This window comes from Opisthocomus hoazin, chromosome 3 (assembly GCF_030867145.1).
Source record: "Opisthocomus hoazin isolate bOpiHoa1 chromosome 3, bOpiHoa1.hap1, whole genome shotgun sequence".
In the NCBI taxonomy this organism is placed as follows: domain Eukaryota; kingdom Metazoa; phylum Chordata; class Aves; order Opisthocomiformes; family Opisthocomidae; genus Opisthocomus; species Opisthocomus hoazin.
Genome location: NC_134416.1, coordinates 54,643,734 through 54,931,186, shown reverse-complemented (window position 1 = coordinate 54,931,186; position 287,453 = coordinate 54,643,734). Strand labels below are relative to the sequence as shown.

General features: G+C 44.1%; 6 protein-coding genes across 16 annotated transcripts; 3 read left to right on the top strand and 3 right to left on the bottom strand.

Moving 5' to 3' along the window:
• Positions 1-16,548: 16,548 nt before the first annotated feature.
• On the top strand, positions 16,549-92,430 carry CABLES1 (Cdk5 and Abl enzyme substrate 1). 2 transcript variants are annotated; one of them, XM_075416328.1, is made up of 10 exons: positions 16,549-16,621; positions 53,348-53,419; positions 55,700-55,792; positions 62,759-62,836; positions 72,379-72,478; positions 75,512-75,668; positions 76,470-76,573; positions 86,428-86,534; positions 87,475-87,682; positions 89,277-92,430. In XM_075416328.1, exons 3-10 carry the CDS (start codon positions 55,764-55,766, stop codon positions 89,415-89,417), a joined length of 924 nt encoding a protein of 307 aa, XP_075272443.1. In that variant the 5' UTR covers positions 16,549-16,621; positions 53,348-53,419; positions 55,700-55,763; the 3' UTR covers positions 89,418-92,430. The 2 variants fall into 2 exon arrangements, with proteins under 2 accessions (XP_075272443.1, XP_075272442.1); XM_075416327.1 differs by lacking the exon at positions 16,549-16,621 and adding an exon at positions 17,431-18,001.
• A 13,454-nt stretch (positions 92,431-105,884) lies between these two features.
• Positions 105,885-162,401, bottom strand: SLC35D4 (solute carrier family 35 member D4). Of its 6 annotated transcripts, none has more exons than XM_075416324.1 (16): positions 162,265-162,300; positions 160,475-160,521; positions 159,198-159,479; positions 157,971-158,048; positions 153,624-153,705; positions 150,315-150,392; positions 148,880-148,905; positions 147,414-147,465; positions 146,424-146,472; positions 144,378-144,423; positions 143,359-143,394; positions 136,201-136,235; positions 134,862-134,931; positions 131,988-132,081; positions 110,013-110,077; positions 105,885-106,578 (listed from the first exon to the last, which is right to left on the bottom strand). In XM_075416324.1, the coding sequence occupies exons 3-16, from the start codon at positions 159,227-159,229 to the stop codon at positions 106,518-106,520; spliced, it is 804 nt and encodes a 267-aa protein (XP_075272439.1). In that variant the 5' UTR covers positions 159,230-159,479; positions 160,475-160,521; positions 162,265-162,300; the 3' UTR covers positions 105,885-106,517. The 6 variants fall into 6 exon arrangements, 5 of the variants coding, with proteins under 5 accessions (XP_075272439.1, XP_075272441.1, XP_075272437.1 ...); XM_075416326.1 differs by having other exon boundaries at positions 159,198-159,465; positions 162,265-162,287; XR_012763449.1 differs by lacking the exon at positions 159,198-159,479 and adding an exon at positions 116,730-116,867 and having other exon boundaries at positions 106,557-106,578; positions 162,265-162,401.
• A 2,867-nt stretch (positions 162,402-165,268) lies between these two features.
• RIOK3 (RIO kinase 3) lies at positions 165,269-176,352 on the top strand. Its single transcript, XM_075416321.1, has 13 exons — positions 165,269-165,437; positions 166,085-166,206; positions 167,059-167,204; positions 167,333-167,437; positions 167,978-168,087; positions 168,809-168,952; positions 169,821-169,948; positions 171,069-171,257; positions 171,698-171,857; positions 172,835-172,915; positions 173,004-173,093; positions 173,457-173,564; positions 175,004-176,352. Exons 1-13 carry the CDS (start codon positions 165,372-165,374, stop codon positions 175,103-175,105), a joined length of 1,551 nt encoding a protein of 516 aa, XP_075272436.1. The 5' UTR covers positions 165,269-165,371; the 3' UTR covers positions 175,106-176,352.
• A 2,432-nt stretch (positions 176,353-178,784) lies between these two features.
• On the top strand, positions 178,785-195,176 carry RMC1 (regulator of MON1-CCZ1). Its single transcript, XM_075416319.1, has 20 exons — positions 178,785-179,111; positions 181,641-181,717; positions 183,160-183,244; positions 183,647-183,703; positions 184,635-184,721; positions 185,918-186,058; positions 187,679-187,782; positions 188,238-188,327; positions 188,439-188,544; positions 189,892-190,003; positions 191,058-191,102; positions 191,510-191,563; positions 191,864-191,992; positions 192,309-192,415; positions 193,119-193,238; positions 193,398-193,475; positions 193,634-193,738; positions 193,819-193,887; positions 194,029-194,254; positions 194,999-195,176. Exons 1-20 carry the CDS (start codon positions 178,941-178,943, stop codon positions 195,076-195,078), a joined length of 2,043 nt encoding a protein of 680 aa, XP_075272434.1. The 5' UTR covers positions 178,785-178,940; the 3' UTR covers positions 195,079-195,176.
• A 207-nt stretch (positions 195,177-195,383) lies between these two features.
• NPC1 (NPC intracellular cholesterol transporter 1) lies at positions 195,384-224,362 on the bottom strand. Its single transcript, XM_075416318.1, has 25 exons — positions 224,123-224,362; positions 217,112-217,234; positions 215,731-215,837; positions 214,952-215,127; positions 213,876-214,043; positions 212,987-213,236; positions 210,875-210,951; positions 209,857-210,227; positions 209,253-209,479; positions 208,590-208,690; positions 207,523-207,625; positions 206,370-206,559; positions 205,771-205,953; positions 204,905-205,019; positions 203,953-204,080; positions 203,723-203,863; positions 203,104-203,193; positions 202,802-202,992; positions 201,897-202,012; positions 201,198-201,327; positions 200,592-200,792; positions 198,545-198,776; positions 197,298-197,411; positions 196,352-196,514; positions 195,384-195,721 (listed from the first exon to the last, which is right to left on the bottom strand). Exons 1-25 carry the CDS (start codon positions 224,201-224,203, stop codon positions 195,639-195,641), a joined length of 3,861 nt encoding a protein of 1,286 aa, XP_075272433.1. The 5' UTR covers positions 224,204-224,362; the 3' UTR covers positions 195,384-195,638.
• Positions 224,363-230,048: 5,686 nt separating this feature from the next.
• Positions 230,049-264,550, bottom strand: ANKRD29 (ankyrin repeat domain 29). Of its 5 annotated transcripts, XR_012763448.1 has the most exons (11): positions 264,507-264,550; positions 258,582-258,692; positions 256,913-257,011; positions 254,079-254,177; positions 247,082-247,180; positions 243,971-244,069; positions 238,125-238,223; positions 237,583-237,678; positions 236,410-236,508; positions 233,929-234,817; positions 230,049-230,919 (listed from the first exon to the last, which is right to left on the bottom strand). XR_012763448.1 is itself a non-coding variant. In XM_075416314.1 (10 exons), the coding sequence occupies exons 1-10, from the start codon at positions 264,525-264,527 to the stop codon at positions 234,734-234,736; spliced, it is 906 nt and encodes a 301-aa protein (XP_075272429.1). In that variant the 5' UTR covers positions 264,528-264,550; the 3' UTR covers positions 230,049-234,733. The 5 variants fall into 5 exon arrangements, 4 of the variants coding, with proteins under 4 accessions (XP_075272429.1, XP_075272430.1, XP_075272431.1 ...); XM_075416314.1 differs by having other exon boundaries at positions 230,049-234,817; XM_075416315.1 differs by having other exon boundaries at positions 230,049-234,817; positions 254,079-254,144.
• Between the last annotated feature and the right edge of the window lie 22,903 nt (positions 264,551-287,453).

Genomic DNA, 287,453 nt, shown 5'->3' with positions numbered 1-287,453 from the left:
AGAGGTGATTTAAAAAAAAAAAAAGTAAAAAAAGGAAGCAATAAACATGTGAGTTCCAGAGGGCTGCTTTGGAGGTGTCCCTGGGAAGAAGCTTGGGTTTACCTGGTGATGTTGGCAAGGCGGGCAGCCAGCTTCACTGGGCCTCCTCTTTCGCTCTGTATTGCCATCTCCCACTTGCTTCTGCCCAAGCTGTGCTCCTGCAGGAGCTTCAGCAGGCAGAAACTCACTCCGTCAGAGTCCTGCCTGCGGGATGGGGACAGGCTTCCGTCCCCGTCTGCATCACACCGCGCTGACATCCACCACCCACGTGCACGCGTGGCCATTGCTACCGCGCAGCAGGAACCCCAGAGAGCTGTCCCAGCAGCAGCGTGGAGCATACCTCAACATGACAGTCCCTCGGCACAGACCGTTTCTCAGCCCCCACTGATGTTTTCTGCTCCCAGACAGATACAAGTTAGGATTTAATTCCACCCAACAAAGGAAAAGATAAAAACTTGGAGGAACATGCAAATTCAGAAGCCATAACACCGGAATGGCAGATAATGCACCAGCTCCATGGAGAACGGCACAGAAGCATTCCCAGCCCAGAACAGTATTGCCAGGTGTCGATACCACGGGGTGACTTTCCTTGCAAGTCTTGTGTCCCATTCTGCTGCACTTTGCACAGCTTGGCCTGGTCCCCGCCTTTTTCCAAGGTGTCCATCTCCCTGGCTTGTGCCTGTATCCCCAATCTCCTCTCTAAAGCCAGAGCATTTCCACCTTGCACAAGCTCTGTTCTCTGGGACTGGGGGAAGGGAAAAGACCCATGGTCCCTCATGTCTCCCCGTGCTCAGACATGCTGTTCCCCCTCCTCAGGTGAGTACCTTGAGACAGCAGAGCCATGATGAACATGGGGAGTCAGTGAGTCACAGGAGACAGGGGAGGGAAGGGAGGAAGGATCTCTACAGAGGCAGAAGGGCACATGTAGCTTCCAAGGAGACCAGTGCACGGGACTCCTGGTACCCCTTCTATGCTGCAGCCTCCTCCATCCAGTAAGCATTTGATCAGTGGGGAAATCGGAGTTAGCAAAGCAGGCATCCCTGCCCTAAACCACCGGTTTCTTGTCCCAAGGTTGAACAGCACTGAAAACTGGACAGCATGTGCCAATGAGCATCCCCCGTTGTCACAATAAGGGGACTTAAAGGGGACTTAAAGCAGGGAGGAGACACAGAGGAACAGCTTCTTTTGGTAGTGGTGCAAAAAGTGCACTGCTTTGGTAGTGGTGAGTGGGGTCAGAGAAGTGCATGAGAAGGATGTCTTAACCCTCAAGTCTAAAGGAGGCTGAGCTGGGATTACAAATTCAACTCTCTAAGAGAAGGAAAACTGTTCCCACATCTCACCTGTTACATGCTATGTAGCAGAGAAACTCTAAAGTGACTGAAACAGCAGGGTGAAGTCAGATGTGTATGGTGTCATCTATGCTGGAGCTGCAAAGCCCGCTGATTGCCCGTGTCTCAAGGAAAGGAGCAAGGATCTCTCCAGCCTCCACCTAATGTTCAGCCTGCTACTCAGCAGCTAGACATTTCTGGAGCAGGGATTTCCAAAGCACATACCAGGGAAATGATCGAAGTGACTGGTCAACACAGTGACCCAAATGCAAAGTGGTCCGGCACGATCCTTTCCACGTCAGCGCATCGAGCATTTGTGCCTGCTGCATCGACTGTCCTCCTGACTGACGGCCAGATCCTGGCGAAGCTCCCCTTTCCCCGTACTGAAATTTTATAACTGAAAGGCAGCTTCAAGGCTCGGTCCATATGTCTTAAAAGATAGCCATGGGAAGAGCAGCACATCTGCTGCAGACAGGAGCAGAGGTCCACTAAACCACAGCTATGACTTAAAAGAATCACAGAATCACAGAATGGTCGGGGTTGGAAGGGACCTCTGTGGGTCATCTGGTCCACCCCCCCTGCCAAAGCAGGGTCACCTACAGCAGGCTGCACAGGACCTTGTCCAGGTGGGTCTTGAATATCTCCAGAGGAGGAGACTCCACAACCTCCCTGGGCAGCCTGTTCCAGTGCTCCACCACCCTCAAAGTAAAGAAGTTCTTCCTCATGTTCAGATGGAACTTCCTATGCTTCAGTTTGTGCCCATTGCCCCTTGTCCTGTCACTGGGCACCACTGAAAAGAGTCTGGCCCCATCCTGTTGACACCCATCCTCAAGATATCTGTAGGCATTTATAAGGTCCCCTCTCAGCCTTTCTCTTCTAAAGTGTGTAGAAAAAGACAGGGGGAAAGCACAGCGAGCCTTTCTTCCCACAGCCCAGCATCCCAGCTTCCAGCCGTTCGGAGGTTTCCTGCACCAGGGGTTATGCCTGGACCATAGTCTGGACATATAGCTTACTCACACCCTCCATGGAGGAGGGAAACTTGTTCCCGTGTGAAATAAGCAGATATCCAGGTGGAAGCAGTGATGAGTAAAACCTCTCTGTGGGACAGCGCTGCCTCACAAGCCCCGACACCGAGGGGCGGGAGCGTCCTGCCACCCTGCCAAAGGGTCCCAGCTCGGAGCTGGCTAGAGCTCCGAGCCAGTAACGATATCCCTGTGCTGGGCATTAAAGGAAATATTTCCACATTTTCCTTTCAGACTGTGTTGAGATTGCCTCTCTGCTGTGGGGCTGCCTTCGCAATACTTGCTCATGGCAGGCAAAATCCAAATCTTGGGTGACGCCAAGTCCCTCCTAGGTCTTGCTCTATGTCCCATCTCCCTTGAGCAGATCGGCTTGCATGGGAACGAGCTCTATGCCCAGCAGCAACTTGAAGCCAAGAAGAGGGAGCAAGCCAGAGAAGGTGATGGTATCCACGTTGACTTGTGACCCACCTGGAGGTCCCAGTTTGGTCTCAGGAGGCGTGATGGGGCTCAGCAGCAGAGAAGAGAGGTGCCTTTCTCCCTGCAGACTGCACTGCCAGCACTACACTTGGGGCACTGCTGCTTTCTGCTGGCTGCGCCAATGTGAAAAACCCTCAGGGAAAGTGATCTGCTATTATGCCGAGGAGGAGGAGGAGGAGAAGGAGGAGGAGGAGGAAGAGGAGGAGGAGGATGCAATCCCCAGGGAAGCTGTGCTGGCAGCTGAACTCTGCACGCTAGCTTTCACTGGTTAGGCAAGGCAGAGGAGGAAGAGCGCTCCTACAGCTCTTCATCCCCTCGGTTCAGCATGCGCATGGCTTCAGACACAGGCGTGGATCTATGCAGATGAAGATTTGGTTTTAATCACATCTTTAAGAGAAGGCAACAAAAAGATGTGAGTGCATTGGTTTGAAGTACGAAAACACCTAACCGAGCAAACGCCAACCAAATACGAAAGCTGCTATAAGCAACGCCTGTGTAACAGAGGTTTCGGTTCATCATCACAGTACTTTTTAAAGCAGGGGGTTATCTGCATGTAAATCATAAGAGTATTTTTTAAAAAGGTAGTAATCCTCGAATAGCTTGATTTGTTCTAGTAATGCATTCTGGAAGTCCTTTCTATTTATTTATTGACAACCAAATAGACAACCAAAATGAAAATATTATGTCTACTTTCATGTGGCAGGCTTAGAAAACAAAAAGCAGCCACAGAAAAGCATTTGTGATGGAAAGTTACTGTCCTCTCACTGAGACTGCTCAGCCTGTGAGAAGAGAAGGGGAAGGCAGGGAGATATGTATGTATTTATTTACTGACATATATATAGAGAGAGGGGGTTTGTGTGTGCATTTTCATATATGTATTTTTATACAGAAGTAAGAATCATAATCTCAGGAGAAACCGATATGAATGTTTTTAGTTAACATGAGAAGAAATAATGCTGTTCCTTAGGCTAGAGGGGAGCCATGGGTGCTCCACAAACGCGTGTGTCCTTGCTGGGAGATGGAGGGCCGGACATTCGTAGTTTTGGTGAGGGCACGAATGACACCAGGCCCCGGCTCCCAGCACACGGCCCCAGGATGCAGAGGGTGGCTGGGTACGGAGAGGTGTGCGTGGGGGCCCGGGCGCTCCCCCAGCTTTCCTGCGGGAAGCCTCAGGGAGGCTGTGAGCTCCATAGGAGCCTTATATCCTGCGCTCTGCATTTGTGAAAAGCAATTACAAGGTCAATTACAGTATTTTTCTTCTTTCCCTGTAACAAAGACCATCCCTAAGAGAGAGCGTCTCATCCAAACTCCTTCGTGCTGCTGCATCCTCCATTTCCCCAGCTTTGGCTGAGCTGTCCCTGAACAAACAGCCAGACCCGACCCCCTTCCCTCTCCATCTGCCCCAAGGGCTCAGCACCTCCATAAGAAAAGCTGTCATTGCCTTGCATCCCAAAAAATCACCATCTAAAAATACCAGCTGGTGCTTCTATAAAGCAAAAGGGAGGCCCACGGAGTAAACCCCACTGGAGACCCGGTGGATGCTCGGTGCCCACACGTGTGCACGCACACCATGCCACCCGCCCAGGCAGACGAGCAGCGGGCAGCGAGGCAAACCTCATGCGCAGCCATGCCGGACGACTTGCGGAGAACAAAACCCTCCACCCTCCAACCAAAAAACCCTTGAACAAACCGGCCTGGGCCATTTCAGCCAGCGACAAAGCTAACAAGCAAATCAAACAGAGAAATCTCCCAGCAGACCTCAACTGGCTGAACAAACAAACGGAGAAACTCAGGTTCCAAAGGGCAGGGGAGCTGGGTTATGAAACAAGATTTTTGCTACAAAAGGAAGCTTACAGCTATCTCTGGTGATTAGACATGGAAGAGGAAGGTCACTCTGGGTGTCAGGCCACACTTCACGCGCACGGAGATTATTCAATCAATATTTGTCCTGGAATCGCATGCAGTGGAAAAATTTGCAAGTGAATGGTCAGCAGAATTTAACGCTCATATTCATTCATGCTGTGCTCTTGGACACACATGTGTTTTCAAACCTAGCACAACCTAAGCTTCAGAATCCAGCAGGTTTTTAACCAAAATACAGGAAAATCTTGGAATTAAAAACTGTATTTGTATATGCTTTTCACGTACATCTGCAGCAGGATGGGGACCTCGCACCTACGATTTTCAAAAGGGATCCATGGTTGGAGGGAGATAATTCCAATCTTCAACTTCTGGACCTATCAGGAAAAATAATTTAGCTAAGGCTGCAGAAAGATAACCCTGTCCACAGCAACCTCCCCAAAGCAGAAGGGAGGGATTTATTCCTGCCATCACTGCATTCCCCAGCCACGCTGCTGCGCTGGCATTAGAGGTTTTATTTAGGGTCACAGCAGTAACAGCGGGAAGATATAATCCTCCGATCAACAGACAGCTGCTACCCCCTGCCTTCGTGAAAACGATGATCTCAGGTTGAGGATATTGTTGCCTTGAATCATCATATTTTTTTTATCCCCCCTCCATGAGTTCGCCACAACAGATTGTTTGCTTATATTCAGATCATAAGGTCATGACTCAATTCTACTACCCTGCCCAGCAAGATTTAAAGGAAATTTGACCATAGAGGTCCTAACCATGGACTTTAGAATTTGGCTGTAAATAATGATGATTAAAACACAAACAAAACAAAATAAAAACAGACAAACCCCAACCCTCTTGCCCAGTGACTTAATGACAAAACACACGCAAGGCACAGCGCAACATCCAGTTCCCTTCAGGCTGTGATTTAGCTGGTGGGTGGCATTCAGACAACTGCCACAGGGGCAGGACACCTCTAAGTCCTTAAAACAGTGGTTCTGTGTGACTAAAGTGAGGTATTAGTGCTTGCTAAGACTGCGTAGGGGGTAGTTTCAGCTGCACAGGGGAAGGCCTGGGAGAGCAGAGCCCCATTCAACAGCAGAGAGATTTACTCAAAGAAGGCACATACAGAGGCAGGGTGGCTGCTACAAGGCAGAAGCCTTCAGGGAGAAGTTTATTTTAATAGCCTAGCTGGAAATTCACTGGAAAAACAGCTTCATCAGCCCCGGTCAGGAAGACTGAGGGCAGAGATTATGTTCCTCTGGCAGTCTGTCCCGCCTAAGCCCCCACCCTCCAGCATAAGACCAAGCATTGCCATGTCCGGCACCTGATGTCCTTTATTCCTCGTGCGGCTAATGCAAAAGAAAAACGCCTCTAAGTCTGTCACACTGTGTTAAAGATCGCTTTGAAGGACGCCAGACAGCCTGCTGAAATCAGCCACTGTGCACGCAGAGCTGCGCTGCTTGCAGAGGAGATGCTGCAGGTGCACGGAGGGATGTGCCGGGAGCACTGCCCAGGGCGGGACCACGTCCAGGGGAAAGGCTCTTTGTCCACACGGAAAACCATCAAACCCCACACCAAGGGGACCTGGCGTAGCACCATCCCGGTGCATTCACCAGAAAACTCAATCCTGCTTTTGCAAACCATTTCTCTTCCACCTTGCACACCTCCTCCCCTCTAAATTAAACATTCACCCTCGGGGCAACACTGACCCATGGTGCTGCTGCTGCTGCGTGGGGAGAGGAAACTCCCTACTCAAAGCAGGGTACCCTGGCACGAAACAGTGAACGGTGAACAGCGCTGGCAGGTTTCACACGGGGAGCTGCTCTTTCTAGGTTTCACCCACACAAGGCTATCGCATTTACATTTCGTAACACTTGCAAGGGAATATTCAAACAGGAGAGGGAAAAGAAAGGTCCTCCCTGAACGTGACCAGCCCCTTTCTGGAGCTCAGTCTGTTTGGCACCCAGTGTGACAGCGTCCTGCCTCACCCTATGCTGTCCTCTGGCTCTGAATTGGGGCAAAACCGCACAGACTGGGGCACAATTAAAATGATGTTTCATGGGAGCCGCTCCTAATGCTCTGTAGTGTATTTTTTCCTTAAATAGCCACACATTTGGCCTAAAACGACTTGGCTTGATGCCGTTTACAGATACCCACTTCAGAAACAACAACTGCATACTGAGTTTGAGCATCTGAAGTTCTAGGACATGTGACCCTACCTGCATTTGTCACCCTCTTACCTTTATGGGTTGTCATCCTCTTGCCTTTATGGGCCATCATCCTCCTACTTCTCTCTGCAGTCCAGGTATGCTCCGTCGAGAGCAATAAAAGCAACATGTTCCTCACCTACCTTGTTCTGGTTGGCAAGCAAATACTAAAGACTCAAGACCCTGCTTTGGCAGGGGGGTTGGACTAGACGACCCACAGAGGTCCCTTCCAACCCCTAACATTCTGTGATTCTGTGAAGACCAGCAGATGGTTATCCAAACAAATTCACATCTTATCAAACCTACAAAGGATTAACACACCGATGTTCTCACTGTGTGGTTCTCCTGTGAGCTGTAAGACAGAAACTGAAAAAGGTTATTTCCAAGGGCACAGTGTGCTTCATGATATATTATCAGATATTACATCCAGTCCACTGAAATGCTATTCAGGCATCACAGTTAGTTGGTTTAAAATTCCTGTACCTTCTCATGAACAAAAACAGGGAGAGGTGGCAACGTGATCTTAGAGGTCTTTTCCAACCTCTTCTATGATTCTGTGATTCTACGTCGTTGCTGTTTAGAGCACTAAGAAACTTAAACCAGGAAATTTCTTGAGATTAGAAAGAGGAATTTCAACACTAATTGAAGTTCTGCAATTTTTAAGCCTTTCTCTACAGCCTTTTCCTCTTCACTTCTTTTTCTCACAAACGTGCTTTCTACTCCCCAAAATAAACAATCACTCAAGTGAAACTGTACAGGGAGGTGGGTCTTTGTGTCCCCTTGTGAGCTGCTGGGTGGCCTGTAACACCCGCACTGCATAAACCAGTGCAGGCAGCAGATCTCTCCTGAAATGCACTTCAAGTTTCTCAACACCAAGTGTCAATCCTACCATATCACCACCAAACCCTTTTCTTGGAGGTTTTTACCAGTGCCTTAAATCTAAAGGTGTCTTAGGCACCTTCAGGATTTCTTCTTAGGGCCGTCTCATCGTCGTCTGCCCTAAGGATGACAGGGGAAATGGCACACACAAATGGTCCCTGTGCCGTTAGCACGTGGATGTCCCACCCTGGCCACCCTCCGCACCTCAAGTATGGTGCAAGGGGAGTTGTACTGATGTTAGGGCACCAGTCAGGGAAGCCAGGACTGTGCCAGCTGAGACAAGACATACATGAACCAGCACTGAGAACAGAGCTAGGGAAGACATTTGAAAACTGGTTACAGGAGGCGTAAGACCAGGAACGGGAAGCTGCAACTCTGACATGCTTGTTTCATTTCTTCCCACTAGAAAACTGGTATTTCTAGACCCATAGTACCGGATGGGGCATGATGGGACCACACTTGAGGTTTCATTCACAACTTTACCCTTGATGTACAGCACATCTGACTCCATTTAACTGCGTATTTCCCCCAGTTTACAATCTTGCCCTGAAATTCAAGTCCCAGCCTTCCCATAACTGCCAGTCTGTTCATTCGTTACCTGCTGGCAAAGAACCTGCAGGTTAAGTTCTGTCTCCTTCATATCACTTACAGGCACAATGGCAGCTTTGGTGGCAATTTTAACAGCTCGGAGTTAAAAACAAAGCACAGATACATTTGATCAGCTTCAGTTCAGGGAATGAACACTCAGAATATCGATTCAAAGAAGTATGGGGCTAGCTGCAGCAATCGTTCTGGTCTGACGGACTGGTTGGAGTGATGCTTTTCTTCCTCAGAATCCCTTCTTTTCAAGTCATATTTGACAGAGCTTTGAAGTTCCAGAGTTTTATTCTGTAAGCATTGCCCCTGCTGCAAGTCAAAATTAAGGCAACATAAAACTCTTACAATACACAACACAGGACCTTGTTTTTCAGAGAAGGTACGGATTTCAGGCAAACATTAACATCAAGCCAGATTCTAATACGCTCCCTCACAAAGAACAGTACTTTAATCCAGCAGTAGTCCCATTAAAGCCTATGGATTACTCCTGCAGCACGGCGCTTTTCAAAAGGGATATCATCATTAGGGTGCAGCTCTGGGAAGTAACACTATGGTTGCAAGGAGAGAGCAAACAAGCTTTTACTGCTGAGGTTCTATTAGTTAGTCCCAATGATGGTTTGAATGTGGCTGATTGCCTCTTGCATTATCGGCAGAGCAGAAAAGAACTCTTTCAATTAGTTTTGAAAATGAGTGAATTCAATCAGAATATTGCAGAATACTTGATATGTACATCATATTTAGTTTTGTGCTAAACCCCAAGTTTTTAGCCAGGATTCACCTACTCTTGCTATAGAATCCTCTTGCTTTGAGGCAGCCTGTTCCCATAGGAACACAGTCACACTGGCATCATGGAGATGGCTAAAACATTTCCAAAAACAGCCAGCAGAATAATTCTGCTATGCATTCCTTTTCCTGCTCTAGTTTGCGTATATGTATTATGTCCTATTATATCTAGCTGCAAGTACATCCCCACGGGGCAAAGTGAAAAAAAAAATATATACACATACACATACACATAGGCACACACAGCTACATTCATATATATATAGACAAAATGTCCTTTTGGTGTCTATCTGAAGATTTCTTTTTTTTCCTGAGGGACTAGTACAAAAGCCAGCCACCTCCAAAGACCCTGTAGTAAATTATAATTAACCTTTGGACAGTTTAGTTGTAGCAAATTGGAACTAAACTTAAACCTTCATTCTGGAAGAAGGAAACACCGCTGTGTCAAGGTTCCCAACAGAAAGACCTGCAGAGGCACCAAACACGTACCAGTTCCATGCTAGGAGAGCTACTCCCTCCTGCTACGTTGCCATTTCTTTCAGTTTGCTTTCTGGGCCCTAACTAATTTTTATTTTGTAATAAATTTTAGAATAGATCTGATGGACTTTTTCCATCACTTATTTCTTCACAGCTTAGTGGATTTATCCTTTCCTTGGGGCTCAAGGAGCCTTGAATTTTAGCCTTTGGATGTGAATGCCATCTCTCTTCCCTTACTTTCTTCTGCTTGAATGCTTCAAACAGCCTCCTTGATCTCAACATGAAGATTATTACACCAAGGTGCTATTCAGTTTGAGCAGAGACAGCAGAAGACTTTGGATCTGTTTTGCCAGGGGATTGCCTTTCCGTTCATGCCATTTCCATTTGCTGCTTACAAAACTTTCCTGCCAAAACATTCAGAGCAGAAATATGTCCTGTTTAGACCAATTTTTAGCAGCTTTAATTTCTATTGGATTATGCGAGACATGCATGTGGCAAGTTGCAGTTATTGGCACACACCAAATTCACTGCTGCGGGTGAATTTTCTGTTCCTCGGGCAGAGGGCCAGACTCCCTCCCCTCCCAACACGACGGTAAGCAGGAGGATTTGGGAAGCGCAGGCCCCCGTGCCAGTGGCCCAAGGTGACAGGACACAAGGGTACAGGCACAGGTTTTATTTCTTCTCTCTGGCTGCCTGCTTTCCACACCGGCCCGTGATGAGCACTACCCGCTGAGCATCTCCTGAAGTTAAAAGGGCTCGAAAATCTTCCCTGAAATTTCCGAGCGAACCGAGCGTGGCTCTCACGGGATATCACATTGCACGCAGACCGAGAAACGCCACTGAGCTGAATGCAAAACCCCAGCTCCCTCCGCCAAAAAGTTTTCCGTTTGCCTCCTTAGTTCCTCTTGGAGTCACACTCCCTGAATTTAATATTTCAAGAGGAGAAAAAAAGAAAAAAACCTTTGAACTTTTTTTTCTTTTCCTTGGATATTAAGCATTTCCAGTCAAGCTGAACTCGTAGGAGAGCCTCTGAAGTGAAACACTCCACCATCACGTCCCTCTGGGAACTTCAGACGCTGTTTATTTAACGTTTTTCCTCATTGAAGACTGTGTCTGAGAAGGTGTCAACAGCGCGTTCACTCTCGCCCAGCTCCTCGGTCTGACTGTCCTGTGAACTGTGGGACTTTCCTACCCTCGGCAGCCAGCAAACCGAAGGACTTGCTCACATGAATGTTTCAGAAGCCTACAGCCTGTTTTAAAATTATCCCAAGGCGATTAAAAATTAACAGACGCCGTGATGAAGACAGATGTTCTTCCAGGCTTCCCTCTGAAATCTTCATTACCAGTGATTCTGTACTTGATTCCAAATTGTCTCCAAATGGTAAAGAACGGGATAAATCACATCTGTCACTTAATGAAAACCTTAAAAGAGCTCTTTTTAGTGACCCGTCATTCTCTACTGCAGTGACAAGTTGCTTTTTACTTACGCCGCCGCTTAAGGAGATTGCCAGGCAGGCAGGATATTGGCCCGTTCCTTGTTTCAATAAAGCCTACTCCATACTGAACCTCATGCCTATGTTGACTTATTATGATACTGAAAAAAAAAAAAGCTGATTTCGCAGAAGAAAACTGCAGCAAGACAAGGTCAAGCAGAGACAGGGGTTGTTTTCTGTGCAAGTCCCCACAGCTTTTGTTTTCACGGGAGCGAGGAGCCATGTGGCCCCATTCCCATTTAATCACTCCAGTAGGAGCCAGCAACAGCCACATTCCAGTTGCAGTTCTGACACGGCCACCATCCTTGTTTTGTCTAGTTATCCCGCAAGATCGCTTAGGCATGGGAGAGCATTTTAGCAGCACCCAGTAAAACAGAGCTCCCGTTTTAGTGCGGGTCTTTAAGGCATCTGATAGTATGTGGAGCAAACAAATGACAGCAACAAAAAAAACCCCCTCAAAGCCAGCTTAAGTTGAACGAGGAACTTTAAAAATTCAAGCATGCAAAAAAAAAAAGCGAGGAGGAATTCAGGATGGATGCACAAGCCCTCAGCCTGTATGCGCCAGACCTGAGGATGGTACCTTCTCCTCCTGCAGCCCTGTCCCTCTCCACACCCAAACAGGCTGCTGCCTCCTCCGCTCCGCACCCCTGGTCCGGCAGCTGCCTCCGCCGTGCCCCAGAGCAGCCGGGAGCATCCCTCCCAGCGCTCCTGGGGTCTGGGCACTGCGTGTGGCCAGCCTGTTCAGCAAGCGCGGAAGGCTGAGGCGTGCTCCCGGAAGGCACATCCTCACCAGCAGTTTCAGCTGCTAGGCAGGAGTAGGTGCCTCGGTAGCGTATGCGAGCTATGATTCAAAGGCCTAAAACTGGACAGAGGTGGGTGGATTTTGACAGAAAGGGCACCCCCTCCTCCTTCCCCAGCCCCGCCTCGGAGACAGAAGCCCACCTCCTGAATTCCTGTCTCGGTGTGGGGATGCCGGGGTACTTCAAAGGAAAGGCCACGCGAATTTTGAACGTGGGTGAAGCAATGCGTTTTTCTTGGTCTTGCCCTTGGAGCTGGAATAGCCATTTTGACCAAAGTTTTCCAAGAAATGTTTGGCCCGAATTGGATCTAGCAATGGAAAATGTTAAATATTCTTAATGAATGGCTGTTGCCACCAGCCTCACCTAAAGGTACTGTAAGTTGGAGTAATGATACAGATTCCAGTTTTGATTTGACTAGACTGCCCTAATTTCTCCAAGAGACAAACAACTATCAAATTGGCCCTACCGCCCATATGTGCACTACTAGCTCACTGAAGAGCTCAGGAACTTTTAAACACACACACACCCCAACACCACACACACCGCACCTCTGACATCCAAAATAACTGGCAGGTTGGGTGCCCCGACCATCCACACCTCGGCTGATCTGCAGGGACACCGTCTCATCTCTGCTGAGGGCATATCTTCTGCACGTCCCGCCCCGCAGCCACAACACGCTACTCCAACCATGATGCCAGGCGGTCACAAATCTCTCCCACTTTCCCACTGCCACACGTGAATATGGTTTTACTTTAAGGTGGTAGTTTTGGCACCTACCCTAGTCGGCACCAAGAACCTAGGTTCTTCACAGAGAGTTAAGTGTGAACCTACACTTACCCAAGGAACGCTGCTCTTCAAACAAGGTGACGCTCATGCTATTGTCAAGATTTTACGTTTCAATTAGCAAAGACAGCCCTCAACAAGTAAAACATTCAGGCTCCTGAAAAATCACCAGTGGGAAGGACAAGTACTCAGCATTTCTGAGAATCGGGCTAAATTTACAGCAGACTGAAGGCTAGGGCCTGGCACCAAAACAGGCCTTGCTATCCAGATGCAGTATCAGTCTTTTGTAAAGAATTTGTACTGTGTTTATCCAACTTCCATTCTTAACTATGGCTCTCAGTGAAATGTGTTCAAACTCCCCCCACGTTTTTTCTGCCAGATGCTCCTTCTAAGCAGAAGGATTATTAAATTCATATTCCAAGTCTTTCTCCAATATTACAACTGCTTTCCTCTTTTGAAGTGCAATTCTCTTCCAAAAAGGGACTCTGGGAAGGAAAGAAAAAAGCGTTTCTAAAGATCGCACCTTTCTTGTTTCTCCAAAGTGCTCACAGGCTATGAGAAATCCGCCTGACTCTTGGGATCCGAGAGTGATATCCATGACCACAGGTAATAATGACCTCTGTTCTCAACTACAGGAGTGCAGCAGCATTATCTCCAGGCTACATCTTTGCTGAGCTTTGCATAACGGTGTAATCAATAATCTGATTGATCCCGACAGTCAGAAAACAAGCCTGTCAAAATTACGAGAGACCATTGCATTTACTTTTTCTTCCACTAGCTGCCTCGGTTCTGCAGCTCTAACAAGTATCAGTGACAGTAGGAAACTTGTTTTTGTCACCAAAGCACGCAAACATTGTGCTGAGGCCACTCAAGAACTGGCCTGGTGACTCACGCTGGTGACTTAGGACCGGTTATTCCTGCAGGGGTAACTCTGGGTATAATAAAAATCTTGCCTCTAATTCAAATTCGAGGTGAAGCTTTCAATTCACCCGCAAAGCTATTTTTCAGCTGGGCTTGGCAAGGCGCTCAGGAGCCCAGCTCTAGCTCAAGGCCCATGGCCCTTCAGGCTGGCTCTTCACGTCCTCCTGGCTGCATGTTTGAATCGCAGCAGGACTGCCCTCACGCTGGGTACGAGAAAACCAAGACAACACGAGGCTTGTGTTAATTTCCCTCCGAAGGCAGGTGCACAGAAGCACCATTTCTACAACAGTTTCTCAGACCAATAAATTGCTGAGCTTTCCTTTTTGTCCAAACTCCTGCCACCCTCCTCCAGCTCTTTAAACCCCCTCACCTGCGGTGACTGCCCCCCCAAATTCCACGTTGTCTCCCAACACCCACAGCTGACGAGTCTCCCTCCCAGCTCTTGGTCCACTGGGTGAAAAAGCCATCGTGCTCTACCACTCCTGTCACCGCTTGTCATCCAACCGCTTACATAAGCCTGTGACCTCTGAAATAAAAACACTTGCTTTGCACTTGGATAGAGCTGGTTGGTTGGAAGGGAGCTCGGAGAGCGAAATGATTGAAAAAACAGTCACAGAAGCAAGCTTCCAGAGTATGTCTTCTTGGTTTTCCTTTCAACTTTGCTATTTCCGCTGGTTCACTGGTTCCCCATCAAAGAGAAAAGTTTCAACTGGCAAAGTCAATTTAACGTTTCCACATACCCTCCAGCAGACAGGACTACTATAGCGCATGTAATCATCTACAGTTTTACTAAGCACAGATCAAAAGGACTTAAGTAACCGAAAAAATCATTCACCTTAGGTTGTGCACAAAATTTCCTACCAAATTTATAAATAGGTCTGGAGAACCCGGTATTTCTAACACGCCAATTATCTTTGTACTGTGGTACCCCACTCGTTATCAAAAACAGCTTCACTTCAGACTGAAGAAGTCATGCTTTTCTTCTTGTATGCGGCTTTCTCAAACGGGTTTATTCTCACGTGCAGTGGAAGGGATGTTTTAACCCACTTTCAGCGTGATTTTTGGAACAGGCAGCCCGTGCACACACATGGCTGTGCATGTTAGCCCACCGGCACCAGTTTGGGTCTGCTGATGCAGTCAGGCTGGTGAGCACAGACGTGCGCTTCGCAAACGCTGCGCTGCGTGACAAGGTGACCTCAACTGAATGATCCAGGCTACCAAAGACCTACAGTTTATCCCGACCCCTCTAATATTGATGCAAGGAGGTTCAACAAGCTCAACCATTCACACAAGCATTCCCCATCTCAGAGACAGTATTGCAAAAACCAGGTGCCAGAAAGCATCTGGACACATGTGTGGACGAGCAGGGGGTAACACTTTCCTCTGGTACAGCTCTAGAGGAGCTCTGGAGCAGAGGTCGTGGCTCCGTTTAAAATAACGCTTACAACAGAGAGAGATTTATCCCATCACAAGAGCAATTTTGTGAAAGGAGTGCACACTTCAGCAATCGCAAAAACTGTCCCAAGTTAGACCAACCTCTGGAACCCCACCTGACGTTTTGGTGGTGGTTCTTTTTCCCAGACCTGTCTCTCGTGAGAGACTGGATTTGGAAAATACGCTCCATGACTCAGTTGCTATAGCAAGCTTTTGAGCTCTGGAGAAAAATACACACTGTGGCTGCTTCCCCTCAGAAACGCAAGAGGAAAAAAAATCCCAGTGTATACCTTACTCGGCTGTAATGCGGGAGGGCCGAGTTTCATGACCTGTCTACCATCTAGTAGCAGTCCTTGAACCAGAGGTCAGCAGGCAGTGACCGTGCTGACTACCACACTACAGAGCTGCGACATTTCTCTGTGGCCCAGGAGCCCTCCTCCCGTGAGTCCTGAGTTCTTTTAAAAGCGATACTGTCTCAGAAGGAGCGCAGAGCTCCTCCACGGGAGCCGAGCCCATCACTGCCCCAACACCAGACATGTCACCGGTTCCCACTGCAGGGACGAAGCCTATGGTCAGGAACGGGCACTGCCTGACCCATCGAAGGAAGGTGGCAGTCCTGCAACCGCAGAAGTTTGAAGGATATTTTGCAACCGCAGGGGTAGAGAGCATCCTCCCAGCAGGTGGGACATGCCAGATGGGTTCTGCTCCAGGGAGGCGAGTGTAGCACTCAGGCTGACCCGCTTCTCGTCCAAATGGTCCATCCCTGACGTGCCACAGGGACAGGCACACCAGTGCCCTCTGGTAGGAAAGACAGCATCAGCGCAAACCTCATGAGAGCAGTCTGAAATGAGAAAGCCCTTCTCAAATTAGCACTTACCTCCGTAAGAAGGCGGGATCTGGGAAACAACCTCCTTCTCCATCATTTCCCCTTCCCTTGCCCAGCAGTTCCTGCTCAGGATGCAGCGTTTTCACCGTGTGAGGAGCCCACCCCAGCGACTTGGCCCCTGAAAGTTCAGGTTTTGTGGCACTCAGTGTCAGTAAAGGCCAAGCTTTCACAAATCAATCCAAGTCACAGAGCTCAACTCTAAAGTCACCGAATGCTCAGCGGGTCAGTTCTGAGAGGAACGCAAACCTGGGTCCGCACCTTTCTCCAGCAATAGGATTAGGTCCCCCTCCCTGACCAAACAATCCTGGGGTTTTTTTAATCAAATTAGCAAACTTTTGGTCAAATCGTAGGGGGCACTACAATATTTATCACAGTCTGGGGTGACGGTAAACCATCCACCAACTGGGATACACGTCCTTGCAACGCTTTGCGAAGAAGGCGCACGTCGCGATCTTGCAGCCGCCGTTACGTTCTGCTGTTTGCGCGCGCTATCTGTCACCCAGCCCTCGCACCGGCTCCCGACGAAATTATCATCGCGGGGCAGGAACGACCGTGGCACGGAGGAGCTGATCAAATCGACGGAGAAACGCAGGAGCTCCGCGCTGAGGCGGGACCGGCCGCTCGCCCTCCCCAGCGAGGTGGGCGGCAGATGCGAGGTTTGGGGGAACCCGCACAACAGCACCTCGTCACCGCGGGAAACACGGGGAACACTCAGATTCGGGACTTGGGCGACCTGCGAGAGGGAGAACTAAATACCCGCGCTTCCTCTGGTGCGGGGAGAGGGCAGGCTCGGGGAGGGGGCTGAAGGGAGGCGGGGCGGGGGTTGGGGGGTTTCGGGAACCGGTGAGACGTTCCCACGGGCGCGGGAACGCCGGCCCCCACCCGGGAAGACCGGCGGGGCAGCAGCGGGGCCGCCGGGCACGGAGCCGCTCCAGCACCCGCGGGCGGGCCGGGCCGTGCCGAGCGGCAGCCCCCGGCCCGGTGCCGCCGGTGCCAGCCTCCGAGGGCCATGTGCCGCGCACTCCGGGCACAGACTCCACCTTCCGCGGCTCCCGCCCGCCCCCACGCATCCAGGAAGGGAAAAGAGGAGGAGGAGGAGGAGGAGGAGGAGGAGGAGGAGGAGGGAAAGGGGGTGAAAGGGAAAAAAAAAAAAGAGAGCGAGGTTGAAAGGAGGGAGCTCGCCGAGACCCACCCTTCTCCCTCCTCCTCCTCCTCCCGCGGGCTCTGGCCGGGCTTTTGTTTTCCTCCCGCTGGCCGCTCCCACACGTGACGGCCGCGGTATCGCACGGGGCGCCCGGTTGCACCCATAAATACGGAGCGGGCGGGCGGCGGGGGCCCGGGGCAGCCGGGCGGAGGGCACCCCCGCGCCGCCACCCCCGCGCAGCCCGCCGCGCCGCCGGCGCCCATGCCCCGCCGCCCGCCCGCCTGAGGAGGGGGAAGAGACAGCGAGGGGCAGCGCCCGGCCGGCGGGGAGCGGAGGGAGGGGAGAGGAGGGGGAGCCGGCCGACAATGGCGGCGGCCGCCACCGCCGCCAGCCCCGGCAGCCCCGCCGCCGCCGGGCCCCTGCCGCCGCCGGAGCCCTGCCCCAGGAAGGGGCCGCCGCAGCCGCCGCCGGCCCGCAGCGACCCCCGCCGCAGGCAGGCCGCGCTCTCCTTCCTCACCAGCATCTCCCTCGACGGGCGGCCCCCGCCGCCGGGCAGCGACGGCCCCGCCGCCAGGCCCCGCCAGGCCCCGCCGCCGCCGCCGCGGCTGGGCAGCCCCCCGCCGGCGGCGCCCGCCGAGACCCCCCGGGCGCAGGAGGAGGAGGAGGAGGAGGAGGACGCCTTCGCCGCGGTGCAGGTGCCGGCCGCCGCCTTCCTGGGTGCCGCGGCGGCGGGCAGCCGCGGCCGCCTCAACTCCTTCACGGCGGGGGTGCTGCCGGCGCCCTTCGGCCGCGCCAGCCCGCAGGGCCCCGCCGGGGGCGGCGGAGAGCTGGGGCAGCCCGGCCCCGCCGCCGCCTTCGAGCTGCAGCGGTCCCGGTAAGGCGCGCCGCGGGGCGATGCGGGGGGGGGTGGGGGTGGCGGGGCGTTCCGCTCCCGCCGAGCGCTGCGGCCCGGCCCGGTCTCGGCGGCCGAGCGCAGCCCCGGGGCGGCTGTCACCCGGCTGTCAGGGCTGGCGGCGGAGGCAGCCCGGCGGCAGGCTGGGAGCCGGCCCCGAGCCCCTCGGCAGCCCGGGAACGGGAAGGAAATCTTCCCCGTCCGTGCCCGCGGGCTGCGGTGTGCGCGCACGGTGCCGGCAGCGCCTCGCTGCCCCCCCCCCCCCAAGTTAGCTCTTTATTTATTCACAAGCCCTTCGTGTTCCTCTGGGTTGTTCCTTGCCGTCGGGTGCTCCTTTTGCCTCTTAATAGGCTCATCTCGAAGGAACAACCTCACCTGCTCGAAAAGCTGAGACTTTGGGCTCAGAAGGCGCAGCCATGTGAAAATGTGCAAATGCATACAGATTAATTTCTCCACGGATACAGAATCATCTTTAGCCGCTTCTTCAGATTGTTCAGCCTGGAGAAGGCTGCGAGGAGACCTAATATATGCCTATAAATATCTCAAGGGTAGGTGTCAGGAGGATGGGGCCAAACTCTTTTCAGTGGTGCCCAGTGACAGGACAAGGGGCAATGGGCACAAACTGAGGCACAGGAAGTTCCGTCTGAACATGAGGAAGAACTTCTTCCCTCTGAGGGTGATGGAGCCCTGGAACAGGCTGCCCAGGGAGGTTGTGGAGTCTCCTTCTCTGGAGATATTCAAGACCTGCCTGGACAAGGTCCTGTGCAGCCTGCTGTAGGTGCCCCTGCTTCAGCAGGGGGATTGAACTAAATGACCCACAGAGGTCCCTTCCAACCCCTACCATTCTGTGTGATTCTGTGATTCTTCGGCAACACGCTCGGCTGTCAAAGGCTGGAGGGGGTGAACAGCCAGGGGAGAAGCCGGAGGAAACCACTGTGCTCCCCAAGCCCGCATAGGTCACCGCTCCCACACTCCCCATTTGCCACGCTCCCTGCGTGTTTCTCCCTTGGACAAATAGATAGACTTTGAGTCACGTGTTATTGCAAGGGTTTGTAAGGGTAATTGAGCGTAGATCGCCGTAGAAAACTCCCTTTCAAAACCAACCAGCTGGGAGAAACTGGAAGTGTTCCAGAAGGTTGTTGTAGCTGTGTGCCCCACCATTGGTCAGGGTTTTTTTTCTTCCATATGGATCTTACTGGTGGCTTTTTCTGAGCCCCTTTTCAGGTGCTGTGCTAGGGAGCCCTACCTTTCCAAGTAAAAATGCCTGCTGGTGGGTTACCGTCCATCTTCTCTCAGTTGTGTGTCTCTCAAAGCATTTCATGCAATGACAACCCTCGAATTGTGCCATGAATCACCAGCGCAGCAACGTGACACACACACACATGCTTGTGCGTTTTAGTCTGTGACATGGTTCTGCACACTGCTGCCCATGGCCTTGTGAGTGAGAAGTGACCCTCAGACCACGATTTGGGAATTGCTTTTTTGCTCTTGAACTTTTTATATGTTGGTGATAATGCACTTGGCCATACCCTCTTAGTGTTCAAGAGGCTGAATTCTCCTTGGCCTTCCAGTTAGTGAGTTAACTTTTCTTGCACGATTCCTATCTCATCTTCCTGGATTCCCAAGGATCCTCCTCGGTTTTCCTTGCTTGCGCGCTTTGATCCTGGGCTCAGTTCTGGGAAGGATGCTCAGATCTCGCGTGTATCACTTCTTCCCTCCATCCGTCATTATTTTTCCTTGCCCCTGTTTGCCCCTCTGAATTTTTCCTTCCACAACCGATGCTTTTTTTTTGTTGCATGAGAACAGTGTAGAGGTTGAGAAGGAAAGGTAATTACTGTTCTTGTTTACAGCCTCGAAATCCAGCATCGTGCAAGCTCGGCTGTGCTGGTAGCCTGCAACAGGCTGAATGGTTAGCCCAAGTCTGTGGCAAGGGACGTCACCTAAGGAAACCTTGTCACGGTGCTCCTCCAGTCCTACAGTGGCCCTGCTTTGTGCTGTATGTTTTCTTGTGGTGTAAGATGTAAGGAAAGTGCTGGTTTTATCGTGCTCTTTTGTTTTCTGGAGAGCTAGATTCAGCTGTGGCGGAGACCTTGCATTACTCCACCAGCAAGTGTGAGGACCCTCTCTATTGTCACACTTGCTTACGGCTGGCGCTGGTGCAGGAGAGCTCTGGGTTTTGCCCCCGGCTTTGCTGACTGCCGTGACGCTGCATGTGTGCAGCCTGGGGCAGACTGTAGGCTGCCTTCAGTAGATTTGTTTCTGTTCTGGAAAAGGTACATGCTTTTAAACATGAGGAACGGACAGCTGCAGACCGCGGAAGTTGCATGGAGCGTTTGCTCCTCATCGTCTCAATGAAGAGACACGGTGCGGGCTCCGACAGCTGGGTTCGCTCTTGGCTGCACAGAAGATGAACCGCAGGCATGCACAGGGCTGGCGCAAGCCCAAGGATGGAGCGTTCGAGCAAACCTTCTGCCGCTCTCTTCATGGAGAGGAAGGAGCCAAATGTCCAGCACACGGCCTGCCCTGCTCGGCTCTGCGGGGTGGGGGTCACGGCAGCGGCCCAGAGACAGGCGTCAGCTCACCTGAAGGAGGATGCGGAGAAGCAGACAGGAAAATCAGAGATTTTTTTTTTTGCTCTCCTCCCACCCTTCCGCTCTCCTTGCAGCTGGCTTGCAGTTGAGTTTGATGCATCGTTTGACAGCCTAGTCCTCTGTGCTGAGACATGTGAGTTACGTTGTAACGTGAAACCATTTTCTATTACAGTGTCAGGCAGGACAGGCTGCCTTCTGTTGTTGTTTTTATTTAGTTTTCAGAAACCATTGTGAACATATAATCGTAGTTTCCTGGCTTTTTTGTTTGTGTTAGCAGTTTTTGTAATTGTGTACTAGTTTATATTTAACAAGGTTATCATTAATGTGGTTTGAATTTGTTCTCTATGTGTATTCACAAGAAACAAACGATACAAAAAAAGAACTTGGAGCTTCTAGCTGTTCGGAGGCTAGCATGTAATTATCTGTAAATGGAAAAAAACCCGCTTGTTCAGAAGTCAGCTTGTTGATGCCGAAGGCTCCTGTCTGGTGCAGAAGGAGTTTGTTTCAGTTTTGTGGTGAATGGGTGGCTGAGGACACAAGGCCGCTGGAGACTAGGGCCGGGTTCTGCTGGGTTTTCCTTCGTGTCAAATTAGAATTCATGTTAACAGCCTCATCTTAAATTAGCTTTCTGGAACAAGATTTCGGCAACACTGGTTTAAAATAATTTGAGATCCTGGAGGTCAGGTGATGGTCCCAGGTACTTGGTTTTACGTATATCTAGAATTCTTGTCGCCGTAGTTTTCTTTGGGGAAAAATGTTGCTGTTTCTATACGTGAAGTTTCCTTTTCTGCATCAGGCCTTTGCCAGTGGGCCAGGTGGTTAGAAATAAGTGCATGCTTTTTTGTGTTGTGTTTTGGTTGCTTTTGTTTTGTTGTGTTTTGTTGTGGTTTTTTTTTTTGCTAAGGAAGCAAATCGCTGATTGGCTTTGGAGTTTAAACATCGCTTACAGTTGCATTTGTCTGTGTCGCTGTGTCAGGCTTGAAGGCAGATGGGCAGAAGAATTCCTTCTGGGAGCAGCTGGTGCTGGGAAGGAAGCAGAGAGGAGTATCTGCTGAGTAATCAGTGGGGGGGAAGTCCGCTCAAAAGGACATTGAAGTTACCATGCTCCAAATAGATTTATCTTCATAATTTATTGACCAACAAGACAAACCTCATTTCCTGAGTAGTTCTAAAATTAATTTATGATTAGGAAAGCTTGTGAAGATTCAATTTGTTTCTACCTATTAGAAAACACAGAGCTGCATATGGCCTCAGTGTTCATCTTCTGGAGAGATGCAGCAAAGGGGGATGCTGAAATGGTTGGCTTGCCTGGCTTTTGTAGGGCTGGCGAAGTGCGGTGGGTTGTTGGTGCTGGAGGGAGCCTCCATGATGTGGTTGACGAGACGAATCCCACCGTTTGGTTTAGTGGCGGAGGGTTGAGAATCCAGAGCCCAGTCCTCCGTGGCCTTGGACAGGCAGGCAGTTCAGGCACAGCCCACTGCAGAAGAAGTCTCCAAACTGAACATGCCAGAGATAAAAGAAGAATCTCTCAGAAACAAGTGTCTTGCCGGCAGAGTCCTGAAAGAGGAGCCAAACAAAGAGCTGGGGGCACTGTCCACCATGTGGGGTCATCCAGGCGTCGGGAGTTGGCTTGCGAGCCGCTGGAAGCACGTTGAGCCTTTTGTGCGGGATGGTGGTTCTGCTGTTCACTGAAGCCAAAGCCCTTCAGGCAGCCCAAGTTCCAGAACGGTGTATACAAGAATGGCGTGAAAGCAGCAGTTTAATGGTCTGAGAAGTGAATGGGAAGTGCACATGCTGGACCAAGTCTTGTCATAGCTGTGTGGCCTTGTACACCACTGATGGCTTCTGTCCCTAAAGAAAGGGATGCCTGCTGCCTTCAGCTGTCACTTCAGGAGGCTGAGTGGCCTTCCTGTGCCACCGTGAAGAGGGGTTGTTCAATAACACGGTTAAGACCGGGGTGGTAAGGGCTGTTTCACTGGTTGCCCCAGCGTCCTGCTGCGTCTCTTGGGGCAGGTCCCTCACAGCCCGTTCTCAGTGCTACAGGCCCCGCGTAAGTCGGTTGCCCCCCAGGAAAGGGCTTGCAGTCCCCATGCACGCAGAGTGCAAGCTCCTCCAGGAGTCTTGAGAGGACTCCGTGTCCCTTAGCATAAGCCAGGTCCTCATGACCATGTCAAGCTGTGCAGTAGCGGTCGCTGCCTGCCGGTGGGCTTTCTGAGCTGTGCACGTGTCCAGCACAGCCAGCCCCGCGCACGTGCTGACCGGCACCCATCACCCTTGGCCTCTGCTGGCCTTTTGTCTCGTTCAGGGCACCACTTTGAGCCGTGCTCTGTTGCTTCCTTGAAACCTGTGGAAATGTGGTCATCTTCCAGATGTTAGTTGAAGTTGACCAATGGTTCAGAGATCACTGCAGTACGACGATGCACAGGCAGATGGACAGCACAGGTGCATCGATCTTGTTCCCCTAATACAGAGAGTTTAAAAAACAAAATGCCTTGGATTTTTTTTCTAGTATATTTTAAGCTTTTATTATACTACTTAGCAAGCATCTCTGGCAGATAAAAACGGCAATACTCATCAGACAATGAAAAATTCCTTCCTTCTGGAAGGAAAAAATACCCCAACCAAACTCTGTGGTAATTCTTTGGCTTCCTAGTTTCAAATAAGTAAATACCAGGTGGGCTGCCCAGAGGCTCTGTAGAGTGGCGACTGTGATAGGAGGTAAAGACAAGAAGCAGAACCAAGTCTTGATTTTTATTTTTATTTTCTTTCTCCCTTTGTTTTCAGCCATTCATAATCTCTCAGGCAAGTTCTCCACTATGCGAACATGCAGGCTTATCTTCGTAATTTAACCTGAAAATACAGAAGTTTGGCTTTACGTGTTGGGACTTCTGTACATTGAAACTTCTGTGGGCACCAGCTTGTCCCATGATGAGTAAGGGAAATCAGATTCTGTTTGCAAGTAGGACAAGCTGGTCTTTACAGAAATCTATGTGTAAATAGCCGCATAATTCACCCCAGGACATACACTAATACCTTCGAGGATTGATTCAGTCCTTTCTGACAAACTCTCTCTTCTGCACCCAGAATTGCTATTGATGGCTTTGGGGCTGCCACCAGATACCAGGCTTAGCAACGCAGCAGGTGCAGCGAGACACAGAGCCGGCCCTCTTCGTAATCCAACTGAAAAACCCCTTGCCAGTTTGTTGTAAAGAAGTATTCCTAGAAAATGGAAATGACATAATTTGGCATATGGAGAGTATCTGTCTGCTGGCCTGCAGATTGCAAATAGCGCATTGAGAAATTTAAGGAATGGTATTTGATTTCATAAGTAGGGCTTAGCAGGAGTTTTTATTTGCTGCAACGGTGGGGTGAAGAGCTCAGCAAATCAGTTAGGACGAGAAAATTTCACCGGTGGTTGGAGAAAACGCGATGTGCCAGTGGGAGTCTCAGGGTTTGCTTTTGCGGCTGCACTATGCAGATTTAGAGGAGTACGTATTTATGAAACAGCAAGGTTCCTTTACAGGGGCTGCTGTGTTACGTTCATAGCAACTGCTTTCCCGTCATGAATACTAAACGTATTTTCTGTTCTCACGATGTATTTCAGAATCAACGCTGCTTTTAGCTATGTTTTGAGTTATTACCTAAGGAAGTTTTTCTATTGTAGAAAATTTAGAAGTGAATGAAAGGTGAAGCAAAGGCTTCTTTCCTTTCTGGAAGAAGTGTTTTTTTGTTTTTTTTTTTTTTACAAAAAGCACCTTTCACCTTATATATGATTATAAAGGACAAGCACATGTTCTTAGCAAGCAGTTGTCTTCTCCTCCATGTTGTTATAGATTAGGTTAGCAATTTTGTGAAGTTGAGGTTTGGGGGGAAAAAAGATTCACTCGCCACAACTGAAATGTGTTTTCCACTGCTTGACTTGGATGGCGGAGGAAGGTGTGTCCTTTCTGACCCAGGATCCCGTAAAGCCTGAACTATGCATTTACATATGTATAGAATTACTCAGTTAAATAAAACGCCAGTGTATAAAATTATGCTAGTAAGTAAATCTTTATAATGTTGGGGATTTTACTGTATAGTATTGGCAAGATTGAAAAATAGAAAGCTAGACAACTTTATTTATCATAATTTTTTAGACAATGGATTGTATTTTGATGCTCCTATGGATAATCATATTACCAAGGTAAATATGATTAGGTTTTCAAATCTGCATGCTGTCAAGGCAAATCAGACAGGGGCACATCGGTTCATGGTAAAGGCATTCAGAAGAAGCATAAATTTTCCTACAAAGGGGAAAAAAACCTCCTGATTTTGTATAGCAGGAAAGATCTGTAAGGTGATGTTACGCTGCCTTCTTTCTGCACCACATTATGCAGCTGGAGCCGAGCTGCGTGGAACGAACAGGGATGGAGCTCTTCAGCTTGCTTTTCCCTTTCTCTGGCTTTGAGGAGAGTGTTGAGCACCAAGAAGTCAGTAGTGCCACTGGGTTTGCAGCCTGCCTGCAGGTAACTGTTTTTTTCAGCCATCCACCTGCCATCTGCTGTGCGTGGCCTCACCCATGACCGTACAGGACATATCTGCACACTTTTTTTTGTGTAGACACAAGGGACAGCAAAGTGCTGCTGGGATGTGGTGGTGGTGCCAGTGCAGCCTCAACAGATACCAACCGCTAGATGCTGTTGCTGTCCTTGGAGTTGAGCTTGTGCCTTCTGCAGCGTGGGAAAGCTGGTGGCAGGTCTGTCTCTGTCCTCTCTCCTCTGTGGGGCATCATTTGCTTTCCCATTTCAGGATGGAGAGAGAGCCACTGCAGGTACAGGGTCAGCAGCTCCCATTAAGGAAAGTGGATGGGGAAACATGGGAGACTCCAGCATTGCCAGCATCGTTGTTTCTGATGGGTCCTCTATGGGTAGAAGTGCAGGGAGGGGTCCCAGCCCTCCAACGAGGTTGAATCACACCAAGGTTAATACCCCAGAAGGGAAGAGGAGGAGGTGAGAGACCCACAGCTGAGCTGTCTCCGTGTCTGAGAGGAGGCGTACGTGCTGGCACGGCGGCATGGATTTTAATGTCGTCACGATGAAAGGGTCAGATATTATTACCATTGCTTTCTACAGAGGTAGCTCACAGCACTGGAGCAGCCTGTTCACCCCCGCGGCTGCTAGCAAAGATGGGGATTGTAACTCAGGCATGGTGGTGTGCCCCTTGAAGGGTGCAAGCAGCACAGCTTCGCCAGCCAGCTTCGGGGGGAGATCTGCTGAATTTTAGTCTCATGGGTGCATGGTGCTGGGCAGGGGGAAAGCAGAGCCTGACTGCCCCAAGGACTTAAGATGCCATTGGCACTCAGGGAGGACCGTTGTGTCACCTGGAGCGATGTCTGCTTTCATCCAGTACTCCATCCAGCCCATGTAGGGATGGGGAAAGGGGAACCAGGAGATGAATGTCATATAAGGCCTTCAGGCCTGCTTGGATCATGTACGTACATTTGTGTGTACACAAATATGGTCCATACCTACAGTGCAAGAAGCTCTTGTTATTCCTTGTTCCCAGTGGCGTGTGCTAGGAGCCTGCACTTCCCACCCCACTGCGCTCAGCCTGTCTGAGGGATGTAACATAAAGCTGAAGCTAGATGTCAGACATGAAACGTGTCTTTTAAAACATCTTGGTCTTTTTTTTTTTACTCACCAACTTTATTCCATCTGTTTTATTTGTCATACCCCTCTACAGACAAAACTTCTATTTTCCTGTTGCCTCTGCGTTTGCACCTACAGATCCAACAGAAAAAGAGATTTGATTTCCTCCTTTTTCAGTCGAGGCTGCAGTCAGCTACACCCAGGCAAATGCAGGGTGACAGAAGGATTGCCCACGTGTCCGTGAGGCGTGGTGGACTTGCACAGCAGGCCCTGAAATCCTGGATAGGTGAGAGAGTGCTACATGAAAACGAAGACTCCGTCTTGATACCTGGGACGTGGGCAGAGTTGAGCAGGCTTGGTAGTTACAAGCAAACTTTGTAGTTCTCCAAATTTACTGAAGTGAATGATATCATTTCTGGCTGTAAAATGCGGAGGTGTTTTTTGGGTAGTAGGAAGAGAGAGAAAAAAAGCTTTCAGATGCTACAGTGGAAAGTACGGTTGAATGGCTTGGGGAGGTGAGTCGCGCAGGTGCTGCATCGGGTTATGTAAAGAGGTGTGGAAGGCTATTAATAGTCTTGGAAGCATGGTCTTCAAAACACAAAGGTGTAATTACAGTTTCTACAATGGAGGTCACATAACCTCCCGTCTTCAACTGTTGTGTATCTTAGGAACCTCCTGAGTTTTATGAGGCTGTTTTCTTAGTTAGAGCAAAACTGAGTTTGATTATTAATTGGTGGTGTTTACTGTTTTGTAGAATGCCGCCTTCTAGCATAACCTAATCCAGAAGAAGTGGCAGTGAGGAGGTGGTTGCTTAAAAAGGCAGAATTATTTAAAGCAGAACACAAAGTGCCACTGTCAAGTATCTCCATCATGACCTTTGAGATTTGTTTGTAGAATCTGTATTTTTCTGTGTGCATGACTCACCTCGAGATAAAATGCTTTTCTGTTTTAGAAGCCACTCCAGGTAGTGCAGAACTCACGAGCAGCCTTGCAGATAAAAAAATGTCTGCACACATTTGTTTTGAGGAACAGCCTTCATTGTCCAAGGTTTTGTGCTTCTGTTTGTTTTAAAGAGATTATTACAAATATTGGTTTCTTATTTATTCGTTAGTTTCCTTATTGATGTAAGGCTATTCAAGTCAAAGATAGTGCTAGGGTGTAACATGGAGCAGAGTTTGAGCAAATAGATCTGGAAGTGAAAAACATGAGTTGTATCAATTTCACAGCACCTTGAAATAGGCAGTATTTTCTGTTGCTGTCCTGGTGCTCACACCCGTGTGAAGGCTGAGCGCATGGTGTGAATGGAAGCATGTGTCTTCTCTCGGTGAGTCTGTGAGCTCGCAGGCTTTCTTCTCCTGGAGGGGTGTAGCCTCGCAGCAGGAGCTTTTTTTGTGGTGTGGTACTGACACTGTGCTCAGCGCTGCACAAAATGCCGTTGCTCCTCCGTGTCCTTAGGAGCTAAGCCCCGAGCCCACAAACTGTGTTGTGCAGCAGAGCACGGCACAAGGGTGTGGATTGTAGCTGGAATTCACTTTGGGCAGGGTGGGGTGGGAGCGAAGAGGCTGGCGTGAAAACGCCGTTGTACGCCGCTGTGTGCTTGCAGAGGTCGGGGCATCTGAAAATGAATGGGCTCTGGATTAATTGCAGGGTTGCTCGGGTACGAATGAGAACAGGATTAGGCCTGTCTTTTTTAGGTGCGGAGGTAATGTTTCTGACCTGTCGAGCGATTGCACATCTCCAGTATCTTACTGGGTAAATGAATGTTGATATCAACAGTTGAGGGTGGCACGGTCTTTTGTGTAACTGGCAGTTGTCTGGCAGTTGTCTTGCAGTTCTCTGTTTTGTGCCATCCCCAGGAATATTTCAACACGGTCTTGTTTGGTGGTTTTTTTTGTGTCTGTCATTTACATATGTTAGAAGCAGCGCGGCTTTTGAGAGGCTCTTGACCCTCACATCCACTTTCCCAAGGTGTGGGCTTGTGGTAATAAAGACTTGACTTCACTTCTCCGGCGTTTGTTCTGAATTGGATGCCTGTCCTGTGTTATTCCGGCTAGAGAGAGCAGAGCAGTCAAGCAATTCAAGCTGGGATTTTTGCAGTAGCCTCTGAACCATGACTTGTGAGGAAATGTCTGAGCTTCTTTGAAAACCTCGCTTTGAAAAGACAGCATGTGCTTTTCCTTTACAGGTTTTCACAAATTCTGCTTACCGCACTGTCCAGAGCTGCTCCCATTTGTATGCTTGTCCTCCCTGGCGTAGCTGGGGGGAGCAGTTGGCGTTGCTGGGGACTGCAAGTGTGGTTCTGCTTTTGTTGAAGTTAACAGCACACCTCTGGTTTAATCAGTGGGTCAGAGAGCTTGCTTTGTGCTGACACATTAATAGAAATGTACAAAAATGCTCTTTATAAAACTTGACTTGTGACTTTGGAGGCCACAGCACTACTGGTCTTTTGCATCTTAGCCCATGGAGGGACGTGGGCCGCAAGCAGAAAATTGAGGTGTAGGTTATGCTATTCTAACGCAACGTGGTTGTAATTCTGATTGCTCTTCAAGCTGTTGTTTCCACAAGCTCAGAAATAGAGCAAAATTGGAATAAGAAGACATCTCAGATGCTTGGTCAGCTCCTAACACTATGTGCCCATGCCATGCTGTGGGGTGATGGTCAGTCCCAGCAGGCTGTACACTGTCTTGCTTTGTGCAAGCTGCTTAAACATCCAGTGCGCTGAAACAAAGCTAAACAAGAACCACTGGCACTGTAAATTATTTAAACCTGGAGCCTTTGCAGGAGAGTTGGGCCTTCTCCATCCAGAAGGGCTGTGTCTGTGAACAAGCGGCATGGCCCAGCAGGAGCAGGGGGTAGAGCCAGGCACTTGGAGCTGAGGACCAGATGTCCACGCTGCAGACCTTCAGACCAGCTCCAGCCTGGACCTGTGGACTAGGCATCTGGCAGTGGTTGGAGGATGGGTGCTGTGCTGCTGCAGCATGTCCCCTGGCTTCCCACCATCCGAGGGGAAGCCTTTGTGCCTCAGGGCTGCTCCACGCTGCAGAGAAGAGCACGTGGTAAGCGGGCATGGTCAGGACACTCGCTTCAAAGGTGTGCTCCTGAGCCAGTCAGGCACGGTGGAGATAAGCCTGTAGAGTCTGAGTTCCCTGTTCAAGGACAAAGAGATTCATATTGAGCTGACTTTAATTTCTCACGCCCTTCCTTCCACTTGGGTTAATACACTTTTGGTTGACCCTGTGAATTCAGATGCTTTTCCCCTAGTCATTTCCACTGGGAATTACTGACTTCCGTCTTTCCACTGAGGGGTTTTGAAACGATTTTGTAGGGAAACTTTGTTTGTTTGTTTGTTTGTTGAATCAGAGCACTGGGCATTTGTTTTCTTTTTATTGGTCAGTTGTGGGCTTTCTAAATCTTCATTTCATAATGTGGTAAATTCTGTGAAAATGGATTCTTTAAATTTTATTACAGTTATTCACGTTAACAGACATCTTTCCCATCTGTTTATTGGAAAAGGTGAAACAGGAAAACCAAAATTTCAAAATTCTGCATCACATGTTGATGGCAGTTTGTGAACTTGATCAACGCAGAGGTCTAATGTCATACCCAGCATGGTTTCACCCTTGCCCTGTGCTGTTTTTAGAAATGAACGTGCAGCGGCTGAGGAAGTAGTGGTTTCTGTTCATGAGGTCTGGGGAGGAGGGTTCACTTGCTTAATTAAAGAAAAATATCCACCACCCAGTTTTATACAAAGTGTAGCTAATTTCACTTTCAGTGACAGCAATAAGGCAAATTGTGTGTCTGACTTCTGTGGGAGTAGTGACCAAATGAGCTTTGGTGTTGGGTCCCACATGAGGTTTGCAAGGAGGAACCATGCTGGGGTTTGGCGGAGAGGGCGAGGGTTGTGCTTCTCCTCCAGCCCTGCCGTTGGCATCTCCTCACGTGCACGTTTGTGCTTCTCCCCTTTCCCAGCGCGATGCAGGCAGTGTTTGGCAAGTCCACCTGTGCATCTATCTGCCCCTGCCCATCCAAGCACAAAGCCATTCCTCCCCTCTGCGTTAGACACGCTCATTGTTGTTCAGGTCTGAGAAGGCAAAGGATGATGGAAGCAAAACAATACAATTTTGTATAATTTGAGATTTTTCTCTGCTGCTGTGGGTGCCATGGCCTTTGTACAGCAGCCCTTAGCTCAAACTTCTTGGCCTGCAGCAAGGAGGGAAGATGCTGCGGGTGCTTGGGCAGCAAGAGAGACAGCAGCAGAATCCCTGTTTTGGTTCCTTTGCTGGACAGATTCTTTGTAAGGTGCTGCTGTTTCTAAAGGAAAAATAAAGGCGTGTAAGTCTCCTGTTGTCCAAATAGCGGTGAGCAGATGCTGCCCAAGAGAGGAAATCTTCCCGGTTCTCCTTGTAGTTCTGTCACAGGTAACTGAACGCTGCTCTGTTAGCGCTTGCGTATCCCATTTTACTTGTTGAACTTGTACGGATGGTTTCCGTCTGTCGGGATGGAGCATCCCGATTTCCATTGCCAGGAGGGCCACCCAGCACCTGTGGGACAGTCCGAGCAGTGGCTGCAAAGCCCTGGTCCGTTCCCGTCCCCACTGCCTCCATACACCACCTCACTCTGGGAGGCTTCGCCGCCGGCACACAGGTTCCTTGAGTCATGTCCACATTCTGTTTGTCCTTATTAGTACAAGCAGGGGTGTTTATTCTGTATTGATAGCTGCATTTATTCTTTATGACGTGCAGGGATAAGTTTTTCCAGTTGCTAAAACATAGTTTTTTTCCGGTCTAGAACTACAGTGGTTTTATTCCCAAATTTGCTTTTCAAATTTTTTATTTTTTTCTTTCCTTAAAAGCCTTCAAAGTATGGTATGCTTGTTGTGGTTAGGTGCAAAATTAGTTCAGATATAAAAAACAAGGGAAGGAATTGGGAAGGGGAAGTACTCAGTCCTAGGGCCTCTTTCCCTGTATCCTTCTGGCTAATATAAACGCAGAGAAATTTCTGTATGCAAGCAAGTTCAAAAGGATGCTAAAGAGTTGGTCTTCATGTGTTGTAGTACTGTCATCAGGATGCTGTTTTCTGTACTACTTACCCAGATACTACTTGATACATAATTTGAAAGCTTTAAGTTACCAAAAATATGCTACAGAAGTGTATGCTTCCTGAGCTCCTACTTAAAGCCAAACGAAAGGGATGTGTATTTACAGATAATAACATGTGTTGTCTTGGGGAGGAATATTGTTTCTTTGATTGCCTGACTGATATCCTTCTTGGAAGAGTAAGTATTTTTGGTAGCAGCTTGGTGGTCTGTACTCTGTTTACTTAACATCTGTCATTAGATGATGTAACTGGTACCGGCACAGGTAAAGCTTGAGCTTGCGTTCAGCTCCGGGGTAGGATATTGTAAATGGGAAACTGTTGTGTATACATAATCCCGTTGTGCAATATTGTTGTTCAAAATCCTTTTTTCTTTCCCCTCACAACAAAGCTCGTAGGTCTGCAGTGAAGTTCCGTGACACATTTTTGAATGGGCCTTTTGCCCTGCTTTTGGTTCTTTAATGCAAGAAGCTTTACCAGGAAACAAGAATCTCTTTCTTCTCTGTCTGTGTTTATTCAGCTTGGGGTTGTGATGCTGAATATGCAGACAGGCACACAAGTCAGATGATCTAAGGTGTGTGATGCTATAAGGTTAGATGTTTCACATGAAAATAATTTAAAATCTGTATGGGAGTTGTTATGTCTGTGTTTAATGTCTATGCCATCTAAATATGTCATAATTATTTTTTAAAACACGGATTTTTTTGTATGTTTTCACACCCCCCAAGGCTGTTCTAAAGTAAATCTTCTCTTCCAGTATGTTTAGTCACATCTTTTGAAAGAGGTGATTAGTTTGAAAGAAGTATTTCTGAATTAGCTTTTGTCATTGAAGAAGGGCTATATAAAAGTGGAGCCGGATCCTGCAGACACTTGCAGATACATTCAGTTTTACTCTCCCAGGTAACTTGCTGCCTTCAACTTATAAAGTCATTGCTTAACATAGCCAAAATGAGCAATTTCATAGTTTCATTTGAGCACGAGCCCCCTCAGCCAATGTGTCCGTAGAAGTGCATCAATAGTCCTGCAGTTAGTCCCTTTGTTTAGAACATGGAAGTGCATGAGGCTTTGCAGGATCAGGTCGAATTATTGGTATTAGTGACTTTTTTCCGGTTATTAGTCTGGTATATTTTAAAATCTTGGTGAGAATGAGCTTTCAGTGGTCACCTTTGAGACGTTTCTGTAAATGAATGCATGTATTTAGTTCTTGTAATACTAAAAGCTGAATATAACTTACAGCAACCTAGGAGAATACTGGGCACTGAGATTTTTTCAAGGCATTTCACACTTTTTCTCCTTTATATGCTTAGTCTTTAAAGGAGATGTGATGAGCTGCGGTCAGAATTTTTTCCAGCTAGTTTTCTGTTTGAAGTTTTCTGTTGTCTGTCTGATGTTGCTTATAGAGCGAAGACTTTTCTGCCTGGAGATGCCTCTAGGTGATTCGGGCCAATTAAAGGGATTACTGCAGGAAAAAGGGAAAGCAGAGGCTGGCCAAAGCAAATGTGCTCACGAGTCCAACATCTTATTTCACAACCCAAAGTATCACCTTAAACTGAATTAGCTACTGATTTAGGCTAACATGCAGGTCTGACTGATCTCTTATAACCCCATTTTTAGGTTTTTCAGCTTCCAGAAATACGTAGCTTTTTAGATTAAATGGAGTAGGAGAGCCAGATCCACTGCATCTGTTTGCAAGGACTCAAACTTTTTTTCTTTTCTTCCTGCATATGCAAGTGCCTTCGGCAGAACTCGGTAATTATGTTTGAAAGGTAGCATATGCACGCACATCACACTCCAGGCTTGGGGAAATGGAGGAGCAAACAACAGATAGTGAGCTGCAGCTTAGCAGTTTTGAAGATTTTTAGTAGATGTTTTCAAGATTTTTAGTATGTTTTTTTTCATGATGGTCGGAAGCAATAGCAACAGTTCTAAATCATATGAGCCAATAAAGGATCCCATGTCTCCTCTCCACCTTTGTTGCAGAGGAACCTATTCCAGTATCGCCAACTTCAAAGTCTTGCGATATATGATAGAGGCCTTTTAAAGTTCCTGGACTACTGGGATGAGGTGGAGATGCTCAGCCTAATCTTGTTAAATTCTGTCTTTTTGACAAAGTTCCTAACTTTCAAGATCAAAAAAAGCTTTAAAAAGATGTAGCCTTAAAGACCTACATACTGGAAGGCAAAAATAAGACTGTTTAAGGATTCACATAAATTCATAAATTTTTGATATGTTTTAGCTTTGTATTTGTTGCTTAAACGGATAATACAGAGTCACAGGTCTCTCATGCCTTCTGCTTTTGGAGAATCAGCAATGACTACTGGAGGCACCCTATGCACGTGTAGAGTCCCTGCATATATATTTTTCATGGAGATAAGGCTCTCTGAAAAATGCTGAATACCACTGTGGAAGTGGTGACAACTGTCCCCATCGTGACGTTGCTCTTAGTGTCTGCCTTGGGACCGCTGGTGATGGGAAGATGCAGCTTCTGAGGCAGATGCGGGCGCAGCACAGCTGGGCTGGGGCAGCTGGGGCACATCGGTACCGAAGCGTCCCTCGGGAGCAGGACTCTGTGGTGGGTTGCCTCCATGCTGGCATCTCTCGTAATGGGAGCCAGGGTAAGGCAGAGGTGAAGCTGGAAAACGAGCCAGTACGCCCTGATGAACAGCAGCGCGGTTCCTGAGTTTACAGGAGGAGGTGTAGAGAAATGCAAGGGGAACCATGCGTCCTTCTGAAATACGTTCTCGCATCCTCGCCCCTCCAGCTGTGTTTGTGGGAGGGGTCTGAATGTGGGGACCCTCTTTGGGCAGAAACTTGTGATACTGAACTCAGTTGGGAGGGACTTCAGATTTTGGTTTTTTATTACTACTTTTTTTTATTCTGCAAGGCATTTACCTCCCATTTAAAAAATGATTTTTGCTTGTGGATGTGACCTGGTGGCACCGTTGCCTGTCTCAGTGAAACTAACCAGCTGCTCTGGGGTGTGCTAAATCCCTGACAGGTTGTTAACCCATCACGAGACAGGTTATCACCTCCTGCTGGACCTAGATGTTCAAATCCAGCTCAGACCTGTTTCAAAATTACCTGTTTTGCATGAGTGTGGGTTGTGTAATGGTGTTTTACGGTCACATCGGGGGCGATGCCTGTGAGTAGCTCATCGCCGGCTCTCGCTGAAACTAGTCCCAGTGGCATCCGCTCACTTGGGTTACGTTATGGTGGCTGTGGGGCTGGCTGCTGCCCGCAATCCTGTCTTTGGGGTGTGAAGCCAGCTATGAAGAGTCTGATTAAAATACCTGAGTTTGGGTGACTTAACGTTTTTTGACAGTAACAGAATTACTGGCAATAGTAAAAGTGCCTTGAAAACCCAGAAGTGGCACTGAAAACTGTGACAGCGTGTAATGATGGGATGGGACACAGAGCTGCCCTTTGTATTTGTGACCCTTATTTTTAAGAGTTTTTCTCCAGTTGTTGTAGTCTGTGAATTGAAATAAGGTCGTCTCTGCTCTGGAATATTCATGAAATTAGGCAATGCCGTGGCCAGCTCCCCAGTCCTGTGGAACTGTACAGGGTTATTGGCTGTAGTAGCTCAGGAGGTTGGTATTACTGAGTTTCCTTGCAGTTTGTGTTTTTTTTAATATATGTGTGGTCTGTCAGTGCAGTCAAAACATGAAATGAGCTTAAAGGGCATTTAGCTATGCTGTGGAGTAGTTCACTGGGCTTCAAATGGGAATTGAAAATAGGAAACGCTGGGAGCGAAGGTCATCTCTGCACCGGCCCCTGCAGCCCAGTGAAAGCGGCTGCTGCAGGGCTCCAGCCCCCCAGCAAACCTGGCAGGACCGGGCGGGATGCTTGCGACAGTAAAGGAGAGCAGGGCTTTTTTGTCCGTGTTTTTCCAGGGAAGAGGAAAAGAAAGTAGCTCCTATCTTTACTCTGTGTGTAAAGGGGAGAGCAAGGCTTTTGGAAGATTTAGAAGGTTGGGAAGGGGCAGCAGCCATTTCCTTCTTCCTCCCGTGTTCCTCTTCACTTCCTCGTCCGTCCCCCGTGGCTGGGAAGATCTCGGGCTGCCTCGGAGATTTGGGCTCAGGGCTTATGTTGCAGTGAGCTGTGGGCTGGCAGGCTGGCTGGGGGATATGACTTCACGCAGTTTTTCTGACGTTCGCGTGAAGTGCAGAGCTGGAAGCAGCGTTGCTGAGGCCTGCCCTGAAGAGACAGTCTCTTGGGGGGTCAGCCTTTCTGTGGCCTTGAGGAAACGGCAGTTTCATTGATGTAAAGAAGTGTTTCTTGTCTGTTCTCATTTAAGAATAATTTGGCGTTCCCTGTTTCAGAGAGTTCGTGCTTTGAGTTGCTCAGAAATTGCCATCCTTTAGCATGGAGACTGGTGGTTTTGGGATGTGTGAAGCGATGCGCACACTGTTTGCTTGCAATTGAAGCCAAACAGGTTATTCAAACCACTGTCAGGTTGGTCCCCTCACTCTGTTTTCAGATGCTTGCGGTGAGTAACTGGAAGAACTAAATTCAGAGTGACTCCTTATGAGAGTGTTCGGACAGCTCAGGAAATGCACAGTAATACAGGATAAAGATGTTGTTTTGGTGGTGCCTTGGTACAGCATCACCCTGTGGCCAGGTGGGCAGGAGGAGAGAAACCTCGTCACCTCTCAGCGTCTGCAGCACTTTGCAAAATACTGTGAAATTTGTTTTTTTTTTCCTTTTCCATCCTCTGCTGGCTTGCCTGACAGCAGTGGCAGAACACCTCCTGCTCCTCCTGTGGGTACAGCCTGAAAGTAGCTGCTGGAAGAGCTTCTAGAGAGGAAAATTCAGAAGTAATAGAGGATAGAGAACAGCATGGCTGCGCTTCATATGTTGTCTGTAATGCCTTTTTTAATAGAAGAGTTTTCTTCTCCACTGTGCTTGTGTTAGTGCGGCACAAGTCTACAAGCAAAAAAAAATGAATAAGTGAATATTAATGAAATCTGTCATTAATTATCGCCAGAGCAGACTCTGGGAGAACTGGGTTGCATTTTCAGTGGATTTAAATATAACTTTGCTTATGCAATTCTGTTAAACATTGTTGCAGTATGTCACTAAGAAAGCTTATTATATTTGCTGTATAAAGATTACGCCTTTGGAGGGGGGATTAAAGTTTTAGCGGTGGTTACCGTCTTTCTTATGGTCACAACAGTGAACTGTTAAATGTGGAGAAGAGGGGGGAAGCTGTGGGTGAGCCAGATTTTCTGTCTGCCTGGAAGCACAACCTTTAATGCTGTTAAGCCAAACCAGAGGATACTGAGCTTTATTCAGGAAGCACATTTTTTTGGAAAGATGACATACTCAAAGAGTGGGAAATATTTTTTTCTGTATATATAATGTAAAAGACTCGTACTCAGATGAAAATATATGTGTGTGGGTGCGTATATAATAATAAGAAATAAATTCAAAGTGAAACATTGGCTTCAGGCAAACCAAAATGGTCTGGTCCCCACAAAATCTGAGATTTTTTGATTTTGCTGAGAATTCTGTTTTCATTTTAGCCACAATCTTTTTTTTTTTTTGTAATTGAGTCGAAAGCCAGCACCCAAGGACTAGCAGGAGCCCCTGCCCTGCAGTGTTGTAGTCCATGTTACTGATTGCTGGAGTTGTGTGGCATTTTCAGCCTGAAGATTTTGCCCTTAGAGCTGTGTTGTCCATTTTTTTTACCATTAGGAAACCAAACGTGTCCCTTTGGCATGCTTGTTTCTGCTAGCGAAAGTGTGAGCCGGGTATAAGGGAAAGCAGGTCTGCCTTTGCTTGCAGTGTTGGTGCACTGGGGTATGTCCGAGGGAATTGATGCTCAGATGCTGTTCTGCAGTTGTATTTTATTCACACTGCCCAGTGTGTGCTTCGACAAGTCATTTGCTGACCTCAGTTAAAGCAGTGTTTGCAGATGGATAGCTCTAACTGGACACAAGGCACCTGGAGTATCAGTGATTAAAAATAAGAAACATTATGACTAGGTATTGTACAACTGGCTTGAAACCACCGTGTAAGGGTGGTACATTTCCCTTCAGATTAGGTCATGAAGCAGCTTTACTGCAGCTTGGAAAATTAGGATCAAAAATAGTCCTCTGATTAAAACTTGAGGTTTTGAAAGCTCTTCAGAGAAGAAAGATGTGCAAATGCAGATGTATGGGAGAAATTAAGCAGTCTGGATATGCATGGTTCTTGAATTTAAAGAGAATATTTGATTGAACCACTGCGCTAGCTCATTTCTCACAGCCACCCTGTCTCAACAAAATTAAATAAAACATCGGAATGATCTGCAAATGAGTTGCCTAAAATACAATCCATGATGGGTCAATGTATTAACACAGTTAATTTAGTAGTTTCTGTGGACATGCAGTTGTTCTGCATGTACCAGTGTCAGCCTGTAATAGCAGTTGTCTTGGTTTAGATTTATGAATTTCTCTCACATTTAAAAAAAATATTTCATACACTTTATCACACATTTATCAGCAGTAAAGTAATTTCTCTGTGAAACAACATTCGCTTTCCAATACCATCGGGAATTGGTCTACTCCTCTTCCTCCTCTGCCCTTCGCTGCAGCAGCGTGATTCCATCAACCACGGGGCATCCTGCGAGTCCCCTGTGTCCTGCCAGGCAGTTCTTCAACGCTAGAAAAAATCCAGGATGTTTGAGCTGATAAAGAAAAATTATTAGGTTCTCATTTTGCTGCCCCTGTGTGTTACTTTCTTTCCTTTGCGTCAAGCAGGAAAGCATCAGCTGTGCTGGAGTTGTGCTATCGGGTACCTAAGGGCTGAATCTGAGCAATACTGGCCACAGGCCTACTTGGCATCTGTATCTGTCAAGCTGGAGGGATTCTGGCTGTTCTAGGTGCCCGCTGACTGTCTGGGCTGAAGGTAGTACCTGTAGCTGCGGTGGAGAAGGGCCTGGGGACAGACGGCAGCTACGGGAGCGGCTGCCAGGGCTGTGGGAACAGCAAGTCTATTGCTGTGACCTGAGGGTTTTTTTTGGCTGATCCCGTTGAGGACAGCAGGTCTTCTCCTCCCTCACAAAACCCAGTAAGAGCTGGTCACTAATTGCATTTTCTGCTTGTGTCCTTGTTAGCGGGATCGATTCCCTTACGTGGCCGGCTGCAGGAGCCCTTCTGCTGGCATGATGCAGGCGGTGGGTAGATGGCTGAAGCAACACGGTGCCTTTTGGTCACAGCACAAGTTTATTAGCATAAATGAGGCTGGTTTAAACGAATTATGAAGCCATAGTTTGCAGGAGGTCTATGCAGGCATGGCTAACCTTTACTTAATTTAATCTTACTTTGGTGTCAGGGTGTTCTGTAGGTCTCTGAAGGTTAAGTTGTCCACAGGGACAGTTTCTCTGCACATCAAGCCTCCAGCTGTGGGCTATTCTGCATGTAAGGTACTAGAGTTTGATAAGTCTTCACAGTGCTCACTTTTTAAAACCTCGTATCCGTCTTGCACAAAATTTAGTATAGTGTGGGTTGGCATCTGTTTGACTGGTGCCTGTTTACTCCTGGCCTGAGCCTGGTTTTGTATGTTAAAAGTGACACTGCATTGAAGTAGGTGTTGCCTCTTGTCTATGACAAGGGCACGATTTATGGTACTGACAAAGTGTCATGGTCACAGTGAATCCAGTTGCCACCTGCTCCCTCTGTGGCAGCTCCGTTAGCCTGGACGCCTACAAGGCATTTGCTCAGTCTTGGAGAGGAGCGAGAAGCAGAGAATTACGGGAACACATAAAATCAACTGATGAGACAAACAAGCAGTGTCAGATACAGTGTACCCTAAGTTCAAATATGACATACCCCAAGCTTGGAGGTTAGCACAAGCCTCGTGCCTATTCACAAAATTGCCGTGGGCTCAGCTGGAACGCAACAGAAATGCTCCTGGCAATGAGCATGGTCCCGGCTAGCTAGGGCTGTCAAATTCCCTTGCCTGTTTATCAGTGTTCCCAAGCTGAAAGGCTGATCGAAAGTGCTTCCTGATCAGCATGATAAATGGAATTTTGCATGATAATTATGTTTACAGCAGAACAGATGTACTAATAACACATGCCCTAAAGACTTCAAATGAGCTATAAAAGAACCAAATCTCTGCTGAAAATGCTGGCAGCAGTAGTATTAATTGTGTAAGTTACAGCTGATAATTGTCTTGTTTCATTTGAACGAGGCAGTCAGCTATTAATGGCTTGCGTTCTGTAGTACCGAAACAGCAAACTGCGCAAAATTTGTCAGTCTGGATAATATAGTTATATATTAGCAATGCATCCTGATGGACATACTCTAGTGGCTAGGGACAGAAAGAAGCGTCACAGTGAATTTCTAATGCTGTTTCATCTTTTATATCAAAATACTTGCTTATGTGCCTTCAGGAAAAGAACTTATTTTTCTTATCTACAAATTGTTTGATATAAGACAATGCCTGAAGGAAAAAAAAACAAGCCCTCTTTGTGGTTATGGAAGGTTCAAGTGGAGAATGACTAATTAGCTGACTTGTTCCACTTATCTCTTCCACACTAATATGAATGAGAATCTTACCCTTGTTTTTATGTGCATGAATGATCACACTGTTCTGCAAATCTGTTACAGAGTGTGCATAAGTGTGCAAGTGCATAGAGATATACATACATATAATATAGACGTGACCTGAAAACCTCTTAGAATAAGTTATCAAACCTAATTTTCAAAGTGGCAGTAAATTGAAGTCCAAATCGGTGATCATACTAGGTATTGTGCCAGGTTTACAGTTAAATAAAGATCTTGTAGGTAACTAACCAGATGTAAAACCCTGCTGGTCCGAATTGAATTACTTTTTGTGACATCCTAATTCATTTGCATTCCCAAAGCGTGTTTCATTTCATCTGCGGTAAGTTGAGCTGCAGATAGTATCCCAGAGGAGCGCGCTCCTAGCAGTCCTAACCCACATCTTTGCTCTGGCTGATTAATCTGTAAATCCTTCAAAATTTCTCTCCCATGCTATTACATCAAAGCATCCCCGAGTAAAGCATGTGAGCAGAATCCTGAAATGTGTTCCCTTAGCATGAGAAGGACTCTTTGTGTTTCATTAGGCAATACTTTGGGGTTTTTTATGGGGAAGCAGGTGGTTGACTTTCTAAAAAGTGCAAGATGTGTTCGTTGGTTAGCAAAAGAGAGCTGATGGCCTGGAAAAACTGCCTGGAGATGCTCTGTAAAAATTGTCCTTGGTTCTTTGTAACCTGTCATCAACTTAATTCATTGCTAACGAGCTGCAAGTTCATTGCAATTCATTGCAGAGCTTTAAAACTGCCACTGAGTCAGATGACAGAGTGCTTTGTTTTATGTTATCAAGAAAAATCCTCTGGTGGCGGACTAGGCAGTAGCGCAACTCTGAAAAAAGTCTTGGGCCCCTTGTCTGTAAAAGGTGCTGGTGGAAGTGCAGCGAATTTGAGAAGAGAAAGGAAGGGGGAGACCAGGAAAACAGGAAATTTTTGTTAACTTATATCCACGTAGGTTTTATCCTTATGCCTGCTCACCCTAGGGAAATGGTAATGTGATTGATTTATTCCAGGCAGATAGGCAAAGCTTTAAATATCAAATATATCCATTTCCTCACTGCCTTAGTGTTTTTACTTCCTAAAACTGTCTAGAAAGTGTATATATATATAAACAGATGGAATGCCAACGAGAGAAAATACCAAAACCAAAAGGGTCTTGGCCAGAGAAGAGCTAGATAATTTTTTGCATCTACGGTCATGGCATTTGCCGTTCCAAGGTCTGTTATTCTGCCTAAGGTTGTACTTAGCATAGCTACAGTTGTAACCACAATACTGCTCCTGTCAGACACTGGAAATCACTCAGACTGAGTCAGGGTATGGCACCTCGGCTTTGAGAGGACCGACCACTGCGTCGGCTTGGGTTCACATGCCGGGTCTGGTGCTGTGATTTGCTCCTCTGCTTCCCGGGCATTTGGAGATGGGCACCTCAGGCAGCCAGCTTTGACTGCTGGGAAGGTTTGGAAATGGTGAGTGGTATCTTACACCCTTTTAAATGCTTTGTTAGTAAAGCTTATCGTAATCCATTTTGACAAGGGGGAGGTCCATCACCAAATGCGGGATTGTGGAAGCCATCCCTGCCTCTGCGGAGCCTCAGAAGCGGAGGAGCGCCATTTGCTAAAAAACTACCCCTCCTGGGACTTTACTTTTAGACTTTTTGCCCCCACCTCCTGTGTGTATAGGCCCCCATCTGAAGTAATGTACAGGGTACCTAAACTCAGCATAGACAGCTAAATGTTTGTGTTAACAATTTTTTTGTGATGGGAAGAGCTGGATAACTCAGATGCTCCAGACTTCCCATAAGGTTAGGGTGTGAACCTGTTCTCAGTTAATCATCTCTACCAGAAGATGGATTGCAACTATATTATTAGTGATTGCTTTGTCTATTTGTTTTCTTATATGCACTGTAGATTAGATCAGGTCAAGGACTCAACAGACGTTTGAAGTGGGTCACAGAGGCATTAGGGGCAGGTCAGCCAACTTCTTCCCTTCTTCATTGCATAATACGATTGCAATGTATCTTTTTGGCGTGCTGGGGAGACACTGGACATGTCAGGAATCATCGGTGGAGTTATTTGGTACAGCAATCAGTGTGCTTCAAGAGGGTTGCCTGCTCTTGCATCTGCCTGAGCTGCTGTCTCTGGTTCTTCTGGCATGGCATGTCTGTATGTGCAGATAGTGGACACAGTGCTGACATGGGTGAACCAAGGCGGGGAAGCTCGCCAAGTATGTAAACGTGAAATCTGGGTCTTGTGCTGCCTTCTAATAATGCTGGTCTTAAAGCAACCCTCTAAATTGTGCTTTGTTGGCCAGATTTGTCACTATGAGATGCTTTTTGTTGCTCTGATGATATAAAATATGAGTAGACCCAGTCTAGCAGAGTACTCTGGCAGCTTTCCTTGCTTTTGGTGCGTTGACGAATCTGCATTTAGAATAGAATAAAATAGTTCAGTAGGAAGGGAGCTGCAACAATCATCTAGTCCAACTGCCTGACCACTTCAGGGCTGACCAGAAGTTAAAGTGTGTTGTTAAGGGCATTGTCCAAATTTCTTGGGAGGTTTTTTCCCCTTCCCCAAACTGATTGAAAACTGCTATCTCAGTACTGGGTATTTGCTGGCCAGCCAACTAGTTGGCACCCAGGAAAATTCAGTCCAGTAATAATTAAGTAATTTATGAAATAGGAGACTGCTCAGATTACCAGAATGAGCATTATTTCTGTACATCTGATAACCCAGCTCTTTGGTGGTATGTTGGGAATATAAGAATATGAAAGGCCATAAATTTGAGACCCTTTCAGGTCTTCACATCCAGCTGTTTCTGGGGTGGCAGAGCCGCGCGAGTTCCCCGAGTGAGTGGGGATGGTGCCTTTGGAAGAGGCATTTGCAGCAGAGAGGAGGGGAGATGCTTGCTGAGCTGCCGGCCTCTGCCGATGGCAGTGTGTGCTTTTGGGTAAGGGCTGACCCTGGGAAAGGCAGCCCCCCAGCCTGCAGATGTAGGCTGTTTTTGCCAAGTCAATGAAAAGTTCATTAGGGTGACTGCTGGGTACTCTCTGTTGTGAGAACAGGCAGGGAGGCTTCTTGGCAAGCTTTTTCTAAATAATGGACAGTACTGTACCACCGTACCTTCATAGTGAGCAAACGATGCAGCTACACAACCAAATGTTACCAGGATTACGAGGATCCCCATAATACTTGCTTACTGGGAGTAGGGAGAAGTGAGGGTTCCTCGCGGAGATCTGATCTTTTAAATGTCGCCCTCTAAACTGTGATGATTTCTGTATGTGTACCTGTGATAAGCTGTACCATCGTGTTCAGGTCGTATCTGGTCTTTCATCCTGCAGATTGTACGAACTAAGTGTTCTGAATGGAGTAAACTGATTCCTGAAAACATTTAAATTTTTAATGGAGATCTGTACTAGGAGAGAGCAACCTCAGGCTGGGAAAGTGTCAATTACAGTATGGCCTGCTGAGCAAAGGACCTCAACAGAGAGAGGAGAAAATGATCTAATCCTCTGCTACCACCTATCAACCCAGTGCCCGATAACAGGAAGATGCTGTGGCAGGGACGCAGGGAAAGAGGAGGTAGTTTGCTTTTCCCAGAGCAATTGTGCTGGTTGGCGCTAGGATCTGTCCCTAGCGAGAAGAACAGGGAAGAATGGAGCTCTCTCTTGTGAGCCCCAGGTCCGCAGGCTCGCAGCCATGTTGAAGCAGTTCTGCTGGGCAGTAGGGATCTTCCTTTACCATAATAATGGATCTTGTTCTACTGTTTCTGAAATGTGTCTTCATTATTGCAAATATGTTTCTAAGTAAAGCATAAGCAAATGCAGTATTTTAAGTAAATAAGTCTTTTTGTACTCAAATATCTTTGGCATTAAAACTGACTGTGCATGAACAAACAGGCAAGAAGGCATTACTCCCTGTGGATGTCATAATATTTAAAGTTATGGCACTGGACTGTCTTGCATTATCACAACTATCACAGATAGCCAAAAGTATACCCAGTACTGGATATCTAAGCTATCCAATATTTGACTTCTCTGAACCATATGAATTAGCTTGGGCTTTAGTGATGCATGGCCAGAGAAAGGAGGGCGTTGACTCCTGGGTATGTAACAGGATGGTGGGAAAAGCGTGATCCCAAGGGATTTTGTAGCAAATGTGCCCAGAACTAAATCCAAAGTATGCACCAGTAAGCACTCTGATTGCCACCACCTGTGCCAGCATTCATATCTCATGCATGAAATGCCTCATGCTAGCTTTTGCTTGTTCAGTTTGGTCTTTATGTCCTGCTCACATAGAGGACTTGCTTTTTTCCATGGGAAGAACTTTATCCAGGCAATTGACGGTGTCTAGGATACGTTTTTTTAGCAATGAGATTTGCTAAGTGCCTGTTCACATCTAAGTCTAATGGTAGGGTGTGGGATTACAGAATGTGTTTTCCCAGATAGCACATGGGCATCTGGCGGCAAGACGGAAGTTGGGCTGTAGGTAACCTAAGAAATACCACAAGTTAAATGAAGGAAAACAAACAGGAAAAGGCAGCAGTTTTAATTGCATAGTTATGTATGCAGGTTAGAGCTTAAGCCTTTTTTTCAGATGACTTAGAAGTGAAAATACGTGTTTCCATGTGTTATGGTATCTACTGTGTATAACCTTGACTTGCGAGTGAGTTTCGTAGTTGATTGCAGAATGTTGGCTGTTCTGAAATAAAAAGGTACGGGATTTGATACTTTAAAAACTGGTCTTGTAGCGTGGTCTAATCATGTAGTGTCGTGGGTTTAATTGTTGATTCTTTGTTTCTTTTCTTAGGAATAGGTATCCTTAGGATGTGACTTTTAAGGAGCAACATTACTTGTGGACAGACCTAAATATTCATTGTTTTTCAGTGCACCGAGTTTGTCAGGCAGAAAAGATATATGAAGACTCTATTAGATTAATGTTGATCAGACAAAGGCTATTTCGGTGTGGGTTTTACTGTAGAAAAAGGGCATAAAGGTGGCGAATTTGTATGTTCTTTACAGTGCTATTGTATCTGTTTTGGCAAGGATCCTTGTTTTCGTAAGGACAGATGATTAATCTTCTTGTTTGCTCATTTACTAGTTTTGGGTGTCTTTAATTAAGCTGGTGCCCACTGATGTCTTACCACGATAATATGCATTAGGTTATGAGGTAATGACTGTTCTGAAAAATATATGTTTGGACGTACTCAAAGTAAATCACTGCGCACAAGCCTTCTGAAAGCTATCACGTTGCTGCAGAGTCAGTAAAATGAAGACAGTGAATCTGTAAATCATTGGTTATAGATAATAGAGGACGTAGATCTTGGGCGCTTCAGGATCTGTGAGAGCTCTGCTGTCTTTAAATGAATCTTACTGAACTGCAGCTGTACGTCCTCATTATGGCTTGGGTAGAGACGACAGTAGGAGGATTGGGTGCAGGGACAGCTGCCTGCAGAGGGAAGATGGTAGGTTTCAAACAAGATCCGTCTTCGGTGAATTGAGAATCCAGCTGGGGAAGGTGAAAACGAAAGGGCCCACAGAATCAACAGCATGTGGTGATTGCTCTTCCATTCTCCCTAGACTCAAACCTGTTTTTTTCTTTCACAAGAGATTTCATATCAATGCCTGATTTTGAAGTCATTTCCTCCCAGAACCATGTCTTCTAGCAAGACCAGTAGTTAATATATCAAGTTGAATTGTGCAAGATGCTAAAAAAAACCCAAAACCCCGTTCTACCATACCTTCTGTTTTTCTGCGCACATGTATACGCATTCACACTGTGCAAATGCTTTGTCGGTGAACAGCTTGCTTCCCAGCCATTCTAGTGTAAGTCCCCTGTGTGTTCGCAGTGCTGGTACTCCTGATCTTACATTTGATATAACCAGACCCAGATGATCCCTTTGGGACACTGGAACAGAGCTGTGCTAGAATATTGTGAGCTGTTCGGAGGATCATGTGTGTAAAGCTGCATAATAATTTGTGAACAGAGCGTTACGTTGCATTGCCACACAGTGAAAGGTCAGCAGGATACCTCAGTATTGTCACATGGATTTCCTTCGTTCTTCTTTCTTTTAGTAGTCTGTATTTGACATGAGTATGATTTTTACCACCCCACCCCCCCCAAAAAAAAAGTCCTGCCTTTGGGATGGCAGTGTAGGTATTTTTCCCGAGATGTTGCATGCAGACAGGTCACCTGAGTGCTGTGTATTTTGAAGCTTCTGCCTTGGGTACTGTGGGAAGGTGAGGCTTGAAGAAGGAGCTGGATGGCAATGTAAGGTGGGATAATCAGTGCAGGGGGGACATCTGGTTTGGGATGGGTCTGGCATGGAGGAATGTTCATACCATGGCTCTCCCCTCATCCGCTTGTTTTCTGCCCATCTTCCTGCTTACCCACGAAAGGTTGATGGAGACCGAGGAGGCGTTTGGCATGGCATTGTTCTCCCAAGTATCGCTAGCCTAAGGTTTGAAGGTCTCTATCCTTGGAATACGTATCCCGAGAGAAGCGGGTTGTTGGGCGTCCTGCTAGCTGAGGATTTCTCCATCGGAGGCTTTCCTTCACAGCCCACTGCAGAAGGTTGTGGTCTTAAACTGTGTTTGCATCCTCCCTGCGTGTAGGTGACAGCTAAATGGAAGTCTCTTGGTGTATATTCTCTGCGTGTTTGGGCTGGGCTGCTGAATTAACAAAACAATCCATTTTCAGCGTGCACCAGATGCTTTTAACTCCCGTTATGGGCAGCCTTGCCAATACACTGCGCAGCTTGGGAGTCCTAAATAGAGTTTCATGTTCTTTGCAGAGAACGGGTCCGCTGCGTAATTATGATAAGACACAATTAAATACTGCTTTATATCGGTTTGAGTAGCTCCTGGATACTCGGTTTCCCTTAATCATTTTTAATAGTCTCGGGGTTTGTTTTTCCTGTGTTTCTCTTCCTGTGATATTGGCAAAAGATAGGAAGAAAATGAGCTGGGCCATAGGAATCCCATTGACAACTTCAGAGGGAGGGCGAGAGGTGACTCATTAGCAGGCCTTTCATCTGGGTTCGTGCTGGGTCGTGGAGCCCGGGGTCGGGAAGTGAACGGGGGCTCGTACACAGCTGATGTCTTGCGTAAGATTGCAGAAGAGTGTGTTCATTGACAGCAGCTTAGCCTGGGAGTTTGGGCAGAGGCGTGCAGCTGGCAGCTTGAGGAGAACTCGGAGAGAAGTGGCTTTTGGATTTCTCCAGGGTGACGAACGGGCTGAGAGTACTGGGAACAGGGCATGGCTGGCGTCTCTGCTGCCTGCCTGCTGCCCTGGCCCAGGAGAGAGCCGGCAGCTGCCTTGCTGGTCATACCCAAACCCGAACTCCAAAGGAGTTATGGAGGAGAATGCTAAATGTACCTTACTCGGAACTCAGAGTTGCTTGGAAGAGACGTTTGTGGCCAGCATGTGTTGAAGGAACTAAAATACTGAACAGCCAGGGTTTGTTGTGGACTATACACCAGAACCATGTTTTTATACACATATATGTATATATTTACTTCTTCTAATCTTTTTTTTTTCCCCATTCTAGCACCCAGAAAGTCTGATCTTAGATCTCATTGAATACTCTCCTTGTTTTCCTTTTCCTGTTAAAGCCATTTCAGTGCTGGAGGGAACAATATGAAGCACAAAGAAAAAAGAACCCTAGGAGAGGTGGGATCAAGGTGATGCTCTGCCTGGTTTGACCTATGGGAGCTGCATGTCCAGAGCATGTTTTGGTAACTCCCCAGGGAGCATTTGCAAAGGATTACGTTGGCTTTTTGGGTAAGAGCTCCTCTTTGAGTCCGGAGCTGGCACCTTTCAGATGGGTGGATGGATGGCAGGGGGGGAAACCCTCCGCTTCCACCTCTAGGCAGGCCCTGAGGTATTCTTACAGGTATCCTGATCTCATTCCCCACCACTGCAAGTTTTACGGTGACTTCCGACCACTCCCCTTGTTTACATATCTAGGGTAGCCTTCCTGCACATAGGATACATCTTTTGTGATGAAGGCATAGTGAAAGTAAGGAATTCGATGTTTTCCAAGTGCCAAGCAGTCTTGTGCGCTTCTGATGCTCCCAGGCCGCGATAGTAGAAACACGGTTGTGACCAGGAGGTAACAGCCCTGATGTTTCTGCCCTGTGGCTCTTGTTCGTGCGCCTTCCTTTTCCCTGGCCACCCGAAGAGAGGAGATGACCCAGTGGGCATGTGAACCACCAACAGTCTTCAGCTGCTGAAAGGTCTTTGCCCTCCCAAGTTCTCCCATCAGTGCTAACACAGTTGGTAGACGCTGAGATGATCAGCACTCATGGGTCCCCCCTGCATCTCTGAAGGGATTCGGTTGTCCCAGATGAAGTGGAGAATCTTGTCCCGAGGGATGCTTTTGTGCTGGGAGCAAGCAGCACCCACGCTACTGGACGCAGCTGTTGTGGGTTTGGAATCTTAACAGAAGCAGGGGATCTACACCCACAACTTTCACAAAAATTAGGCGTATTTAACATGCAGCTTTTTCTTCCTGGTTTTGTAGCTGTGCTAGAAAGTCATTATACATGGATTTATTTCTCCTTATCTCTTGGATTATCATCGGCTTCCTTCCTCCCTTCCTGGATGAATTTATCCAGTGTTCTGACTGCAGCTCCATTTTTTTATCACCTCCTGTCTATGGGGCTCAAGATTTTGTATGTTTAACATAATTCAGCTGAGTATTTTGCAGCAATTGACAGTGAAGTTAATTTTCCACTGATTGATGAGTTGGTGACAGTGAATCTTTTTGCAGTCTACTCACTTTGGCTAGTTGCTCTTTTGGTTACAGACCTGCTTTATTTTACTTGTCCTTGTATTTTTTTTTTTTTTTTTTTGTCCTTGTATTCTATTTCATTTTTGCAGCTGAGCCACATGTTAATCTGACTTTGCAGAGGAGAAACAGAGGCAACATTTTAGGTTTTAAGTAACTTCCACAGAGATTCAGACAGCTGGTCAAAGGTAAATCCAGTATGCAAACAGGGTCATGAGTATCTTGGAAAATAGCCACTTAAGATACCAGGACATCAAATCTCTTCAGTCTCTGTCTTTGGACTGGGCTTGGAATTTGACTGTAGGGTATTGGTTATTTCTGGGCTCATGTAACAATTGCACAGGGAACAGGGAGGAAACAAATTATTTTAGATCCATTTTTAAGGGAAAGTGATTTTAAAATGAAAAAATCTGTAAGTTCCACGAGACTGTGACCAACAACGGCTGATCATTAGAATTAGGAGGCCATCATCTTTCCAGAGCTAAACTGCTTTCTTCTGTGTGCATGGGGGTGCAGGGAGGGGGGGGTGACTTTACCATACCTAGGATGTGGTAGTTAAACTAGGAGGGATTTTTTTAAGGCTTTCCGTGAGCTAGGAGATACTAACATTTTTACTGAAACATCTTTAATTTTGTTATGAAGGGCAATTGTATTTTAGTGTGTGTTGGCTGGCTGACATTTGCTCTGCACAGGTTTTAAAGCATTTTATATTGAAAATGCATCTGCCTAAAGACTTATCTCAAAGCCTAAATCCTATATGAGTAACATAGTGCGGTTTTGTTTTGGTCTGTGTATAGATACTCATCCTTAACAATGGAAGGATTTTTACCTAATTATTATTGAAATAGGATATTTTTTAATTAAAAAATAGATCTCAATACAGCTTAACATTGGAATGATGGTGATGTGTGATATAAAACAGTTCGAGTTATTTCAGTGCAAGTGTCTACATATACCAGCTGCTGTAGCACATTAATCAATTTTTGAAAAATAAGCCTTTTAGAAGTTGTATGGACAAGCCCAGACTGCTTGCCTGAAGAAAGATGATAAATTAATTGAAATATTAAACACCAGTTGAGGTGATTAATTTTTAATGAAGACAATGAAAAACTGGTTTTGCTTGTATTCCCTGGAACACCATTTCAAAAGCCTTGCTTTTCCAAAATTGTTGTTTTTCCTGTGTGTGTGGCACAGGATGTGACTTGGTTCACAGCAGGTAGGTTCATTAGCTAGCGTTTCTGGTATAATACCCAGCTGTGGAGAGCTTATAAAATATTGGTATTTAGGTCATCTTAATTAGGCCTTGAAATAAAGATTTAAGATAAAGTGGAATAATTGCACATACTTCATTGCAGATGAGCTTCTTCAGTGAAAAGAGGGTGCGATTCCTGGGCGGTATGAACTGGTGTCAGCAGAGCTGCTGCAAATCCGCCTCACCAGTGCTCCTGTGGTTGTGCAGGGAGCTGAACCCATGAAAGATTTTGGGGAGAGGTGAAAGATGGGGCAGTTTTCAGCGGGGCTGGGTGCTGGGCTGGGTATCCTCGCTTTCACAGAATCACAGAATGTTCGGTGTTGGAAGGAACCTCTGTGGGTCATCTAGTCCAATCCCCCTGCCGAAGCAGGGTCACCTACAGCAGGCTGCACAGGACCTTGTCCAGGCGGGTCTTGAATATCTCCAGAGAAGGAGACTCCACAACCTCCCTGGGCAGCCTGTTCCAGTGCTCCGTCACCCTCAGAGGGAAGAAGTTCTTCCTCATGTTCAGCTGGAACTTCCTCGGCTTCAGTTTGTGCCTGTTGCCCCTGGTCCTGTCTCTGGGCACCACTGAAAAGAGTCTGGCCCCATCCTCTTGACACCCACCCTTGAGATATTTATAGGCATTTATTAGGTCCCCTCTCAGCCTTTTCCAGGCTAAGCAAGCCCAGCAGCCCATTGCTACCAATGCCAGTGCAGGGATTGCGCTGGGGGAGCTGCCATTTATGTCATTGTAGGCTTCTGTGTAACCGATGCTTCTTCATTGCTGATGATTTTGGGGGGGTTGTCTGCTTTCTTCCTTCCTGGATGTATTTATCCAGAGTCGTGCTTATGTTCACGCTAGTTTACAGGGAGCTCAGGTGTCAGTGCTCCTCTGCCAAGCTTGGGTGAGCAAAGCTCTTCCCCCCACTTTGTGCAGACTCACTTGCCGTGTTAGGTCCTCAAAATACTGCAAAATCACTACCGGTGAAAAATGGTGTGAGCTCTTTTGCGCCAAGAGGGGTGGCAGCGATTCCCACCCAGCCTGCGTCGCATTCGAGGTTAGCAAGCGAAAACCAGGAGGCAGCATCCCTGGTGCTGGGTGTAAGAAGTTGCGACCAGCGAGGGAAGCAGGCAACTGCATGACCAGCGTTTAAAGCTGCCCCGAAGCTGATGAAATGCAGTTGTGTGTATTTCTGCCAACCATTGCATCTGCCTTAATAACAGATGCAAATACAGGATCTTCAAACCCATCTCCGCTGAGCCATTGGCAACAAAGTTGAGGATGGTGCATGACTTTGGGTGAGGAGGGGCTTGGAGGAGGGTTGCAGTGGCGGCTGGATTATGCTGGTGTTGTACAAGCACCTTACGGCATCTAACAGGCATCCCGGGGAAATATGGTGTGACTAGTTTGATAATTTTAATATGAAGGAGGTGGCAAGGTTGTACTGTTGTTGATCTCTCTCTTTGGCTAACAACCCGCAAAGTATGCTTTTGGTGTTGTAACATCAGAGGATGGGAGGGTACCGTTGCTGAAGTGTGTTATTAAGCTAATGACATATACAGAGGGATGAAAAAGCAACAGCTGTCGTCTGCTACATCAGTGGTGCTGGTAGCTGAAACTTCCAACTTCTGTTTATGGACCGATGTAACTGAAAATGGAGGGGGAGCTTCTCCTGAACTGAGTTTCTTCATAGAAGAGCATCTCTGTGTCCTCTGACCGTGGATGGACCTGAGGGAGCACCCATGGGCACAGGAGACAGATGTTTGGTCTCTTCTTCCTTGTTGACACCAGCAGGTTCAGCGCACCCTGAAATGCAGACTGGTTTTTTTCTTAGCATTTTGGAGGTGTATCCTGTCTTGCACCAGATCTTCTAAAATTCTGGTTTAGACAAAGCCTGAGGGGATTTAGGTTTGCTTATTTTCCTAAGAGGATTATACTTCACACTTAGTTGCTCTATAAATTGTTTGAGGGTGTTTTTATGATTTTTCTAAGTACAGAAAAAGCCACATACACATTCAAACTTTCCTGAAATGTGTTGTCTGGGGTTTAGTGATAGAAATCTGGTGTTTGAATTAGTAGTAAACTGAATCACTGAACCTCAGGGTTATTTTGAATAGAAAAACATTTCGGTAATCAGATTTGCAGCGCGGCTGCAGGAACAGTTGTAGCAGCACAACTGGAGGGGCTAGCAAATTGCAAGAAGGATTAGAAACTGCTTACACTGGCATCAGAGCAAGCAATTTATTGTGAAAATACAGTCCAGGAATAAATTAATGAGCACCCTTCCAAGCATGGGGATGCTCATAACGCGTTGAGATTCTGGAAACGCTTTACTTGCAGATCAGGGGAGTAGGGCAGCTCAGTGGGAAGGATATTAAGGTAATTGGGGAAAACGTAGTGGTAGTCTATGAGGACTTTTATCATTTAAGTTCATACTCATAAGGTACTGTACACCTCAACAGCAGCCCCTGGAGCGGTGGGTGCTGACACTCCTCGTGCCAGCCAGGTGCCTTCGCTCTGCTGGCTGTCACAGCTGCTTAACAACGGGATCTTTTTGATGATTGCCAGCTTAATTTTTCGTTATGTGCCCGTGGGTGGGCTGTACCTTGTGCATATATTTTTTGTGCTTAAGGTGCGTTTTGGAGGGCTGGGCACAGCTCTGTGTTTTGTGTTGCCATTGGGGTGCTTGGAGGTCGTGCAGCAGCAATTGCTGCTAAAACCGAGCCTGTACCGAGGCTTCTTCCCTGCCCGCTGGAACAGTCGGAATACTTGAAATGCTAGGATTTCCTGGCTTAATTTCACTGAAGGTGGAGGAGAGATCTCATGCAGCCATAGAAAACTAGTTTAAAACAGGACTAAACTCGTCTGTAGTGCTCAGAGGGATGGTCAGAGATCCCTTTTAAACTGCTGGTCTGTGCCCAGTGCTGCCGGCTCTGTTGTCTTACACCTCTCTTTGGTCCCTCCTCAGTGTGATGGGATGGACATCACTGAGAAACAAATGGCATTTATTTGGTAAGAAGGGCAAGGGGAAGAGAGAAGTGTCCCCAGTGGCAGTGCGAATGACAGGCAGTCTTTGTAGGTCTACGTCTGCATTATTTTATCAAAAAGCTGCACTTGTAGCATAGCAAGCCGTACCACAGCAAATGTGGGACTCGTGTTAGGTGGGTGGTAAACCCCTGAAGGAAGGAAAACCTGAAAACACAAACTGAAGAGGAGCATTTGGGAAGTTTCAGCTTCTGTTTTGTTACAGAAGCTTGTATGGAGTAAGTTTGCTTCTGTTTGGGATCAAATTGATTCAGGAAGGTAAGCAGAACAGAACAAAATTGGTTAATATCCAAAGGTACGGCACGGCTAGTGAAGGGCGGTTTGTGAGCATCGCTAAATAACAACTCTGAGGACTTTCTCATGCCCTCTAATCCACAGTGATCTTTTGTGTTCTGTTTTCTCTGCAGACGTCGGCTGATCTCCCAGCGATCTTCTCTGGAGACTCTGGAGGACATCGAGGAAAATGCCCCACTGCGGAGGTCATTTCATTTACTCTCTGTCTGATTACTTGTCTGTAAGGCACGTGCATGGACAGACTTACTGTCCCTGCGCATGTTGGGAAGTAGCTGGGTGTTCACATTAAGATGTTCTTCATAGTGGGTAAAGTGAAACCTCAGGCACCTTGCAGGGTGGTAGGTGACATGAATTACACATTCCCTGGCTTTAGGTTATTAAATAAAAAGTCAGCATTTAAATAAGATGCCAGGAAATTTAAAGTCAATTTTGGTTAATAGAGAAGTTTAGCTGTCACTAACAGGAATGACTAGCCTCTAAGGTAGTACTTTTCAAAAGTAAGTACAGCTGGTTTCATGAAGTAAGCTTTTGAAGGCTAGTATTTTTGGTATTCTTTATTCTTATTTTGTACAAATTTTTATTGTTTGTTCTGTCAGCGCACACAATCTTATTTCAGTAACCAGCGTTACTGTCTTTCTGTGTTGGCTGGTAGGTTTGTGGCTGCTCCCTCAGTGATGAATCTTCCCCCATCCTTGTTATATCAGCAGCTTCAGTGCAGTTTTATTTCTGCATCCAGGAGGCCACAGGCTCTCTGGGGACTGTAGTAATTAGTCACTAGGCAATCCTCTGGGGTGATGGAAAATGGAGCTTAACAGTTCAGAAACAGGCTGATCAGTAATCTGACCGGTGTGTGGTATGCTCCCACGTCAGCTGTTCAGCAGGGCAGCAGCTTAATTTTGAACGTCTCTTTACCTTGGGACCTGTAATTCAGCTGGTCTGTGTTCGTGTTTAGCCTATAGCCTTGTTTATCCGCATACAGATTGGCTGTCACTCCCCACCTCGAAGCAAAGGCTTAATAGCAGAGGCTGTACCAACTGGCCTATTACCAAGGCTTGATTATTTTTACCAAGCTTACTGTTGAATGCTTACCAGCATGTTATGAAGCGTTGTCATAAATGATTCAAACGTATAATTGGCAAAAGATATAAACAAAGTATGGTTTGCAAGGCAGCATGTTTACTGGCTAATTCGCAGAATTAGTGGTAGAACCTCTCTCTTGGTAGTATTTTCCTGTGAAGAAGCTAACAAGACCAATTGTAACCAGAGGGTGAGGGCATCTCAAGGATTTTGCCAATGGGAGGAAGGCGGTAATGGCAGAGCAATGGTGTCCCCATATGCAGCATGGTGACATTTAGGTACAGCGCCGGGGACTGTCAGTCCCTGGCGGCTTGGGACCGGTGATCTGTGGTTTCAGTCCATCAAAAGGACCTCTTGAGGTTGAGAAGCTGCTGGACTCTGCCTGTGCATAGGAGAGGATGGGAAAAATAGATTAGAGAGGCTCAACACAGAGGGACTGTGCCGGTCCCGTGCACCGGCAGAGGATACTTTTCCCTTAGCTCCCACGGAGGATGCAGCGACTGCAGTCCAGCAGCCCTGGCCACACAGTGAGCACAGGCATTATCTCCAGTGGCCGTGTGCCGTGCTGTGCCTTGCAACAAAACAGCACTGGGGTGAAACAGAGAAAGCTTTCACATGCATTGTGGTTTCAGCTGATTAAAAAGAGCAAGGCTGAAATGAGGTGGGGATATTGCTGTTTGTTTCATCTCTCCTCCCTCTGGCAATTTCTTTCTCTAGCCGCAATTTAAAAAGTGCGTTCAGATGTAAAATAGATTTAAGGATTAATGGTTTGAAGAAAGATTATTTTTTTTTGTGAGGTAATTTATTCTATTTTCAGTTGTTTTGTATGTTGTCAGGAATGTGAAAAGTAAAATTTAGAGTTAAAAACAAATAGGAATTATCCTTGCAAATGAGAGATTTTAAATCTTTCTAAAATTAAAACAAGAAAGAACTTGCCTCAGTAGCTCCTTTATCAGTATTTGGGGAGGAAACAAGTGTGGGTGTTGATGTGAGGGGGAAAACAGCGTATTTACCAGGTTTTGGTTTAGTCTGAATTTTTTGTTTTTTCCCTCTGAAAGCTTGGGCTAAGTTGTCATGGCAGATCACAGGAAGTTTTATTTTGCTGAGATTTTTTTTATTATTTGTTTTTTTTGTGTGAAGGGAGGGGTGGTGGTGCCTTTTCTTATTATTATTTTAAATCTTTTTTTTTTGTTGTTATTTGAGCTGTCACATTTCCAGACTTATTGTCTGTATTGTTCTTGCTGATTCCTTAACACAGGGTAACTTGAATCATTTGTCTTGTCTTTCCTTCCTGCCTTTGTGTAGACTTCTTGGCCATACATCAGGGAACTGAGTACTTCTATGTTTTTCTTCCCCCCTCCCTGCCCCCCAATTGATTTATTTTTCAGATGTCGAACACTCTCAGGATCACCCAGACCAAAGAACTTCAAGAAGGTTCATTTTATCAAGAACATGCGGCAACACGATACCAGAAACGGCAGGTACTGTGCATCCAAAGGCTGCTTCTGCAAAGGCAACCCATGGGCCACAGGGGAAAGGGCAATGTCAGCATCCCTGTGCAAGAGTGCAGTGTGTCATTGCCATTTATCACACACCTAGTAACAGCCTTTAAAATAGTCTGTGAAGGTGCAGGCTGCAATGCACACTCCTTGCTCGGATGAAGTAGGAGTCAATGGAAGTGCTAGCCCGTGGATTTTTAAGACCTGTGCCTCCATAATGGAAATAACTGGCGTAAAATGAAAGTCAGTTGTAGTAAACTAGGCATAATCTGGTTGCTTTTCTGCAAGGGTAGTGCCAGGTGCTAAGTGTGAGAGGAGTGCGTGGCTGAACCTGCCTGGGACGTGTTTAGCAATGGCTGAATGACATTTCAACATCTATTAGTGGGTGTAAGGGTAGCTGTGAAGCTAGCTGGGTTGTCAGGGCTGCTTGTGGCAGGAGGCTTACCAGGCAAGTGGAGTGAGAAAACAGCTTCAGGGAAGGGCATTAAGATTACCCTGAGTCGTACAAGACAAATTATAAACGTGACAGATCCCGCTCGCACCGTTGCGTCCTCCCAGGTGCAAAGTGCTGGTTGGTAAAGGCACAGCTGGGGGTGGTTGTGGCAAGGTGGGGAGCGGGATCCTCGCTGTCAGGGCAGGGGCAGGCAGAGGGGCTCCCCGGGGGATGTGCGAGGGGTGCAGCTGCGGCCGCGGCACATCCCGAGCTGGGACGTGCCCTGCCCGGATTGCAGCAGTGGGCACTGGTGGGACCTGAACAGCAGCCGTTGGCAGGGACCTCCCTCACTGCAAAGGCACGGTGCCTGTCGTGCTGTTCCCATCAGCAAGATAGGTTCTTTATTGCAGTGTCATCCAGCTCAGAAACTAAACTAGCTCCTCCCTGCTTATAAAGAAGACACCTGCCCTCTCTGTTATTTTTTTTCCCCAAGACAATTTCCCCACGTGCCTCATGATTTTATTCTTGTCCTTACAAACTTGAATAGGTTTTAAATAGACTGCCTGAACAGGTTGCACGTAGACTAAACCATCCCACTGAGAGCTGACCGTTGCACACACCTGTTCTCATACAGCTGCCGTGGGTGAGAATCATGTATGTTCCTGTGGACAGATTTGTGCATGTAGCCTGTGGTTTCCAGCAAGCATGGAACCAGGTCAACAGAAATTCTGGCATTACATTGAACCACAGGTTTTATGAATTGAATTCTGGTGGGTGTTAGTTGGCTGGAGCAAAATTTTCCTCGCATTTATTCTCACAGGTACAATTAAATGAAGTGAAAGTGGTAATCAACATAAATACTGCAGAAGGGGGCTCTGAGAGACAACGGCTTTTTAGAAGCAGCTTTTGGAGCAGACAGACGCATGCAGAACTGTTGACTTAACTATTGTCTGAGTAGCGGCTGATTATTGTCTTTACAAAAAAATACATATGGAATAAAATGCTGAAAAGCAGCCCTCTAATTTTAGTCTGTCTTGTACATAAGTATATGTACACTCTGGGAAGTTGTAGCCAAAAATACTTATTCATAAAGTATTATGGAAATTCCACAGAGAACGAGTAATTTCTGAGATGCATATATAATACATCCATAAACTTCCTAGAAATATTTCTTGCAAAGAAATGAATAAATATTTGATTCGTGAACACTTTTCTGCATTTGTTGCAGAAAAGTATTTGTAGGATAGGTGACAGCCTTTTATCTTGGTGTATGTATCAGTCATTATGTCTGATAGTATAACTGAATATTTTTCTTGCTAAGAAAACAATGAGCTTCTGTTATTCGATTGGCTTCTTATCTTTATCAGCAGACACAGTTTTCCAGAATATTTCCATAATCACAATAAAGATCCCTTTATTTAGAACATAGATACAAAAAGAATAAGATACACAGTTTTGAAAATGATTTTTGTCCTATGGACAAAAAGTCACAGCGATATTAGCTAAAAATAAAATGCAAACTCAACACTTCGTGTCACCCCTAAGGCCAGCTAAGTCTAGCAGTAAGTAATCTGAGCATATAGCCTGTTTTTCCAAGGGATCTGGATGCTGTTGCACTGAAGTTAATAAGCATTCTGGATGAAGAGGACCTCTGGAAATTCAGGTGGATCTGCTTTATGTATTTTGTAAAATCAGCCTGAAGACCTTTAAAGCTGGTGTCCTCCCTGGTTCCCTATGACACAGAGGAGCACAGGTACCGCAATGGCTAGAAAACCCTCCTGGGACCCTTCCTGTGCCCGGGCCCTCATCCCAGGCGGCTCGTGCATGGTCGTGCAGGACGCAGGCACTGAGCCAGTCTGGAGTCAGGCTCTCTGAGCTCACTCCGAAACCCCTGACCCTCCTGTGGCAGCATGTCAGCCTTTCACTTCACTTGAGGGACCCAGCTTTGAAAACATCTACACAGAATATATTTTTGAGTGGTGAATTTGACAGCTGGGCTTTAAAATAGCTGGCGCTTTTGGTAACAGCAAAGACGACTGCAGTGTGGGTGATAGCTCAGGGCTCCTTTCTCCCGTAACTGCCCTTATTTGTGGCTCTCAGCCTGTAAAGTGACATGTCCTTGTCCTGTGGCACTGAGAGCTCTTCCCCTCTCAGCCCCCGGGACGGCACGCGCTGAGCAATGATGCTCTGGGGCCAGCCTTCTGCAGTCCAGCGGCAAGGCAGGACTGGTTGTGGATAAAGTAGGAGTCCAGCTATTTAGCACAGATTAAAACCACCTATACACAGACCGCAGCTTATCAGCTAGTCCTTGGAAAGCTTCCTGTTGATTGTTCTGTGCACTGGTTAAACTGGTTTCTTTGGATTTGTAGGATGTGGCTTATTAAAGGAGCTGGAAAATTAAGTTTCCTAGACTGTATTATCAAAGCAGTCTTGTAAAATAGCACAAACGAAGACAAGTCAACCCTAACATACAAATTGGCACAGGTAGCCACCAGCGTGTGGTTTCACCCGCTTTACTCAGCAGGTTTATTGGTGGTATCTTCTGTAAACTGTGAAGCAGAAGATTTCCTATCTAACAGAAACAGGCCACCGAAACTGCAACCTGAGCCAGCTGAACAAACAATTCATGGTGGGAATGGGACAAGAACATTTCTAAAGCCACCCTATAAAGCAGATAAAAAAGCAGTAAAGCAATGCTCCTCTCCCACCTCCATGCCATTGCTTTCTCAGTAGTTGTTTTTTTTTCATTAATATACAGATCTAAGCCAAGGCCAAACAGACCCATAGGGTACGAAAGGTCTTTTTTGCTGCCATTTTAATTGTGGAAATGCACATACGTGCACTGTAAGAGGCTGACTATTCGCAGCGTCCTCTCAGTACATAATTACTCAGCCACCTTCCCACATCCCCGGCCTGAACTTGGGATACTCCAGAATGGTAGCTGCTACCCAGACAGCATCCATGCTTTGTGTGTTCACCTTTCCGTGCAGGGCAGCAAGACCCTAGTAGTCAAACATCGTCAGTCAGGTATGAGAAAAGAGGCTATAGTGTTCTGCATGTATATGATACATAAGTTGTATATCCCATTGCCTGATCACAGCCTTTTGGTGCAACACAATCAAACCTAGACAGATGCTAAAGAAAACAGACATTATTCTGCTTCAAGTCAAGTGGATTACTGATTCTGTTGAGAGCCTTGTGCTCAGTAAGTTTTTGTAGTTTCATAGCATTCACTTCATTAAAGAAAATGGAAGATTAGCTTTTACAGTCTCAGACAGTTGCACGTTATCAGAGTTCTCTTGCAAAATAATGGCTGCTCTGAACCATGGTAATTAGTACAACTTCTTGATGAAATCTGAGAATTTGAGAGTGAAAACCTTTTCAGGAGGTAATTTTAAACATGTCTAGGTGGCACAAGGGCAATCAGGGCATGTAAACCCACGCTGACTCAAGCTGCTTTGGATGAGATAGCTCATTCAGAGCTGCGCAGGATCGTAGACGCCCTGTGTTGAAGAATTGAAATAGAGGAAAATGCTTTTCTCCCATAAATAATAATTTTATTTTATTGAACAGCAATGGGCTTCCACCATGCTTTCTTCTCCAAAGCATACTTTGTGGCAAGTTTCTGGACATTCTGCTCCAGCAAACCGTTGCAGGCCCTCAGAATTTTTTTGTTTTCCGTGCATATCATCAGACGTCTAAATAAAATCCTGTTTTATCCCTCCATGATGAGTTTCTGACCGCTGCCTTCACCGCTTCTCTTCCAGTCCAGCTCCTGAGGTTGCTTCACACCAGCCCCCTCCAGCAGCTCTGTAGATGAGGTTTTGTGGTGTCCTGGCAGTGAAGGCCATGGAGGCCTCTTTGTGTAAAGAGGGTCACCCATGTTGTGGAAAGAGAGGCAATACGTGGGTCCCAATGGAAAGAAATCTGAAAAAATGAGAGACTGGGCTGGTGCTTTTTATTTCCTTTCTGGTACCCACGGCAAGTTTTCTGTGGTAACTTCCCACTGTTGTCTCTGCTTGTGGGCACGGAAGCACCAGTTTGTTTTTCTTTAAGTATTAAGAGTTAGGGTTTTTTTGGGGAGGTGTAGGGCCTTGGTGGAAGAGCTGTATTTCCACAAGCAACCAGAGGGAGGAGGGGGGATATGCTTAGTGGGTACTGTGGTTTTCCAAATTCAAAGATGGTTTCTGATGTCAGCCTCGAAATTTGTGCCAAGTTTCATACGTCAGCAAACAAGGCTTCCAGTGAACAAGCAAGCTGTTGTGTGTAGCAACCAGGCAGCAATAAGCAGTGGCAAGCACAAAATTAATCATATGCCAGGTTTTTTTGCTTGTGGATTGCCTTTCTCAAATATGAAAAGTGATTCCCCCCTGCGCTATAACTTACTGCTGCATCATGAGACCACCTTATAGGTGAGATATTTACCATAGGTAAGGGTTGTTACAGTATTCAGACAAATAATGAAATCATACTTTATCTGCTGCAGGAGAACTTCCTAGTGCTGTACGCATGTTTATTATTAGAAACCCTCCTTTATTAAAGGGTAAATACCACTTTGCTTTTAAACATGCTTTTAAGGAAGCAAATAGGGTTGCTGTAACAGAAAGATCCAGGAGAAGGAAAATTGATCATTCTGCATTTTTCCAGGCATTGCATGCAGCAGCTCTCTTGGGGATCTAAACCTTTTACAAGAATGATGAACTAAGCTGGTCCCCTAAAGAAATGGTGTTTTAATAGCAGCATAACTGGTATGAGATTTATAGGTGCATATGGTGGTTTTCAGACAATAAAGAACAAAATGGCTTGCTAGGGTTTGTTGTCCAGCTGTGACCAGTGTAGGAGAAAGGATGAAAAATTCAAGTGAAATCCCCACATACAGATCTGTGGCACATGACATGAGAAAAATTAGTGTTGGCGAGCAGAGCAAGGAAGTGCAATAGCCCTGAAAACCAACCTGGCGGGAGGTGCTAGCATTTGGACCTCAAGTGTAGATTTTTAGAAAGGTAAAAACATCAGTAGATTCTAAAGCTATTCAGGTTAGAAGATGGCACAAATTGCCATTACCGTGTCTTAAAGGAATTTGAGGGTATGCAACTCGTTGGCCAGCTTCAAAGGGAATAAGGGTCTTTTTAGTGTACATTGTAAATTTGTTGGTGTCCTGAAGGTAATAAGGAAAGTGAGTATATTTATAAACAGTCAGTCATTTATCACCATTTTATATCTTGTACCTTGATCAAACTTCTCTTGGCTTCTTGCCAATCTGCATTTCCCGAACCTAGAATAATGTAGCTATTGACAGTCCACACAGTTTTATGGAAAGTGGGCCTTGACCTCAAGGTGGTTTTGATGTTGCTTAATGATATGTCAGACCTTGATGGCTAAAGGTAATAGCATGGCTGTAAAACAGATAGGTTGCTCTAAAGTATTTGATTGAATGCCACCCAGTAACTTTGCAGGTGATGCTGAGATTTGGAGACTGATTAAAAATACAAGGCGTTTGCTGTAAGTGGCCTGGATTCTGAGATACTATCTACCTGCACAGAGCTTGTATGCTTGCATGTAGCCAAGTCCTGAGCTACCTGCCTGTAAGGAATGAAGGCAAGCCATGGAGGGGTTCAGCCCTGACAGCTAGTGACTGAGACAGAGGAGGCACGGGAAGAGAGGGGCAAGGGGCTGTGGGATCAGTCATGCCCAAGTGTCAATGCAGCAGCATAGCCAAGGGGGCTGATGTGATTAGTGAGCACAGAGGCTGACAGGTCATCAGGGCTAGGAACTGATCTTGAAGGTGAGACTGAAAGGAGAGATGTTTATACCTGCTATCTGTGCAACTGCTGAGGCCAGTGGTAACTGCCCAGTGACCAAGAAGGGTAATGGGGAAAAACTGGAGAAGACTCGAAGGGGAACCTGGAAAACAGTGAAAGGAGCTGAAAACTTATAATATCAGGCTGTGACTTCATCCATGAATCAGGCTGTTTCAGGAACAGGAAGCTGAAAATCAAGGGAGTCCTTTGGTTTGGCAGAGAAAGGTCATGACTGGCAGCTGGAAGTTGTCTGTAAACACAGACTCCAGGTCAGCCCCAGAGTCGTGGTGTGCCTGGCAGGTGGGTGCTGGTGTGGGTCACCTGGGTGGCTGCCGGCTTGGTCTCTGCTGTCAGCCGTAGTAGGGAGCTGTCAGAATGGCTCCTTGCCTCTCTGGGTGGTGGACTCCTTTCACTGGAAAAACGTCTGTCCTTGATTCCAAGCAATATGTTCAAGATGGTCTTCCTAGAAAGCCTGTAGAGAGGATGGGGCTTCCCTACTCATTCGCTGTGTAATGTATGGCACGGGCTTCAGCACTTCTGTAAAGACTCAGTAGCACGATACCCTACCAGTGAAATAAAAAAGAGGAGGAGGAGATCACCTGTGATGGAAGTTTTATTACGTATTCCTCAACAGTAACATCTGTTGCTTTGCTTATTGTGGTGGGATTTTTAAATTTTAGTCTTTGATTTCTTTTATTTTCTTTTATATTTTAGAATAGTCCTTATCAGCAGCAGAAGATCCTTCTGTAGCATATTTTCAGTGCTGCCATATCGAGACTGTACCCAAGTCGGGTATGTATATTTATACATGTACTGCATGTGTTGTGGTGTCATTGATTATTGAGCTGGAGAAGAGTACCCACCTGAAATCAATGTTCTTGAAAAACGTACTGTTTTTATTGTTTCTTCTGACTTCACTCATCTCTGACAAAGCGAGTACTCTAGACATGCAACTTTTATTTTATAAGCAGTCTTAGCTTTCTCATTCTCCCACGCAAACATGGTGCTACTGTATCTAGATTTCCAGAACTATAGATGATTTATTTGGATTTAAACAGAATACTTTTTTATTGTACATTTAGCCATTGGTCAGATTGTTCAGTCAGTGAAATCAGATTATTTTGGCCGTAATACCATACAGGTTCTTAGCTGGTGTAAGCAATGTCTGTGGAGCTGCCCTGCATCCCTTGATGTTGAGACACTAGACCTCTGATACAGAGAAGTTTATTCGAATTGAAGCAGCTGTTCAAAGACTGAGAAAGCTTTTTCTCTCCTACTGGAACCGCAGAAGCAAAAGAAAGTGGATTTGGCTGGGAGATGTCATCTGGCAGGCTCTGTGGCACGGCTTGCCGGGTGCCTTCAGAGTGGCAGCGCAGGGCCGGGAAGGGCAGAGCCGGTCGACCGCAAGTCCATGTCCCCCTGGCCGGAGGAGTAAGACGCGGCCGCTCGCTGGAGAGCTGAGAGTTGCCTGTAGCTGGGGTCGGCCCAGCGCCTGCAGGGCACAAAATCTGGGGGAAATACCCAGTTGGTACTCTGAGGCGGGTTTGAAAGACCCACAGATCATCTAGAGCCAAATTTATCCAGAGCATAAAAGATGAGTTTATCCACCTATTGAATTCTGGAGAATGATTTGCCACGAACTGCTTGTGCATTGGTAATTCGAAACAAAGGGAGATTATTTTTAATGCTCAAAGGGAAGGAGGCACCTTTGTAGCAGAATTGACTTGCTCTCCTGTGTCTTACAGTAAATTTTTTTGCTTAATTAAACTGGGATGACACATCAGGCAAATTCTTGACAGACTGGCAGCTTTGTTCCGTTTTCGTGGGTACACTGTCATTCTTTTATGGTCATTGCCGTGTGGAAATTACCTCTTCATTGAAAAAGGAATATATTTTGAAATGCTGATGACTAGTCACACCTTCTAAATCACAGCAGTAGCAAGCCGAGCTGCAAACCAAAATATTATTTCACCATGTAATGTCTTGTACCATGCTTGCACAGCAAGAAGGGCATGGGATGAGAAGGTAGCAAGTGCCAGTACAAAACAATCCAGCCCTGTTCCCTTTGCTAAAAAGCAAAGATGAAAAAAAAAAAGCCCTCTGTCTTTAGTGCATCAGAGGAAAAGAGAAACAATCCAGTGGCACCTCCTTCCAGGAACAGCTGGTGCAAAGAACAGATGAGGCAGTGTAGCGTGAACTGTGGCTACTCTGTTCGGGCTGTACGGTGTTTGCTTGCTTCTTTGCACATTTTGGATGTGTGATCAGAGGGGGAGAAGACACTGGTACCCTTTTGAAGTACTGTAGCGACAGCATCCTTTAGCTTTGCTTTCTCTGAACTTCTGGATTGCTAATGTCTGTCCCCAGGCAAGATATCCTAACTGGTTTGTGTTCTGCAAAGATAACTGAATAGTTTAAGAAAGGAAAAAAATTGTTGCGGGGAACCTTGGGCACGTCTGCAGTTAACACAGACCGGAGTAAGTCCTGGCAGGAGTGGGAGAATGGGATGGACGTGTGTGGAGGGGGGACTGCTCCACGTGAGAGGAGCTGACAACGGAGTTGCTGCTGCTTCTCCACCCCTGATCCGACTCGCGGGCGCTGTGGCCAGTGAGGAAATCTCCAGGCGCAGCTGTGTTTTGGGGAGGCTGCCAGCCCCCGCTATATTGTGTGCAGCGTAGAAGAGCTCTACTGTATCAATGCTGGCAGCTAAGCTGCACTAGCAGATCCATTTTACAAACCTGTCTGAAAGGCAGGTCCTGCAGACACAGCTAAACTCTGCATGCTTGGCCAGGGTGGATGGGGCAGCGTCACCCCTTACCAGCGCGCTGCAAGCAAAGTACTCGAGGCTGTGGGCCTTGCTTGCCACCTTCAAGCTACAGTAGCAAGCACCCTCCCTAAGGCCCCAGACGGTGTTTTTGAATGGTTGTACAAACACAAACAGAGGTGTCGGGTGTATGGAGAGGAGAGCCATGAAGTACATGAGAGGATGAAATTTGAGCTGTCCCCTGGGATGTCTTTCCCAAATCCCCCTCCCCGGCAGCTGGGCAGCTGCCGGCTCACCAGAGTGCGGCTGGCGGTGGGCTTCTGAAGGGAAATGTACTCTAGGCTGCTGGTGGTGAATGGTAGCTTTTGCTGCCTGTGGTTTCAGAAGGCCCACCTGGTGGTACTTGCTGGGGCTGAGAAGGTAGGACACCATCTGCCAGGGGAATTACTTTCTCTAGTTTTCTCCGTTATGCTGAAGAGAAGCGAAAAGTACAAAGCAAAGAGTGACATTGTGGGGAGAATAAAGTCATGAACGGAAGTAATCACTAGAGTTTTCTGTCTTCAGATTTTTTTCTGTATCTTGTATCTGACAGAAACCTAACGCTTTAACTTATAGTGCTTTTGTGCAAGGGGAAAGGGGGGAACTAAAACTAAATTGACAGAGGTTTTGAGATGCGTTGTCTCCTGCTGGAGTCACTGAGGGGCAGGTACTTATGTGGATCTGGGCCATAAATTGTCCTCTCCGGGTCTGGCTATGTTAAGATTGCCGGCATCTTTGCTGGTGGCATGAAGACAGGCACAGCTTTACCTGTTCCCATGGCCAAGAGTAGGGTAATGGGCAGGACCAGAGCTTGCTTTTCTTCCTCCATCTAGGCCAGCAGAGCAGCCGTGAGAGCAGGCACAGCCAGGTGAAAGCAATGTAAGGAAGGCTATACTGCAGGTTGGGAGCTGGAAGAGGCGCTGAGCATCTTGCCTGCTGGCTTCCCTTGTCCCCCAGCATCCTGCAGTGTTACAGCCCAAAGTCATCAGACCCTATGCGGGATTAGTGGTGGCTAAGAGTGGTGATGAGAGCGCTGCCCTGTACTGAGAGCACTGTAACAGTGCTATTGTCTTTGCTATTAAATTAACACACACACACATAAACGCTCATTGTCATTGCAGGCTGATCTGCAGAGGCAGGTGGCACCTGCAGGATCCAGCAACACTGATGATGTTACCTGAATGCTTGGCTTTGATTATGTTTTTGAGAAATACAAAGTCATTGTGTAAGGCACAGGTTAGAGGCAAGGCAGTTCAAGGGCTAGTGGTGGTACTGCAGGATCCGTTGTGCAGTTGCTACTCTTTTTTTCCCTGTTTTGGAAATCTTCGTGGCTAAAGGGTATTGAAGATCTGGATTTTTGTGCTGAACAAAATCTTGCTCACCTGGGAAACTTACATGCTGTTACCACACAGAGATTTTGCGGTAACTTTTATAAAGAGAAGACATGTATGAGGAGATGCAGCAGTGACTACTGAACCTTTTTTACTATTGTGGAGAGATACTTGCGCTTTATAAAAATAATTTCTTCTTTCCCTTCTCACCATTCACTGATGTTATACTATGGATCATATTGACACCGCAGTATTCTTTAATAATACTTACAAATTTGAAGCATTGTATGTAATGTTAGGCTAATACTATTCTTCGAGTTCCTCTTTTTAATGTAAGTGTAATACTCCAAAAGATGGAAGAGGTACTTTGTGAACGATACTGAAACTGAATTTCTGTCTCAGCATCCACTTTGTATCTTCCTAGCAGGAGATCAGAATTAATCCCTGTCTAGTTCTGCAGATGGGCAGAAAATGGGAGGTAATGCCAGTTATCAGAGGTGCGCCTTGTGCAACCCCTGAGCTGCTGTGGTAAACGCTGCCTTTGTCAAAGGCTGTCACAGCAAGTGGAGTTGAGCCATGGTGCTGTTCCTCTTCCAGGACAGGAGGAGATGCCCGGGTCACTAGCAGATAGCTGTCCCACCACACATGTATGCTGACCCACTCTAGGCCCTCAGAGGGGGTTCGTGTCATGGCAGACCAAAGAGCGGAGCTGCTTGCAGATGGATTAAACAAGAGTTGAAGGAATTATTTATTTGGAGGTGGACTTCAGACGGTGTGAGGTGAATTGGATTTCAGCCCTTTGAGCCAGGGATCAGACACAGCAGATATTAGCCGTTTAGCCATTGGGCAGGTCGTGCTCCGGGTGCTGGGATCATTGCTCCTGTCCCCGAAGAGGGATTGTTATGGCCAGGCACTCCCTTGCAGCCAGCACAGGGAATGTGCCTGCACGTCTTCTCTGCCCACCGCACTGCCCAGTGTGGTCTGCGCGAGGACACTCTGCAAAGCCTCCTACTGACCCCCGCCGGGATGGAGAAGGACCAGCTTCAGCTCTGCCTCCAGGTAGCTACCCTAGAAATGGCAAAATTCCTGGGCAGGCAACGAAGGGAATTGGTTTTCCATTGCTTGCCTGCCCTTGGAGCTTCTCTAGGCACAACTTCTCCTTCAGCTTCCAAGGAGATCGTACAACTCTGGCAGTCCTTGTGGATGTTGTTGGAGTCGCTTTCTGTGGCCTACAGGACATGGTGGCCTGCAGGAGGGCTCTTAATATGCTTGCAGCCAACGGAGAGCAATCCAGTTCTCATTAGTATTTTAAGGTGCCTAAGCACTTTCAGAAGAGGTGATGGCCATGTACGTCATGTATGTATAACATCACTGTTAGAGGTGTTACAAAGGAGGAATAAGGTGCCATATTGTCTGTCCCCCCAGGAAAAGAAGATAAGGAAGTTAGTTTGGTTTATAGTTCTGTTGTGTTGTGGGTTGTTTTTTTCTTTGGCATGCATCCTTATGGTTTGTGATTTAAAAACATGTTTTTGAAAAGGGACTTCGTAGGCTTGTTTTTGTTAATGGCAAAAACATTCACAGATTGAAATCGTACCTATTCTGATGATATTTTATTTTGTGGAGTTGTAAGAACCCTTTAAGAGTTTCCAAGTTCCTGTGAAGTCCTGCCCAGAGCATTGACCTGGAGACGCAGGGGAGGAGGAGAGCTGGTGATGTTGTGCGGATGCGGCACTGCAACACAGCCAGTCAGGCATTCGCCTGCTGTTGGGGCCAGAGGTGATGAGCTACAGGGCAGAAAAATCCAGAGCATCAGGCAGTGCACGTCCGTATAAAACCAGCCAATTCACCTCTTCTTTTATTCTGCATGGCAGTGAATTCATTAAGTGGTTAGAGATTTACCTGCAATAGGCATAGCTGCTGAATATTGCTGTCTTGACAAGAATATAGGTATTTATCTGACTAAACTTGCCTCCAGTTAAGGGAAATAATACAATATGAGTAATTGAATGGATTGAAGCCCAGGAAACAGACCGTTCTTCTGAATTAAAGCAGCAAGTCGTTAGACAAAAAGAATTGACGTTCTTCTCAGAAATGCTCCAAACCAGCTTCATCCAGTTTCTAAAGATACATCACTGATGAATTTAACTTTGAATTAACTAAGTGCTGGCCAGAACGCTAATGAGTTCAATGATGCTGTGAGCAAGAGGCTTTCAATGCCATCGCCCCAAGTAACATGTAGCCACAGCAGTCAGTGGGTCCATAGGCCAGAAATTCCCAACAGCCTTCGTTATCTAAACTCTGAAATCTTTGTTCATCTTCAGTGTTTAAACTGGGTAAGAAAGTTGTATGCAAATTTAGGCGTAAAGAAGTATTTAGGTGAGGTTGGCTCACACGCCGCACCCGTGGCGTCAGTTATTTGGCAGGTCTGGTAACAAGCATTGCAGTGAGTGTGGAAAACAGGGGAATATTTGTAGGAGGAATGGAAGCATGCAAATTGCCATAATGATAGTAGAACTAAGCACACAGCAAAGCGGGATACTCTGTTATGTCCTTCAGATTTGTTACCCACTTCCTTGCTACTCTTCCCCAAGAGATTTGGTATGCCGGGCAATTTTGATAAAGTCATTAACCTTGAGTGCTTTTCCTGAATATTTATCATTGTGTAGGCTTGGGGAAGGATAACTGTCTGGTTTTAGCCTATAATTGGGAAAGTGAAGTAACACTGCTCTTCTTTACAATTGCCCCCTTTCCTTGCTTCTCCCAAATCAAACAAAATGTAAAACCAAATGCAGAAAGATGCATAAATCTGGGGTTTTTTTCCACACCAGGACATTTGAAAACTAATCATCTCATGTATAAATTTTATAGAGCCACCATTGCTCATTTTTGTGAGGTGCCCTGTTCCCTTAGATTGAAATTCAGCTATGAACCCCCAAAGCTAATAGGTTTACATTTTGAACCTTTACTCTGTTTTGGGCAAAACATCAGGACAATAGCTGATGTGCTGACACCTGAATATGTTTGGAGAGAGAAAAAGGATAGTGGCCCATTAGAGCCAGCTTTCCAGGAGTTTCTCCACCTACTCTCCCTGTAAATTGCCACTGGAGTTCTTGTTCTAGCGACACTAATGGCAATTAGGATCTGAAAGCTCTCGATCAATTAAAGCAGGCAGTCTCAGGCAGCAGGAGATCTGCTGCTGGACTGGCTGGCAGTGCGTCTTTTCCAAAGCTGTCGTTGTGCTTGTCCCTATAAACAGAAACAATAAGTAGAAATTATTTATGGCAAAGGATAAGAACAGTATCTTATATCGATGTCTCATGAACCACCTTTGCTTTTAGGATAAATCTTGAGAGTCAGGAATCACTAAGCATAAAATACAGACACAAAAGGCTTACATCTTTAAATAACAGTTATCAGATTCCTTTTTGCAATAAGCAGGAGGCTTTTTCATGTATTTAGATATCTATTTAATATTTAATGAACTCCTGAATTATTCACAGGTTAAAGTGTTCAACTGTTGCTGTCATTTAAAGAGCAAGTGCCCAGCAGGAGTCTTGCATGGGACTTTATAGATCACATCAAAGCATAATGTTTGATTTGTTAAAGAAATGCTATACTTCCAAAGGTAACAGCATCCAATTTATGTTTTGTTAATCCTGGCCTGACTAACAAAAGACACGGTGAGATTTCCTGTTTTGATTCTTACCTACCTCCTCAGTACAACTTTTCATCATCCCACATCATATTTGGGATGCCAAGTCAGCCAGTATGTTCCAGGAAAATTGGTGAACTCTATTAGATGCAGAAACTTTTGGGTTTTGTCTGCAGTCCTGCATAACTAAAACAATATGCTTAGTTTTGAGTGTGGTTTATAACACTGCCTGGAAATGGTGTGCACCAACAGAATGTTTAGAGCTTGACATTGATGTAAATCAGGGTAACTCCCCAAACCTTGTCAGAAATTGGGATCTAATTTTCTGCTTCCTAAGGAAATGTCATCCCTGATCGTGTCATTTCCTCAGGCTTTCCCTGCTCAAATAAAGTGAAGGTAGTAAAATTAAGTTCCCATTATGTATTTTTTTTTTTTTTGGTGCCTGCTTGAGTGCCTTGAAAACTTTCTTATAAAGCAGTGTGGGAAAATAAACCTGAGGAAAATCAAATATGCAGAAGGGGAAGAAGGAAGTTTTCTTCACTTGCAATCCTCTTTGGCAAGGACCATCTTTCCTACTCTGCATGTTGTAAGCACCTTTTACTACTGGATATTGGTTTGTGCAGTTCCTCAGTCCCATCAGTAATCTAAATAGCTTGAACACAGCGAAAGTTTGATTTTTCTTTTTTTTTTTTTTTTTTTTTTTGTAATAAGGTGCCTGTCCTCCATATGCTGCTGCCCCGCAGGGCCTGTTGGCCGTGGTGCCATGCCAGGGCATGGTGTCCTGAGGAGTTTGGTGGCGGTGGTTGGCAGCACTGGTGCAGTGGTTGTGCCCAGCCAACCATCCTGACTGCACCCCAGGCACAACTCGCCCGTTTGCGGAAAGCGAAGCGGAGGCATGCCCCAGGTCTTCCCTGTTTGCTCTTGAGATTTTGGGAGTTTGGGGAGGAAGCAGCTGTGCTGGGGATCCCCCAGCAGCAAGGTGGCAGCCCCTGGGCTTGCTGAGGCATTTGTAAACTTATTTGTCTGTAATAGGAGAGAGGGAGAAAATGAAGGGTTGTCCTGCAAAAGCTTGTCTAGCTTCATGTTGGTTGTGGTAATGAGGACCTCTAAAAGGATGAAGTCAAGTCACCTAGGAATTTCATATCAAGTGTTCACTGAGGTCTTTTACCAGCGAGAGGAAGATGTGCATAAGCTTTTCACTGCACATTGTTTAGTTCTGATTTGTCTCAAGAGAGGGAGTTTAATTCTCTGTTTCATGGACAGGTTTCTCTCCAAACAGTAATGTTTTATTACTCTGTTTTACAACACAAGTGATCATATACTACCTAGAAATATAGAACATACGTAGAGGAGCAGAAGACCCTAAGTAGCCCTTGCTACTCAGGATGAGGGACAGTAACTGCAGGCTTGTTCACAGGGTCCTGAAGGTAGGAATCTTCTTTAGAAACATCTGAAAGAGAGAAAAGGTGGAGGCGTTGATGTCCATCAATCTTCAGCTCATGTCCAGGGATCGTTCCTGTGTGTGCTCACACTTGCCAGCTGACTCTGATCCCTGCTCCCAGAGCACTGATTGTTTGCAGTCCCCAGAGATACTCTTTTTTTTTTAAAGCTGCTGTGCTGACTCCTCAAAGGGTGCCGGATTTTCATTTGATGAGTTACAGTGTTATCTATCCTTATCTGTTAATTGCATGGAAACATTTTTCCATGACTTGTTTTCAAAGTCGTAGTGGCATTATTCCTTAGTCTGTGTCTGTGAGGTTTGGAGCGGAAGGAAACTAAACTGTTCTTACATTATTTCAGGTAATTCAGATTTTTGTTCCTCATTTTGGGGATTATGGGGTTTCTCAGGTTGTGTGTTTGTTTCCTGGATGAGACCTGCTGAAATGGTTACTATTTGTTATTTCTCTATGGGAAATAGTTCTTTTAAGCATGTTTTGCGCAAGAGCAGAGAAACTAATCCCATGCCTCTGACAGAGGGTTATTTTTACATAATTATTTGTCCAGCCCCTCAGAAATACGATATCAGGAAACAGGAATGATAATGTGACACTGTGCTAAGTGAACCCTGGTCAAGAAATGAAGAGGGCTTTGCTGGGATTAGAAACTCGATACAGTCTTTTCCTTTGTCGCAGAAGTGTGTTTTCCAGCAGATACGTGTGTTGGATCTTTCTAGCAGTGAGGTACATGATTCACTGGGGACTCACCGATTGCCGTGTTTCAGAGAAATAAAGTGAGCAACGGGTTTATAAGAGTCACAGTTCCCTCCCAGTACCAAGTTGTGTCAGATGCACCCATTGATGGGGAACCTTGCTTTGTACCACAGGTGGGCTATGAGGTGCAGCCTGGAACACACGGTGGGGTTTTTCTGTAACTACTGGCCATAATGTATTTTAGACCACACAGATACTGCCTGTAGGAAAAGTTGTCCGGTCTGTGCTTTGCATTGGCATGTTTGGATTAATGCTGCTGTACCTGATTTCAGCATTGGTGGTGGGAGGTGAGCCAGGCATGTGTATTAAGAGCTGTTTCTGCTCTGGTTTGTATTCCCCAGGGATATGAAGCTGGACGGCGGACGCCAGTGCCATTCTACAGGCGTGTGTCTGAAAGAGATAATTGGTCTTGAAGGTGTGGAGCTCGGAGCAGATGGGAAGGTGGGGATGCTTCAGTTCCTACCCTGTTAGATTTTATGTAATAAGGGGACCAAATTGTGTAACTAATAATAAGCACAGATATAAAAAATAAATTGTAACAAGCGGTGTAACACAATTAGCACAGTATATGCAAACTGAAATTCAGGAGGACTGCCCCAGCTGTCAGTGCAAACAACTCTGTTTCCTTGGGAAAAAACCCATCTGAGTCTGTAAAGCATTACTGAATCACGCCGCCTTCCCCTGGCTCTAGCAGGAGGTATCGCTGCAGAGTGTATTGTCAAGGGCTTGAAAATAATTTCTGGTGAAAGTTGTAAGCTGTAATTCTGTTTGCTCTCAATTTTATTTAATAAGATAAATTTTGCTTAGCAGCATAGTTTTCCAAATAGCAGGAATGCATTTTCCCCGATGGAATGCACCCACGAGTGCTGAGGGAGCTGGCGGATGTCATTGCTGAGCCACTCTCCATCATCTTTGAGAGGTCCTGGAGGACAGGAGAGGTGCCCGAGGACTGGAGAAAGGCCAGTGTCACTTCAGTCTTCAGAAAGGGCAAGAAGGAGGACCCAGGGAACTACAGGCCGGTCAGCCTCATCTCCATCCCGGGAAAGGTGATGGAGCAGCTTATCCTGGAGGTCGTCCTCAAGCAAGTGGAGGAAAAGAAGGTTATCAGGAGTAGTCAGCATAGATTCACCAAGGGGAAATCATGCTTGACCAATCTAATAGCTTTCTACGATGGCATGATGGGCTGGGTAGATGAGAGGAGAGCCGTGGATGTTGTCTACCTCGACTTCAGCAAGGCTTTTGACACGGTCTCCCATAACATCCTCCTAGGGAAGGTCAGGAAGTGTGGGCTGGATGAGTGGACAGTGAGGTGGATTGAGAACTGGCTGAATGGCAGAGCTCAGAGGGTTGTCAACAGCGGCGCTGAGTCTGGTTGGAGGCTGGTAACTAGTGGTGTCCCCCAGGGGTCAGTACTGGGCCCAGTCTTGTTTAACTTCTTCATCAACGACCTGGATGAAGAGTTAGAATGTACCCTCAGCAAGTTTGCTGATGACACAAAACTGGAAGGAGTGGTGGATACACAGAAGGCTGTGCTGCCATTCAACTGTCTTGGACAGGCTGGAGAGTTGGGCAGAGAGGAACCTGAATGAGGTTCAACAAGGGCAAATGCAGGGTCCTGCACCTGGGGAGGAACAACCCCATGCATCAGTACAGGCTTGGGGCGGACCTGCTGGAGAGCAGCTCTGTGGAGAGGGACCTGGGTGTCCTGGTGGACGACAGGTTGACCATGAGCCAGCAGTGTGCCCTGGCTGCCAAGAAGGCCAGTGGGATCCTGGGATGCATTAGAAGGAGTGTGGCCAGCAGGTCAAGGGAGGTTGTTCTTCCCCTCTACTCTGCCCTAGTGAAGCCCCATCTGGAGTACTGCATCCAGTTCTGGGCTCCCCAGTTCAAGAAAGATGAGGAGCTACTGGAGAGAGTCCAGCGGAGGGCTACAAGGATGGTGAGGGGACTGGAACATCTCTCCTGCGAGGAGAGGCTGAGGGAGCTGGGCTTGTTTAGCCTGAAGAAGAGAAGGCTGCGAGGAGACCTAATAAATGCTTATAAATATCTGAAGGGTGGGTGTCAGGAGGATGGGGCCAAGCTCTTTTCAGTGGTGCCCAGCGACAGGACAAGGGGCAACGGGCACAAACTGAAGCTTAGGAAGTTCCAGCTGAACATGAGGAAGAACTTCTTCCCTCTGAGGGTGATGGAGCCCTGGAACAGGCTGCCCAGGGAGGTTGTGGAGTCTCCTTCTCTGGAGATATTCAAGACCTGCCTGGACCAGGTCCTGTGCAGCCGGCTGTAGGTGACCCTGCTTCAGCAGGGAGTTTGGACTAGATGACCCACAGAGGTCCCTTCCAACCCCCGACCATTCTGTGATTCTGTGAAAACAGTAGTACAAATCTGATGAGTATTTCAAAATCCAAGTGTGCATTCACTTGAATAGAATAAACAATTATGAATCTTTAGGGAATGTGATCTGTTTTGAACAAATACATAGAGGAGAGAGAATTTTAATTGTAAATTAAAACAGTTTTTGCTGAAAGCCTGATTTACTTTTCACAGTTCAATTTACCCAGTCTGCCGTCATATATGGATTTACAGGCCGTAGGTCAATGGTGCTACACATGGTGTGCTCACCTAACCAGGTGTGAGGCCAAACCACAGGCTGTAAATTCCTGAGGACAATCCATCTGCTTATAAATCAATGAAAGCTGACATGATTTATTTGATACCTGTTCTGACCTCCTCTTAAACCAGCCTAGAGTCTGAGACTCTTTTTTACTTCAATATAATGTTATTTTAGGAAAATAAAGCTGCAGGAAGAAAGGCGTAGCCTATTCCTAGCCAAGGGTACAAGCAGAGAATCAGTACGCTCTAAAAATAATTTTGTCACAAGGTGTTCATTCACACTTAGTCCATGTTGGGAGGTAGTAAATGATCTCCCACAGCCATTGCTATAAACTGGTTGCACACTTACAACACAAGTAAGACTCTGCCAGACAAAATCCTAAAGGAGAAAAATACCGGAGAAAGTGCTGGAGTTTAGCAGCGTTGAAGTGATTTGCCTCTGGCTGCTCTATGCTGAGGGACTTGTATAGATGATGCTGTTTCAGTTATGAAGCAGCTGAAACCTGCTACAGAGAAGGCCCACTGGAAAAAAAAAAAAGAAAAAAATCACCCAACTGACATATTTTTAAATCTGACCCTCGAGTGGGCTTTTGTAAATCCATGTGTGTGTGTGTTTGAGGTTTTGTTTTGTTGAAGACTTAATGCCTTTGCAAAAGTTTTTTTTTTTTTTTTGCATGGTTAAACTGACTGCACTGAAGCAAATGTAGGTGACTGGAGTTTATTCATCTGTGCCTAAATATTAAATCCAGAAAATCCTCTGCTAACTTGGCTTCCCTCGCTTCCAACTGGGATGCACCAAAGGCATCACGCTGCGGCCGAGCTGGGCTGATGGTAACTGTCTCTCCATTCTGACTTTCTTTTTAGACGGTTTCTTATACACAGTTCCTGTTTCCCACCAATGCTCTGGGAGCTCGGAGGAACACGATAGACTCCACCTCATCCTTCTCCCAATTTCGCAATGCAAGCCATCGTAGCCTTTCTTTGGCAAGAGCTAACAGCACCCAGGGGAGCATTGATGCAGGTAACTTCTCAAGAAGCTTGTTTTAATATCCTTGGGTAACCCAGTGATAGGCATGATATTGTGAAGGATGGAGATATGTCATGTTTTAGCCCTCTTTTTTTTGCTTAAATTAAGCAAAATATAGTCTCACGTGGTGGGTGAAACACAGTTCGTTCCCTGTTTGTTTAGCAAAGCTGGCTTACGGATGATGGAAAGTTAAGTAAATAGGGCTGCGGGTTGTATCACCGGCCCCTGATGGCACTCGGCGTGCCTCCTCCTGTCACCAGCATTGTTTGTTCCGTCTGCATCAGGCTCAGCGTTACCTTCCTTTGCTGTGGAAAATTTACAGTGGCAACACAGGAGTCATAAACTGAAGGTGTAAATCATACTTGTGACCTTTATTAGGCTGGAAAGGGCTGTTCACAAACCCGGGCACAAAGCATACGCCAAAGCACTATATGCTTCAGATATTTTGGCACATTAAATGAAACAGATCAAAACATCTGCATAGACAGATGAAAACTTGTTGCCAGGAGTAGAAGCCACTGTGGAGGTTAATATAATTTTGCAGTTCTCTAAGCCCTAAATTTACATGTACCAGGTAATTCATAAGCTGTAGGTCCTCTGTGTCTTTTCAAATCGTGTTAGTGTTGAAATACTTAGAGTTTTTAAGATTTAGAGAAATCTTTCGACTTTTTCAAAAATCCTGCATGAAGATCATCTTGTGCATCCTCTGTCTGGGAACTCGTTTGCCACGTCTGTTAAGTCCAGAGATTTCTTGATATAATGAATTCCTTTCTTATATTTACCATTGTTTTACAGGTAGCGACCTGGGAGACTTTGTTGAATACGACCCGAATCTTTTAGATGATCCCCAATGGCCATGTGGCAAACATAAGCGGGTTTTAATATTTCCGTCATATATGGTAAGTGATATGCAAAATTAGGTGTAGCACAGGTAAATTTTGGTAACAATATTTTGAAGGTTGAGGTTACATTTGGCCATATTTTAAGATGATTAATATTATTTTTAATCTACTATTAGCAGCCTGTTTGGAACGCTTTGTTCTAAATGACAGTTACTTACTGGGACATGTAAAAACAAACTCATGGAGGTATTACAAAAGTAAATGCTTTTATTAGCACTATGTTTTATGAATGCTCTAGATGAAAGGCATGTTCAAACAATGCGTTCATTCTCTCACATTCAGAGGAAAATTTATACTTCCTCTGATTGGCATCTATTACAAAATAGGAGGATGCTCATTAGGGTTTTTCTGAAGTCATGAAGCTGCATTGTGTTGTGATTGTTATCATTCACTCCTCGGAACAGCACTTTGGTGTCTAGTAGAGCCTTTGTTTCCCAGGTATTTATTTCACCATGGGATAGTCCTTTCTTTAATTGCAGCAGTTATGAGCAGAGCCTGTATATTTTTCACTGTATCCAAACCCCATAACAATACAGACGCATAACTGTTCCTCGATCTGTGCTCTAACTCAGTGTTTTCTGTGGCGAGAGACTTCTGTAGCCTTTTTTCGGTTGCACCAAGTCTGTAGACTTTGGTGTGCTATTTTGGCAGGTCTGTTGCAAGACGCAGTGCCGTCATAGGCATGTGAGCATGTATCTGTCTGAATTATACATCCGAAGTAGTAGTAGGCAGCAGGGAAAAGCTGCTTTTTTTTTTTTTCTTCCAAAGTGGTGACCTAGTACTCGCATCTATATACAAGAAGGATAGGGTTTGATATACAAGTAGGATAGGATTTGAAACACTGAGGTCTAAAGCGTCATCCATGTCCTCACTTAACTTGAAACAGAAGATACTATTTAAGAAACTGCTGATGTATATAAAGATACAGTCTTTGTAGGTTCTCTTCTTCCCCCCACCCTGGTTTTCATTTGATAATAGGGCTCTTGGGTGCTCCTTCTTAAAAATAAATGGATTTGAAGTGTTTCGTGTGGACTGAAACTTGTCTCCTTGCTGGCAGGAGCATTCTGCCTGTTGCACAAAGAGGCTTAATTGAACTCTGACGCTGTGTTTGTCCTAAATTTCCAAATGGGAAGTCCAATATGTCCTCTGCTTACTTTCATCCGGTTTGACTTTTAGGGTTGGCAAGTTATTTTTTGGCTGCCAACCCACAAAATGTTAACCTTTCATGGCAGCTACTTCTGGGTGGGAAAACATTTGTTAGGTGTTGGTATGGTTATTGTCATGGGCAGGTGACTGTCTTCCCTCAGAGAGAAAGACGTTGTTAACAGGCATCCAAAGTGAACATAGCTTTGGCAGTCATGGTTGTGTTTCCAGCCTTCCTCAGGCTGCGGATGTGTGCCAGGCAATCCGAGTCCTCTGGGATCGCCTGAGGTCTTTGATCCCTTTTCACCTTGGTGCTGAGATGGACACGGTTGGGTGAGTCGGAATAGAGCAGCCAGGATAGCGTCCTGCAGGGGAGGTCTCTGAGGCCCAGGAGCGGGTGTTCGATGCTCTGCTTTTCCATACGCTCCTTAAGCACAGTATTTTGAGGTCTGTATTTGTACTTCTGTTGCAAAAAGGAGCTGACTGGGGATTTCCACTGAGACAGGGGAATAGCTAGATACTTTATAGGTGAAAAATGGACTTCAAGGGCAATTGTTAAAATCAATGTCGTTGCTTGTCTAAAATATATCTGCATTGACAGGGATCTCCCTGGTTTTTCATTTTCTCTAGGGGTTAATTACTGCTGTGTCTGGAAAAATGCCTTACCTGACATTTTGGGGGTTTTTTTGCCTGAATTGCTTTCCAGCCTTCACTTCTTCAGCGCTTCCTGAGGGTCTGCAGCACTCGCATCCCCATCTCTGAAGGCAGGCACTAATCTACGAGAGGGCTGAGGGTCATGAAGTATTGCGTTTCTTTTGTTGGTGGGAATCACAGGTGCCTGCCAAGAGCTCTTTTGTCCAAGGATTTTGCCTGCCCGTGGTCGAAGCAGCACAGCTGTGATGCCACGCAGGAGCTGCACAGCTTTGCAAGAAGCCAAAAAGGCGGTGGTTGTTCTTCAGTGCTTGGCTGAGAAATTTCAGAAAGGGCTGGTGCTCCCTCCAGCTGAAAGAAGGGGGAACAGGTGGTGCCGGAGTGTCCCAGGAGCTTGCAGGTTGAACAGGGTTTTGCAATTCCATCTGCAGGTACGGAGGGCTTGTGCATCGAGCTGGTGAATATAGGGCCATGTTGGCTATGCAGGAGACTTTACTGGCATCCATAATGAGACTTTCCTGACTCAGCTGGCATTCCCCCTCCCTGCAGTTCACATCAGTGTGAACAGGAGCATAATAGGCTGTAATTTCAAGTCATTTGCTTCCCCAGACATAAAAATTGGCATGTTCTGCAATTAAAGCAAATCGCAGTCTGAGGCCAGTGAGAAACCCGTGGTCTTTCCCTGACCACACAGAGCCACCGCGGTAGTGACAGACCTCTGCCAAAGGACTGCGGAGCTGCAGAGCTGCTGCGCAAGGACTGACACCAGTCTCTGGTCCCGAGCAGAACGTGGCTGTAGTTACTGCCTCTCGCAAGCGCCGCAGCAGCTGAGAGCAGCTCTCATGTCGGCACCGAACCTTTTGTTGTGTGTGGAGAGCTGCAGCTTGTAATTAAAGTTTCATTACTTGGCCAGCGTTTAGCGTTAATGCTTGGCAGCTGCAAGCTCATAGATGTTCCCCCCGCCCTCCTTAGGGATGCCAGAGCAATTACTGGGGGGAAGGTGTGTGAGAGGGACGAGGTGGGGACGAGCAGCGCTGGCTGCCGGACGGAGCTGCCTGCACCCGCGTTGTTGCTGGGAGCCTGGCTCGCGCTTTGCAGGCCAGGGTTCCTCCGCTGAGGTCGGTGTGGGGGCCGCATCGGTCAACACTGCAGGCTTTATCCCGAGCCACAAAATGTGTGGCCTGGCCTGGATTTTACTCTGAAATATGTGCAGTTAGTGCTCGACATGCAGTTCCCTCCATTTTTGTGGAGCCCGAGTTTATCGCCACTGATATTGGCTTTATAATCTCGCAGTTTTACTGAGCTGAATTAGTCCTGACTTGCAGAGAGTTTTTAACTGCAAGTCCTCAGCTGTTTTCAAGGAGTAGCTGAGCTTCCTCCTTGGTGATGGCTGGGGGGAAGGAGAAGTGTTTTCAGTTTGGTCTTTTTTTTTTTTTGCAGCGAAGTTCCTGGCTTGAAAGGGTGCACACTTCCCTGTCGCATTTCTAAAGGGAATACCCACAAGCAGGCTGTCAGGGGGCGATGCTGAAAAAGCAGCTTCAGTACTTTCCCAGCTTAAACTTTATGGCTTCTATTAATTGTATTAGTCATACTTAAATTGTGGTCTGCCCTGGAGAATTCATTTCGCTGTATTTCATCTTTGTAGGAGAGTCTACAGTCTCTGCTGCAATATAAACAGTAAGAGGTAGAAAAATTTCATGCCAGGGGGAGGAGGGAAACATCATGTCATGGTTAACAGATGTCTTCCTGGCTGATACTGCTAAAACAGGAATTCTTGCAGATTCTTAAATCTCTCTGGAATAGGAACTTGATATCTACCAGACAGAGCCGTAATTTCTTTGCTAGAGTCTCATGTTGACCAGCATACGTCCAGGCTTATCAGTGCCTCTCTGCATTCTTGCCAGCAGAAACAAGGAGGAAACTCACTCTGCAGTGGGCCTGAGGCTGACCCCCTCAGTCCTGCTTTTGTTGGTAACACAAAAAACACAGGAGCATTTTAGCCGGCTGCTGTGCGCTGCCAAAACTTGCAGCAAAAGCAGAAAAGCCCAGATCAGTAGCATCTTGACTTTGAGTGACCCTGCTGTAACAACATCCCTGCAATATCCATCTATCCGTGCCCGAGGGAGACGCTTAAAAATTGGTTTGGGTTCTTAACTACAGTTTCAGAGCGTTGGTTTAATTGTGTCGAAATAAATGGATGCCTCTACACCACTGATAAAAGAGCATGTCGCAGAAGTCTGCAGGGCTCTTACAGCACGCTGACTGTCCGCCTGCATTTGCCAGGTACTGCACTAGTGTCAAGCACAGCCAGGCTGTGTTATTAAATATTAGTCCTCCTGTGTGATTTTAAAATTAGAACTGCTCGCTGCCCTGCCCGTTCAGTCTAACAGAAGCCCTGGATGGTGATACAGCGCGTTCGGTCCCTCGCTCCCCCGTTCTGCCTTTCACAAGGAGCTTCAAGGTCAGGAGTGCTCCGCTACAGCCGGCGTCCTTCGGTGCCGTCGCCCTGTTCTTCGAGCCGCTTCCGCAGCTGTAAATTAAGCATCTCCAGACTTCTTTTTTATCAGCTGCTGACCTTGTACCCAAAAGTCCCAGGGAGCAGAGGATCACAGTGGTGGCATATATTCATATTTAAACCCCGTGCTCTATGCATTTGGTGCTGTATTTGGCAGAGACTTCAATAGACACCTATTTAGTAACAATGACACACTGTGTTAATTGAGAAGGATTGTAGTGTGTTAACTGTATAAAATAAACGGACGCCCTTCCACGTACTTTAATTCAAAGAGGCAGTTTTGAGATTGTTTGCCCTGTGAAATTCTAAATCTTTCAGTTTAAAATCCTTGAATGTTAATAATTTTCTAACAATGGAAACATCTTCTTTTAGTTTCTTTTCCTTTTTTGTGTGTGGGTTTTTTATTATAAAGAAGGAGTCACTCCCATTTTCCATCACTGTTTTAAGCCTCTGCTCTAGCAGGATTTCCCATATATATACGTTTTCAGCCATAAGTGTATGCATTAGGTTACTGACAGTTTACAGCTACATAGCTGGTCACCTATGGTAGGCATTAAGGTGTGCAGAGTCATTGACTTTATTTATTACGAGATTGAGAAGTTATCATTGATCTACTGAAAGTCTGTTAAAGGTGTCAGTCTTCTATGTGCTCTCTGTGAAGTACATTTGTTAGAGGGTACACAGTGATGACAGCTGAAGAGAGCTTGTCATATACCTTTTATTTTATTCACCTATTTCATTCGGATTTTATCCTGCATAATTGGGAGATGGAGGCATCCAAGGCTAGATCATCTTTTACTGGTAGCGTGCCAGAGTAGGATTTATTTTCAACAATATTTCATCTTGCCAGTCTTTCCAACCATTTCAGGCATCCTTCCTCCTCCCATATTTATGAAACTATATATACAGCTTTCCTGTGAGAAAGCAGCTGCTCGAAAACGCTGGTGAATAACGCACAAGCTAACCTCCAAGTTCAAAACTGCCAGCCATGCAGAAAGTGTGCAGAGTGCGGACTTCGGCCAAAGCATTCGTCATGTTGTCCAGGCATCTGTCAGCTACCATATATCAAGGCTTTCATTTGTCTTGTGCAACTTCCATCGCCAAACTAAAATGCACATACACAGATTTGTGTACAGAGAATGTGAACAGAGCTCACAGGAGTATTGCTGAACACTGAAGCGAAATGTGTTTTGCGCAAATAAGCTGTGAGAAACAAGACAGAAGATTCTGGATGACAGAAGTTACAAACATTGGAGATGAGAGAGTGAGGGAGGCAGTTTGGTAGTTCCCAGTGCCTTGCTCGTGTGTCTGGCGGCTCTAGGAGCGCAGAGTGCCTGCCTTGGTAAGGAATAACACTATGTATAAGAAAACGTGTTTGGATAGAAAAATGCTGTGCTCCTTTTAGGGAAATATTTGCAAATCCTTCATAAAATTCGGGGCATCAGTGCTGAACGGTGCTCTTACACGGGCAACACTAGAATTGTTCCAGACAGGCAAAAATCTACACCGTTTACAGTCATGCCTTCTCCTCAACATGGCAACTTCGTCTGGCACTCAGAGGCAGCTCGAGCACAAGGAATGGCCCAAAACAGAGAAGAGAAGCACAAATGCTGAGCAGAGAGAAGGCAGCGACAGACAGCGTTAGGTCTGAGCCCTCCCATGCCAGATCCCAGCTGGTCCTTATGGGTCACTGGGCCACCCCAGAGGTCTCCTCCACTCCATCCTTCATGGGCAGGGGCAGCGGTGGGCGTTGCTGAGCCGTTCATGGGGTGCAGGAGGTGCCCCAGGCAGGAGTGGGGTCAGGGACCAGGGTTTCCATGGAACCTCGTGGGTGCCCCAGCCACGGTATGACAGCGAGAAGGGTGCTCGGGTTCCTGGTCAGAAACAGAAGGGGCAACCAATTTGATCACTCAACAGACGCTAATTTAGTATTTGCTTTTAAATTACCTGTCAACAGATCTTTTTTTTTCTTTCTTTCTTTTTTTTGCTGCCTGCCTCACTGGTGGGCAGGATCCCACATGCACGCGTTTCTGTAGGCACCAGCTGGGCAAACAGCATCCCACTGCTCAAAGCTGGCTTCTGCAGCAGCTATGGAAAAATAAAAATCAAGGGGAAAAAAAAAAAAGTTGCACAATTCCTTTTCTTGAGAATAAGGGTAGTTAGCTGAGCTCTCCAGCATGGCACTGACAAGATGAGACAGCTGCCTTAGAGCCAGTGTGTTCAAACACGCTGCCGTTATCCTGTTACATGAATCAAAACCAGCACACACCAGCTTTCATCTGGATTTCATTATTGTGATTTATATCATAGAGACTGTTGTCTCGCAGGAAGCAGCAGTATTCGGAGTTGGAGAGGGAGATTCTTATCAACAGGACAAAGCTGACAAATCTCTGCATTTAAAAATAGCCGTACCTCCTTACCATTTTCAGTTTTAAGCCGTCTGCTTATTCTCAAGCCTCTAAGTGCTTTGCTTTAAATAAAATCTAAAAAGAAGGGACTTTTCTCCTTCTAAAGAGAATTTAGCTGAATTCTGGCAGATCTCCCACGGGCTGGAGGAGTCCCAGGTAAAACAGACGGTGCCTGCAGAGCAGCTGTGGGGAACGGTGCACCCCGGGGGGCTGCTGCGGAGCCCGGGGCTCGCTCCCCTCTGCACAGTTGCCCCCGGAGCTGGCGTTGTGCCGGCACCTGCTTGTTAGAGGTGAAAGCAACTGCAGCTTGGTGTCCAGCATAATTCCTGAGCCGCTGAGTCCGGAGGATGGTCGGGCCCTCCCTCCGCTGCCGTGCCCTCTACAGCAAGGTGGCTTCTGTCGTTCATGCGTGATTGTGTCCTCCTCTGCACGAGGGAACAGGGACTACCTGGAGAGAGCCAAACACAAGTCTGCTGGAAAAACCCGTGATCATTTGGAGGGAGATAATTAAGATGAAACTAAGGAGCTCTGTGGTAATGGAGAGCAAACAACAGGCGGTTAGGTTTGCAGTGAAGCATGAAATAAGGTGTCGTGTAGCTTTGCACGGTAGCACCAAGCTCACTCTTTCTAGGATTGCCCAAGACCATCAAAGAATGCTGCTAGTAACTAAAATCATCTTTGGATTTAATAGCAGGTGACCTTTAATGTGCTCAGTGTCTCCTGACTCTGTAAGCATGTGCACCATGGACCGATGCTTCTGTACTTTTGGGTAGCAGATGGCAATGGTCCAAATTATGTTATGTGAGTTGTTATGGTAGTCCTACAGCAGTACTAAGGGGAACCCTATTAATGACAATTCCCAGTGTATCTGCGTGTCAGCAGCACCCAGCTTGCAGATAATCCTCTGGAAACAAAACCGAGGAGCAGGCAGGCAGTGACGTCCCGGGGAAGGAAAGGAGAGGAATAATTGGTAAGATCCTCATTCTTCTGCTTCGGAGGGCTGAGCCCTGCCAGGTGAGGTGGAGCACGAAGCTGCCTGCAACAGAGAGCCACGGCTGCCTGGGCTTGTGTGTACGTCCTTCCAGCCTCCACAGGGTTAAAACCAGGCAGACCCACACATTCAGCTGAAGCCTTTCCCTCTGACCCCGCATAGGGCAGGGTTCCCTCTCCCTGCCTTTTCCTCTCTTGCTTTTATTCAGGCGAGGCAGCATATGGATTTTTAACCTCAGCGGCACTGCAGCGTCTGCCTGGACCTGCGCTCGAGCTTGTCCATAGGCACGCAGTGCAGCGGGGGTAGCTGAAGAGGGTTGGGGTGTCTTTCTCCTTTTTGATCATTTCTTAGAACTGGCAGCTTTGTGTAATAGGACTGAATTTCCTTAATAATTTTTCCCCTTTATTGAGCAAAATTTGGACTGGTGCCTGACACGTAACTGTATTGCAGGGGGCTCACAAGAATTTATACTTGGGAAAATGGCAGGCAGGTGTTGCGCGTGACGTGCCCAGCAGAATTACCTGCCAGGATGTAGTGGGGAGCAGTTTATCTGGGCAGATGATGCTTATCACACTGCAAATCAGATAGCAGAATGGCCCACATTGTGAAAGGTTGTGTGTGACCGTTACAGCACCCTGTGGCAAGAACTTGTTTTTTTCCTCTGTATTACAGTATGTTTACCTCAAATACTGCTGTGCTCTATTCAGGGGAAACGCATGCTCTGCTTTCTTTTAAATTCCTATAATTATAATTTATTTCAGTACCATGTCTCGTAAATAAAGCACAGGAAAAGTTATGTGTGTTTTACTCCCCTTCATGCTCATTTCGGATCCAGACAAGAACATGATCGGATAACAACAGCTGTCCAGTTGCTCTCTGGAGCCATTACACTCTCTCCTCCCCAAGCCCTTCCATATACTATTTTAATTCTTGAAAAAAACCAGCAAGCATATGCGGTCAGTCTTACTGGCTGATGCAGATTCCCATGAGGATATAATACAGCGAGGCTCCATCTTCTATAAAGGCATAACATGCAACAAGTGTTTTGCATGCCTCTTTCCATGTCTTGTTGTTTAGCGTTAATAGCCCTTTGCCATGATATGGGTCAATCATAAATAGATATTAGAAGGGAAAAGTCATTTCAGTGGAAGGAGAATGCACTGCACTGCAGACTGCTGCCCTTCCGCAGCTCGTGCTTGAAGCTGGCTGGGAGCTGGGTGCCTGGGGATGACATTGTTCCTTGGCCACCCAAGCTGGGGCTCTTCTCTGCTTCTATCTGAGGGGCAGAACAGCAAAGCCAGGAAGAGAATTGGCACATCCCCGCAATGAAGTTTGGTTTCTTCTTCAGCTGATAGATTTTGGCCAGGTGGGTGATGACAGAGGATTTGGGACAAATGCTTCCAGAATGAAGACTGAAGGAATGAGAGAAGTGCTGCACACCCATAGGTGCAAGCGCTGTCGTTGCAGTACTGGCCAGGAGGACCCTCTGCTACTTGGGGAAATTCTTTAGGTTGTGACAAAAAGGAAAAGCAAACTCAAGTAAAGGAAATAGACTGTACACTTTGATTGTTGTCCTAACTCAATATTTTTGTCCACTTACTCCCTAACTTAGGACAGCTTTATTGTCTTGCTCCTCACTGAATAACCTGCCATGTAGGCTAATTACCTGTTTTATCACAAATGTACGCTCTTGACAGTCAAGAATTTGCATCAGCAGTTCCTTTGAGGAATCAATTTGAGAGAGACTCACAACATGTCTCAGAACCACATGGAGATATAGGCACAAAATCTGGTCATCAGATCAGTTATTGTGATGAGGTTTTTTTGGTTTAACAATACTTTTCAGCTAGGTTTCATCCACCCACTTTTACCTTAAACTCACTCTTCGCAATGCTTAGAGGACTGTAAGAAGGTATGTGGTGGTGTTTGGGGCTTGTGCTGAACAGTCGTCTCAGATTTCAAGTCACTTGTTCTGATGGAGCAGTCACAAACAGATTGTTGCCTTATTTCAGACTTCGTTTTCCCCTCTGCTGAAAGCATTGAGACCGACCGGCACTTGTTTGGTATTGCTTGCTTTGGGGAATTGAGTGATCTCGTTTGTTACAAACTGAAAGAGCAGTTCTCTGTTGACCATGTGTTACAGACCACAGTCATAGACTACGTGAAGCCATCAGATCTCAAGAAGGACATGAATGAGACCTTTAAGGAGAAGTTCCCTCACATCAAGTTAACCCTCAGTAAAATAAGAAGGTACATTGCCAGTCTTGGTAAGGCCGTGACGTGCTGCAGCTGTCTCACATGTCAGTGCAATTGCTGCTGTACATGAGGGGGAAGCACAGCACTGCTCCATCTTCCAGGAGCAGTGACCAGCAGAGGTGCAGAATGCATCAGATGATTGCTTTGATTAGTGGCCTGAGTAAGCAAGATAGGGGAACATGAAAACACGCACCAGTCAGGTGTCAAACACGGCATCTGATGGGATGAGGATGCGAGCTGGGCATGCACTATGCTAAAATATCCAGATAAACAGCATAACGGAGAGTCTAAGCTCATGGCACTTAGCTTAAAAAGAGCCTGAGGAAAGAGAATTGCTGACTTTTGTGCCTTGTCCAGAGAGCACGGCCAGAAGCAAAACAAGTGGTCAGCTTCCCAGCAAAGCTGCAATATTTCATCACCGTTTCCAGTGTAGCAGGCTAGACATACTGCTTCACTGAAGTAATAATGATTTCATTTGACTGAAGTGGCCAGGAGGATACTGAGTCGTGTTGCTCTGTAACCAGACAATGCTGCAGTACATGGCAAGACTGTCAGTTTGGATTTGACCAACCATAACCAGCAGCAAAGCTGCATATAGAGTACAAGCAATCAAGCTGTTGTTAGTAAATAAATTGTATGCAGCCGAAGACCTCTGATGAAATATTGTTACTAGAAATGTCAAAGCTTTTCAGTTGCTTTCATAGTTTGACACAAGTGTCTGTTGGGGGCAGCGAGGGGGGGGGGAAGGGCGAGGTCAAAATGTGCCGTGAAATGTGTCGCCAAAACAGAGCATAAAGAGATCTGCCCAGCAAATTGCGTTTTGCTTTTCCCCTCCATTTGACTAAGCAGGAGTCTCTGAAAGGATGACTCAGGGTGAAATGAGAAATGCTTTAAAACGCAGTTCACAGCATACTTGTCTGGTCTCTTTACTCAGCTTGAAGAGAGAAATGCGCAAGCTTGCTCAAGAAGAATGTGGTTTTGAAGAGCCCACAGTGGCCATGGCCTTTGTCTACTTTGAGAAGCTCGCTCTGAAGGGGAAGCTGAACAAGCAGAATAGAAAGCTTTGTGCTGGAGCCTGTGTTCTTTTAGCAGCCAAAATTGGCAGTGACCTCAGAAAACATGAAGTCAAGCATCTTATAGATGTACGTATCCATAGGTTTCCAGTGTTTGTTCTACATGAAGTGCCAGCGTGTGGTCTACGCAAGCCTGCTTGTCAGTGGCCACCCTGTCCTCTAGGCTTCCAGCTGTACAGCCAGCTAAATACCTTTTTTTGTTACACATTTCTGTGGAAGTAGTAATGAACAATGTCACTGCAGAGGCATGGGAAGCTCGTTTGATGTGATTGAAGACCCTGGTGTCAGATACTGCGAGGTCTGAGAGGTATCTGACCACCATTCTGTCAATACACGTCAAAAGTTAACCCTCAGGAAATCCATTTGGCTTTTAATTATGTTTTCAGGAGTGTGAGTAAGGACTCTCCTTTGATAGGTAAACACAGATACTAATTTCAGAGGGAGCCTAACAGACTGCCAAGTTTGTGTTTCTTTTGTCAAGTTCAGCTTTTGGGCAGGAAAACCTAAAGAAGCGTTCCCATTATAACGCCTCATCCAGCTGTTTTTGTAGAGCAAGGTGTTTGGTCTTCCACCCCCTCCATATGAAAGAGGTAACAGAAGGGGGTGTTACTCCATAATCCGTTTGCAAGCACCGAGATACCGATCTGATTTAACTCTACAGAAAGTGAGGGCAGGTAGCTGAGTACTTGGCTGCAACCAACTCCGTTCAAGAGACGTGGAAGCTTGGTTGGGGGTCAGAACTGGACCCATGCCTTTCTGCCACAGTCGCAGAGCTGCGTCAACAGTCAGTTTGTTAGAAAGCCCTCCCAATAACCAGAAAAAAAATTAACCCAGTGGGAGTTGGAAGATCTGGGCTCTCTTGCTATCCTGAAACCTTGGTCCATCCTCAAGACACATTAAGCTTTTCAGTAGACCCAGTGGGCAGAGAAGTAGCAAGATAGGGAGATCGTAAGAGGAGGATGGGGGTCAAATACCCCTGCACAGCTGGTTGTCTACGTGTAGCATCCAAATCCAGTGAAAACAGCAGAGCAGATGGGAAGTTCAGTACGTTACAGCAGAAAGCCAACTATGAAACCCATCTCATCCCCCCCTGAGGACAGTAGTTCCTATTACTCACTGTTCTTATGGTTGTTGCAAATGACACCTTCTGCCTCTGAGGGATTAAGATCAAATGTATCTAATCGTACCAGAAATAATTTCCCCGAGAGGGTGTTGTAACACAGTCGAATACTGAAAGGAAAATTAGTGATTTCAAGCAGCGCAGGAAGTTTGGGGCAGTTAGGAGACACACGTCTTCCATTACACAAGTGATTCTGATGTTTGCGTGAAGCCAGGGGTTTCCTCTTCCTGCAGTGGTAATCACTGTGATCGTTAGAAGCTGTATCTGCTGGAGATGGAAGGAGTGAAATGACAAACATGTCAGAAATAGTGTGGCTGGCTGAGCTTTCCAAGTTGCCCTTCACAGTGAAGATTCCATGTGTCCAGTTCATCCTGCTCGCATTTTCTAAACCTAGAGCCATGCAGGTGCAGCAGGGCAGAGGTTTAATGACAGCAGCACGTGTGTTTGGAATAATGCCGTCTGTAAGAAAGCGCTAGAAAGTCAAACCCTCATTCACGAAGACTTTTCTGTCTGTCTTTTTTTTTTGCTGGGCTGTTGTTGCAGAAACTGGAAGAGAAGTTCCGGCTGAACAGGCGAGAGCTGATTGCCTTCGAGTTCCCGGTGCTGGTGGCCTTGGAGTTTGCTCTCCACCTTCCCGAGCACGAAGTGATGCCGCACTACAGACGCTTGGTGCAGAACTCCTAGCGCTGGCTGCCCTGCGGGGAAGGGGCTCCTGACTGTTCCCGCTTGGCTCTCCTGAGCCACAGTTACTACTGGAAATGCAAAATCAGACTCCTAACACTTTGCTCTCTCTCCCCCCAAAACAGTTTTTCCAGCAACATATAGGAAACACTGCGTCAACGTAAGACTCTCAGCTTTGACGGATTTACGTATCGTTACCTTCTCAGAGCAGGTGAGGACTGAGCTGTTGGTAAATGGTTAGCGTGCTGAAACTGGGTGGCGACTGGCCCTACCTGTGGGGACTACAGCTGTAAAAGTGGGCAAAAATGAGAAGGGCAGCCTCTGTGACCACCCCTCCCTCCATCACACAAACCCTGGAAGCCCACGTGAGTGCATTCTCATAGCGCTTTTTCTACAGACCTGCTGCAACTTCCAAAAGGACTTCTTAACATTGTGAACAAGCTTTTAAAGAGGATATCTTCACTGTGTCAAAAAGAATGTGCCAATCTATTTTTGTATCAGCAATTGAAAGTGCACTTTTTCCTGTGGGGTGTTTGTGTGTGTACCCGTGTGCGTGTGCGACACCGAACTGATCTCAGTCCGGGTGGTCGGCTTAGCTGTTTCCCAGCATATCAGTTACCGATGGCGAAGATCAAGGTGACCTTAACGTGTTTACTTCTTGTAAAGCATAACTACTGGAAAAGTGGTAAATGGGATCATTTTTGGACACTTGTTTTTTTTATTCTCTGATCTTTCCAGCGTTATACCTTTGAAAGGATTACACTGCTACTACTACGAGAGAAGGATCAGCAACTGACCTTAAGTTTTCAGTCATGTTTGTGATAAAGATGAAAGCATTAGTATGAGATTTCCATGTCATGTTTTTTAAAAATATCTTGTGTTAAGCCACATGCATATTTTTAACCTTCGCACTTTTCCCACTGTGGAGATGGTTAGACTTGCACTCTGTAGTGTTTGTATTTCTGTGCTCTATGTTAGAGTGCGTAATAAGCACATTTATTGTGCTCTATCTTAAAACAGTGTTTTATTAAAAAAAAAAAAGAGTAGGGCTCAGCAGTATAACAGGTGTCTTAAGGCTCCAACAGCAGGGCCATCAGCTATTAAAGGTTTGGTTTTTAACTACAATCGCCTGTGCAAAACCTAAAATTAGTGCCCATTGAAGTTAGAGGTCCAGTTCCTTTAGACATTTCAGTACTGGAGTTTTACAGGAAAACTGCTTACAGCTTCCCTGGTTCTGACTGGACACCCAGAAAGCTGGAGGGTTTCATCCAAGCTCCCCGATGCTACATACACACTAAGCTAGCGCCGTGCTTACAGACATCGTTCAATTGCTGTTACCCCGGGGAATCGCACCCCGTCCAATCTTCTCCTGTGCTGGGTCGCTTAGCAAGCCTTGCCCTCGACATGCCACGCGTGAATCCCGTAAAGTCAAATACTTAACATTTATTTTATATTAAAAAAAATCAAAATCTCAGCCGTGAGATTTTAGCTGAAGCCTTACCTCTCTTAAGTTTGGGAGTGCTTGCTCAGAGGATGGAGAGGGCTTGTGAGCAGAACATAGAGAAGTGGGACATACCAGAGGATGTAAACACACTAATGCTTACTTTCTTTCGCTCTTAATCAGTTTTATTATTTCCTTCAGTTAGGCCAGGAAACATCCAGTTTCTTTACCAGCTTTGACTTCTTTAAATTCTAGTATGAAAAATGCCTGCGTACGATTGCTCTATAGGATCTGGAAAGGTTACACATGTCCGGACAAATGGGAGTTTGTTTGATGCTGTTGCTCTCCCTCCATTTTAAGGGGGAGGGTGGCTGTGCTAGCTTATGGTTATTATTAATACTTATCTAATTACTGATTAGATACATTCCAACAGGATTGGGGAGGAGGGGGTAAAGAGAAGAGCATGCACTTACCTCCCTGGTGCAAGGCCCCACGCCGCTGCAACCCACACATCACTTGGCTGGCTGCAGAGCGAGGGGAGAGGGGGCCCTCGCCGGTGCTCCTGCTCCCTCCTCCTCCTCCTCCTCCCAGCCCCATGCAGCCAAGAAGCGGAGGAGCCGAGAGCCTGGAGTGCACCTGCGGCTGCCCTGCCAGCTTGTTCAGCCCATAAAGGTGGTCTAGCGTTGACCTACAAGCCAAAACAGACTACGGGTTTGCTAGGTGGGCTTCTGTCCTTGGCTGCGTCCCTTTCCCGCCAAAATCATGTATATACGTTCAAGATTTGCTTCTGATTGCAGAGATCTGTTTCCAATAGCGACCACTCAAGGCTAAGCAGAAGCTTTACCTTTCTGTAAAGGCTTCTACCTTTTGCTTTTGAGTCTGATTTTTATTTTTTTTTATGTTGCTTTATAGTATTGCAGGGAATAAGCAAATTGTGATTGCAAGATGCAGACTAAAGAATGACAGTCTTACAGTAGTCTTTAGAGACGCTATTGAATCACGCTGTCACATCTTTTGTCTTCTGTGCTGCTACCCAACCGTGATCTACAGTTTACACGGATTTCTGGGATAGAAATCTGATTTCTGGAGACTTTCTGCTTTTTGTTGTTGTTCTTCTTGTTGTTTTGGGGGCGGAAAGGGGTTTCAGAGTAATGTTCAGTTACAGTTTGAATGTGGAATAAACACTTAAGATGGTGATGATGTTGCACTGTTCACTTAGGAACGTATATAAAGCCATATGATGCTAGATCTCAGAGCACAAAGCTTGGTCAGTACAATTATGGTTAGGACAACGGGCAGGATTTGCACCCCTTTTCTCCCCAGCCCTGGGAAGATTCAGGCTGAAGCGGTAGAGGGAATGTGTACCAAACAAAAAAACACATTGATTGTTTGCCTTTGTCTTACATGGTAATGCGTGTTGATTTACGAATGATTTTAGGTTCAACTTTAAATAGTTTGGGAAAATAATCCATTCCATATCATCTGTTCTGTTTTGAAATTGTATACCGTACACTCTACCATGCAGAGTTTATTTCTTTTCTAAAAAAAATAAAAGTTTTAAAAAAATGGAAAAAAACAGAGTCTATTCCACAAGTGACAGTATGTAAAATTACTCTGCTCTCCCATCTGTATGTGTCAAATGGTTTTGGTTTTGCCTTCCTCTGGGACATAAAGCTTATTAGTAAGCCAGTGCTGGGATTGCCTGAGCGCCCTCACTGTCTCCTGGCATTCGCCTCCATCAGTGGGGGAGGACGAGGCACAAGCAGGCTTCTAAGCATTGCCCCCATCTCATGACCCCTTGTTCACTGGAGAATTTGGGATACACCACTTCAGTCCAGGTGTTAGTAAAATTTACAACTAGTCCCCGTACCAGTTGTAGTTCTCAAGCAGCCACTTTTGCGTGGGAGGGCGAAAGTTCGATTCTGGACATTGACACGCGGGCGCACACCCAATTACCCACCACCTGTTGGCATTCAAGCTATTTTTTCCCACCTGTGACACCCCCTAAAACCAACACCTAGCTAGGCTGGGTGGTCTCGCCAAACAGCACCCATTTTTTGTGCATTTTCATTCCATATTAATAAAGACAGGCTAAAAGTTTGGCTCCCTACCTCCACCGGTCACTGGGGCCTCTCGGGACCGTCAGCTGCAAGGCGTATTCGTGGCAGTGTGAGCATCAGTGGGATTTATGCACACCCCAGAACATACGAGTCTGCAGAAAATTGCTTTACTATCACTTTCCAAAACTACTGACTAACAGGCAATGACTTCTTCGGGAGAGTCTGTAACGTCTTTAAATGATGCAACTTCACCTAACTGCTGCAGCCCCATCATGTGGAGGCCACAGCACGAGCCTTCCCTGGAAGCGGTGAGGAGCAGTTTGTTAGGAGATGATAGCACCTTCCCACGACACTAAGGGATTTTGGCACCAGGCCCCACATAAAGCTTTTTTTTTCCAAAAAAAAAAGGTAAAAGCGGTTTAGCGAAGTGAGAGCCTGAGCCGTCCCAGCAACGCCAGCACCACTGGCTGAGCCTGAAGTCTGTCCCAAGTTGTACCTTTGGGGCGGGAGAAAGAGTGTGGGAGGTGGATTTGAGTTTTATGTGTTCATCTTCTATTTTAAACTTCATAGTGAAGGGGAAAAAGATGAGGAAAAACAAACTTTTGGTGCATCCCTTCAGAGAAATGTGCACACAAGTCAGAAGGTCTTTCTGAAACCCCGGCCCTTGCTCCTTCCCACCGACCACCGTGCACTCCTACAGCCAGAGACCCCCTGCCTCAGCCCGGGGCCTGCTGCCTCGGCTGCGCTCTGGGGAGAGCTTTCCAGTCACTGTAAACCAAAGAAACACCTTTCCCAGCCCCAACAGCAAACACCAGGACCGACAGCGAGAGTAGATGTGATGTTTCTCGTGAGCTGCCGGGAAAGAGCAGGCACTGGGATTCTGGAAAATGGCCTGTATACCTTCACAGTGAGGCGGGGGGGACACCGAGACGTTGCTGCTGACTTGAGCAGCAAACACTTCCTTCACTTAGCGAGAGCTAAATATTGGCTACCATCAGAAGTTAATTTACCCTTTCTATGTGTTCCTCTAGCCTGTCGTACTACCCTTTCTGTAATCTTGCTGAGCATCATCTCAAACCAGCTAGGAACCTTGCCTCTGCTACGCTGTTGACTCAGATGCTCCAGGGCTTGGTTCCTCAGACCAGAAGAAGCCTTCCAGTTTGCAGGCAAATTTCAGTGGTGACTAACTGATAGCTTTTTGAACTCACGTCAGTATTTCATCTAACCTGAAACTAAAATATTTCCCCATGGGAACTATGGAGTTGATGGGTCCTCAGTGGCAGCAGATAGTCTTAACAAAGGTCAGGTATTGAGTTAGAGAAGATACTAAAAGGAGAAAGGAAAGGCGAAAATAATCCTCTTCCAAGAGCTGTGCAGTGCAGCAAAGTGCTGCCTTGGCTAACATCAGGAGGGCTAAGCTTACCCCATTTTCAATTCACCAGCATCAATGATCCAGCCTTTATACTCTGCTCTCCTTCACAACACGTACAGACACGAAGGGCAAGTGTCCCTTTTCTGCACTGCTTCCCCCTCCCGACAGCGGGAGGGTTTTCCTTTGAGAGTTGACTGAAGAGCGAGGATGAAGAGGCAGAAGAGGAGCATGTGAAGCCTGGTTTATTTACAAGCCAGACTGGTTTACCAGGAATGGATTCTGTTCATTGATTTAGGAGAGGGAAGACTGGGATTTTTTTCTAGTTTTTAGACTAAGCTTTAGACAAGCACGTCTTCAGCACCTGTAGAGGCTGGAGCCCTACAGCAAGGAAAGGTTTGGAGGCATCGAGACTACCTCAAGCCAGCTGTTTCTCCTCTGTTGCGACACCGCTTGTCTACATTGCCCACATGGTTGCGTTGTGCTGGGTTTAGAAAGGACAAAAGCATCGTCTTGCAGCATGAGAACGGAGGGTGCAACATTGCCTTTTAGTTTCGCACCGGAAGACAAAGGGGTCCCCATTCTGGTCCCTAAATTTCTGCCATCCATTTGCCTCTTAGGAATCTCTGGGAGTGCACACGGGTCTCAGCTCTTTCGCCTTCTCTCACACTTAGCCAATCATCACATACATACAAATTAAAAGAGAAGGCAGGTAAGATGGCAAATCTCAACATATTTATAGAATGCTAAAAAAAAAAAGCAATCTTACCAAACGCTAAGCACAAGAGACGCGTTACGTGCTGGTCTGCTGCTCCCTTGCAAGGAGCTCAGGTGGCGTTCCCGGTCGGTAAAGCAGCACGCCGTGACGGCCTCTCCCACCCCTCCACACGTCAATGTGGCCTTGACTAAACAGCCACTCTGGATGGGGATGGGAGGTAACGCCCCAGGAACAGAGTCAGAAGAATTGTGGAGATGAGCAGCCCCATATGCTGCTCAAGGGAAGCCGGAACCGCTCACAAAATTATAAATATGCTGAAAACAATGGGAGTCTGTGGTTTCTGGTGGTATTTTCTGCTGGCAACTGAAGAAGCCAAATTTTTTTTTTTGGTCAAAAAAGATAAAAACCTAATATAGAAGCATAGTAGCTGCAAAGTTTTTTTTAAAAAAGGATACAAAGCTTTTATGTCTAAACTGCTCTCATCCCACTCAGCGCAAAAGTGACTGAACTGTTACCGTCCGAACTGGATTAACAGACTAGATCGTGCTGCTTCCCCAGTCCCTCCCCACTTGTCGGCGGCCGGACGTCCCTGCAGAATGACCCACGTGTGAACACCCCTAACCAGGGGCCTGAACCCCAGACACCTTCCTCATGTCCTTCCGCTTCTGTGGGTGAGAGCACAGCCTGCGAGGCAATCGACTCCTGTCAATTACACTGCCATGTGCAGCCCTTTTTAATGGGGAAAGATATGAGCTCTGTCTTCAGGGCAGGGCAAGACCGTACGGTGGGCCTGGTTCCCGCCTGTCTTGGTTGCACGCTGGGGTAAGACCTGGCTGTGCACCCACCCACGCAGCTTTCCTTCAAAAGGAAGCCCACAGCACCAGCAAGAAGGAGTGCAAGGGGCCATCACCACATTTGCCCACGTGAGCATCCCTAGAGGAAAAGAGAGAATGGAGGCATGTTTAAGACATGCTCACCTAAAGAAAGGAGAACTGAAGCAATGACTACCCACTCATCAACCTCATCTTCATCTCTTAAGAAAAGGAACTCCGATCTCCCACCAGCTGTGAGAGGGCTAAAAGGGTGCTGAGCATCATGGGTGACATACAACCACTAGTAACCTACCTTCTGCCCTCAAGGCCAAAAGCGAGCTATTCAAAGAGCGCTAGGTCTGTGCTCTGACCTTCCATGATGCAACCCACAAACTGACTGCGCTGCAGCTCCTCAGGGAGCACAAGCATTTTAACAAAAGAACTAAGCATGGTTTAGCCATCTCAGATGGACAAAGTCCAACACACTGCCAAACATCAGTAGGTTGTTCCAATCTCAGTCTCTTCTAGTTGTGAGTGTTTTTTTACAGCCAAAACTAGACCAACTCAAGCTTATATGCAATCCCAGGGCATTTAAATGCTCAATATTTAATGCCGCCTTCTGGAGCGACATCCTCCCAGCTACCATGAAACATCCTCCAGCGACCAGCAGAGACGGGACACCCATCAGCGTCTGGGGTATTTCTGTGGGCAAAGATTACAACGCACACAAAGCCAACAGCAGAATGGCAAAAGTGCTCATCTCCCGCGACAGCCCGAGAGATTCGTTAGTGTGTTCTGAATTCAAGACTCTGCAAGCTGTCATCTGCCTTCCAGGGCAACCTGTCTATCATCTTATTTCTGTACGGATTGGAGTTCAATTAAGACAACAAACTACATAGAAGAAAAATTGACTTTTTTTTTTGTCCAGTACCCAATCTTTCATTTCCTCTAACCTGAGATGTATCATGCCGAGTTAGACGTTCACCAGTCAGTGGGGCATACGAGGCATTGCATGCAGGTGTACTCTCTAAGGAACATGTCAGGTATCACAGTTTAAACTATGGATCACGTAGACAGATTAAAAATTATGAGATCCTGTCTCCTCTGTTATTCCTTGTTAGGTGCTTTTCACTTGACTGCTGCTTTTTAGCTGTCTTTCTGTCTTTTTTTTTTCTCTTGGTTCACCTTTTAATATTTTAGTAAATGCAAGGACAAGCAGAAAGAAGCCGGTGCAGCGCTGGGAGTTGGGTCTGGCTGACTCTTTCACACGGTGCATCCGGAGCTGCAGACTCCACCCTGCATCTGATTTATTTTAAAAGCCTGCTGTGTCCATTAATGGAAAATTGGACTCTGTTCAGGCTGTGATGGTATCCATGGACAGGAAAATGGAAAGTTTCAGATTAAAGCTGCAGGAGGTCAGGAAGAAAAATATCTGGTGAATTTCATTGATGGTGGCAGCACAATTATTAAGAACAAATATTAAAGAAATGGCAGTCTGTGACCCAAAGTAGCTCCTTAGAAAGACAGAGTGTAGCATGAAAGTCTGCAAGACCACAGGGATGAGAAGTTTAAATATTCCTCTCCAACAGGAAGTTCAGACACTTTGCAAAATTGATCTTTTGAGCATATGCAATAGGACATCCCTGTGGCGTTAAATTTGCTAACCATCCAGGTTATTCTCTCCTCAATTTCTTAAGGATCTGAGATATATCTGATGGCACTTGGGCCTTCCCTGCTCGCTTTTGTACCCTGCTCATGGCAGGGTGGTTGGAACTAGATGATCTTTAAGGTCCCTTCCAACCCAAACCATTCTATGATTCTATAAGGTGGTAGGAAGCTCAAGGACACTATTCTGTAGTTTCATTAGAATAAGCAGCTGAGCAGAGGAAGAAGTTGCAGTAGCAGCCTGCACTGAAGACCTCATCAGACACTGGAAAAGCCCATCAAGGCTCATGGAAGCCCATATACACCTGGGCTGCTGCTGCCCACAGAGCAAAAGCCAGTAATTCAGTGAACAGACTTTTCAAAGAGCAACTGAGCTTAGATCCTAGCAATGGGATTCTTAAGGGAAAAATAGGTAAACAAAAAGCTGGAAAAACAAGTGGAATTGCTTCTCATAAACCAAATGATTTAATAACAACTCTGTCCTCATATGATTTTTTTTTTTGCAGTTAACAGTGTAGCAATAAAGTAAAAGAAATATTTATTTTTAGCATAACTGTAACTATGGTTATTTATATAAGACCACTATAGAATATAGGAGATGAAACCGGTACGATGACATGAAAACTTCATGGATTCTACACCAAAAAAACCTCCAAAACCTTAAAGAGTGCTCCTGCTGAAATCTCATGCCATGGGATTGGTGTATTGTTTGGTTTTAAACCATCACATGGAAAATGAGGATAGAATTCTACAGCAGGAATATATTTTTGGAGTGGTCAAAAATATTTCAGAGTACTTTGTACCTTCCTATTAAGGCAAGAGAGCCGAACCTCCAGCGCATGAAAGAATTTCTCATGAAGTGAGTTCATGAAGTCTCTCAGTGACCAACATGAAAGCCATTGGCTCTTTAAGGGTATGTTCCCTTCTCTCCTTTCCCTAAAAAAACACAAACACGTGCAAAACCCTTCTAGTCTTTACCTTTGGATGAAAAGATTGAGTGGACTGGGAGCTGGTGCAATAGAACAGCGCATGATTTCCCTCCTCCTAGCTGAAGTCACAGCTGAAGACATTCCCATCAGCACAACCATCTGTTGAAGGGAGCTGTGTCTAGCCCGAAGCCCATGCGAAGTGAGTATCATGACTGATTGATAAGCGGATTTAATTTGCACCAGTTTAAAAGAAGATGCCATTTATTATTTCACAGTGCAGAACATGGTAATAACCCCAAGTTTCCTCTGGTCTAGAAAATTCTCCTCGTTTTCCCACGAGCTGCTGAAGCCCCAGCCGCTGGCAGCAAGAGGTTACACAATCATCTCGGCTGCTTTCCACTGCATTTACTCCTTCAAAACTGACTTTCCATGGCTTCAAAGAGGAGTTTGAACCAGAATGGTGCCCTTGTGTCACATTTTCAGAAACAAGCAGAGTGAAAAACATGAGAGAGATTTTTAAGGGAAAGGGGAAGTTATTTTCTAGCCTTACACCAATTTCTGCAGCAGGAGGTTAAGGGTTCCGCTGTCAAAATATTCAGTGGCATTGCCTTTGCAATTCAGCACTTGCCCTGGTGAACTACACTGCTTTTCTCCAAAGATTTGTAAATCACAGAGGATTTTTTAATGGGTTGGTTTGGTTGGTTTAACCCAAAAGAAAACAATATAGTTGAGTTTTTTCCATCTGAGAGGCTGCGGTAAGCAACTTACCCATACAACATGGCTATTCACAACACGAGCCATTCAATTCTTTGCTCAGCAATTTTAACATTCCACTTTGAACACAGCTGAGCCACATGAAATTCTGTTGTCTAAGGCTCTGCTTGAAAGTAAAGATTTATCTTCTCTGGTTACAGCTCATCAAGTCTTGAGGCTACAACCATCTGCGCTAATCTCCGCACAGTCTGTTCTTATCCATCATCAATAATAAGCCCAAGGAGCATCCATGCTGAAGACACTCTGAACAAACAAGTATAATAAAGAAATAAAAGCTGGCTTGCTGAAATTTTTAGCTTCTGTGTCTATCCTACGTCCTAATTCTTTGAATATAACTGGAGACATTAAATGAGAGAAAACAATTAACTTCGCCGCAAAGGAGCATAATGTTTGAGAGAAAGTTCAGCTCTGTTTTCTGAGTGGCCGTCGTTGGAGTGATTTGCAGATCTGTCTTTGGCAGAGGGACAGCCAGAAGCAACATGGCAAAGGGAAGAACTTGGACGCTGTTTTCTTCTGCCTGCTAAAATTTATTATTATTATTATTTAACATTATTGGGGTGTTCTCCATTAACTGCTGAAGTTTGCTACACAAGCAGACTGGGTCATTCAACTGCTGGGGCAGGCGAGATCCAGGGCAATGCCTGCAGAGTCACATACAACTTTACCTCTAGCTTGATCTCCAGTGACACCGAAATGGGGTTGGTGCTTCTGTCGTTCAGCTTAAATGAAGAAACCCACTGTAAGGGCTGAGCACCGCAGGCAACACGCTGATAATCTTTTTGCTGGCATTGGACCTGCCCCGCAGGGTTGCAGATTTATGGGGATGGAGGGTCTCAATTAAAATTTCTTCTGACTGCTCTAACCTGAATGAACTTCATTTGCCAACTTGTGGAGGTAACTGGCACGGAGGCACGGGGACCCCTGCCCTGAGAAGGCAAAGAACAAACTGATTTCTAGGCATCAGTAAGAAGAGGTGACTCCCTGAGAGAAGTTCTCCATGCCTTGTTTGAAGCCAAAGCTCATCCCTTGGCATCCCAGAAGGTGCGTGCCAGAGAAAGAGCAATAATCCCTTCTGGTTCCAATCTCCAGCCAGGGCTAAAGGGGATGATTAGCCAGGCTGGCTTAGTCTCCACAGCTTTCAAAGGAAGGTCTGAGAAATATTTGCCTTGCGGTGTTTCCCACCCCAGTCAATGAATGCTTTCTGCTTTTGTGACATGACTGCTAATTACAGCAGCATAGTTCTTACAGCAGGCATCTGGAAATCTCCAAAACATTTCTGCTTAACCACCACCTCCTCATGCTTGAACCATAGTCCTCTTAACAGAAACATTAACCCTCTTGTTGATCTATCTAGTGTCAGTGATACTCCCTTCTGTGCTTAGGCACGGCAAATGGTGTTCCCAGCTCTCCACCTTTGCTTTCCACCTTCGCTGCCTGATGCCTTAAGGAGCAGTGTCACTCCAAATTATTCTCAGTCTGAATATCCATTTCCTCCAAACAACATCAATGCCTTCTCCTTGTCAGTTGGGGTTGTGCTGGAGGCTTCGGCCAGTTCGCCCCAGGCAGGCATTGTTCCCACACCGTATCGCAAGGCACTGGATGCTTGCAACTCCAGTATAAACAAACTTGTTGGTGCACCAGCTTTCCTCAGCAGTAAGCAGTACAGAAATCAGAAGTTTAAGCGTAAAGGTGAACCAGACTCCTACAGGAACATGGCCCTTACGTCTGCAGGACTTCAGCAGGAAGAAAAGCTCAAGCACTCTCAGTTTCTGCCATCACGCAGTGTCTCCTGCGGTCACATCTGTGAATGCAGTTACGGGATTTCATCCCTTGCCAGGCAGGGGTGTTGTGACAGGCTCGCACCCATTTTACTGTATTCCTCCATATACAGGCTTCTCCATGCAGGCAACAATCTGGCAATTACACAAGTTCTGAGCTGTATGGTTTTAAATCTTAATGATAGACCATAAGACAGAATATACTAAGCACGCTGTCAGTGTGGTTTTCAAAGAGATTTTGTGTACCGGCAAATCAAGAACTTAAGATGCCAACTGGCTGCCCCCACCTATTCTGGAAGCCAAGACATTTATTAAAAGGTAGAAGAGCACTGTGTGACTGCTTCCCATCCCAGACAGCAAGGAGGAGGTACGCTGCCCACCTTGGTGATCAAGAAGAGATAGCACAACTTTTTTACCAGGATTCTTGCAAAAAATAGTAAATCTTCTAGCAGAAAGCAAGCCTTACATAATGTCATTTTCAAAGCACAGTTAAAAAACGGTTAAGCTTCCTAAATAAGGCAATTAATATGGAAATAGTTATACAACCTTCATGGGCTCCTCTAATTCCTTTTTGGGACTAAACAGACGTATCTGTAATATATCCTAATAAAAAAGCCCCTATGAATAAGCAACACATTTTTCAGAAGCAAATCTCTTCCCATTTTATCGCCTAGTACAAAAGTATTTCAGCCTCATTTTTTTTCAGTCCTGTCCCCAATCTCCTTCCCCTCACCCACACCTCCTTTTCAAACAAAATGATCCTGTCCCCGTGCCTATCATCTGGAATAGGATTAAAGTTTCACACTGAGCCTGTTGCCTGGTGCGCAGTAGCAGATGATCTGTTTGAAAGCTGTTCATTCAGCTTCTGCTCCGGGCAAGACAAATTCGCTGTGGCGTTTTCTTCAACCCATCATCTCCTTTAGCTTACAGGTAAAACAGAGCTGGAGGAAACCTTTCCGCAGCACTCAGTACAGCTCCCAGCAACTAACTTTTCTACAATACTTAATAAAAGCATCCTTTTCAAAACATGCCCTATGTTGACATCACATTTATTCAGATCATCTTGTTTGAGGATGGGAAACAAGAACTTAAATATATATACACACTCATCCACCAACTCGAACATAGGTGTTAAAAAGAGTAGTAGTAAATCAGAACTCTATCCCTTACAGAGTGTTTTAATAGGTCCATTGTTTTAAAAAAATAATAATAAAAAAGCTCTTGCTATTGCTTTTTGCTAAGATCACTTGCTCTGCAGATTCTCAGCTTCAGTATTAAACTGGTACTGAAAGACTGGCATAGATTCTCTTCCAACATGAAGTACAACAGCCACTCAGCAACACGCAACAACAGAATCACTTCAGTGGTAAGCATCAGCTTGATTTAATTAATTCAATAACATTTTCTGCTGGAAGCTATGTCACAGCCGCCAGATGCAGAAGATTATTTTGAAGAAGCGTGTCTGCTGCCTGTGTTTTAGTAACCCACTTGTAGACAACACCCATCAGCTTTACTATTTCAGTCTTCCTTCCATGGCACTTGGCTTTAAGTAGAGGTTCCTCAGCACGAAGGCCAGCCACATGCACGAGTCATGCCTTTGCGGCAGACGATACAAGCCTTACCCTAAACCAATCACTTCAATGAGAAAAAAAAAACACAACAAAAAAAAAAAAAGGACATTTGGAAAATAAAAGTGTAAGCAAGATAAGATCAAAAACGTATGACATGATTCAGAACTATCTCTGTCTGAGTGGTTTGATCAAAACCAGCAGATGAGAAGATGGCGTGGTGGGACAGCCTCCAGGGACCTGCTGTCTCTCAGAAAGACCCGCACACTCTGATTTCTCTCTCTAGTCCCATGTGCCATGGCCCAAGAACTGCAGAGCCTTCAGACAGTAAGTGCCTCAAATGACAGATACCGATACAGCTAGAGGCTGTTCCACCAGCTGAGCTATGGACCCACTGCATTGCGTTCATTGGCGTCACTGCATCATCACAGTGTAAAGGAAACTCCTCCTTCCTCAGAGCTGTGTGCTTGTCACTTTGTATCTTTGACTGGAAAAAAGGTCAATTCAATATAAATAATCCGCCCTTTGCATATTTGTTCTCTGAATTACTGAACGTAACTGTTCGCTGGTCTTGCAAGAGCCATCTTAAGCTTCAACTTCTGAGGTCTCCTGCTTTGAACGTCATTATGACAACCCCAAAGTCTGTTTTTCACCATGCAGCATCCCTCCTTCTGAGGCAGGCCTGAATTAAGGATTAGGCCGCTGCTTCCTCCGGAAAGGACAAGGTTTGCTCTGCCCCATCCCCTCGTCGCCAGCTGTCCCCAGCAGCCAGCATGTGCCTGCCCTCCCCGCTGTGCCGCTCTGCTGCCATGGCCTCCCTGCCTGGGGCTGTCTGCTGCGGGACCAGGAAGCCCACCCGGCGCCTTGCTGGGTCTCTTCTGCCTGGGGTGCCGCTGTTGGGACCGCAGCCCTTCCCACAGCAGGGCTGACCCCCCCGCCGCCTTGCTCCGGCCGTGCTCCAGCAGCCCTCGCCCACAGGCGCTGCCCCAGGGGTGGTTGTCACTGCTGCCATGGCTCATGCGAGGAGGAAGCCAACCCATGGCTTTAGCACCTTGAAGCAACTCTGAATATGCAAAGATGGACTTTGAAGGCCTTGGAGCTGGTCGACAGCTGGTTGAACATGAGTCAGCAGTGTGCCCAGGTGGCCAAGAAGGCCAGCGGCATCCTGGCTTGTATCAGGAATAGTGTGGCCAGCAGGAGTAGGGAGGTGATCGTGCCCCTGTACTCGGCACTGGTGAGGCCGCATCTCGAGTACTGTGTTCAGTTTTGGGCCCCTCACCACAAGAAGGACACTGGGGGGCTGGAGTGTGTCCAGCGAAGGGCAACGAGGCTGGTGAGGGGTCTGGAGGACAAGTCTTATGAGGAGCGGCTGAGGGAGCTGGGGCTCTTTAGTCTGGAGAAGAGGAGGCTGAGGGGGGAACCTTATTGCTCTCTACAACTACCTGAAAGGAGGCTGTAGTCAGGCAGGTGTTGGTCTTTTCTTCCAAGTAACTAGCAATAGGATGAAAGGCAATGGCCTCAAGTTGTGCCAGCGGAGGTTCTTCACTCTTAACCCTTCTTCTTTGATTTGCTTATGTGGCAATCAATTTAAACCCGCAGTATTTTACTTACACCAAGAAGAATCTTAGAAATGCAAGTACATTGTGCGAAGGCACAAAAATGCAAGCAGAAGCAAACAGCTCAGTGTTGTTCAACATGCATGAAGTTAAATAAAAAGGTAGTGGACTCACTGTGCAGGGAGCTATGGATTCAGTAGCTGCAGAGACCGAATTCCCCCCGAGATCCAGACAACCTTCCCACAGCTGCCCCAAGCAGGCCCTTTGCAAATAAAATGCTACAGCAACCCCAACTCTCGATTCGGCCACCGGCTTTCCACCAAGACCACCAGCAAGAAAGCAAATGGGTGTTCTGGGTTTTGGTACACTGCTGTGGAACAGCACAGACAAGAGACAGGAAGAAAAAAAAAACATCCAGATTGCAGACTGCAGCCTACCCTTGAAAGTTATGTAAGAAGAGAGGTACACAGTGAGCTTCTCCTACAGTAAAGGTTCCAGCTACGATTGTCACACCTTGGCTATCACACAGGGACTCTTTGCTGAGGTCTCCCAGGGTCACTAGTCACTGCAAAATCAGCAGGAAGGTGGCACGGCAAGGATCCTGCCATACAGCTGCAACTGGCTGGCAGAGCTGGTTGTCTGGGGGAAGCCAGCATGCCTGAGCCATTGCTCCCAGTGCTGTCTGAATTTACAGACTGGAAGTCCATGAGGGCTGGCTGTGTCTTGTCCAACTGGGCGTGAGCATGGGCTCAACTCCCCAGGCCACGTGGCTTATGTTGATTTCAGGACTAGTGCTCAAGTTCATGCACATGTTTCTTTCATGCTTCTCCCTCTCTCCCCCTTTCTTCCCAAACCTGAGTTTTACCACCTGGCAAGAAAATGGCTCCCTCCAAACTCAAGCCAGAGCGTGACTCAACATGCATGCACAACTTACCAGTATAAACAGACACCTTGCGATTAACTGGGATAACCTTAGGTACAATACAGGCCAGAGTACTTCTCTGAATTCTCTTTTTTAAACTACAGCATTTTTTTCTGAAAACAAACTAATCTTTATCTAGAACTCTCCAGTCACAGAAATTGACTGCAATCTTTTGTAAAATTTACCTTTTTTGTTAAACTATGGTGTTTTATTTGAAGCTCAAATGTAGCTATACTTTAAAACCCACGTGGTGGAATGATAGATTGAAGCAGATATGCCTCCGCTAACTGTGGCCTCCTAAAAGCCATGTGTCTTGTCCAGACTAGTCACCTACTTTCCAACTACAGAGAGATGAGCACTTCCAGAGGGTCCTTCAGTCATAATAAGACAGCAATCTATTCAGGAAGAATCACCTCTCTCTCCGTCCATTGACTATGAAGGAAACTTTTGTCAACTTAGATTAATGGACTACACTTTAGATATCTAATGTCATGTGAGACAAGTCCCTCTCCTCATTGAAGATTTGTTATCAAGCTCCTTTACCGTGTAGACCTTCCTCACAATGTTATCAACTCACCATTTAATATTACTTTCACACAGATTGCCTTCCTAGGCACTAATACATCAAGACTAATTTCTAATAGCCATTAAGCAACCAGAAATTAAATTATTTTAAGAACTCTTGAGATGAATCACCTTACACTCTTTATGACATTCGTTCAAGGTTCATAAACTTTGTTGCCTCTTGCAATAATTTAAGAGACAAACCACTGCTGGGAACAGCATGTATCCCTCCACCCCCTCCAGCTGACAAAAATTTGCAGAGTTCAAGAGAAATCTCGGAGAATGGGAGAGGAAAAAAAGTACACAAAGAGTAATCACTACAGATATTGAGATTTATTGCTGATTTCTCCACTCTGCAAAGCTGTCAAACTGCCACAGTTCCAGAAGAGGATTATCTCCTGAAGCCCCGGGGCCTCGGTCACCGTGCCAGTTCAGACGACGTGACTAGAGACCTGTGTGCAGCAGCTTGCTGCTTACAGAACAGCTGGAGACAAAATCCATCCTTCCCAATCCTGAATTCAGGGCAGGATCTGGGCTCTGACATTGTTTGGTTCAACCTGCTGTCAGCTTCCATCAGAAAAACTGGGGGCATCCAGTGGGGAATGCTGCTTTTCCTGAGTTCAGTTCCCGGTGCAAGAAGCTGCTGCTGAGAAGTTCTCACACAGAGCCAACAGCATGAGACAGTGCAGTTTTTCCTTTACCACATCAATCAGAAATAGTTTGTCTTGTGCTTTGAGGCAAAGGCTCCTAACCATCCTGCCAACTATGCTGCTCTCTCTCTTACCAGCACTATTAATAGCGCAGTCTTTCTTTCTTAATAGAAGAACAATAGGTCTCTTTCCTTGTGTTTGGTTGCACTTCTTCATTCCTGCTGCCGCATTTTACTCATGATAGGGTCTCTAGGCTGCAGGTCAGCTCTTTCGCAGCTGGTGAGATCTGGTTCCTCTTTATGTGCCTGTCCTTTCAGTGTAAACAAGCAAAGCTTCTCCGACTCCACTGATGACAAGGCTGTAAACAAAGTATACCACAAATTTAGCATCAGGCAAGTCCCTCTACTTGATACAATGCCAAACAGCACATCATTAAGAGAAAGGTATTATTTTGTCTAAACACGTTTCAACCTAGAGACAGTAACCCAGGTGATTTATTCATTCATCTTGCTAAGAAGAGGCTGAAACCAGTAATGTCTTACTTAACTGACCTCATCAGAAACTACCCTTCCTACATTTTAGGGCTGGTGGTATTCATGTGAAAATACACAAGACAGAAACCTAGATAGAGAAGGCTGAACCCAGTTACAAGAATAGCTGCACACCCATACACTAGCAAGAACAGGAAAGGAAGGCAGGAGAGTTTGAGCCTGACTGGGTTAACGATTCCCCCTTGCATTTCCTGTTCGTGCTCTGCCCTGAAAACTCGCCACTTGACAAAGTGAGGAGGAGATGTAAAGCCTAGGTTTTGGGGACTGCAGAAATTGGGAAAAAGAACTTTGCTCTGGGAAGATCCCACTGGCATAGCGAGGCCCATAGAAATCCCCATGTTTACTTCTCTTTGTGAGGAACCTGGTGAAGGAACCTGACCAGCTGCAGCAGCACGTGTGCCGCAGCCCAGTGTTCTCACAGTGCAGTGCTGGCACTACCGCTTCTCTCCAAGCCTCAGGCTAGAAGCGGGGCTCCAAATCAGGATGAATGCTTTTACAAACAAAACCATTCACTGACATAAGCTATCAACTCACCCAATCCGTGCAATAGTTAATAATCCCCAAATCTCCTCTGCTACCTATTATAGCTGACAGGAATATGGTAGGATACCAACTTGTCTCCCCTTCTATAACAATGCAAAGCCAAGTGTACTGACCTTTCATCTTAGCCTCATGGCTTAGTTAGCTTATGAAACAGAAAAGCTCCTTAATGAACTTTATAAACAAAACAAATTTCTGTTAAGTTCATTTGTTAGAGGGCAGGGTTTTTTTCCCCAAGGAAAAAAAGCACATGTAAAGCTGATGGCTCTCTGGTCTTTAATAGCATTACATTCACTTAAGTCTTAGCTTTGGTGAGCTGTTTTAAAAATCATATAATTGCCCTTGTTCCTGAGAGGAACAAACATTGTATAACAACAGTACAGTATCTTACAATTACACAGTAAACAGCCCTGGAAAGTAGGTGCTACAGACAGTCTGCAGACAGCTCACTGCGGAGACAGAACACCTTTGGACGGGGAATTCCCAACAAGGAGCAAAGGGCTGCAAGCTTTGCAAAAAGATCTAAAACGTGAATCTGTTTGCCCGTAATCACTAACAACCTCTGAGCACTTTTCTCTGGAGAGGGTTAACCCCCATGTCTTGCCTGGATTTCAGCCCCAGTTATAAACATACCCTCTGCATTAATTCCTTTGGAAGCTAAGGTTGAATAATGTATTCTTTATCCTAAAGAAAAAAAACCTACTGCATATAGAAAGACCTAAAGTCAACATAGCCTTAGAAATTACTTTTTTTTTTCCATTTCTATAGATATGTTGTTTTCTAGAACATTTTTAACAGAGGCTTTAAAAAAAGAAAACTATCTTTGATGTATCATTCTAAAAATTAGACTGGCAATTCTGTACAAAAGATAGCAAACTGTACAGCCCTGATCTGTAAAGATGCCTGCATCTAAATTGTTCTTTAATATTTTATGTCCTACATCAGAAAAGAAGAATCCTTTTCTGAAGGATTTGAAATCTCAGGCATTCACATGCCCACGCAATCCAGATTACTAGGCTAATAGAAACCATCACTATGACTTCCAAGATGAAGCAGAGCAAAAACCATGGCTAAATGCCAACCCTTGATTGATTTACCTTCAGTTTACCATCTGGCAAATCCCCCGGCTTCTGTTTATTGTGGGGTGACAGCTAACTGCATTTGCCCATCACTCAGAAATCACTATATGATATTGTCCATGACAACACTGGAGCAACACTAAAAAACTCGGTGATTAATGATCTCATGAGAGCTTTGCAGCTGCTGTCGTCTAACAAACTATTTCCAGAGCTTTGCTGATAAGCCAAGGCACTGCTGATGCACAAGGAATAACAGAACTCAAATAAATAAATAACTAAATGGTTATCTTTTTGAATTATGACAATCAAAGCATAACAGTGGCCTAAGGGGTAAAGCAAAGGTTCTTTTAAGATGCAGATGTGTTCATATATTACTTTCGGTGCATACAGGGCACGCAGTATGTGTGCAACTATACAGGTCCAGGTGCTCACATTACCAAAGGTACACATGATTTTTTTAGTATACAGGTCAGTGAATACACACGTATTATAAAAGGCCACCTCTAGCATGCACATGATAGACCTGCACAAACACATGCAGAACATGGTGAGGAATGGGAAGTTAACAGTCTAGACTAGGAGTGGTTTAGGTACACTGATTATTAGTTCAGCCTCTTACACACATAGGCCACATAAATGTATTCCAAGAGCTAAACAACATCACACATGACTTACTTTAATATTTGAGATTACATGCCCTAACATACATACGGGGATGTGTATTCACAGACATGTATATGGGGCTAGTTTAAACTGAGATTCTGCTTCCTGTAACTTCTTTATCACACCTGAAAAAAGAATATGCTAATTCCATTCAGTGCAGAGCTGAATCTTTAGGATGGCAATCAAACTGTTAGGGGACAAAAGGAAGCTTAAAGCTTTTCAAAAATAAGCAGATTTTTATTTCCAACAACAAATCTGTCCTCAGAGATACATGCCTAAGCCCCGATCTAGTTGCTATTTGCATTGCAGAAGCATTTAGGAGCATCAGCCATGGGCTGGGATTGCCTTTCACTGGGTGCTATACAAACACAGACCAAAAACATTGTCTCTGACCAAAGGAGTTTGCACCCCAGTACTTTATATTACTGCCTAAAAATCTCAGGTTAGGTGATGTGTAATGTGTGGCCACATGTCACAAAACCCAGATACAGCTTTGGAAAAAGTTTATCATCATTATTTCATTTTTCTACTACTTTCATTTTATGCATTCACAGCACACTTTGGGTTAGGGAAACTTGAATGCACTCTATTGGTTAAAAAGATGCTGTCACCAAACCGTGACTCCTGTGTTTTATTTCCAATTCCACCACTAATTTATAGCATGACTTTGAATGGGTGATTTATTTGCCTACTGCTTCCATTTGTGTAGCTCTAAAACATGCCAAGTGAATTGCGGTGAGACTTAATGTCCGAAATGTCCACGTTCTCCCACAGAGGGGGGAGAAACACTCTTCTATTTGTATTACTGTACTGCATCCATCACTGCACACCTGGTTCCCCTTACATGCAAAATATTACTGGCACTAATAGAACTTGACATTTAAAAAGTATTTCCACATGAAGCACTGTGTGGAAATTCATTTTTACTGTTAACAAAAACCACTCACGTAGGCACTTACCAAGAAATTGTTAGTAGGTTGGCAGTCATGACAAAGAACAACGGTGATAAACTAGCAGTGATAACCTATTAAATTGAAAGGAGAAAAAAATAAAGCACTTTGTGAACTTGTGACATCACAAAACTGAAATACTTTTGATGAAATTAAATTTCTGCATGTCCAGTCACATTTCTTTTCTTTTTTTGTTTCCTTTATTTTCTTAACCATCAGATGCAGCACCTAAAATAGATCTTCAATGGACAGGAGTAACCCAATGCTAAAGAGTGAGACATTGCTAAACACGGAGCTTCCACTCCTTCCTACCCTCTGTCTTGATGCAAGTACAGAGACTACACACAGGCACCTCCTTTCCCCTCTAGAGACTGGGAGGCAGGCCAGAAGGAGCGGAAAAAAGACCTGACAGAGAGGGATACAAAAGCTGCGCAGCCAGCTTGGGGCAGGAACCTGACTGTGGGGTATTGCTGGGAAAGCACATGCAAAACACGCTGCTCGTTAGGCTGGGAAAGCAGTGGAGAAAATAGCATGACGGTCACGCACTGCAGTTCAGTTTTGACTCCTACAGAACCTGGGACTCAGCAGAGGCAGGGCAGGGAACCAGAGCAGAGGGTCCCTTACCACACATCCCAGCTGGCCTGGCCTGGAAACCCACTAGCTTTTATGTGCAGAGAGCAGACTGGGGAAAGCAGTCAGATCCCAGGCTTGTATTTCTGAGGAGAAGAGCTCGAAATGTGTTTGTGGTTTAGAAAAGCCAAAGAAAGGAATAGGGGTAAAGAAAAACAACGCAACTTCAGCAGGTTTACCTCACAAACCTCTCATTACACCAAGGTGTCCTAAGCAGAGAAGCTGAGGGCAGGTAACTTTACATTTTCACAGTACTGATCCTGGGAACAGCTAGATCCCGACATACAATGGTTCGTAACAGATCTCTGCCTCAACAGCTACGGAGCTACCACATCTGCAGCCTGCACGCAGTTTTGGACATTTTGTTGCCAGATGGATAATGTAAAATGGAAAGAGTTCAGAGAACAGTGACAGAGTCATTAGATGGAGGGACTGATTTTCAGTCAACAGTTAGGATAAGCAGTGCCTGTGGGAAAGGAAGACTTGGTAGTGATTTACAAATACTTGGGAAACACAAGCACTGAGGAATGAAAGGAACTGTTTAGGATAATACAAAATTGCCCAAGGAAAAAAGATGAAATTAAGAAACAAAACATTTAAACAATTATCAGCTAAGATTTCCTAATCGTTGTTTGTCTAGTTGACTCCCAGGGGAGACAGCAGAAACTTCATTCTGTAATCTGTAACTTGTTAAAACACTACTACATGTGCAGTAGGGAAGCAAATGCCATTTTAGAGTAGGCTCTGCGCACCCGACCTTGGACTAGCCGTTTGTAGGTCAATACCCACTACACCGGTTGTGGGTGCATCTCAAAAGGCAGGGTCTGAATCTGCCTGGACCACCATCAGTGCAGGATCACCACCAGCAGCGGACGAAGCAGAGGTGGTTGTACGTCACTTCTGCAGCCCTGCTCTAGGAGTTAGCTGGAGAGGGGACAATAATGGAAAGCTGGCAGCGAGACCACGCAGTGGGAGTAAGCCACGGTGCTCAATGGGGACTACACAGCGAGTGCCTCCTCTGGCCCATCTGCGGATGCTCTATGCTTCAGGGAGATTCAGGCATGCAGGAGACAGCTTTTTTCTTCCTAGAGATTGCCACATGTAACACTCTTGACTGTTCTCCGTTCGCCTACCGCAGGGGCACCTTGCAGGGTGAATGAGGCAGGAGATGGACATGATCCAGGAGGGATACCATGAGACTGCGGATCCAGTCCGTTCTTGCATAGCAATTGAATCGCTGGTATCAAAACAAACACAGACATACCTGCTGATACGAACTATTCATTCATCTGACTTGAGTAGCTACACACTGCCTATCATAGCAGTGCGACATCAGGGGCAATGCTGTAAAGCTTGAAGATAACAGAAAAAGTGAGGTCCTACTCCAGTGGAAAATCAAAGATATGTATCAGCACTACCCTACAGCCTTGTATGCGTACATATAAGCAAACATGACTCGACACACCCAAAAGAGCCTGACAGAGGAGAAGGACAAGTAACAGTGTTATTCTTCAAAACTCAAGAAGATTGTACTGTACTTGTCCACACTCAGGCCACACCTTGGCCTGTCTCAGTCATTTGCAGCCAGAGGGAGATGGCACCTACTCTAAAGAGTGGAAGTCTAACCCATGCAGAAGCTGAATCTTTCATGAACTTTGACTAAACACAGCTCCTAGGCTGGATATCCACCAGTTCAAATGCAGCTCTCTAAAATACATCCACATCTTGTTCTAGCAGGCTGGGCACACCTTGCAGCAGCTGCACTGACCTAAAAGAACTATTTCTCATTTACATCAGTGTGAATGACTGCAGAAGTAACTGCACTGAGCTTATCTTAGTCTAATACTAATTTATTCAATATTCATTAGTAAGCATGTAAACAGGAACTAATGAAGGATGGCAGCTGTGGTATCTTTAGACCATTCTTTTCTTTAAGCTGTTCTCCTGAAAGAAACTGAAGTGCTGTGTTTGAGAATTGACACAAGTTCAAGTTGTGTCACCCACTCCCTTGTAGAGTTCTGTTTACTAGAAACTTGAGAAGAGGCCAAGAACAGAGAAACAGGCATTTAAGAACCCTCCGAAAACAGGCCTTATCCAAAACAATACACCATTCTACTGCGATCATCCCAAACCTATGCAAAAATGCAGGCTGTAGCCTTTTGGACTACTGCAGTAGAACACTATTGTATTTTTGAAAAATTATGTAAGAGAGTCTCAGTGCCAAAGAGAAACAAAATGTGGGCTGGAAGAGCACATAAAGTAAGCGTGTGTAAGGAAAAAAAACCTAACATAACAAAAAGAAAACGCATTGCTAAAACGTCCACCTTTGATTGTTTATCTAAAAAAAGAACACATTTAAAAATGAAAAACAAGTTTTCAGGGAAGCTAACCATATAATTGTTCCAGGGGAAGAATCTAAAGTCTAAGGACACAGTTCAGAAGGTAATTTTCCTTCAAGTACATTTCAGCATTTTCTGAAGTGTTTTAAGTGCACATTTAGTTTTAAAAAAACCCCACCTACAGAGATGTTCTGAATGTCCTTTAAAAAAAACAAACCACAACATGCTAAGTGCAGTAATCTCTCTTTCTTTACTTTAAAGGTCACAGTTGTCCTCCTAGGCATTCAGATGCCTTCGGAAAAGAAATGAGCTTCCAAGACAAAAGAAAGCAAGTAAAAGGGCAAACTAAAGTTAATGATTTCTAAATATATTTTGGTGCTGAATCTTTAAAACTTGGAGTGGAAAGGAAAATTTTAGCTATAACCAGCATATGTTGAACAAAATTCCCCATGATTTTGACATACAGTTACTAATTCTACCAAATGATACAGACTGGATGGTTGAACCCCAACAATTTTAGGAACCGGAATAGCTCCATGGACTCTGCCTACTTGCTTAAAGGGACCAGGTAGTACTGCAAAAGCTATTTTTAAAAACATTCATACCGTGAACATTCCTACAAAATTCTGACACAGCTTTCAGTAATTAAGGAAAAAATCCAAGTGTAGCATCATGTAACAAAACATTTCCATGTGAGCTGAAATTGTTCCTGAGAAACTATTTCAAACCCTTCCTTGCTCAATAAAAAAAAGGGAAAAAAGACTGTTTCTTAAAATAAATCACTCTAAATTTATGTGTCACTCCATTGTAACGTGGAAACAAGACCCATTTAAAGGAACACTTTATTAACACCTATTTGCTTTGATCACAACGATTTCTATAGTTCCAATCACTGAATTATTTACGTGTAATTTTATAAATAAACAAAAACCTTGGCATTTCAGAGTGTGTTTGTTACCTCAACCAAAAACAGTTCTAGCTCTTTATAATGTGTATCAGCATTGAAGGCAGTAAGTGTATACTTGTGATGGATACTTACCTGGGATGAGGTCTGTGCATAAGAGGAGAGCGGGCTGATCTCCTCCACTGCTGGAGGACACAACTTGCAGAAATCCATTAGCCTGGCCCAACTTCCTCTAGATGAAACGGTTTCAACGCTAATGCAGATAGCCTGCTTGAGCTAGGACTGCAGGTCCCACCAGGAAGGAGAAGACGGAATAGAGCAGCATCAGCTCAAGCACAGGGAGAATGCTGCAGGACTGCTGGAACAAAGACTGCGTCTGAAGAGTTAGGTAGCGAAAGAGAATAGAAGGGACTTCTTTACGTATCTGCTCTAGTACAGGGAGTGAAGAAGAACCAGGGGAGAAAACAGAGGGCAACCCAGCCCTGTGCCTGGATTGTGCCACTGAGAAGGGTCTTAAACCACCATCCCTTTTACAAGTGTGTACCAGAAGAGGGGCTGGACCCCCCCCGAAAGGGTGGGACAGCAGAGAAGTACAGACTCATTCATCACCTTACAACCTGGTCCCTAAAGAGGGAAACAAAGCTTGTGAGATCCCTGCTCCAGTTTCTGAATAGGAGCAACGTATTTCGAGGAGATTCAGCAATAGGAAAGACCTGCTCATTGTAAACATCGAAACAGAAACAGATGAGGCTGAACTCATGGTACTAATGACCACAGACATCCAAAAGCTCTACGGTTTGTGCATCAGAGAAATCATGGCCATCAGAAGTTGGTGAGACATGAACTATGGTGAAGCTTTAAGGAAGGATCATGAGGAATCAGGAGGAAAAAAGTCTGTATCTCCTCAGTGGTGAAATGCCTGCCTGAAAGGCTGAGCTTTGGGTACAGGTACACCACAGCCTGGCAAGGCAGAGGGATGTGGGGCTCCGGAGGGTTAACCAACAAGAAGTGGGACAGTCAGAGGTTTCAAACTTCTTGGTTAGAAGAGATGCCCAAATTCAGTTCCTCACAAAAAAGCGTGAAAACTTCAGGCATTCCCATCATTCTGGGAACCAAAGGCAGGCCTGGATGCCACATAACATCCCCCACACTGCTTACACAGTCATTTACATTTAACAAGCTGTTCTGAAGGACAACACAGTGCCCTACTTCAGGATCCAAAGAAAACAGGGGATTCAATTCCTCAGGTCCAGAATTTGCTTCTTATTGGGCTGAATGACTGGCAACAAGAATGACGACGGCATCGCTGAAATGGTGGGTAACAGACGAAGATTCATAAAGCAGAAATATACTAATGTGTGGGAGCGCAGCAGGGACAAATCCAGCACACAATATCACCCTTGCATGGGCAACAAGGAGGCACAGGAAAGAATGTATTTGCATGTGTAAATTTGCTTTAGTGGTTCATGAGTGGAGGGAGGCACTATTAACACTAGCTTTAAAGAGTTCCCAAGGAATTTTGATAGACAGACCACTACACAACTCATCAATGGATGCCCTCCTTTCTCCTAATCACATCATGGTCAGACAAGAAAAGATGTTTAGAAGAGAAATCAAAATTTGTTTCATAAAGTTGTTTTAAAAAAATAGAAAAAAATTTAGAATTAGAAATTAATTTAGTTTTATAGATAATGAAATAAAAAATAAAGACTGTTGGAGAATTGCTTGCTGGAGGACCTTACGAACAGGCAAGACCACAGTTGACCCAGCTTCCCTATTAGATCTATTTCTTGACCACATAACATCAGAAAATTCTGGTAAGTCTGAAATGTGGCTTGAAGACAGGAGATGGCAACAGCATCCTAAGGGTTCCTGGTCCTTGCCAAGGCAGAAACTTGGATCCTGGGAGATACAGAAATGTGGGACTCTGCATTCTTTGCTGCCTTGTCTTCTCCACCAACCAGGTGCAGTTATCCCATAGCCTCTACGGTGTCAATTCTCAATCAGCTCAAACCAGCCAGCACTGGCCAGATATATGTGTCATTCTTGACCAAGCTATCGTTCATCGTTTCCATCTCTGACTTTACAATTACTTTAGAGAAAGATTTTCAAGCTGCAAAAGCTGGCTGTACATTTTGAATATCTAGCATTTCTGAGGTGTTCAGGAACATGTTGTTTATATAGCCAAGAACACGGATGAGGACATTTTCAAAATTTAGATTCTGATTTAATCTTCCTATCTGGAATGGAAAGATATGGGGGATTTATTCCAGACATGACCATGATTTGTTAATATTACAACTATACTTGTACATACCATGTAAAAAGTATGTTTCCCCTGATTCACTGTTATACTGCTAGAAAGTTAAATGCCATAGTTCCTGCTGTAAGTGAACACAGAATACTTTACAAAAGTTTTCCTTAGTTTGTGTACACAGAGCCAATCCTTCTAACCTCACTTCCCCAAACTGCCAGAACATCTGTCCTTACAAAAACGCGTATTTTTTCTGAAGACAGTGTTTTGAAATGGCTCATCAAGTTCACTCACTGTTCAAAACAAATCATTCTATTTATCATCATGTCATCTTCTCAAAACATCAGGAAAAAGCTTCTGATGGAGGTAACCTTTGTTTTCATTCTACTAGTGGAATTAAAACAATATCAAGCTTTTTATAGACATAATATTTGTTTTGTCCCTCTTCTGCATGTTTTAACCAGCTGCTAAGATAATCATCCAAAATCACCAGGAAAATGGATCACTGTTAGTGCCACTGAAAACAGCTACATCAAGATAACCCAACACTACCAAAAAGGCAAAAATTACAGCAGACAAACATCAGTAACAATACATACCTTTTTTGTTTCTTGAGGGAAGGCCACTGAAATAATTTTCTAGATTTCAGAGTTACATCTCTTTTGTATAAATATGTCTACTTGAGAACAAGCATATGTACACATGTGCACACTGAATGTTAAGTCAGGTATGGAGATCTAGCAAAAATGAAACAAAAATCATAAGAACAGGAAAAACGGAACAGTTAATCCTTAAATGCCATCTTCTGTATTCATTAATTCACATGAGTTTTCTAAGCTATTAACACCACTGCTCCTTGTCTACATACACTTTTCATCTCAGCTGGAGTACAAGCCATTGTTATCTAGCTCTCCTCCACTTTGCTTCATCCAAAATTAAGGCAACCAAACATGGCCAGATGGGTAACTTCTCTGCACCTCAGCAAGAATACTTGGATTCGGAGAGATCCAGCAGCTACAGAAACAGATGAACAAGACACTGACTGGGACAGCCGAATACACGGCAAAACACCGAGGGTCCTGGATCTCCCCTGTCTAAACTCTGACTAAAGCGGTCCAGTGCATACTGGCAAGCCTTTTTGAAACAACCCTGACTTGAGAGGAGATCTTTGTAGAGCAGGGCTGACTGTGAAGTTTCACAAAATGCAGAAAGTCATCAACAAATGACGAGAGGCACCAATGACTGCCAGTAAGCTCACCGACTGTGCAAGGCTGGTACAGGCACTGGATACCTGCTGCAAGTGGGCAGCAAAAATCCCTGCTGAAGAGGACAAACGTGGTACGTACCCTTCCTCGTAAGAAAGAGGACTAGAACTAAAATCAAGTACAACCAGAGTGCTTGTGAATAAGACAGGGAAAAAAATCAAATACAAAGAAAACACAGAGAAAAAAATGAATATACTATTTTTTCCCCAGGGTCATTTGTCAAAATAAAGCACTACTAACAGCTGCAGATACTGTGCACAGAAGATCTTCCCAGTCCTGCACAGTATATGAATGAATACTGCATGCAGAACCAGACTAAAATCAAACAAGCATTAACTGTTCAATTTCTGGTCAGCTTTGCGGGGGGATCTACCTCAGAAATAAAAATTTCCCTGGAAGCTTTCAAACATGCTGCCTATTGCAATGAGAAGGCTTTCCGTGCAACCTGGATCATCTCTAGAAGCTTGAAGGCTCCTTGTAAACCATCTTTAAAGAGCCAAAGTCAATGTCAGGTTAAAAGAGACACAGCAAATGTAGGCAAAATTCCTCCGACCACCTCTCCTGTAAAGCCTCCTTCCCCTAGATGTGGATTCAGGTGCATTAATCAACACACTGAAAAGACCTGTGAAAGTTTTGAACTTTGTTCTGAGGGTCTGTTGTTACCTGTCAAAAGGCAAGACAAAATACCCTGCTTAACCTAATGGCTTTAGCTGCTAATACAGCCCCCTGAAGGTGCAGCATTAATAAATCTAACCAACAGGGAACGATTTTAAGCAGAGACACAGCTTTTTCCAAGGAAAAGTAATGAAGCTTTAGCCTTGCACCACCAAAATACTGGCTATTCCCAAAGGAAACAGCATTGCCATGATCCTGCCTGGAAAGCTGAGCAGCCCAAACAAGGGAAAGGAACAATCCAAAGTGAAATACACGGGAGAAAGGGGGAAAGCAAAACAGGTTTTGCTTAGTCCTGCTCATTAGTTTAAAGCTAACTTAAGCATGTCTACTGCATTACCCTCACAGCCTGACCAAAGTGCAGACATGCCCTAAGGGTTTTTTTTTTTTCCTAACAGACTTACCTGGAGACTGTCAGTCTATGAGTTCAGTAGATAGTACACTGCTCACAGGTGGACTCTGCTCAGCTCTCTGGAAGGCAGAAAAGCCTTTAACCCTCCCTGACACACACCCTTGATCAAGAGGTGCATGGGCCTGGGCAGCGTTGTTATTTAAATGATAAGTGATGCTGGCACCATGGCAACGGTGGCACCATGGCAACAGTGACAGAGTCAGCAACTTCATGATCCACATAGCTTTGATCCAGCCACACAGAAGTTTTACCAGCTGCTGTAAATTTCTTTCAGATCCTTTATTTCATATTTACCTAAATATAATTTGCCTAAATAGATCTACAGCTTCCCTAAAGCAGATTTTTCTCGAAGGAGGTTTGGTCACTCTCTTCTGTCCTTTCCCAATATTTTATTTCTCCTTATTTTTTTGAGCATTATTAAACAATAATGGTAAATTCCAGGGGTTCTTTAAGAACACAATTAGTTCTGTGCACTGTGACTCAAAAGCAACCAGTGCTTAAACATGCCCTGGCAGTCAAATGCCTAACAATAATGATAAAACTTACTTCTAGTGTAAATGAATCTATTTGGTTTTCATAGCAATTAACATCTGATCCATCTTAAAATCAGGTACATGTTGCATATAAAACACACTAAAATAGAGGGTGAGAGCAGATCAAATGACAAACACAATCAGCAACCTGCCCTCTAAGATGTTATCAGAACAGAAGCAATATAAATGCTCACCTCTTGCAAAATCATCAGATATTTTAAGGTGTTTTTATTACCATACCAATACCCAAACCAATAATCTCCGTATTGCAGAGGAGTATTTCTACATATCAGTTTTTCAACTGCTATAAGAAAGCAGATTTCTTAATTATCCCTAATATGCATTTAGAGGGCAGATAATCCTCTGCATTTCTACGCCTAGATACTTGTATGCAGTTACAGTATTTAGGGAATTAGGTATCCATCCTCTATTTTCTATCACACTTATGAAGATTTTTCTCAGTGCTGTTTTTTGTGCTTTCTTTTCTTTTCCAGGATGTGATGACCAATACAATCAAGACACTGATCCTGCAAGTGCAAGACTGAAGTAGTAGGTAGTTGTATCAGCTTCCTTAAACTCATTCAGCATCCTGTTTTATCAGATTAATACATTGTCAAGGATTATTTTATAATCCTTTCAGATTAATATGCAACGGTAACTATTTTTTAACCCCGAGCAGCATTTGAATGCCAAAAGAACTGCTGAATTGTTGTCTAACTTCATCATTCTTTTATTCCTCATAAGACAAATGTGGCCAAGCTATTGTTCTGGCACTGTACGCATCTTATTAGCAGTTCGGCTGCAGGAGAAAATGAGCCATTAGGGGATACTGAAGCTGTGGTTACTAGGTCATTCTGGAAACCAGCTGTATGCCCAGCCCCATCCTACAATGCAAAAAAGCCCATCTGTCTCTTGCCTCTGAATCACTTCTACAGAACCCTCTGCCTTCACCCCTTTAAGGTACGTGGCATTTGTCTTGCAGCTCTCAGCCATTCAAAGATTTAATGTGTAGTGAATAGACAGCCTTTCTGATTCTTGGCTATACCTTAAACTTTAACTTTACAAGAGCCATCACAGAGAATGACAATAGTTAAGTACAGAAAGTAAAGAAGGATATGTGGGTTACTGAGTGTAAATAATAGAATTTGTGTAAGAAAATTCTCCTCTTATGAGAAACAGGATATCATGATCATATTTACAATGATCAGACATGAACAAGACTTTTCAGAAAGGCCTACATCCATCAATGTATAAACATATATCTATATATGCATTAATATATAAACATGTACTATGTATAGCATAGAAATATATAAACATACATCACTGATGAGATAGGACGGAACTATTACAAGCACATCATAACTCATTTTGCTTTCCTGCAAAAAGCAAAAGATATCCTGAGACTTTTAAAGAAAACCAAAACTGTTTGCCCCCTATAAAATACTAGACTGGGTTGAAAATTATGGTTGCTATTTCTTTTTGAACATGAAGTAGCCGCTCCACCCTACCTTCACTCAAACACAAACACCAGACTTTCTGTCATAATAAAGGGAAAGTGAAAACATGAAGCATTTGCCCTCCGCTACTGGAGGTAATGGCCAAAACATACATTTCCCCTTCCTGTGACTAACGAGATAGCTGGTGAAGTGCCACCAAACTTCAGCCTGTAAAGTGTAGAGTGGTTATAGTACAGAACTCAATTTTAACAGTGCCTCTGTTCATATTTAAATATTTCTCTTAAATGCAGCCACTGAAAATGTAATCCAGATACTGTTATTACTCTCAGTGTTCCAGTTTTGTATTAAGGAGACAAAGGGAAACCCTGGGCAATTCCTGTGCGTTCTCCCCGAAGCACGCTTTGCCGATATGGAAACACTATCAATCATGATTCATACAGGTGCGTGGACATGCACCAGACCTATAGCATCTGTTCAGGTCAGTTCTGCAAATGAGAAGCACAATCCATGCAGCTGAAGCTTTGTCAAGCAAGGACAACAAAAGTTATTTAATGAGGGATATAAGAAGCCTTCTTTAGGCCAAATAACTTTGATCTTCTTTGACTTTGCCAAGAAGTGCTTTGTCCATTTTTACTCTCACAAGATTGACTGTTGATGCACGTATATTTGACCAAAAGCTGAAATACATTTGCATTTCCAGGTTATACCAAACTTTAGACCCAGTGCCTCCTGTTTCTTGTAAATGCTTCATGCATTATGATGCTTAACAGTACTTTGCCTCTGTCATTTCAGCCTGTCAAGGAGTCCCTTTTCCTTACATGCTGCCCCATTACTGCAAAGGCTTGAAACTGCTCCTGCCATTTAGTCTCTCTCCTGAAACCTCTGAGCTCAGAAGTTGACAGGGCAATGTGACTCATCATCTTGTTCTTATTTTATGAATTATTAAATATTTGTGTAATGGAGTAAGCATTGCAGCAGCTACAACAACAGCAGTGAAGTGTTGTACCTGCTAGGATCACGGACACCAGCTGGAGTGGACCAAGGGTTTGTTTAATCAATTATTTGTTGACAGCAGAGAATTCAGGAGAATTTATGGTCCTCCCCTAATGCAGCAAGTCCACAGTTGATGTGCACACCAGAGAAAAGGAGGGATTTGCATCCTGCCCTTAGCCGATAGAAAACTTACATCCCATGGCATGCAGTTTATTAATCTTTCCACTTCTGTCCTTGACAGATTTCCATGTAATATCTGCTTCTGCTGAAATTACTAGCAACCCAGTCACTGAAACCTTTTGAGCAGATCTGGACCTGCAAAAAATACACACCTCTCTCTACTTTCACTCAGTCAATTGTCTCAGCATTATCTTCTGTTTGATGCACTGAATTTTACTGGTCAGTAATATGGTATACTGTGTGAAAGAATTATATTTTCTACCTATCTGATTTTAAAAGTATTGCTTTTCAGTTCTGTGGAGCTGTCAGCTGTTCTAACACTCTGCCACTGTTAAATGCCGCAATAAAATACACTTCATCTTATGTTAAGCTCAGCAAGAGCTAGCCTTTTGGCACTCCAAGTTATTCTTCACCTCATCCAACCCTTATGAGATCACGAAATAGAGATTATCACAAAGAGACAGAGAAGGATGGTAACCCAGATACGACAAACATGCTTTTCGTTGTCACACTTAAGCAGCAAACTTAACAGGCAAACTGACAGTTTGCTATGTATACGTGGCACAAAAGGAGCTGGCTCCTTGGGAAGGACCGAGCTCAGCATCTGCCTATGTCCATCTTCCTCCAAGTGCTAGGTGCCCGTGGGTGGGCCAGTAGGCAGACCAGGCAGGAACTGCTACTATAACTGCCTTGCAGTATCAGGACCTCCAAATAAAGGTGGGAGAGGAGGCAATTCCAAACTTCTCACAGATGGACCACAACCTCCCACAGCAGTGGTTCAGTGGTGGCTCAGCTGGCATCCAGGAGAAAAAAAAAGCTGGGTTCAGCAGGAAGAGCATAAAGCTCCTGGCATTTGGGCTACATGAAGAATAGGAAAAATTACTTGAGCTTCCTGGAGGCAGAATACGTTGGCACTTTATGTGCACCACTTCATAATTCTTACCAAAGTCCAAATTAACCAGGCCGATACTTTCAACCCCTGTCAGGTTGTTCTCTCTCAAAGTGCAAACGAACATAGTTCAAGTAGCCACAACTTCTGAAAGAGAACTTCAACAGTGAGGTGACTAAGGCAAAAAAATGGGGCCAAAGGCAGATATGTCGCAAGCTACATCAACGTGTTTCTGTGCATCACAAGAACTGAACGTCTTTTCAAAAGTCAGCCAGACACTCAGTCCAAAGCCACGTGCTTAGGTGTTTCCCTATACCAGATAATACCTCCACAAAGCAGACCAGAAGACTGACAGCAGAAAATATCCCCTGAGCAACCTGGGAAGCCAAGAGTGAACTTTTCTTTTCCACACAGAAATCAGGCAGGTGAACACCCACCCAGCTGTGCACTCTGAAGCCACCTCCACAACTGGCTCATATGACCCAGACGGGGACTGGCCGGTTGTGCCAAGACTGACCATATCTGGAGGACCTTGCTGTCCAGGGGGGTGCTGGGTAGGATGCTGCACGCATCCTCAGTGACTGCTCTTTCCACGCAAGATTGCGTGAAGGTCTCAGGCTGAACACTGCAGACTGAGGCCATTGTCAGTTAAAGACCTGTGTGTTTTCTGAGTGCATCTTCAAACCTCTTCTTGCCTCGAGTATCATTGCTACAAGAGAACAGATTCTATGCCTGTTGCTTTACTTAAACTTTGAAAGCACAAATGATGCTGAAAGGGTTCAAAGATATTGTCAGAAACAATGAGGATGCCTAGCTTAAAGGGAGTATTTTAGTGAAAAGCAATATAACGCATTTTTCCATTGTTAAAATCTACAGAAACACCTGCAGTGCTTATGTTCCTTGTCAACATCATCAGATGTAAAACATTTTTCTGTCGTGACTAACTCAGAACTCTGTGGAGGATATCACTAGTATCAAAAATAGCATAGGAAATTTCAGGATGCGCAATCATGTATTTTTTAAAAATCTGTTAGCAAAAATAGCAAGTTTCCATCAACCTCTCTCCTGCATGACACTTACAGTTTTGGTATTTCTGTGCATGTATAAAGTCCATTTCCTATTGTATTTCCCATCTCATGACTCCTTTGGGAAAACCTAATTCATAAACAAACAATTCCCAGACCAGATAACTAAGTCTCCCTGCTGACCCCTTTCCGTACAACCCAACAATAATAACAGAGACACAGTCTCTGCATTGCCATTCTCTGGTGTGTTTATGCTGTTTTAGTAATGATGTAATGGAAAGAAATGGACATGCTATTATTATGCTAAGGACTGCAAGGAAGAACTGGTATTCTTTAAGGTTTTATTTTTCCATTCAAAACCAAACATCTTTCCAGGTCTTTCTAACCATTCACTGTTACAAAAAGGTCAAAATATTCCATCAGAAACCTTAAAAAAATGTGATAGTTGAAAAAATGTTTTTTAAAACATTGAGACAGCTAATCCATTCTGAGCAACGCCTTTTATGAGCAATGACACAAGGTCACACACTTAGCCCTGTGGGCCTTAGCAGTCCCTGTGTGTCCCATGCACGGGAGGACAGTGACAAAAATGACTATCGTTGACCATAGTCTTTGGCCCCCCATTCCCTCAGAAAGGGTGGGGACGACTCTGCAAGAAGAACCATTCCCTTCTGCCCCCTTGGGGCAACATATTTTATGGACAGGACATAAGCCATTCAGTCTGCCTCCCCCCCAGCCCTACAGCTGTTTGCTGACCTCTGTTGAAAGTCAAAATTGAATCCTTAAATAGGGGTACAGAGTGGGACTAAGAAATGAATGCACTTCAGATTTTGCCGAGATTGGTCCTGAGTTGGGGAGGAAGAGGAAGAGAAAGACAGGGAGACCCATTTCAGACAGCAGCAGCTCGCTAACACGAGAAGTTTCTGAAGAACGCAACCTAGAGCATGACACCATGTGCCTATCAGAGGGTTCAATGATCAGGCTCAAGATTTGTGAGACAGTCTGGAGACATTTCACCCATGAAGGTTTTTAAGAATCAAAAAGGCAGCTAGCGATCCAGGTCCTGAAAAGAAAAGGGAACTAGCAAGGGAGAGGAATGTGGTTATTTTTGCTCATTTTTGGAAGCCTAGCCTTAGCTAGCTTTGAAGCCTTCTATATGAGTATGTTACATAGGGCACATTCTCCCATATAATTTTGGTATTTACATCAGTACATTAGCAATGGAAACAATTTCCAGAACAGTCCTTATTCTTTTGTTTTCTCTTTGTCACACTGATGATTCACCTCCCAGCCTCAACTCTCAGTATGTAAGTAACTCCAGGAGACCAAATGAAAACATGGGAGACTAAGAATCTATTATGCAGAGGAACCAATGAACCCACACCCTCTGCAATTAAAAATTCTGTTAGACTTGACAAAATTTACTTTTAAATTGTCATTTTCTACTGTCATATATATAGAGATGATTTGTTAAGCGTAGGGGTGTAAAAGTACCTTCCAAAGACTTACTTCAAGCTAGCGGTCCTGCAGTTAGCTTTATGTTCAAGAAAACAGCAATAGCAAATGTACATGATGCACTTCAAATGGATATCATGATGGGTAGAAGGAAACAAACTGATTCTGAGCATCTCTTAGGGCTCAATCTATCAATTAGATTGATTGCTGAGACTGGATGTATTCTACTGAGCACAGCTGAAAATCGTGCTGTGATACTACTACCCCCACGTCACAACACGTAACTTTATGTACTCATTAACGTGACCATGTCATTCCCAAAAGTTGTGTAGCTGCCGTTTTCAATGGATACACAACTGCAGCCCTATATAACACCTCTTACTGTACGTATTTAAATCTTCCGTTACTTGGAGATTCAAAATCTCCAGCAAGTCTCAGCTGTTCCTACGAGACAGCTTCCTTCAATTGCATTAGTGCCCCAGGGAGCCTGTGCCACACGTAGCTTAGTGGTCATGTAGCACACAAAGGAGTTGTTATGGAGACTGATGTCTTCCCAACAATTATATGGTGTAATTAGTGTTGGATGCTACAACGTAACTATCAAGCTGTCTCCATGGAAACCACCTGAAAACCTATACTTTTAAGGTTTCAGAAAATGGTCTTTTTTCTAGACCCTAAAAGCACACCGATTACCTTATCTGCTTGTCAAGCTCAGCTGAGAAACACATTTTCTTTTCCAAGGTATCTGCATAGTTCCCACAGTGACTCAGAAGAATCAAATACATGTGTCAAGAATAAATGTACATATTTCATATAGTGAAGACCAACCACAAATCAATAAAAGATTTTTACCACTTTTCATTATCTTTATGTATATGCGTGCGCACATCCACATGCATAAGAGTACATAAGGTGCGCAGATGGAAGAAGCTCACTTCTACTCTTATGAACCCCTCTCTTGGCATACTTGAAAACTTTAGGGTCATGGAAACTCGCTCTCTCGGATTAGAGACGCACTTCAAACCCTGGTGCCACGGAGAGCACCCACCAGCAGAGCCTGGTCAGGTCCTGCACACCGTTCTCCCTCTCTCCCGGGGCTTCGGCTTGCAGCTGCACAGTCAGTTTTTCCAGGTTGGGTGAGCAGAGATCTTGCCTTGCACGCAGGGCAGGATCTTTGCCGAATGAAAACGCACTGTGTTTATGGAACTCCAGTGGGAGTTTGTGACGTTTTTGCATGAAGCTTTATGAGGTCCACGCCAAGAAAGCAATGTGATTTTCAGCCAAGAATCTCATTGTCACTTTTGCCTAAGCACAGCAGCATGCAAAGAAGACGCTACTTCAGTCTCCAATACAACCAAGTGGACAAGTGCCAGATAACCAAACGCATTCTTGTTCTGGTTCTGATATACATACAAAATTTTTAAACAGATTTTTTTTATCCAGAATCCTCTCCTATTAGGGCAGAGATGAATAAGGAGAGCCATTTACTTCAGAAGGTACCAATGGCAGGACTCTCTTAGAGCGGCATTTATTTCTGCAAGTAAAGAACCCTCTGCAGAAGTAAGGAACTTGACATTCTGGACCAGAACACTTTACAGCACTTGCATGTTAAGCAGCAGTGAGAGAGGAATTAAGAGATATACAAATATAAGCACATGCTTTAGCAGAGGCTTTAAACTTGCAAAAATGTGGAAAAACATGAATTCATTTTATTTCTCTGGGTTGGTTTTCCCCTGGAATTAGAGCAGATAAAATTCTCTTGTGAATTGCTATCTGTGAAGAAAGGTGCAGTGAGCATAACCAGGCTAGGAGCCCCAGAAGACCTGCAGATGTGGCTCTCCATTTTACAAGAAGCAGTAAAAAAGAGAACTTCTGCTTTAATAAAAAACATCAGTACTTTTCCAATCTTTAAGAGGGATATCATCCATTTTTTTGCACTGACATGAAGATGGATCTAGTCTATCCATCATCTTCAGGACACCATGGGGACCAAAGAAGCAGATACACAGACACAAAATATAAACCCAAAAACTACGGGAAGCATTCTGAACAGCTGTTATATATTTTGAGGGAGGACTAAAACTGCTGGGGTATACGTACAGTGGGCTACAGTTAGGTACATAGGACCCATGGATAAGATACTCTTTCAGACACTCCTGCAAAATTACTTTCACAATGTCTAGCAGTCAGCACTAAACATAAGGTGAGCTGGGGCAAACACTTCTAAAGTTAACAAACAAGGAATTAAATCAGCTGTCATGGGATGCTTTTATGTATCAGGGAGCCTCCAACACTGTTCAGATACACCAGGGATTGATTACATAACAGTGCATGGGATGGCCATATAGAGCTGCATACTCCTGATCAGATTAATCTAAATCTTCTTCCAACCAATGCATAAGAAAACCAGTGTAAAACTTGGTGCAACTCGATTTCAGTTATCCAACTTAATTTCTTCAGAGGGTGGAGGAAAAGAGAGAGAATTCAAACTCCACTGACCTTCCCATTTATTCTTCCTCTTTATAACAAACTGTCTCAATAGGTTCCTATTGGAAACAAGCTGAATTCCCTACTACAAGTTTATTGGAATAACAATAAACATGGTACAGGAGTATGAATTCATAAGTAACTGGTATCTTGCTGAGTAAACATTCTGAAATAGTGTTTTCCCCTGCTATTCACCATTTAAATTCTTTCTGCTGCTTAACTTTTAGAGGCACTAACAGGTTTTATCACCAGATACAGATTGGCAGCCTTAATCTAAACAAACTCACTGACAGCACTGGTAGAGCTCATTAGCGTTCTCACCAGATGCTTCTGTCTGTATATATGAGCATCTCCAGTTTTCTTTTCCAGTACATGACCCATGACACTAGCATAGCTTTCAAATTAAAACAAGAAATGTCAGTACAGCTTCAAATCCTTGCTCTTGTGGGGATTAAATCTGTGCAAGGCTATGACAAAGCATTCCATATTTCTTGGGCTTCTTAAAAGCTTTTTTTTGTTGTTTTACAGATCACTTTAGTGATTTTTTTTTTGCATTTCTCACGAATCTATATAGATATGGTTAACACACACACTATTTGCTTTCACAGCAGAAGTACAGAGAGCATTTGTCACTATAAATATCACACAGGGCTGTATACAGAGATGAAACCTGCGCTTCGTCTGTCTCTGCACAAAGCAATGCTTTGACACAAAAGCTGTCAGAAATCATTACAGGGAAGAATTTAAAAACCTCATACAATGATTAAGACACCGCGGCCAAAGTAAGTATCATAAAAACAAGTTACGACCCAGCTCCAGTTTTCAAGTGAATGACAAAATAGAGGGCAGGGAGGCCAAATCTGTGTGTTTCACAAAGAATGTCTCCCTGAACCTGGCAAAGCAGGCCCCATCAGATCTCATGGTCAGTTTATTGGCCTATCGGCACTTCACAAGAAATGAAGCAGTGGCAACAATCTCAGCCCCAGCTCATCAGTCACATAGGTACAAAGCATGCAAATGGAAAACAGATTTTCTGATTCTCTGCACTTCCCTAGGGGCCTGTGCTGCTGTCTGAGGACGGCAGCGTTCTCCTTTCTTGGCTCATTTGCAAGATAAACATATTCTGGCCTCAAATGCTGCTCCTTTCCAACTGCTGGTGAAAACTCCAGTCAGTCTGCGAGATTAAGAGGATGATCTAGGGCACTACTCAATCCAAGAAAAATGCTCATGTGGGAACGCAAAGCTGTTGTGTGACCAGAGATTTTTCTTTCCACTGGATCTCACTCTGCAAGCTCAGATTTAAATAGTTTCTATCTTTATTCTTCATCCACATTAACTTCCTTCCTCACACACTTGGATTTAAACAGATTTTTACAGTACTAGTTAAAAGCTGCTTTTCTGCACCTATGATGACTTAGGATGTGACTGAGACAGCCCTCATACCCAGGCAGTGTTGGGCTGGATCAGTATGTAGTTTTAAACACTTCCAAACACCTGCAGGAAGCAGCATTATCGATGAGACAGATAAGACCCTTCTTAACTACCCCACATGTAAATTTATGGTTCCTCTTAGTTACAGGACACCTTGTGAGAATTTTGTAGGAGCTTGTAGATCAGCCCCTACCCTTGTAGGCAAGCTCCAGGTCAGCTCTTGCTTTCTGCCTATCCGTGCCTGTCTGTACAGCCTCTTTTGATCGCTGTTCTAGAACTGATGTACGGTGTTTCTGAATTTTTCAAGCAATCACTTCTACCCCAAAATCAGCTGCACTACAGCACTTGGAGCAGCAGTTCCTCCGTGCTCATCATGCTGCCTCAGATGCATATGACTAAGCCCTAAAAACATTCTCATAGCAAGTTTTAAAATATTGGAGAAAGACATTGGGGAAACTGCTAGTTTTGATAAAATTAGTAGTGCTACAGACAGATCTCATGTCCTTATTACTTATTCCCCTCTTTGAACTCAAGACAAGACATATAATTTGAGCACTGGGTTAGAAGCTAGAACAGAAAAAAGACTAATTTGCTCTGTTACAAAAACCTTCCTAAGCAAGATAATTGAATCATGCTTATTAACAAACACAGACTTTTAAGGTTGAAGAACAGATTAAACTATCATAGTGACACAGGGACAAATCTTTAGTTGCCGTAAAGGCACATAATTTCATTGACAACAGTGGCTAGAACAAACTTTGTCCAATTTATGTCTAGAGTTGGCCAAAACTCCACAAATCTAGAAACTCTTGAACTTTGGGAAAACTTTGATCCAGTCCAGACTTTGTGGCTCTGATCCACTTCAGCTGGGAAGGACTCAAATCTGCTTAAAATATATTTCACAACACATCTTTGCCTGCATTTTTTTCGGATAGGTCATAAATACCACATGTAGAACCATTTCTGCTTATTTGCAATACCTGCTAGTAGAGCCAGCTATTCCCATCTCCAACCCAGAGTGTTAAAAAAAAAAGACACAAGAGCAAGCTTTAGATCAGTTGACTTGCTACCAAGCAGCAAGAAGAAAGCTAAGGTACTAAAATCCGCACAGTCAGAATGTTTGGAAAGCATTCAAACTGGTGAGAAACTCTATGTGACTTGTACAGTGTGAAACAGCTTGCAAAACGAGCCATATCACTCCCTTCTTGTTATCCCCAGAAAAACCAAAGACTCATTTGACTACAGTTTCTAAACAAGCATATTATGCAAGTCTATTTTTTTTTTGTAAGGTAACAGCTTCATTCACTCTAGTAGGAAAGCTGTGATCGCAAACCACATAGGAAGGTTGTGGTTTTCAAATGACCTAGCTGAGAGTGATGAAACTAAACTAAGTAAAATCTAACAAGAGAAAAGGAATTTGACAAGCTCTTCTGACTGCATTTACCACTCATAGTTTAACAAATGAGCTGTTAATCACTTCAGTCAAGTACAGCCAGACCTAGATCCACAGATCATAGGATAATTCCAGTAGGAATGGACCTCAGCAGGTCACACCAGGTTTCTCAGGTCTTTGTCCAGTTGAGTCTTGAAAACCTTCAAAGACGGAGGCTGCACAGCCTCCCTGGGCAAACTGTGCCCCTGCCTGACCTGTCCTCGGGGTGAAAAACTTTTTCCTTATACCCTGTACAAACCTCTCTTGTCTCAACTTACACTCATTATCTTTCACCCTGCTCCCCTACCATGCACCGCTGTGAAGAGCTTGGATCTCTCTGCTTAAACTTCTCCATAGCTACTGGGTGGCTGCCGTTCGTTAGGTGCTCCCAAAGCCGTCTCTTCTCCAGGCTGAACAAGCCTGGGCTGGCAGCTGCTCCTTGCAAAGCAAGTGCTCCAGCCCCCTGACTTTCCCTGACAGCCCTCGGTCGAATTTGCTCCAGTTTATCAATGTATTCCCTGTACTGAGGTGTCTACAAGGCTCCTCATTCCAGATGTGGTCTAACAAGTGCAGAGCAGAGGGCCATGATCACTTCCATGAATTTGCTGCCTGTGCTACTGTTAGTACAACCCAGGATACTTTTGGCTGCCTTAGCTGCCAGAGCACACTACTGGCTCACGTCCAGCTTGCTGTGTACCAAAATCCCCGGGTCCTTTTCTGTAGAGCTGCTTCCCAGCCATCCAGTCCCCAGCCTGCATCATTGCCAGAGGCTCTTCTTTCTCATGTTCAGGGCTTCACATCTGTCCTTGCTGAATTTTGTAAGCTTCCTGTTGGGCCATTCCTCCAGCCTGTCCAGGTCCCTCTAGGGGAGCAACCCTGTCCTTCACCGTTCTTGACAGGTCCTCCCAGTTCAGCGTCCTGTGCAAACACAAGTGCACTGCATCACCTCTGATTCTTCAATAAAGACGTTCAACAGGACGGGTCCCAGGACAAACCCTGTGCTACCCTAGTTGTCACAAGTCTCCAGTTAGAGTAGGAATCATTAACCTCTACCTTCTGAGCCTGATCATCCAGCCATTTTTTTACCCAGCTAATTGACTTCCCATCCAGACTGTAACAGTCTAATTCGGATATAAGAACATTGTGGGAGATACTGTCAAAAGCCTTGTTAATGTCAAGGCAAACAACATCCACCACTCTCCCCTGCAATGACAGCAGTGGGAGTTCTGGTACTGAACTTCGGGGAACCAGTTTTAACTCTTGGCTCTGGAAAGTCACACTGGAAACAACGGCTGGTGCACACTCTCAGAAGGAGGAGTGTTCTCCAAAACACCTTTGGAAAGTATGGATTTGTATTACTGGCATTCAGTAGGCCAAATCCTTAACTGCAGTAATCAGCCCAGCTCCATTAAACTCCGTCTATATAAAGTATTTCATCTCAGCTAACGATCCTGCCTTATTGTGCACCTGATATTTGTCGCCTCAACTCTACATGCAGGTTGCAGACACACGCCCTAGGAGTGTCAAACAGGGATAGCAAGGTAAAGCAGAGATGCAGAAATTCCTCAGTTCTCTTGGGAGAAGCACAGATCCACTGTGTTCCTGTGACAGTCTTTCTCTTACCTTTGCAAGGAAACTCCATGCTGCATATTGCCCTGAGGTTGTGCTGCTTTTTAGCTTCACTGTGTGCAACATCAGAAAGAATCCCAACAGTGCACTGCAAGGGATGGGGAAAGCTTGTTAACAAAGTCTTTTAATTTCAACTAAGCAACCTCCTACAGGCATCTTGGTTTTCCTAATGCAGAACTGAGCAGTCACCCTTCAAGCAGTGTTAATCCCATTTGGAGAAAGCAAGCTGGTGGACAAAGAACTTACATTGTGTCCAGTACGTCTTGGGTTTTGTTCAGTCAGTGACTAGAGTCTGAGTAAAGTAAGTCTGACGCTCTTATGGCTGGTCTCTAATGCACTTGCATAATCAGAAAAGTAGAGATTATTGGAAACATGAGGTGAAATATTAACTTCAGGCATTGAAATGACTCTGAATAAAGGAAATGCTAATTTCAACCGGAGCCACACATGTTTGGTAACTGACTCGCTTCAACCTCCACAGAGCCTTGAACTGAAAAAAATAACCACCGGAAAGTTTCTGCCTGAAGCTTTCAAGCTGTTTAAACTTCACGAAGCCTAAATTCCAATTAGGAAGTCAAATACATCTCTACTGTATAACAAATAGACAGATGACTCAGTAGTGCTGGGAACAGAATAATCCAAAGTTCTTGCTGACGATTAAATTAATTTTGATTCTCAAGTCATGTAGGACAGTAGTCCCCAGTGCTCCTGTAGCCAAGACTACTCTTAATGAAACTCTGTTCCACATCTCACTGCACCTCACAGAGCTTATGAGCTCTGGCTCTTGTTTCATTTGTGGCATCCTTACAACCCACTGGTTGTGAACCAGTGAAATAGTGTAAACCAGCAAGCAGGGAATAGAAAAGGACTTCAAAATATGCAAGGCACAAGTGACTGTGTGGCCAGCTGAGAGGCATAAGAGATTACAAAGTACTGTGGGAAGCTGCATGGGAAAGGAGATGGGATCAACACAGCACACAGGTGGTGAGGCAGAAAGTGCCCTGGTATTCAAAGAAGGTGTGCTGCTCCGGATACTGATGCAATGCAGTCGGTGCTCTCTCTGCAATAGCAGGAAGGGTGGAAGATGGTGGCTCCCCAGGTCAGAAGTTCCGCACTGGGCTCCAGCACCTCAGCCAAGTGCTGCTCCCTGCTCAGTACGTGTGGCACAGCTGCATCTCAGCCACATGTCAGTACAGGTGTTTTTGACACACCAAACAATAGGGTAAGATACCCGGCCAGCAGCAGGAGGTACTAGGGTTTCTTACACGGAGCCATAGCACGAGACCCCAGAGGACTGCCTGCTGCGCCTGGAGCCAAGAAAGCAGACGCTGCTTTGATGATAAAAGACAGGCCCAAACTCAGCTCCCTGTTGCAGAGGATGAAGAGCTGAACAGTGGAGCATTCTGCTCTCAGAAATCAGTGAGTTCGATGAAGCAGCACTGCCTAAACTTTTGAAAGTCCAGCAGCTGGCTTAAGTTTGTTCCACATCTTCTGCCCTGCTGAGAAGGGCTTTTAGGCAGAGTGATTCGCAGCTGTTTAGTGTAATTCAGAGATAAAAATTGGAACGGCTAATTATATATACCTGAAATACTGATGTCACAATTAACACCGATTTATTTCATTAATGGAGCACTTCGCACCTTACTACTAATGCTTCAGACATTCTGCACAGGTAGTAGATTTAGCTGCATCAGTTACCCTTACTTTACATTACACAGGTTTTCCTCTAAATCCTTTAAGTCTACAAAGACACTAGATTACAAGATGTAGGAGACCAACTGAGATGCTTGTTTCTCCATCTAACTATTCATTTCCACTTGCTGTAGTGTATAGCGCTATCTACTATACATGTACTGAAGCTGGGGCAATGGAAACAGAAGTGGGAGGCTACAACAGTGGTAAAATTCTAATGAAGCGAAAGAGAAGAGTATATGGGCTAGACAGATACCCATTAGTGCCTGCAGTTAGACCTTGCCTTCAAGAAGAAATAGATTTCACCTACCTGCCGTGAAGCAAGTTATTCATTAATAGCTAATTGCAAGTTACTTGTAGTGTGGATAGTCCACCCTTGAAAAAAAGCCACTTGAGCACCAAAAAACTATCTAAATAGGGAAATTATTTAACGATAATTTTTAATATCCCCTTTTAATGGAAAATCCAGATACAATTACAAAAATCTCTAACAATCAGGAAATATTTTTGCCATCGGTTAGCATGAAAATATTTTTTCCCTTCTAAAAAGAAAATAATTCCATTTGGCAAAAGACTGCAGGGAAGAAAGCAATAATTTTTTTTTGCAATAATGAAGACCTATAGAAAACACACTTACATTGTCCCGTGAGAATTACACTACTGGCCAGTGAACTTTTGCTACTCAAAATAAAGGAACACTTGTTAAAGCTTTTCCCTTTTACACAAAAAAAGTATTCTGCCAAATAACAAGATGTACAGGCAAATAAATCCATGTACACCCATATACCGCTGAACACTAATGCTTCGTAATCACTGCAAACAGCAAGTTTTACAAGGGCTAATCCAACTTGAGAAGCATTTGAGAGATGCTATTTATCAAAGCTTTGCTACATTAGGTAAAAATTATTTTACTGGTGACTGGGAAACCTCCTTCTCAGAATGTACTCACTCATATAAACACGTATACTTACAGCACATTTGAATCTCACGCCTTCAAATGCACATCCAGAGATATGCACAGATACATATTCTCTGCAGTTTTCCTGGCTTATGCCAGCAGAAACTAGTATAACGCAAGGTTTTGCATGCTCCACAATTTTTAACCGAGTCAAGGCTGAAAGTCAACAGGATCTCTTAGTTTGAAAACATTCACACGTCCTGTTACAGAAAGGTTACCTGGCGCAGCAGCTGCTATGAAACCTGTAGAAGTATAGGAATGGAAAGTCCAAGGCACTGAAGAGATCACCTGAGGGACAAAGCAATATACTCAGTGGAACACAGGGGAAAAAAAAAATTACCCACTGTTACAAGCAAGGGAACAGCAATTACACGAACGTTACTAGTTTAACATTCCTTTGAGCCTTTACAGCTGGCTGACTTTTCATTTATCATGCCTTCCACATTTCTAGTATGTTTAATGATTTCTCTCTGACCTTGCTTCTGGCCAGCTCCTGCCTTTGGTTGAAAAAGGAGAAAGAAATATGTAAGAGTATTCTTTACTAGTATACAGAAGATTCTGCTTAAGCAAGAGTTTCCAGTGGAGAGACATGCACCGTATCTACTTCTTTAATTACAGAGCTCGTGATCATTCCCAGTGAAGCAACAGGAAACACAGCCATAAGTTGGCTGCTTCCCCCTCTAGCATTTGAACTCTGTCACACAGAACAAGTTCAGAGGTTTAAAAAAGTTCTCCCAGATCCAAGCAGAGCTCTTGAGTACTTGCATTTCCAGGAACATGGGCCCTCATTGCTCTTGGTAGCAACAATTCCCAGGATTTCTCCAGGCTTAAGCCTCTACAGATTCAGAGGTAGGTCCATCTTTCACTTTTTGAAATGCAGGACTATTTTGCTTAACGTGCCTGTCTATCCTAGTGGAGGAACGCTATATACACAATATGCACCACCAGGCAAAAGGGGAAATTTCTGTTTACTGAAATGGTTCTTCCTTTGTTTTTCTGACTGAGCAAATGTCTAGTGAAAGCAACAGGCAACCTTTATCTTTCTAACTATTAAAACACCGGTATGATAGGAGTATTAGCCACCACCAACTATTTGATTTCTCAATTTTTAGTCTTTGATCTTTTGCCACTTCAAATCCTGCCATGGGCTGAAGCGATGGGATACATCTTACAGAAGCAGCAAAATGAAACCTCTGCATAGCACTGAGGGCAATGCAGAGAAGGAAACTCAGTTCTATGTGGACTGCTGGGACACTGGAGAGGACATGTTCACCTAGGAAATTCTTGTTCTTTATCATGCACCACCTCAAAAGCTGTTCTTTCTTGTCTGTCCCATGCTGCTTCTTTGCAAAGGGAACCTAAGAAAGGTATTAGTAAATATCATGTAAATTACACAGTGTTATATACCCTCCTCTCCTCTTCCTACAGGATATCATTATTGGTCATATTCCTGTTGAATTCCAGCGCCAAAATCCTATAGGTTTTGGCCTCCAAAACATGCATGGAAAGGAAACACAATATGGAAGCCTAACAAAGGAACAACTCAATCCACTTTACCTGCTGGATGGGATGCAGAGGCCAACAGCACCACACTAAAAAATAAAAAAAAGATTAATTGTATATCACAGAATTTATGACATTGCCTGAACATTATAAATTGACAACTTTGTGTTTGTTTTTTCATGCTGAAACTTATTCCAGTTAAGTAGAATAACTGAGGCATAAGTATCAATTAGAAAAAAAAAACCAACTTGGTTGGGAAGGAATCTCTGGGGTCGCCTAATGCAACCTCTCACCTGAAGCAGGACTATCACCAGTATTTATTTGACCATGTCCTCTGTGGCTCTGTCTCAAAAAGCCAGGTCTCAAAAACCTCCCAGCATGGAGATTCCACACTTATGTGGGTAACTTGTCCCAGGGCCACTCTGCCCTCCTAGTGAAGAAGTTTTTCCTGATGTTCCATTTTTAAACCACCAAAGCTGCAATTTATGGTTGTTGCTCCATGTTATACGATCTGTCACTCCTTAGAAGTTTGGCTCTGTCATCTTTGTAACTCCCTTTCAAGAAGGCGTAGGCAGTTGTCAGGTTGCACCTTGGTCTCCACTTTGCCAGTGTCAACAGGAATAGCTCCTTCAAATTCTCCTTGCAGTAGGCCATGCGCTCTAGGTCCCTAACAATGTCAGTAACCCTCTGCTAGATCTTAATTTCTCAGCATCTTTCTCGAACTGGGTGGCCCCAAATTGAGTAGAGTAATCCAGCTGCAGCCTCAGCAATGCTCATAACAACTTCTCTCGATCTGATGGCCACGGCCCTTCTAATGTAGCCCAACACACAGTTTGCCTTAATTTGCCATGAGCATGCACTACTGCCTCACGCAGATTTCAGCATTCACTGTCAACCCCAAGCCCCTTTCAACAGACCTGCTGTTCAGGCAGCTGCTGACACCACTGAGACAAAATCCACAGAGAACTGCACTTGTGTCTAGACTTGAGTGTCTCTCTGTCCAAGAATAAATTTTAGCTGTGTGCACACAGATGTCTGCTTTATAGGGATGTACATATATTGCATATGAGTCAAATATAGCCTTATGTGTGTGATTGTGCATGCACTGCACATTCATGCCCAAAATGTCAGTTAGAGAAACAACAAATGCTGCAATTAAACAAGTTTTAAAAAAATGCACGTAAGTAAAACCAAGTACCAGCCCAAATGATGCACTCTTCAGAAAGATGCACATGAACAAGAAAATCAGCTGTAAATAGTTCTTTACCTGGAGTATCCCTTAAGATTTCTGAGGCCTTACAAAGACTTCATGCTCTGAGTTCGCGGTACAGGCCGTACACAGCCTTTTTCAGTGCTACTGATTCTTATGGTAAATTTTGATTTTTCTTCCCGATTTTGTTCATTCCGTGTTGCTTCTAAGGTTACAAGGCTACAGAAACATCTTCTGGGGCACTGTAAGACAGAAGCAGCATGCGTGTCCCCAAAGCAGAGCTACAGCTTCCTCCAGTTACCAACAACACACATCCATGACGAACTCAAAGGACAAGAGGGACAAGAAGGAAAGAGTATCTAGAGGGGCTGCTTCTCAATAAGCAGCAAGCACTGCATTTACAAGGTAAAAAGATATTCATTAATGTTACGAATGCTAAAGCTGGGCAACTTTCCCTGGCTAATTACCAGCAATTTTTACAGTTCACTAGGCCCAGTAATGGCAGTGCAGTGCAGTGCAATGAAAAGTTAAGGCAGAGAAACAGCTGGAAGGGGTTCCCAACACACAAGGTTACAGCTAGAAAACTGACCTCGCTGTGAATGAGCTACCTCTAGCACCTGCAGCAGCACAGCATCAGCCGCGTGGTGCTTATACCAGACCAACTCCCTCTTCTAGCACCAACACAGTCACTGCTTCCAAGCCTGCTCGCTCTCAGCTGGTCCCAGTTCTCTACGTGACCAGGCTACTGCGCGTGGTGGCCTGCGCTTCGGTGAATCCCAGCATCACTTGCAGAGGCACCAGTAGCAAAAAGAGCTGCAAAGAGCGTGGTAATCCCGTGGCCAAGGAAGCCTCGGGGGAAGCTCGTCACTGAAATCGGCCACGGAAGACAATGGGCTGAAGAAGGAGATGGTTGATGAGTGACAGGCAGGTGGGCATTTTAGGCTTAATGTTTTATGCAACGTCTTTGAAAGGCTTCAGCTGGTACAGTATGTTTGCATTGTCAGTATTTATACATGTTTTTAGAAGATGTGGTTGTCATAAAGATATCAAACAAAGCAAAGCAGATCACTTCCAGTATGCATTGCCCCGCCCCTCGTCCCCACGCACGCGCGCTCTGCCCATGCGGGATGCCAAGAGGAATTCACAATAAACAAGACCAATTCCTCATTTTCCTGGTAAAGAGAGAAAGGGAAGCAAAGGCCTATTGCTTTTGACTGAATAACAGAGAAACAGGAGACTGGCAGGGCAAATGAAAGCATATCAACAGTGATGAGAATTATGACTAAGCCATGTTTCTCCACTTTTGCTTTTTCCATTATTAATTTTTAAACAAAAAAACAGTGAGATTGGGAAATGCTCAGAGAGAACTTCCTTCTGCAACCAAGAGGAACTGATAACCCTACCAGGCATCCCAAGCCTCGATCCAAAGAAAACATAGAAGGAAAACAAAACCTTTGTGAAGTGCGGGGCAGGTTACGGCAAATGGGTTAGATGGCATTAAAGCTGTACTGTAACTCTGCTCTGAACAAAACACCAGAAGAAAAGACACGATGTGTCTGTAAAACCAGATGACGGATTCAGAGGTTTCCAGCAGGACAGCCTGAACATCAGGCTGCAGCAAAACCAAAATCCCTGTACCGGACTTCTCTGCTCCTCTCTTTCTCCTGTACTCAATACTGAGGGCTGGGTCACCCATGGTTTTCCTTCTGGCTAAAAAGCGGTTTTGTCAGCAAGAACAGCAATTTATGGCTGCCAAGCTGCCCTCTCCGATTGCAGAAAATCTACTGCAGCTTTTTTAATTCACAGAAGTGACAGATTACCAGCTCTTCCAGAAGCCAGATGTAGTTTAGCTGCACAGAGTAGAGCCTTTACTCACACCTTTATCAGAGCCATTTATTCACCATTTGAAACTCTCCAGCTCTTTGTTTTCTCCTCACCATTGACTGCTAGGCTATCTGTCACATCTTTGTGAACAAATACCAGACAGTGACAGATACTGGGATGTACTGAAACTTTCTTCCAGGTTCTCTGCAAGAAGTAACATATCTCTACCTGCCTCAGCATACGAGAAAGCCCAAGATGAGACGTGACCCACTTCTAAGACACGTTATGTATCCCACAGCATGCCAGGTAGACATTACTACCCTATGCACACACTACCCCTTGCCAGCTAGCTGAGGTGGGAGAAATTTCGCTCCCTCCTTCATAAACAGTGAGGAACTTGAAAGGAATAAAAGAAATTGCAGGATTACTGGAAAAATCGCTAGGAAGTAGGACACTAACTCATAATTCAGAGTGCGGGGAAATACAATACTGCAGTAAAAAAAAAGGTGGTGGGAACAAGACTGGAGGATTAGAGGGAGGTTCTTGGAAGTACATCCGCCCTCTTCTCTTCCTCCCCCTCCCTGCCCCACGTGCTTAAACACAAGGGAGATGGATGAACAGGATGGGGCTGGGCACTGAGAAGCAACATCACCCCTCCCTTCTCTGCATAGCACAGCTCTGCTTTACCTCCTACACTTGTTCCCGGCCTGGCTCCTTTTTTAAAAGTCACTGAATAATCATGCTGTAAGCGATGAAGTGAGAAGAACGCCACACTTTCAACATCAGCAAATATTTCTTCAGATCTGTTTGGTTCTGGAAAGTTCTTGTTCATGTACATTTGCTTAATACATTCTCCCCTCCCAAACTGTTCCAGATTTTAAAAGAAGGAACAGTGCACGGCATGTAGGGACAGCACATGTTAGGAGACTGCTAATTTCAGCTGCACCTCTGGAAGTGTCCAACAGAGCCAATACAGTTAATGTTTCTTTTTAATCTAAAGATGTATTTTTTTTCATCTAACATATTGGTACATTCCAGCATCCAGTAGCTTGGGGCAGAACTTTTACTCTGCTCTATCTAGGCAGTCTCTACGCTCAAGAGTACAATTCTGCTTTCATACTGAACAAAAACACTTTTTCCTATATATTAGGAAAAAATTCTTCACCAAAAGGGTTATCAAGCATTGCAACAGGCTACCCAGGGAAGTGGTTGAGTCACCATCCCTAGAGGTATTTAAAAGAAGCGTAGACGTGGTGCTTAGGGACATGATTCAGTGGTGGACTTGGCAGTGTTACATTTACAGTTGGACTCCAGGATTTTAAGGGTCTTTTCCACCCTAAATGATTCTGTGATTCTATACACTATCTGGCTGTGCCCACACAGCTGCTTTCTTTTCCCCCCACAGCCGCACGTCAGCTGTCTGATCTAGGTTAGAAACCAGGAGTTATAAAGGCCTATTGATAATAGTGCTAAATGGAGAACATTGCACTGATACCACACTAGCAAGTTCCTTCATAAGGCATAGAGCCATAGAATTGTGCTCATACAGACAAGACCACCGGTACACATTCAGCTGTCCTGTTCTGGAGGTGGAACTGGGATCCTGTCACAGCCGAAACAGTCCTCGAGAAGCCCCGAGCAGAGGAAGCAGCATGTACCTTAATACCTGTTAAATCACAAAATGTACTGCTGGGCACCCTCTGACAGAGATACACACACGTTTACAGTAATTCTGACCCAGAAGTGCACGTGAAGAGTTAGTGCTCATTCAGAGAATGTTCAGAGTAAAATGCCTTCTACCCAGTGTGATTTAAAAATACTCTGTGTGATTTAAAAATACTTTTGACTGTTTTCTACAGAAATTAAGCTTGTGCAATAAAGCTGTGTGTACACATACATACATAGCTCTACATAGCTCTCAAACACGCTGACCAGCTTCATCGAAATTTGGGAAGTGGCAGTGACCTCCAAGATAACAACAGGTGCAAAGGTCTCTACGAAGAGACAAACCATGCCTGTGCCTTCTGCAGCGGAAAAATTTCATCTCCATTAGACACTGGAGGACCTTCACGGCAGTTGCACATCATGGAGGTCACAAGGAAGGAGAGAGCTTCTGCCAAATTTCACACCCTTTCAAACATCATCAGCTATTACTCTAAAAGAAATCAGACGTCACTTCTCCCATTGCCATGGTACTGTTTGTTTTCCCTAGACAAGATGAGGTTCAAATGCTACGGACCACAAGCTTCCCTAATACACAGAAATACATACATACATATATAGATACCTAGTCATATAGATATCCCCAGACCCAAGCCAAACAAATAAAAGAGGTAGAAAGACTGGATGCTTAAGTCACCTCTTTTTCCAACAATTGCTTTGCACCATCTCTCGCAAGCTACACTGACCTGTAAGCCCCTTAATTATGAAAGTCTTTGCAAGTTTTGATGACACTTGTTTTTTTAAGCACATGCTAAAAAAGCCATCTTCCAATTTGCACAATTCCATTGTTGTTTGTTTTTTTTTAAAAAAAAGAACAGTTTTGAAATACATACCACTACACCACTATGAGAAGTTTCTCCCTTTCAAAAGCCTCTAAATAAATAATCATGCTTTCCATGTAATGTGGAACTCCTGCTCTCTGCTGGACACAACTTCACAGACTTCAAAGGATACCATCAACTAATACAGCAGGAACCCAGCCCTGACTTCTCAATCAAAGCAGTAAAATTAAGACCTTCAGCCACAATCTGAATCTAAAGGTTCAGGCCCAGATGCATTTTTCAGCTAAAAAGACAACTGGGAGCCACAGTCAGGCAGGTGCAAAATGAAAAGTCAATTGACTTTACTGCTTGTTTCATGTTCTCCCTTCAACACAAACAAATAGCTACAGCTTATTCAAGACTTCATGGATTATTTCTGCACATAGCGGCATATTTGCAAGTTACATGACTAATTCTTCAAAACAGTTTCAATAAACACAACTACCTTCTTTCAGTAAAATTGATTTGCTTTGCACTTCACAGTAGATGGAAAACAACAACTGACTTAAACAAGAGCCTATTTCAAGAAAACTGATATTCAGATATTGTTAATGCATGGGACCACAGTGAATAGACACTGGAATCATACTCAAAGTCAGAGGCCTGCATTACTTATTTATCGAAATAGGAGAGCTGATTGACCTAAGATAGAAACAGATACACAGTCTTATCATGTTGATGATGCTCACAAGATAAATGGGAATTGAAGTGAAGTAACTGTCCCACACCAGTGCCCCTGATGTCTTCCTATCAAGGATCTTTAATGCAGTCAGAAAAGAGCACACATCCACCTAATCAAATGGACAAGCCCAACTTCACTTTTGTTATTCTTATTTCTAACTTCTCTTCTCTCTTTCATTCCTTTCGACTATCCTTTCTTAGAACTTAGTGTTACCATACAACTTTAGCTACCATTCCAAGAAAAGAGGTCAATATATACAAGATATGATTAAACATAGAGGATAATCTAGTAAAGTCTCTATATGCCTTACTTCAAATACAGCCTCACAAAAATCTAGCAGAGGCTATGCACACCGAATGTTCTGGCTTATACAGCTCTTTGAGGAAAGGACTGACCTTTTTTTTCAATAAAAAAATGCAGGGGAATCTGGTCAGTGACTCAGGCTCTCTCACTAACCACAGAATAACAAGCCACTTTTATATCTCCAAATCAGACAAACAACTGAAAGTCTGAATTAGTCAATCCCACTAACTGCACTCTGAACAATCAGTTACTGCTCATGTTCTTTGCACATCATACTTCTGTAATCACTACCTCCCCTTCTGGCAGTTTTGTACAAGTTTTATTTTCTGAAGTGGGTATTGCCAGGGAGTTACTCTGTAAATATTATTTCTGGAAATGATAGATCACTTGTGCACATGTTGATTAAAAAATTTGTAATTAACACCTCGTTACCTCCCTAGGTGTATATTGGCATGTCTACCCATAACCAGAGCCAAAAAAATGTAGCTGCTAAGTCATTCAGCTTAGCACTGTTCTTTCAATGAATGTCCTGCTAAATAAATACATTTAAGTAGTGGTAGCTATGAGTTTCCTAAACTACCCACGGTTGAAAATGAAAACATATACCACATAAAACCAGCTATGGTGTATCAAAGGCTTATTCATTTTACCTGAATACATAGTTGATGTACTGTTGGTCCAGATCACTGGGAGAAGAGGGAAAGAAAAAAAGGTGTTCTTTTACTAATGAAGTTCATCTGGTATAAGCAATCAGTATATTAAATAGTATTATAACATTGTAGTATTACATAATATTATATATGACACAATGTTATAATTAGGTAATACTAACATTACATTATATACATTATAACAATAATCTATTAATATTATAATAATATCAATATATTAATCAGCATATTAATTTACACATCATTTGCACGTTATTTCTGTTGTTATGTCAGTGGAAGTCTCATTTAAAGTGAAAATAAAGTGAGACTGACTAAAATTTAGACTCTTTAAACGGAGACAGAAAATGGTTTTGAAATAAATAAGCTTATCCATATTCTATACACACACGTATTATGTACATCTACACAACATGCAGTGGCAACATATCCATCTCCATCCATACAGACGACTGCAGACTATAGACACTGTGAACATGTAATGCCACCTGATTTCAAAACAACTGTTGTCTGGCTGAAGTTCTAACAAGCACACGGGATTAGTGCAAGGTGTCAAGGTTTTTAAGGTACTCAGCCATTCCAGTCCCGCCGCAAGCCACCAGGTGCTAAACACTTTTGAGACTGTGTCGCAAAGGGAGATACTGACAGATTCAAACCACGCAGCTGTCAAGGCTAACACAAACTAACATTTCCTCTTAATACCTCCGCCAGTAATTAGGGGTTCGTTTTCCAGGACGGAGTCATCACCCTTTGACAACACACTGTTTAAAACTAATTCAGTGTTCAAGTTCCCAGTATAAGTATCAATAACCACATGCTGTTGTTATCAACAGTAAGTCAGGCTCCCCTTGCAAGAGAAGTCATTAATGATTAACCAAGTGGCCCAGCTCACACTGATAAAGCAGAGATCCCTACAGTTTACCTGACTGCTACACAGATGTGTCTCTAACCCTCTTTGATAGCAATCTCTTTCTTTTTAAAAGAACATGAAAACACATTACCTTAAAGAGCTAGGTTTCCGTAACTTGTGAAATGCTTTGTAAGCCCCTGTAATTGAAACGACATGTGTAATTGCCGTAACATGTAATCATTTGGACAAACTACAGCTTGTTTGGCCATGGTACCGGCAGACATGAAACTCTTCTGAATTACAGTTTAGCAACATGGTACAAAGGATGCCTAAACCACGAGTAAAATGAACCTACTGCTTCAGATTAATGGTTTTCAAAGTGTTATCATCTCAGAGTACTGTATGCTATCTGTTTCTGCTAGTCCTCCTGAAGAAAAGACAACTCAAAGCTCATGACAACTACTAAGGTGTGTGTACATGTGCGTGTAAGTACATTCAGAAAAATGTCACAGAATGGATTCTTCAGCCCACCCCACTTTTTGGGTAACTTCTGTGATGTGTTCATCTACGTAGACCCCCATAGCTGTTGGCTCTGAGCTGTCTCTCCTGTTTAGAGTTCTCTCAGCTTGAGTGTCTCTAGGTGCTTTACATTCTTGACCTACCCACCTCTTGGTTAGCTCCCATTTCTACTCTGGGAAAAGCTTTAAGCACTCAAGGAAGAAAAAATAGAGCCTGAAACTGTATTGTTCCAGACCCTTTCTTCAAGGCTTTGGGGTTTTTTGATTCACAAAGAAAACCAGAATACAAAAAGCAAATCCAGTAGGACACTATATAATAGATGTCCTCAGTTCTGCCTCCGTTGGACAAGCTGAAGGGTAGAATGCATCCTTTCTTTAATGGTCTGTCTTGATTAACTGTGCGATAAGTTAGTTTGTCCGTTTGTCCTTTCTTGTAGCATCTTTATTCTGTGTTAGTTGACAAGAAATCTAATCACACAAAAAAATCCCAACTGTCATATCGACAACTTTCTCCCAAAAACAAGAGAAATGGAAAGAAGCTACATTTTGAGCATAAATATTATGCTGGCACTTCCTACACGTTTCAAGCACACAGAAGAGGCCTCCTGAAGACTCTCTAAGCAGCTTTCCATCTCCATGGCCTAGCAGTGCTTTGCAAATAAGACCTCTTGGCTTTCAGAAAGCAATAACATCATTCCTTACAGCAAACAAGTATTTGAAGTGAAAAATCCTTAGCTTTTTTTTTCTCCAAATGAGCAAATGTTTAACATATAATATTTCCTAAATAATAAAAAGTTATACTATTTCATCTTTGTGTGTTAACAACATTTTAGAATGGGATCTCTAGACCTCCCTAGACACAAATATACATAACCACATAACCTCTGCCCTGAGAATTTTACAGTATGAATAGACAAAATAAAGAAGGAATCATCCCTAATTTGCAGACAAGACTTAACATATGAATGAGTCACTCAATAAGTCTACAGGACAGCTAAGAACCAAATACAAGTCCCTTATTATCCAGCCTAATGCTCCAAAAGACAAAAATCTCCTCGTTAAAAATTATTACTCTTGTTTTCTTCAGATTTTCTGGGTCTCACTGTTTCTAGTTTTTCATGGAAGAACTAGGATTTATCCAAATCAATGTTTAGTCTGAAAAAGACATAAGAAAATCTGACAGGTTACGCAACTCATTGTTAAAATTTTTTAAAAATGCATATGATTGCATAAAAACTGCCAATATTTCAACATCCTTGTGCTGGGAGCATATTCCATGATATTTTAGAATATTTCTGTCAGTTTTTAAATAAAATCAGTGTGTGCAACAAAGCTCCAACTACAAGTTATTGCTTGGGTTTTCTCATGTTTCTTCTCCCCTCAGAAAGCAGTGTCTCAGCAGGTGACCATCAAAAACTCCTAGAAAAGCTTAGTGCTGACTAAAATTGTATGCGCATTTTCTCATCCACTGTTAACTGACTGCAATATCTAGTTTATTCTGTTGTTGTTTTCAACGTGAACGCTATAAAAGCAATTCACTTTCTTATATTTACTAAGCTTCTTCATTCTTTCTACGTTTCTTACATCAGGAACCTTAAATAACACTAACTTCACAGTAAAGCTGTTTTCTCCAACACATTTACTCTTCCTAATTCTTTTTCCAAAAGAAAATGACTTACCGACACAGATCAAGTGAATGAGAGCCCACAAATAACCGTTTGGATCAAACTGCAATAAAGAACATCTACATAAATCAAAGCACATTCATGTAAACATACATATTGCTATTTCCTTGCAGGTAGTGTCACAAAGCAAGTACAGCTAGTGGGAGCTATGCTACAAAGGAAGAGAAGACAACTAAACTCAGGCTCTGAAATAGTCTTGGCACGGATAGCTCTATTTCTTTCAGACACATACACTATTTTAAACCACCTGAGAATATGGACCCCATTCTGTTTAATCTTGTATTGACAGTCATGGAGGGGCAAGAGGACCAGAGGAATATCACTAAGGTTTTTGCCTTGTCTCCTGGCATATTTTAGACGTCTGCTTTCAGGGGCGATGAATGATACACCAGAAGTTCCTGCTCTGCCCCATGGGCTATGAAGGGAGTTAGTGCAGATGCAATACTTCTGATGGCTGCATTTGATCAGCTGCATCCAGACAAGTTCCCAGATTCATCCCACCTGACTTCAGATACTAACTAAAGTATCCAAAACAAGGAAGCAGCCTTTCTAAGTCTCCAAAAGAGAAAAGCACCTCCAAGGACCAGATCTTTGCTGGACTGACCACTCTCTGGAGGTACCTCCTTTCTCTCTTTAGTAGCTACAGAAAGCGTGTAGTGTGATCACAAAGCTAAATTAGGAACCTCCTGAAAGTATGTGTAATTAATTCAAACCTAAGTGATTTGTTCTAAGCCCTATAAGAAGTTAAATCACGGTTTCCCAGCCACCACCTTCACTGAAGCTGTATGTCCTCACTGCTGTGAGGTTTTACCATGGTGCAAACACGTTAAACCCAGCAAGACTACAATACAGCAACAGGCAACATTTACAATTTCCTCGCAGGAATCCCACCCTAGCTTACAAGTAAAAGCTGCATCCCTCATATGCTAACAAGATGTCAAACATCAAGGTCTAACTACAGCTGCTTTGCAAAGCAGAGCTCACCTGTGTGTCACATAAAGGAAGGCACACTGCTGCTACGAGGAGGAACAGTACACTGTGGAGAAGAGAAAAAGAAACAGGACCAAAAGCTCGTAGCCCGGATTTGTACTCTCAGCAAAGCATAGGCAATTTTACACTGACATTTCGTTTGTTTAATTTTTATTCCATATTTAATAAGTAATTTCTGCCACCAAAGTTAAGTTTTACATCGTGCATTCTTATAACTCCTACACAGTAAAGTTGTACGAGAAGCGAAGCGGCACAAAACATTTCAGCAGTGATGAAAACAAGATTTTTCATAGGGAATATTATTCCTCACTTGCCACCTGGCTTCCCTAGGCTGCTTCAGAAAGCCAAAATCAACCAATTTTTGGCTGTGAATGGCTACCAAAAAGTTCTTTCATTACAGTGAATTGCCTATTACAACAGCTCCAGCAGAGGTGACTCCATTCGAAGTTACGCTGTAACTCCAGAACAGAGAGCAAAGGGGGACTGAGTTTATGAGTTTTATGCTAGAAACAGCTTAAGGACAGCACAAGTCCTCCCTTAGTCCACTGACTTGGACTAAATAAATTCTTAACCTGTGGCTGAGTCAGTATTTCTACAGGCTACACTGGATACACTGATATGGAATTTTGGTGGGCTGTCACTGTTAATAATAACGAACATTTGCTTTTGCAGCTTATTTTCCTGCTCCCTAGGGACACAGAAAAAGATAGAATAAAGACAATAAAAAAACCGGTATCCTTGACAATAATCCAGTGCTCAAGACAAGGCCACAGCCAGTCAGATAACGGAAACAGCAGGGAGAAGTTAGGAAGATGGTGCCTCTAAGTACACGAAATAATAGCCCAACACTACGTAAGTACAGCTAAAAGATTACAGAACATGGAGGACAACAAATACGCATTCTTCAAGGGGAAGCAGAGGGAAGAATGAAACTCTGAATACATAACTGGCCAACTTCTGTCCCTTTCCATCTCTTTTTTGAAGCCTAAACAACCAGGACCAACAAGGGCTGGTAGGTTGTGTAGCTTAGTATGAATGATTCTAGCAGAACTGGGTATCACTGACCTTTTCATTCTTAGGAAAGGCATTTTTAGCCATTTTCAATCACGTTAATTATCTTTCTCTTACTGTTTAAGGTTACCCACTGGAACTTCAAACCTGATTTCTATCTCCTTTCCAAAAACATACTTAAAAGCACTGCTTTATTATTCAGGAAGACTGGCTTTCTGGCTTTTTTAATTTTTATGAGGAGGAAAAAATGTATCTATTTAAGGAATTGTTAAAAAAAAAAAAAGAAAATTAATTCAAAAAACATTTAATTACTCCTATGTTGCAATTTAGGTTCACCGCCCATGGGAATGTGCCTTACATTCTTCATTGTTTTGGTGTGCCATTATCTGAAGCAAATACAGAAGCTGGAGCTGAAACAAGTCTGAATCTGAGCAGTTTTAAAAGCTTACCTACAGACTTTCAGATGAGAGGTCTGCTGTAAAAAAAGAAAGTATGATTAAAAAAATCAAAATTTAAAAATAAAAATGGTGAAATAGTGCTTTCTCCTTCCAAAAACAGCAGTGATTACAGCTGATCTTATTGCACCAAACACATAAAAATCCAGTGAGCAACATTCAACAGCCTATTACATTTGAGCACTGCTTAAAGAACTTCATTTGAAAACAAAGAACCAGGACTACAGATTAGCCTACTTCAAACTGATTTATATTTTCAGATTACTTACCAGCAGGTAAACCTAAAACCAGGCATGAACTTTGTATCTGGTCCTCAAACTTAACTTGAACTACACCAAAACTATGTATTGTACGCACTCAAATACTGAGTATGCTTAATTAATTAGGAACTACCCCAGCCAAATTAGTCTTGGTCTGAACTCATGAGAGTTTCCCAATCCTTTGGTCCAAATTGTTCTCCAGAAGCTTCCCAACAAGACCCGTGTTTGCATTATCCTTGTCCGTAGTGCTCGTTGTCCAAGAAAGGAGACATAAACATGTGAGCTAGAAGGAAAATATGAAACATTTTGACAGGCACACTGATCGGAGGACAATGCCACAGGGACATGCCATGGTACACGCTGCTACATCCCTTAGGCGTAACCTCAGTGACCTCTTCAGTTTGTCAGCAGTAGCAAACACGGGCCACTGATTTATTTGCCATGTACACAACAGAGGTAATGAATGGAGGAAGATCCCTACCACAGCAAGCCAGGGGCCACTGCAGAAATTACTTTGAGCTGAGTGATTTCCCAGTGTCACCTCACACAGCAGCTCTTGTGTCAATTAGAAAAGCATTTCACAGTCTAAAAAGAAGGATCCCCAATGCAGTTTGTGAGAAACAAACCCAGCTCGTACTAAAGGGAGGAGGAATTACTCCCCTGACTTTAACAGGTCTTGGGACAGATTCTCAAGTATTCAAAACAAATTCAGAAAAGCACTAGCACTGTTCTTCCTGCATTTCATGTGGAGATGTGATCCATCTATAATCATACTATGCATCAAATACTAGATATATTATACTGGTTAGATCAAAGGACCCAGTCCTCCCTCTCAGCTCAGACGATGAGATTCTTGTGTGAGGCATGAGAGAGAGGCGGTATTAATTTTCAAAAGGAAAAAACAAGCAGGACCAAGCCAGTCTTAAAACTGCAGATCAAACTGTCGATACACATTTGCAGTGTTTCATCAACTAAAGGGGAAAAACCCATCAATATAGACACTTACAAACAGCAAAGCTCACTCTGCATCTCATTAAGGACTAGCTACCACAGAAACACTACAGAAGCACATAGCACTAATGCCCATATTAAAAGAAATTTGGTGTCTTGTTATAGGGCAATTATATCACAGGAGGTACCTTGAATGTATCAATTAATAGCTCAATTACCTCTTTCTGCACAAACTTCTGGAACCCATAGGTTATAACTTCCGCCGCGTTGTGCACAGTGAGGAACACCGGGATTGGCTGCCATCGGGAGAGAACAAAAATGCCTCAATCAACCCACAACAGTCACACATACAGGAAGGGGCACTTCTCTCAGGGACAGCTGTCCCACATGTCTGTGGTTTGGGGTTTTGTTTTGGATTGTAAACTGTAAACCCATGCCACATCTCCTAAAGGGGACTTAGACCCATTCCAATCACTATTACATGGCACAGGCATCTTTAAATGCAGACCCTGCCTGCCACTTCTCCCACTTTTGTGTACTCGGTTGGTTTGTATGGAGCTACCTCAGCGAGATTTGCTCCAGTTTTCTGCCTCTGGTTTTGCCTCTCTGTTCAAGTATCTACAGCCTCCACAGTAAACAGTTCTCATCGGTTTTCCCATCTCTGTCTACTCGTACCAAGAATGCAGTGTGACTCCTAGCAACAGAATTACAAGCAAGATGATTTTAAGTGTTTGCTTTCAGTTACTGCTAGGAAGAGCTGCCCAAAATTCGTGTAGAAACGTAAGAGTTCATACACAAGTGATGTTGCAATTATACCCACTGAGGTATCTGGACACCATCCTGACATGAAATCATTAATAAATAAACCCCAATGATAACAATAATGAATCAAACACCCATTGCCCCAGGCAAACCCAACCAGAATTAGTGGTTCATAACACTTCCTCCAAATCAGAACCACAGTCTCTCAGAGACTTGAAACAGAAGCAATTCTCTGCTCCAATTAAGATAACCTAAGACTAAGGCAGTTTTAGGTAGCAGTATTTCCTCACTTGTGTACAGTATTTAAACCACGCAAGTAGAGAATGAATTAATTTCTCAGTGATGTCCATGCCTTTTAAGTATCAGGTGACATAAGCAGCAAGTATCTCTGCAATCTGACTCTGTATTCAGAAATCTGTATTTTCTGGATTTTTCTTTTCATTTCCATGAAGCTGGATAAGCATTGCTAATTAAACATTTTAAGTCATAATGACAACTTGAGTGGATCCATAAACACAACAGTTACACCAAGATAACTTCTAACACCTCTCAGTTAGCAAGGAATGAAAAATCACACAAACACAACTGACATGAATTTGTCAGCTCCAGCTTCACCGATGCTGAAAACCGATTCTCAACCCTGTTGCTGGACAACTGAGAATGTAAAAACAGAAGTATCTCACATAAGCATCCTGAGCCTGACACAATAATAAGACATACAAGAAATAACCACACGCAAGGAAAGCTGACAGCAGAATTTACATTCTTCCTTTTGCAAAGCAAATTTATTGGCTTTTTCTCTCCTCCCTCCTGCTTTTGGCTCTTCTAAACGTGTTTTGGAGCCAACAACGGCTCCAGTTTGCCTAGCCCAGTTAACCTTCTCCATATGTCTATTGTCTTTGATGTGTATTTTTCTTAAATCCGTGAGTGGGCCTAACGCTTAGGAAAAGAAAGGTTTACTGGTTGGGCAGGCAAGGTGAATGGATTCTGTACAAACCTCCCCTCGCAGCTCTGCATACTTTTGTTCCTGCATCACAGTCCAGAGCTAAGCAGCCCTGCTCCAGTTCCAGCCCTGAACTCCTGGGCAGGGGAGACTGCCAGCCCCTCCAGGGAGAGGCACAAACACAGATTTAAGATTGTAGCCCTGTCAGTATACAGGAGTGTTTGAAATTGGGTCTCCCTGGCTTTGATCAAAAATCGCACGTAACTTCTGCTTTAGGAATAAAGCCATTTAATTCAAATACACTGATGAGGTGAGCCAATTCAGGTACAAGTTTGGGAAAGTCCATTTTCCTTCTCACTGTGTCATAAAATTGTTGTACGCAAAGTTATTGCAAGTAAAGCTTCTACGCAGAACTGAATTTAGCCCCAGTGCAAGGCACTACATAGTAACTATGGCCTAAGACTACTCGTCCTTTTGTCTTTCCTCCCAGAATGGCCACAGAACTAGGGCTCTAAATCCCCATTCACGTACAACAAAAAGCCATTCAGAAATAGGAGATGTTCTTTAAGGAAGGTTTGGGACACAAATCACAACCATTCACAGCCCCTCTGCCACTCCAGCGCATCTCACTCTTGAATGACCAGAGCAGGGACAGGAGGAAAACCAGGTAACTTACAGGATGCCTCAGAAGTAAGAAGAAATAGCAGAGAAGATGTGATTCATACCTCCTCCACCTCTCAGGTGGGCAGGCAGAAAAGATGCTGCTGCCGAGGCTTTATTGCCATTTCCAGACAGGGCTCTCCTTAGGGATCTTTGCTCAGTTTACACCAGAGAAACCCAAAGGAACTTGCTTTGACAAGGAACCAAGAGGAATTAAATGCAGTCACCCTGGGACAGAGCTAATCCGGATGCATGGGGCTCCTGAGCACACGCCTGTGCTTTCCAAAGGTCACTTGGGTCCGAGACGAGGCCCCCAGCCTTGTTTGTGGGGACAGAGACCGCCTGTCCTTTTCTGCCCTACCTCTCCACTGGGATGTTCAAGGGATCACTACAAGCAGAATCTTGTCAAAAATTCCCATTTGATCCTTCCTGGGGTTTAGGAGCTGGCAGGCGGGAGTTGGCTCTGGAATTGCATTAAGATGCATTGACAGAATGCAGAAGGGAACTAGTAGAGAATCTGGCCTTGCAGACTGCGTAACAGCAGCAAAGCATTGCTATTTTTTAAAAATCCATGTCACCGCCTTTTTTTTTTTTTTAAGACTATGTCATTTAAGTAAAAAGCATTCAACTCTAATGAAAGCAGATTTTATATCCTCTAAACATTTGTGAGGTTACTGCAATTCAAATGGACCAAAGAACTGATTAATCTAACCCTTCCTATAATCTCTTTCCAACTTTCAATTTACTTTTTCAAATCCTGTAAAGCATCAAAAGCCTCTCACTGAAATGGTCTTCATCCTTTTCCTGGACAGATTTCCCACAGATCCCACAGTCCCATTCCCCCTTTTGCAAAGCTACAGCTGGTAACTTCTTCAGCTTCTTCCCTACTTGCACAATTCAGAACACTGAGGATCTGTTCTGCAAAACACTGGGTACTCTGGAGAGATGCTGAGTGCTTTGGACTGTCACAGAGGTGCTTTCTGATACTGCTCTACACTTCACAGCATTGGACCACTGCTCTGGCACCATTAATGGTTCATATATTATTTAAACCCCTCCTCCCTTCTTTCCCCCCAACCCACGAACAGCATTAAACACCTCGTATGAAGGGAACGTTCTTTGCTCACAAAGCAGAGGTAATGAAGAACTGACCGTCTCTTACCAATCTAGACAGTGCCCTAGAGCCAGCATAAATAACGCCCACAAACAGTACTGAAGCAGGAAGCCATGACAGGATTTCAGACCTGTGAAAACAATTAAAATCGCATTACTTCACCACATTCTGTTTACATACAGTCAGCAACAGTTGCTTGCAAGGAGAAAAATAATAATACATATACATGTACCTATATTTCAAAGGTGTGCATATTAAGATTCATTGTCTGACTGTTCAGTATTCCACCTGTTTACTAAAGAAGTCTGAGACAGACATGAATCACTTCCGCTAATCCCAGAGAGGAACTATCTGCAGATATATTTTCGTCCTTTTACTCCTTCCCCGGCTCCTCTCCCTCCAAAATTGTCTCATAGCAATTACTCTTATTGGCTTTAAAGGGAGAGAAATTTCAACTAATTTCCTTGACGTGCTGTAAAAAGAAGAAAAACTGTCAAACGAAGGCATAAAATGGCGCACTTGCACAGAGAGCACACATTTTCACTATGTACAAATACACTTGCCCACCCACACATTCATTTCCCAGCCAGATTTACAAAGAGATTCTTCCTAAAGATAGATTGTCTCTGTGGGAGCCTATCTCTTGAGATTTCGTAATGATACTCCTTTGAGCAAGCCAAACTCCTAGAGGCAATTTGAGAACTAATGGAGGAATGAAGTCACCAGATTGATACGATTATTATTATTTTTTTTTTAGCCATGGTTATTGCAACAGGGTCAGGCTTCAGTTCTGAGAAGTGGTTTCAGAATTTGCACTTTTCCTTTTTTGATCTTGGAATTTAAGGGGAAAAAGGGATCAGGTAGGCGACAAATTTCAGAGAGAACAATGAAGAACAATGAGAATAAAGATTTTGAGCAAGGGAGGAAAGGAGTAGCAGTGATCTAAAGGCCTGATCCAAAGGCTTCCCAGGACTGAAGACACTGCTACCCCCATTCACTCCTCCCAAGTTTTGAACTAAAGTCAAGAAAAAGTTAGCCAACAATGCTGGTTCTCAAAACGAAACCAAGCTGCCTGTAGGTCCTTAATTTGGATTACACTTCCAACTAGCACGTAAGATTTAAAACATAATTCTAGGTACTGCTACACTACCACACTTCATGGAATACAAGAAAAACAGACCACTAAACGATGAAATCGGAACAGTCTGAATGAAGTTAAAACATGCCTAAAGATTTGTAAACACAGCCAAGGGAAAAAACCTAAACCTCACATTTCCTCTTTTTTTAATGCATAATTTTCTAAGATACTTGATCAAACCCCAGGGTCATGAAAATGGAGTAACCTTTAGATCCATTCACTGGCATAAATATTTGCTCTGTTTTTTGCAGTAGTCACCATTTTTTATCAAAACACTGTTCCTTTTAAGGTTATTGACTTCAACTGGAATTTCACCAAGACCAGGATGTCTGTCATACCTAATTACCAATGAGTTCACAACAGACACCAGCAAAAATACCCCCACCCTACTGCAACTGCAACAAATGGAAGAATGGGGGAGGGAAGAAAAGAAAGGAGGGCTGGGAAAATGAAAGGAATACATGATGAAAACCGCATTTTCATTTAAAACATAGAAATATCACTCCCGCTTTTTCCCCACCGCTAAATTCCAGGAATCCCAAACATATCTTCATCTCCAGTGCAATACTGCAAAGGGCAATGGAAAAGGACTTCAGATGCTTTTTCCATGATGTAAGGGTAGAATTTTATGCTGCCAAGTGGGAATTTCAGGACTGAAAAAGAATGCACGGATGTTTGATGCAACGTGTCAGCACCAACAATCTGTCTTGTATGCAAACCAATTAGTAGCTTCTTATGTTGGCAATACAGTGATGTACACACAAAACAGGAAAGCTCAGTGACATAGAAGAGCCGATGAGTTTGTGGCTGTAGGGCTAGATCCAAAGCCCACTAAAGTCAATGGGTAGGTTCCCCTAAACCACACGTTGGTGCTTTGGTTTCAGCCAGGCTCCGAGCTGCTGCTTATCTGTGGGGAAAACTCAGTACTACAAGAAATGCCAACCAGAACATGTAGGGCTTCTGTGCCCATAAGCGTGAGGCAGAAGCTGGGCATCAGATCTCAGCGCTGGAAGCGTTATGCAGATACCACACATAGCAGCTTGTTATCTGAAGCAGGACAAAACTGGGGACTGGATATGGTATTCTTAAGTATCCTACACATACACCAAAAATTTAAAAAAAACCCAACCAGATAGATTCAGAGACCAATATTCTGTAAGAGGGGGGCAAATGTCCTCACCTTTAGAGGGGGAAGGAGCTTGAGAGGAAGTGGCAGACAGAAGCTTTGAGACATTATGTTTGTTTGTTGGGGAGGCTTTTTGTTTGGTTGTGTTTTGGGGGTTTGTTTAGGTTCTTTTGGTCTTTTTTTTTTTTTTTTTAAATACAGGAGATACATGCTACAAGTCCAGTTCAGCACAGCACTAAAGCATGTGCCTAATTCTTCTGAAGAAAGACAGATTTCAGCTCCTGCTTAAGAATTTTGCTGAATTATAGCCAAAACATGTCAATTAACTCTGACCATTTCATTTGGTCTGTTCTACAACAGGCATTCTGTATTACCGAAACTGACGAACAGCTGTCTCAAGAGGTATTTTAATCACTTTTCCTATAGTGCACTGACATCTAGTGGCCTGAAGTCTCCATCGTCAAAACACAATTTTTCACCAAAACTTCTCTTCAATAAAAACATTGTTTTCAGCAGCAGAAAATCATAGAACCATAGAATCATTAAGGTTGGAAAAGACCTCTAAGATCATCCAGTCCAACCATCAGCCCAACACCACTGTGCCTGCTAAACCATGTCCTCAAGTGCCACATCCACACGTTTTCTGAACACCTCCGGGGATGGGGACTCGACCACCTCTCTGCACAGCCTGACAGAATCATAGAATCATTAAGGTTGGAAAAAACGGTTCTTGTCCAGTATTTTCTTCAATGTCTTCCAAGTTTTGATAAAATGAAAATGCCTTCTCCAAGCTGGAAAAAAAGATTCAACTTCTTTAATTTCGCAATGTAAAGCAAAAGAAATCACCTAGCAATGAAAAGTTGGATTAAAAAGGACATTACTGATGGCTGTATTCCTTTGTCCTTTAGACTGTGAAGACAAAATCTGCATAAACTGCATACATCTGATAATAAAGTATGTATCAATAATTGCCACTAAAGCAAGGTTTGGACCCTCATCCTGCCCTGCCTCTACCTATATCACTGACAGCTTTTACATCAAAATCATCATTTTATCTGCACTGCAGACAAGAGACAGGAGGTTAAATTCTGCTTCCATTTACAACTTAAGTTTCAACAGTGATGTAGTCACTTGCGTGGACATGAAAACAGAACTTAGCCTGGTTCTTCTGACACATACTCCAGATTTCATTCCAAATGAGAAGATTCAATTTTGCAAGTCAACTGTTTGAATCCCAAACAGAAAACTGATCAGCTGTCACTTGCTAATACAGAATCATTGAAAAAAGTTACATCAGAAGGGAACTCTGGCAGTCCTCCAGTCCAGTCATCCTCAGCTTCAGAGTCAAGCCACATTACTCCGGTCATTGTCCAGTAAAGTTTTGTGTATCTCCAGAGATGGCGATTCAAAAACTGCTGTGGGCATCCATCTTCTACATTATAACATTTTGTGAAATAAAAAAGATATGCCACATTCCATACCACAGAAAGGATCGATCTGAGCAGAGTACAGTATGCTGGACGACTCTCCTGAGTTGCCGTCACACTCCATTCAGGCAGATGATCTTTGTCTATAAAGCACTTTTTAATTTGGAGTTTGACTGTTATCTCAACCCTGTGCTGGCACTGGCTGCTCTTGCTGTGCGGTTATAAATGCTAGAGTTGGGCAAGGGTGAATGATTCCCATTTACGGGAGACATTTCATAGAGAAAAAGGCAGATCACATTTGTGGACTTCATTGCACTGAGGTTTTGGGGAAGCACATGTCAATGCTCTTAACTAACATTACCATTTTCTCACAGTACTATAAAATAATCCAGGGAAGAGATGTGGACAGATGGTTGGATGAGTTATCCTTACAGTTTTCACTAATGGTTATGCTTTTTTAATTGTATTACCAAGGTTAAACTGAATCCACTTTATATTAGTAATCAGTTGAAGTGTGTGTGCTTGAACACGTTCATTAGACCAAAACACAGGATCTCTCCTACACCTGTGAAGCAGAACACTCACAAACACACACACCCCGACTTATATTTTAGCAAGCTGGTAACTTCCACAAACAACTTAACTATGTCGTAACCCAGCTACAGAAAACAAGTATTTAGCAGACACTGAAAACCCCACGGTACCTTGAACACAAGTTTATCTCCACCCAGCCCAGCTTCCAGGAGACATGAAGCAGAAGTCCACCCACTAATGTCTGCCACCTGAAATAGAAACAGAAAAGCATATCTGAATTATTTGTCCTTTTTAACCATGTGGAGCACGACCTTAAAATCTACAGAATTTCTCGCAGCCCACTCACGACTCTAGTTATCTACTGTTTCTCTAGGTTACCAGGGATGGCACTATTCTGCTTTGAATCTTCATTTTTGTGGGCCTTCATTTCCTCCAATTTTTCTAGTACTTTGGTGCTTCCACCTTCTGTTTCAAATGTTTTGTAAATTACCATCTACCACAATTACCTTAGTGATGTTACTGAATCCCCATTTTATCACCTCTTCCCACGCAAGGTTTGCAATAATAGCGATGTTACAGCCATGAGAATCTGAAGACACAAGTGGGGCAAGGTTTGTGACAAGAGATTAATATCTTTTCATATATAAACTGTTATTGCTAGAATAAATAAAAATGATTTCAAGATTCAAAGACTCGCTTCGGCTGAAGTAATAAGCCCCAAGGATAACGTGTGTCGTCCTAGCAGTTTCAAACAGTAGCTCTATGACTTCCCATGGTTATTCACGCTGGGCTTAGATTACAAATTCCCTCCAACTCAGACTGCTTTTTTTTACCCCCTCTGCATCTTGTGCAACAAGCACCACGTAAAGTGTCATCAACAATAACATCATTACGCTGCATGACCCTCTGGAGAAAACACCTTTACAGCCAGATAACCTTGCATATAAACCACAACACTGTGGTTTTCTCACGGAAAAGGTATATAACCATTACATCCATTCTGCACTGACTTTACTGTCTAATGACTTGTCCTACCATAAAGGTGTTCCTTAGTCTATTATGGAAATAGTATGTGAGGCCTTAGAAGTTCTTGCACATAACTTGAAATTAGTAGTGATGCATATTTTTTTTTTAAGCCTTAAAATAAGTCACTAGCTTCCTTCTCTAAGCTAGTGGTTTTCAGAGAGGTGTTTCATGTTTCTTGGGTGAAAATCCTTAAACATCTAGCACAGTTCAGACAGATACTGTACTACAGTGTTAAATCACATCAACATCTGCAACAGGTATAGAGGTGATTTTATTATTCCCATTCATTGCAATGCATTTAAGCAATTATTTAAAATCTCTCTCACACATATGCAAATAAACAAATATCCACTCTTTGCAGTATAACATACAGTTGGACAGTGTCAGAGAAGAGCGAGCTCATTATCCACAGAGGTGTGATGAATATTCAATGCTACTATCACAGCTCACTTCATCTTTTTCAAATAAGGAGCATACGAGAGCTTAAAAGCCAGGTATCCCTGATGTTTGCTGCAGGGTTGACCATGCTCTATTCCAAGTCAGCGATGAATTCCCATCAACTTTATTGTGAAGAATTTCCTCTTGTCTCAGGTTTCAAGGACAGAAGTTGAAGTCAGTAACAGTTCCAGATCCTTAGCACTATGCGATACAGTCTTAGATTATATAGGGAACAAAAACAATGACAATGAACAACAGCATGAACTGAGAATAACACTCTTTTCCTCCTTTGTTCGTCTGTCATAGCTCTAAATGAAAGTGCATCTGAGCCACTTCATAATTTTCAAGGAAAGGTCACCTTTAAAAGTCAGAACGTATGGAAAAATATTAAGATGCTGAGACGCATTTCCAAATAACAGAAAAAGGAAATAACTGTGGTAACACAGATACCATGAGGCAGTTGCTTGCCACTGAAGTATGCTTTTTTACAGTTGATTTACCACACTTGGATTTTATACACGTTAGTCAAAACCCCTTCCTCTTATTATAAAAGCCTTCTGTGAGAGTGTGTGTGTGAGCTCAGCAGTAAAGGAATTAAAGATATCCAGTGTCACTGTGATCTCAAAAGAACAAACGGGGGAACACTTGACTCCAAGAGGCCCAATTTTCACTAAATGTCTCACAAATTATTAACAGCACTGATGGTACATATGGATACTTTACAAAACATTAAATTTCTCATTACACTCATTAAGATAAGACAGTGACTTGTGATGCAGAGTTACAACAAAGGCTAAGCATGAAAATAAGCAGCATTCTCTTTGTGCATGCCTGAAGATCAGTTTAAGGATGGTTTTTATTAACATAGTGAAAGAATATACCACAACTGCACATTATCCACGAATGACATTTCCAAAGAAGACAGATTGTACTATAATATCTACTTTTCTATGCTGAAGCATAAGACTTTCAGAAAAATGAGAAATTATGGAGTCCATGTATCTTAATTACATTACCATCGTGATGTTTAAAAATTAACCAAGACACCTTAATGAATGCCTTTTACTAAGGCTTCATGAAGTACGCTCTCTACAGGCAGCAAAAGCCAGTAATGACAAGAGGTACTAAGGTTAGCTTCAGCATGGAACAGCTAGACTTCCACTGCTTAAAGTCATTTTTCAGACAACTGTATTCTTAAAACAGTACTTACCCTTGGAAAAGGGTAGGGTAGGTAAATTTCAGGACAGACAGGACATACTGGAAAATAAATACCAAATTAATGGACATCAAACACCTACAGCTTATAACATTAACAAACAATCACAAGAGCAACAAAACACAAAAAGTTTCTACCAAAATAAAGAAAAATAAAAAGACAAAAAAAAAGTTTTCAGTACTTTCTGCTTGCATGCCAGGACTGCTGGATGCTGCCCCAGTCACTGTGGAAGGTAAGCAGACACTGAAGGACAACAGGTATGGAGTGGACACACTGAATGATGGAGAGGAGGCTACCTTCTGAATTGCTCTTCAACTTTCTGAGCACACTCCATGCATTGCGTTGAACGGGAAAAGTATTAACAGGAACAAAAAGACACAAGCACTTGTCAATTAAAATCATACCATACCACAGAGGCAACCTTTGGCAGACTCAAGACCTATAACCTTAAGTAATCATCTCCTGATGATTAATTCATCTTTGTGACCTAACACGTCGTTTTGAGTAAAATATTAAACAGTCCATAAAGCCCTTTGGAGATGTAACATATGGGGGGAAAAAAGCAAAGCCTCTGTGTCGTTGCTTTAGTATGCTTTGTCAGGGTCTGTGTGTATGGATGCTAGTGTCTTTTCCCACTATATATGTATATATGCAAATATGAGGCAGAAATACATATGCTTTTTGATGTGTATATCAGGATCTAACAACTTCCCATAATGACGTATATAAATACCATTTCTGCAAAGGAGAGTGATGACTGAAGCTTCCTCAGAGGAAAGGAAAGGTACCTGCCATTCCTCCCAGGAGCCAGCGGAAGTTGTCAGTGGCAAAAGCAGAAGCTGAAAGCTTTCAACAGAGAGGAAACTTTGCACTTTGCAAGGTCCAGCTTTCAGGTGCAGGGGGTGTCACTACAAAGCTGGCATCAACGTACAGAGACAAGGCGTGTCGATTCACAAAGGGTGACATTACACATATACTTGTCTGAACTGCCAGACGGGTTTTAAATCAGGACAATATACCTGCACGTGTCCCCACTTCCATTTACAAGCCAACTGCAACAACTGAAAGGTCTATATTCTGGTTATTTTTAATTCCGTTACACTAAAACCTACATTCAAGTTTGAAAATGGAGGCCCTGTGTCAAAGTCCTTCCAACATCCTCTCAAGAACAGCTAAGCCAAGACCCTTTTCCAACGCGTGCCGCAGTCCGGCAGCTCTTCCAGCCCCTTTCTGCTTAACTGACCACTGCCCCCAGCACTCCGCCAAATCAAGGGCACTGCCTCTCCCTACGCACTCTGCTTCACGCCTGGGCTTCGGTCTGCTTCTGGGCATCCTTAGCGGCAAGCGCACCTCGGGAACAGAAACCGGTGCCGAGAAGAGGTTTCATTTTCACCTCCGAAACGCTGCTTTTCCCTAACTCTCCCTCCGAAACCCCCACCCCGGCTGCTTCAAACCCATCTTTTCTTTCAGAAACCTGCACCAGAAACACAGACGCACTCTCTAATAAACAGGAGAGCCAGGAGCAGCTACCCCACCTCTTCCTCCGAGAGCGGGCGAACTACCCTGAACTACGTTCAGACTACACAGTTTTACCCACGACGTGGCCATCTCCAGCCCACTTCTCCTGCTTCGACATTTCAGCAGCACCGACAGGCGCCCGGTGGGAAGCAAACACCCACCCACACCCACACCCACACCCACACACACCCCCCACACCCACCCACCCCCACCCCCACCCCCGAGGCTGGGGCGGCTCCGCGCCGCCCCCGCCCGCCGTCCCTCACCTTGTTGGTGAAGCAGGAGGCCAGGTAGAAGAGGCAGAAGGCGAGGCCGCCCGCCGGCCTCTTCAGATACATCTGTCACCGCCGGACCCGCCACCGCCCCGCCGCCGCCGCCCGCCCGGCGGCCGCCATCGCGGCGACACGTGGCGCCGCGGCCGCGCCAATGGGCGCCGGGCACCCGCCCCGGGCCCCGCCTCTCAGGGGCGGCTGCAGCGGCGGGGAGCCGGGCAGGGGGGGCTGGCAGCGGTCGGTCGGAGGCCGGGCGGGCAGCCCTGTGCCGGGCGGCACCGAGAGCGGCGGGGCCCGCGGGGCGAGGGCGGTGACCCTGCTCCTCCGCTCCCCTCCGGTGAGAGCCCGCCGGGAGCCCCCCGCCCAGCTCTGGAGCCCTCAGCACAGGAGAGACATGGACCGGCTGGAGCGGGGCCAGAGGAGGCCACAAAACTGATCCCAGGGCTGGAACACCGCTCCTGTGAGGACCGGCTCAGGGAGTCGGGGCTGTTCAGCCTGGAGAAGGCTCCAGGGACACTTTACTGCGGCCTTTCCGCACTGAATGGGGGCTGATCGGAAAGGTGGGGACAGGCTGCTTAGCAGGGCCTGTTGCGTTAGGACCAAGGGTAATGGCTTTAAACTAAGGGAGGGCAGATTTAGACTGGATATAAGGAAGAAATTCCTTACAGTGAGGGTGGTGAAACGCTGGCACAGGCTGCCCAGAGAGGTGGTCGATGCCCCGTCCCTGGAGACACTCAAGGCCAGGTTGGACAGGGCTTGAGCAGCCTGGTCTGGTTGGAGATGCCCCTGCTCAGTGCAGGGGGGCTGGGCTAGATGGCCTCTTAAGGTCCCTTCCTGCCCAACCCCTTCTCTGATTCTGCAATACTGTGATTCATCGGTGACGTGTAAGCTATGAGTACCCCAGGGAGGTAGGGAAGCAGTGACAGACATGCCCTACCTAGTCACGATTACTTTTATTGCAGCCTGGGTAAGCCTGGTGCTTCCCAGAACTGGTGTTAGCAAGGCCCCGTCGCTGCAGTCCCCACCCGGACTTTGCTCGGGCAGTGCACAGTACGGGGCTCTCCCTCTGCACGTACGCCCTGGGCAAAGCAGCATAAACAAGGAGCTGAGCGTGGCCTAAACTGGGGGGCGAGGGGGGCACTGACTGTTAGACCAGAGGCCACATCCAGCCCACAAAATCAGCCCCACCTGCAACATTTAGCCTCAAAAGACAAAGTCAGCAGGCAGGGCACGACAGGTCTCCGCTGCGCCACGACAAACTCAAGCATTTTGATCCACCAGACAGAGCTCTATCTGGTTGGTCAGGAGGTGGCCCAAAACCGATACCGGGTGTCCAGCACTGGAAGGTCTGGTCCGTCCAGGCCTACAGAGACGGCTGACATCCCGCCGTAACGGATGCGGCAGGGGTGGCAGGGTGGGTGATAACACAGCGTCTCCACATGTGTCTCTGTAAGCGTGTCAAATGTGTGTTCTGCAGACAGAAGTATAATTTACATTGCACCACAAAATCAGCCTGTAAAGCTTGAAAAAAGCATAAGAAGAGTTTACAGGTATCTACAAAGACCAGTGTGAGAGTGTGATAAGAACACTTTTGGCTTTTTATTTTAACTGAGTGTCATTCTCACGCAAAACATTACAGCGATGCCTCCCTCTGTGTTTCTTGCAGTCATTCTTACCGCAAGTGGAAGACTCGGGCAAAGATGATACCTCTTCCTACAGCGAAATGCAGAGGCAGGTTTGAATTCCTCTAAGTCAGTTACAGTGAGGGGTTAAGAATGAAGATAGCAATTCATGCCAATGTTGTTTATCATGACTAACTTGAATCACAGATTAAGTAATTGCTGTACAGCTTTGGAATTATTTTGAGTAATATGAAGGGAAGTTTCTGCTCTATTTTTTTAACTATTTTTATTAGGAGATGTGAATGTGTGGCAAATTATTTTATTTACATGTCATTTTACACAGCATTTCTTCTTAATACAATTCAGTTCAAAGCTTGATCCATTCATATGGCCGCACCTTGAGTACTGAGTTGAGTTTTGGGCCCCTCACCACAAGAAGGACACTGAGGGGCTGGAGCGTGTCCAGAGAAGGGCAGCGAGGCTGGTGAGGGGTCTGGAGAACAAGTCTTACGAGGAGTGGCTGAGGGAGCTGGGGTTCTTCAGTCTGGAGAAGAGGAGGCTGAGGGGGGACCTTACTGATCTCTACAACTACCTGAAAGGAGGTTGTAGTGAGGCAGGTGTTGGTCTCTTCTCCCAGGTAACTAGCGATAGGACAAGAGGCAATGGCCTCAAGTTGCATCGGGGAGGTTTAGAGTGGATATTAGGAAAAAATTATTTACTGAAAGAGTGGTCAGGCATTGGAACAGGCTGCCCAGGGATGTGGTGGAGTCCCCATCCCTGGAGGTGTTCAAAAAACACATAGATGTGTCACTTCAGGACATGGTTTAGCAGCCATGGTGGTGTTGGTCTGACAGTTGGACTTCATGGTCCTAGAGGTCTTTTCCAACCTTAATGGTTCTGTGAGTCTATACAAGAGGTTGTGGAGTTGAGGACTAATCAGGTGGTAATTAAGAGACTAATACAAAAGGCTTATTTCTGAAAATTAAAAACTGAATAAAAAGACGTAGGAATATTAAGTCACGGTTAATGTCTTTTTTAAATCAAGAACTACCAGAACCGGCTTTCTCAATCAGTGCCTGTGCAGCCGTGCCCCAGGGATGACTCTATCGGGGCAGCAGGGCCCCGCCTTGCCACTGCGCTCACCGACGGACCTGACCCCTCCGGCCAGAGGGGACCGCAGGGGGCCCGGCAGCCACCCTCACCCCCCGAGGGGCGGCGGGGGAGAAGCGACCGCTTCCCGCCAGGGCCGCGGGCGGAGGTGGGCAGAGGCACACCGGCACCGCCCGCACCGTCCCGACCGCAGGCCGGTGACATCACCGGAAAGGCGGGTGGGGCCCCGAGCCGCCGGCCAATGGGGAGCCTGACGGCAGGTGACGGTAGGAGAGAGCGGGGGAGAACCCGGAAGGTTTCGCGTTTGGAGCGTCGCTGCCCCGCGGAGAGCCCCCGCCGCCGCCGCCGCCCGCCCGTGCTCGCGCGCAGATGGACCCGGTCGGAGTCGCCGTCGCCCCCCCCGAGGCCGGGCCGGGCCCCGCCTGGCGCAGCAAGGTGAGCGCGGGCCCGGCCGGGCGCTGCCGGGCCTTGGCGGCGGCCCCTCGCCCGACGGGGCCGTGGAGGTGCGGCCGGCGCCGGCCTGGCGCCTCGGGGCCGGAGGGGGACAGAGGCGCGTCGGTGCGCGGGCACTGTCGCCGGCCGACCGCGGCCCCGGTACGCGGCCGCCCTCTCCCTCCGGGCGGGCCGAGGCCGTCTGGGGGAACCGCGGCGGAGCTGCCCGAGGCGGTGGCGAGGGACGGGGCCCGGCGCGGCGCGCTGCCGCCGGCCGTTATCGGCTGGGCGGAGAGGACTGCTGCGGGGCCCCGATAAACGGGTCGCTTGTCGCCCGGGTGAGCGGGGAGCCGGGCCGAGGTGAGCCCGGTAGTGGAGGCGGTGAGTCACAGCGTGCCGGCCCCCGCTTCCCCGGGCCGCCCCCAGTAAGTGACCATCAACATCCTTCCAGTCACAGTTCTCCCTGCCGAGTTTGTGAAACTACTCCTTGAGGTATTTTCTGTAACTTGGCTCACCATACTTAATATCCGTGGAAGACAAGCTCTCATAAGACTACCTGAGCTTACTTTAGAGCCAGTGATAGCTCGTTGTCCTGGTTGTTACATTGCCGCTGCATTTCTTGCTGACTTGAACAAAATGGTGATTCGCAGTGTCCGTGGGGAGCCCCCAACACGACATCGATATCGTGTTCCCTTGCTGATGTAATGAGTGAACAGCTGGCGAAAGAGTTGCAGGTAGAAGAAGAAAATGCTGCGTTTCCTGAAGTGGTTGCGTAAGTTTAAATCCTGGATTAGTGATCTCCGTCATTGTGAGGCCACCTTCTATCTCTTGTGTGTCTTACAATGTGCTTAAGGTGTAGTGATGTAGTAAATGCTTTGCCTGTTACCTCCTAACTCTGGTTCTTCAGGTCTTTTTCAGTGAAGATGGCTTCCCCAGTTAAAACTCTTCATTAGGTTCTCTTCTCTGTGACCTTTCCTTCTTTCTTGATACTTTCTTCACATTGTTTTGGGTGCCTTAAGCCAGTCTGTAACTTACGTTTTGAGAAATGTTGTCAGAAATGTTTTTTTTTTAGTTCCTTTTTAGAGGTTCTTGTTAACAGCATACGATGTTACTTCGAGAACTGTCAGGCGTATCGCCTGTATCCTCCTAATACTTCAAAGCTCTAAACATAAGCCAAGAGTTTACTAGTTCTAAAGTCATACAGGTTTTGCCTGCGGTCTTTTCTCTGAAGCAAAGCAACACTGTTGTTTTTTGGTTTTGTTGTTTTTTTAATTTTTTTTAATGCATTTATTTATAAATATATATATACACACATACACCTGTATGACTTCTTTCTTTTTCATGAAGAGCGTCTTAAAGATAAAGCCTAATGCTTCTTACAGAATGGTAAACAAGTAAAAGTTTAAGTAATACTTGCATTGTAAAGGAGTGGCAAAGAGAAGTAAACTCGTGCTCTGTTAATATTTAGTGTTGGCTTGGAGATGGGGGGCAGACAGTGGAGATCCATTAGTTTCTGTGCAACTCTGCATGAGGTCTTTCGTAGAGTGATGAAATGGTATAAAGAGGTGTTTCTGTTTAGGTTACTGTGTTTAATTTTTTCAATTTCTGTTTTCATTTTACATAGTGTTGCTGAAGGACCATTTATTACGGGAGAAAATGTCGACACTTCTAGTGACCTAATGCTAGCTCAGATGCTGCAGATGGAATTTGACAGGGAATATGATGCACAGCTTCGGCGTGAAGAGAAGAAGATCAATGGAGATAGCAAAGGTACCCTCATCAGAAGAAATATTTTTGCTTTAGAGATGTTCTTGGCACTCTGCTTAAGTTGACAGAGCTGCGAGGAAGTAGCAAATCCCCGGTAATCACAGACATGTTTGTTTGCTTTGTTTCTCAAGTCTCCATATCCTTTGAAAATTATCGGAAGGTACATCCCTATGACAGCGACAGCTCAGAGGATGAGGTTGATTGGCAGGATACTCGTCATGATCCTTATAGAGCAGGTATGTGGCAGTTTTAAACAATATGACTTCTTTGGTTAGTAGACCTAAGAATGTGACATAATTAAATTAGGTTTTTTGAATGTAAGGAGACATACCAGTTGTATGTGAAATGAGGTCACCTGGTTGGGAGGTGTTATGCAGGAAGCTGGGTGGGTAACTTCAGGGTTCTGTCTGCCAGTATATTGGCTTCAGTGGCTGAATCTGGTAAAGTATTGTACAGCGCAAGTATGGTGGGATATGCATATCTGTCATCTACGTTTGGCTAGGGCTGCCTGCACATGACACTGAATATTCCTGTCTTTAATCCGCCAGAAGTGTGTCTGGCACCCCAGAGAAGGCAGAGAAGTAAGTCATAATATAGCAAAAGAAGCTGGCATGTTTAGGATAAGAGACGACTGCATTAAGGTCATACAATTGAAGTATTTTATTCTGTTTAATAAGTAAAGTTCTGTTACTTTTGTGAGCATTGTGGAACCTTTATGACCATTAGTTACGTTTGTTTAGATGTAAAGTTAGATTTATGTTTCTCACTGCTGGCAGATAAACCTACTACTACACCAAGAAAGGGCTTCACAGGAAAAGGAAAAGATATTACTACTAAACACGATGAAGTGGTATGTGGAAGAAAGAACACTGCTCGCATGGAAAATGTAAGTGAAAACTTAACACTGTGTGTAAAACTGGAGTGCTGTAATTCAGCCAAGGAACTAATGTTTGTACATCTGTGCTACTGCACCTGGTGCTGATTTTTTTTTTTCTCTGACATCAGATGAAAGTAATACGGTGTCTAGATCAGTTATTCAAACTGGCAGTTTGAGTTGCGCATGGTTTTTGTTTAACAATAGTCTGTTAATGACTGTGATTCAAGAATTTGCAGAGAACTGTTTTGGCAAAACAAAACTATCAGTAAGTTTGGTACACAGGCAAGTGAAACACCAAGGCTATTTTTGGAAAGCATAGCTATCGTGTAACCTTTTTTTTTTTTTTTAATTAATTCTGCCTGATGAGCCAAGTAACTTATTTTCAGTCAGTCGTTTGACTCGGAACTTTTCAGTCTGTTTATCCATAGTACATACCTTCTGTTTTCTGTAACATAACTGGTACAACTTCTGCAAATAAGGAAATGCTGCAAGTGCTATTTTTACAGGATGTTAGGTAATCTCATACCAATTTAGGCAGAACTTCGAGTTCTGAGTTTAGAGCTCTATGTTTTTTAACGTAGTGATATAACACAACATTACACAAAGTGGGTTTCACGTAGATCCTAATGTACCCTAGGTTTTTGCAAATCAGAGTGAGAAATTTCTGCTTGTGCCAACTTTTGGTGTCTGCTAGTAACAATGCTTAAATTTCTGTTATTTCTACTTGTAGTTTGCACCTGAGTTCCAAGTTGGGGATGGAATCGGGATGGACTTAAAGCTGTCAAATCAGGTCTTCAATGCCTTAAAGCAGCACGCGTACTCTGAGGAACGTCGAAGTGCAAGGCTTCATGAAAAGAAGGAGCACTCCACTGCTGTATGTTTTTAGTAAAGTCTCTCTCTCTCTTTTTTTTTTTTTTTGTTTTTTGTTTTTGTGTAACAGCTGAGCACTGTTTTGGTAACTCCTTGAATCACTGGATTTTTAGTAAAGCAGTTAAGCGATATTATGTTAGCGTTGCTGAAGGAGATGGTGTCAGCCAGCTCCTACTAGGAAAAGGCTGTCTCTATTTGAGCTGGATTATTGAGAGAGCTGTACAAAAACAAGAGCAAGCAACTTCCATGTTTCTTCTTTTTGTCTTTTTAAACTTGTCTGTTAATCAGCTGCAATGAGTAAACTACCTAGAAATTATTTATGGAAACCATCCAGAGGACTGGAGCATCCTCTGCAGCTGAATCATGTGACTCCAGCTATCTGTCTTCATAGCAAGTTTCAGGAAGATGAGGTGACCAAGTGAACTCTGACTTAATAATTTAGGACGTTAGTTGATACACTTCATGGGTGAGTTTAGAGCAGGGCCTCTGGTAATTCCTGCTGTGGACTTCTTCAAATTTGGGTGTTTTGCTTTATGTTATTGTTACTGATGTAAAAGGACTATAGAAAGTGCTGTTGGGGTCACGGTCTGTACTTTATGTATAATTGATAAAATACTGTGTGTGCTACAGAGCTGACGAGGTACCTGAGAGTATTAAATCTTAAGGACTAAAGATGACAGTGCTGGAGCAGTTTGGCTTTGCTTCATCTGTCTGTTTTTTTTGATGTTTTGGATTTTTTTATCAGTTGAGAGAATGCTCTTCACACATTATTGTTTTCACCTAGTTGAACACTTGCAGTATATAAATACTCTAAACTCCCTGTATAGCAAAGAATTATTTTAATGAACTGAGTATTCATTTCTTGCCTGTAGGAGAAAGCAGTGGATCCTAAAACGCGTTTACTTCTGTACAAGATGGTCAATGCTGGGATGCTGGAGACAATCACAGGCTGCATCAGCACAGGAAAAGAATCTGTTGTTTTTCATGCATATGGAGGAAAGTAAGTATATTGTTTGTTACTGACAGTAGCCTTAAGTACCAGAGACAGCTTAAAAAGCGGAAACTACAAAAATATTTAAACAATTTGCACTTTTTTAATTCCCAAGACTTAACATTTGTATTCATGTACACGCAGATAATAATAAAATCTGAAAAGCAGATGATACTAACTGTAAAGTAAAAAAATCCCCACTTTCCTCCTTGGAGACCATTTAATGAACGGGGAAAAATCCACTGTAGCTTTCTGTAGGAAAATATGTACTCCTTCTGTAAAAGAGAAGTCTTGAGATTTTGAGGAACTCTTTCCACTGACCTGTCTCACAATACAGAGGTGTCATAATGACCTTAGGCTACCTGAAGATTGGCTTTCCACACAAATCGATGCATTATCAGCTCCATCTGTGCAGTTCAGTGGAGCTGCTGTTTGTTTACCTTGAGAAGAATATTGGGATGCTATTTGCTTTGCAAGTCATGCAAGAATCTACTTTTAAAGACTACCATGCCAGAAGAATTGTAGTACATTAGTAGTGATTGTAGTGCATTGAAACGCCACTAGTTTAAAGTGAGTTAAGAAAGAACTAATAAAACCCAAATACAGGTAACATATTTAGAGATAGGAGAGAGAGGCAGATTGCGGCTGAGGAGAAAAGATGCTTCTTTTTTAATTGAACTTTGCTTGAATGATGTTCAGGAGTGTTCTTTTGCTTAGTGTTGTTCAATGGGGAATATCTTTGTGGTGCTGAACAAAACATTGCAATACTACCATTACTGTTCTAATGCAAGACTTTTTTCACTTGTAATTTCTCGAAGCAAGTACATCCATTAACAGGGCTTATTAGCTATGACACTTAGGTAAAATATTAACAAATTGGCAGATGGAACCTATTTGGTAAGCAACATGTAATGAAAATGCCAAAGCCCCCAAATTCATATATAAGCTTAATCATAGAACTCTTGTAAAACTTAACTTGAATTTGCTTCCAAATTTGATAGAAAATCAGATCTTTTCCTCTCTTGTATTAAAAATTGCTATATCTTGCGGTGTTTATGAAAAAACCTAAACATGCATTTGTAAAGATGTGAATAGTTAACTTTGTTATATATTTGACTTTTTCCATGAGAAGTGCAACTGAAGATAAAGTTATGCCTCCAGAATGTGCCATCAAAGTGTTTAAAACAACTCTCAATGAATTCAAGAACCGTGACAAATACATTAAGGATGACTACAGATTTAAAGACCGCTTCAGTAAATTGAATCCACGAAAGGTTATTCGTATGTGGGCTGAGAAAGAAATGCATAACTTAACAAGGTAAAGAAAAAAATAAGTGTAGTTGCCAAATGTCTGTAGGTTTCCTCGTCTCTGTTTAAGGACGTTACGCTACATCTGGGTAGAAGTTTAGATTTTGTTTTTAGGCTGAACAATATATAACCTGGTGCAGATTGAATAATGAATTACAGTTTAATGAATTGTCAGCATTTTCAGTGATTAGGCAGCAGAATTTAGAAGCCAATGAAACTAACAGACTCTAGCTGTAAAAGTAATTAGCTTTCATTGAGCATTTTTAGACCCACTTACGACTTTAAGATTTGAATTTTCCTATGTGAAATATTGTGACTTTTTGACTCTGGGTAAAGTTTCTCACACGCAGCTCTCAAAGATTGGAAATAGGCAAGCAGGAACTAGAACTGTAGGATTGTGGGGGTTTTTGTTTTGTTTTTTGTAATAGGTATCTGTTTTCTGATCCACAGAATGCAAGATGCAGGAATTCCTTGTCCTCAGGTGGTTATCCTTAAGAAGCACGTCTTGGTTATGTCTTTCATTGGCCAGGATCAAGTCCCAGCTCCTAAACTAAAGGATGTAACACTTAGTAGTGAAGATATGAAAAAGGCCTACTGTCAGACTCTTAATGTAAGACAGTGCTGATTTCTCCAATTCTGGGTTGTGTTTTCTTTTAGGGGAATAACTTAAAGGACAAATCAGTATTTATTTACTTTTCAGGATGCTTGCATCACTTTCAAGATACGGAGTCCAAAGTCTTATTTTGCTGCTGTTTAATGTGTGACTTAGAATAAATAGGAAATTATGCACTTAAAAAAAAAATAAATTGAATCTCAATCTGAGTAGAAAACATGGTGGAACTTGATGACAAATGGATATTTAGCAGCAGAGAAACTGTGAGGAAGTAGTCCTCCTTTTATAGAAGCAGTATGTGGTTTAGAGAGTTCTCAGAATGCTTTCTGGGCTTACCGAATGCCTAATGTACAATGCTTAAGCACTCTCCCCTCCCCATCCCTCTTTTTAACAAATCTAGAAATCAGAGAATGAATTACAGTATTTCATGGTGGATACTTCACTTTCTATTGTCTGCTGTAATTGGTTCAAAACATGTACCTGCTAACTGTTGCTTCCTACAGCCATTAAAAAACCCCAACCAACCAGCCCAGCAGCTTGATAATGTGAGTGGGCTGTGCCTCAAATCTTGAGACCAGTAGAGCAACACGACCATGTTTTAAATGAATGTGCATGCTAGCTAGGATTCAGTATCTGAAATGGTGCGACTTCTTTCCTGTGTGATAGGGGTGAGAATGATGGGTATATTTAGAGAATGTGTTTATCTGTTTCATGCACTTGAACTGGTTGGCAGAGCTGACATGAGTTTACCAGACTGATTCTTCTGACTTGCCAAAGCTAAGCTCAGTGATAAAAGTTTAGTTTGCTGGCAGTTTACCAAAACTATGATTTCCTGTATGAAACTTCATTGAAGGGTTGGAAGAAAATCGTGTAATTTGGGTGGGTTATTGGGGAGAGGCTTTGTTTTGTTATAGTCGTGCAAACTGTTTATTTGGAGTATAGCATACTTCATTCATTCGTTTTGTTCTTTGTAGATGATGCAACAGTTGTATAAGGAGTGCAACCTGGTCCATGCAGATCTGAGTGAATACAACATGCTTTGGCATGATGGGAAGGTGAGTATATTCTTAATGTGGGAGGGAAAGGTTTCATCTAATGTGAAATGTTGATAGAAAGTGAATTGTTGTCTCTCTGTGACTGCAGGTCTGGCTCATCGACGTCAGTCAGTCTGTGGAGCCAACCCATCCTCATGGACTGGAGTTTTTGTTCAGAGACTGTAGGAACGTTTCACAGGTAGGACCCCTCCATCTGACAATCCTCTGTTATGGTGAATGTTTTCCAAGATAAAACCAATTCAGAGCTAACTAAAAATCGTCCAGTACAACTCTGTAAAAAACTATCACCAACACCTATATATATAAAAGACTACTCTTGCATATTGTCCATACCGATGGTGGCGTTCTCCAAAAGGGGAAAAAAGTGTGAAAGAACAAAACGGCACCACTGGAACTTAAAACTTCTTTCAGTTATTTTTTTATCTGTAGGTCAACAAAAGCAAAAATGTCATTTTGACTAAATGTTGTAACTTGGGGAAGGAAAAGGAGTATTTTGTTCTGGTTAATAAAGTGTTTAATGTGTGCTTTTTGTGTTGACTAGTTCTTCCAGAAAGGAGGTGTGGCAGAAGCGCTTAATGAGCGTGAACTCTTCAATGCTGTCTCAGGTTTAAATATCGCAGCTGACAATGAAGTAGACTTCCAAGCAGAGGTATAGCTTTCTCTGTGTCTAACACTTTATAGTTAGTTATAGTAGCTATCATAATATCTTAACTCTCCCAAAACGTGATTGTTTTGAGCTAGTACAAATGTTTTCAGAAACTTAGATTGACAGACCTCTCTACCCTCTTTCCTGATCTGCCTGCTCCCAAGTGTAAAGGGCTTCAAGTCGCATGTAATTGCTTCTTTCAGTGTTAAGGGAAATTTAGTGATCTGTTTGAGTTTAAAAGCTAGCTCTGTTGTCTTTCCCTACATATGTTAAAGGCTATGCAGAGGAAGGAAAGCTGGGTTAAAAATAATAATTGCTCTACTGCTTATTTTTCATGTTTTAGATTTTAACTTACTTGAATTTAAAGTTTAGGCTAGCATTTTCAATTTTCAGGCATAAAATCATGTTAATGTAAATATGGACTAGGAATCTTTGGTCACCTTTGGCTTTTAGTTTTCAAATTTTAGCTGTAATTCCTCAAGGCATGCATCCTGATACCAGACATTCCATATTTACTGATTAAAGTAAGAGCTACATGGCAATTCTACTCTACTCAATTCCTAATGACAGTGTAGGTTTTTGCTAGTCCAACATGTAGTAGGTGGGAGCTTGAAACTAGTTAACTCCCGGGTTAGGTCCCCAAACTGAGGAAGAGGTAAAGGGAACACAGTGTCACTGTTCCAAGATCCTTATGTATCGGTTAATCAGGCAAAAAACAGTTCCCTCACTGGCTGTCTTGTGAGCATTGGGGTGGGGGCTGTGTTTATTGTTGTTTCATGTCATCTTTTTTGCTTAGAAGTTTTATGGGAAAGGCTGACATTGCTGTTCACAGGTAGGTGAATTTGAGCAGCCCATCCTTAAACTTCAGACTTAATTTTAGTTACTAGTGACTAAAGTCAATCTCCCCTGGAGTACAAGAGGAAGTAATCCAAAATAACAGTCTGAAGATCACAAGCTATTGTACTGCGTTACATTGTTTGTGCAAAACATTTAGGTACAACTGTCTTCAACTTTCACCATTAAAAGTGGTTGCAGTGGATTTGTCATCTTAGTATTACTTGGAATTTCTCCAGTGCTGATGGATTGGCTGAGTTACAGTAGAGGCGTTCAGATTTGGAGAAAGGGACACTTCTGTACTTTGGGCAATACAGCTGAAGTCATAAGACTCATCCAGTCCTGCCCTGCAACTCCTGCACGTCAGCTCCCTATCATGAAACTATAAAGGAGTGCTGCTCGTGTTACTGACTTGTCGAGAACAGATATTCCAAGCTGTAATTCCAAAGGACGTTGCTCCACAGGTGTGACTGAATCATTGAAATGGCAATATTGTATATACCTGATCAGTCACCTAAAGCTACCTTTTAACACTGTTTAGAAATAGAAATATTCTGGCACAGGCGTGGGTTTATGATTTCAGCATCAATTTATTTTTGGCTCTCTAGATTGAAGCTTTGGAGAAGATGAATGAAGATCATGTGCAGAATCATGGAAAGAAACTGTCGATGTTTTCAAGCAATGGAGACCCACCTATATATGATGAATAGCACTGAGTGTGTAGCTGCTAATGATACACAAATTTACTGCTTCTAACTGTGTTGGTGCAGTGGTAAATGTCAGCTACCAATGTCACGAGAGTGGTTGACTGGGAGTACCAAAATGGAAAACACAGCAAGCATACGGTGATGCCTCTGTGTCTTTTTTAAACGTAGCCCACACGTCAGGCTGGCACTGTGAGAATGGACTGTCACTACCTCTTCAGATGGTCTGACAACTTCACCAGTTGCCCCATTATGTTAGACTAATGTAGCTGAGGTGGTGATTTTGCATGATTCAGAGCATATATGTTTTAGGTTTGGTTTTTGTTTTTTTTTTTTTCATTTAAAACCATCTAGATCATCTAAAGTATTTAGTGGGAAAGCATACTAGGAGAGTCCCTGTTTTTTTCCTACTGCTACTTGAAAAACTACTTTAAAATTGTGTATGGACACAGTGTCGATGAACCTTCCATCCTTCTCCACCAAAGGCAAAATGAAAAGTCAAACTGTGCACTGTAGTCGTATGAAAATGTTAATTTAACAAACCAATGTCTTTATATATGCAAGAGTCTGGACGTTTTTGTTTGAAGTACGTGGAATGTGGCTCTAACTATCTCTGTAAATGCAGCTGGGTATTACATGAGAAACAGACTTGAATCCAACCAGCAGAGGACTTCTTTGGTGACCCACCAGGAAATCCTGTGGGCTGCAACCAAGTTGCGTAACAAAGAGCAAGTTCAGTTAGCTTCACTGTTAATACACAAGTGGTTCCAAGAACTCAGTGCAAGCAGAAAAATGTTATCTATAATAATCGTGGGTCTAAACTGAAATTCTGGGTTGCATTCTTACTCACCCCAAAGATAATAATAGACTAGGAAAACTAAATATTGAACATAATTATTTTTAAATAAAGCTTTTTGCATAGAAGTGCAAAAAGAAACCTCAAATTTATCTCTTTCTCATGCTTTTATTCTTAATGTCAGTCTTTTTATTTTAGCAAGTGCGAAAAATCCAGCAATGTTTTTCTCTAAAACCACACATTTAAAGATGAACTGATGTAGTGGGATGGTTTGGAATTAAGTAATTCTTATCAGCTTATTTTTCACTGGTTGCTGTTTCTGATGCTGCTCTTTATCAAGCAGAATATAGTGTTGCTACGTGTGACATTCTCACAGTGTGCTGTGAAAGTGATTTTTTTTTTTTTTTTTCTTGGTTGAAAAACTGGTGGTGAAGTAAAAACTTAAGATCTTGTGGTAGTATTCTTGCGTGGTTCTTTGCATCGTACAGGTCTTTGTTGATCCTCAGTGCTGTGCTAAAGCAGTCTTAGGGTAGGATTACACTAATTCATTATAACAACAGAAAAATGACTATTTTGGTGGGTACTACATAAACAGTGAACAACCTTGCCATTTTTGCCAGTTTCATCCCAGTACTTGGATCCTCTTCCCTTTTCTAAATGTGACAGTTGTCTAGCATTTACCCCTTGCTTCTGAAATAAAGGAACTTGCATCTTTTGGAGACTTAAGCCTATTCCTAATTGTTCAGTGAAACTAAAATAATTGCTCAGTTGCCCAAAATAATAATAGCAGGGAAAGAACAGACTAGGTACCGAGAGGGAGGTGCTACAGTTGTTGAATCCCTTCAGGAAGACTGAAAGCTTCTCTTGTCAAATACAGCCAAATCTTCCTCAAAGCATTCGGAGGAGAAGGCTTTTAAAAAGAAAAGCGTATTCCTGTTCTAGGCTTATTACAAGTTTAAATACTTTGAACATTTCTTAGAGGAAAAATTATCTTGAAGCAGTTGCTTAATGCCTTACAACGTGCTTGTCGAGGAAAGATGTTGGTGTTAAGGATATGCGCATCAAGAGAGGGGAGGAGAGGGGAGGCTGCTTTTTGAGACATCAGCTGAAACAGAGGAGCTTGCTTGTGTCCTTGTGCTTGAATGGAAGCCTCAGTTGTTAACTGTTATTTTTAATTTCTTTCTGAAATATGTCTAGCACAGATTAAAAAAAAACCAAAACCCAAAACAAATAAATGAAGCAGCAGTCCTCCAGTCTGTGATTTAAAGCTACTGCGCCCAATGATATTGCCTAAACGCCTTTTTAATTCCAGCAATAAAATTGGCTCAGGAATTTGCTTTGAAACAAAGACCTCTGGGCACTTTGTCAAGTAGCTGAAAACAAGGAATAAGTTGATAAAGCAAGCATTTTCCTGGGCTCCTTTCAAATAAAAGGTTCTAGGATTATTATTAAGCAAATAGAATATTAGAATTAAATCTAGTGTTTTTTTCATTGGTAATTAAGGTATTCGCTTAATTACCTTTTCTGACATTGTGGCTATTCTAATGACCAATTTTAAAACTATCACAATAGTCTCAATTTAGGTGTTTATATACTTGTCTTCCCTGCCCACATACCACAGTATCTACTATCTTAGTATTCCTATTGCTATTGTAGAAAGTACTTGCTGTCCTGTAGGGAAGTAGTAGAAGGTTAAATGTCAGTAGAATTTCTTAAATTTTGACCTTGGATTAACTAAACTTTTGACTAATGTGCAATAAATTTTTTTATTTTCTAAAAAATTGTAAATTTTAAGGTACTTGAAATGCTCTGGAACTACTTGCCCTCCCTCTCTAGTTAACGTGGAATTGTCTGATCGCACAGGCGGGTTCTGCAGAACAAATAGCTCGCTGTAATTCCTAGCTGTGACTTCAGTTTCTCCTGTCTCATGTGAAACTATTGCGGTTGGACTAACTGGGTCGCAAGTCAGCAGGCAGTTGTTTGCGTGATACCGTGTTAACGTACGGTACTTACATGTCTGTTTCTCCCGTACTAAGTTGTGCCACTCCAGTCTAATCTGAGAGCTTTTAAATTGTTACAATCTTAGTATTTTTTTTTCCCCTTTCTAAACCAATAAGCAAGTATGTAAGTGATGGCGTTCTCACGCAGTTTCTAAGTTACACTGTGGGTTTTGCAGCTCGTGGGCCAAGGTGTTGGCCGGTGCCTCAGCCCAAGAACCCCATTGCTAGTTTATTGCCCAGACCAGAATGCGGATCAGCAGAAGTGCTGAGAAACAATCGGGACTGTAACTTCAGTAATGCTTTAGTAATATCGTTCCTGAAATGAGGGGCATAACGTCCTTCTCTGGTCCTTTCTGCGGCTCGCCCCCCGGGAGCAGGGCCGCGCCCCGCAGCAGCTGCCAGCAGTGACTGCTGTGCAGGGCCGGGGCACCCAGCTCTGAGGCCGCGGGGTGCTTTTTTTCTCCCCACCTGGAACCTCTGGGGGGTTCGGCGGGTGTGGTGGTGGTGGTGGTGGTGTTTTTTCTCCTGAGAGAGCACCGCAGAGGGCTGGACCCACCGCATTTACCTCCGCGCCACTCGCCTCGGCTGCCCGCCCTCCTTCCAGGCGGCGAGCCGCCCCCCCACCGGGGGTTCCGGCGGGCGCTTCGGTGTCTCTCCGCGCAAGATCCAGGTCCCAGCGCCCGCCCGCGGTGAAGCCCGGGGCCGCGCTCTGCCCGCGGGCGGGGAGCGCCGAAGCGAACCCGCGCTCTGACGGGCGCGGCGGCGCGGGCGGGGCGGCCCCGGGGCCCCGCCCCCGGCACGCCCCCCCCGCGGCGGAGGGGGCGGTGCGCGCCCGAGCGCGGGGCGGGGCCCTTTTCAGCCCCGGGCGGGCGGGCCGCGGGCGCCACCCGCGCGCTGCCCTCCTGCCGGCGGTCGGGCGCCCTGCGCCTTTAAGGCAGGCCGGCCCCGCGTCACGTGGGAGGGGAGTGTAAACAGGAAGCAGCTGGCGGGGGCTTCGTGGGGCGCCGTTTGCGCCGGTTGACGTGCGCCGCGAGCCGCCGCCGCCATGAGCCGCGAGGCGCCGCCGGGGGAGGAAGAGGCGGCGGCGGCAGGAGGAGGGGGAGCGGGAGCGGGAGCTGGGGAGGGCGGCTGCTACCTGGCGCTGTGCGTGCGGCCTGTGCACTTCGAGAAGGCCAACCCAGTCAACTGCGTCTTCTTCGACGAGGCCAACAAGCAGGTGGGCGCGGCGGCGGCGGCGGCGGGGGGGGGAAGGCCGTGCTCCCCCGTACCCGCAGGCCGGCGGCGGGAGCGTCGCCTCAGGAGGCCGGCCCCTGTCCCGCGCTGAGGGAGGGCCGCCGCGTCCCGGCCTCCCCCCTTTCCTGCCTTGCAGGTCTCTGCGGGCTGGGGCGGCGGCCTCGGGCCTGTCGCTGCCGCAGCCTTTCCCGCCGCTGCTCTGTTCCCTCTCGGAGGAGAGGGGTCTGGAAGCTGTGGCGGCTGGGTTCGGTCTCCTCCCCGTCCTTCGGGTGCTGAGCGTGGGGCTGGTTGTTCCCTTGCGGGGGGGAACGGCTGCAGTGCGAGGGCTTGCTGCTGGCTGGCCGGCTCAGGACCCGTCATCTTGCTAGAGACCGTGTAGAAACTTTTTTTTTCCTCAAATCCATCAGCACAGATCTAGCAGGGTGAATTTCACCTGCCTTTACTCTGACCACTGTAAGGTCTTGCTGGAGTTCTTTGGAGTCAGCACTTTTTCTTTCTGTTCCACATGTCCCAATGTTACTGGCAAACTTTGTCACGTCACTGTTAGCTTCATTTCTCTGATATTGTTTCCCATCTCAATTCCTAAAGTTGAGTATATCCATAAAAATAAGTATTTGTAGCTTTACTGGTGGCTCGGACTTGAGTGTATGCTTTGCTTTTCGTTTCTTGGCTTTAGTTCTTTTAAGCTTGTTTCTCCCCAATATCACTGTGCGCTGCTGAGTATTCAACTCAGTATAGCTAAAAGATCCACAGTCTGTCATGAGACTTGTATAGATGTGGATACATTCTGCTGTCTGAGTCCTGTAACTGCTCTGTCACCTCAGCATTCACAGAATTGAAACGTTGAAGCTTTCTTCCCCATGTAAGTGGTGTGGTTTGCCACACGCAGTGGGGACATGATCAGTGGCATGGCTGGAGAGGGGGGAGTATGTCTGTTTCATGTTGCTGCACTCTGTTCAGAATTATTGGTGTCCTTTCTCTTCGTAAACCGTAATTCTTTTCTTGCATTTTGAGGGCCAGTTGAAGGAAGGTAGCTTAAATGCCAGGAGACACTATATCGCAGTGTGGAATGGGATATGACTACACAGAAACTGGTTTTTAAGAGCTCACTTGAGATAAACTAATTTTCAACTGTAAATTTAATTCTCCATGTTTTATTGCTACTCTAAAATTGTTTCGTTTCTGATGTGTCTCTAAATCGTTGGTAACAGCGTTTCCACGACACTTTCCCATGTGAACGGCCCTCTGAGAGATCTATCCTTGCTATCGTTTCATCTCTCAGAGGCTGAGAGAATGTTGCCTTAATTTTCTGTTTACATCAAGATTAAAAGTAGTTAGACTAAGTATTTATTGTTCCGGTAAGGCTGTGGACTTGCTTGCAATTTATAGGCTTGACACCCATATTCCTGCATGAGTGTACGGCACCAGCGGCATGGCTAATATTACAAAACAATCTGTCTGTTATTCTGAGACCTGGTCTGTGTGTCTAGTGCTTCTATACGTACAACAAGTACAAAGAAGGCCTCTGTCTGACTTTCCAAGCCAGTTAAAGTTTGTAACAGCATGACTTTTTTTTTATGTTATCTTACTTCAGCTCAGCAAGTGATACAGCTCTAGCAGGTTTTATACAGCATTTATATGTGCACTTGTGCTGAAGGAATTATTTGTTAGTGCAAGTTAGCTGAAACTTCTTAGGTACACACACACAAAACTGCAGATAACTATTAAACTATTCCTATCTAAGAACATGTTCTGACAAGCTCAAGCTTCTGGGTCACTGACTTGCATCTCTTCCCAATCCCCAAGCTGATTTCTTTTTTGTTTTAAACAATGCCCTGATGTCTCAGATACTTTTACTAGTACTTGACTTAGGAAATATGAATATTAAGAGGAAAAAAAAAAAAAAAGAAGAGAGAAAGAGCTTATACAGACTTTTACTATTTTAACTAGCCCAGTAGTTCAAAATTTGCCTACAAGACTGTTGCAGTACCATTGGAAACCTGTCAGCTTGGAGCTCCAGAGGAAGGAATTGATTATTTACTGAATCTCAGTATGAACTGGCATATCTGTGTAAGAACAAAAATTGTGTCTAGTAAAAAAAATCAAGGGTATGGTTTATAGAAAAGGAAAGCATGCTGAGGGGGGACCTTATTGCTCTCTACAACTACCTGACAGGAGGTTGTAGTGAGGCCGGTGTTGGTCTCTTCTCCCAGGTAACTAGCGATAGGACGAGAGGCAATGGCCTCGAGTTGCGTCAGGGGAGCTTTAGATTAGATATTAGGGAAGATTTCTTCACTGAAAGAGTGGTCAGGCACTGGAACAGGCTGCCCAGGGATGTGGTGGAGTACCCATCCCTGGAGGCGTTCAAAAAATGTGTGGATGTGGCACTTTAGGACATGGTTTAGCAGACATGGTGTTGTTGGGTGGATGTTTGGACTTGATGATCTTGGAGGTCTTTTCCAATCTATGATTCTGAATAAGCTGCAAATATGTTCAAAACTTTTTTTTATAGGTTTTCGCTGTTCGATCTGGTGGAGCTACAGGAGTTGTAGTTAAAGGCTTGGAGGATAGAAATCCCATTTCCTTCAGGTAAGGCACCTTCATCTTTCTTGTCTTGGGATAGAATTCTGCAGTCTTACAATTATGTGGTAGTAGTCCTGATCTACTGTAAGTTAGGCATAAAACTTGCAAGTAGTTGTGATCATATTTTGATTTTTTTTCTTAGATAAGACGTCATCTTGCAGTTAAGATGGCATACTTTGCCCTCGTGAATTTATAGTCTTCTGAGGGAAAAAAAAAGTTGTTAGGCTGTGACTGCTTTTTTTTTTAACAGCAATGTTTTATTAAAACACGCTATATGTGTGAGAGAGTGTGGAGATTCAAACCTGTGATTCCTACAACAGCAGTCACTTATCCAAGGATGCAGTTTAGCAAGTTGAACAAAATGAAGTAAACTTAAGTGTGTAGAGAACTGTAATTTCTGAATTTTGTGCCTGTGATTCAAGCACAGTGTTTCCTATACATGTAGGTTTCTTGCATTCTGTTTCTTGTTTAATCTAAATTGTCTTCTTTTATGTCTTCTGGTTTTTATTGAAATTTTGTTTGTTTTTTCAGAATCTCAAAACAGTACTTTCAATGAAACTAATTTGTCTTTAGAAAACTATTTTATATATGCTTCTGTTAAGAGCAATGACTCTTTGCACTCTGCTGTCCATATTGAAGGAAGTAGTCTTTTACTCAAAGGTTGCTTGAATCTAGATATGGATGAAACAGTTTGCGCTCGAGGTGTGTTTACTGTGATCTGTCAGGTATTACGTAGGGCCGGTACTGAAAGTTGATATTTTTATTTGACTTTTTAATTTGACTACCCTTGTCACAAATTGTGAGAGCTGGAAATACTCAGTGAACTTCAGTAGGTTCCACAGTTTTCCTGCTTGACTGTCTAGCTCTCTTTGTCTGGACCTTATAACGCACACCGGAAGTAGAACTACCTTATTCATGCCAATTGTAGTGCTGCTTGTTTGGTAAGGATACAGTTGTTTTTTTTCAAATGATGCGAAGACAGCCTCACTCTCCCTTTAACATCAGAAATGCTTCTAGAGGATGTGTCCTAATGGGGTAGCAAGTAGGCTTGGGTCATTTAGCAGTAGTTCTGGAAGTAAAGGAGCTGCTTGCAGGATGTTGGTGAGTGTCACACAACTCCAGCCTCTCTGAGAATGTAGGTTTTTAATTGTTCCACATCATAGGCCAACAGAGCTGAGCGTTTCTAGTAACTTCACGTGCTAGTTTGTGGGACCTTAGCCATGTTTCTGTAACGGATGCATTCAGGACTTCTAAAGAGTGAACTGCCACAATATTCCAGTCTGAATTTTGAATCCTGTACTCCTCTGGCCACACTCATAAGTTGTATTCAGAAGCATCTGCATTACACTTTTTACTTCCCTCACTGTCTTTTTGAGGGTGTATTACAGAGTTCTATAAGAAAACTGTTTTAGATGGTATTTCCATAACTACTTTTTCTTTCTGTATAGGATGGAAGACAAAGGAGAAGTGAAATGCATCAAGTTTTCCTTGGGGAACAAGATACTGGCTGTGCAGAGAACTTTGAAGAGTGTGGTAAGTAACCTGTACCCTGCAGATAGGGAATTGGAGCTGGAAATCTTCTGCTTACAGTACCAGAGTAGAAGCCTCTGAAACAAAAGTTCGAGAGGTCTGGTGGCTAACAACAGCTGTAGTGAACATTCCTCTGTCATCCTGAGAGGCTGAACAGACAACACTGTTGGCTTGCTAGTATCATCATTTAAAAATGAATGTGGGGGGAAGCCAACTCCTATAAAAAAGTCCCTAGCAGGGGTGAAATGGAATATAGTAAGTCAATTCTTTCTTTTTTTATATGTCATCCAAAATAATTTGATAAATTAATATCTGTTCTCTTGGATCTACATATGTCTTTTGTCTGTGCTTGGTATTTTGTCTGTAGTTCGTAATTGCTAACACACTTCATGGGTGTTTTTGCAGGATTTTTTGAATTTTATTCCAGATAGCCCTCAGCTAGAATATACACAGGAGTGTAAGGTAAGCTAAATAAATGTCCAAAGCTTATATGCTTAGGTGAAACTCTAATGTTAGTTACGCTGATGGCCTCTCTACTTTAAAACAGAACTAATTGAGATACCTTCCAAAACACTAACATGAAGTAAATGAGATACGTAGACATTACTCTCTATCTGAACTGAGGTAAATGAACAGGTATTAACAGTACCATAAAAATCTTCCTGGTCCAGTCACTTTGATTCTTTCCTAGGAAGGACTGGCAATGGTGTGGAGGCAACAAATATCAGGGTTTGGGAAGGAGAAGAGACAAAGTGCTGATGATATAGAAACAGTGGACAGTAATGACACTAAAGCCGGATAGTTAATGCGGATGTCTGGCCGTCATTTCACTGATCAGTGACAGGAAGCTATTACTAGTTTGCATACTGAGATTGCTATTTTTAAACAGCCCTTCTGGGTTTTGATGATTATTTTACAAAAAACAAGTACCACTGTAATTGTTTGGTACCTTCCAACTTTTAACTAAGACAGGTAAATTATGTAGTGTTCTGAGTGGAGTCATGGCAAATATTTCCACTTAGTCCTTAACTTCTGTTAGCAGAAGGAACCTGCTTTTCATGTCAGGAATTGGTTGAATTGGCAGTATGGTTTGAACCAGAAGAACTTGATTGTATTTAGGGTGAAAATAAAATTTGACTGTGTAATAAACTTGTAAATCTTGCATGCTGCCAAAAATTCAGGTCGTACAGTGGTTGTGTTGATGCATAGTTTTGGAAGTCGTTACAAAAGTAGCTGATGCATGCTCGGTGTCTGGTTGGCCGAAAGTGTAAACTCCAGTGATTGGATAACTAACCTGCCTCTCGTCTCGGGTTCTTCGTTTGGTTAATATTAGCTTATCTGAATAGTTAATTTTTCCAAGTAAAAGAGTGTTTGTTTGCTTGTTTGTTAAAAGACAAAGAATGCCAATATTCTAGGATTCTGCTGGACAAGTTCTACAGAAATAGTCTTCATCACAGATCAAGGAATTGAATTCTATCAGGTAATACAAATAACTCCTGTAGGACGGACTTATTTAGAGATCTGAAGATGTAAATTTCTGTAAATATCTTTTAATTCCTTTCTTCTAGCTCTCTGAGAAAGCACTGCTGAAAAACTAAATTCTTCTGTTTTGTTTGAAGACTACGATTATTTTTCTTGGAGAGGAATACTTTTTGGGGCAGGGGGAGCTTAACACTAACAGGTTGTTTAGCACAGCTAACACAGACCCTGTATAGAGGAGTACTGAATTAAGCCTTGAGAACTCTAGATTAATAGATGCTCTTGGCTTGTATGGAGATTAGTATCTAAATCTAATGTGAAATATCACTTCATGCAAAACAAATCAGCTTTGAGAAGGATGTGCGCATGCTTAAAACACAGCAAAGAACAAACAATTGACTAAGACAGTGATACTTTTCTGCAAATTGGCAGCTTCCTCCTGTGTTATCTTACTGTCTGAATTCCTTTGCATTACATATAATTACCTTTGCATACATTTTTGGAGAAATCTAATTAATAAATAGCCCTTTCTGACATTCATGATGAGGGATATTATAAACTTCCTCCAAAGCTGTGCACTTCCCAATAGTTCCAGTCCTAGAACGAAGACATGGTGTTTCGCATAATCACTGTTACTAATAGCTAGCACTAAAGGAAGTAACTGAAATCCTGCTGATTGAGGGAGAAAAATATATTTGGCACCTAAAAGAATTGTGAACGTCAGCCCTGCAGGTAAAAGGACCAAATCAAGTAAGTGTGTTTTTGAAGAGAAGTTATTTAAGCCCTTAAAATGAAGAGAATCAATTAACATACTGCCTTAGTTCTTAAAATAGAAGACTAAGAAATCTGGGGGATGAAGGCAGCAAAGATAATGTAATAACTTTTGAATAAAACTTCACTAGTTTTGTCAAGCTAGGTGTTTTCTCCGTTACAGACAGAACTTAAACCTAGACCTGGATGAGGGGAGAGACAGCACCTTTCAGCTCACTAGAATTTGAGGAGGACTTGATGTGCATTTCCTTAGCACAGTAAAATGGGGCCTAAGCTGTAATTGTCACGTTTCTGATTTTTAATTCTAGCACTGTAAATGCCCTTACGCTTAACTGTTTCTCACTTAACATTGCTAGCTACTGTGTAGTACCATTTATGCTGCTGAAACCTTGACGGTAATATAATGCTCATAGCCTGTGTTTCTAGGTTTTGCCAGAGAAACGAAGTTTAAAACTTCTGAAGAATCAGAGTATTAACGTCAACTGGTACATGTACTGTCCAGAGAGCTCCGTTATTCTTTTGTCGACCACTGTCCTTGGCAATGTCCTGCAGCCATTCTATTTCAAGGTAAAGGGATATGTCCCAAACTTTTAATTTTTGTGCTTCCATTTATTTAGGCTTCTGCTTCACTCAGATCTGGATTTCTTCCAGGAGGTGAATATGTTCACATCCGTAGATGGCAATAAGCAAAGGACAAAGCAAAACTCTGTAAGGTAGTTCCTAGGTGATGGCTTAAAATTAAGTAATTTTCTTACGTCCTCTTTGGAAATAGGTTTGTCCAGCTGATGTTGGACAGTTGACCTTGAGAAAGGGGGGAAAAAAAAAGCATCAGTGACCTAATATTTAACAACTTTAATATCTTTAAAGAGATCTTTTTTTAACTTAAGTAAATATTGTTTACTTTTACTGTGCTTATTTTCACTCTGTAATGTGGTAATTTTTTACTATATTTTACTATGCCTATTTTCACTCTGTAATGTGGTAATAAAGCAAAATTAAGGGCTTTTCACTTGGGATTATAACTACAACCTTCCACATGTGAGTGGATGAATTAGAAAAAAGACAGCGCTTAAGAAAAAACTATTGTCCCAAGCATGAGAGGGCTTTGTTTATAGTATTTATTTCTCTTACTGTTCTTCCCTGTGGACAACACTTAAGGTTACTGGGAAAATATTTTTCTTTTTGGCTTGGAAAAAGTGTGTAGTGAAAACTAGTGTTTAAGTCAGTCATGCAGTAAGATGATTTAATAAATGAGGAAAAGAACTACAGAGTTCATCTTGCTTCTCTCAAAGGATTAGGAAGATTTCTCTGGTAGTCTAAGGGAAGAGATTAAAAAGAAGTTTATTCAAATGAGTTTCTTGGTCTGATCTTGTGTAGGGATTGTGCTGGATCTTGAAATGACATTCTCTTAGGTGGCTAGGTGGAACTTACTGGCCTCTCACAGCTTGCTTTTTAAGGACTTAGGTCATGCCTCCCCCTCCTTAACATTTTGTGTCAAGTTGTAGCTTGAAGCGCAGTAATTTTTATTTTGTGTTCAGAAGGTAATCTTTAAAGATTTCCTGATTACTAAAATAATCTTTGAAAACGGAGCTTTAGCAAAGGATATATTTCTGTAGTGTTCACACTTCGCATTCATGAGTGGGTTAATAAGAATGGGAAGCGAAGTTCAACAGAAGCTTTGGAAACTCTGAAAACTTAAATATAAATTCTATAGAAGAGGAAGAAGAAAGAGGAAACCTTGGGCAGGAGCAGGAATATGCTCTGAGTGTAAGGCAGATTCTGGAGTTAGCAGGAACAAAAGGAGACTGTGACTGGTAGGAGGTACTGATATTTTCCTCTTCCCAGTAAGTAGTTATTTAAGAGTTGGAGCATGTTTTGCTGGAAGAGAGTTAGAACTCTTAGGATCTCCAGGCCATTTGTAAATAGGATCTGCACACAAATTTGTTGTAAGTAAAATGGAAATGTTTTGCTACCTGAAGCTGATGTTGTAAAATCAAGATGCTAAAATCATAATGCCAGAAGTATGTGTTTAGGATCACTACTAGTAAACTTTCTTTCTTTTCAGCTATCACCATTTTTTACCTGATGGGGGTGCTATTGATGCAGCGTTTGATTAAAGGTTACTTGAGCCTTTCTGTGTCAAGTCTTAACAATGGATTTCTTTGGGCTTTTTTTGATGTTTAACAGAGTGGAACAATGTCAAAACTATCAAAATTTGAAATTGAGTTACCCGCAGCACCCAAGTCCTCCAAGCTCAGCCTTTCTGAAAGAGATATTGCTATGGCTACAATGTATGTATCAAGCCTTTCTCGGAAAAGTATGACAGTTTGGGAGTGGTGAGAAAAGACAAGAACATTAACCTCGTTGCACTTGTTTCTTGTTTTCGTAGTACTACTGCTTTAAAGTGCTTTAGTTACTGCCTTGAACAAAGCATCTAAACAACTCTGGTAGTGGGGAGGGGAAGCTAACTCAGATGTGAAATTGTTCTTGATTAATACAGAAATTTTGAGAATGCCTCATTTCTTGAACTGATGTGTTGGTGGAGTTGTTCTTAGATGCCTAGCTTGCATGAACATAGGCTGTGCATTGTGATTTATCAAGTGCTGTTTTAGTCTTTTGCTGTTAATTAATTCATCACGTGACATAGGTAGTCTTACATCTGTTCTTTTAGGATAAAATGTATGGCTCTAACAGTCTGTTAGAGCTCTTGTTTGAAAATAATGCTTTAATCCTGTTGTCTCATTAGATATGGGCAGCTTTATGTTCTCTATTTGAGGCATCATTCAAGGACTTCCAATAGTACAGGAGCAGAAGTAGTCCTCTATCACCTACCAAGGTAAGAGCAGAATAAAGAGCATTAGTGGCAATTCACATGTGTGTAAGAGACATTGGCTTTTCTAGTTTCAACAGGCTTACAGACCAGTTCTTCTCACCTCTGTTTCTGCAGAGAAGGCTCCTGTAAGAAGACACACATTTTGAAGCTGAACAGAACTGGAAAGTTTGCACTGAATGTTGTGGATAACTTGGTGGTAGTACATCATCAGGATACCGAGGTGTGATTTATTTATATTATGTTGTGCCTTAACTTTTAGAAGTTATGGGCAGATTTTAATAATGATGACCTTTAGGTCTAGAAAATATTTTTGCATGTACTTAGCTTTGCCAAAAGCCAGAGTATTTGCAGGAACAAAACCATAAGGGTATAAGAGAGTTGAAGTGATCCATTTACGGCATTGCTCTGACATTTGATCAGGGCTGTTGCTAATGCTTGATTTTCGTACACTTTTTTCCTCCTTGTTAGTTTCCTATGATACTCTGCTGCAGCAGTGTGTAGGCTTTTAACGCATTATATAACCAAGTAGAGTTAAATTGGATACTAAATTATTAATCCTGGGAACTTCTCTTGTAGCAAACATTTGAATGATATGTTTTTATGACACAAACTTATACTTTAGCTTGAAGGCCTAGATCTACAAAAAAATTCTATGAACACAAATGATCTTATGCATATGGTCACATAGGTGAAACTTGCTTCTCTATAGTCCCAGTAGCAAGGCTTGATCAGTGGTAAAGCTAAAGTGGTTATTTTGCTCTTAAATTTGTGGAAAGGCTTTGGCTTCTTCTATCATCTTCTCTTGGGCAGCTCAAGGAACTGGAGCATGTTACCTCACTAGGATAATTAGTGGATGTTTCAGTTACAATTCATGTTAATTCTACCCACCAGCATTTTGGTCAAGCTATAAACATGACTACATAAACACAGAAAACAAAATCAAACTGAATATGGTATACACCAATAATTTAAATCATGATTCAGTAGCACTGAAAGTGAAGCTGATTTCTATCATGCAAGGCTAAGAATGTGGTCCATACTGGGTAGCTGTGTTAATGACCTGAGCTGAACAAGACTGAATGTTAGAGTTATGAGGATATCAGAGGAAAATGGAGATTTTTCCTCACAGTTTCTACCATCCACAACTAAGCAGTGAATTTGATATGAATCTCTTATAAGGAGGTGTATAAGACAGACCAAGAGAGACTTTTTACCAGGGCCTGTGGTGACAGGACAGGAGGCAACAGTTTTAAACTGAAGGCGAGTAGATTAAGACTGGATATAAGAAAGAAATTTTTCACAGTGAGGGTGGCGAGACACTGGAAGAGGTTGCCCAGGGAAGTTATGGGTGCACCATCACTGAATGTGTTCAAGGTCAGGCTGGATAAGGCTCTGAGCAGCCTGACCTCGTGAAAAGCGTCCCTGCCCACAGCACATCGCTTCCAACCCAAACCCCTCTATGGTTCTAATGGAGACGACAAGATGGAAACCTATTTACATGTATTCAGGCTGCTTTTCATATTATGATTCACATCTGTCAATACTAATTTCCTCTTCTCGATTGCAGACTTCAGTTATATTTGACATCAAGCTAAAAGGAGAATTTGATGGGTCTGCTACCATCCATCAGTTTGTACTTCCACCTCGATCAATACAACCCTATCAAATACCTGTAGCAGGTAGAACTACTATATAATAAATATCCTAACACTGTTATCAAGATTATCTAAATATGACACCTGGCATACAAGAGTGCTTCAATTTTTAGCATGCTGGTTACTAACCTTTTTATTATACATATTTACAAGAGGGTGAGGGAAGGAAAGAAGGTAAGAAGAAATTGACCATAAATTTGTGTTTCAAACTTTTGCCTTTTACAGAAGAGTAAGGAGTTGCTATTTAAGGCTAATACTTCCCCTAGTACTTTGCTTTTACACTTCAAAGTTCTTCTGGGGTTTTTTTGGCCACAGCTATAAAATCTTGTGTGTACTCCAAAGCACTTCATGCCTTTCTCGCCTAAGTCACATAAAGACACTGAAAGACAATCCAAGCTTAGATTCAAGTTTAGGACCAGCATAGAAGCAATGCTGAGATCAATGTTAGAACTTCAACACTTAGATTCTTCTTCTTGGATTATCTTTTTGTTCTTCTGTCCTAGAAGTGTAGCAGATGATTACCCTTAAGGTGGAAGTAGCTAGAAATAGTCCAAGCATAGTTCTGCTAGCATATGGCAAAACAGTGTGAGTCTCCTTCTAAAAGAGAAAGATAGTTCTGTAGGAATAACTGCACCTTAAAAGCTCTTTAACAGCTGATTGTTGAAGTCACTGATAGCAAGTATGACTGATAAATCTGAAGGTGGAGGTTTGTATTAAAGGTTAGGATCAGAAACTACAAACTTTATGTAATTGCTTTAGTTTCTTAAATACAGCAAATGGAGTCTATGTATTCAGAATTGTAGTACTAGAGAGGGAATACTTCTGCATGCATGATTTCACTTGGCTGAAAAACAAAACAATCATTTTGAAGAACATTTGCCTTCTCACAGTGTCAGATTTTCTTTGTAGATGATCTGGCTACACAAATAGGTGCACCTTTTTTGCCTGTGTGCTGTAGCACTGTTAGACATGTTACAATCCCCACTTGCCTTTTCAATGTAAGATTGTAGTTTGTATTTTGTTAGTGGAGGAGAGCTGCCAGAGCACTACTGTTCTTCACCTGATAATTTTTCTGCAGGTCCAGCCTCTGTGACAAGTCAATCTCCTGTTCCATGTAAACTCTGTATCCTTTAAATACTCTAAAAGTGCAAGAGTCTTACTAAAGCCTCATTCTATGTACCAAGTATAGAAGAAGCTGTAACTTGTTACCTTGACCCGTTATGTCCAGCTTCAGCTGACTGCATATTTACTTCAAGACACAATAGTATGCTCCATAAGAGACTGTAATGCTTTCACAGAGTTGTAAATTTAGTATAATATAATACCACATTTCTTGGTCATTTGAGATGCATGTATGAAATTACTGAACAGGTACACCATGAAATTGAAGCTGTAATTCCAAGAACATGATTCAAGACCTTACAAGAAAAGGTAACAATAAATTAAACTATGTTAATGGGATCTGCATCAGTAATGTGAATTTAGTGGCAAAAGTTCAGAATCAGTGTTAATATGGACTTTAACATTTAGATTCTTCTTCCTGGATTGTCTTTCAACCTGATATTATCATCAGTGCAAGTGAAGGTAAGTGGCAAGCTGCTTGACTACTATACTCGGCTAGTTTATACCTTCAGTGCACAAAGCAGCTTAAAACAAAGCAACTGAGCAGATGTTCTTAGTAAAATGGCTACTCAGGGTAGAGATAACTGAGGATGACCCTATCTTTACTGCAACTGTACAAGGGTAATGCTGCTCTAACATACAGACTTAGGAAGGCAAATAAATGAAAACGTATCTAGATTATGATTTAAAGGTAGAAAAGCTGGATGTCTAGGCTATACTATAGAAGGCAATTCACTACTTGTTTTCTTCCTTTATATCAAGGTTACCTCTGGAGTCTTCAAGTTAAACTTGAACCTGTAGTTAACCTCTTGCTAGATAAAGGAAAACTAATGGATTTCCTTCTCCAAAGGAAAGAATGCAAAATGGTTATCCTATCTGTATGCTCTCAAAGTAAGTTCACATGCCTTGTCTGTCTCTTGAAAGTACAATGCTGCTTATTTATACTCACATAAGTTAGCTGGGCTGTTCTTAGAGTTGAGATCAGCTCTGAAGCTAGCTCAGTCCTGTAAAATGTCATTTGCCTAGACTACCCTCAGTCACCATTCTAAAGGAATTATTTAACAGCATGAAATAATTCAGCTGCTCCTCCAATTTAGTTAAAATACGACTGAAAGTGTTTCTTTAAATTTTAGAGATTATCTTTTGAAAAAGGCAACATTAAAGTCCCTGGCTATTTCTCCTCATAGTTCTTTTTTTATCTTTTCAGTGCTCAGTGAGCCAGAAAGGGGATCACTGTCTGTGATTGCAACCGTTTTTGACAAACTGAATCATGAATATAAGAAGTACTTGGAAGCTGAGCAAAGCTATACTATGGTAAACCACATTAGCTACAGCAGCTTACAAAGACAGGATGATGCTGTTTGCATTTCAGGTTGCATCATGGTGAAGGCATGCTCTTTTCTGCTTTGGAAGTTCAGGCCCACCCCAAGGCCCTGGCTGCCTCAGGCTCGCTGCAGGTCTGCTGTGCAAGGTGCACCAAGACCTTCACTTAACACTCTGTTGTGGCAGATGCTGCATAGCTCATCTCCAGTGTGACAAGTAACACACCCCAGTGCTCAAAAGCAGAAAGAGGGTAGAAGCTCAAAAAAGCAGCCTGGAATCAATTACTATCTAAATAGTTTCCAAACCACTGATTCCATGGCACACTACACCACTGCACAACATACAGAGCCCTGATGTATCTCAGAATTACTTCTGTTAAAATTCTAAGCTCAAGCAGTAACCCACAGTGCAGCAACATACTAAAAATCCTTCTAAAGCTGGGAGTCTGTCAACATAGTATGTTTGAGTCGTCTCCTGGCTTTGAAGCATATACTAGCAGCTACATTATGTAACTTCTAAAAGCAGTTTTAAATTTAATATGAAAGCCCACAGTGATTGCATGCATTCTGTTATAACATGACCACAGATGTGAATTTGCTCAGTAACAAAACATGTTTATGTTCCCTGTGGAAAACAGTCTCTGTACAGATTGACTAAAACGCTACAGTTTTTTAAAAAGGCTTTCTTCTTGTAGGTGGTAGAAGCAGGCCTGAGTAGAAGTAATCCACTCCTGAAACGTCCGGTCCGCACTCAAGCAGTTATTGACCAGTCTGACATGTACACACACGTTCTATCTGTATTTACAGAGAAGAAGGTAAGTTAATTTTTAAATGTCCGTTTGGCAGCAGTCTCAAAATAGCCTGCAGAAGACTTTTATTGTCAGGATTAGGGTATTTTCTTGCCTGTCCTTACAGGATTATCATTAACAGGGGAAGCTATGCAAGTTCCACCTAACGCTTTTTTTCTTGTCCAGGAAGCACCTCATAAGTTCACTATAGCAGTCTTGATGGAATACATTCGCTCTCTTAACCAGTTCCAGATTGCAGTTCAGGTAAAATACTTACATGCCAAGTATATTGCCTTGCTCCAGGGAGTTTGAGTTTCAGACCAGTCTTGGTCACATGTCTTAGTCCTATGCAGTGCTACTTTCTAGATTGTAAAACCTGGTATGAAAACATACCTTTGATGGTTGTCTTCCTGCATTTGCAGCACTACTTGTATGAGCTGGTCATTAAAACCCTTGTTCAACACAACCTGTTCTACATGCTCCATCAGTTTCTGCAGTACCACGTGCTGAGTGACTCAAAGCCTTTGGTACGTAAGACAGGTTGCTTCAATAAGCTTGTGACTGAGGGGGGAAACCTTCAGAATTTTAAAGATTGCTTCTGCCCTAGGCTTGTCTGCTACTGTCCCTGGAAAGCATTTACCCTCCCGCACATCAGCTCTCTCTGGACATGTTAAAAGTAAGCATTTCAGACTATAGTAACTCCATGTCACATGTGGGCTAGACTTGTCAAACAGCTTACCTGACCAAGCTTGAAGTGACTAGCTAGCATCTGTCATTTTTCAGAAGCATAGTCTTACAGCTGTGATTGACTTCACAGAGACTTTCCACAGCAAACGATGAAATAGTGGAAGTTCTGTTGTCCAAACACCAAGTGTTGGCTGCCTTGAGATTCATCAGGGGTATTGGAGGACACGACAGCATTTCAGCCCGCAAATTCCTCGATGCAGCAAAGCAAGCAGAAGATGACATGCTTTTCTATACTATATTCCGATTCTTTGAACAAAGAAATCAGCGGTTACGAGGAAACCCTAGTTTCACACCAGGTAAGCAAGAAGCAGTTAGACCAGGAGACTCCATTGTGCAAACAGAACTAAGACTTGTTTCATTTCCAGTCCAGCTGAGTCTGCATTGTCAGATCAAACTCTTGGTGCATTCTAGCCTGTATTTTAGGCTTACCTTTAAGCATAGTTCCAAAGTTAACTTGCCTTACCTCTTTGTATACTGCACTGAGGAGCAGAGACCAAGCCAAACAGAAACTTGCAGATGAAGTTAGCCTGTTTGGCTTTCAGTTGCTTGCACTGCTTTGTTTAGCAGAGCCATTATCTCCAACCAGTGCTTTCTCCTGAAGCCAGCAACTGGGTCAAGAAACTGAGTTCAGTTGTCCGTTTCCACAGATGACAAAAAATTGGAGGCCTGTTTTGTACTACAGTTCCTCTTACTTTAAAAACCAAGCTAAACTGCTTGCACCAGCAACATGTTTGTAACCACCAGACAGCCTGCAGGCACAGAATCCCACTCCAAGACCTTGACAGTAGAGCGCTCTCATGGGTACGAACCTGATGGTTAGATACAGGAACTAGATCAAACATCTGCTTCACCACAAGAATACTTGTCACAGGACTGTAGATAACCTCAGTATTCCACTGCTTTAAAATTGTTAAACTCTTTTACTCAAAGGCATTAAAGATCAAAATTAGTACTTACAAGTTAAGTGAAACTACACAATCTTGCTTCTCAGTTTCTGAGTTGTAAAGTTAACGTTAACTTGGATTTTGTCCCCCCCTTAGGTGAGCACTGTGAAGAACATGTCACCTTCTTCAAACAAGTTTTTGGAGAACAAGCTGTCATGAAGCCCACAACGTTCTGAAAGACTCTTCCACTGAAATGTATAAACTTAATTTATTGCATTTAAGTAGATTTTTGAACTACAAAATTGCTATTTTATAATAAAGTATATACAAGACATTTTGGCAAATAGTACTAAAAATATTACAACTTGTGATGGCTTCCCCCTAAAAGTAGAGACAAAATTTGCATTGACCTGCATTTAAAATTAGTGTCAGTGGTTTAGCAGTCCATTCTCGTACACGTCATCTCAGTTTCATTGAGAAAAAAGCCATTCAACTCACAATACAGCTGGTTTAACTTTCTAGAAGAAAAAGATGCAACCTCTTGAAAACAGAAGTGTTTTAGTAATCTTGTTAACACACCTAGTTTTAGTAACACTGTTACATGAGCCACACGTATCATTTCCTGAGTTTAATGCTATGTCCAAAGCTGCAGCTGGTATCTTCTAGTTGAATCTGTGCGGGAGTCAAGTCGGTGGTGGTTATAGCGTGATAGTCATTGAACACTGCTGCGCTTCAGTTCTTAAGAAGAGCTGGGCCTAAGCCGCAGTTCATGGAGTCCACTGGACACTGTTAAAAACTAGAAGTAGAGGAGTCTCTCCCGTTCTGTACCTCTGGTTCTCTCTTGTGCAGCATGAGTTTTCGCTTTGTTTACTGATGGGCCTGAGCGAGAGAAAACAGGAGTTATTACAAGGTCTCACAGTACAGCAGATCAGTCAGTCATCAAGAAGCACGCCTGATCTTAGTTGTCTAGGTCCAGCTGCACACCGATGAGACCTGAGACACACACTTCTGCTCAGCTGTTAATAGCTGTTAGCAGCAGCCAGGGCAGTAGGTGAATCCGCGCTACTCTTAACCCCCATAAGCAAGGCTCAGTTAAAGTCTGCCTTTAAGAACTACGCTATACGCATGAATTTCCAAATTCAAGAGGACAGTATTGGGACCACCCTTACTACAAAGGCAGATCGCTTCTGTGAAAGCGGGAACACTGTCGCACCGCAGGTTTGTTGCTGCCACCCACCATCCTGTCCCCAGGTTTACAGACATTACTCACGCTGCTGTCTGTGGGGCCACGTGGGCCTCCATGGAGGACAGCACAGGGCAGGCTGCGGGTGCCTCGGTTCAGCATGCCTCTGCGCTGCCGCCAGTCAACCTGGGCTTCCCAGCAGACCGGCTACTGGAATGGCAGAGGCACGATCAAGGACTGCTTTTATCTTTGCAGTCCTTCCCACTCAATGGAGAGAAAGTGTCCACAGATAGCTAGCTATTTCCGAGCAGATTGTCACGTCTTACCTACGTAACTAAGCAGAACTGGAAGAAATACTAGCCCGTGTGTTGCTCCCAGCAGAACCATAGCTAGATACATCCTGAAGTAGAATATTTTGAAGATTTGAGATTTGGAAAAAGCCAGTACTACAATTCCTCCAAATTTGGTCAGCGTGATACCGCTGAAAACCTGTCAATAAAAAAAGTGTTTAAGTAGGGCTTTATGCAATCCATTTGCTTTGATTGTTTAACATTTGCTAAAGTTCTTTGGTACTTTGAGTCTCCTATATACAGTATACCTCCTTCCCCATTGTCCTTAGAACCAAATCCAAGACCTACTCAGGAGAAGAGTTCCACTTCTTGGTCCCACTAGAAACTGACACCACAGGACAGGCTCAGTATGATTAAAAATCCACTCTAGTCTGTACAGCCACCTAGTTTAATTTTTTACTTCAGGAAGATACAGATGAAAAACATTACTTGAAGTAACCCGCATTCCAGTGAGTGCTTACCTGGGTCCAGTACATGCATCACCAGACCAGCACAGTCTATTCCAACCCCAGCCAGGTCACTTCTCTTACACTACGTGACATGACAGTACTGCCTAAATACTGAGCCCTGCTTGCACTCCCAAAGCTCCAGCTGCATCCCATATTCAGAACAACCTTTCCTAGTCACCTCTGAGTATTTGGACAAGAGAAGCACTTAAGCTTTAATGAGACTATTGAAGGTTAATCCAGACTAGTTCAGCTAAAGCTTTCAGCTCTGTTCTCTACTATTAGTAGTAGTAACATCAGACGAAGAACTGGAGTCTTGATCACCCCTATTACTAGTAGAAGCCTAGGCTGACCTTTAAGAATTTTAAGAATTCCAAAAAGAAAAGGCAAAGCCATCCTTATGACTTCAGGATATTGGCATAGTCTGTGACGTCTTAACTTGGCCACTCATGTCCCCCCATACAGCAGATACGTACTGAACTGCCCATGTGAGACAGAGCTTCTTCGGCGCGCTCTGCTCGACTGCCCTTGGTACTAACAGTGAACGCTCTTGTCACATGACTGCAGAACTCCACAGCAATACCACAACTCTGGAGTGAAAAGAAACAGACATGGAAACCTTGTTTAGATGAGCACTGATATGAAGTTCTCTACTCGGAAGTCTAGACAGGCTAGAAAGGTTCTCACAGGTGTGATCAGTTTGCAGGGTTAAAATATTGCGAGTTACAAGCTCAGTATTGCTTGCTTTCTAGAGGCTGTTGTAGGTCCTGTATGGTGTTTTACCACCAGTCATTACTAATGGACAATTAATCTGATTAAACAGGAATCAGAACACGAGATCATTTTTGAGTACAAAAGTTTCTTGATGTTGAAGAAAGCTGGCTTCAATATAGTGTTCAGTGTTCACTGCATGCACTAAGATCAATTTACAGATACTAGCTGCAACAACATTACTTTAGGATAACAATGAATATAGACGCTGATTTGATACCACAATAGTTCAGATGATTAAATAGCTGTTTACAACACTGATTAACAGCTGGCAAATCTGAGACTTGCCTAGCAGGTAGACTTGACTGATTGAACAGTTGGCAGATCTTAGATTTATCTAGCAGGTAGACTTGCATGCACACATGCCTAGTTGTAACACGGGGCAACAGTTCACTCTCTCCTAACTCTCTCAGATCTGCCACAAGTCTCTAGGGAGCAAGGTAAGCCACAGCTCCAGTACTCAGCTCTTGGGTACTAAGTTCTGGAGCATTTCACCAAGGCAATCACTTCTGCCCAAATGGTTTCATCCATTTACACAGGAACAATACTGGTGCTAGCACATCACAGATCTACTCTGTAGAATATAAATACAGCAGAAGCCTTAACACTAACTTACGTATCCTTACTTTAGGCATGCAGAACCTCTGTTCATGTGCAACAGCACCTAGCCTACACCTCAGCAACACAACTGTTGCTGCAGAACAGAAGCAGCCACCACCAGATGCAGTATAGCCTACAGTTCAATTGCTGTGTCAGTACTAGGACTAGCTGTCAGAATAAACCTGTTTTCTACGCACCATCTAGGTGTATTAAGATAGTTCCACTACTGTTCAAATGCCTGTCGAAGTTTAGTAGAATATACTACTCTGCATCATGAATATATACACACACAAGATACACAGAACTGTTCAAGACTTGGAAACAGAAGCAGAGAAATGTCTTGTTAACTTACCATGACAAGATTTACTAATGAAACTGCATTCAAGCTGATGCCCCAGAGCCACATCACTCCAAACATGTTGACGATTATCATAGCAATGGTTACTGAAACTATAACGGCAGCCCATACTTCAAAACCAAGCAGCACAGTTGTGACCAAAAATATCGATCCCAAGGAGATGCAGAGGTTAAAGATGGCATCATGCACAATTGTCAAGTATTGTTCATAGAAGACATAAAACACACTGTGGAAAGAAGAGAAGTTGTACTTAGCCATCTCCCTTCTTATGTGCTAATATCAGATTAGCTTCTGTGCCAAGGATAAAGGAATTCTCTATGTACAGAGGTCACCAGCAGGAACTGGCTTCCTAGCATCAGTGGAATGACTCCTACTAAACACTGGCTGTCATATGATAACTCTTCACTAACACTTCAAATAAAGGTTGCATCTGGAAGCCAGGGTAATTCCCACACTTCAGTATAAGTAGCTACAGTAGTTTCCAGAAGGTAGTTCCTCAGATCGACTGCAGAGGGACTGATCTACTGCAGAGGGCCTGAACCGATTCATTTACAGTGAGTCCAAAAGGATGGATAGGATTCTTTAAAGCAGAGATTTCAGCTGTACAGATATAAATTCCAGCCCAATTTCATTGTGGTACTCTTACACAGAGTCTTTAGTATGTTAATCATGCACACACTGGACAAGCAGTACTTGACATCAGTGCTGCCTTTGCTTGAAGTACAAAGAAGTTTAAAGTTGATACATTCACATTACAGCTTGCAATGACCCAGGTGAACATATCTGCTTAAGTTAGAACTATTTAACCACATAATGAAACCTAGGAAGTCAACACCACCATGCCTGCTAAACCATGTCCTGAAGTGCCACATCTGCATGTTTTTTTGAACACCTCCAGGGATGGGGACTCCCTGGGCAGCCTGTTCCAGTGCCTGACCACTCTTTCAGTAAAGAAATTTTTCCTCATATCCAATCTAAACCTCCCCTGGCAAAACTTGAGGCCATTGCCTCTCATCCTGTCACTAGTTATTCAGGAGAAGGGACCCAACACCTGCCTCACTACAGCCTCCTTTCAGGTAGTTGTAGTAGAGACCAGTAAGGTCCCCCCTCAGCCTCTTCTCCAGACTAAACAGCCACAGTTCCCCCAGCCGTTCCTCATGAGACTTGTTCTCCAGACCCCTCACCAGCCTTGCTGCTCTTCTCTGGACATGCTCCAGCCCCTCAATGTCCTGCTTGTAGTGAGGGGCCGAAAACTGAACACAGGACTCAAGGTGCATCCTCACCAGTGCCAAGTACAGGGGCACGATCACCTCCCTACTCCTGCTGGCCATGCTATTCGTGACACAAGCCAGGATGCCATTGGCCACACTGGCCACCTGGGCACACTGCCGGCTCATGTTCAGCCAGCTACAGACCAGCACTCCCAGGCCCTTTTCCTCCAGGCAGCTTTCCAGCCCCTCCTCCCCAAGCCTGTAGCATTGCATGGAGTTGTTGTGACCCAAGTGCAGCACCCAAAATTTCACCTTGTTGAAACTCATACAGTTGGCCTCGGCCCATCGATCCAAATCCCTCTGCAGGACCTTTCTACCCTCAAGCAGATCAACACTCCTGCCCAGCTTGGTGTCATCTGCAAACTTACTGAGGGAACGCTCAATCCCCTCATCCAGATCATTGATAAAGGTGTTAAACAAGACTGGCCCCAACACTGAGCCCTAGGGAACACCACTTCCGACCGGCCGCCAGCTGGATTTAACTCCATTCACCACCACTCTGCGCTCAGCCATCCAGCCAAAAAGCCTCCACCTTTGTGGTGAAAGACAGGTTTCTTGATTTAAGTTAGTTATCAACCACAGTAAAGAGAAGTTCATGCTGTGGATGCAAGTTGCATTTTTGTCATTTTACTAGCCATTCCAGAGTCTCAACGTTACCTCCTGTTAGACACAACTCAAGACTCAAGTCTCTAAGATGTTATTAACCAGTACCTTTTCTCAGTTCCTCCAGCTAAATATTTGTCACCAAGACAAGAAGGATCTAAGCATACCTGTAAGGGAACACCCGGTAGTTCTTCTCTTTGATGCCCATGGTTTCAGTAATGTTATCTGCTATAACTCGAGCTTTCTTCATAGCATCAATAAAATCAGATGATGTTTTCAGTACAGTATGGTAAGTCATAAAATAAGTAGCTCCAACATCAGATTTGTTGTTTATCAAGTTGACAGCAGAGTTATATGCAGCATGTCCTCTATATAAACATAGTAATATTTTAGATGTCAATGTCAGTAAGCACCATTCAAATTTATTAGCTTATTAGCTTTTATAACTTATAATCTTGTTTTTATCAGTTTTCAAAGCTGATAAGAACTTCAGAACACAATATATTTCAAAACTGCACAGGATATACTAGAACAGACTGACTACAGAAGTTACTTCTCTTAGTACAGGGGGAAGCTACTGTTCCATGTAGTTGATGATGCATTTGTTTTCCCAGTTTTGTTTCAGAAAATACTACAGAACAGGCAAGATATCAGTGTTTGTATGCCTTTTAGAAGGCCATGAGATATCTGACCTTACAGACATAGAAAAGTCACACTTTCCAAGCAAGTATCTTTGGCACACTGTTCTAAGATGTATAGACTGTGGCTCTTACCCTTTGCCACATTTAGGATTAGGGTTGTCCGATAGGAACATTGGCAAAAATGTCATGAAGTCTTTGCCCTGTGGTCTCTGCTTGCCTTCTCGAGTCAGTGGTCGACAACGAGTGCAGGATGGATCGGTGACTGAAGACGAATACAAGAAGGTCAACTACAGGATCAAGAATTCTTTGTCGTGACACTAGTAACTTCTGACTTGCAATACTACAGGGTACCATTCCACAGAAAGCATTTTCACTGATGAAGTAACTGATTAGCCCCGAAATTCTGTACAAAATTTGTAGCCTTTTTTATTTATTACTAATAAGGTAAGGGCTACCAGAGAACTCAGTTACTTGTGCACTATCTACAACAAAGCTAGTAAGAATCATACCAAACTGAAGCATCTCAACCAAATCAGAGTACTAAGTTTGTGTGCACTAGTAAAGCCAGTAGAAGGATCAAAATTTTCATAACAGGTTATTTTTGACTAGTCATCACATTGGCTGTCTAGGTAGGCCGTCTTCAACCTGCAGCATTCCAGTAGAATATTTAAGTTTACACAAACAGCAGTTAAAACAAGTTAGAGGGCAACTCAAGAGGTGCCTGCTCACAGTAAGAAAAGCTATTCACCTGACTCACACCACAATAAAATGTTCTGGCTGTGAAACTTAGAAACCAAGCTAATCTGCTAGCAACAAGATGGATGCTAATACCTGAAGCATTGCAAAACTGTCCAGTGGTATTGTAGACTCGGCAACAGGATGACTGTGGCTTCACCCAGTCAAAGTAGTCATCAATCCAGGATGATGGGGCATAGCCTATCCTTGTGCTAGTAAGATAATATAACATAACCATCGTCAGTAATTTTATGTTTCATTCCAGAACACATCCCTTCATGCTTCCATTGCTGACTTACACCATGTCAGCTCATTCTGGTCCAAGCTACTTAGCTCTCCATGTAGTGCCCTGCTCCAGTATCCCATCCAAGAGACAGTCTTGCTTCTAACACAGCGACTAGCTAACAGCAGGAGCTTCTTCCCTGCATTCAAGTTCCACTGTCAAGCTCAACTTTCCACTCCCCTGTCCACTCTACACCTGATTCTATTGCAGATATTGTTGCCCCAGTTTTCAAGCAAGGGTCCTCCTTCAGTTAAGCTGAAGTAAAACCACTGAACTACAGTGGAGGAAATCAGGAAGAGACTTTCTTCAGCTGTTTTCTACTGAACTCCAGATACAAGTCCTGCTTAGTCTTGCTAGGCCAGTTTACTCACCAAGTTTAGAAGCTGAACATGCAAGTCACTTTCCAGGAGTGCTTAACCATACTGAGAGGTTCTCACGAGTTTTTCTTCCTGCCTTTCCCAGATTCCTTGAAGAATCAAGCCCCTTTTCCAAACCCAAGTACATCAATATATCCCACCAGTCCAGACAGGTTTTATTTTCATTCTAGGAGATTGCCACAGCTTCTTCCCTTCCCCCCACTCCAAACCACAGTATAAAACAAGTACAACAGAGTGTCAGTTGCACAATCAGCAGCTGAGCCTGAACTAAATTGAAAGGACACATTGGTCAGATACATCTCTCCCATGTGACTATGCAGAGAAAAGCATGGAAGACTTACTAGCTACCAATTTCTGCAGCATTGAAGACTTGCTGGACAAGTGAATCATTATTACATCCCATTCCACCACACACCATGTTCTGCCCTTCCAAAGAGGTGTAGTTGTGCCCTTCTTCTAGGACGAAGTAGACGGGAGGACCTGCATGCAGGTATTTGCCGAGCTGGCTGAAGTAATCCATTACATAGGAGTCCTTAAAAGGAAAATTTTGAGTTACTATTACATAATGTTGAGGTAGCACAAGAAAATAAAGATTACACTTCAGCCACAAATTGCCGATCGGCGACATGATCTTAAGACTTACATCTGGCATTGAGAGAGACTGATCCAGTCCAATCTCTACATTGTGCATAACTGCTGCACTGAATGACAGAACACCCACGAACACCGCTATCTGCAAAAAAAACAAATTCATGGAAGCGAGAACTGTACAGAAACAGCAAGCAATAGAAGTCATTTACTAAGTTAAACTAGAGCCTCTTTCTACGGTTCCTATTAAGTATGCTACCCAGGTTTAGTACAACAGCAGCAGTAAAACCTAGCTACTCAGAGCTCCTTTTGAAGCCATAAGGGAAAATTTATACTTAGATGGCAGCAGTGAAAAGAGATGTCAAACATCTTCTGTAAATAAGCACAGTAACCTTAAACTGAATCACAGATTCAGCAACACTACTCTAGATTAATGCAGTGTAGGAGCCAACAAGCGCTGACTTTTTGACATACACCTAAGTTGATTTGATTGTCAGTAATGCAACTCTTAAATCTGGGGTTTGGACAATCCAAATCCATTTACTAGAAATACTCTTGCAGTTACAAAAGCTTACTCCAATAACTAGCGTTGAAAGCAAAAATACTAGAAGCTTCATTTGTTTCCTTGTGTTGAAGGAAATGATGACTGCTTACATTAAACAGAGTATACATACTACTATTGGTCTCATCCAATCTTTAAGCAGATATGGAGAATACAGATTTTTGAAGAACAGAAATAGGATGCTCTCAGAACGCTGGACTCCACTCATTTCCTCATTGCTTTTGATGCAACACAGAATATCCAGTCTATTCCTCTGAAAATGGATTAAATGCCAGATTTAGTACAGTTCTGCAGAAGATACCCTCCCTATTACACTGCAGTTACAGGTGCATTTATACTTACCTCTTGACGCTTAATATCCAAGCCCAGGAGACTTACAAAGCAAGTGACTTGAAGAATAAAGTCTATGAGCACAGCCATTCCAGCAAAAAGGGAGAACGTGCGAACCGCTGGCATCGTAGACAGTGTCCCTGAAGGAAGTGACCCAGTTTGTTAAGCAAGCTCTCGTCTCTTGGAAATGCATGAGCATTTTCTAGACAGATCTTCAATTTAAGTGCTACCCTTAGAGCAGGACAAAGAGCCTTTCTCTTCAGAGTAAAGAAAACAGCCGATACAAGCCTGGCTATGACTGCTGTCTTTGACCTGTTTGACAGCATTAAGGCTGTGCAAAGAAGTGACTAGCTTTAAGACACCTCAATTCCAAAGTTACTAGTCTTGTGCAGACTGCATAAGAGGGTAGTTAAGGACTGCTGTCAAGCAAGATCTTGCTCCAGTATTAAGCTACTCAAAGCAAGTTGAACCAATGGAAAATTCCACTCCAGGTAAGTAAGTTCAGTATGAAAGAAGGCAAATTTATACTTCAAGGATAACAACAGATATGTCTAAGACATACTGTAAGAGTGAACCTCAAACATACTCTGTCATGGGGCATTTTTCCAAGCAGTGGCAAGATCACTGAATGCAATATAGGAGTTAGTACACCCTGACATCTGATATATTACCGAGGTCACATTTAGACTTGTCAGTCACTACAAATCAGTAAAGACCTCCCGCATTTCAAACTGAAGAGCTTGACAGAGTCAGAATTAGATCTTTTTGACTGTTCCAGTATCTCAAAGTACTACAAATGCCTATCCTCAGCAGAGGTCAAGTGAAACTTGATTACAGCAGTGAACAACTAAGCTAAACTTCCTCTACAAATTCTTGCTTTGTTTTTGCGTCTTAATTTTGCATTTATTCTTGCAACCTGCTGGCACGATAAGGCCCTTATCTTCAAATATTAAAGAAGTCTTACCAAGAAAGAATGCTACAGTCTCCGAAAGAGATGAGAGAAACATACTGGGTGCCACATCTCCCAAGACTCTGCCAATCTGTTTATCCAGAGTTTCACCCTGACGGCGCTCATCTCTCTGTTTTAAGGCAATCATTTATTATAATTAGGAATCATGCAATTTAGAAAGTGATTTCATATGGCTTTAAAAAAAAACCCAACAACTCCCAAACATCTAAAGCTATCTTTTATCATTTTCACTGGATTAACCTGAGGTCGCTAAAAAAGCGGATTCCCTAACACAAAAGCAGCACGGACATCTCCTGTTGCCTTGCTTCATCCTTAACTTAAAACACAGTAGTAAGCTCAGTGCTTCAGCCCAAACCACACACTTGCCAGAGGCAATGCCAGTTTCAGCAGGTTATCGAGCATATCAAATTAGAAAGCCGGTAACTCTCTAAAACTTAGCATCAGAAGTCCCTGGTCTGAAGCATGCAGTTTAGTCTATGATTACTGTTCACAATACACTAAAATTACAAGTGATCAAAATAGTAGTCAAGTTCTACAACTATCAAAGAAGTGCATTAAAAATATTCAAAGTGTTATTCATTTGTACATCATTAGTATGTGCATCAGGAAGTATGTCAAAGGAGCTTGATATCAACCAGCAGTAAGAAAAAGCAGAGGCCTTCCATTTTGGGGGGGGGCTGGTATGTGGGTGGAATGTACATACGATCTTGTCTCTCTTCAAGACCACTAGATATCCTGTGAGAGTTCAGAACTGCTCAGACTGGTCTGAGCAATGGAATGTAGAAGATTGTCTGCTCCAGGTTAACAGCCTTCAAAGATGACAGGCACATTTAGAAAAGCCTATATGAAAGAATACATACCTGAAGTGTCTGGACTATAATGAAAATGTTGTCCACCCCAATAGCCAGTACCAAGAAGGGAATTACTTCTATCACAATCAGTGTCAGTGGGATTCCAAAGTAGCTGAAAATGCCTATAGAACATGCCACTGAGCTCAATACAATCAGGATGCCTGCAATGCCCAGGGAGATCTTTGAATCCACCTAAAAAATTGTAATGACTGTCAACCAAACCAGCATCATCACCACATGGGACAGATTACAGCAGAAAAACAATCACATTCTTACATTTAGTGTATTTAGTAGAAAGTTTACTTTTCTGGTTCTTTTGAAGATTCATATGTATAAAAAAAACTGTGAAGCTACAAGCCTTAAAGCTTAAGTTAACTGCGCACTTCAAGTGAAAATAGACTAAGCTGAGGCTATGAAGCACACATGAATTGTCAAGTGTGACAAGAAGGGCAATGGTCCCCCTAGCTCCTGTCCAAGGAGCACTCAATCCTTTCAGGCAAGGCTGAATATGACCATTCTGCAAAAATATTTAAGTCACTTAAAGCTGAGAAAAACTACTCAGCAAGCCGTAGCTTCAGTGTTTATAGCAATAAGAACTTTACACATACCAGCAGTCTTCTACAGCTCTGGATATGTCCCAAAGCTATGGAGATGTACACAAACATTACAGTATAGCTTATCAACACAGTGACAATATCACTCGTGCTTTCACGACTGATTTCATCTTCAATACTCCGTTCAGCAGAAAATGATATAGTTAAGTTTGGATTATCATAGTTCTTCACAAAGTTAATGAACCTAGAAAAGAAAAAAAAAAAAAAGTGTCACGCTCACTTTAGAGGATAAAGCATCTTCTATTAGAAATACTTGGAAGTCCGTTGAACACAAATCTAAATCATCTGTGTGGTACTGTGGCCAGACAGCATTTTGAGGGGCCTTCCTCATTTTTAGGAGATAGGTGCTGGCTACACATCCCTAGAACTGTACGTCAGGCACTAGAAATATACTATGCTGAAATACTTTCCATGTTCTCTCCAGAGTTTGAGGAAAATCAGGTATCTTGCATAAGCTATGTCAAAGACTAAGCACAATTTTCCTCAAAGCTAGACGTAGAAGTACACACATGAAATATGAATGCAGCTTGCTTACAGTACTTGAGCAATTTATTAGTCCTTGTTTCAGTGCCCCTAACTGAAGGGAATTGCTTGTGACACAAGTAGATGCCAGTTATACTTGTATTTAGTCTCCGACTTTTAGTCCAGTAGTTTTCATCTGAACTGTTAGCCAGACCAACTGGCCTGTGTAAGCCAACATCAGCTCTTCTTGGTGGTGAAGGGGATGAAAGCTGTAGATCCTCATCCAGAATACCTTTTTAAAAATTAAACTTTAAGAATTGCAGGATAATGCTGGACCTTTCCACTGGTGGTTAATTGTCCAGTAGATTGAAGAGTCTACCTGTGTAACTCTAGCAAAAGTAAAATACACCAAATTCTTTATGAAGTTACTTCTCAGCAAGTACTACTGGACCAGATGGCCACTAACAAGACTAGAACTTATCTCCCCAAAGCAACTGACGTATGCCAGATAAATCGAAAGTTTTACAACCAGTGTAGTCTGTCCTTAACCAGTTTTGCTGCTTCTCAAAACATCTTTGTAATTATGCTGAGAAACTCTCAGTACAGTACAGGTGTTTTTCATGTATCTACATTTGAAGCTGCTCTAAGCACTGTATGCATTTCAGAATACAGGAAACCTACTTACTCTTTTTCCCATGCCAAAACTTTCATTAGCTTTCTTGAGTCATTGTAGTAGTTGTTGACAGGAAAAGTAATAACAAGAGCTGTTGCATTATTATAGTTATCATCTATAGAGGAAAAACAGTTGTCGGGCATTATGAAATGGAGCTTACATTCTAGTATAGGCAGGTACAATTAAGCTTAACATGAGCATTGTCCAAAGCAATCCCATCCCTACAACCCCATTAAATGTAATCTGTTTAACAACACCGAGTTCTTAAAACACACTACTGAAATAAGAACAGAAGCCCATAAATAATGAATAATTACTCATGAATACAATCTAAAGTGCTTATCACGTTCATGGCACCCCAACATCAAATTATTGCATGGTTAGACAAGGGGCTACTATATAACCAGCACTTATGACCTGCCATCTAATAAGAAGCAGGATGTGGTTTTCCTAAACACTGTGCCTCTTGCATACTTAGATTTTACTCAAAGCAAGTACAAAACCCCTACAGTTTAATGAAGAAGTGCTTGCCCTCAAGGCTATTTTAGTACATGTGTGTTTGATGTATCTATCAAGTTATGTTTAGCTGAATAAATTGCTTGAACAAAACTCTGGCTTCAGAATATTTATGGAAATTTTCTTTGTGAACACAACCTGTTTTCAACTGCTTTGTCAGATCAGTGACAGAACTTCATTCTACCTCAAAAGCAAAATACATGCATATCCCAGCATGTCAACCTGAAATACTTCATATTTTTATCTAGTCTCCAGAAACTAGAGATCCTCTAGCAGGCCCAAAGCAGACTGAACATTTGAATACTTGTCAACAGTATAAGTATGTTCCAGTAATAAACTGCTTGCATTTTGCACTTCCAGAATAGTCTGCCTCAAATCTCAGCAGTGATCTACTGAAAAAGTTATTTAAAATAACCTTATTTACTGAAAGTTTAACAAAACTCCAGTTTCTATGGAGTACATTTAAACATCTGTGTTAAATGAGAATGGACCTTTAGTACCAAAAACCAGTACACCAGTGTGTACTCTCAAGATTTAAACTGCAGCACTGTTTTGCCACCTACCATCATATCCTCCCAACACCAGCCATGGAAATACAGGTCCACCAAATGTTCCTAAGCAGGGATCATGAAGCAAGCTTGTGTCATTCAGTGATGCTGGAGTCCTAAAGAGACCACCGGCAATAACTGTTAGCTTCTGCTTGACAACTGAGGCACAGTACCATGGGACAAAGCAGTAAAAAGCTGCTATGTTATAACTGACTATCAAGAGAGAAACGAGACAAGATCACCAGTGATATATTGGCCTTGTGCTATGCTTGCTTTGAATTTTAACACAGTTTTAAAGGTGTCCTCATTATAACTTCTAAGACAAGGGGTAGCTTCTACCCAACTGAACTATAAAATGAATTGAAAGATTAGAAACTGCCTTCGGTTAACAGAACTACTTCTGAGAAGTGTTTGAAACATGTTTAAGGTAAACCAGAGCCACTGTCTGCACTAAACCAACCGTAACTGGAAACCCAATTCAAGCGTAACTCCTGATGAAGTACTAAGACAGAAACACAAGTGACCTATACTAGTCTGCAGTTCCACATAGTATTGTGAGTTTAAAAAGGAGTAAGAAAATGTTCAAGGGGGCAGTGAGAACTAGCCAGTTTCATCTGCCAGCAAGACAAAGATCTAGTTGGCCTACAGTTCGAAAAAACGTGCAATTGTACTGCTTACCGAACACAGTATAAGAAGTGAGTGTGGTAGTCAGCATAGACAAAGAACCCATCCCCATCAGCGTGATCTAGAACAGAATGACTGTTCTGAAAGTAGTTGAGTACACTCATTATAGTGCAGTTGTTGTTGTAGGGAGCAAGAGGAGCCAGGCAAATGTCTTTCAGCATTACAGTCTCATTGTCAAAAGAAGCAGTTATGTTGACAATAGCATCCTGCAAATCCAGCACCTTGAAAAAAAAAACCCCATAGTTAAAGAGCAGCATAAGAAAGCATTTCCCTTACAAGACAGGACTTATGTGCATACTATATTTCTCTAAGTTTCCAAAGACAGAAGCACACATCAATGGAAGCACATGACAATCTCATTATTTCTGTGTTCACACCAAGAATGCTTACTGGGACTTAAAGGCAGACTTACAAGCTAATGGAAGAGGTCAAAAGACACGGTTTCCAGCAAAAAGCTTCTATAGTAAGACTAGGATTTTTAATATAAATATCTAGTGACTGTTTTGATGAATATATGCCATTAGAGATGGAAACCAACTCCATATCGTTATACCTGTTACACATGTTCAGATCTTTGCTCTTGGGAAGTCCCAATTACCTGATGGAGAATCTGTTTGGTAAGTGGAGGCCCAAAAGGTACATCTGCTCCCGATGGGTAAGGCGAATAGGTGTCTGGAGGGCTCTCTGGTGCTTGAATAATAAGTTGTTCAGTACGAAAGAAAGGCCCAAAATGTGTGTCAAAGTACTCCTTCTCCTTGCGAGCTTGGCTGCTTGGGGCTGACCAGAGATCTACAGGGTTTGTAGTTGCTTTAATATATACAAAGCCTGAGCAGCACATTGCAATGAAGACCACAGAGAAAAGGATAACAGGACGTGGATTTCTGACACAGAAAGCCCCCCATGATGTGAATGTCATCCTTAGGCCATTCTCAAACCTTTCACCAAGCCTCTCACCACAGGTAATCTTTCCTGTAACAGCAAGAAGGAAACAGGAAATGATTGAGAAGTCAGTTAAGCAGCATTTTTGGGAAGCCCGCTAGGAAAGATGAAATTTTATTCTAGTTCTGTTTGTAGTAAGTACCAGAAGCTATATCTACACTGACAGTCAAACCCAGGGACCAATCCTCAACTGACATCAAGGAGGCAGAAACCAGCTCGTCCCCAACACTGCCCTTTCTAATGCAAAACTGTCTTTAACAGCAGTAGGCACAGCAAATAAAGACAGGAAGCAGCTAAAAGATATGTATGCATTACAATGAGCTACCTGAGCTGCCACACAAATTAAACTACAGTTCTTTCATGGCATGCTTTGAATGGATACATGGATGGGTCAGAACATGATCAAATTGATCTTCGCATCATGTTGCAACCTTCACCCCCAGCTATGAAGCACTCCATAACTTATTAGCATAGCTAGATTCATAAACTGTGCAACCAGGGATTTCAGCATCCAGCAAAATAGGGTTGAGAGAGAGACTGGCCAACAGACTGAAATAAAGCCCTCTAAAAATGGATTATCTGGCTCAACAAAGCTAAAATTCCAGAGCCCATCTACAGGAAGGGGGTGTACTTAAGCTGAGTTTCTAATAAATTTATTGCTTTTATCCAAGACGTACCATTGTCACGATGGGAATTCACAGAAAACGCTATATTGCTGTCAATTGGTGTGTACTCCGAGACAAAGTGCCGCCTCCTGCAAGATAAAAAGCTATGTTACCCTGCTCCCTCAAAAAGGTATCTTCTGGGGTTTGTACAGTAAGAATAGAGCCCAATGTTAGTATAGGATGTTAGTTAGGATATTTGAATCTCCCAGAATCTAGAGGCACCACATTCCCCCTACACCCATCCACTCAAGAACAGCAATATCCAGTTTTATGATCCTTTGGAACAGCTTGCAGTCACGCTGGCTGCCTTAATAAGCTTTTTCAGCTTGGATCAAACATGTGTTCTCTATGCATATTTAGAAGAGCAGTAGCATGGACAGCACAGAGAATCTCTTTAAATTGATGATAACTTAAGAGTACCAACATTTGCAAGAGGAAATACTTCACTTCGTTAGTGAAACCGCTTAAGTAACACCTACCTAGCCTGAAGAAATGGGTAAGTGAAGGAAAAGGAAAGTATGGTACTTTCTGTCCTGAAGACATGCAAGTTATAGCGCAAAACGTTTAGGACAGACCGTACTGCTTATACTCACTCCTGATAGAATAGGAGATAAGTTCAATAGTCTCCCCATGGTGATATAAACAGACCTCCAATTATGGCAGGATGTTTTGAGTAATGAACCAGACTTCTCACCCTTACCATTTCTTGTAGTTTACTATGCTTGTTGCCCAAGATAAGGTGGCTGAGTATGTTGTAAGTTCGTTGTACCCACTAGCCTTTTCCACACAAATTTAATTCTTATTATGTAGCAGTTTCAGATTGCTAGTCATAATTCAACAATAGTAGAGTTGCACAAAAAGTACCACCACACTTGACGATATTAGATAGTAGAAGCCTCTGGAAAAAGCTATTAAGAAATATTAACAGGTCCCCACTGTTCTGGACCACCAGCACACCCACACCAAAGCATTTACAGCTACAGTTACTTGTGCTCTTTACTAGGAAGTATCACACAGCATAGAGAAGCTGGCCTGCTGCCTTGTACTTTACAAAACACTAATTACTGGAAGCTCAGCTTTTCTTTGGTTTTCTTCAAAACAGGAGACTAAGGAAAAGTGTTCATGACTTAGTTTTCCCGCAGACTAATCCTTGTAACAAAATAGTCACTGCCCTATTGCAAACTAAGTTACAGTTGCATGTGGCTGCCAATACTACATACTGCTCTTTCCCACTGATCCTGAATTGAGTTCCTACAATGTTACTATCTTTAAGTCAAATTTTTAATGATTCTTTCTCCTTCTGCCACCTCTCCTGACAAAGTATGGTGTGTTAAACACTTTATTGCACATGTAACCACATGTAATGGAGGATTTAACAAAACACTGCACGTGGCAAACAGGCCTCTCCACCACTGGAATTTCCTAGCTCATTCCAATTACAACTTAAGGAACAAGTGATTTGAGGAAGAGAACAGGAACTGCATTTTTACTTAGTCATATAGATTCTCCAAGATTAGTTCATAGTGTACTAACTCAGTCTTAAGCATTGCAAAACCCCACAGCTTCCAGAGAAACTTGACATTTGAGTACAAAGGCAGTTCACAGCTCCTGGAAGGCAGTGCTCTGGTATCTTTATGCATATTTAAAAGACATGTAAACACGGCACTTAAGGACATGGTTTAGTGGTGGACTTGGCAGTGCTAGGTAAACGGTTGGACTCAATGATCTTAGAGGTCTTTTCCAACCTAGACAATGCTATCATACCACCCAAAACAGACAGATGAACTGAGACTTTACCTCAAAGCTTAATGTCAGACGAAGCAGATACATGCATTTCCCCAGACTTTTGCATACTCTCAAGCTGCTGCTTATGAAAGTTGCAGATTTGTGTATTTTATCCTGTAGCTAGAGATGCTACGATAGTTGTGCATGAACAAAACCAACTTGCACTCACTTTCTACCACATGGCTTTAGGTGTTAGAATACTCCCTGTAAGTATAAGCGTCTACCACAGAACATGACTTTTGGCTGGGTGAAGGAGACATAAGCATTCTGTCCTGGGCAAATGAAGTTTTCAGGGAAAAGGCAAGTGACTTTCAGAGCTGAGCATTTTGAATGCTTTACCTGTAACACCAGACTCCAAAAACTAATGCAAAAAACAGCAGTAGAAATCCCATGTAGGAGATCCACATGATGACATACACAGCATCCAAACCAAATAAAAGCCAAGGAGCAGGCAATGGAGGGGGTTGAGGTTTTGGACCACAAACAATTGAACAGTCTTGACAGCTGCATGGTCCCGTCGAATCATCCACAGACTCATTACAGCCTTTGGTAGCATTGTTCATAGGATTCATTCCAAGGACAGGAACATCTGTAACAAATCACAAGTTGCAGAGCCAGTTTACTACCAGGTAAAAATTCAGATCTTCACAACACAAGCTTCCCAGTTCAATGAGTTAACCCCTTATAGGATGGCCTGCAGCCTCTATACAGAGTAGCTTTTCTTGGCCTTACAGCTGAAGGAGCCCCTGCCTTTTCCATAGCAGGTACTAACTATTCACAGTTGTCTACTAACTAACTACTGGTCATGTTTTAGAACACTTCAGACTGTAAAACTAATAAGCACATACTTCCATCATCCCAGCAATGTTTTGTCACACTCCTTGGCTGTTCACATTTTGAAATGTGTAACAACCTCCTTGCAAAGAAATCCTAAAGGATCAGGGTACTGCCCTAGTTTCACCAAGGAATACAAGCTATCCAGTTGCCGAAGCTCACTCCATCCCTTAATGAGTTTGAGATCTACGCAGCAAGAAGCTGCATGTAAAGCAAGCGCGAAGTATGACTTCCAAGCAGAAATCAAGAAGGTAATCAGTTTATCTCACACTGCTTTGAAAGCCTATGACTGCACGCATTCGTTGTTGGGCAACTGTTTAACAAATCAGTATACCAGCTACCGCACACAGCCTTTGACAGGAGCTTTAAAGGCAAGGACTATTCAGTTTCTCACCTGAAAAGATAGGAATAATGCTGAAAGGAGTTTGTCCATTGTCTTTACTAAACATGTACTCAATCCAGTTGGTAGCATTGCAGTCCTTCACATCCTTCCCACACAGCAACCCCAGTGCTTTAACATTACTTGATGGAGCCTCCACATCTTTGCAGGCGTTATACATTGCTAGGAAAAGTACATGAAGACATTGGTTTAACGACTCTTCTGTTATTATTTGAGTGAGCATTCCAAGCATTTCCAATAATTAAAGACTCCCCAAGTTCAAAGAACGTGGTTATAGCTTTCAGGCTGAAACATCCTAGGATCATGAAATTATGCTTTCAGTTGTAATTACAGTATTCAAGGTTGCAATACTTTGTTACAGCTATTTTACTCTGGGTAGGTCACCTGAATGTGCATTACGTTAGAGCCTACTTTACTGTTTGAGAGGGAACAGTACTTAATATAAAGTTTCTTTCAGGAAAAGTTATGACAAACATTTAAGGTACTTTTGACCTGTAGGCCATATATGACTTTCAAGTGTCTCAACTTGATTAAAGGTTACTGCACAAAGTGTACAAAGACTGAATTCATGCTTCAAGCTTGCTATAAAGCCAAAATACAACCCAAATTTGTTTGTTCTTAGAAAAAAAATCTTTGGATTTGACCAGGAACTAGAACAGTCCATTTCAAGAGGAGCGAGAGCCTCTTAGAGAACCACTGTAGTGCACAGTGTACAAACTTTACTATCATACTTGCCAGAGTCTCAGTATCAGGTAGACAACTGGACATTCAGTGTTTGGCAACAACTTTGTTGTTCTGAAGTTGAAGTCATCAGGATTATCAGTCATTAACCATTTGTATGATGTCCAGCCTCAGCCGAGTCTTCAAAAACACTGTTATTAACTGGGTCAGTGTAACGTCTCCTACCCAGACAGTGTTCCAGCGGTTTCAAATGGGACCTCCTGGTACCCATCCGATGCCTCAGACTTCAAAAGACAAAGACATGTTTTGCCCTCCGAGTTCTTCCTAAGAAAGCACTGGTCTTGCTACCTCGACAAAAGTCTAGGTAAATTAACACACTGTTTACTCACCATTTGCAAAGCGTTCTCCAATGAAGTACTGCAGCTCTGTAATGCTACTTTTGTTCTCTTTTAAAATTGGATCATAATAAGGTATGGTGCTTGTAACATTCAAAAAGTCAGACTGATTTGGACTGCAAGTCAGTTCACAGAAGAGGTTTATCAAGTTGTAAAAACATGACGGACATCTGGGTAGGAAAGCCAATGAACAGCAATCAGATTAAGAGGTAAAGATGCAAAGCACATCCAGTTTGACCTACACACCAAGTATAAACATTCTGCTGAGAGCAACAGAACAAAATATTTTAAATCTGCAAGTTTCTAATTAGCAACACAGCATTAGTTCGTGCTTACAATTGCTTAATACTCATCAGTAGCATCAACATCATCCACTAGCAAAACTGCCTACCTCAAATAGCACATAGAAGCAGAATTTGACTAGAATTTGAAGGAAAACGTAACTGCTGCTAGCAGGAAGACTTCTGTTAGAACAAGACAACTGAACAGTACTTCATGTCACCCTCTTCTGAAGGCTTCATTACCAACATAGTAGTTTGAGACAAACTGAGGTTAATGTCTATTCTACCAACTAACTCCACCCAGACTGCAAGTAGTTGTTTCATGAAATTAAAGTCTCCTGATATGGAAGAGGAAGTCTCTCCAAGAGGTTACCCCAATAAGCCTCTAAATGAAATTACCACCTTTTCTACAGTTTACTTGAACAGAATGCTCTTCATGAGCTTTCTTCTTACAATACAAAGCTCTAGTTGCTTTGCCATTGATTATCATACCTGGAAAGAAACTGAAGAGGCAGCTCCAAGTTGTTTTTCAAAGTCTGAAGCTGACGAACATCACAGCAAGTGCTAACATTGCCGAAGAATAAACCTGGACAGAGTTCCTTAAATAAAAACAGTATTGAGATCGGGGAGGGGTGAGGAAGGAAAAGCATGTTTAAGAGTTCACAACTCATAGTTATGGGTTTCACTTCAGCATATTTCAGAAGACAGTAACTGTTGCTGTGGGAGATGTATAGAAAAAAATAAATCTGTCTAGTCAAGGAGATTCTTTAGAGAATAAAGAGAAAAATCACTTCTTTTATTCAAGGCATCACTTCCTTTTAAAAAGCTCCTTCAGATGATCTTTAGTCACCAGGGTCTATAAATAGAATGATAATGGTATTTGAGACTCTATTAGTAAGAGCACAACACATGTTTACCCAAGTTGGAAGTATTCCTGCAGCTTACCCTCTAGTACACCTTCTGGATAGCACCAGACTAAAATCTCAGAAGGCAAGCCACTAACCACAAAATCATTGATTACCTGGAAGAGCTATTTCATGTTCAGTTTATGGAAGAGACAAAATCATTTAATACAAGTATAATTTATAGTAACATACAAGAACTCTACATTAAGTCTTCAGAAACTGTGCAAAACAGTAGTTAGCTCACATACATATTTAAGTCACACCTGCCACCAGTGAAACCACTGTGTAACTCCACAGCTATTTCACACTTCAAAGCTTTGAACTATCATCTGCCAGAAGGCAAGTCTGGCAATACCATCCTATATTGTGCATCAAATCCACAAACTCTGTTTTGACTTTGGTTTTGTTCACTTTGACAGCTGAAGCCCAGATAAGGAAATGTGGTCTCACACTAGGCACAGCGAAGGAGACTGGACTTTGTGCAAGTCTGCTCCATTTGAATGAGTGTTGGTTATTGCCTTCCTATTCAATGAAGAGATCAAGAATGATCATCTGATGAAAACATAATTTAGTCTTGTCCTTTAGAGATCAGAAGGGCATAACTGTGGAATGTATCGTAGTTTGGAAGAGTCCTAAAAAACCAGTCTGACCAAAGAGTGCTCAAACCAGTGAGGAAAATAAATATGCAGGAAAGTGAACCAATCCTATACTTAAGGTTATGTTTGTGAAAGCCTGTAGTCACATGTTTTGGAGACTTCTCATATCTCTGAACAGAAACTGAGGTATACCACCTTCACACAGTTGGGGCTACGCGCTATACCTGAGAAATCAGAGAGAATCTGTTCGCTTGCTCATCAAGTTAGGATGAGAAAGCTAAAGGTCATAATGCAGGTCCAATAGAACCCAATACAGAACTCTAAAGCGTAGCAGAACCATTTTTTAGCATCAGACCTCCAAAAGAAGCTCACCTGCATTAAGTCATAGCCATCCTCTGGTAGTGCTATTGGCGGTCCATCATATGCACAGTTATATCTCTTGTCTCCAGAAGCAACTCCACATTCCCCATACCAGACACACGATTGTGGAAGTACCTAATCAACACAAGATAACTGATTAACTGCAAGGAATAGTTGCCAAATTCCTCAGCTATTATAGAGTTTGTATGTTACGATTCCAAAAGTCATTTATAATCCAGATACAGATAACTTCCTGATAATTTAAACATCAGCCCATACTACATAAAACACCCATTAAGAAAAGGATGTATTTTTGACAGGGTGCACATCACCACATGCACATCTCCAGCTCAGTTCCCCCCCCTTCCTTGCCCAGCCCAGAAAGAGGAAGTGCACCATCTACAGTGAACACCAAGTATAAGAGTTAAGAAAAACCTAAATCTGTACTTGAAAAGCATCTCCAAATATAAGGTGATGTAGAAAATAATTTGTTCATGCAAGACAACGCATATGATTAGTGGGTTGAACTGTCACTTTAGAGCACAGGAGTCTGTGTGTGGAGAATTGTATTGCTTATACGCAATATTTTAATTCCTCCTGCCACTTTTTAATCCTTCTTGAAAACTCAGTCACTTACAGTGACAGATTGAGGAAGTAGCAGCATAAATAGGATTCTGAAGCAGAACTTCATGGTTCTGCAGTCACCATAGAATGCAATGTATTGTCACAATGTCAAAGGGCGCTCTCTCTCACCAGCTTCAAGCCTAAGCACGCAATATTTAAATGGGCTTACAGTGCTAAGTAAGAAGAAAAAAGCTTCAAGTCTCATTTTTAAAATGTTTTGATTTAAGGGACTATTGAAAAATTCAGAAACTGGTTCTTTGTTATGTGTGTAATATAAAGGAAATTGGAAAAGGACAATGGCACCTCGCAAGCCTTGTATTTTTGTTCAGCAGTACTACCACAGAGACATCTGAAATGCTAAACCAAAATATTTATTCTGAAAATTGAAACATTTAATGCAATAACAAGTTATTTACAGCAAAAGCTTTAAGACAGCTTCAAGGTTTTCCTATGCACCTGGGCTGCAAGCAGAAAGCGGACTGCACAAACATTTACTACACTTCTGCCAGCTCTGATCAGAAGTTTGCACAGTACAGTTCGAGAGCTAACTGACCTATTTTTATCTCCTGAACAACCTTGACCAAGCATTTGTAGAAACACCATATGCTGACATTGCAAGGACAGACTGCTGTGTTTTGTGCTTGACCATGAATAATATTGTTTACTGACCAGAGAGGCCCCTGAAAGGCTGTATGCATAATACCCAAGAGCTACCTAGAATTACAATGCCTCTACAACATTCATTTTTGTGCTGAACAACACTAACGTTCTTCAAAAAGTACATCAGCAACTGATTTGTTTGCTTTTTTTTTTTAATCAGGGATAATAACAATCACTAACTTACCTGACCCTGTCAGATTTGTTTTCCATTTAACTCAACTTAGACAACATGGCCTGATTCAAAGTTACTCACTGTAAGCCAGGTCCAAAAGTCAGTTTAAGTACCCCTCATCCACATCACTGTTTCGTTTGTCTGCTCTAGTTTTTCTTCTAGCTAAACCTCTAACCATCTGTAAGTATCACCACATTCTTACATACAAGCTGCAACGCACCCCTCCAGATTGCACTCGTAAACACTGAAAGTTTAACACCAGCATAAGCAAAAAGTTAAATCCCCATAACTTGGAGACTATCTACAGAAACTACCTTGTAAATTTGTTCACACGTCAAATTAATCCAAGAAGTCAACAGTTCTTCAATGCAAATTTACAAGTCTCTATCTTCACCTCTGCTCCCTCACACCTATACACCTCAGTTTTAATAGCAAACAATCTATTAGCAGGGAAAAGATAATGATTTAGTCTTTGTATGTACCAGTGCCAGAAGTGAATTAATCACCTCTTCAAGAGGAAGCACAGATTCACTGCTATTCTTGCAAAAGGGCAAAGAATTTTGAGCTGCTTACTACTGCCCGTGAGAATAGAATTAGGTATTTCTTCAATATCAGGCTGGCTTCCGTGTTTAGTCTAGAATGGCTTGTAATCATACTTTCTTAAAAAAACACTTTCTGTGCTTCATTAAGTCTCATTATCTAACACAAGCTTTAAAATCTACAAAATCATCAACCTACTCTTCAGAAAGACTTAGCTTCTTCCAGACTGCATGATAAAACTGGTAATGCAGTTATCAGTTACAAAACATTCATTAGAGCACTTGGATAGAAAAAACTTGAAGTAAAAATTCAGTGACCACGTCTGGCTGACTGATAGTGCTATTGCTTTAAAAATGTTATCTGTATTTCAAGGTAACACTTCCTCGGCTATAACTACAAGATACAAAATAAAATACAAGCTGTATTATGTCTATAAATTTACCTACTTGGCTTTTTGTCATTGTTTTCAGGACAGAACATAAAGTAACTTACTTGCATGTGACACTTGGTCATGCACCAAGAAGTGTTCAACTAAACACAAGAAAATAAACCAAGATGAGGTGTTTTGGCCTAATGTTACTTTACACTTGTAATTTGAATACAGAATTTAGAACCATACTACTGAAGTTCCACACTGATAAAAGCTACAATGGAAAAAAACATGTTTATCACTCAAATTTTCAGCCCGTTTAAAAAAGCTGATCAGTTACTTTTAACTACTAGAAGAGTACTTACACCTAGAACTGCAAGTTTGAATACTCTATTTCAGTATTAACACCAAGAATTCAATTTCAGAGACAACCTCAGATCAGATATTTACGCCATGACCTACCAGGATCTCACTAATAAAAGTCTGAATTTGTTCCCTGAACTGGTAAGCTTTGGTGATCCTTGATTTACAGTGGCTGAACTAAGCCTAATAAACACCAAATCATTAGAGGTCAGCAGCCTAAAGTCACCAACACAGCCCTCAGACATTAACAAGTCAATAGCACACTCATCACTATGTCAGCCACAAAATATGGGCAAGGGCTGTTCTCCCAGGGCTGGCACACTATTCAGGGATGCTATGAGTAACGAAGTCACTACTCCACTACCACTGATAAGATACAGCTGAAGTTCTGCCCTCCAAAACCCTCTAATAAAAGCTAGATTAAGACAAGTACTTTGCTCTTTCCATTCTTTCAGAAGCACATTCCTACACTGGTAGGAAGAGATACGGATGAGTAAGTGTGGTTGTAAATAAGTCATCGTTAACAAAGCTACTGCTTGCAGAGTCAGACTTTCAGGTCACTTAAGATTTGGGTGAACAATCGTCTGTCTTACATGGGTGAAAGCCCTCCTAGCCCCAGAATTAACAGAGAAATGCTGTGTTGAACCCAACTGCCTTCTAAACAAGGCAAGATACTCCGTAAGACTAACACAGCATTTGGTTTGCATTATTTTTTTATTTTAAAAACCGAACACATTATTAAGTGCTCCATATTTTAAAATGGGACTTTCCCAAGCACTTTACAAAGCAATAGCAACACAACCTTAGACCAAGTCTGTTCCAAACTGCCCCACACACAGTGTAGGAACCATCTGGCAGTACAGTAACACTAGCCTTCAGTACCTCCCCAGAGTTCAGAGAAGTGTGTTCCTACTTCTGGTAGATGTATTCTGTTTGAAGAGAAATTTCACCTCAGGTCAGAGCTGCAGGAGCCCTAATAAAGAACTTGCATTTGAGCAAGTATGGACATTTCACGACTATTAACATTCTACAAAGGTTACAGCTCTCCGGTTCTCAGGCATTATCGTTTGTCATAAAACTAGTGTCCCAACAGACCATAAACACATTTACTTCAGTCCAAGTTTCTTCAACTGCATGTTGAAACAAATCAATACCCTTCAATGCTTCCAGCAACATTAGCCACCACCAACAATGAATATGTAGCTGTTAAGCAGACAAAGAACAGTGATGATGTTGTATACAGAAACAGCAACTATTTGTGGTCCTGCAAATACCAGATGACAAGTGAACATTGTTTGGCTCTTCAAATTAAGATTACTAATGTACGGAAAAGGCAACAGCATCAGATACAGATGTTTCCCCTTCCTTCATCTAGGACAGCACATCTGGGATCTTGCAGGGCAAGAAGAAAGATTCCAGGAAACAGCATGTTCTCCGCCCCCCCCCCCCCAACTAGTCCACATCACACTTAGTAGCTGATATTGCCCACTAGGTTGGGAAACACAATACCACATCACCCTTAATAAGTGGCTAGACTGGTTTATGGAAACAGGTGACCAGGTCACATTTGCAGATCTGCCCCAGAAGTTGGATGTTACCTTACAGCCCTCCCTATGAGAGGAGGAGGTCCATGAACCAAAGGAAACTTTACAGCTTTGACTCTTACTCTGTCTTTCAGTAACTTATTCGGAGGCAGCCAATTCAGAGTCGAGCTTTGTCTGCCAAGCTTCTCTTGATCTTTTGCTCATAGGTAAGGGACCGTTCCCTTTCAGGCAGAAAAGTCATTAGCTACTGCTGGTGAGGCAAAGTAAGCCCCCCAGTTCTGGAGTCACCCAAGCACATTCCACAGGTCACAGGAAAGGGAAAGTCAAACAGGAAGAGAAAGCTGAAATGATGGTAATGGTTCAGAATCTGTGGGAGCAAGCTAGCATTAGCCAACAGTGTTTTATTGGGAAAATACAAACTTACTGCATGCATGATCAGAACGCACAGGGCCCCTAACTAGCAGCTTTCTGCAGCTAAGGCCATCTGCAACAAAACACCTCTGATGCCCCGCAGGGGAATACTAATAACACTGCAAAACACTTAGATTGTTTTGTCTGCTACCCAGCAAAGCACTATTCAGTCCTACCAGCCACTCCCTCCCGTCCCCTCTCCCCCTTCCAAGAAGGCTTCCTCACTTTCCATCGAGAAAGACTATGAACAAGTCACTCCTGATTTTCCAGGAAGTAACTTGAGCGGTTACCGTCTTGTTCTGAAGCTACACTGCCATCCCTGCCAAGCAAGCTGCTCCACACAGGCATTTCAGAACTTCGTGGCCAAGGTCACATAACACCGCACTTGCAGGCCACTTACTAAGTTTGAGACAGAACAGCACCTTCCATTAGCACCTTCCCATAGGATTTCAGAAGCTCAAATATATCCTGCAGCTTGGGATCCCGGTTGTCGATAGCAAACCTGTGTCCAACCTTACTTAGCCAGTAATTTGACTGCTGTGTATTAGTATAATTATACAAGGTTCAACTGAAACAGCTGTCATTAAGCATACAAGATACCATCCAATACATTAGGATGTTCATACGAGAACAAGAACGGTTTCAGGACTTCATCCTCATCTAAGAGGACTCAAAAACAGGACTAAATAGGCCAGGATTTTCAATGTAGTTAACTACCTATTAATACCACCTATGAACTATCAACCAGTAACAGGTTAGCTGGCACAAGTCTTGTACCATGCACCATTCAGAGTGAAATGACACAACCTGTACAGGCTGAACACTCCAAGTTCATTGTGAAAGTGTACGTAATGGCAGGATTGCAAGCTGAAAGGCCACTCTAGTCCACTAACTTCTTCAAAAAGCAGGAAGATGACATATGGCACTTTGGTTTATACATCCTACAACCGAAAGCATGAAAACATTACACTACCAGTATACCTGAGGGAGAGAACAGGTTTCCCTTCACAATACTTCTCTTCTGCAAGCATCTAACACTATATAGGATCAGCCTAACTGAAGGACCAACTTCTCTTTGAAAGATAACAAGGTCCACTTTGGGTATGTAAATAAGAGTTAACAGAAGGAAAAAAAAAAAAAAAATCAAATTTCGCCTTTTTGCATTACAAAACTGAAGCCTGCATGGTTAAAGCCATTTTGCAATGTTTACTTCTTGTGGACCAAAGCCACACCTTCTACAAGGATCCCCTAAATCTTAGGGGAACTTGTTTCAAGCTCCTCTAGCTCAGTATCCTTCCGTCACCTAAAGGAAAGCATCCTGTCATTTCCTCACCAGCCTAGGACACACCTCATTGCTACAAGATGGTACCTCCCTCCAAAACACTGCATGACGGAGTGTTGGTAAGGTGTGAAGTCTGTCACCTACCCACCTAGAGATCATGAGTCATTACTAAACAATCGGCTTCTCCAGTGCTAATAGGAAAATGTATTCGTAGTTTTCTGTTCAAACTCTTTAAAGGTTGTTTGAAGAGGACACAAGAACAGGAGAACCTCAGCACACACACACACACACACACACACAGGATGACAAACTCGTGAGTTTAAAAAAGGTTAAGTGTAAAACTTGACCTACGAAGTATGTTTCCAAGTTGGTTAGAGAGAGGAAAAAAAACACCAAACAACAAAGGATTAAGGCTTACAAGACGCTCCTTGTTTCTCCGTAGGAATGTGGAGCATCTCACTCCTATCTCGGACTACAGCATAAACAAAACGTGACTAAGGAGAGTGAGGGTTTTACAGTATTTTTTTCTAAAGTATCAAGAAGCCCAACTTATTCTAGTCCTCAGTTTTAAAGAAACGCGTAGTCTTAACACCGGCACACCGACACAAACAGCAGATCTCACCCCACGCAGCCCGCCGCCTGCGGGCGGCTGTCGCCCAGCCCCAGGGACCCTCCGCCGGCCGAGCCGGGCGGCGCGGACAGAGCCAGCCTCCGCACCGGCATGTGACCGCCGGCCGCTGCACGGCCGGGGCACGCCGCCGCAGCGCGGCCTCCCGGGGACGGCCTACCCAGCCGGGCCGGGCCCGCTACACCACCGGGCCGCCCCGCACCCCTGCCCCGCTCCGGCACCGAGAGGCAGGGGAGGGAGAGCCCCGCCGGGGACGGGGACACACACACACACCCCGGTAGCGGCGCCCAGCGGCCACAGCCGCCTCCCTCAGCCGCCTCCCTCAGCCCCTCAGGGCTCCGGGGAGCCACCGCGGCTTCCCCCCAAGCAATACCGGAGTGGATCCCGCTCCTCACGGCGGGCACCCGCCGCTCCCCGGGAGGGACTCACCTGCGCGGGCAACAGAAGCAGAAGGAAGAGGGCGAGTAGGCCGAGGCCGCCCCGCCCGGAGCTGCCTTGCGGAGTCCCCATGGCGGCGCGGGCAGGGGCGCGGGGGGCCGGCAGGGCTCTCGGCCGCAGCACCGAGAGGCGGCGAAGAGAAGGCGGGAGGAGGAGGAGAACCCGCGCAGATCCGGAAGGACCGCCCTGCCCAGCCCAGGCGCTGCTGCCGGCCCAGCCCAAGCGCTGCTGCCAGCCCCGCTGCCGGCCCCTTCCAAGAGCGGCGGCGGGGGGGGCCGCACCTGCGCGCCGCCGCCAAGCGCCGCCGCGCCCCCGGGCACCGCCCCCACCCACCCCCCGGCGGCGGGGCGGGGCCGCGCCTCACGCCACCGGGGCGTCGCGTCTCAGGGGGCGGCGGCCATGGCGGCGGTGGCAGTGGCGGTGCCGGGGCGGGGGTTTGCTCTGCGAGGCGGCGGCGGGACGCTCGGCCCGGAGCCGGAGCGAAGCTGTGCCTCTCCGGAACGGAAAATCCCGCCTCGGCTGCACCGGCAGCCGGTCGGCCGCCTTGTGTGGGCGCGGGAGTGTTAATTGCGTAGCTTATAAATACCGAAGTGGCTTTAAAAATCCTGGCTTTGACAAAAGCGCCTTAATTTTGCTTCGCAGCGGCTAACTCGTGCTTTCCGAGCAGTGGTTGCTCCGGCGCGAGTCTGCTCAGGGCTGGGCAGCCCCCGGCCGGTGCCCGGGCAGCCCAGGCCGCGGCGGTGGCAGCCATCCGGCCTGGCTCCGGCATGGCGGCGGCGGCATCATCTCCTCATCCTGGGGAGCACAGCCCCGCACACGGCGCCCAGACGTGCTGCTGCGAGTCCCGAGGAGAGAGGGTGGCCCAAACCCGTGACCTGCCGGCTGCGCCCTTGCTGACCCAGCAGCACGCTGACGCCTGTGGCTTGGCGTTAGGGAAGCGCTAAACAAGGCTGGAGTAGCTAAAGTTGTATCGCGTTTTAGTTCTGGTGTTGTAAAGAAAAAACGCATTCGGCACTGCGCAGTGTGATCCTGAAAGCAGAGGACTGAGCTGCCGCGTTTCTGAGGCACTCGGCGTAAGCAGAGGATGCGGCGGGCACAGCTTGCACAGCTACGAGTTAGAAAAATACAAGAGCCATGTTTCAGTGTTTGTGAGGAAGGTGCAGGCTGGCAAAACCAACTCAACAGAAACGGCATTTCCTTTCTGAATGAATTAGAGCAGAAGTGATTTAGGAATCATAGATGAGGGAGAACCGATTTATAATGTTGCAAAACAAGCAAAAGGAGATCTATCGCAGTGGCAACTTCCACCACAAACTAATTAAGTCTATAACATCACACTTGTCTACCACCTACGGCATAAACAGAGGGAAGATGTTGTATTTTAATATTTCTCTAAATCTCTGATGGATATCTATATTTAGACGGCTGTCTAAATTCACACTGTTGCTCCAGTGCAACCCCTGAAAGAGTGCGGCCTTTTCGCGCTCATGGGCTACAGCGAAGCGGTGTAGGTGTGAAGACGGATTAACAAACGCTAGTCAGACTAAGCCTGTCTTTGGTCGGAGAGACCTCTGAAATCTTGCGTCACGGCAGGTGCAGAAGCCCACACACATGCCTGTTTTCATGTTGCCCCTGCACACGAGCAGCCAGCAGACTGGAGCAGGGTATTGCTTCAGCCCTGCCGCAGCCTCCGGTCTTCGTCACGGCTGCGTGCCGTGTGCAGGGGGTGAGGACGCAGAGCTCCCAGGCATTTAAGTGTAGTTGCTTGGGTGCTAGCGATGATAAAGTTGGCACCGTTGACTGTGTTATCTTAAAGTTATCTCTTTCCTTCTGGGCAGGAAAAAAAGTAGCCCCGACTAGTTAACCCAGATCAATGCTGCCAACAGCTCATTGCCTTGTCTGTGGCGCACGCGGCCCAAAAGAGACAGTCCCCACTACCAGCTGCTCTTCGTGAAGGACGTTTATCAAGTTATGTCTTATAAGGTTCCCTTTCAAACCCAAGATTACGCATAGCTGTTAGGGACTGTCCGCCTGGAAGGCTAACGGGGAATACCTATTCTGGTTCTCAGCAGAAAAATAAGTTTTGCTGTCTGGAAGAAGAGCAAAATGTTAATTCACAGTGTAAGGTGTCACTTCGTGCCCCCATTGTGCCAAACAAGTCCTTTAATTTTCCATCAGGATCAAGTCAGCCCTTTTCCTCACTGGATGCCCTGAATGCCCTCGTGTGAAATTGCTGCCTGCGTTGTTGTATTCTACATCTTCAGTGGAAAGCCCCGAGCGATGCTCTCAGAGGTGTAGGCCTCACTGTTTCCATCACTTTGCTCAATGCAGAAATGAAACTTGTGTTGCTGCTTCCACTGGAAACACAAGCGCCTGGTGGTAATGACCTTGCAATTTCTAGATGGCAATCTGCCCGAAGAATTACTTGCATGTACAAATGGAAACACAGTACATGATCACTTTGCAGCAAAATCAATTAAAATGTCCATTGCTGTTTATTCCCTGTAATTTATTACGGGCCTTTATTGTTTCTATTGCGATAGCATCCAGAGGCGCTTGCAAGAAGTGGGAGCTACGTTAAGCAACACCCTGCACAAGCCCATGGGAAGGCAGGATGCTCTCCCGGGACATCTTGCAACCTGTGTGGAGACAAGCTGCAACACGAGGGTGAGAAGTTTCACCGAGTTTCTCACACCTCTGCTTTTTTGTAGAGCCAGTCCAAACCACTATAGCATGTTCAAAGACTGTTTTTCCAGCTAAACCAGAATAATCCTTGTACTGAACGAAGCTGGTGTTCCCTATTTGGTCTTGTAAGCAAATCACCTTCTTTTCATCAGCTTGCATTTGTCAGCCTTCCTCACTGTGAAAGCCTGCTTGCCTTTTAAGTACAACCTCCTCAGCATACCTATTACTTTGGTCAGATGCTCTTGGCTGCAGACTTCCCATGTGGGATCAAATCGGACTGAGGGGGCTGACAGCAATCTGCCTGATGCTGCCACTACTCACTTACATATACACGCAGTACGTCAGGTGATGCTGAACCAAGTCTTTCGATCTTTTTGTCTTTGTATCTGCCCCAGTGTATGTTGATGGCGGCTCTGCCAGCCTGTGCCAGGGTGTCCCTATCTAACCTTAGAAAGTCCCACGGTCACTCTGTAAGATCACATCCTTTCTGCATTTATCACTGAAAGTCATTGAAACTTGTTCATTTTTATTACAAGTAGGCAAAGTCTTTTATTGCCTGGTAGCCAAAGCTTGGGACTTGAATTCAAACGATTCTAAGTGTGTTAAAGTTTAGTTACAAACTTCCTGGATGATCTGGGCAGGTCCCAACCTTTCCAGCGCAATCTCCTCTGCTGTAAAGTGGCACCTATTGCACGGCAACGTGTGGGCCAAGAGCTCCAAACCAGGTGTCAACCAGTGAGCTGTTGAAGCAAAACACTGTAGAAATGCAGCTTATTATTGCCACAGCAGCGTCTGGAGACACGCAGCGCTTGCCGCTGTGAGCAAAGCGGTGCAGTGGGTACTTGTGCCAAACACTGTGCTAACGAATTCAAGGTTTGACCTGTTAATGGCTGTGTGTGGCTCCTGGTTTGCATTAATGTCAGTTTACAGAGTCCCTGTGAGCTCCTCGCTGCCACTTGGTGACTTGTGGGAAACCATACAATTTGAGACAGAACAGCACTGTCTCATGACCCTGAAGGATCAGCGCGTCCTATGCCTCCCTTCTCTGTTCTCAGGAGATAAGCTGTTTTCACACATCCAGCTGCAAAAGATCCTGGAAAACAGCAACCGTGAACGGGCATTCGCAAAGCCACGAATCCAAAGCTGATTGGCTCTAGTAACTATTGTATTAGTATATAAGGTATTCACTTGAGCAATAAAATGATTCTGATCGAGCACAAGACTGGGGTCCGTGAAGTCATTCATCACAGTGACTGAGTCAGGATTTGCTGTCGAAGTGGAGAATATGGGCAGAACTGTCACAGGGGAGTCCCCGAGGGCTCTACCAAAACCTGACTTGTCAGGAGGAACAGGAGCTAGGTTTACGAGCCGTAATTCGCCTGAGGAACAGCCTGTTTATGGCTGGACTGGAAGACATTTTGCAAGTTTTCTAACAGTTTGTCCCAGTGAGTGGAATCCGACGCTGTAGCCTGGCTCAGGGAATGCCTGCAGAGACTGTTATTGGGGTCTGCAGCAAGTGGAAAAGTTCTTCTGCCTCTACATGCGATGTAGTCCAGACAAGCAGACCATGAGGTTCTGGTATCGCTTTTCCAAGGGGATTCTAGGAACTGTACCCATATGCTGGATGCAAAGTATTTATGCATACATGCATACGTATATGGCACACAATAACACATCTGTGCAGTACATATAAAATTCCAGTCTGTTTCAGGTCTGTGTTGTAGGTTAGTGTCATGCTCAATCTGTGCATCCAAACCGGTGAAACATGTGCCATAGCAAAAAGTTGGGGGGCTTGTTCCTTCCTGGCTTAGCCGTGTTCCCCAGCAGCCCATCGCAGATTGCTCTGCTGACCCCTGCTCCCTGCCAAGGTGCAGCACTACCCAGCCCTTGTGCCAGCTCTGAATGAACCGACTCGTCATTAAAAGCAGGACATTAAAGCATTATTCCAGTTAAAATGCCTTGCCAACACTGTGAGAGCAAAATGGATTATTTAGAGACAACTTAGGTACGTGCCTCAGATTTCATTTTGCCATGCAGCTACAGCCACAGTTGCTAGGCACATGGTCTTGTTATTGATCTCAAGAGAGCTAGCATCTCTTTAAATCACTAAGGAGGTAAAGCAAAAAACGTATTGATTCAAGTGTTTTAAGATCAAGGAGACTGTTATGATCACATAATGTTAGTTCCTGCCTATCATATAATTTCAACCAGTAATTCCTGCATCTAACACAAAATGCTTCAGGTGAAACATATATTTCAGAATGAAAAGTTTGTGGGTTTTTTTAAACTCAAATGATGAAGGAATCATCTCAGGAATTTGTTTCCATGGATAATTATCCTCACTCTTGAAAATCCACAGCTTGAAGTTTGAATTTGTTTAGTTTCAGCCTCTTGACACTGTTTTGCTGTGCTTTCATGTGCAAAATTAAGGAGCTTTCCACTACCAGAAATCATCCTTTGTAGTGATTTAGGCCATTCACAAGCCACAGCGCTTTCTCTTGATATTCTCTGAATAGATGGAGATGATTTACCGAGTTGTGGCTGTAGGAATTTTTCACAATGATTCAAAATGTGGCTCATCACAATAGAAAATTGTAGGAATAAGGCAAAAAGCCTGGGGTGTCAAACACAAGGTCAAAAGTACAGTTTTCAGTACAGACTCTTCTCCCCTTTTATAGCACGCATAATCCACTGCATACCATAATAAGCATATCAGCAGGGCGGTGACTTGTTTTAACTGAAGCAACTCAGATCAGTGCAAGGGCCAGTTTTACATTTAGGAATAATAACAGAGCCACCAAGACATGTTTCACTAACTGAATAATATTATAGTCTTATTCCTTTTTAAGGAACTTAAAACTTTTTAAGTTTCTTTTTATAATCTTTCCTTCAGATCTGACCTAACGGATGTTAGCATCAAGCAGAGTCTGTCAGCAGCCTCTGGATCTTTGAAACAAACCTTGTTATGTCATGTTAAATTAAGTTTTCCCGTTTCTCAAGATAGGGCATTAGCTTTATTTGGTTTGTGAATGCTGTCTCATCTGTAAAGACCTGGAAAATAATAAAAATTTAATCAGTCAAGTGGAATAGCACAAAATGGTCTTTACGTAACTATGAAATTAATTCTGGTATTCTACAAAGAGAGAGAGTAGAATACAGAAGAAAGGAAAGAAATATTGAAGTATGCAGACAAGATAATCTGAGTAGCATATTAATTTTTATTGAAATGATGGTATGGAAAAATGTGTTTTAACACAGCAACATTCCTGTTGCAGAAACATGGAATTACATTAATTTGTATAGGTTTTACCAAATGCATGAAAGGGCAGGTCAAAACAAATCACACAATTCAGAAAAGTATGACACTATCGTGATATTCCCAAGGACCAAATGCAGAGCGGCTGTGAGAAGGCACAACTCCATTTCGTCCCGTGTATGCAGTACAGTATTCCATTGCTGGAAAAAAGAGCCTTGTGTATAATCTTTGGTTGGACTCACAGCAAATATTAACATTTTAACACTGCTGACTCAAGGGTTCCAGACAAAGGCAGTATTTTATGGCTGTTCAGTGTTCATATTAAGTGAAGTACAAATGGGCCTGGGTTTGTCCTACCTCATTTGCTGTACAACAGTGCTGAAATTTCTGAGACAACATGAGATTTGGTTTACTTACGGATTTCGCAGTAGTCACCATGGCTGGCTGAATAAAGAAGTGTGAATTATTCTTGCAATTAGGATCTGACTCTGAGGCAACTAATCATCGTTGTTAAAGTGCATTAAATATGACCTGCAGCTCTTTGATCTGCTTCTCTAATCCTCTCAGCTCTTCTAAAGTAAACAAAGGTGGGTGGATCAGTAGCGACATGGTTTCGCTCCAAGGGAAGAACAGCATGGGCAAGTCAGGAGGTACAGCGTTGCCTTTTGTATCGTAACTAAACAGATGTCCCTGCCCACTGCACTGCAGCAACCATCTTCAAGGAAGAGCTCCACGCGTTTGGGACCTCTGAGGCTACAGCACTACCACATCACTGATGGGATGCCACTTCTCTTTGTATTCCATGAGCCCTTCCCTGTGCTCATCCCCATCCTGTGATGGCTTGATCCTAGTGAAATAAAAGAAAGATGCGCTGTACTTTTCCTTGACTCATTTGTGTAGCCTGTTCCTGGTTGCATGTCCTTTGTACTCGCAGTTTATGGGAAGTCACCAAGCTATAGCACCTGCATAAGTCCCAGGTGGAGAGGACAGCAGGCTGGGTCCTTGGATCTGAATGTGCAGAGAGGCAAGCCTATGAGTAGTGTGCTAGTGAAGCTGATTTTTTGGGGGTGTAAGATGGATATTTATATGGCACTTTCGGGAGAAAAGAAACCCCAAAAGCCAACCCAAAAACCAATGTTACCCTGTCCCAGTTCTATTTCACATCATTATATGGCACCTACCTTCATCCTGCCATCTATGAAATGGATTTGGCGACCCTTAATTTCTAGTCTAAATTTACTCTGCATTTCACTGGTGTGTGAATGAAATAATCTATTTGCCTGTCTCCCTCAGCAATACATTTTGGAACTGACAAAGGTAATAGTGTCTGCAGAGCACTTTGAAAGCCTTGCACAAAAGGCACGACAACTATGCAAAGAACTACTGTCAATATTAGTGAATCACTTCAGCCACCAAGGGAAAGCAGATTTCCGTTTTAGAACATCAAACAAACCACAGCAGTATTTTCTGAGCACTTTAAAGATAACAGCAGCTACATAAATACTAAGAATTATTAAGGTTTCTTTGTGAAAAGATTAATTGCATGGTGAGAAATGGTATTGCAACTTCCGAGCCTATCTACAGGCAGAATAAGCACCTTTTGGTTACAGGGAACCCAAAACTAAACCCAGCCCTCTCTCCAAAGGCTCCAAGATGACACAGATGTTCCCAACGGGAAGGTATCCATGCCTAAAAATCCCGAGTTGGCTGAACAGTGTCTTTGCTGAAGCTAGCTTCAACTTCAGCCTGAACAGAGCAGAGAAAGACTTGGCTGCCAGTTCACCACAGAGCCCCACGCATGCAGCCCATGTGCCATATCAGCCAGCACTAGTGAGAGCGAGGAGGGAGCTACAAGCCTCTCCCTTCAACCCGTGCTAGCCCCACATTTCAAATTTTGTTTAGGAAGAAGGAAAGCCAGTTATAGCCCAATATGACTCAAAAAAAAGAGGACCTGGTAACTGCATCCTCTCAGAAGGTCAGCAGACAGGGGATCCAGCATCCCAGGTGGATCCCTTCGCCTGTTCCATGAGAGCCCTGGCTGTGATGGCCAGCCACAGAGACAGCTGGACACACGGCGTGGAAAGTCCTGCTCTAAATGGTGGGGAGCAGACCTGCACCTTCCCATGGACAGGCATAGTTCAAGAAGAAGCTCTTTGCTGAGTAGCTGCTCCCTTTGGGGTGAGACCACTTTCAAAAGAAAACACACCTGGCAGAAAGGAGAAGCCATCTGCAGATACCGGACACCTGCATGTTGTTGTCTCAGCTTGCTTACTTCAGCTGTCACAGGACCACTGTTGGCTTGCCCTATCCTCTCTCCTATGCTCTGCTATCAGGAGAAAACAGAAGACTCTCCCCAACAGCAGATGCTTCCACATTTTTTAGGAAGACTGCTTGATCATTACAGCCTGTCTGATATGAAGAGTATTTATTGCTCACCCAGCACGACTACTGAAGACCTTCTAACAATTATCCTCTTGCTTTGCAACTGTGAAAGGACTTTTCATCTAGAGATTGTGGTTGTTCCCAGCTGTTGATCTGAAGAAACTTTAGGGAGAAAGATCAATATTGAGGCCAGGCTGCCTAGCGTTCTCCAAAACAGTATGTTCATCTTCAAACCACGTGGGGCTCCAAATAAAACTATCCTCTCCAGTGCTGCTTGTGAAAGAACTTGGAGTCCAGTCCCATGTAATGCTGTGCAACTTCAGTTCCCAATAAGGCTCTTGAGATTTCTGTATGCTCAGTATTTTTTAGTCTTTAGCAGAACTTAACCCCAGATACAATCATCCTCTAAGCATCTTGCATAATTCCTTAGTTCTCTACTAGTTCGTCTGCAAGTTTCTGCTAGGCACAACATGATTTTAATTTAAAATACAGCAGCATGAATTACCTAAACAAATAGATTTTTCTGGTGTCTTCCTATCTTGTTGGAAAACTTAAAGCTTTCCTTTCTAATGCTGAATAGAAATTGAATAGCAATTCCAGCTTGCAGGCAAAGGTATGCCTACTTCTGTTCTCTTCATCAGAACCCTGACTTCTTACCTAACTTACAAAAAGAATAACTTTATGATTTGGTAATATATATGGCTAATTTGCACTAAGTAAACTACATTAATTCGTGCTAGCTCACTAAAAGACTGTTTTTTTAACTCACTGAAGCAAGAGTGCAACAGCAGAGATGTTTTAAGCAGGGAATATTTTGTTCCCTGACAATCTTCTCTGTCTTCAACTTTTAAAGCAATTTTTCAGTATTTTGCTAATGTTTGAAGGCAGGTGAAGTGCCTGGATTTGTGTACTGAACTAACTTTATAACTCAGCTCACTGTAAAATAGTCACTAATGTTTTTGTGGGTAACAGGATGTAAGTATACACTGTTTATACTGTAAAAATGACTGGGTTTTAATAGGATGTCTTACAGCAACATGGTTAAATCATAGCTCTTCACAAACCATCTCCAATTTGCACTGCCTTCCGCACAGAGGCACTAGTAGTGTGTCTAGGTGTCTCAACCACAACAAATGCCAAAACTGCTGTTGAGAGTTCATTTTCCATGCCTGCATTAATTAGTGGGCCTGTTCGAGTGCGGCTACGTGTAACCCTCTCACCAGCTGCCGAAACACCTGTACACTGCGCCCTTCTCCCTTAACTCCTGTCACAGGCCTGGGGAACAAGTGCATTGCATAGTAGCTGTGGGTACTAAACCATAGTATCACATACACACGTGTGCAGAACATACGTGTAATACTTCTATAGCATCTGTGCTGTTGTGCCTGACAGGTAAACTTCTGATCAGTGAACGACATGCCCTGGTTGGTCTGCGCAGTAACCAGTTCTCCCCTACCCACAAAAATGCACGTACGTAGAACGCAGGGTTGGGTGTGGATCTCCATAGCACTGTGTATGCATTGCAAAATGCTATCAGCTGCTCCGGCTGCTGGACAGATTGACAGATCAAGATGCTACAGCTGAGGAGGACATCTCCTTGCTTATTGTTTGGTCGGCAGCTTTTGGCATAATTTGTAACGCTCTGGATCATTTTTGCGGAGCTCCACGTAGTAGACAAAATGTTACCTAAGCCCTGGGCTGGTGGGAGGACTTTTCCTCTTGGGATTTTGCAGGCGGGATCTCACCTCCAGCCCCAGGTGGCACTTGGAGGTAGAGAGGAATGGCCTGAGCTAGCACTGCCAGCGAAGGGAGGGCAGCGGCACCACGGGGCTGCTTCAGGACCAAATGCATCCAAAGACCGGCGAGGTCTGGGTGTCCTTTGGGCTTCCGACCCACACGTGCGCCCCGAGGCACCGTGTCTGCAGCGGCTGCGTGTGCGGGGACACTTATGCTGCAGGTATGGAGGAGCAAACATCGCTGCTGGGACCGGTGGGATCCTGGAGCACAGCAGGGCTGCAGTGCAAACGCAGGTCCCAGGGGGGCAAACCCTCAAACCCTGCTCTTGTCGCAGTCCTTCGGCGTTCGGCGATGCCAGGCGAGGCCCTGGCCTGTGATGACCCTGCGGCAAGGGCCTCGTGCATTCAGGGAGCGTGTACTGGGGAGGCTAATCAGTTCTGCAAACTGTTCCAACGAGCCCGTCTCGGGCAACCTAGGTTTACCGTCATGCTGCTGTGGTCAGGGCGCACCTCTGCCAAACTGCATTCGCTAGAAGGGCTGCATTAGCTTTTCCTTTGCTTTTCCTTCATACGGAGGAGCCGGAGGATGCGTTCATTTTTTGTTAGTTCTGCTGGCAGTTCGTTTGCCTGGAAGAAAAAAACCCTTGAGGTTAGCAGAAATGAACAAGTATTTCCAAAACAAGTTTTACAAGCATTAAACTCTAAAGAAGATGGTACTGGGCATTATAATGACGTGTTTATTCCAGTGTTGTCTGCACTGCTGTTGGAGATACCTTAAGAAAACACCTTTCAGTGTGCAAGTCTCACTTAAGTCTTCAAAATAATCACATCGTGGGATTTGAGTGGTCAGCTTATTTTGTGCTGACAGTCCAGGCTAAATGGTATCCCTCGGGCTCCCTATGCTTCTGCCACAGAAGTAAGGGAGAGCAGAGCTGCTGATTTTTTGGGGGAGATGAGGCAGGTCTTTAAGTACCAAAGCCCACAAAAACCCCAGGAAAGACTTTAGTTACCATGAAATAGTCAGTGCTGTTGTGTAGGATTGGTAATAGCACATCAGAGTTTGGTCTTCTGTATTTATTGAACAAGATTTTGGTAACATAAAGTATTCATAATAAAGCTACTTCTGAAAATCGTAATTCTGTCCTGCAAACGTACTCTGTTGTGCCAAACTGCATTTTATTAAAAAAAAAAAAAATCAGTAGGAGAGCTTACAGCCACAGGCTTTCTTATATTGCAAACCCTTCTGCTGCAAATCACCACCAGTAGCAGAAAAATCTTGCACATCGTTGGATGACAGTGCCAAACAAAACGCCTATTAACAGGAACGACTGGATGAGAGGCCTTGACTCTGCTGCCATCAAGTGGAATGATACAGAAATAACAGGCACAGATTTTATATTACATGACCAAAACATTTAGAAGGTATATGCTGCATTACTCGTATTACAAACTTTCATTTACCCAATCATAAACCAGAAGTAAATATCAGACCACCCATTCACATCTTAACAAACCCAGCTAGACATCAACTCCTAGTGGCAAATAGTTGATAAACACAACTCAGAGGAAGACATTTTCATGGCAATTATCAAACATGGAACGTTAAAACACTTTGCAGAATTAAACCAAGACAAGCTTCTTGCAGAAATGTTGCTGCCATAAAATGAATATGAAACTATTTCAATAAACTATCAGATTTATGGTAAGATATGGGAAAGATGCATGTAATTTGGGATTATTTTTGTATTAGCAATGTGCTCAATTCTAACCAATTTTCTTATCGAAGGCACCCAGATACGCATTTCTCTTGCCTCAGGAATATCCTCCTTACACATCTGTATGGAGATATGAATATAACTTATGACTTACCAAAACAGTAACAGATTACCATTTCCCTAAAATTCAACCTAGCTAGTCCATGACTAGTTATAGTTAACAATTTAATCTGTGGTGCTCGAGTGAGTGACTGCATGGTTTGATTATTCTCAGACTGATATAACTTCACAAGAACCGGCCTCACCAGTGGCACTGCCTGGCACCCTTACAGATGCTTGCACACAGAAACGAATGGACCAAACAGTGGTCCTTCAGGAGAGGATCAAGAGGCAACCACGGACCGACACAGAAACGTGGACTGCCACCACCCACACGGCACGCACGGCCCCACTGCTCGGTGCTCCCCACCCGCTCCTCGCCCGGGATGGCATGCCAGGACCTACCTTGTTCCGCAGGCATGGGTCCGCTCCCGCTTCGAGGAGCAGCGCCACTGTCCTCACGTTGCCGCTCAGGACCGCCGCGTGCAGAGCAGAGGTCCCATTCTAGAAAATACCAATGGAGGTGTTTGTACCATGCATGGGAAGAGATCAAAAGGCAGGGAAACACAAATCTTTGCAAAGAGCAAACCTACAAACAGGAAAGAAATAACACGGAAGCGATTAGGTCACCAAAGGTACAGTGTCTGATTGAGACAGGGTGCTGGCAGGCTAGTAGGCTATGAAAAAGGTGATTTTAAATGCTTTAAAAAAAATGAAAGTCAAGTTCATTTTACCACAGCAATATTTCCTTTTAAAAATTACCCTTGTCAGTAGATTAGAGGTGAAATGAACACAGTATTTTCTTCTGCCTGGCAAAATCAGCCATTAGCAAGTGAAACAGAAACACAAGCAGGAATGGAAACCATCTGTGCATTTTATCTTCTTTCTCTGATGATTAATGGTCTCAATGTCAGACAGCTGAATGGTGATTTTTTATGGCTGGCCTTTTGCTTGGGGCTGCAAACTGACAGTTCAAATGAGTGTGGAAGCTATTTCATACTTGTAATTAACAACTAAGTTAACGCCACCTGGATTTTCAAGTACATCAAAATTGCCAATTAGTTGCATGCACAGAGGCTATCAAAGTATGTGATTTATAGGCACAGCTATTAGATCAGCTATTAAAAAGCAGCTTCCAAATATCTGTTATTTTTCAAGTCACTTTTTGAATTCAGGGGAGAACAAAATTGAGCAGGAATCTACTCACAAAGTGGTATCTCTTAAGATACCACTTTGCTGACTAAATGCAATAGAGGGCAGGGTATAATGCTAAAAACTGCACTGTCAAGAGCAATCCATTTACAGTAGAAATAAAATCAGATGGCGAAAAGCAGGAGAATGCCCCCTACAACACAATGTGCTGCCTCATTCCAAAAATCAAATTCACAATTTTGTTTGAAGAGATTTATTTGTGTGTGTCATTAAGGGCTAAATAAGATAATCTCATTTTTCTCTCAACTCGTTTGGGCTCAAGCTCCGTAGCGTCTTCCACTGGCATAGTCAGAAACGTCAGGTCTTTCATCAGACCCTTTGCCTTCTTGAGTTTCTGCCTAAAAATCTGTGTGTTTCACTACTAACCTTCAACAGGCCAAGCGTGGGAGAGAATTTCAGCAACTCTTCTATCACATTGTTGTACCCTTTAATGGCAGCCTTCAGTAACGCAGTCGTACCGTCCTTCAAGAGAGAGAGGAAGGTCAGTTCAGTTGTCAGCAATGCTTTCTCTGCATTCCCCTTGGCTGGAGGGAAACACCAGCTCTCTCCCACACCTCTGCTCATCGTCTTTAAGGAGGCATCTCCACAGCACGTGCTGCTGGTTTTAGGGCATCTGGAGGATTGTTCCTGTGGCAGGTGAAAACTTCACGGTAACATGAACCAGTGACACCATATATCATATTTGTCTCTCATTTATATGGACATTTCCATGACCTTATTCCAGGAGGTCCCTCCAGGAAGCTGTCCCAGATGCAATGGGAAAAAGGGAGCCCACAGTGGGACTTTACAGTCTGGCAAACAGGATGAACTCTGGGGACACCGTCTCTCCGTTCAGGCAGACTTGCAGCCTCAAAAAGACCCAGGAGGTGTTAAGCTGCAGGCAGAGTGCAGGAGTAAGCGCTACTCACGTCCCGCACGGCGTCTCGCTCGGCTCCCCGGAGCAGCATTACTCGCACCACTTCGCTGTGACCCATCTGCGATGCAATCCACAAGGGAGCCGTCCCATCCTGCAAACAAAATAAGACTGCTGAAGGTTTCACCTTGAGATCCTGTGCTCCCTGGTATTTTGCTGCCCAGGTCTGCCTACTGGAATGGACGCACTTCAGCTCCTCGATTAAATCCTGCATCGCAGATAGACATATGCAGAGGTGCTTCCAAAAGCACACAGTAGCTTGGTGTATCAAGTCAGAACTGCTCCAGTTGTGGAGTAGAGCCACCCTTAGCTGCTTTCTTTTGCATAGTCAGCCTGAAACGTGCTTTGCTATGTGAACAGTTAAAGCCCTCTTTGGTTTACCAGCTGTGCCTAAAATATGTAGGGAAGTTCGAAATGTAAAGGCCAAAGGTATTGTGTGTACTTTGAACTCTAGGTGGCTAGATGTGGCAGAAGACACAGGTGAACCTCAGCATGCATGGGGAGATTCTGCAGCTGGGTCTCTGTACGTATGGAGTGGAAGTTGTCTGGAGAACCTAAGGAGCAATGCAAGATGATCACCAACTTTCAATATTAAGTTACATTATCCACCCTCGGGGAATCTGGTAAAAACATCTTGCCTTACAGTGATGGCAAGTATTTCACAAATTTTATCTTCAATCATTCCGCTAGAAAACAGGACAATTATCAAGGCATCTAGCGTGAAACAATCTGGTTTCGAAAAATTGTCCTATCCAATCATTATTTGAACAGAAAACCTCAGAAAATAAAACGCACATTCAGAATAAGCTAAATTTTGTGATGGATTTCCATCCCAAAGGCAAAGGTGAGTTGAAGCACTAGAACTATTTGCTGCTGCAACTAGAACTTAGTTTCGCGACTTTTCCTCCTTTTTCTTCTAAAAGGCCTGATCCTCCAGAGTACAGGAGGACTCCAGCGGTCATGTGGTGCCAAACTGATTCTTGTGGGCCTTTAACAAAAGGCTTTGCTGGTGTGGACTTTAACATAAAAGTGAGGCCTCACGTAGCAGGGTGCCTGCTTCTGCCTTCAGCTCTTGCCAGTTCCCCTCGCCACTCTCAGCAGCCTGAAGACTTGGCAGGAAAAAGGAAGACAAAATACACTGGGGCTTCCAAAAGAGCCTTAATGAGAAGTTTCAGAAGAAAACAACTTTTTAGTTTAAATAAGACATTTCCACCTTGATCAAAGAAGCAATCTCTCAGTGCCAACTGAAGATTCATATGACTTGCTCACGCAATCCAACAAACCATCGTTGAATTGGTTCTCTGCTTTCTATGGACTAGTGACTTAATCCTTTGGAAGAAACAGTAAAGTTATTTCTTCCTTTGATATAATATTCTGGGCTTTCCTTTTTCTGATTCTGAGAAAGAGCAAATGCACATCCTGAGATCTTCAGTCTTCTCAAATGGTGAAGAACAGGATTTTTGCCCACTCTTGTATCATTTCTTTATAAGCCAACTAATTGAAATTAGTGACTGACCTCATTCCAGTATATATCCTGTTAGTACAATGAGTGTTCTTTGTGATTCAAAAATAACAAAGGCTGTCTTGTATACAGTGTATGTGATGTTAGCGTGATGGCCAAGACTGTCTCTCTCCAATTTATAGCGTTTTCCCTACCAGTAAGCTGACACGTGATATTTTTTATAATCTCCCCCCACCAGAGGGCTCTAGAAAATAGCAACAGGGGCACTGGAAAAGCCTATAAAACTTGGAAAATCTCTGAGAGCCGCCTACACAATTTAATCTGCATGAAGAACCAATGTTGTGCAAATCCACACTTCTATTTACACAAGAAATGCAAGCACAAGCACAGCACTGGGTACATAGCTGCTGTCTTTTCCTCACAGTGAAGTCTGTAAGAACAGCTTTTATTTTCAGGTGTAAATGAAAAGGAGCAGAAGGAAATAGCAGTGTTGGGTAACACTGCTGTTACCAGTAACTGTCCTTAACAGTATTGCTGTTAGACACCATCCTCAGCATCTCAGTTATAGGCCAGAGGCAAAAATAGATTACAAGAGTGACTATCTTGGAGAACTTAGCCTGAAGAGAAGAAAGACGATGAAGCTGATGGTGGGCTCACACTGACTATTGTCAGCTTCTGTCTCTTAAGCAAACAGCATCTAACATTCAGGTTTATGCAAACGCACATAATACTAGCAAGAATATATGGCGTAGATGAGATCTCTGTCCATTTTCATGCTGGTACATGGTGCAAAAGAGATACTGCGTTGTACTAAGAGGCCACATGAGAATTCCTGTGTAAGCAGACATTAGGGCTTGGATGTGAATCAGGAAGAAAGTGAGAACAAGGAAAGATGCAGGTCAAAGACTACTTTCCTTTCCTTGTCCCTCTGCCCACCCAGCAGACTGCAGACCATTGCATTCCTAGAACAATGTTAAATAGCCCATATGTTTTTAAGCTGTTCTTATTTCCGTATTTGATTACGAACTAGTATAAATGGACTACATCTATATCCATACTATATCCAGCAGCCAGCAGTTCCAGACATACTCTGACCAAAATTTCTGATGCTCTTGTTCTTACCAATTAACTAATAACTGTGCTTTTCAGCTTTGAATCTCAATGTTTGCTTGTGGCTTGGAGTTCTAGAAAGGGCAAGATTAGGGTGGGAGGTGAAATACCCCTCAAATTCCCAGTAAAGACTTCCATGGACAGAGCACCCCTGCTCTCAGGCTACTTGGCATCATCTCCTCCACTGTTCTGCCCATCAGTCCACTTGCACCACTACACCAGCTGAATTCTTGCTAATAACACATTGCTTGCTTGTCTGAAATCTAATCTCTATATAGGTTTACTGCCTTACATATATGTGTAATTGCGTATCATGCATTAAGAAAAAAACATTATCTTTCAGAGGATTTTGAATCTGCTTAGCCAGTCAGACTAAAGCTGGGACACAGGCTGCCAAAACAGTGTAAAATTCATTGGCAAATAATCTTCTCATTTTGTTTTTGAGTTCAAGAAGCAAAGAAACATCTCCCGCACCAGGCTTCAGACACTGCCCCCAGCTCTGTCTAGACAAAAAGATGACAAAAGAATTCCTGCCTGGCTCCACAATGTCAGAAAGAACAGAAGGCAGCTAAAATCCAAGAGAAATGACATTGCCAGGGAAGAAACTTGCCAGAAGCTTCACTGTTCAGTCTTGTGAGAGCTGAGCTGAAGGGCCTGTACATGGACAGCCAGTGCCATCCGAGATGCTCTACAGTGTCAGGAGCACTCCTGTGGCACTGGGTGATGGGGCACAAGACTGAAGGGGAACTGGTACCCACTGCAGCAGCAGAAGACATACAAGGCAGATGCACACACTCAGGCACATGAATTAAGCCCCCAAATTCACAAGGTAGAGAAGAAAACCTGGACACGATGAGGAAGGAGAAGCACGAACTCACACCTGGTACTCTGCAGCCTTGTATTTGATGTTATGTTGCTTAGAAAAATTTCCTACAGCAGTGAGAGCAACGTAGTTTGTAACTGACAGTAAGAGTCATCTGGCATGGAAACTGCCCCATCTAGAGCTACATTCCTCATGACCAACATGCCACCTTCGAACAAAGTACAAATTTGTTTGTTAGTAAGAAAGAGACTGAAGTCCATCCAACCATTTCTTTACTAATTAAACAGTAAAAATGTTCCATTTGTTAAGGAAATGTTTCAGATTACAGTGAGCCCAAATACAAATGCCACAGACTTATCCAGGCATAATCTTAGCAGGGATCGGAGGTACCCTGAAGCAAAGTAACCCTGTATTGCCGGCGATGAAACAGAGCCAGGACAGTGAAGTCTTTGCCTCAACTAAGACTTAAAAACGCCTCATGAAACATTGTGTTGTAGAAATTGGATTAGGGAGCTAAAAAAAACACTGTCATAAAGAATTAGCTGGGGCATTGTAATTTTGGTTAGCAGAATGCAGTTTTTATGGCAACATGGTGGAGCTAAATCTAAGGCTTCCCAACTTTATTTTGACCCACTCAAAAGGCATTAATGCATACCTTAGTCTGTCTTTCTACATTGATCTTTTAGACTGCATTAATTAACAGCTTTTAACAATCTTTATCTTGATCTTGGGAGCCAGTGTGGAGGCAGCCTAGGAGCAGCTAAAGCGTCAGTCCAGGGAGTAGCTGCTAGCACAGCTCTGGTGCCGGAGAGGTTGGGAAAGAAACAGCGGGAAAATGACTTTAGTTTGGGCACATAAAATGCTAATTCAGGATCCTTACACTACAGGAGTAGCAGGGAGGCTATGCAGACCTACAGATGCAGCAGAAGTCGTATAGATCAATCTCTGCTGCCAAGCTATGATTTGTCAGGATTTTTGGTGCCGATGAAAGGAAATACTGAAAATACCTGGCAAACCTTGTCGCATGCCACGTTGTCCACTGCTATTAGAGCTTTCACATTCATTTGCTCTTGCCTGCTGGTTTTTTTACTTGCTGCTGTCAGTGATCACAGCCACCTGGCAGCCATACATGACTGACTGCAAGGACAAGACCTTATCCCATCAATTTCAAATGTGCGGTGAAGACCCGGGACAGCTACCTTGCCTGCAGGGTTTCAGCAGACCACAGGGGAGGCTCTCTCAAAGCAGGGAAAGACTCCTGGGAAGCCCTGTTTCTAACCAGACATTTCTAGGTGCTGGGAGTAAAGCTAGCTGTGCAACTCCCACATCTGGCTACTCAGAGCAGCCCCTAAATGTGATGTTCAAGCACTGATTTTAGAGTCAAGAAACAGCTAAACAATTAAGGATCCCTTTTTTTGGAAACCAAGAGAGATTTTATATATGTCTCTGTACACCATCTATGCTTACGTATCCCATAGTTTAACTCCTAGGAATTCTCTTGCACCCTTACCTAACACCAGCATACAGTTGTGCAAGGTGGATCTAGCCCTTAGCACCCTAGCAGGGACCTCTGAACCAGCCACAAATCCAGCTCATACATATCATTTAATAATCAAACAGCAGCCCCACTGCCTGCAGAAGAGCTAATTTCACGCTTATGGTTGCCACTGGTAATATGTGTTTGCAGGATCAGGCCTGCTAGAGTAACTAGCTGGAAATGGGGACAGCAAGGCTTTCAGCATTTATCAAGAACTTCCAGTGATGAAGGTAACACTCATGCTGGAGTTTCAGAGTGCACAGGGATGACACAAAGTAAAACTAAAAAAAAGTAAAAGCTTTTGTCAAAGATCAACTTCAACACCGAAGCCATAGTACTCAAGGCCGGGTGATTTCAACCAAATTTAGCAATGTCTCCCACTAGAGTTCCTAGATTTTCAAAAGCTCTTCCAAGGATTTCCAAAAGAATGCAGGGATGTGGTAGACTGTGTAGGTCTTCACAAGTAACTTGGTACAACAGAAGCAGACCAGTAGTCGCAAGAGGTAGTGCAAGGCCCTTACATCAACATTACATACAGCTGGGGGGTTTTGTTTTGGTTTCGCTTGGTCCCTGGCCCAAACGTGCATGTGGCTCAAACCTCTTCAGAGGATCAGTCAGCAGTCTGATCTGCTTTCTGGTGTAAGTGCAGCTGGTGCAGGTCTAGAACAGAGCTTCTAGTTTCACTTCTTCCAGAAACGATCGAGTTTGCACGCAAGCAGAAATGACTGGGGGACTCGCTTCAAAACCACATTACCAATCTGACCTAAAACACGAATGCATGCACAGCCACAATCTGCTTTCCAGTGAAACACCTCCATAGGAACCTGGTGCCCAGAGAAAATTCCAGTGTTAATTTTTCATAACTGTAAAAAATTACACCCCAGCTCTGCCCTGCAGTGTGGAGCTCACCTGCCGTGGCTGGTTAACCTTTGCTCCTGAAGAAAGCAGCAATCGGATGACATCCAGATAGCCTCCTTGTGCCGCCAGGAAAATTGCAGAAGCTCCATCCTAAGAACAAATACATCCAGCTTATGCTGTGTTGAAATGATGCCATGTTTCCACACAAAACCAAACCGAATCAAATTCTCGTACTTCAGCCATTACGCCATGTAGCTGCAGGTATACAGCCATGCTCAAGAAATAATTACCAAAATCCAAAGTCTAGTTAGTAACAAACTATGGCAACATTTTCATTGAGCATGCACAACTACTGGCTCACGTCATATATCAAACCTGGTATTAAATCCTGGGTCTGGAACACTGTCGTGTTCACTGAGGGTGAACTCTCACTAGAGTCTTGTTCACTGAGGCATTGAGCTACACAACTAGAAAGTCATTCCTGCATAGCAATATAGGCTCATTTAGCTTTCATATGTTCATACAGAAGTGTTTTGCTACATAGACGCATGGTGAAAACATTTTCAAGTACTTTGCAAGACTGGAGACTCCAGCACCGAAGTCTGCCCTTGAGGCTGAAGGAGTAAGTACTGTGCCATACTATTGTGAAGGGCAACTTCCAGCAACTACCGTGCCACTGCTCTGGCACATCTTGCAGAAGAGATTTCACTTTAATATAACAATGTAAAAGTAGCACATGTAAGAGTATCTCATAGCCCTATCAGAAATCAGCATTTTCCTGCAAAAAGCCTGTGAAAGCAGAAATTGTGAACAAATATTGGATTTTATTTTTCCTCAACATGTCTTTCATGTGCAGGTGTTCTCGGAATTTGACTTCACAGAAACTTCTTCCTTAGGCAAAAAATTTAAGTCATATTTCATTAAGTTTTTTGATGAAAAAATTTCAAACAACATTATAGTCCATCCGACCAGCTAGAAGTGGAAATCCGCACTGACGGTGGGACAGGTGTTTACCCATCCTATATCCGCAGCACTCAGCACAGCGCGTGCTAGAGCAAGTTTTCCCAGGTGGTGAGACTCTTTTAGTTTAATCAGAGACGTGAATGAACCCCTTCACTGCATCTCCGATGTGCAAGTACACATCTCATGCCAACTCATGCAAACACTTATGACAAAAGACAGGGCATTTTACTGGAAGCCTATTGCTGACCTTGTTGGCATATCACTATGTTGGGACCGAATGCTGCAGTCTGCTGACTGATACTGCTTGGCTGCTTCTCTTCCTGCAAAACTCAGCACAGACTTAGTGAAGCATAAGCTGAATATAGTGCCCCAGGGACTGAATCTAGAATGTTTGACCTTGATTTCAAGACAAATGTCCTGGTAAACAAGAGAGGTGTCTGCTGGCACTATGCATGCACACCCCTGGGCCCTCTGAGGGGCTGTTTTCTCTGGCTGCTATGCAAGTATATGAAATAGGGTGATGGTATCATGTCCTTTGCAGGCTTCCTCCAGAGACAGGTATAGTGAGAACACTTCCATTTAGAAAGTAAACAAGGTTGTGTATTATTAAAAGAGCTCTTTATTGTAGCATCAATCAAGCTGGAGAACCTTGGGTTCTGTATCACACAACCATTTTTAAAATTATTAGATTTTTCTACTTTATTTGAATTGATGCTGTAATGAGAAAGCTGTTTTAGGGCTATAACATATTTCTGCAAGAAATACTGTTTAGTTAGGGTATTATCTTGTCTTCTCCCCTACCCCTCACATGAGTCAATTTAAGACTAAAACTTCTATATCTTGATGGTTTTGGGAGGACTACTCAAATGCATGCTGGAAATCCCTCTCACTTGGCGGCCTGCCAGCGAAGTTGCCAGCCAGATACCACTTTGCAAATGCAGCTTGGCGATCTTCCACAAAAGGAGCCAGGCTAATGCTCATTTTCAAGAGATTGTGTTCTTATTTTATTAAGCAGTTTTTTCTGAGTGGTTTTGCCCAATGGCTGTGAGCAATAAAAATATGTCTCTAAATCCAACTGCAAATATTGCTCATTCCCAGGAGGGATATCAAGGAAGTTATTTTACTGCCTTCACTTCTAGGTAAGTGTCTGCAGGTGTGGCAGCATGGCTATTTTTAAACCGAGTGGTAACCCCTGGGATTACCATGCAGACGTATGAATCACTGCCCTCAGACTGGAATGGCAATTGCTATTTGCACAGCAGTGAGGGTGGAACACTCTTCTTTATAAATACGGTGTGAGGGCAGCACGGAGGTGGTGACCCCCTGTGCAACCAGTGCAGAGCCCCCAGCAAGCTGGTGGCTTCTGCAGTCGCCAGCCCTCGGCTCCCGTGCATGTTTGTGGGAGCTGAGAGTGCAACAGCATCCTGCAGATCCAAAGCCCATGGAAATGGCTGAAAAACTTGCATATCCCTGAGGAAAAACTTCCTCTTTGTCAGTCTTGAGTGTCCTGGGGTAGGAAAGAGTGGGGGGAAGTAGAGGGAAAATCTGCCACTCGTTTCTGTTGAATGCTGAAAAGCTCAACATATTTGTGTCTCTATTGGAGTAAATTAAATCCAGCGCTTCATTGGCTCAATCCACCTTTCTAAAAAGTCAACTGAACAACCTCAGTTCAGCCATTTTAACCACTCTTTGCCCGAAACACTGACAAGCTAGAGATGCACAAATACCAAATAACGTCATTTTAACTGATATTTAAAAAAAAACCAAGATATTTAAAGACTTTAAGATTTTAACTTTTACTACTCTTTCTGGCAGAAAACTGATTCTCTACTACCTCAGGGGCTTTATAGCTATTCACTCTTTTGTCTGCAATGCAAATCATGGTAGAACATGACATGGTCTTTTGTTCATGGCTAATGGATAGCACAAACCTGATCCAGATTTGGTACATGTCCTTCATACAGATAACAAACAAAAAGGCAGCCAAAACATCTTTTCTGATTTTGTGCTGCTTCTCTCAGGAACACGAAAAGCAGGCAGTTAACAAAATTCACATCTTAGAAGAACAGACTACTATAAAACCACAGCGTTTGGCAAATGCTTCTCTGTGCTGGAGCCAGAGTATTTGATGTTGTCCAACCAACAGCGCATTTGTTCCACCACCAGTGTTGTCAATATTATCTGTGTCAAATAACTCACATAAAGTTGATCGTGGATGTTGGCACCGTGCTTCAACAGAGTTTCCACTACTTTTGCATGCCCATACTGACAAGCAGCCAGAAGAGCAGTACCTCCATCCTGTGAAAAAGCAAAGAATGGGTACAGCCAGGTGAGAGGGCAGGTGTTGGACTGAACACCACCACAAAAAAACAAAAAAAAGCAAATTTGAAGGCTTTTTAGAATTTGGCTCGCAGCAGTTCTGTAATGACTAGCTGCTGAACCTTTCATAATTTTAGTACCAAGTCTTGCCACATAAATCTTTAAACTTGGCTCTGTTGCTATAAACATTTTTCTCCTGAGGTTTTTTTAGTGAGGGACAGGAACAAAGAAAGTTCTGCTCTTTGTTCCTCATCTTCTGCCTTCCTGCTAGCAGCTTTGTTCCCTCCACAACTCCAAGCTCCTCCATGTCTCTTCCTTTTACAGCCAAACACCCCACCCCTGCTAAGCTCTTCCACCTATTGAAGGACAGCACACCTTTCCCCGGCTCCAAAGCCTACTGATACTCTACTCTTGTATGGCCAGAACTTCATGCCCTGTCGTGTCCTGTCTCTCCCCTGTTGGTCGTTGGCCTGGAGAAGAGTAGGGAGGATGCATTTTAAAGCATGCTAGCTAACTGTAGAAGTGTGAATCAGATCAAACTCATGGCCATCAGTGAAAGCCCCATTACTTCTGCTGAAGTAGTGATCCCTGCAGGCAGGATCAATCCCAAGCAGTTATAGTTGCTGCACATCACCACTAAAGGGAGACCTAGGCACATGCATCAAATCCTGCTTGTAGAGACACTCCCCTGGGAGTCGTCTGAGAAGGAAACACCTCAGCATGACTGGCAATTGACTCCAAGGCAGCTGAAACAACTGAGATAGCAGATGTGGTCTTGCCATCTTAAGTGCACTATGCCCCACTCAAAAATTAGCATTATTTCTGACACTGATAGGGAGAGGAGGTTCTTCTCTTCTGCCTGGGATGGCACCATGCCATCACGCAAGGATGACACACACCCCAAGTCATCCACACCAGAAGTCTTCTCTCTCCTTCCCTTCCTTCTTCCAGTCTCAAGCCCCTCCTCCACAGGATAAGCTATCTAAAGTATTTCAGATAAATGGTTTCTAGAGCTGTTATTAATTTGGGCAATAGATTGTGTTTTCCCTCAGCCTTGTTCTCTGAAACAGCTCCAAAGTTTTGTCTGAAATTTTCCACACAGACAGATATCCACAAGAGAAGTTACAGCTTGAATGGCCAAATGGATCTTTTATAATGGGAAGTGCCAATCAAATTTATTAATCTGTGGTGCTATTTCATACCTGTAATAACCTCACGAAAACTCAAGTTCTAACATGACTGAACTAACCCACAGGGACTGTCTATAGCTATTCTCAAAACCTCATATTCACTCTTCCTCTCTACAACACTGAAAAGCAAACAAGGCTTGAGTGTCAGCAAAGTCACAGATATGAAGCTGTTGTGACAATCTAAGAGTTGCATATTAATTCTAGATTATTGGAGTAAATATATTATGTAATCAGGTCAGTGGAGTTAAGTTACTCTGTAGCTATAATGAGTCATTAGACTTCCCTGTTAAATGAAACTACCCTAATTTAATAGGAACTGCTGGAACAAAACACAAAGGCAATAACAGTGGTTCCTAGATTAAAAAACACCTTACACACACTTAAAAGACAATGGCAAAAGCTAATAGCTTAGTGAAACCTGTTTCCTGTCTCCAACCAGCTGCAAGCCACTTTGCTTGAGTAGTGAGCTACCAGATCAAAAGGCTACAAACAAAAAACAGAGACATTTTTAAAAACTCTTTCTCTGAAGGAAATGGAGAGAGAAAGGTTAGTGAGTTAAGAAGAGAAACTGTGCTGTCCAGATTGGAGGTCCTCTGTGGAAAGGCAGGGAAGGACAAGTTTTAGGAAGCTTAAAAATGTTGAGGTTCTGTGTATGGAGGGTAGATAGACATGCTCAGTTAGCTGCATACAGGAACGGTTTATTGCTTTATGGTCTGACTTTTGTTTTCTAAAATTCTTGTGTTCTCAATAAACTCCTGTTATTTTGAAACAATTGTTGTGCTATTAACAGAATTTCTGGAGGGAACCAAATGACAGGTCCCAAACAAAAGGCAGGCCTGCAAAGCTAACTGCAGCTAGCACAGCAGACCTGAAGCCCAACGCTTGGAGTCCACCTGTGTGATCCCAGCTTGGGAGATGTCACAGCTTGAGGTTTAAGAAGGGAGACACTTTTGCAGGATATGTCAAGTGTCTCAAAATGGGGATCCTGACCAAGTGTTTGGTTGAATACATTGAATAGTTTTAGATAGATACATTTTTTGAAAGAATAACACATTTCCAAAATATACCATTTAGATCCTGCAGACTAGAGTGACCAAGTTTCCTAGATCACCCTGATCAGAGTCCAGGGATCAGAAAAAAGCATTGGGTAGTCCCCAGGTCTAGCTGCCCACCCTGAAACAATTATTTACTGGGCCAGAGAGAATTGGGTAACAGCTCCTTGGCTCAAAGGTTTGGTCCTTGATCAGGAAAACAACTGGGCTCTAAGGCCTGTGCTACTGTGTCTCCTTTGAAGTTGAATACGTTCAAAAGAAGTGACTGAAATTCCTTTGAATGCTCTGATAAAGAGGCAGGTCCTGCTGTAAGAAAAGGGAAGTTGGGACCAGAAATCGTTTTCACTGAAAAGACCATGTGGTAAGACAGCACTCAGTTAAATCGAGGCATTGTCAAACAGTGTGAAGGTCCATGGTTTCTTAGGGGGAGAAAAACTCAGCCCCCTCTCACCCCTATTGAGCTTCTGCCTTGCTTTCACTTACAGTTTCTTCCCTTTTTGCCAGCACAAGAGCCTTTCTTCCAGCAAGTTCTATCTAGACACCTCAATGTTTTACAGGCTAATAAGAAGGCAGATGAGTTATGAAAAAAAAAAAAGGACAGAGTTTAAAAAATCCGTTTCAGCCACATGATTCCCTCTTATCCTTTTTGGTTTCAGCTAAGACAAATAAAAAGCTGAAGCAGCATTTTTGGTACTGGCAGGCCTCCTGGAAACTCTGAGCAGGGCAGCAAGTGGAAGCAGGGACACGTGAGCAACCACAGAGGCACTTCTGGGGCGATTGTCCTTCCCCAGCGGGCACGAGGCCAATGGCGCAGCTGAGAGAAGGCACATGCCTTGGGTTTATTACTTGCTCAGATCCTGTTTTCCTGACACAGTGTAGCTTCTATTACTCCTTCACTGCAAACCCTTCCAGCTTGTATAGGAGCCAGCTCTCCCAGCTACCTGTGCAATTCGTCATCTGAAACCATTTTGTTAGCCCCACACAGTCTGTCCTCCCCACCGGTGGCACATACAGCCGCTGCCCATCTCCCGCATGAGCACCTGGAACAGTAGCACTCCAGAAGACCACGCTATCTGGTGTAGACTTCCCTGTCTATCTGCCTACCTCTTCCTTCACCTCTGCAGTCATCGCCTGAAAGTAGCTTAGAGTTACACGATGTTTCATCATCTCTGAAATATGCCACAAGGGAGGGAAACTGATCTTCTGCAATCACTACCTGCTGCGAAATAGCCTCTGACATACCGCTCGACCTAGAGTGTTGCTCAGAAAACATGCCACCATGCAAACCCTTGTAAGAACCCACATGCTTATAACATGTCTCAGAGTAAGATAGGAGAACGGTTCAATTTACGATGCATACTTCTAAGGATGCCAGACTGGGACAATGTAGAATAGTATTATTGAATAATATGTTTTTTGTAATAAATATGTAATAAAGTTCAATAGTACTATTTATTCTCTTTACAACATCAGCAGTTATTGCTAATTACTTTATTACACTATTTTTGAACATTTGCTTTCCCTCCCATAGTGAATGTCAACTCTAATAATATAAGGGGTAACAAGAATTGAACACCTATACCAAGACAATTCTCCAGCAATCTCGTATATTAGCAACAAATGTAGTAATTACAATTTACAGAGAGGTATATGAAAAAGATGTTGGGCTTCGTACTTCCCTATTTTAAAGTCTCTGTTTCCTAGGATACATTCAATTTGCTTTCTTACTCTGATTCCACATCTTCATTTATAATAGGAAGTTCTTTGTAAATGGAGAAGTTCTGCAGTGCCCTTTAAAAATAGTCAGGATTGGCCATATTTTTTTCCAGCACTGCTCCCAGATGAGCACCTTAATCGTAAAATGCCTTATCTCTGACCTGAAAAGGCATATTTTGTCAACTGTATTGTTTCTGGGGTTTGCGGCGGACGGAGGAGCCTGTTATCTTAGTCACCTGTCAACAGAACAATGGTCTGATGGAATAATTCCAAGCTATGAAAACCACATTATTATATCAGAAAATTGAACTGATACAAAAATACACTGGAAGGCCAATGGAAGATACATACTGTCAATGCAGTATGTTCTCAGTGGTGCCTCCTGCTCAGGTACGCACTGTTATGCAAAGTACAAGTTGGTTGCCCACCCAGCCTCAGTCTAAAATTCTGGTGGGTTACCAAAGCCCGGACTGGAAACTGTAAGCATTTGGATTATTGTGTCTAGATCCTTATTTCAAAAGAGCTGCAGTCCCCAGGCAAGGAATGAGTGAAAGAATGAACATGGCAGTTTTCAGGATAGGTCCCAACATTAGTGATGAACCTAGCAAAGCCCTCATACTACTATTCAGAGAGAGCAGATCCTTTCAGCAAAGGGGGCATGGACCTGATAGCTAACCTCAGCTTTTTAAACCAGTGTCTCTTTAATCTTGCACAGATTAATTTTAACTCAGCTATCCTTTGTTCAGCTTTTAAGAGCCTTTTTCAGGCACTATAGCTTGTGTCAGACTGAGTGCTGAAGTGACCGATGCACCTCTTGAAGAGGTGATGAGAAGGAGGGAGCGCTTGGTCAGGCACACTTGATGCTGCTGAAAAATCGCCTCACGTACACATTGCACACCAGTTTGCCATGTTATGTTCCGTGGGACTTGGTGTTGTCTTACGACCAGCTCGACTGGAAGTGGCAGAAAACTGTGGCCTGGAGAAGAAGAGCAACCTGCAGCTTAAAAGTTACTTAGGATTGGCACACAGGCCAAGTCAGGTCTGAATTCAGAAGAAGAGGCAGGCAGGAATATGGGGCCTGGGAGCAAAGTTTCAAGGTGAGCAACAGTAGAGCTCAAGCCTGCATTTGTCCAAAGATGGAAGCCACCAGGAGTGGCTGAATGCAGGAATATTTTCTTACCATTTAGGTCTTTGTTCCCTTTTACCTGCCCTAGTGACTCACGTCAATATATTTTGCATGCTTCATAGGAGATCATGTATTGTCATGAAGGATCAGACAATTTCAAGCCTGCCGTTCACCTTCTGGGCCAAGTCTTGGCATCTTCACAAACTCCTAGCTCACAGGAAAGGTTTGGTGAAAATGTAACTGTCCCTCTAGACACGACAAGGTACTCAGCCTCTGTCTTCCCTCTTTACCAAGTTTCCTCCATTCACCGCTTTCTCTCCCTCTGCCAAACGTTGCCCAATTGCATGCTGAGCTGCAGTGAGTAGCCCAGGCTCTTCCTACACCTGGGACAACTTTGCTCCTTCAGCATGGCTTTGTGGCCTTTTTACTGGCCAGATGACTCAAACGGCAGTGTAAGTTCACTCGCCCAGTTGTATACAGCTGAATGCAAGAAAAGATGATCCTTCTGAAACTTGCTAACCCTCACCTATACCCTGAAATAAGACTGAGAAGCAACCTTTATTTCAATGCGCAGCGTCTCCCAATAACTCTGTCCCACATAAGATTATCCAGCACTTAAAAATCCAGCTGTCGTATTTAGCATTGCAACCTCCTACATTGCCAAGTTCCACAGCTGCACTCCATGTTGTGTTAAACAGCCACAATTTCATTCATGTTTTTAAATTTACTGATTGCTGCTGTGGTCAGAGAGTTGCTTACCACAAGCATAGCTCCCTGGCGTACTGGATGGGCATGTGTGGACTCCGGCCACAAAACCTCAGGATTTTTAGTCCCTGGAGCATAAGGAGTTGAGTCTCTGATGTTCCATCAGTTCCCTTAATATTTAAAGCCTGTATTTCCAGAGACCCTGGAAAGCAGGTGTGGCTTGAGGGAATCATTCAAATCACAGACTATAACACCTTGAAAAATTGGTTACTGGGGGGTAAAGAACTATTCCTCCTTCTTCAAATACTTCGCTGTGGATCCCAGGGTAAGTAACTGGCAAATGTCCTCCCCAGATTATGGGAGTGTTCCAAAATGTGCCCAGCACATCAAGGGCAAGAATATTTAATGCAAATATGTTGCTTTTGGTTCTATTTGCTGAAAGCAGAGGTGCTAGTACTGCCTTGGGCAAAGAAACTGAGTTGATGTACTGCTGTCAGTGATGAACTGCTGTTCTTAATGCTGTTCACCCCATGAGGGGTGATGAACCAGACCCAGGCTCTCCTGTCTGTGCTTCTGGCTATTCAAAGAAGATTTTGAAAAAGGACCTGCCTGAACAAAGAAACAGAAGCTCTGGGGTGCATTTTGTCTTCTTGTCACAGATGGGTAAATGGGAATTTAGGGAAGACTGAGGCCATTATACTCTTATGTATCCTATGGTGGTATGCAGAGACATCCCAATGTAGATGAAATATCAGTCTGAAGTACATGTACACCTAAAATGGGATCCTACCTAACATGTACAAAAGACCTTTTGTTCTTGTATTGGAGGATGGCTTAAGCAGAAAGACTGATATCACTATCAAGGGACTGATCTTTGATCAACTTATGCCATTAAGTCTAGGTAGTAAATCTAGTCCCAGATTAATATTTTCACAATATGTTGGATTACTCACATTACTCAGAAAATGTTCAAGTGAGGAAATCCTTTTACCATCTTCCTGCTGCCATGTCATGTTTCATATGAACAGGAGAAAACAGCCGTGATTGTCAGAATGTATCAGCATGCAAAAATAGACCCATCATCTTACTTTATTCTTAAATTCAGTGGAGGCTCCAAATTCAAACAGAAACTTCACTACATCGTTGTGGCCTTGCTGTGCAGCAAAGAACAGAGAAGTTGCACCTGACTGTAAGGAAAAAATGGATTTAAAAAACCCCAAACACATAGCACACTTGACTGAAGTATAGACATTTCATATTTAGAAGTATTGAGCACAATCAGTTGAGCATCAGCTGAAAAGACATGATGATTTTGAGGACTCCAGAGGACATCAGGCATCTTAGGTCAGTTTTCTTCCCATTGCACTGAGAAATCTGTCCAGCATCATACATTTGAGTAAAATCCAAGTTTCACTAGGGGCTTTTGCATAGAGTTTCTAATATAGACCTCCTGGGATTCACTCACGTCTACCCAGTCACCAGATAGGGAAAGCAAGCCCAGAATGATAAAAGAATAGTCTTGCACAGCACAGGAACAGCCATTTTGAAACCAATCCCTATTCACCTGCCCCTACAACCTGAGACAAATAGGAGCATGGGATGGATTTGGATCAGGGTGTGGAAAGACCAGGGAGGCGGCTATTCAGTACAGCAGAGCTCCACCTTGCTTGACTCTGCACTGACAAAATGTGACTGCTGTTGGTGTAAGTCATCCTTGCCTCTTGTGGCAGTAGCTCTCTATCCAGCCAAGCAACCTTTAAGCAACTATAACCAGCCCTGCAACTCCTGCTTTCCCTAACCTCACCAAAGAACTGAAACCCCATATTTTATACTACTTGTATAAAATACTGTCATTAACATATATCAGGACCCAGAAAGTGAATATGTAAGATTTTAATGGCTGGAAAGAAGAAAAAAGGAAGGGAAGGAAGGGAAGGAAGGCAGGGAGAAAGGCAGGAAGGCAGGAAGGCAGGAAGTCAGGAAGGAGAGAAAGAGAGAAAGAGAGAGAAAGAGATAAAGAGAGAGAAAGAGATAAAGAGAGGAAGTCAGGAAGGCAGGAAGGAGAGAACGAGGGAAAGAGAGAGACAGAGAGACAGAGAGACAGAGAGAAAGGAAGAAAGGAAGAAAGGAATAAGGGAGGAAAGAAAGAGAGAAAAAGAGAGAGAAAGAAGGAGAAAGGAAGAAGGAAAGAAGGAGAGAAGGAAAGAAAGAGCGAGAAAGAGAAAAAGAGAAAGAGAGAGAAAGGAAGAGTGGAAGAGAGGAAGAGAGGAAGAGAGGAAGAGAGGAGGGAAGGAGGGAGGGAGGGAGGGAGGGAGGGAAGGAAGGAAGGAAGGAAGGAAGGAAGGAAGGAAGGAAGGAAGGAAGGAAGGAAGGAAGGAAGGAAGGAAGGAAGGAAGGAAGGAAGGAAGGAAGGAAGGAAGGAAGGAAGGAAGGAAGGAAGGAAAGGAAAAAGAAGACAAGCAGGCTTTCCTGACTTTGGGCTCTCTCATCCCACGTAGAAGGTGCAGGAAAGGGGACCTATACATGAAATTCACTCCAGTGCCCAAAGCCTTCACAACAACACATGGCCCCTTGAGGCCATTTCAGAGCCCCCTCTCCCAGACACATTTATGGGGCTCTCACTTCCTCAAGCTTTACAACAGCTTCAGAGTACAAGACTGCTGGTTGAGGACATGGATTTAGTTTCAGAACAGTGCCGTTTGTCTTTAGGACCTCAACTTCATCTGCTTTGCTTCCTTTCTGCAACAGAGCAATTCTGGAGGATTTCAGTGTTTCCTTTGTGTTGGCTTGCTGAATCAGTACGTACTGAGTGATACCCAAGAGCAGCTCCATAAAACTGTTCTCAACTTTTCCTTTTGTTACTGCTTTTCAAGCAATGTTTACCTAAGGGAAGGGACATGTTTAAATACATGTTTTGTTGGAACAGGACCCCACTGAAAGACACTGACAGTCGTGATTAGAGCAAGTTTAGGCCAGTAACTGCAAAGACACTTTTATCATCGAACATGGCATTCACTGACTCAGTAACTTGCAGATGTCAGCCAGAGATTAGTGCTCTAGTTCCAGGTAACCAAGGAAAGTGAGAAACATTTGCTTGCATTGTTAAAGTGACGAGCATACTCCTGTCCTGCACTGCCTACCGCCACCCCATGTTACTGCATGCCCTCCTTAAACTGCTCTGTTCCTATGACCAGTACAACTGTCGTTGTTCCAGAGCAGTCCTGCTCTCTGTGTAGCCAGCACACAGACCAGAGAGACTGCAGGCACTCCTTACAACCATTTGCGTGGAGTATGAAGGGAAGGCACTTTCCCAAAACCAGCCGCTGACATTGTCCCTTCCACAAACAAGCATCTTGTGGTGCGAGAGATGCCTTGAGTGCAAAGCAGAGATGCCAGGAAGGGTACGGGTGATTAAGCTGGGTGATTGTTAGAGATGAGTTGGCTCAGACTGAGGCAGAAACTCCAAAGCACACCGAGTCAAAATAATCCCTGGGCTAGCAATGGCATCCACTCCATTTTAACGACCAGACTCTGCGACTCAAAAGGTAAAGGACTTCTCTTTACCATTTATCCCATCCAGAGAGCTGTAACTTACTATGCCAATACGCAAAACTGCAGATGCATAAATGGTGTAACCCTGCGGGGTTACATCTCAGAGGTAACTGCCCCTCACCAACCAGATGTGCTGGAAATGTTTGATGAATTATTTATAATTGTACCTCTGGCGTCTCATTTTCTATTACAAACTCCAGACATCCGATTCCTTGGTGTCCTCAGGAGAACAAACTCTGTTTATACATGCATAGCACAGCAAGTGACAAATGAGCAACTGGCAAAAAGCAACAGACAACACTCTTTTATTATTTGTAATAAACCAATGGTCACTTAATCAATCCTTGTTTGAGTGCAGAACTTCTCCTACCTCTCTCTGCAGATTGATATCTGCTCCTTGCAACACCAATTCCCGTGCACAATCTATGTGGCCATAGTAAGATGCTACCATCAGAGCTGTTGTGCCAAGCTGGGAGTAAGGAAAAACAAGTCAGTACCTTCAACAAACACTTCCAGCAATGCTGTCTGCATGAGAGACCACCTCTTCTGAAAAGCTGAAAGAAGCTTATGATCATTGAAAAACTTGCTATCATTTAAAAATTACTATCAAGGATACTTTGAAAATGAGCAATTAGGTGTTAAAGCAAAAACGTTACAGACTTGCCTGCAGTGTTAAGGCCTTTCTGTTCAACAAATATGTATGCAGTGATTTTGCCTTACTGTCCCAAAACAAGTGCAACAAGAATAACAAGAATATTTTTTGTTTATACACAGCATTTTTATCAGAGGATCCCAAAGATCTTGGCATCATTTCCAGAGAATATCCTTAGACACAGGAGCTGAGTGACTTAGCTGAGTCACTTAACTGTGAGTCATAGTCAGGAGTAAAGGTCTGGGTGATCTGAATACTAATTCCCTATCCAAATGACGAGAGCAAACTCACTCTGTGACTCTTCACATCATACAAGAGAACTTTCCACACCAGAACTATGTGTTATGGTTCCCTCGGTACCCCATAAGGCCAGTGCTCTAGTGAACCAAATAAGATTATGGTTATAAGTATGTGGTGTATGGACAATACACAGAAACCACGTGTCAGAATCACAGCATCATCTTTGCAAATACTGCAGGACAAATACTTGCCTATGGGGAAAAAATGAAATGAAAATGAAAAGATCAGTTAAAGTCAATGGGCTTAGAAAATCTCTAGCACTTTGAAGGTATTCAAAGTGAAAGAAGCTGTGGCACGTTCATGTTTCAGAATGGCAGTGGCACTAACCCAGTACAACACAGGCACAACTTTCAGTAAGTCAGTCCCAACACCAAACAAAAGAAACCTGGGAACTTCTCAACCTCGGTTTTCCCCTTGGTCTTTGCCATAGCTTAGTACAATCAAGTAGCTCTCCATATGTTGTAGACAGAATAGCAAGACATACCCATCATCTATGTTTTCAAGCCATTTCTAATCTCAAAACTAATTTCAACCCATGCCAATTACAGTAAGGAAATCCCCATGAAATCTGTCTGTCACATGTCTGGGCTCCCCTTTTCTTGGCAACCTTACTGTCCCTTCATGTCAGTGCCAAGTCCAGGAGATACTGGGGTGGGGGAGGAAGAAGTCAGGAGGCCAGCGGTTCTCCTAATTATGAGGAGCTCTGCTAGTTGACAGAATCATTGCTACCTGGGCTTGGCTGAATCGACTTTTCACTGTGATCTATTACTACAATGAAATTTCCTTGCAAAGAGAAGCCTGAGGTGCTAGGATCTGTGTTTTTAATGTCAGCGCCACAAACAACCATGTAAGACACATTTTTGAGTGTTGGCAAATTCCTAACCCCTTGCCACTGATGTAAATCATCATGCTGTTTTATCTTGAGTTTCAAACTTGCTGCCTGACAAAGAGAAGGTTTTAAATCATCCCTAAGTGCCGTATGACTCTCAGATGCCTCATGTTAGATCCCTGCCACACCCGCTGCGCAGCGGGCTATGGTAAGCAATGTAAAATCAGTGCCGAGGGTGTAGGTGCATCATGTGCATACGCTGTCTTTGCAGTCCACATCTACTCGCCCACTGTTCAGCAGCAGCTGGAGGAGAGCCAGGTTTCCTTTCCTCGCAGCCCAAAACGCAGCATTGGCAAGGGGTGTTTCTTTCTGGTGAAAAAAAACAAAAAAATGTAGAAATAAAGCTCTTTGGAAGATGCATTGGACAAATACACACATGCATATTCTGCATTCAAGCCACGCAAGTTACAGCTTAGCTGTTCTTTGAAAACTGGAGCATGGAAGGGAAGCTAATTTAATTTCTTTGTGCAATTAAAGAGATCAGTCTCCCTGTGCCACCTCATGTTGTTTCAGGTCTTCCCTGTGTCTGTGGCAGCCTATGTCTCTTAGCTTGCTCTCTAATGAGACGATGATGCTAGTCCTGATCCACAGGGAAACAGCACAGAAAACCACGTGCTAACTGGTGTCTGTATTGTCTGCTTGTGTGGTGGGGCTGGGCACAGTCAGAGAGGCTGAATCATCCTGCTGCATGTCCTGCTGCAGGACACCCTCCTGGGTTTCAGCTTAGCTCTCTGCTGTCTCCTCCTTTTCTGCGTACAAAACCCAATATGGGAAAAGTATCGCTCATGCATCTTCCATACTGTTTGGTCTGCCTCCTCCCTGGAGTTAACACTGCGTAACTGTGGGCACATGAGATATCTCCTGGGAGATGCAAGAAAAAAAAGGCTAAAATCTTGCTGTCTATAGACTTACGGATTTGTTTACTAGGTATGCAAGGCAATCCATAAGGCAAAACTCTGAAATCTAGACAACATAGGCCACTGTTAAACAAACTGGTAGTAATGTAATACTCTTTGAGGATTTCTTAGTTCTAGAGACAATGCCACACTGTGACCGCTCCTGGGTAGGAGCAAATTATCACTGCCCAGCACAGAAGGAGGACAGCAGAAAGTGACACAGACACTGCACCTGACCTTCCTATCTGATCCACGCAGGCAGCTGCCAAAACGCTGCCCTGACAGGTAAGCACTGCGATGGGTGAAGTGTGGAGAGGAAACAGTGCCGTGATGGCAATGGTACCTATCCCACGTCAGGCTCATGCCGCTGATTTTTCAACAAGGTCTAAAACCACCAACAGCTCAGTACAGCATCATTTCACCAACAGTCATCTTAGACCAAAACGGTGTCAAAAATAACCGGGGGCCTTGCTCTTCAGTGAATCTCACCTTCAGGATAACCCAAAGAGAGTGCAGAGTGGATATAAAAGACAATCATTCTGCTTCAGAAAATGTAATACACACTTCTCCATGTCTAAATGTCAACGCGCATGCGTAATGTGGTAGAGAATCAGGATTGAGTGGTTTTATGGCTGATACTTCAAATGCACACATAAAGCAGAGTTTGAATTGCTTCACTGCAAGTAATAAACCTCACCGAAACCAGCAGACACAAGACAAATCCTGTGCGAAACATTCCAGACCTGTTGCACTGAGCACTTTCCGTGGGTTGCCTTTTTAATATTTGTAGGTTGGAAAATTGGCAGCTGTTTGAGATGAGGGAAGTTTCAACCATCCAACACATTAAAAGACCCTTCCTATAAACTGATCGCAATATTTGTTGTACTAGCACACGTCGGCGCCAAGTTGGAAAAATTTAGCACACACAATAAGCTAAATCCTGATCTTCCTTTTACAGCTGATACGTTTCTCCTGGTGAAGAGACACCATTATCTGTAGATAATGTTGATCAAAATAGAGCTAGCAGTTTATACCCTCCTTGCTGGCAACACAGTAGTGTTTTCTTATCTTCACCCTTACAACCACTAAAATTTTCTGTAAAAGCAAACAATTGACCTAAACACACAGTGGCCCATGTTGCCCTTTTTGCTCTGATTTATTAGGCAGATATTTATTTATAGAGCTGGTAGTTAGGAATGTTGTCTTATTGTCTTTATTATTATTCAGTGGAAAGCTGTTGCAAAAGAGTGATATTAGAGACCTTACAGAATGGGAAATCTAATTCCTTACTTTTTCTTGTCTCACCCTATCCCTTAAAATTTTAGAAAGCTTTGAGGTATGTCAATATATCTATACATGAAAAGATTTATTTCATCCATCCTGGTTTTCACTGCGAGGCCACAGGAGCAATGCGACTGCATTTTATCATGCCTACCTTACAACAACGCCTTTATCCATCAGGTAGGCGGGAACCGGAATCAATATTCAGGAACTCTTTATCTGTTTTCATCAGTTTACATGAGGAGAGAAAACTAAGTTTCCAGTGTTACCCTAGTCTGGAAGCAGAAGTCCAAAGTCTTTAGCCTTATGAGTCATAAATTCCTACCTCTTTTTTCCCCTGTAATTGCTACAGTAGCTCTCCAGCAAAGCCCTCAGACTTTGGATCAGACCCAAGGAATGGAAGAATTCTCCAGTGCATCAAGGATACAAAATCAGGTTTTTCCCAGCGGTGTTGATGACCCAGTTTGGAATGATTGCTACCAGTACTTGTGCTTCCCCTCGTGCCCCCACGTTGCTGGGGATTCCTTGCAGAAAAGTAGAGTATGCGGCATACCCAGACCATCAACCATGTAGTGATTCGATAAAAAAAGCAAACACAAATCTGAGCTATTTTACCTGCTAAGATGAATGGAATGTGCAAAATCATCCAGATGATCTGGGCACCCTACAAGGACAGCCTCAAGGAGTACCATGTGGCCATTTCTCTTCTCCTTTCGAACCAAGGATTTATACCTCTGTGCTTTTCTTTTTCAGGTGATATCAGCAATACTGACATCACTGGTAGGCAAAATGTAAGACACTATTTTGGGATTAATAATGTGATTAATTGAATAGTTTTGAGCAATAAATGGGTTTTAAACTGCAGGCTGTGACGTAAGCCTTGACTGCTGTTACCCAGTTACAAACTCAATCCTGTTTCATCAGATACTTCTTAGGGAGAGGTAATCTTGAATTTCAAGACATTAACTGGATACAATTTTCATGTAATTCTTACTATAAAGCAAGTCTGCTCCTAAAGCCTTAAAGGAAACAATTGATCCTCAGCATTGACAGTCTGGGAACAGAACGTAACAAATATTTGAAAAAGTGATTAGCTAATAGCTTTGGTGAAAATGACATGTTTCATAATGTCACTTGCTCCAGCATCAGCAACTTTCAGGATATAATTTCCTCCACTTCACCAAGATCTCTAAAGCTTTATTTCAAACCGTGGCTATGCAATTCATTTCAAATGCTTCTATGCTTTTACAAGAGCCCAAAGATGAAAAGCTGGCATCATACTCATGCTGTATTGACATCAAACAAAAATACTTATGAAACAATGGCCTAGAGGGAAATATACACTATAAATCTGACAAGAGCATTTTTTGATGCAGGAATAGAAAAAAAAAAGTGATAATGTATCTGTATGTGTCATCTTAGGAATACTGGGGGAAAAGTATCATTTAAATGCTGTGAACAGCAGCTCCTGCACCCTGCCCTACCTTTGACTTGTTGTTTGCAGAGAAGAGGCAGGTCACAGTGGGGTAACAGCTGAGGAGGAAGAGTGCAGTTTTGAAGCAGTGATCTTGAAGACGAAAGAAAAGAGGCAACAGGCAAAGAGAAAGAAAAGAGAGGAGAAAGAGAACACTAGCCCACCACCTTGTCACCTTGTTCCTTGTACTGTCAAATACAAGGAAATTCCTTTTTCTTTCTCAGTTTCCAAACCAGTCCTAATGGCAAGGAGAAACAGAGTAAAAAGTTTTAAGAAGAACTGGAAATCAGGATCAAGCATGATACAATGGAAAATGTTAGTGGGATGTAGGAGGAAAGAGAGAGGACTTCATTAGACAGCAATACATCCTACATCAAGAATCCTGATAAAAATGAAAGGTTGTTCAAGATAAACACGTAAGTTTTGACAGGCAAAAGCTGGTAGAAGAAGAGAAGATTTTCATGTGTATAGACAGTGAGATAGAAAGATAAATGCTACCTCACGGGTAAGTGGGATAATAAGATGGAAAACATGAATAGACAGCGGCAAAGAGAAACGGTAGGAATCCAAGGTAAGTACACAGTTTTCTGAGAGAAAGAGAAAATGCCAGGCAAAAAGACACAGAAAAGAGAGAGAAAGCAGACAGAGGTGGGGGCTGCAGTTCTCCAGAGGGAGAGGGAGCAGGCGGTGAGCTACCTTGAACCGGAGTACCTGAGAGAACAGAAAGTGAGAGGCAGGGTACAGAAAAGGAGCTGATAGGGACAGAACAGAAAAGAAGACCAGAACGACAAGGTAAAAAGCCAAGGAGGCCAAAAAAGGGGAAGACAAGAAGAAGGGGCTGGCACCAGCAGGAACATGGGGCTAGTATCTGCTAGGGTGGATACTTGTGATACAGGAAGGTGGGAAAAAATTCACAGACAGAATGAAGGGACAGAAGAGACTAAAGAAAAAAAAAAAAAAGCAGGTATGAGACCAATGCAGGACACCAAAGGGGATGACCACAGAGATTCCACCACCCAGTGAAAGGCTGAGCTGCACTGTGAGCAGATGTACCCTGCTCCCTGCCACGCCAGGGCTTTAGCTACGGTGGAAACCAACTGCTGCACCGACACCAAGATGACCCGGTGCCACCGCAGCACCCACACTCCCGGCAGGGAAGGCGCACTGACACGAGTGAGAGGCAAGCAGGGAATAATCCATTGAACGAAGCAACGCGACACAAGCAACGCGGCAAAGGACTGGCACAGAGCTGGTGATCGATAAGATAAAGCGCAGGCACAGCACCTAGAAAGTGCATAATGGAGGAGAAGATGTACATAGAATCATAGAATCATAGAATCATAGAGTCATAGAGTCATAGGTTGGAAAAGACCTCTAAGATCATTAAGTCCAACCGTCCGCCCAACACCACCATGCCTACTAAACCATGTCCTGAAGTGCCATATCCACATGGTTTTAGAACACCTCCAGGGATGGGGACTCAACCACTTCCCTGAGCAGCCTGTTCCAGTGCCTGACCACTCTTTCAGTGAAGAATTTTTTCCTAATATCTAATCTAAACCTCCCCTGATGCAGCTTGAGGCTGTTGCCTCTTGTCCTATCGCTAGTTACTATGGAGAAGAGACCAACGTTGGCCTCACTACAACCTCCTTTCAGGTAGTTGTAGAGAGCAATAAGGTCCCCCCTCAGCCTCCTCTTCTCCAGACTGAACAGCCCCAGCTCCCTCAACTGCTCCTCATAAGACTTGTTCTCCAGACCCCACACCACCCTCGTTGCCCTTCTCTGGACACACTCCAGCCCCTCAGTGTCCTTCTTGTGGTGAGGGGCCCAAAACTGAACACAGTGCTCGAGGTGCGGCCATATGCATGGATCAAGCTTTGAACTGAATCGTATTAAGAAGAAATGTTGTGTAAAATGACATGTAAACAAAACACAGACTGAACAGCCCCACCTCCCTCAGCCGCTCCTCATGAGACTTGTTCTCCAGACCCCTCACCAGCCGCTACATCCAGCATGAATTATTATCCGGCGGCATCAGCAAATTGCTGCTTGCTTCCCTCTTTGCCAATTGATTTTTATTATCAATCCCATCCTCAGATTTAAAAAAACTGATTTTAGGCGACCTTTCGAAATTTACCGCTGCTGCGTGGTTATGGATGGAAGAAGCGCAAGAAGTGCCGGGACCGACAAGACAGCGGGCGGGAGCCAAGCAGCGGCCGCCGCAGCCTGAAACCGAGAGCGGGGACGGGCGCAGCCTCCCGCCCGTTACACAACCAGCAGCACCAGCAGAGATGCTGGGAAGCGGCTCGGGGGCGGCTCCCGACCGCATCCCAAAAACCCCGCAGCGACCAGCCCCGAAACCGGCCCGAAGCTTCCACGGAGGCTCCCAGTGCACGCAACGGGGCTGCCAGCTGCGGGAAGCTCCCCCGTGACACCTCCTCCTCCCCCCCCCCCCCCCGGCGTCCCGCTCACCTTGAACGACATCCTGCACATCGCCGCGCGCCGCCCCGCGCCCCGCCCCCGGCCCCGCGCGGACGCGCGGGGCCGGGGGCGGGGCGCGGGGCGGCGCGCGGCCGGCGCTTCCCTCCCGCGTGGCTTGATGCTGATAGTTTTCTGGCTATCGCCCCCCTTTAAAGGCTTGTGGGGAAAGAAGGTGTGTTGTTATTATTATGATTAATAATAACAACAACTATTCTTGCTTATTATTATAATAAATTATTATTATGATTATTTGTTATGCATCGTCATCATCCCCCAAGCAAGACCCCGGCTGTGGTGGGGACCCACGCGGCTCAGCCTCCCGCCACTCCGAAACAGCGTTGGAACGGTCCGAAAGCCCCCACCAACCCCGGCCTGGGTCTCGCCATGGAGCTAAGTGGCACCTCCCTGGCGGCCCTTTGGCATTTCACAGCCTTTTTCATAGAGTCGTAGAATCACAGAATCATCACAGATTCATAGAATCTTCAAGGTTGGAAAAGATCTCTAAGATCATCAAGTCCAACCGTCACTCCAACACCACCATGCCTATAAACCATGTCTAGAAGTGCCACATCCACACGTTTCTTGAACACCTCCGTGGATGGGGACTCCACCACCTCCCTGCACAGCTTCTTCCAGTGCCTGACCACTCTTTCAGTAAAGAAATTTTTCCTCATATCCAATCTAAACCACCCCTGACACAACTTGAGGCTGTTCCCTTCATATATAGGAAGAAAAATGTTAACAGGTACCGTTGTGAGTACACCCACAAGCACGAGAGGCTGAGTGTTCCCTCACCTTGCGTGTATCCAGCTACTGCCAACCCTACCTCCCATGGGTGATGTGCTCTCATTAGGAAGACAGTAAGTTCTTAAGGACTTAATTTTAATTTATAAACGAACAACCATAAAGCTAATGCATGTTCTGTTTTGCCTGGCTGCCTCAGATTTCATTCAAAGTCTGCGTGATACAGAGTAGGCGAAACGGGGCATGCTCTGGTGGGGGATTCCTGAATTTCTTTGCTCTTGTTGGCTTAAACTGAGCCCTTAGGGATTTTCTTCTTTTGATGTGCACACATAAATCCCATTCACGAGAAAACTGCACGTGTGCGTTGAGAGACAATACTTGCACTAAGATCCAAATAGTTTATTCTACAAACCTGCAAGTGGAGGATTTTCTGCAGATTTTTTTCCCGAGGCCATATTCATCTGTGCATACAGTAAAACAAACCGTAGGCAAGCAGATGAAAGCTGCTAATGGCATAAGCTCATCTCAGAATGTCTGGTCTGGTGTGAACCTTGCCTTAATTACTGAGAAGATCAGACAAACATGGATGAGCTTTCTGATTTTTGCTTAAACTTAAAAATACTGAACAAACCCAGTAGACTGCATCGTTAAGAGCTGTCCTTGCTCTGACCCGGCTTCACAGTGATGCTTGCCCACTGATAGAGGAAAATATTACTGATCTCCCTGCCTCACCCCTGGAAAATCCCTGTATTTATTCAATCTGTTGTGAATGACATGTCAATCTTTGCACATTCATCAGCCAGAATGTTAAATTCTCTGACAAAGAAAAAAAAAAAAGAATTCTCTGGATGAACAACAAAAAAGGAGACTAATGCAGTACAGTTTTTTTTTGTTCTGTACTTATTTTAGATGTCAAGGGACAAATTTTGACGTGCCTTTCTTAATTTCCCGCAAAATCTGAAACTGCACCTATTTTCAGTTGCAACTGACCTCCTGTGATTTTGCTGGTTTCATATTCAAGTGCAATAATTTATTAGAACTGTTGAATACTACTCTGCCCTAGTGAGGCCCCATCTGCAGTACTGGGTCCAGTTCTGGGCTCCCCACTTCAAGAAAGACGAGCAATTACTGGAGAGAGTCCAGCGGAGGGCTACGAGGATGATGAGGGGACTGGAGCATCTCTCCTGCGAGGAGAGGCTGAGGGAGGTGGGCTTGTTTAGCCTGAAGAAGAGAAGGCTTATAAATGCCTACAAATATCTCAAGGGTGGGTGTCAGGGGGACGGGGCCAGACTCTTTTCAGTGGTGCCCAGCGACAGGACAAGGGGCAACGGGCACAAACTGAAGCATAGGAAGTGCCGTCTGAACACGAGGAAGAACTTCTTCACTCTGAGGGTGACGGAGCACTGGAACAGGCTGCCCAGGGAGGTTGTGGAGTCTCCTTCTCTGGAGATATTCAAGACCCGCCTGGACAAGGTCCTGTGCAGCCTGCTGTAGGTGACCCTGCTTCGGCAGGAGGGTTGGACTAGATGACCCACAGAGGTCCCTTCCAACCCCGACCATTCTGTGATTCTGTGATTCTGTGAATATAGAAATACCCATATAAGGTATGTTCTTTTTTGGTGACCCTTTGAAAGTTTATCCCAGAAAGCACTTAGAAACTGTCTTTTTTGGTGTAAATCTCTGTTTATTGTTACACTCAAAATCTTGTTTATGGGCAAAGAGGAAACACAAGTCATATATGTATAAACCCAAGAATTTAGAATAAGCAGAACTGGATCTTAGCAGTCTAATCCAAGACTCATTACTTGAGCAGATATAATCATTGCAGAAAAAGAAAAAAATAAGTCTATGTGGAAAAAAATCAATATTATAATACTGCAGTTAAAACTTCTACACACTTCCTAGTTTTCACGCCTTTTCCTGATATTTTCCTCACCTTTCGCCTGCTCTGCTGGGTCCAGAAGTCAGTCGTTTCATCCTGGTGACGGCATTTTGGGATGTTATGGTGAGCTGTCAGCATCTGGAGTTGGTCGCTGCAGGGAATGTGATTTCATGCTTGTCGTGGAGGATGAACCGGACTCGACACGACGATCAATGTGATCAGATACAAGCCGTTTATTAGCCCCAGATAGCTCACATTTATATTCCCCGTTACATACTCGGCAATCTGCCATTGGCAATAATCAAATTAAATCACATAGCAACCTGATTATGATTGGTGTGCATTACATGTTCACGCGCTGTGCTCGTGGCTTTCTTGTAGGTGGCAGGTTCCGCTTCAGTATTCTGGACTCATTTTTCTTTGCATTCATTCCTTTGTTTATACCACCGTTTGTCCTCTAGATGCCCTTGCGGCCTTATGCTAAGGCTTCATGGCCTCATAGAGAAAATGCTGGATTGCTCACATGTCCCCAGTTCTTTAATGCTTCATCCTCCACACATGCTGACGTCTTCTTCTTCCTCCCTCTAGGAACCGCATAGGGTCATTCTGTATATTTGCCAACACGCTTTTACACCTTGCTCTTTTTTCACTGATCTGCAGCTCCACATTACAATCAAACTTGCTACATGTGGGGGCTTTTATGTTTGTTAGATACTATTTTTTAGTTCCTTTTGTTACCCCTAAATCCAGTTTTGTCTGGCTCCAGGTCTGCATTTCTGTGCCTGGCCATTGGCGAGTTGTTTATAGCCATGGGGTCACCAGTGCCAAGCCTGCGTCCCACCTCCTGTCACCCCCTGCCCACGCTCAGGTGCCCTGCGTCCTGTCTCACAGCTTCTCGGTCACGTCAGGTCTGCGTCTCTCTGCGCTCTGTCGTTATGTTGGAGTCGTAAAGCCATGGTGGTACTGTACAAAGGTAAACAAAATTACACCAAATTACTCTTAGACACTTGGTCAGTTAGAAAAACTGCTGTTAGAGTTAAACCATGTAAAACAAAGTTGAGGGGAGGTCAGGAAAAGTTTAGAGAGCGAGCCTGACAAGCCTTAGTCCTGAGGCCTTGCAAACTCAGTGCCTGTTGCGAGCAGTGGGAATACTGTGTTTTAGGGCTGCATGGTTATGCTAGCCACATCTCCCCTACTCTCGATTCTTGGCAGGATATTTTATATTGCAAGATATATGGACTGGTTGTGATTTGTCACCTGTTTGGCACAATTCATCTGCAAGGCAGCAGGCTGCATTCCTACCACCTAATATTTCATCACAGTGATTATTTCAAATATCCTTAGTCGAGTTGTTTAGTACAAATCTGAAGGATATCTAAAATGAGTTGCTGGAACAAATGAAACTATGCTCTTTATAAGCTGATCCAACTGTTCTGTGTAAGTCACAGACAAACCTCGCCTCAGCCAGAACATTTCAGGCACAGCTCTATTTGGAGAATTCAAAGAAGTGGCACAAATTTGGGGTTAGCCAAAACATTCATCTGGAGATCTTGATCCAAACATCTTCAGGTTTTGTGCGAATACATATATTCTTTTCTATTTGCTTTGAAAAACAGTGATCAACAAGCAAATACACATTTAGAAATGCCAGTGAAGAGGAATATCGTTTTGCTTGCTCTGTATGTAAATGGATAAATATATTTCAGCAGAGTACAGTGGCCAGTGTACGCTTTGTAACTTCAGTGAGCTCTGACATGGGATTCTGCCCCCATTGCGAGAACCTATTGCTAAATTTGACTGCCATCTTCTAGACTCCAGAGCTCTTTCTTGCGGGGTCTATCGCACGCTGCATCTGTGTAACTCAGGAGGTATTGCATTGACAAATATGTTTCTGCACTAACTTTTCTCATTTCCCATATGGCTGTGTGTCCACAGTGTTGATACCTTTGCTTCCAGTATCACCTGTATAAAGACCATTGATGGGAGCCTGTGACATTTATTCTCCAGCGGTAACTTTATTTTTTCTGAAGTTTTGCAGAAGGTGGAGATCTTATTAAAATTTTATTGATTGCAGCTGTATCTGCATTGTCTTCTTTCCTGGGACATTTGCTTTCCATGAACATTCAGTTATCTAAACATTCAAAAAATGTAAATAGGTTTGTATGCTTTTCCAGAAGTAAACTACTTTAGCCAAAGATTAAGAAGAAAAGGTAATTTAAAATGTAAATCAGAGCAATCTTCAGCTATTTCAGCTGCAAATTTTGAAGCCTAATTTTACCCAGAAAACAACAGTAACGTCCCTCACTATCATGGAGAGCAAATTGTATTTCTATTTTACTAAAGGTATAAGCCCTGTTTACTACCCTAGCTCTCTCTGCATAATTTCAAAATCCTGGCTCATTGCCTCCTAGAGGACTGCTGTATGTTTCTGCCCATGACCTCCTGTGTGGGCTTGGGCAAGCCTTTTGTGCTGAAATCTTCAAAAATGGCCTCTCACTTGGGCTTCCTTACATTCTCTTGCTTTGCAACTCAAAACGCAGACACCCAGGACAAAGGCTGCTTTTGAAAGCATCAGCCTAACGTTTTTGCACATCAGTTTTTGTCAGCAAGATTCACTATCAGTGCACAATAAGACAGCAGTTCTAAAACTTCTTTCTGTTTCCCTGATCTTTGGCCCCTTTATGTTTCTAAAATCACTCTTGATCTTGCCTAAAGCCTGTGCTGCACTGTGGAGTGAATCGAGGTGGCCAGCTTGGACACCACCAGCAGTTCTGCTGTGCCAGCATGATTGTCTGAGAAGACCAACAAATCCCACTGCTTGGCTGCCTAAATCGCTTCATGCTGATATCTCTGGGAATGTCCATGCTAGTGTTTTAGTCTGGATCAGGAGCACGCTTCTGAAGTGAATCTCCCGGTTGTCTTCCTTTGCTATGCTGTTGTTCTCGTTGTGGAGGGATCTTGTATTATGCAAACTGGATCCATTTTTGAACTAAACTCGAAAAAATTCTCCAGGAGCAGACTCGGTGGACTGCAGTGCAAATGGGTATTCATGCCCTGGGATTGGATGCCAGCCCATCTGAATGAAAAAAACCACACAAAACCAACATGCAATGGGTACAACGTAGACTTCAGGTCCTACAAACCCAACATGCAATGGGTAGAACGTAGACTTCAGGTCCTCAGCACCCATAGTTCGCTCTACACATCCACTCCTGTCAGTCTGCACTTCTTGTGAATGTAGATAGCTTGTGTTGTCCAGAGTAGACTGCTACTTCTACCTTAGCTAGCTTAGATATCTCTACATTGCAATGCAGTCTTTGGTGTAGAAAAAATACCTTATATTAAGCTGTCTGGTACAGCCATGTTGGCCCTCCCTCCTGCCTGAAAAGTAGCTGAAGTCTTGTGCTACTGCTCCTTCCCCTTGCCCTGTGTCTGTTCTCTCATCCAGTGAGAATCTGGGAAGTCTCAATACTTGCCCAGGATTTACAGATGTCCTGTAGTACCTACAAATGGGCCACAAAACATCTGGAAATCCTAAGCCTGCCCACCGCGATTTACCGTAGACTTCATGTGTGTGTGCTCCATCAACCCTCTACATGGACGCAGTGAACCCAACCTTTTCAGGGTGCGCTCTACATAGGCAAATTCATGGTACAGAGCATGCACAATAAATGTGATACTTTCCAAGCAGGCTGCATGTACTGAGCACAGCTCGTGTCACCAGCTTGTACCTGTGCAACAAGGGTGATACACCCTGGAGTGCCGGGGCACGCCCATCCTCTGCCTGGGCGTATTAATCATTCCTAATTCAGCGTGCTATACCACCTGGGAGTATTCTTCTGCCCAAAGGGAATCCTCAGCTGCATCTTGGTTGCAACTTTTAATGCCCTTTGGCTCCTTCACAGGCACTCAGGTTTGAATACCTGGGCTTCCTTCTTTAAATGAGAATAGCAGTGCTCACCTCATGTGAAACACTTGAATAACCACAGATAAAAACAGCTGTGTGTCTCAGATGGATCACTGCTTATGTAATTAGCTAACCTTTGTTTGCAAAATGCCAGGACATAATGAGGTGAATATTAATTTGAGTGCAATATATTATTGTTATTCTAACTTCATGAGGTTTGCACAGGCCCACCCTCTCAAGCCTGTCAAGGTCGCTCTGGAAGGCATCCCTTCCCTTCAGCGTGTCAACCGCACCACACAGCTTGGTGTCATCGGCAAACTTGCTGAGGGTGCACTCGATCCCACTGTTCATGGTGCCAACAAAGATGTTAAACAACACCAGTCCCAATACTGACCCCTGAGGAACACTGGTCTCCACTTGGACATCAAGCCTTTGACCACAACTCGTTGAGTGCGACCATCCAGCCAATTCCTTATCCATTGAGTGGTCCATCCATCACATCCATGTCTCTCCATTTTATAGACAAGGAAGTTGTGTGGGAGAGTGTCAAATGCTTTGCTCAAGTCCAGGTAGATAACGTCAGTTGCTCTTCCCTTATCCACCAACATAGTAACCCCATTGTAGAAGGCTACCGAATTTGTCAGGCACAATTTGCCCTTAGTGAAGTCATGTTGGCTGTCACCAGTCACATCCTTATTTTCCACATGCCTTAGCATAGTTTCCAGGAGGACCTGCTCCATGATGTTGCCAGGCACAGAGGTGAGACTAACTGGTCTGTAGTTCCCCAGGTCTTCCTTTTTACCCTTTTTAAAAATGGGGGTTATGCTTCCCCTTTTTCAGTCACCGGGAACTTCACTGGACTGCCACATCTTCTCAAATATTGTGGCTAGTGGCTGTCCTGGGTCTGGCCAGGACAGGGTTAATTTTCACCAGACTCCAGGAAGGGGCACAGCCGGGGGGTGGGGGCTGACCCCACCTGGCCAAACAGAGCCGGGTATTCCATACCATGTGCCTTCACGCTGGGTTCCAGTGGGGGGGGCGGCGCGGTGGGAACTCACTCGCGGCTTGGGGGGGCGCGGCGCCGGTCCTGTTCGGGAGAGCGGCTGTCTGGGTCGCGCGGTTCGTTGTTGTGTTTTCTCCTTATTTGTACCGTTGTTGTTCCTGTTTCCCTCTGTTTTGCTGTTCTGTTAAACTGCCCTTATCCCTACCCACCGGTTTCTGCCTCTTTCTTTTCATTCTCCTCCGCACGCCGGCGGGGGGAGGGGTGGCCGCGTGGCGCTTTTGTTGCTGGCAGCAGCCGAAACCAAAACATTTAATTGGCGCCCAACGTGGGGCGGGGATAACGGCAGGGCTGAGCAGCGGGTGTTAAAACTGCTTTCATAGATTTTGTTAAAATTTATTATATGCATTTACTGTGTTAGTTAAAGTCGCCGGTAAAAATGTTTCTGACTTGGATCAGATGTCTCTGCTACGTAAATCCTTACTTGCTGTATGTGTTTGCCGCCGTGCTGTTTGCTACCTTGGGAAAAAAGATCAGGATGATGATTTTGCTGCACTGTATGATATCGACTTATGATATGATAACATCACTGTGCATGAAATTAGGCTTGTGTTTGCATGCGGCACTGCGGTCATTTCCGTACCTCGGATCCTATGTCTTAGAATTTGTTAGTAATCAAACCCAATCTGTGGGGAAAACCAAAGGTGATACCTTCCCCCACTCTTTCGCCCCCCCCTTCTCCCTCAGGCTGGTCCTAACAGCTTTTGAGAATTTCGAGTACCGTGGGATGCTCAGGCTAGCACTCTCCTATTGTTCTGCCTCCTGAATGGGTTTTGGGTCTTGTTTAGGGTTAAACAAGTCGTTAAGAACATCGTGCAGAGACCTGCCCCGGGGCCGGATAGCTGTGAGTGGCTGGGTGTGTGGGACAGCATGGGCAGGTGTCTAGAGCAGTGGGCACCTGCGGTGTGTTTTAAACTCACCCCTGAACAAATACAGAATCCGGACAATCTGGTAAAATATCTGAAAAAAGTGTGCTGCCACCCTGGGAACTCCAGAGAGACACAGATCACTGCAATGTGCTGGGGTCTGGCCCATGCCTACCGAGCCATGTTCAACACTGTTCAGTGCCTTAAAGGGGAAAGAGGGGGAAGCGAAGTGGCAGGCGCTGCAACTGGCGCTGCCCCCCCAGCCAGCCCTGCAGCCCCTCCAGCCCAGCAGGCAGTCACAGCCCCCCCGACTGGCACCACGGCTGCTGCAGCCACAGCTGCAGGGTCTGCCTCGGTTTGCCCGGCAGGCACAGCGGCTGCTCCAGCCCCAGTTCCAGCTGCAGGCAGCGCGGCTGAGCCCAGTGACCAACCTGTGCCAGTAGCAGTCGCCCCTGTAAAACTAAAGAAAGACACAAAGAGAGCAGATCGCTCTGGGAGGGATGACGATGAGCCAGGGTCATCGCGGAGATAGAGACAGAGATCATCACCCGGTCCCTGTCCCTGGGCGAGCTGCGAGACATGCGGAAAGATTTCAGCTGCCACCCAGGCGAGCACATTGTCACCTGGCTGCTGCGGTGCTGGGATAACGGGGCCAGCAGCTTGGAGTTAGAGGGCAAGAAAGCCAAGCAGCTGGGATCCCTGGCCAGGGATGGGGGCATTGACAAGGCCATTGGGAAAAAGGAACAAGTCCTCAGCCTCTGGAGGAGACTTCTCTCAGGGGTAAGGGAGAGATACCCCTTCAGTAACGATTTTGTATGTTATCCTGGCAAGTGGACCAATATGGAAAAGGGTATTCAGTACCTGAGGGAATTAGCTGTGCGGGAGCTGGTTTATAATGAACCAGATGATGACCAGTTACCCACAGACCCAGATGAAGTTCAGTGCACAGCATCCATGTGGAGGAAGTTTGTGCGGAGCGCACCCTCCTCATATGCCAACTCACTGGCAGTTGTAAACTGGAAGGATAAGGAGGCACCAACAGTGGATGAGGTGGCTGTCAGACTCCAGCAATATGAGGAAAGTCTCTCTTCCTCCCTTGTCTCAGCTGTAAATAAATTGTCCCAGAAGGTCCAGCGACTCGAACAGAGTATGTCCTACTGCCCACCTGTACAGGCCAGTGTCTCAGCTATTAGGGGCAAGCGTTTCTCTGCTCAGGAGAGGGAATACAGAGGCTATACACCCCGGGGCACCCTGTGGTTCTACCTGCGTGACCACGGAGAGGACATGAGGAAGTGGGATAGAAAACCTACCTGAAGTCTAGAGGCACGAGTGCGTGAGTTGTGAGGTAAAACAATCACAAAAGGGGATTCTGTTAGGAAAAATGCCACTCCAGTTTCCAGAAGCCAGCTCTCCAGACCAGGTAGACAGTTTGATTTTGATTCCAATCCTCTGGAGGGGACCTCCAAGTCATTTTTACAGCAGGTGAGCAGCAATTTCTCTGACCAGGATTAGAGGGGCCCTGCCTCCAGCCAGGTGGAGGAAAGGGACAACTGTGTTTATTGGACGGTGTGGATTCGGTGGCCTGGCACGTCAGATGCACAAGAGTATAAAGCTCTAGTGGACACTGGTGCGCAGTGTACTTTAATGCCATCAGAGTTCAAAGGGTCAGAGTCCATTTGCGTTTCAGGAGTGACAGGGGGGTCCCAAGAGCTGAGTGTACTGGAGGCTGAAGTGAGCCTCACTGGGCAGGAGTGGCAGAAGCACCCCATTGTAACTGGCCCCGAGGCTCTGTGCATCCTTGGGATAGACTATCTTAGGAGAGGGTATTTCAAGGACCCAAAGGGGTATCGGTGGGCTTTTGGCATAGCTGCTGTGGAGAGGGAAGAAATTAAACAGCTGTCCATTTTGCCCGGTCTCTCGGAGGATCCTTCTGTTGTGGGGTTGCTGAGGGTTGAAGAACAACAGGTGCCAATCGCAACCACAACGGTGCACTGGTGACAGTATCGTACCAACCAAGACTCCCTTCTCCCCATTCATCAGCTGATCCGTCAACTGGAGAGTCAAGGAGTGATCAGCAAAACTCGCTCACCCTTTAATAGTCCCATATGGCCAGTGAGAAAATCTACTGGAGAGTGGAGACTGACAATAGACTACCGTGGCCTGAATGAAGTCACACCACCGCTGAGTGCTGCCGTGCCAGACATGCTAGAACTTCAATATCAGCTGGAGTCAAAGGCAGCCAAGTGGTACGCTACAACTGACATCGCTAATGCATTCTTCTCCATCCCTTTGGCAGCAGAGTGCAGGCCACAGTTTGCTTTCACCTGGAGGGGCATCCAGTACACCTGGAATCGACTGCCCCAGGGGTGGAAACACAGTCCCACCATTTGCCATGGACTAATCCAGACTGCACTGGAAAAAGGTGAAGCTCCAGAACATCTGCAGTACATCGACGATATCATTATATGGGGCGACACAGCGGAGGAGGTTTTTGAGAAAGGGGAGAAAATAGTTCAGATCCTTCTGAAAGCTGGTTTTGCCATTAAGCGAAGTAAAGTCAAGGGACCTGCGCAAGAGATCCAGTTTTTGGGAATAAAATGGCAGGATGGGCACCGTCAAATCCCAATGGATGTCATCAACAAAATAGCAGCTATGTCTCCACCAACCAGCAAAAAGGAAGCACAGGCCTTCCTGGGTGTTGTGGGTTTTTGGAGGATGCACATCCCAAATTACAGCCAGATTGTAAGTCCTCTGTACCATGTGACCCAGAAGAAGAATGATTTTGAGTGGGGCCCTGAGCAACAACAGGCATTTGAACAAATGAAACGGGAGATAGTTCATGCCGTAGCCCTTGGTCCAGTCCGGTCAGGGCAAGATGTTAAAAACGTGCTCTACACCGCAGCCGGGGAGAATGGCCCAACCTGGAGTCTCTGGCAGAAAGCACCAGGGGAGACTCGAGGTCGACCCCTGGGCTTTTGGAGCTGGGGATACAAAGGATCCGAGGCCCGCTATACTCCCACTGAAAAAGAGATTCTGGCAGCATATGAAGGCATTCGAGCTGCTTCAGAAGTGGTCGGCACTGAAGCACAGCTCCTCCTAGCACCACGATTGCCGATCCTGGGCTGGATGTTCAAAGCGAGGGTCCCCTCTACACATCATGCCACCGATGCTACATGGAGTAAGTGGGTCGTGCTGATCACCCAGCGTGCCCGAATGGGAAACCCCAGTCGCCCAGGAATTCTGGAGGTAATCATCGACTGGCCAGAAGGCAAAGATTTCGGAGCATCGCCAGAGGAGGAGGTGACACGTGCTGAAGAGGCCCCACTGTATAACCAGCTGCCAGAAGATGAGAAAGAGTATGCCCTGTTCACGGATGGGTCCTGTCGCATTGTGGGGAAGCAGCGGAGGTGGAAGGCTGCTGTATGGAGCCCTACACGACAAGTCGCGGAAACGGCCGAGGGAGAAGGTGAGTCCAGCCAGTTTGCCGAGGTGAAAGCCATCCAGCTGGCTTTAGACATTGCCAGTCGAGAGAAGTGGCCAGTGCTCTATCTTTACACCGACTCTTGGATGGTGGCCAATGCCTTGTGGGGGTGGCTGCAGCAACGGAAGAAGGACAACTGGCAGCGCAGAGGCAAACCTATCTGGGCTGCCCCATTGTGGCAAGATATTGCTGCCCGGCTAGAGCAGTTGGTTGTAAAAGTCCGTCACGTGGATGCCCACGTCCCTAAGAGTCGGGGCACTGAAGAACATCAGAACAACCGCCAGGTAGATCAGGCTGCTAAGATTGAAGTGGCTCAGGTGAATCTGGACTGGCAACATAAGGGTGAACTGTTTATAGCCTGGTGGGCCCATGACACCTCGGGCCACCAAGGAAGAGACGCGACATACTGATGGGCTCGTGACCGAGGGGTGGACTTGACCATGGATACCATCGCACAGGTTATCCATGAATATGAAACATGCGCTGCAATCAAGCAAGCCAAGCGGGTAAAGCCTCAGTGGTATGGAGGACGATGGCTAAAATATAAATTCAGGGAGGCTTGGCAGATTGACTACATCACACTGCCACAAACCTGCCAAGGCAAGCGCTATGTACTCACAATGGTGGAGGCCACCACCGGATGGCTGGAAACCTACCCTGTGCCCCATGCCACCGTCCGGAATACCATCCTGGGCCTGGAAAAACAAGTCCTGTGGCGACATGGCACTCCCGAAAGAACTGAGTCAGACAACGGGACTCACTTTCGCAACAGCCTCATAGACACCTGGGCCAAAGAACACGGTATTGAGTGGGTGTATCACATCCCCTACCATGCACCAGCCTCTGGAAAGATCGAACGTTACAATGGGCTGCTAAAAACCACTTTGAGGGCAGTGGGGGGTGGGACTTTCAAAAACTGGGATACCCGTTTAGCAAAGGCCACCTGGTTGGTTAACACCAGAGGGTCCACCAACCGGGCTGGTCCTGCCCAGTCAAAACCTCAGCGCCCCGCAGAAGGGGATAAAGTCCCTGTAGTGCACATGCGTAACATGTTAGGGAAGACGGTTTGGGTTAGTCCTGCCTCGGGCAAAGGCAAGCCCGTCCGTGGGACTGCTTTTGCTCAAGGACCTGGGTGTACCTGGTGGGTAATGCGGAAGGATGGGGAAGTCCGATATGTACCTCACGGGGATTTAATTTTGGGCGAGAATAGTCCATAAATAAATTGTATGAAGTTAGTTGTTAAATAACCCTGTCACTGTCTGTTATCACTGTTATAATTGTTATATTTTGTACCAGTAGTAGCATAGTAAGAATCATCCAGATTAAAGAAGGATGGACTTTTTCAATGAAAACCTAGCAGAGCACAGCGATGATGGAACTGGACCTGGTTTTCAACAACTGGCATCCAGCAACTTCATCAAGATCAACATCTCCTGCAGACTGTGGGCACGGGCCGCACCAGATACATCAGCCGTGAGCTCCGGATGCAGCAAGTGACTGCCCATCACCACACATCACCCCTCCTGCCACAGAAGACCATTACGACAGATGGAGCCTGAAGTCATGGATTAAATGAACTCAACGGACACTTTAGAGTGATGATCCATAGACTAAGGGAATGATATCTGGAGACAGGAGAAGTGGTGGTGATCAACTGGACAATGGGGGACCTGGGCATGACGTAGATGGTATGGAATAAGGGGTGGATAATGTCCTGGGTTTGGCCAGGACAGGGTTAATTTTCACCGGACTCCAGGAAGGGGCACAGCTGGGGGGTGGGGGCTGACCCCACCTGGCCAAACAGAGCTGGGTATTCCATACCATGTGCCTTCACGCTGGGTTCCGGTGGGGGGGGGGCGGCGTGGTGGGAACTCACTCGCGGCTTGAGGGGGCGCGGCGCCGGTCCTGTTCGGGAGAGCGGCTGTCTGGGTCGTGCGGTTCGTTGTTGTGTTTTCTCCTTATTTGTACCGTTGTTGTTCCTGTTCCCTCTGTTTGCTGTTCTGTTAAACTGCCCTTATCCCGACCCACCGGTTTCTGCCTCTTTCTTTTCATTCTCCTCCGCACGCCGGTGGGGGGAGGGGTGGCCGCGTGGTGCTTTTTTAGCCGGCAGCAGCCGAAACCAAAACAGTGGCCTAGATACTTCATCTGCCAGCTCCCTCAGGACCCATGCATGCACCTCATCAGATCCCATGGACTTGTGCACCTCCAGCTTCCTGAGATGGTCTCGAGCCTGATCTTCTTCTACAGTGGGCGGTTCTTCCTTCTCCCAGTTCCTGCTTTTCCCTTCTGCGACTTGGGTGGTGTGGCTGCAGCACTTGCTGGTGAAGACTGAGGCAAAAAAGTCGTTGGGTACCTCAGCTGTCTCCATATCCTGGGTAACCAGGTCTAAAGAAGCAGAGCAGTCATTTAAGACATGACTTTAAATCCTGAACACAATAGGAAGACTGTAGCAAGTACTCCGTCAGTTAATGCTGAAATGTTGAGATCTTTCCAGCTTGTTATTAGTCTTCTAAAATACATTGTATCTTTTGCATTACTTAAAGTTGCTACTTTTACTAGACCGAGAAGTCTTGAAGTTTGAATTATGACTGTACTCATGAAATTTGTGGAATATTAAAATTTTAAAAGAATTTAACTAAAGCTTAGCTGATTCGATGATCTCAAGGGTCTTTTCTAACCTAAATGATTCTATAATTCTTACAGTATAAGATCATAATTAATCTACTCCTCTCCTTTCAGAAAGAAGACGAAATCATAAATGTCCTCCAAATAAATTGTCTTATGATTGTGCACTGTTAATTAATCTAAATTTTTCTTATTCAAGAAAATGTATTTAAATTATCAGCAATAAATTTGATAAAGCACTCTATAAAACAAAAGTTTTTCCACATGGTCTATCATTTACATTAACCTTTCTGTTGCTAAACTGTAGCATAGCCAGCTACATGGGTTGTTTCTTTTTGCTATAATATTTACAGAAATACAGGCCTATTTTGCTAAACTCAGTGTATAAAGAATGTATTTTGAGTTGCTCTTTATGTTGGGAGATACTCTTAGAAATGAATAGTGATAATAAAAGAAATAGTGAAAATTACTTTAGAAAAAAATTCTGCACACTCCTCAGGAAAACGGTACTAAATATTTATGTGTACCATCCCAAAAATAGAACAGAGAATTTACAAAACTGGACCTGAAAAAGGAAAAGTTTATCTAATAATAGAAATAGTTTAGCCAACATGTTCATAACTGTATGCATTCATCCTTCTACGGAGCTGTTACCATGAATCTTTCTTTTCACTCCATGGTCCTTTTTGCTTTGCTCCACTCCAGGTAAATGACGCCAGCTGCTCTTCGCTTATCCACCAACACAATAACCCCGTCATTATCGTCCTCCTATGATACCAAATTTCTATCAAATTTGCTGGTTTAAACTGGTGTAAGGACACTTAGCTTCTAGGGATCACACGAGTGTTATTACCTTTCCTCATGTGAACTTTCTAACTGGTGCCTGGGCTAGTGACCTAGGAATCAGAGAGAAGTTAGCATTGTATTTGAACAAGTAGTACAGAATAATTTCCACAAATTGTCTCTGAGTGTTTCCGGCATGTTATTAGTCATCTAAAATATACTGTATGTTTTGCAATTTGCTCTTTTGTTTCTTCTTTCCCATTTTTTCCCAGCAAATTAATGCTTTTGGCTGCAGAGATTAAGTGACATGTCAGGAAAGTCAATGAAAGGACTACAGCTACCATGTAAGAACAATTTCCAGTCCAGTATAAGCACCAGCATACCATCTTCACTTTAGCCCAATTGCCTTTCAGCCTTCAAACAGCTGAACTTAAACACCTCCATGTTAGCATCTGTACAAGTACATCATGCTTTAAAATTTTTTGTCCTTCCCCTCCCGGTCTTGGATTTTGCTCTCCTGAATTTTTATTGCTTTAAGACAGCACGTGCAGATTGTGACTGTATATTTTCTTCATCTATCATTTCCTTTTCCTTTCCCTGCTTATCCTTTGTACATGTTGATTTTATGACTCAGGCTGAAGTTAACTGTTTATCTATTTTCCACCTGCTCAGCCAGAGAGAATCCAGCGAGCCTGTGTTCAGGTGCTTTGGGTTTGCAGGCTTTCTAATTCCATGCATGACACTTTAACTACGGATGGATACTGGTGCAGATAAGGAAAAACGGCCGTCCGAGTCCATGGAGCAGCTAAACTTGACGGGCAGTGAAGCTCTTGAAATATAAAGGCATATTCAAACAAAACCATATCGACGCCATTTTTCCTGGGCATTGCTTGTGTATTTCTGTATATAACTCTACCGTGGCAGGTGATGTGGGTCTGAGAACATACGTATCGCATGAGTGTGAGAACAATGCATGATATATCCCATACGCTGCTATGGGTAGGAAAAACAACAGGTTATTGAGGGCTTGGTCTTCTTATTTCACAGAATGTAACTGACTCCTGCTCTTGTAAGTGGAAGTTTTGCATAACTAATAAAGATAGAAAAAACCTAAATACAAGAAATTGGGCCAGATTCTAGTTATCATCCTAAGCCTAAGTAAACAGATTTGCTAAAGGATGACACACCTCATTAGCGCTGCACAAGAACCACAAAACTGCTCTGTATTTAACACAGAAGTATAAGATTCTTGCCACCTCCTTCATGCAAGACATTCTAAATGGCAGAACCATATGGGTTTGGTTATTTCTTCTCTGTCCCAAAAGCCTTGTCTGAGGACAGCAGAAGCCGTTGAACAGCATAACTTTCAGGGTCCAGACACTCTGAGGTGGCTCCCCAGGAGCTTATCCCACTCTGTAAAACTGATCTGGCAAATTGCTTTTGTCCTCACTTGGAGAGAGTGGAAGTCCTCACAGGAAGGGACTGAGGACCTTGGGCTGAGGGTAAGATAAGGGCAAGTTTGATAGGAGTCATCTCTATACATGCGAGAGGGAAACTACTTACATTGCCAGGTACAAAATTTATCGGAGTTACTGCCTACAGCTCAGTCTATTCGATTTCTCTGTCTTGTGCCCTGCTGGTCAGAAAATAAGTCCACTAACTGAGAAGAAAGAACCTGGCTAAAGACCACAGGGATACAACTGTACGATACGATACCCAAATGATAAAATACTATTACAACAGCTCTAAGAAGCTAGCACTATCACATCTCCTAATGAAGTATCTGATAATTAACATGGCTGAAACCAACTGTTATTAACAAAAAAAAAAGTAAAGATTTAGAAGAGTTTTAAGTCTTATAATTATAAATCTCTCTTCCATAGAGAATTTTGATAGTGTATTATATCTGTGTTATAGAAATCTATAATTGCACTTAAAATAAAGATAGCAAAGGTATTCTTCGTTAAATTTTCTGCACTCTCATAAGGGATGTGTTCTAAATTTACTATCTTTTCCAAGTGCCAAAACCAAAAACAAGTAAATCTTAATGCTCTTGAACTGCATCTGTTTGAATTCTTAGCTACATTTGTCACCTGATCTTCAGCTGGAATAAACTGATATAACACTGGAGTCTCCTCAGTTTATGCTGCTGAAAGTCTGTCTTCCTACCATATTTAAACACAAGGTTCTATTTAAAACTTAAGAACTTGATGAGACTATGGTCAGGCTAGAGCTGAGGTTGAAATAAACTTGAGGCAGCGTTTAAATGTGTGACACTACCTGAAAATACAAAAACCTTGCTGGAAACAGATCTCAGAAAAAGGACTGCCTTATTAATAGAGATCACATCATAGAAAATTCTTGCAGAGGAAACTATGAAATTCAGATGCCAATCTAATCAAACTAATGGTTTAAAGTTTGTTAAGAAGAGCATTTTGCAAAGAAGTGGTTTCCATGAGGAGCTGCTCAGTGTACTGTGGCAGGGGGTCTGTGCATAGCTGTTTCCCCCGATTATGACGGCGAAAGCAGCAACAATAGCACCTATGTCAGCAAATTAAAAAACACAGTGTGAAAAATACGAAAGTAGACATTTTAATTTTCCCCAGATGTTTGACTGACAAGTCATCAGGTACTGACCAAAGGGAGCACATGCTTCTTCACAAGGAACCAGGCATTATATGACCAAGACTTGTTTTCTTCTTTCTGAATTTTAAGTCCATGAGCAACTCTATTAAAAGCCAAGAATAAATAGGAAATCCAAGAAGAAAAACAATAAAGTGGATGGATTTTGATGTTGCTCATTAGGGAGTTTCTTCCAGTTAAAAAAAAAAAAGAGACATCAGGCTCTGTAGTCACCGTAGTGGAGAATGGTGAAGTGTCATTTGTTTAGGGAGTCTTTAATTAGCTATACCTCTACCTACATGCCCCGGAGTGTTCCTCTTGACTTATTCTTTGGAACCGGATGGCAAAGCAGTTACGTCTCACTTCCAGGGTTGCCCCTAGGATACTCAATGAGTAAACATACAAAGACCAAGACTGAGAGGGACTGACAGAACTTCTACAGACTGGCTACTGATGAGGACCTATGTTTTTGCCTTGAAAATGCAATTTGCCTTCTCCTGAACAGGGAATGTGTTGTAAAGTACCAAACATTCACCTTCCCTCCTCTTTTGGCTTAGTACTCCTCTGCAATAAAAGGGTGTGAAATACCACACCTAAGTCTCGCACCAGCCACATAGACATTTTTAAGTTTTTTGTCCACAACCCCATCAAGTCTTTTACAGTTGGACTCTAAGATCTTAAAGGTCTTTTCCAGCCTGACTCTATGATTCTGTGATTCCAAGTGATGAGTGCTCGCTAGAAAGATGTCTGTAGCTAGAACATTTCAAGAGAGACTGAAAGATACAAAAAATTGTACTTAACATGTCATGGACTTGGAAAAGGCTCTAACACAGTTCGTTACTAGTTGTGCAGTCTGCCAACTGCGCGCGTTCAGACATCATGCTTTAGAGGAGGGCAGCAGTACTGAGAGGCCGTTCAGTGAGCAAGTCGCCTCTTACATCAAGGATCGCAACTTAGCCTGTCTCTATTCGAAAGTGCTATGACTGGCCTGATGCAGAGGGCTGAGGAAAAGTCTTTCATTAACTTTTCCTATTATGTTATGCAGCAAAGACAAAGATGAACTACTAAAGCATTCAAGAGCTACTTTAGAGGATGGTGGTTTGAGTCAGCCAAAATAGGTGAGACGCTTCACTGAGAAAGACAATGAGAAACCAGCCAAACTAGATGTACTATTTTAAGCCTACTCAAGAGTGTAATGGTTCAGGGTTGAGCTATGATGAGAATGTGGCTGCAGATGTTGCAATTTACCTTGATAGCCCTTGGAAAGTGAGAGAATTCGTAGTGGTTTTCTATTATAAGAATATGTCAAGTAAATGTAGGAAGCAGAATGTGCAGGAAAATCTTGGTATGTGAAATTGCTGGCTGGCAGAAGAAAATACAGACCTGATATTATGCTATAGAGGGATGCTAAGTAAAATGGTAGCTACTAAGCTGCTATACAACAAGCACAGTTCTATAGCACTTCAACATTATGCAAGCCACAAAACCGCAAACTGCCAGTCGGGAAAAAAGCTGAAAGAGCACCTGCTGAGATACCTGCATCATGTGATATAACAGGACAGAGAATGAGAGAGGCTCCAATGCAATGGAGAGTAAAATCTAACAGGCACAGTATAAGAAGATTAAGAAAAAGATTGTCTGTGAAGTAGGTTGGCATCATCTTAGTGTGTACATCCAGATAAAAACAGCTGAGACAAAGAAGAAAAAAAAAGTAATCAAACAACAGGACAAGACAAAAGTGAAGTTCTGAATAATTTGGTTCTGGACTACACTAAGAACTGTAGGCATCTAAGCTGCTTCTGCTGACAGAACTGCATTTTTAGACCCGGGTCCCAGCTTCTATGGCCTCAATATTCCAATTACAAAGAGGGTAATTTCACTTTTTCAAAGTAATATGGTAGGATCCCCGAATACCATGGTACCAGAAATTTCTGCAAGATGAAAAAGATACCTTCATCAGCAGAGCAGAGACCAAAATGAGCTTAATAGAATGCATCTTTCCTGGTGAAAGACAGTGAAGACATAGGACTTGCCAGCACAGAAGTTGTACACAGAGCCATTGTGCTGTTAAACCAGAGTGTGTGCAAATAACCTTATTTTAGACTACGTTTACTGTGAAAAGCTTTCAGTAAGACTAATGAAAGTTTACTCAGATGCAAACTGAATAATCATCATGCATAAGGGTTTATGATGGGCCTTGATAAAAGTAAGGACCTTAGTCGGAGTTTGAAATGTTCTGGTTGTGCATTCACACTCCAGGCTACAAATGTGCTTAACAAACTATAACTTTGAAAGAGCGAAGAGAGCTCCAGTACGTTGCAGGAAGACTCCTCCACAGACTAAAGTTTTAGGACTGGCCTCAACATAATGCCAGACATAAAACTTTTAGAGGGGGGACAGGATGCACAGTTTAATCTTCAATGATTGCTGAGTAGAGTCTCGGATCTGTCTAATCTAAGTGACTTCCGAGCTACCTGCTAGCGTACTGGTTCATTATTGTCTCAGAGGAAGAGTAAATTCCCACACCACCTGGTGTGGCCATGTAGGATGGTGAATGTGGTGCCAGGAATCACAGGTCTTGTTCCTACCTTCTCCACTGACCGGCTGTGCAGCACATGTAGCACCGTTCACAAGTCCTCATCCGTGCTAGTTTTGCCATCTCTTAAGCTCTGGGGTACTTGGAACCACCTTACCCTTGCTTTGGTAAATTGTATTAAGTAGGAGCTAAATATTGCCTCTAGTATTATCCACTGAGACTATTTTTTGACAATGTCATTTTCACTGCAGGTTTCTGGTTGATAAGCGAAATATGCCAACTCCTAAATATGTTATGAAATGGCAATATGAGATGAGATAGGCTATGCTGCGTATATCAGTAAGAGAAGGAAACCAAGAAATTATATCAGCAAGGCTATTTTGGAACAAATATTCATGACTTGAAATTTTAAATCCGTTCTCAAATGAACATCTTTTAAAATTGAAAGGGGAAACACAAAGAATGATCTATAATCATGGTACTGTAGATGCTTACTAATGCAAGGTAATCTGTTTATCTTAAAATAATACATAATCAGAAACACTTTCAGTTGCCTACATCTCTTCAATAAAGCACTTGACATCCATCAAGTAACAAAGTCTACTCCTTGCAGACAGGGAGAAACAAGGAAAGCAAACTTTATAATGGCTGAAGGAAAAAGGAGCAGAGGACTTACTGGGAGGAAAAAAGGGCGAGTAGCCGGGGAAGAGTGTTTTCTGCAGAGGGGCACTGTCTTGTAAATACTGACTGCTGAGAGCTGCCATCTAATCAATTCTTATCTGTGTTTCTGGAACCTGTAATTACAATGAAAGATGATGTGAGGGGAAGATGAATCATCCCATGAATAATTGATACTGACCTTTTTACATGATGAAGTTCTACATCAGGTAGGGTGAGCCGAAGTTCAATGAAGTCAGTAAGTGCTTTTCGGTGGGGTTCTGCTGGCTTTGGATTTGGCTTAAAATAGATGGAAAAACAAAAAAAGAGATGCAGAATTTAGAAAACTGGAGAGATGCGGTCAAGAAAAAAGTTCTCACTCCTCTGTTCCCCTTACTCTGCCCTTCCTTCCTGTGGTCCTAAAGCCCTGCAGAAGCCAGGCTAGCCTTGTGCCTGCACGTGGTTGTACTGCAGCCTGCACAATGTTAATGGAGCAGGAGGACCCATCTGCTGGATAATTTCCATCCGCTAGTGACAGGCCACCCTGTCATCTCCACATACACACCCAGAGTCCTGCTCATCTCCTTCCTCATGTACATGATTCACTCTGGCTTTACCTAGTTCCAGGCTCTCTGCATAAAATTTTTGGTCACTTAGACTTTTTACAGAAATCGAGTTATTGAGTACCTGTGTTGGGAATGCTGCTCTAAACACTTTTTTCCAACTGCTTTGAGTCAAAGGCAAAAGTTGTCATAACATTTTTCCTAAAATCTGCTCACATATTTAGGTATCTCTAGAAAAGGGGGCAATTTACTCTCTGTGTCTAGAAAACGCACCGAATAAAAAAAGCTTGTTTGGCATAAGTGTTTAACAAAATGAGAGAAAAATCCCCCAGAAGGCAAATAAAATCTTATGAAATCTAGCTACACATTAAGCAAAATGCACATAATTTTATGGGTGGGGGAACAGGAGGATTTCTTCTCTTTTTTCTGATAGGCAAATTTTCTGAATGTTTGCAAAGTTTCACCCCTGCTTTTAACTTTTAGTAAACCAGATCCAAGAACATGTCATTATTTTACTAAAATATTGGGTTCTTGCTCACTTAAGCTGTGTTTTCTCACTTGGTACTTCCCAGTAAATTCACTGATCCTCCCTGTTTGAGAGAGGACATCTCCCATGAGCCAGGGCTGCTTTTTATGCTGTGCAACCTACCAGACAGCTTACAAGAATCTTCTCTTTAAAGCGAGATTGCAAAGGATCTCCTGCAGCTGGATTCTTTACCTGAACCACCCGCAAAACTATGCCAGAAAAATTTGTCAGGTATTACTCTGCACACGTGCAGTCAAAGAACATTTGGAGCAGATTCTACTAGACACGGGATTTAGCTCTCCATCCTAGCTTAGGCACTTCTTTCTGTACTTTCACAGTACATTCTGTGATTTTTTAAAAACTTCATTAAATATATTTGAATCACCTGGTTTATGTTCTGCTTGTTCTTATTCTAGGCTTATGCTTCTCAGAAAACCCTTCCCCAGTGTTAATTTTGGAGGCCAGGGACAGAGGTGCAGAAGCAGAGTTCGACGCTAAAAACATGGAAGTGCTGCTTGTGATCCCCACACACGCAGAGGCAGGGGTCTGTGCAAGCAGTGTGTCCAAACTAACCAAAGGTTGCTTCTTTTGCCGTTCCTTCAGCTTGAAGCATTCGCAGTAAAAGATGCCTTGCCTCATTTAAAATCAACAGTCCCACCACTGGAGTCCAATTTGCAGGAATGTAC

What these genes read in the sequence shown, in the direction of transcription:
- CABLES1 (XM_075416327.1), top strand. Translation starts at nt 17,493, where the DNA reads ATGGCGGCGGCCGCCACCGCCGCCAGCCCCGGCAGCCCCGCCGCCGCC. An exon ending in CACGATACCAGAAACGGCAG is followed by an intron (nt 55,793 to 62,758) that starts GTACTGTGCATC and finishes TTTATATTTTAG; the next exon opens with AATAGTCCTTATCAGCAGCA. An exon ending in CGAGACTGTACCCAAGTCGG is followed by an intron (nt 62,837 to 72,378) that starts GTATGTATATTT and finishes TGTATTCCCCAG; the next exon opens with GGATATGAAGCTGGACGGCG.
- SLC35D4 (XM_075416322.1), bottom strand. Translation starts at nt 162,336, where the DNA reads ATGTATCTGAAGAGGCCGGCGGGCGGCCTCGCCTTCTGCCTCTTCTAC. An exon ending in CATTCACTTGATCTGTGTCG is followed by an intron (nt 144,424 to 146,423) that starts GTAAGTCATTTT and finishes TTTCAATTACAG; the next exon opens with GGGCTTACAAAGCATTTCAC. An exon ending in CATGGAGTTTCCTTGCAAAG is followed by an intron (nt 110,078 to 131,987) that starts GTAAGAGAAAGA and finishes TCAATTTAATAG; the next exon opens with GTTATCACTGCTAGTTTATC.
- RIOK3 (XM_075416321.1), top strand. Translation starts at nt 165,372, where the DNA reads ATGGACCCGGTCGGAGTCGCCGTCGCCCCCCCCGAGGCCGGGCCGGGC. An exon ending in TTTCATGCATATGGAGGAAA is followed by an intron (nt 169,949 to 171,068) that starts GTAAGTATATTG and finishes TTTTTCCATGAG; the next exon opens with AAGTGCAACTGAAGATAAAG. An exon ending in ACTGTAGGAACGTTTCACAG is followed by an intron (nt 173,094 to 173,456) that starts GTAGGACCCCTC and finishes TGTGTTGACTAG; the next exon opens with TTCTTCCAGAAAGGAGGTGT.
- RMC1 (XM_075416319.1), top strand. Translation starts at nt 178,941, where the DNA reads ATGAGCCGCGAGGCGCCGCCGGGGGAGGAAGAGGCGGCGGCGGCAGGA. An exon ending in AGAGAACTTTGAAGAGTGTG is followed by an intron (nt 183,245 to 183,646) that starts GTAAGTAACCTG and finishes GTGTTTTTGCAG; the next exon opens with GATTTTTTGAATTTTATTCC. An exon ending in AAACCCTAGTTTCACACCAG is followed by an intron (nt 194,255 to 194,998) that starts GTAAGCAAGAAG and finishes TCCCCCCCTTAG; the next exon opens with GTGAGCACTGTGAAGAACAT.
- NPC1 (XM_075416318.1), bottom strand. Translation starts at nt 224,203, where the DNA reads ATGGGGACTCCGCAAGGCAGCTCCGGGCGGGGCGGCCTCGGCCTACTC. An exon ending in ATGGCTATGACTTAATGCAG is followed by an intron (nt 215,838 to 217,111) that starts GTGAGCTTCTTT and finishes TTTTTATTTAAG; the next exon opens with GAACTCTGTCCAGGTTTATT. An exon ending in GGTGTTGGGAGGATATGATG is followed by an intron (nt 207,626 to 208,589) that starts GTAGGTGGCAAA and finishes TTTCCTCTATAG; the next exon opens with ATGATAACTATAATAATGCA.
- ANKRD29 (XM_075416314.1), bottom strand. Translation starts at nt 264,527, where the DNA reads ATGTGCAGGATGTCGTTCAAG. An exon ending in TGTGCAGGATGTCGTTCAAG is followed by an intron (nt 258,693 to 264,506) that starts GTGAGCGGGACG and finishes TTTTTTCACCAG; the next exon opens with AAAGAAACACCCCTTGCCAA. An exon ending in ATGTGGACTGCAAAGACAGC is followed by an intron (nt 257,012 to 258,581) that starts GTATGCACATGA and finishes CCTTACTCCCAG; the next exon opens with CTTGGCACAACAGCTCTGAT.